The 261,083-nt window shown below is 37.2% G+C and overlaps 2 protein-coding genes and 1 pseudogene across 2 annotated transcripts; all 3 read right to left on the bottom strand.

The window, feature by feature from the left end:
* Window positions 1-18,552: 18,552 nt before the first annotated feature.
* On the bottom strand, window positions 18,553-126,850 carry LOC121315643 (chondroitin sulfate synthase 3-like). Its single transcript, XM_041249914.1, has 3 exons — window positions 125,218-126,850; window positions 122,299-122,582; window positions 18,553-22,423 (listed from the first exon to the last, which is right to left on the bottom strand). The coding sequence occupies exons 1-3, from the start codon at window positions 125,828-125,830 to the stop codon at window positions 20,852-20,854; spliced, it is 2,469 nt and encodes an 822-aa protein (XP_041105848.1). The 5' UTR covers window positions 125,831-126,850; the 3' UTR covers window positions 18,553-20,851.
* A 6,874-nt stretch (window positions 126,851-133,724) lies between these two features.
* LOC121316940 lies at window positions 133,725-135,644 on the bottom strand (annotated as a pseudogene).
* Window positions 135,645-143,547: 7,903 nt separating this feature from the next.
* LOC121315636 (A disintegrin and metalloproteinase with thrombospondin motifs 19-like) lies at window positions 143,548-240,544 on the bottom strand. Its single transcript, XM_041249902.1, has 23 exons — window positions 240,075-240,544; window positions 239,229-239,680; window positions 232,295-232,457; window positions 225,825-225,997; window positions 224,118-224,201; window positions 222,939-223,093; window positions 222,654-222,697; window positions 211,455-211,560; window positions 194,022-194,162; window positions 190,749-190,899; window positions 181,020-181,121; window positions 178,805-178,950; window positions 177,288-177,457; window positions 167,418-167,545; window positions 162,901-163,021; window positions 161,362-161,442; window positions 157,382-157,539; window positions 156,340-156,493; window positions 154,264-154,399; window positions 153,191-153,395; window positions 152,335-152,487; window positions 147,353-147,530; window positions 143,548-146,957 (listed from the first exon to the last, which is right to left on the bottom strand). The coding sequence occupies exons 1-23, from the start codon at window positions 240,139-240,141 to the stop codon at window positions 146,806-146,808; spliced, it is 3,420 nt and encodes a 1,139-aa protein (XP_041105836.1). The 5' UTR covers window positions 240,142-240,544; the 3' UTR covers window positions 143,548-146,805.
* Window positions 240,545-261,083: the final 20,539 nt, after the last annotated feature.

The raw sequence follows: 261,083 nt of genomic DNA, 5'->3' as shown, positions 1-261,083 counted from the left end.
AGAACCAGATATCTTGCAATTTAAGAGTAAACTGCATGATTTCATGACTGAGAGTTGTAATTGTTTTAAATAGTTGACTACTTTTGTGTATTTCGATTATTGTTTTAAATGTGATGTGCCTGTGTCTTAATTGTATTTTATTGTATACTTGTTCTTGTTGTCCGATTGACTTGTTGCTGCCTGCTTGGCTAGGTCTCACTCGTAAAAGTGGTATCCAGAATATGGACGCTTTCTTTCGGAATACCCTGTTTACATGGCATGGAATAGCAATTCAAATTTCCCACCATTCCGAATACAACTGGAATCCTGATAGAACATGACTACCAGAACAGGTGCCCAGATAGCAATATGGGTGCAGTCAATTGCACCTCCCACGCGTGGCAGGTGCGTGACTTTATAAAAACCCTGCATTATCTCCTCACTGTTAGCTCTGATACTGGGGAATTTAGTTCCTCAGCACATCACAGCAAAGCAGTTATGAACCGGTCGAGGTGGCGGAACACGGCTGACTGGATGATCCCCACAGTATCACCTGCTACCTTCTGGAAGGTCCCAATAGCCAGGATACACATACAGACAGACAATACCAATTGCTCAGACAAGGCATGACTGCGCAGGTTTGTTCTGGCCAGGTCATCGTGCAGCATGTGGCATAGATGAGTTGAGACGATACCTGGACACAATTTGCTCATTGCTGATCTCCTCATATGTGTGTCGAGGCCGGTGCACCCTTTCACCATATCTTCGCCTATGTCGGGGTTGCTGTTGCTGGATGTGCCTTGCATCATTCACATCCACATGTCGAGGGACATGCTGCATGCTACCCACGTTTCCCATTGTTGCCTGTTTGTAGTCAGTACTGGAATGGTTGTGTGCACGGAGTTAACACAGTCCTTTTACAATCCTTATTCTGCAAGTCACAAACCTGGTTTTGTGCTTGGCGCATACCTTCAAATATGCCAGGATCACGCAGATTTTCGGCCACTCCCCCCATATTGCGCGATGCATATATTTTATTTTTGCACAGTGCAGGATGGATTGTGACGCGCAAAAGGACGTTTCGAATATGTCAACTTGGCACAATTTCGGCACAACGTCCATTTGCTACGCGCACACCCCTCTGCGAAGTGCGCAAACGTTTCGAATATCTGGCCCAATGTGTTTTAGATAGATGCTTATTCTGAGCTATACATCTTTACATACAGATACATACATACATACATACTTCTATACAGATTTTTTTTTTTTACTAATGCGTGCAACCGTGAGAATAGGGCATGGGGGGACAAAAGAGGGGCAGATGCTAGTCACGCCACTGTGTCAAACTTAATGATACATTTAAAAATTGCCTTGTTTCACAAGTAGCAACATTTACTATACTGTATATTTCTTATACTAACATCTGTGATGAAAATCTTTATGAAATCACTCCATGCTTAAATAATTGGCTTTTTGACACATTTTATTTTATGTGGAACTTTTTGTTTATTACCCTTGAAAAACTATTGTTAATAGTTAATCATAATGAAAAAGAAAAAAAAAATCAATAAAGATAAAAGTAGAAATAATTTCCTGACCTTACCCGGTGTTCCCTTCCATATGTTTGACATGTGCAGTTTAGTCTGGGTGATTAGTTTTAGTGGCATTCTTTGTCAATTTGTGCACAGGCTGGTAACACCAATGATCAGAATATTATATGAGACCTAACAGTTGCATGGAGCTCTGAGATAAAGCGAGTCATGTTAATGATGTTGCTTGACAGTGAGAAAGTGACTTTGCACTTAAAGAAAGAGTATTCTAATTGTGGTCTAAGTATTCTAAGTGCAGTGCCAGTGGGTGTCATTTTATGGTAATTAAGGAGGGGCTATGCTAATATTTTATGGCATGCATCATAAAAAACGTACCAATAATTAAACATGCATTGCATTAAAAAGGGTGTTTACAGTGACTTTATAAGATTTTAGAATGCTATTACAGAATTGTTTACATTTTACTTACCTAATTATGCATATTCAGGTTTACAACAGATGTAGCAGGCAATACCATTTGGAAGATCTTCATATAGCTAAAACTTGAAATTGATCACAGTGTTACAGCTTGCTAATTATGTCATGGTTTAGTTTATGTGCAGTGCAGTTGTGCAAAGTAAAATATGTCTGTTAAAGTAACATTAACATGCAGGAAGCAATCCATAACATCTTTGGGCCCAGTTCACAAACTGTTTTTGTTGGCATTGGTACCATTTTGCCTGTGTGTTTGAATTAGTGCTGTTAACACATTTTCCGACAGGTGCTTTGTGAATGTAATTGGGGCGTTTCCATATTAATGATATAATCCATGCAATCCACTAAGGTGTAAGACCTTGTTAGCATTAGTGGAGTATTATTAAAACCAGAAAAGGCCAGTATTCACCATACAATGGGAAGAGTCATTCTTTGCTCACATAGGAGTCAGAAAGCAAGAATTAGGCAAGGGAAATCCCATCTACCCCATATCAGATCCCAAATTAATATAGACAGTTTCCCAGATGACATGTTTGTTAAAAAATTTTGCCTCATACGGCAGGTAATATAAAACCTGTAAACAATAATAATGATGGAAGTGGTACAGCGGCGTGTATCACTTCTGTTTTGTAAATCCCACACGTTTGACCCGCAACCAAAAGTCCCGTTGTTTTTTCACCCACACAAAACACAAAACACAGGCACAGTTCCTACGGTGCTTGATTTAAGTGCTCGTGGTGAAAAGACAGTTCCTAGTGACAAGTGAAGTGCTGGTGTCCGGGTTTGATGCTGGCCTGCGGCTGCAGCTCCGGATCGTGTTTAGTATTCTTGAAACAGACAATTGCCCTCACAGGTCGGGAGAGAGATCTAACACCAAGAATCGATCTCTGTCACAGTCATTTATTACATGGGGGTAGTTGGACGTGGAACATAGAGTAAATTATTATAATCTGATTAGCGTATTGCTGAACCATTTTTAGTTAAAGCAAAGGCTTTTTAAATACAAACTATATTATCCCAATATGCCTACAGCCAGCTGCACAGGAGATATTACATGTGTCAATTTATCTGAAAGAGATAAGGTAAGAGTACCACTGTCATAAGGGTGGTATTATCACAAATTAATTGTTCATGATAGCTATCAAACACAGTGGGAAAGCCGCCATTAGGGTGTTCATGAATTATAGTTTGGAGGAGTGTTAATAATCCGGTTTTACCACTGGTACGTGAACCAGGTTCTTTGCCATTTGATGTCATTAACTTCCAACAGCGAGCACTTCAATTATTTAAAGACCCAGGAAAAAAGAGTTAATCAGCCAGTACTGAACTTTGCAGCATCCTTCAGAGATGCAAAATAGAAGTTCATTTGTATAGTAATGTCAGGGTGTAATATATGATTGATGTCTTTTGGGGGCAGGGGGAAAATAGTTTTTGAATCATTCATCATGGAAATGTAATAAGGTTAGTCAAATTGAACAATAATAGATGTCACGATAGGCTAGGTAGTGGCCATGTGCTTACTGTATATTGGTCCATGAGGGCTGACAATCTCCCTCAGAATACTTCTTACATTTAACATTTTTAACAGCAGTTACTCCTATACTCTACATAAATACCCATTAGTCATGGTTTATGACCCAATAATGGAACTACAGTCGAGAGAATAAAGCGAGAAAGCTGCAGCGCAATCAACAATGAGGGTGAGATGCATGGTTAAAGGTTAGTGAAAAGTATGAGTACAGTAAAAACCATGTTCATTTGCTTGTAGAAGAAACAAATCTGTGTTAAGTCTACAGGGAAAGTAAAAGAGTTAGAACCTTCCGTAGCAGATCATAAAATTGAAAACAAAATTTAACACAGGTTCACAACTCAGATTCATGTGTTCCATGTATTCAGCATTTTAATTGTTGTTTATGCTACAGCTTTTTGAAGGTATCACCATGGGGTATTGCAAAAGGGTAACAGGTGAAGTATTAATTTTGGCAAAATACTTTGGAGTCTATTCAATTGATTTAAATTGCGCCTGCTCTGAATACTGTGAGGGTCTAAATTATTAGTACCGGTATAAGGCCCTTTGTGTAACAATGTTTTGAATGTAAACAGTACATGTGAGTCTCTTCAGTGTATTTTCTTCTACATAGAATGACAAGTCTGGTGCTATTTTATCAATTTAAATGGCTTTGGTATTTAGAGCCACCTCCATTTTGATCGATTGAATTGGCCCCTTTGTTTTGATGTCCTGTTATTTGATTGCTCAGTCTTTAATGCAGGGGTGTCAAACTCCATTCCTCGAGGGCTGCAAGATCTTTTGGTTTTCATTCCAACTTAAGCTCTCAATTGACATAATTTATCGCATTATTTGTCCAATTTGCCATGTTTAATATTTTTCAAGGTCTTTTACAGTTGATGGTTTTCAAAATGCATTTGATTCAAGGTACACTACCCATGAAACATTTTGAGGCCTGAAGAGAAGTGTTAAATTTGTCCAGCTTTAATGTGAGCTGACTTTGATTAACTAGTCTGGGGTCAAAGAACTGTAATCGATTTCTGAAGTGATTCAACATCATATCATTAAAAACACTGCAGAGAGAGAGACTACACATTAATACACATGCTCATGCCCTTTAAGAGCAATATATTACCACACAACAAGTGCAGGAAAATGTTGTTGTTGGTATTTGGTGTTTTTAATAGAGTTACATATTTGTTTGCTTTACGTATTATGTATCTCACTCGTTTTCTTTTGGTAATATGTATTCATTTATATGATAGTGTTTGATTGTTTAGTTTGTGATATATTATTGCACTTTTCTTTTGTGTAAAGGGGCTGCACTGTAGTGTTGTTGATCCTAATTGATTGCTTAATTGACTAATTGATTAATTTGTTTGATAGTTCACAATTGCTTTAATTGTTATCATCTAGGTTCAATCACTTGACAGAGAGGAGATAGATGTATGTATTTTTTTTTTTTTCTGTGGCTTGGTGTGGTTATTCAGATATTGATGCTGCAGATTTGACCCAGGTGGCTTCTTCCCTGTTCAGATTGAGAATATGATTTGTGTGAGTATAGTTACTAGATTACTCCATGTACACTCAGAGAGTTTAGGGCAGTTTATGCTTTTCAATGCATATCGCAATGCATGCCTGATATTGGTGCTTTTTGAGAGGACAGAATTAGCTGAGAGCTGTTCACGGCTAGCTGATTACCACACACCCACTAAGTTTAATTCTCATTTTATTTCTCTCATTCATTTTTTGTATGGGGCCTTAAAAAGGAAACTAAATTGATCTTGGTTAGTAATTGTGTATAACTCCCATGTTTTCCTATTATATTGTTTAGCCTAGTGGATATTACATTGGTTTCTTCTGTTTTATGCATAGTGCATACTTTACATTTTTGGCTATTGATTATCTCTGCAGTAGTGAACTTTGGGTGCCAGCATTTTGGAGTAAAGTTAAATCTATAAATAATATCCTGGGTGTGGCCCCCTCCCTTTGGTGTAGTCGGTTACAGGCTTGTCCTGTTAAAGGCAGGCCACATTGGGTTCAAGGGGTCAACATTAATCTTGCCCTGGTACTCATTAGGTATTAGCACCTCGTATTGGAGCAGCGCTGGCCTCTACACTAACATCAGATTTGTTCCTCAGAATTCAATGAAATATTCCAGCAATGTTACCACATTTCAACTATTAAATTTTCTCTTCATAAACAACTCAGTAGATACAACTGCAGTATCGGTATTTAATTAAAACAATAATGTAGATTTATTTATTTATTTTTTTTTTTTAAGCACCGGGATAGGTTGTAGAAGCTCACTGTAATGTTAATACATTTTCTGGTCACCAATAGTCTAGCTCTAGTCTGGGTAATCGGTGAAATCGCACACTCTGTTGTAAAAAATGATTCTCTTTTGACTAGTGATCGAATGTACCTTGGGGTAGTATCCCATTCTGTTTGATTTATGTGCTGTTTCTGATACAATAAATCATCCCATTCAGAATGAAAGAATGAATGCTTGGCACGTCTGACCTTTTTTTTTTAGTTTTCACATCATTCCAGATAATAACCTAGTGTATAAACTGTTCAGTTTTACAGTTGCTGTTCATTAAAGATAGATTCTAAAGCTCTTTGGGTGTTCTCATATAAAACAGTAATTCTTCTTCTTCAAAAACAAATTAAACAGACACATGCTTTTACCACTTTTATTATTGTAAAGAAACAACACTGGTCTACTTCATGTTTTTGCCTAGAATACACACTATATATATATATATATATATATATATATATATATATATATATATACGATATATAATACTTAATTATAATTTATAATTGCTTTGTAGTAATGACATCCTTTGCTTTGTAGTTACTTCAATGGGGTAAAGTAAGGCCTTGTTCTTCTATTTTTTTAATACCTGGTTTTCAATTAAAATTTGAATATTTACTTTTTGTAAATACCTGCCTAAATTTTGAAGGGATGTCCAGACATGAAAATACCAAATGTCCCAGTCCTACCAAAGGGTAAATAATCAGAAATGTGTATCCATCTGGTTCACTCATAGATGTTTTGGCTGGCTGGTCTTGCTTTTTTTTTTTTTTTACACTGAAACCCTCATAAATTGTATTGCTATAATTTTTCAGTTTTCCTGCTTTGCCATGGTTATGCTATAGCATAGTTGGCCATGTCACTGCATGCTTTACCATGATGCTTTATTACACTTTGCTATGCTTAGCTTTGCTAAACTTTTATAAGGGACCCTCCACCCCCACAGGCATTTGTTTATCTGACAGGTAGTAATGACTGGATTTACTTCAAGAAATGTTAAAAAGGAATGATCCTTGATGGGCCGAACAGCCTCTTCTCGTTGCAAAACCCATGCTCTTATGTTTACATCAGAAACACATCTTAACACAATGCATCTTAACACAATGCATCTTAACATACAGGTACCAGCCTGCATAGCCTGCAATCTTTGCATTTAGGCCACAGAATCTCCTCAGTGTTTTTTTGCAAACTTCAAATGGGCTTTCTTGAGTAATGGCTTCCTTCTTGGCATACTACCATACAGGCCAGATTTGTGGCGTGCTTGGGATATTGTTGTCACATGCACACTTTGACCAGTCTTGGCCATAAAAGCCTGTCGCTCTTGTAAAGTTGCCATTGGCCTCTTGGTAGCCTCTCTGATCAGTCTTCTTCTTGCTCTGCCATCCAGTTTGGAAAGACGGCCTGATCTATGCAGGGTCTTGGTGGTGCCTCCACTTCTTAATAATCGTCTTGACCGTGCTCCAAGGGAAATTCAAGGCCTTCGATATTTTTTTTTATACCCATCCCCTGATCTGTGCCTTTCAGCAACTTTGTCCTGGAGTTCTTTAAAAGTGCCTTGGTGCTCATGGTTGAGCCTTTGCTTTGAAATGCACTACTCAGCAGAGGGAACCTGCAGGAACTGCTGAATTTATCCTGAAATCATGTGAATCACTACAATTTAACACACTTTTTAGATTAGAAAATGACAAAAATGCAGATTTAGTAAGAATCACTGAGGTCTATGATATGCGGGTATTACTAACAACATTTTGTATAGTACCTTAGAGATTATAGTAGTATGATCTTCTGCTTTCTCCGTATCGCTGTAATATTATGCAGTTGTGTTTTAACTACTAACCTATTAAACAATTATTAAAAAGTGAAATTAATTATACAATACAGAAGCAGTCGTGACTACTTGGCAGATTTTTTCTTTGTCACTGTCAAAAAACATTCATAACTCGCGAGAGTTATGACCGACAGTGAAAACACTGACCGCATTACCATAAAATATACAATTTATTTCTAGCCCTTCATAAATGAATTAAGCCTTCCAAATGCAGGGACTGAGAGTCACAGGCATCACATTCTTTAACGTACAGACCATGCATCTGTTACGGCTATTGAATAGGTAACAGCAGACTATGGTATTGGTGTCTATCTCGAGAAATATTGTACATGCATATATAATGATGTGCCACAAGGAGAATGTGCAGTTGCAGTCTGTGATTAAAACAAGACATGGCACATCTGTATGTGGAATGCATTTGAAACTAGACCTGCTATTCATAACACCTCATGTGCCAGCCACTTTAAAACTTTGCCCATGGTACGAGAAGACACCAAGTCCTTTGAATTATTTCTCATCAACTCTGAATATATTATACATTCTGCTCAAACTTACCTTCATGCTATCATTATTTTCAATGCAAGGCAATGGCTGTGGTAGCTGTACGATTGAACATAGTATTTCGGAACAAAGCAATCGGCTTTCCAAGCAACTTCACAAGCTGCCCGTTTCAACTTTCCACAACAGTCATTCCAATCAAACACATTGTACTGCTGCCAATACATTCAGCATGTTATATAACCAGGTAATCAAAGCTTTACCAAAGGAAAGGGATCTCAGGTGTCTTGACGTTCCCACGCGGTTCCTTTAAAGATAAATGGGTGGTTTCTGTTTTTCGGTGTGATTGTGTATTTGTTGTTTTAATGCTTTCCATTTTGATGTGTGCTTTTAGGTAATTCTAACTTACACTTGGGTACACCCGAGGCTCTGAGCGAGGGAGACCAATGGTTGTGGTAAATTAAAAGATGACTAAACATTAAGATTTGATGATATTTTTAATGGACTTAAAATAAATCAGAAAGCTCTGAGAAGTAATTGAAAAAAATGCCTTGACACAGAGTTTTCTTCTTTATTGCCTGTTACACTTTTGCTAACACTTAGCAGCACACTTCTCACATTACATCTAATTCTCCAACCATAAAAGAGGATTTAAAAAAAAACAACCAAAAAAAAAAAAACTTTTTTGACAATGATTAAGCAATGCAAGTTAAGCAATGATAGTAAAGGCATGTTCTGGTCTGTAAACATATATATCTAGGGGCATATGCCAGGGATTAAGGATGGGTTTCCCAGCTAATCAGATTGCAGGAAACATTTACAATGTTGTTTAAAGTCATTAACATATCATGTATGTTTTTATAATGTATGGCACTGCATGCCAGCGATTTGTTGTGCCTACTGAATCACCTGATTATAAGGGTGAATGATGACCATGTTCAAATTATGCTTGTATCATTTAAGTTGGATACCTGGGTCTCCCAGATGGAACTGAGGATTTGGGTTGCACTTTTTTTACTGCTAGCTAACTCATTTAATGTATTCATTTCACTAGAGACAGTAAAAGGTACTTTTTTCACATCATTGCTTTCTCATCAACATATTTACCTGCGAAAGCCTTGGGGGAGCATGGTAAAGATAATTAAATTAACAATGCTGGAACAAGCTTGATATCAATTTACATATGTTATGTATTAGATCAATAAAAAATGTAGGTGAATTTTTTAAATGCGTATTAAATTTTGTTTCTGCTATTGCAAGAAAAATACAGTAGATGCTGGTTATTAGCAACCCTGATAAAGACAGCTTTCGGTTATTAACAACATTTTCCCAGGAACCAATCCCGTCCCATAGACTTTAATGTTCATGGAATTGTGATGTTAGCAACTGCACTTCGTTTATTGACATCTTTATTACTAGTTTCCAGTGCTACAGAGCGCACTTGAATGATTTATGCACATACTTCATACAGCTTTTATAACACATTAACTTCGCAACTACGTATTTCTGGCGGACTGGACTGAGTTATGGCTGAATTGTGACAGCGGATGAGCTCACTGATGCACAACGTCTTGAGACAGTCAGTGCCATATCTGTACTACTACAGTATACATCATTGTTCCATATAAATAGACTTCAAAACGGGCTTTTTGCTTCATGGCAACTTTTTGCTGGGAACCGAGAGGTTGTTATTAAGCAGCATCTACTGTAACTGTTTTCTTTCCATTAATCTTTTCCTGTGTTTCAAGATTTTCAATGAATGCATTTATTGTTCATGAGCCAAATCCTTTTCAGGACATTTGTGTAAAAGAGTTTTTTTCAGGAACAAAGAACTTGTGTTAAAAAATCAACAACAATGCCCAAGTTGCACTTTAAAGGATCAGGCCTATATTTCCACATTATGATGTGACGATGTTTCTACAAAGTGACCAAGTTAAACTGAGGCTAGTTTTGCCCTTCATAAGTACCTATCATTTTTCAAAATAAGCCCCAAACAATCAGTCTTTTCCCAGATTTGACTCGTTAAAGGTTTTGGTCACATTAAAAAAAAAAAATGTAACCCTTTTTAATGATCTTGTCAGCTTTTGAGTTCAGGGAACACTGCCCTATCTAAGTGAATCTTCTGTTGTCAGTGTTAGCCGGAGAGGTCTTTCTTTCATCAGTAAATCTCAATCTCAGACAGGTAATTCAGGTTATTTAGGGTTAATGCTCAAATTGTGCTGACCCCCCCCCTCCCCAAAAAAAAATAATAAACTGCATCTCACATAAGAACAGAAGAAAGGTTACAAATAAGAGGAGGCCATTTGGCCCATCTTGCTCGTTTGGTTGTTAGTAGCTTAATGATCCCAGAATCTTATAAAGCAGCTTCTTCAAGGATCCCAGTGTCAGCATCAACAACATTACTGGAGAGTTGGTTCCAAACTCCTACAATTCTCTGCATAAAAAAGTGCCTCCTGTTTTCTGTTCTGAATGCACCTTTATCTAATCTCCATTTGTGACCCCTGGTTCTTGCTTCTTTATTTGTGTCGGAAAAGTCCCCTGGGTCGACATTGTCAATACCTTTTAGAATTTTGAATGCTTGAATAAGATCGCTGCGTAGTCTTCATTGTTCAAGACTGAACAGATTCAATTACTTTAGCCTGCCTTTTAAACCAGGAACACTCTTCTTTGCACTCTTTCTAGAGCAACAATATATTTTTTATAGCGAGGTGACCAGAACTGAACACAATATTTTAGATGAGGTCTTACTAATGCATTGTAAAGTTTTAGCATTACTTCCTTTGATTTAAATTCAGAACTTTTCGCTATAAATCCAAACAATTTGGCCTTTTTTTATTGATTCACAAATTACACATCACCATTCTGCTACCTCAAGGGTTCAATATGTCTACCATTTATGGCAATGCATAGTTCAATGCATATAGCGACTTCATGGTGACCCCCACAACCTTGCAAGTGTGCTGATCACAAACATGTCACAACCACTTTTCTTCATGCCTGTAAATGGAAAATTTCTATTTACACTTTTCTAGTTTTCTAGAAAAGCTTCCCATTACCCAGAACATTTGCACTTTCCACTTTACCTGGATAACCGGTGCTCTGCTTTTGCCTAGGTTATGTTTTAAATTACCTGGATAACCTTTAGCATAGAAATCGTTTCAGTGTTACAACCTTGTTCACTTTGGATGCTAAAGTTATGTCAGGCTAAAGAAAAAGGACAAAACAATTACTGTCATCCTTTGCATTTAAGACACACTTTTTAAACAATTTTTTCTTTTGAAAAATAGCCTGTGTCTTAAATTTGAGTACAGTATAGTGATGTGTATATTAAAATACACAAACAGCAATGTGACTGAATGCCCAGAAAAGACGAACAAAGACGTGACTGCCTGAATAACAAGCAGCAACTAGACTTACTGCCGAGAAAAGACAAACAAAAATGTTACGGCCCGATCTCGAATCATCCATGACATACAGGCAGCCATTTTCAAAGAAGCGTCATTAGATTCCTGAGAAATTTGAAGAGAAATTTTAAGCTTTCACAATTTCAGTGTTTTGTTATTTGGCTCAGTTCTAACAAACAGTACCAGCTTGAACAGATTGGAAGTGCTGATCAGACCCCCATATTTTTCAACATTCCAAGCAATATCACAGTTCACAAACTGGGAGAAAAACAGGTGTGAGTAATCACAACGGTATTTGAGAAGCAGCACGTAACTGTAGCGCTTTGTCTGATAGCAAATTGCGGGTGGTAAATTCGAGAGCGTCTTAAATTCGAAGGAATACAGTAGTTACTTGACTGTATGCATTTGAATGTAATAAAAGAAAGCCAAACAATTGAAGCACATGTGCTAGGAAGGTTTTATAACAAACATAGCTTATTTTAGTATTATTTATCCATTGTTGCTTCTATAATGTTAAAGTTCTTTGATTTTTCACTTGATCACATGATTGTCACAACAAAGTAGCGAATAGAGAACGCAATGACAGGCATGTGAGAATGACAGACAAGAAGCTCACAGCTCCACAATCCTCTAATTCATTGGTTCACAACCCTGGTCCTGGGGATCCACTGTGTCTGCTGGTTTTCATTCCAGCTTAGCTCTCAATTACTTAACTAGACCCTTAATTGAACTGATCATTTGCTTAATTAGACACTTGTTTACAGCTCTTAAACAGTTGTAGATTACAAGTTGGCTATAATATTGTATAAGTAACTTGAACTCTGCAACTGTTTAAGATCTGAAAACAATTAAACAGGTCTAATTAAGCAAATTATCAGTTCAATTAAGCGTCTAGTTAAGGAACTGAGAGATCAGTTGGAATGAAAACCAGCAGACACAGGGAATCTCCAGGACCAGGGCTGAGATCCACTGACTGCTCTAATTGATTAAAGGCAAAAGGCAAGAGCATAACGCCAGCAAAGTCAGAAAAAAACAACATATGAATCCAGATTAACATGTATTTATACTCAAGTAATACAAAAATGACTACAAAAGATTTAGAAGTGAGTAGTTTTTCGAGATTTACGATTATACTGTAAATTTATAATAAATTTACAGTATAATCGTAAATCTTGAAAAACTACTCACTTCTAAATCTTTTGACTTTATGTGAACGAAAAGACACAAATTCGCCCGTTTTCTCATTGGAAATAGTGATATTTTGAAATTTACCTGTCCTGGTCACAAAAGCAAAGTTTGTGGGGAATAATAGCCATTTTCTATACTTTTGAGGCATAAGCAATTAGGAAATAACACTTACTACCCAGGAACAAAAATTGTGTTACATAGTGTAATAGTAGCTGTAAAATATTTTATAGGTAATATTCATAGCTTCAAGAAGATGCAAACATGGGAGAGGAGGCTAATGGTAATTGTGTAAATTAAATAGGGTATAGAGATTTTGAATATGGACAACAGAGAGAAAGAGACAGAGCACTCTCACTCTTATCAATAGATGCTTAAACAGAACCGGCCACTAAGTGCTATTAAGTGGCACAATCTTCATAAATTACATGTTTTCTATTCACAAGCTCAACATTGAGTCATGAACACTTTTATGCCTTATTTTCAAAAATGTAGTGCATTTGGAGCAGCTTAATGACAGCGCTGGAGAGTTCAGGGGCAGTTGCATGTAGGTGCAGTTTTAAACAATGCTAATAATAGCACTAGATTTATGTATATATGCCCTATCCACAAATCTTAAATCATGACTTATTTTAAAAAAAAAAAGTTTTCATGTTATGAATGAAATAAAGTGATATTTATGACACACAGTTAGATTATTACAAAAATATTAGAAAAATAGTTTTTAAGTGACTGAAAAAAACATGTATGACTCAAGTGTCACTAAGGTTTATATATATATATATATATATATATATATATATATATATATATATATCCTGTCAATAGGTGGCGCTCTGGTACTGCATTCTAAGAGAGACAGGCCATATGATTTGTAAGACAGATGTGTTTGAGTTTAAACACATGGAAGTTCAGTACTGCAGTATTTCTTGTAATTGTTGGTTTTCTTACATCCTATTTACATTTTAGGACCATCTGTAGCAGTCAGGGTAGTGACCTCTTGAACCTGGTTCCGCCTGAAAGGATTGTATTTTGGTATGTCTCGACTGCCATAGGTTTACAATGGCCTCTTCTTTGTGATGGAGAAGGGGGTGTTTAAACTTCAAACAATGCTGTTCTTTCAACAGCCTACCATGGCGATGCATGTAACATTTTTTTGTAATATAATGCTCACAGTAGTATTTCTTAGCTAACTTGTTCAAGTATATTAAATAATTACTTATATATATATTTCTTTCTTGAGCATTCAAATGCTATCCTTTCTTTTTATTCAGGTACCACTTTGACTATCACAGTTATTAGTGGCTTAAGAAATATACACCATGAATACACATATATTACTGTTGCCTGTTTACACTAGCCACTTTTAATGTGACTCTAAGATGGCTTAGGTTGTTTGATTTTTTTTTGTTTTTGTTTTTCTGTAGTGTAAACACAGCTGGCCCTGGTCCAACCGTTGTAAAAGTGGCCTGCTCCAAACAGGCCTTCATTATTTGTCCCAGCTGTATTTACATTTTTTTTTTTTACAAGTACAAAACAGTGTCAGTTTGCTTAACAAGTTAACAGCAGAGTAATTTATTAGGTTGTGTTAGAGCCATTCAAAATAAAATAAACAATCTAATGCATTTTTTTCTAATCTAGCTTTTTGTACATTTAATATGCTTTGATTAGATGACCATAGAAAGAAAACGAGTTGCTATGATCTGCAATAAATGTTTAATTTTTTTATTATAATTGTTCTATACTGTAATTTTAACAGCGTCAGTTCCAAAAGCACTTTACTTTTAAACAAAACAATTACATTTTAATTAGCACGGAACGACCATCTGGAAGTAGAAACACATGTGACACAAATGACAGGCTTGTTTTGATTTAAAGGACCGAGTTGTAAATGTAAACACATCGTGTCTGTGTTCACACCTTGACACAGTTAGAGCACAGAGGTTACAGTGAAAGAAACATGGTGTTTGTAGGTCAGTAAAAGTGACTTCTAGGCCATGTGGTATTTTACAATTTTCCTTTGTCAAATAATCATATGTTTAATCAGATAACGAGTGTTTTTTTTTTTTTTTTTTTTTTTTACATACATTAAAACAAAAAAAAAAAAGTACTACAATATATCTAAAGATTATTATTTTAATAATGTGTCCACTTACATTTTTAAGACTGGCATATAAATCAACATGTTTCCATATTTATTATTTTTTATTTGCTATTTCTTTGTAACATTATTGTGATCTTAGGCTGTATATAAATTTGACAGCCAGGGTACTGAAACTTCACGACAAACATACATGATCGCTTCTCGTTCTCATTGGTCAGTTTCCATAGTTACGCCGCGTGTAGCTCCAAAATTGGATCCAACATCTGTTTATGACCCGACTCCAGTGAATTCAGATCCAATTACATTGTTTGTTCTTGTTAGTGCAACCAGCCCCTGGAGCAACGGGTAGTCCTGTATATTATTCAGTGGATGGTTCGGTACTGTACATACTCAAAGATGAAACCAATCTGTAAGGCATTTCTTTCAGAAGAAGCCAACTCTGTGTAAGAATGCTTAGTAATTGTATGTCTTATATTAATATTGTTTTCCTGCTGACAGGTTTCCTAGGGTCTCTGTTCATGAGAAGAAAGAGTTTAGCTGAGTGCATACTTTCGGTACGTTTGATTGCTCTCGCAGCAGTTTGGGTAAAAATAGACTGAATGGCCTTGTCCTGCCATATGTCCAGAAGGAAGTGTTACAGCGTTCCGATAGATTAGGCCATAGCAGGATTGGCAAACTATTTAAAGTAAAGCCTTCTAAATCAAGGGTTTTAATCGTGGCATCATACAGTCTTAGCACTAGTATCTGCAATCTTACCAGTGTCAGCAGAGTCAGCACCAGTCTTACCAGTCCCAGCAGTGTCAGCACCAGTCTTACCAGTCCCAGCAGTGGCAGCACCAGTCTTACCAGTCCAGCAGTGTCATCGAATGTCTTACCAGTCACAGCAGTGGCAGCACCAGTCTTACCAGTTCCAGCAGTAGCAGCACCAGTCTTACCAGTCCCAGCAGTGTCAGCACCAGTCTTACCAGCTCCAGCAGTAGCAGCACCAGTCTTACCAGTCCCAGCAGTGTCATCACCTGTCTTACCAGTCACAGCAGTGGCAGCACCAGTCTTACCAGTCCCAACAGTATCAGCACCAGTTCCAGCAGTAGCAGCAAGTGTTACCAGTCCCAGCAGTGTTAGCACAAGTCCCAGCACTAGCAGCACCAGTGTTACTAGTCCCAGCAGTGTCAGCACCAGTTCCAGCAGCAGCAGCACCAGTCTTACCAATTCCAGTTGTAACATCAGTATCACCAGTCTCAGCATTAACTTCAGTAGCAACACAAACACATGTCTCAATGAAGGTATAAACACATCTACCTATTCATATTTACAAGTTCTATTTTTCTTGTCCTTTTAATATCACAAATTTCAAACCATGTGAATAGAGTAATTTTAGATTGGTGTTGTTTTTGCTGGGAGATTTGTTATAAAATTATATGTGTCATGAACTTTCAAACATCATCCAAGGTGGCTCACTGGGTAAAAAGAGTTAGCCACTTATATTGCTTTGCAGTTTGCATTAATAGCCTCCAGGCTTCATGAACAGGATATGCAGGTTTTGTTTTTTTTTAGACAAAAATTAGATTTTTGCCTCAGTAAAAATATATCCCTAGCTATGCCCCTGATTAAATAAGGCAACCTTCTCTGTGTTTTGAAGGTTACAGGTATCATTAGTATTGTAGCTTCCATGAATAGCTGCCATTAACTGTAGCAGATAATGCCATGAACAGAGAAGATTCCCAGTCATGGTAATGATGTTTAAAACTGGACTTGTTAGTATGGGAGATATCTTGATCTGCGTTTTTACAGAGTCAAGTCACGAAGCACTGATTAAACTATGAAATCAGGATTGATTGCCCCATACCAGCACAAGTATGTTCTTTGACACTTCTAGTCACATTTGATTCCTTCTGGACTGCCTTCAAGTACATGCTGCTGTCAGAAGGGGTAGATGAGAAAACAGTTGTCATTAATGAACAGTGTGCTGTTGGATAATGAAAGTAGTTTGACTGTTTTGATACAGATGTAATATGATCTATTATTATGAACAGCGAAAAAAATGTAAACCTATATTACAGCGACACATTTTTCCACATACATATTCATATACAAAGCAGTACTAGTCTAATTAAGAAAAACACCTGAAATACTGCACCAGTAATTAACACGGGTAATGGTTAAATCAGCAAGACTAACGACAGCTTAAAGTTTAAGTTGTACTTGATGTGTTTGGAAAAGAACACAATTAATAAAATAATACGTATGTACTTTATGATATGCTAAAGATAATTAGAAAATTGAAATAAAGGCATAAAGGCATAAAGTTACACTGTATGTATAAAACTGTCCATTTGCTTGCATATTTCTTTCACAGTGTGTTATATTTTACATGAATGATTCATTAATAACACCGTGTAACAATTATTATTGTTTTTTTTTTGTTCCTGGGTAGTAAGTGTTATTTCCTAATTGCTTATGCTGCAAAAGTATAGAAAATGGCTATTATTCCCCACAAACTTTGCTTTTGTGACCAGGACAGTGATATTTTGAAATTTACCTATTTTCCAGAACATTCCAGATAGATTCAGTGCTGAGTAAACTTGGAGTAACTTCTAGAACTTTCTAGAACTTTCCAGTAATATAAATAGTAGTATAAATACAGGGGCCTTAGCCCACCAGTTCAGTTTATTTACAGCTGCCTAAGTGGATACATATCTGCATTTTTCTGAGATGGCATCAAGAGGCTGCAATGGTGGCATTCCTGATGGGTCTCCAAGACGGTTTTCCCAAGTTTCCCTGCTATCTTTGCCTTTGGGACAGCAGGAACACCAAGGCGCACTACCACAGGCGGGACTGGCCACAGTGGACCGAGTTCTCTGTGGGGAGGAACAACGTCAAGTGGGAGCCACTGGTGGACCCCCGGAAGGTGCTGATGCCACCAATGCACATCAAATTGGGCCTTATGAAACAATTTGTCAGAGCTCTAGATAAGGAGTCGGCAGCCTTCAAGTACCTTCAAGACTTCTTCCCTAAGCTGTCTGAGGCAAAGGTCAAAGCCAGTGTCTTCGTCGGACCACAGATAAAGAAGATCCTGCAGCGCAATGAATTCCCCAAGAAGCTCAGTAGTGAGGAGGAAGCGGCTTGGAACAGCTTTGTCGCAGTGATTCGGGGCTTCCTGGGCAATCACAAGGCCGAAAACTATGTGGAGCTGGTTGAGACTCTGTTGAAGAACTACGGCACAATGGGCTGTAGGATGTCCCTCAAAGTCCATATCCTTGATGCTCATCTTGATAAATTCAAGGAGAACATGAGAGAGTACTCGGGGGAGCAAGGCGAGTGCTTCCACCAGGATATACTGGACTTTGAATGCTGCTACCAAGGACAGTATAACGAGAACATGATGGGAGACTACATTTGGGGGCTGATTTGTGAAAGTGATTTACAGTATAATCGTAAATCCCGAAAAACTACTCACTTCTAAATCTTTTGTAGTCATTTTTGTATTACTTTAGTATAAATACATGTTAATTTGGATTCATATGTTGTTTTTTTCTGACTTTATGTGAACGAAAAGACCGTTTTCTCATTGGAAATAGGTACATTTCAAAAGATCACTGTCCTGGTCACAAAAGCAAAGTTTGTGGGGAATAATAGCCATTTTCTATACTTTTGAGGCATAAGTAAATAAAAAATAACACTTACTACCCAGGGACAAAAATTGTGTTACATAGTGTAATAATAATAAAAAAGTTTGCAATGCAATGAATGTGTTTTTAGGGTCCTCATTCAAAATGTAGACCCTTGTGCACTGTAGCCTGTCTGTCACTCTGTACACAGCGGACAAGACAGCTTCCTTTAGTTTTTACAAATCTTTCATCAATGATTCCTTAATTTTTTACATGTATACATGTAGATCAGGCAAGTATTTAATACACACAATACATTACTTCCACTTTGATTTTATTTTAGTTGTCCTGAAACTGTCAAATGTTTCAATAATATTGCACTGAACTGTATTGTTGTCTGCCCTTTCAAAGCTGTTTTACAGGGCAAAAACGAGTTGCTGTTTTGTATTTTTTTTGTTCTTTCAGTTTAGTATTCCACTCTGCTACAGTGTCAATGTCTTTCAGTGTGAGAGGTAGACATCTCACACAGGCTGCTCATTAAGCTTGTATAGCACATGGCATTCCTTCACAAGCAGTGCTTAAGAGGTCCATTAACTACTTTGACTTGTACTTTGTAAGAAAAACCCTCAGTTATACAGGTACTTCCTGCCTAAATGTTGGTGTTAATATGTTCTCTGCACTAGATATGTTAATATAGTGTTACACGTTTTTGGAAATAAACAAGAAAAAAAAATGCAAACATTAATTTATATAAAGAGTTTAGTATTGTATGTGATTCCCCTAAAAACCTGATGCTGGATCTACTGCTGCTGAAACCCATTAAACAATATGTTATACAGTATGTGTATATTCTGGGTGTAATGTCCTCTTGGCCTAGAGATATAGGTAAACAGCCTGTCATTTCTGTCCTGCTTGGAAACACTATGATCTAGGACAGGACTGCTGACCTTACAAGTTATATTATAGATCCTATACAATTATTATTATGAGTATGATTATGATGATTATTATGATGATTATGATTATTATTTTTAAGGTACAACTCCTATGAATTCAACTCTGCATATGTTTATTTTTATTTTGAAGACCAGGGTAAATTACTCCGAGGCTTAACTGCAGGAAGGGCTTAGAATAATCTTACAGTGCACTTTATTTATGGCAGTGTCAGCTGCACAGGTACACAAGCTGTCTCCCCATATCGAAGCGTGACATTCTATGAACTAACCAGAAATGTTTCCGCAATTACCTGCAGGCTTTGCTTGTCACCCATAAACTCAGCTGTAGCTCTGTGACGCATTAAAAAAATAAAAATAAATAAATATGAAAGCATGTTAATGGTAACAGCAGTAGCACAGGCATTTTCAACAATAGATTATAGGGCTTGTCGCTGCATAAGTATTATGTTTAGTAGACATTTGAATTACCACTGTCTCCAAACCTGTCATGAAAACACTTCTCGGTTTATTAAATAAAACAGATATTCTCATGCTAAGAAAATGATTTTTAAGTGTATACTTTATTATAAATAACCCTTTTTTTAATATAGAATTTCATTGTTCTTGCCAGCAAACTGAACTGCATGAAAGTCACAAAGCTGAAATAATGCAAGTATGTCTGTTTGCAGCGTGTTCACGTGAAAAAAGAAAGTCAGCAATTTTGAAACCAAATGGTATTAGAAGCAGGTGAACATGGAATATTGGTATCCAGTACCTTTTACATCACAGAAACATTTCTAAAACATAAAGATACAATTATCAGAATTATTCACACATTTTGAAAATACTGCAGATGAAGAAGGTTCTGTGTACATTATTTTCATCTTGTATAAATTAAAAAACTCAAATCTATATTACAGACCTCCTTCCCAAGTGGAAGCTTAAAGCACTTTTGTGGTACTTTTCAGATATTATTATTATTATTATTATTATTATTATTATTATTATTATTATTATTATTATTATTATTGTCTTTGTTTTATCACATTGGATCTGCGATGTCTGAAAGAAATTTGATGAGCACTATAATTACTATAGCCTTTACAGAACTAACGTAGCACAGCACACAATTACTGGAAGTGGCTATTGTTTTGTGGAGAATGTGCTCCTGAGAATAGTTCAGATGCTCTGGTTATTCTAATGATATAAAGCAAAACAACCCAAACAAACAAAAAAAAAACTACAGAAAAAATAAAACACAGCTTCAATAATTTCAGCTTTACCTTGAAATCATTGACTACAGATGGACTGCCACTGCTATGTGCTGGTAAATGTCCTTTGGAAGACGCTGTAAAGGAACTAATGACACAAAGAATACATACACATACATACATACAAACACCCAAACTCTCACAATTGAGGTAAACTCCCCTTAAAGGAAGAATGAACTGGAATGTCAGGATGATGTTCTGTTGTACCCCACACCTAAGTGTTTCTCCAGCCAGAGTTCAGCTAGCTGCATCGTGGATGCATAAGTACTTGCTTTGGACCCCAAGCACATCTTATATTGCTTAGGATCTAAGTTTGGGTCACAGTGAACTGGATGGTAAATGTGGACAATTCCAACCTCTTGGCTTCGAAAGGCCTTCAACCCTGAATGTAATACTTTAGTAAAGAGATCTACATCTTCTAGTCCCCAACCTTGGATTGAGGTATCAAAGCCACCAGCTTTTATCAGATCAATTTTGTATATGCAAGTGATCCCAAATCCATAGTCCCTCCAGAACCCACTTTTCTTGGTAAAAACAAAGGTGCTGTCTTCAGGAGGATTACCTCCATACACTATCTTTGGATCATACTGGCTGAAGATGATAGGATAATATACCTGCTCTCCCTGAATGGCATTGTCTCTGCACCTCTGCAAAAAATCTGCATTAAACATAAGATCAACATCACAAAACAGCAACAACGTGTTGTTCTCCAACTGCGATGAGCCCATTTCTAACGCCAAGCCCCTGGAGAAATCTCCTGTCATGGGGATGATGGACAGATCTGCCTTGGGATACTTACTTCGGTATTCATTTATTAGTTCAATGTGTTTATCTTTGTCTTGGTTGGAGTCGCTGTTGACTAAAATTATGGCTAGTTTTACATTCTGGTTTGTGATAAGACATGTCTTCTCAAAGTTCTCCATAAACCTCAAAAAAATGTCATATCTCCCTGTGAGAGGAACTAGAATGTGGATTTTCTTTTCACTCCTTTCCCTCATCTCTTTGGTTGACTCAGTAAACTGGAAGGGCGAGAATATCTTTAAAGAATTGGAAAGGAATGAGAAGGAGTGAGAGTCCGTGTTGATGCTGTCAACGAGCTCTCTCACATCAAGTTCCTCTGCTTCAATGAAAAAGGGCTTGCTGAATGACTGCTGAAGGTAGGCGTGTCGCCTCACTGGAACCGTAACCTTCCTCCCTTTATGCTTTTTGTAAAGAAGCAGCAGATCTAAGATGTATTCTGCCCCATGCATGGGATCAACCCTGCGGTATCCATACTGAATCTCTTTGAACTCAATCACACGTCCTCTTGTCTTGGAGTTCTCGTTGATCATCTCCATGACCTGAAGGACAGTATCATCCAATGCTGTCCTCAGAAGGCTGTTGATACCTTGACGAGGCATCTGTTTCTCAGCTGTGGAATACAGATGTTTCCCGGTCAAGAAGTCCCACTCGATAACCTCGTTCCTTTCTGTTGGCTGGAAGCGTGTGTAGGAGGGCATCATCCCCAGCTGTTGATCTATCTTCTGCACCTCGGTGTTGCTGAGCTTGCTCATGGCGACGCTCTCCCGGTGAAGCTCAATGGTGTGGTAGCGTAGCTCAGAAATTTTGCGGCTCAGCATGTAGTTGTGCAGCCTATACTGATAGGCAGGCCTCTTGTTGGGATGAAGGGTGATTGTGTTATGGATTTTGCTGCTGTGGAGTTCTTGGATGTATCCCTTCTTATTGTGTTCATAGTTCTCATAAAACAACTGCTGCATCTAAGAAGTAAGAAGAAACCATAAATCAGAACAATGACCCCTCCAAATAGTTCTAAAAAGCAAACAAACAAACAGAGTTCATCTGTTGATTTCTGTGTGCAAATTAAGTTTGGGTTATCTTAAAAATCCTATAGTTTTTAGTCTAGAAGTTAGCCTGCGTGACTGGCTTCCAGAATGAAAGTGTTAAACATAAATCCATGCAATTCCTTTTGGCTTCAGTATATGTCCGCACTTTGTTTTCAATATACAGGACATCTACTAACTGCATATGAATGCCATTTACAAATATATTAGAAAAGTGCTATTTTCTATTAAACTTTACTGTATAGAGTTGTTGCTATACTAATGCTATACTGTATTCTTGATACATAATTATAAAAGCTACAAATATGAATTCACAGGTTTCTCTTGATTTTGTTGCCACATTATCATTTTGAACACAGTACCTTTATTGTGTTCAAGGACATGTAGAATAATGCAATCTCTTCTCTAAACAATGGTGTAATGTTCTATAGTAGTGGAAAATATGCCTAATCAGGTTCATTTGATTAGTTCAAGAACTGTCCTCCCATTAAAAACCTCATGTAGAAAAGATGAGCATAAAAGACAGTTAATTACGCAGAAGCTGTTGTGTGGGACTTGATTAACAAACCATGCTGTTAATCAAAAACGGGTATTACAAAACAAAGGTTAATGGGTCCCCTTTTTCTTAATTAGGGAACCAATAAACTTTCCCATCAATTGCACAGTAGCACCCTTAGACCTTACACAGACCACTTTCAGAAAAGGATACAAAATATAGGCTCACCCAGGGTTATTTCTGTAGTGACGTCATACAAACTAATTAAACTATGATGATTTTTAAGCTCTTACACCACCCCTGAAACATTAATTAAAATTACAATGCATCAGATATGCTACCAAAATGTTTACTGTAACAATGAGAAAAAAAGCAACCTTAAAACATTTCTCCATTTCGAAATGTAAAATGGTTAAACATGATTTTGTGTTCTTGTAGCTTGAATATAGAAAATTATTAAAATTGACAACACTAACATTTTTTTTCACACAGACATAGGGAGTGAACAACTAAAGACAATTGTGACAGACATAGTATACAGTATGAATTCAGGCAGTAATGTACGTTTTTTCAAGAAATGGTAAATCACTGCAACCACTGTGTAATTGAGTGCATGGATGTGTTGAATTTTGGAACAGCTCTTGTGAGAGAAAAAAAAAAATGACTCGTCTACATGCTTTTTATACTGTCAGAGAAGCTTATATTAAGGCATTCAGTAACCAGGATAAATACACTATAAGGATACACCTGAACTACAAAAACTATGTGCACATATAGTAAAGAATACAAAAACTGTTCTTTGGAAGTTATTGATTGTTAAATTAGTTAAAAAAAAAACACAACATCAGGACATACTGAATTATATATTGATATACGTTATTTGAATGTATTTGATCAACTGAATAATAATTGATCATATTAAGAAATGTCTAAAAGTATTAAACTAAATAAACCTTTTTGAGTTTTTCCATGACAATCCAGTTTACATTGCCAGCAGATACCTTCATATTCCTTAGGGTTCTAGACCTGAGCTACTGCCTGAGTAATTTACTGTCACAGTATGAAAACACTCCCATTGCACTTTTCTAAAATGATTAATGTTTGCTTTTATTTCAAGTCTTTTTCATGCGCATTTAGTAAACATAACACAAACCCAGCTGTTTACCGTTGAGTTTGTGTGCAAAGTAAGCTTATTCCTTCAGACCACCTCCTCATTAAGACCCTGCATATTTGGTGATCTTAATGGAGTGATTCCACTATAAAAAGTAACTGCTATAGTCAGCATTATCATTCCTCTTTTAGAATTCTGCAGGTGTATTGGACCTCATCTCAACAATCAACTTTCTGTCTACTGTATATCCTCGTCTTGCTATGGTTAACTCAAGTCCACACAAAACATCTGCTTTACTGATGATGTAATATTAAGCACTTACATTTCAGAATACACTTTCAATAAAGACTCTGGAAGCTTTCTCTGCAGGATAAAGTATGGTGACAATCCCAGAGTAACAAACTCGCCCATAACTAGGTCAGCCTAAGCCCTGTTAGAGGTAAGTGAAATGAGAAATAATCTAAAATAGTGCAACTGGTCCAAAACGTTGCTGCTGCAAGATTACTGAGTACAAAATGAACTGAACATATTACACGTCTTGGAAACTTTGTATTGGATAACTTTCAAATAATCTGGTTATTTTTAAGATTTTTCTGTTGACCTTCAAGGCTGTCTGGAAAACTGGTCCTAAATGTTCATCTGACTTGCTGTATCACTACATCCCTAGGCATCAGCTGTGCTCTTCAAGCTTAGAGCTGCTGGCTGTTCCCTTGACCAGGTGTGTAACTCTGGGAGGTCAGAGTTTCTCCACTAGTATTGCTAAACTTTGAGAAACGTAAAGCACTGCTAAAAACACATTTGTTTTTCCTAGCTTTTTGGTAATAGGGAGATACTTTTTTTTTTTTAATGTAAATCGTTTTGTAATGTTTGTAATCATGTTTTAATTTTAGTGAATGACATTGTACTTTGTATTTATTTATTTATTTATTTGTTTTTATTTTTCCTGTAAATCATTTTGGGATGGCATTGCCATGAAAGGCGTTATATAAAAATACATTGATTGATTCAAATATTGTAACCTGGCCAAAACAATAGAAAATACATTCCAACATTATGCTAGTTTGAAATATTCTCTATATTTCTATAGTTTTATGTAAGATTTAAAATGGAGTGTTTAAAGTTGTGGGTGATCTTTTGCTAACCACAATGCATTACATATAATAAATAAATAAATAAATCAGATAGTTTGGTAATTTAAAATACATTGTTCATGTTGTCGCCATGATCAATGTATTTAATTATGTATTTTTATTTCTAAAGCAGCTTAACAGTTTAACACTTTTGGGCATACCTCAAGAATATGTCAACTAGCATAATGTTGAAATGTATTCTCCGTTGTTTTGGCCAAGTTACAATATTTCAATCAATCAATCAATCAATCAATGTATTTTTATATAGCGCTTTTAATGGCAATACCGCCCCAAATTGCTTTACAGGAAAATACAAACAAACCCAGGCATTTTTCGGGTTTGGGTCCTAACATTTAACTTCAGTATTTCACTTAAAAGAAAACGCTCCTTCGATCTGATGTGATCGTCTGACTATTTAACCCTGTGGCAGGGTGGCGTGTGTGTGTGTGTGTGTGTGTGTGTGTGGATAAAACACATGAGAATGTGGCTGGGGCCGTAACTGAATGATTAATGGGTAATGAGGCTCCACCACAGGTGTATAAGAAGGGCAATCACAGGTGATATAGAGGTTAATTTTCGTGTTGGTTGAAGCTATGTGTTGCTGTCCTGTTTATGTCCGTGTGTTTTTGTATAGACCTTTTGTTTTGGTCCTTGTGCCTTTTTATTTGTTAATGAGTTTTGTTTTGTTACTGTATTTGTTATTAAACGTGTGCGATAGCACTTCACTGCACCTTCTTGCTCCTTAGTCTCTCTTCCTGCCAGTAACAGCTTGGCCGTGACACTACCCTTTCACAACCCCTCTATAGCTCACGTAGTTGTATGATACCAAACCAACGCTTATGTCTACATTTTAAGTACAGGGGTAAATTGTATATTATTATTTTACTAAAATGAAACCAAAACCATTGTTCGGAATGCTTCGGCAAAACATATATGCATATTCACAAATATCTCCTTTAGGTCTAAATTTCATTCTCGGTCTCTATAATAAAGTTGTGTGTGTATATGTATGTATGCATGTGTGTGTGTGTGTGTGTGTGTGTATATATATATATATATATATATATATATATATATATATATATATATATATATATATATATATATATATATATGACACACACACACACAGCTTTTAAAATATATAGAACAGCTAAAATAAAATAAAAGCAATAGCTAAAAGAAACACCTCAACCATAGTCATACATCAAAGTCAAAAGTATGAAATTGAATTTATATAGAATAAATGGGCTTTTCTGTTGTACAGCTGGAGGGTCACCATTCAAAGCATGGTATACAAAGACACAAGTGACAATTTATATTCGCCTTCATTTCTCTGACATTCAGAATCCCAGAGCTCATAACCAATCCCTGATCAAAATAGTCTCAAGGTACAACTGAGACATCATGTAACATATTGAATACATCTCAAAATAAGAACTACACAAAACCATCATCTCTGATTTTTTTGTAAACCTGATTATTAACCTTTTGTGTTTTCGCTCCCCACTACAGTATTAGCCTTATCAGTAAAATAGATTTTGAAAATAAACCTTTTTTCTCTAAGAGTATGTCTTCTCTGAAGTAAATTGCAATTTATTAAAACTTCCCTTGACCACTGGAAACAGTGAATCAGTGATCTTAAGGTGTCTTTTTTGGATCAGACAATTTCACTTCAAAGGCTTCCAATTCCACTTAAAGCTACTTTGTAAAGTTCTATATCAGTCTACAATTGTAAGGGTCACATTGGAATTTGTTTTCTACTATTGTCCTTCAGCATGTAACCTGATTGTAACCAGCCAATATTCACTTTATTGATGTCTGCAGTATTACACACACTGACGTTTTAAGTTATAGACATATAATGGACAGACTGGTGTTCGAATATTGTAGTAGAAAAATTGACATATCTGTAAATGGCCAATAAGAAAAAAGCTGAAAGTGGCCAAGCATGTTCAGGGAAAAAAAGGAACATAGATATTGCTTCCTAATCAACCAGTCTAGGATGTTAGAATTCTTACAAATAATACTGAAGATTAAAGGCTAAATACTGAATGTTCACAATTCACTCACTTATAGGTAACAGATTACATTGCACGTCTCCATTTTTTATGTGGTAATAATAATAATAAAAAAAAAGATTACAATTATTAATTTAATGATCATAGAGCTAAAGTTATGAAGCCAGTATAGTTATTAGGCAAAGAGACAGAAGCCCTCATTGTATTAAGTGATTAGTGGCTACCATTCAAGTGTGCTTTAGCAAATTAGAGAATCCACAACATGACTAACTTGGCATATTTATTTTAATTAAAAACGTTACAGTGGTTTGCAGAAGTATTCACCCCCTACCAATAATGTCACATTTTGTTGAATTGCAAATAATTTATGCACCTTTTTTCAAACAAACTTTTTTTATTCAAAGCTGTAGTGGTTGCATAAGTACTCAGCCCCTTAAGTCAGTACTTGGTAGAAGCACCTTTTACAGCAATTACTGCTATAAGTCTTTTTGAATAGGTCTCTACTAGCTTTGAACAGTAGAATGGTAACATTTTTGCCCATTCTTCACCTGAAAATCTTACTTATTTATATACTATATGCATTTTTTAACTTTATCAATGTGGAGTAGTTTGTGTAGATTCTACATGTAAAGTTTAATTTGAAAGCATTGTGGAGTGCGCTCAGGTGCCAACAAAACGTGAAAAATTTGCAGGGGGGTGAATACTTCTGCAAACCACTGTATTCACTGGAAAAGCCATACGAGCTAAAAACAACTAGTTTACAAAGGTGTCCCAGGAGAAAGGCAAGAGCAATTACAATAACACACAAGCACAGAACAAGCAGACAGTTTCACAACCCATGTATTATTGCATGCACTTCACATCACATACAATCACAAGGCTGGTTCAAGTGATCAAACAGCAATCTCTTAAAATGAGAACGTGACACTGTGGATCTGAGTTCTATCGTTAATGTATTCTAGTCCGAGGGGGCAGCTAAAGCAAAAGCTTTCTTTTCCATAGTATTTCTGACTGTTGGTATTTTGAAATATTTAGTGTAACTGACATTTCTTCAGGAACAAACATATTTAAACTCTGGAACAGACTATTTAAATAGACAGGCAGTAACAAGTCTTGCAGTGGAAAGACGTTTATTATGTTACTAACAGTATTTGGTAGGCATAGGGAAGGATACTGTGTGCTTCGTTATCTTGTTTGCAAGCATTACTCTGTAAGAGAAAATTTGTTACAGCCCAATTTTTTGTGAGTGAGTGTGTGTGCATCTGGGGAATAAATAACCTGAAAAAATAATTCCTTATCAATTATAATGTTAAAATACAGAATATCTGCACTAGAATACCAATATTAATAGAAATATATTGGATTGTATCAGAAAGATCGTACTATTTTTAACAAACTTCTTGAAGCTGTAGCTGAACTGCAGACAGCATTGAAATATTCAGTCAACAAGATATTCAAATAAGACACTAAATGTTGGTCTAGACTAAAAAGTTTCTATTTTAGGATTGTGTGTTTAAAGTTATGGCTGATTTACCAAAAACATAAAGTAGCAAGATCCATTAAACAGGAGTCATATTCTGGTAACTAAATTCCTTGATATAGACTAACATCTTTCTAATAAGTGTCATCTAAAACAGCTGTGAGTTTTACATTAGTCAACAAAGAACACTGTCTAAAACTGACTATGACACTGACAGATGACTTAAAAGCTCAGCTAACATAATAAATGGCAGTTTGTCAAGAAAGATCATGCACTTCTTTAACTTTATGAAAGGCTGTAGATACATTTCTGTGAGTTTACCAAGTTATGCAGATTTTAGCATGCTTAGGAAAGTGCCATTATTATATTTAACCCTTCAAGAACTGATCATTAAGACAACTTTTATAATTCTCCTTAAATTCACTTTCATTTTTGCTACCAGTTGAATTGAAAAGTGAGATTTTAAAGAGTTCATCCCAGGATACTGATATCCAGTATTGCTAAACTACAATACCTTAAAAAGTAAGGCAAAGAGATCACTGATTTAAACAACGAACACAAGTGACACTTTTGGTTCTTTTGATTCTTTGTACAGTACTATCAGTTATCTGTCATTAGCTGTTATGTCTCTGCTACTTCTGATCTTTCACTGTATCTTCTTATGATTCTATGACATACCCATCCACAGTGTTTTAGAATTTTCATATCCTAGTCTTGTATTGAAGGTATTATGCTTTGTTTTCTATTGTATTTAATGTATTATGCATTGCTTTTTACTGTATCTTGTAAAGCACTTTGTAATGGTGGTCCAGTATGAATGGCGATATATAAAATAAAGATGTGAGTGATTGATTGATTGATATGTGAGATCTTTACTAATCCCTAGAAGGTGTTGTTTATAGTGAGTAGATTTTTAAAAGAAGTCAAAGACCACATCCACAGCACCATAATGACAGTAACATCTTTAATTTTTTTTATGATGTAGAAGGAAGGAGGGTCAAGCAACAGTGAATACATATTAATTTAGATTTTAGTAAAGAACATTTCATTTCTGTGCAGGCCTTTTCTGAGAAATACGACATTCAACTTATCCGCCACAGAGTGGTATTGTCCATCATTTCATAACGTAAACTAGACACTGTTAAAAATAATAAAGACTGTATAATAAGACATACCGACATGTTTAACAACTACAGCTGTAGAGCACACATGTAAAAATGTGATGACATTAAGCTTCACCTCCATATACTCATTCAGATACTCACAATGACTTGTGCTAATGAAAGTCCAAACTAAGTTTGTTCACAATTTATTAAGCTATGGATATTACCCCAGAGAAGGAATAAATGATCATTCCTGTTGCCAAACTGTTCAATGTACTGTAGTGTACGTTAAACTAGGATGTCATTACACCATACTAAACAAGATCTAATAATGTTGCTGCAGACCAAGCCTCCTCATGCAATAGACAGCTATTTGAATGGATTGGATCTTTGCTGACCAGTGTACCGTGGTTTAGACAAAGCTATCTTTACACATCTACCCCACTTTTCAAATATCGTTGCTGCCGCTCATCGCTATGGCACTTCTGCTACCTTATGTGGGTCTGACAAATGTTGTAACATGAAACAAGACTTGAAAGCAGAGTACATTTGTAACATGCCGAGGTACCAAATAATAGCTTCATCTAAACCAGGGTACACTTTGATATATCATCATGTACCCAGAGTACATTTCAATAGTACCCCGGTCAACAAAGTCCCAATCTGTGCTATTTAAGCCATCAGCAACACTAACAAGACTGGCTTTATTAACTGAATAATTTATTTTGCAGCATTTACTTCTGAATATTAATCTAATTCACACAACAAACTGTTTTATATCTGACACACAAATACACTGTGTTATTTAATAGATTCAAGCTGTGGTCTCCACAAATTATGCATACAAAAAAGTACTGTTGCCTATAATGGCTTTTCTATAGTGTCACAGAGACGGCCGAAGTGGGCGGCGTCAGAACCAGGAAAGGTAATGAAATATACAAAACACAGGACGGATGAAATGAAGTGATGAAGACGCCTGTTGGCGCCGGTTTAATACAAAATAAAAAGTTTACACAAACACGAAAAACACAGGACACGGCACTCTACGCCAAAATAAAAGACAAACGACAACAGACTAAACTTAACAAACACGGTGAGCCGATACTTCGTTATTATTATTACTTTACTTATTTCCTCCGTCTCCAATCCCGTTCTCCGCTCACCGAACACCCAACCACCAGTATGTGACAACGTGCATCTATATATACTATTGTGCTGGGATTCAATTACCAATTAATTATTCACTTGAATCCCAGCACGTGAATTAATAAAGTGCAATTCCCCGTGCTCACATATTACTACATTTTACTTGCACGTGAAGTGCTGTGCAATCCTCGTGCCTAAATACACATATACATTTTTAAACACTCGTGTTACACAGACCCGTTTATATCCCGTGTACCAATGTCTATACACCAACATTTAAACACACCACACGCAACACATAACAGATAATATACACAGGGGCGGGCACTTTGTTACATATACCCCCTCCTGTGCAAAGCACACATGGCCTCAATGGCCACCTCCCCCCTTAAAAGCCCAAAAGTCCCGCCCAAAGTCCTTGGCCAGGACCAGAGGCTTCCAGGGGCCCACAGGTCGTAATGCTGTCAGCAGGGTAGCATTCTCCTGCCAGGGTAGTCCTAGCAGCGGAAAGGCTGCTTGGGGTGTGGTCTCCTGACCTTCCCCCTCCTTCGGCGCCGGCAGCTCCCCTTGGTGGGGCTTCAACCACCGTTCTTCCTGCAGGGAAGAAACTGCAGAGGGAGCAGGTCTCCGGACCTCCCCCACGATCTCCGGCGGAGAAACTGCTGCTGGGGTTGGCGGTCTCCAGACCTCCTCCCCCTCCTCCGGCAGCGAAACTGCTGCTGGGGTTGGCGGTCTCCAGACCTCCTCCCCCTCCTCCGGCAGCGAAACTGCTGCTGGGGTTGGCGGTCTCCAGACCTCCTCCCCCTCCTCCGGCAGCGAAACTGCTGCTGGGGTTGGCGGTCTCCAGACCTCCTCCCCCTTCTTCGTGGCCGGCAGCTCCCCTTCGTGGGGTTCCGGCCACAGTACTTCCGGCTGTGATGCGGAGCGGCGGGCAACCCCAGGCGATGCAGAGCGGCGGGCAACCCCAGGCGATGCAGAGCGGCGGGCAACCCCAGGCGATGCAGAGCGGCGGGCAACCCCAGGCGATGCAGAGCGGCGGGCAACCCCAGGCGATGCAGAGCGGCGGGCAACCCCAGGCGATGCAGAGCGGCGGGCAACCCCAGGCGATGCAGAGCGGCGGGCAACCCCAGGCGATGCAGAGCGGCGGGCAACCCCAGGCGATGCAGAGCGGCGGGCAACCCCAGGCGATGCAGAGGCATCCTTGGGCGAAGCGAGGCTGGCATCCTTGGGCGAAGCGAGGCTGGCATCCTTGGGCGAAGCGAGGCTGGCATCCTTGGGCGAAGCGAGGCTGGCATCCTTGGGCGAAGCGAGGCTGGCATCCTTGGGCGAAGCGAGGCTGGCATCCTTGGGCGAAGCGAGGCTGGCATCCTTGGGCGAAGCGAGGCTGGCAGTCAGGACAAGCTGGGGTGCGGGTGTTGGCCCTCTTTTCGGCCACTGCAGCCGGGAGGTTCTTCCCCGTGCTTCCCTCAGCAGCCTATGCAAGGGCTGCTGAGGACCGCCAGCATCTAGTCCTGGCCCTTGTGGTGCAGGGAGAGGCAGCTCCTGCTCCTCTCCCCCTGATGGAGGTGGAGGCAGAGGAAGCTCCAGCTCCTCTCCTCGTGATGGTGGGGGAAGTGATACCAGCAGGCATTCACCCTCTGCTGGTGGGGGAAGTGATACCAGCAGGCATTCACCCTCTGCTGGTGGGGGAAGTGATACCAGCAGGCATTCACCCTCTGCTGGTGGACAGGGACCCAGCAGGCATTCACCCTCTGCTGGTGGACAGGGACCCAGCAGGCATTCACCCTCTGCTGGTGGGGGAAGTGATACCAGCAGGCATTCACCCTCTGCTGGTGGACAGGGACCCAGCAGGCATTCACCCTCTGCTGGTGGACAGGGACCCAGCAGGCATTCACCCTCTGCTGGTGGCGGAGGCAGAGGCAGCTCCTGCTGCTCTCCCCCTGCCGGTGGAGGTGGCGGAGGCAGAGGCAGCTCCTGCTGCTCTCCCCCTGCCGGTGGAGGTGGCGGAGGCAGAGGCAGCTCCTGCTGCTCTCCCCCTGCCGGTGGAGGTGGCGGAGGCAGAGGCAGCTCCTGCTGCTCTCCCCCTGCCGGTGGAGGTGGCGGAGGCAGAGGCAGCTCCTGCTGCTCTCCCCCTGCCGGTGGAGGTGGCGGAGGCAGAGGCAGCTCCTGCTGCTCTCCCCCTGCCGGTGGAGGTGGCGGAGGCAGCTCCTGCTGCTCTCCCCCTGCCGGTGGAGGTGGCGGAGGCAGAGGCAGCTCCTGCTGCTCTCCCCCTGCCGGTGGAGGTGGCGGAGGCAGAGGCAGCTCCTGCTGCTCTGCGCCTGCGGTGGAGGTAGGAGCGGCGTGTAGTCTCCTGGTGGTGGAGGTGGGAGCGGTGTGTATACAGGGGACTGGTGCGGCTCTCCCTCACTTGCAGGGGACTGGTGCGGCTCTCCCTCCCTTGCAGGAGACTGGTGCGGCTGTGGAGACAGCGGTGGGACCTCTGCCTTCCTCTTCCCCTTTCCCCCTTCTCTGCCATCTCCTCACCTTCCTCTCCTGCGGCAGTTCCTCCTCTCCCTCCTGGTAGGGGCAGCGGAAGGGACAATTGGCAAAGAGATGGTCCTGGTTGCAGAGGAGGCACCCCGGCAAGGACTGGTTACATCGCCGGGGATGTCTGGCCCTTAGGCGGCACTCCTCCTCCCTGTCCCTCACCTCTTTATCCTCTTTCCTGCTTCTCCCCATTTCTTTTTTTTTTTTTTTTTTGTAATCCAAAGACGCCCCTTTTTTTTTTTTTTCTCCCACACAAAAAAAAACCTCTCCTGGTCTGACGCTTGGAGGCGCTGTTATCCCACGCAGGACACCACGTGTCACAGAGACGGCCGAAGTGGGCGGCGTCAGAACCAGGAAAGGTAATGAAATATACAAAACACAGGACGGATGAAATGAAGTGATGAAGACGCCTGTTGGCGCCGGTTTAATGCAAAATAAAAGGTTTAACAAACACGAAAAACACAGGACACGGCACTCTACGCCAAAACAAATAGACAAACGAAAACAGACTAAACTTAACAAACACGGTGAGCAGATACTTCGTTATTATTATTACTTTACTTATTTCCTCCGTCTCCAATCCCGTTCTCCGCTCACCGAACACCCAACCACCAGTATGTGACAACGTGCATCTATATATACTATTGTGCTGGGATTCAATTACCAATTAATTATTCACTTGAATCCCAGCACGTGAATTAATAAAGTGCAATTCCCCGTGCTCACATATTATTACATTTTACTTGCACGTGAAGTGCTGTGCAATCCTCGTGCCTAAATACAAATATACATTTTTAAACACTCGTGTTACACAGACCCGTTTATATCCCGTGTACCAATGACTATACACCAACATTTAAACACACCACACGCAACACATAACAGATAATATACACAGGGGCGGGCACTTTTCATACATGCATTACTTTTTTTTCATTTTCTTTTTCAATCAGTCAGTTTGGTGTATATGATCTCCAAACACTTTTAAACTTGATCAAAAGCGTGTATTTAAACTATCCAATGGGTTTGTTCCAGTACTCTGGAAGATTAGCATGTGCTTGATAGGAAACTAGGTTTGGTGAAGCATACAGTTTGCAATTTATGTCTTTAACTGAAGATTTTAGACCGGAGGGTGGCCATTACTTTCAACTGAATTTATACTCCAAGTGACAATTGGTAATGGAAATATTGCAGCAGTAGGTGCAAATCTAGGAGTATTTTCCATTAACTTAATTAGTTTCATAACAGGATCAAATCTGCTGGCATCTACAGTGTACTGTCCGAAAAAACAAAAACAAAAAATAAAAAAAACGAAATAGCATGGTAATAAATGCTGTGACAGAAGTTATAAATCCACCACATTATTACTGATGGCTGTTTTGCCCACATAATCTGAACTGTGTATGCACCTTCTGTCAGGTAGCATATTTTTGTTTGACATATGCAAGAGCAGTGCAAAATACTGTGAATAGGGAATAAAACTGTGAGGCACTCTTATTAAATCCACTTGCCTGTTGCCTTGTGAGAAATGTGTGACCCTGTTTCAATCTAGCAAATTAATGAAATTAATTTTATTCTGGAAGCCTTTTAAGGTTGTACCACTTTTTAAGTGCCCTGTGGTTTGGGTGATCAGTAGTGCATAACTGAATTCGCAGGGTCTCACTCCTCTTCTTCAAATAAGCTATCCAGATATTTGAGCTGGTAGTAGCTATCAAAACCTGATAGCTACTACACATGTTAAAGCAGTAGGCCTATGACATAGTTAGGATTTAAAACTATTTAATGCCTTTGCTTTTGTACTTTCTTCAAACGAGAATGCAATATGAGGATGACAGAGTACTACAGAACATTTTATTGGTAATTGTATGGCATTGTAGAGCACCTCATCAGATGTAATGTAAAGCATGCCTGTGTATCTATAATATTGTGGTGAACCTTGTTTCCCACAAGCAGGGGCTTCTTACAGGTGGAGGTCGGACGTGAACCCGGGCCCTCCCACTGTGAAGCGTAGTGCTGATACCGCTGTACAAAAGAGCCGGGCTCCCTTGCAGGAGCAGATATCAGGCTCATGTCTTCATGTTCAGATTGCATCACTAACAGCCCCGACCCTTACCTCCTTGCACGCTACACTGTCCCCTGTCAGCCTCAAATCCACCCTTGAGCTTGCTCACCAGTTCTACATCCTGTAGAAAACTGGCATTTTTTGTATGTCTGTACATTTGTTTTAAGTACTCGCCCACAGGATTTCTGTAGACATCAACTATTCCTCATCAGATTTAATTCAGCTTGGGAGAGCTGGAGTTTCTACCTCTGCACTTAATATCAGTGTGAATATTAATTCCTTCTGCTGTGGGACTTGTAATAGTCTTGCTGAAAGGTACTTTTTTTTTTTTTTAAAGACTGCTATTTTATTTAGTTTTCAGATCAGATTCTGTATTTATTTATTTTTTGCTCAAGTGTCCCCATGAAGCTAAAAATAATGAAGCAGTGGTTTAATGTGAGGCAATAAAGAAGACAGGTGTTATACAGGATCGAATGAAAGAGATTTGATTAATTAAAAAGGAAAAGGGAAAACACGTCAACCTACAAATCACTGCATTCTTAATGTACCTTTGATAACCCGGACAATATTGCAATTCTGAGAATTGTTCTACAAAGTATTGGGTGCTATTCAATAATTCTTGTTTCAGAATCATTTGCTGGTTTTCTTTTTGAGACTAAAACAAATGACAACAAAAGACCTTCTACAGTGTATGACAGCAATTTTTATTGCAATGCTTATGTGACAGCACAGTCGCATGGAGTCCAAAACAGATACCATTTGCTCCTATGGGTATCCTATATATATATATATATATATATATATATATATATATATATATATATAATATTAACAATGTTGTGATAAAGTTTAAGTGTAAACATAATCCAATAAAGTGTACGCTTCACTGTTTTTATACAAGTCAGCATTCATTAAGGTAATATCACCCTCAGTTCTGAATGTCTGTACTTATGTTTTATCTCATTATTACACTAATGTAGGGTCATTTAAGGGCACATATTTTTTAAATGGTACCTGACCATGGTCAGACATTCAAAACTTAAGTTAAAATTGATATACCGTAACAACACAAAACATGAAAACAAACAGACACATTCTGAGTATTTCTCTGTTTTCCCAAGGAAAACTGCTTATCACAGCAAAGTGCAGTAAAGCATGGTGAAAACTTGTTAGAGGTCTAATTGTAGCTTTTTTTTTTTAATCAGATGTACATTTCACAGACCTAATATAAGGCTTGGTTTAAGGTAAATACAAGAATGTCTTTCCAGATTACATTGTTCAATCTCTTTAAATTATACTGATTTCAGAGCAGGTTAAATAGTATTATACAATGACATTGTTACTTTTAAAGCTGTGTTGTTGTTTTTTCTCGTTGGAGTATATAGTTAATGTTCCCTACAGATGCTCAGTGTGCTGGCTAAACACAATCACCTTTTAAGCCTTTGAACACCTCAGAAGAAGCCTAAATGCCATTATATTAATGCAACAGTAAACGATTTAATAAGAACTTCACACAGTGCACCTGTCTTCTTTGTGAAGCTAAAATAAATACATTAAAACAAAATGCCCATAATGTACTTTTTAGTGTTCATAACAATACTATAAGTGACACCTACTTTAAAATAGGAAAAGTGTTTGAATTAATTTTCAGGGCAATATTAGCATTAACAGATTGCAGGCATAAATCTGTCCACAAGTCTATTATTCCTTTAAGCAATTTAAGAATCAAATGGCGAAACAAACAGCCCATGCTCTCTTTCCTGAATGGAAAATTGCCTGTGGAGTCCAGTTCTCTCAACCAAGAAAAACAGGAAGTCTGTGTTTTTAATAGCAGTGGCCTGAAAGAAAATAACTTGGCTTTTATTTTCATTTTTCAATTATGATTCCCTTTCAATTTGAAGATGACCACCAACACCATACTTTTAGGATATGTCTGCTTGTCAGGTATTCATTGAACATTTTATATCAAAGCTGCCAATAGGCCCCTCCATGGAGTGAGGTACTTGGTCCCACCTACCGAGGTAATAAATAGCACCGTGTGACAATTTATTTATTTATTTTTGTTCCTGGGTAGTAAGTGTTATTTCCTAATTGCTTATGCCTCAAAAGTATAGAAAATGGCTATTTTATAATAATTTATAATGCCCCACAAACTTTGCTTTTGTGACCAGGACAGTGATATTTCAAAATATCACTATTTCCAATGGGAAAACGGGCAAATGTGTGTCTTTTCGTTCACATAAAGTCAGAAAAAAACAACATATGAATCCAAATTAACATGTATTTATACTAAAGTAATACAAAAATGACTACAAAAGATTTAGAAGTGAGTAGTTTTTCGAGATTTACGATTATACTGTATTTACAATTTAAATTGTAAGCCCCACGCAGAGCATACCCTGCACGCAGGATCCAACCCGTCCGGCTCGCAGCTGCTCAAGATCACCCTCAAGGGGCAGAAAGTGGATGAGAAAGGTAGACCACGCCAAAGACATTTCAGAATTAAAGGGCCAGATGGCCCAAATACTTGACTACTTAGCCAAGCAGCAGGCCCATACCCCTGAGTCTGTCCCAGCTCCGGAGCATGCCCTGGCCTTACCAGTGGACATTTCAGCTTGCCTCAGACAGACTCAGAGAAATTCAAATGCACTCAAGCTCAACTCCGGCGCTTATGGAGCGAGCCTCCAACTTCTTCCACGTTCCCTGGAAGGCAGTGTTCGAACAGCACAGGTCTGTGTTCAGACCAGCACAGACTTCAACCCCCAGCATTTACCAGTGTTCCCGTACTTTCTGGAGGTTAAATCACCCTCAGTGCCCATTGTGTCCAAGAGCATGGTCTATCTTGCCTCCTTGGAAGGGTCAGAGCTAGAGGGCTAGCACAATTTCCACATAGCAGCCTTACTGCGAGCGCCCCCAGCAGGAGGCCTGTCCCAGGATCCTGTATGAGGCTGCAAGGAATCATGGTGAGGAACTACCGGGATGACTGGTTGATTTGTTCCCAGTCCCAGGAAGGAGCAGTGGCCCACGCAAGCACGACAGACACCATCGGCCGATGATTTCTCGCCTATGCTGGGAAGCCCTACGCTGGTGGAGGAAACCCTCACACCTGAGCGAAAGCATAAGAATGGGAGTGATACACAATCATCAAGTGGTGACGACAGACGCGTCCAACTCCGGTTGGGGGGGGAGGTCTGGGCAGGCAGAGGAGTCCGCGGACCCTGGTCAGGCCACTGGGCATCCCTGCACATAACTGCGCTAGAGCTGACAGCAGTCCACCACATGCTTCAACATTTCCTCCCTGTGCTCCAGGACAGACATGTCCTTGTCCGCACGGACAATATGTCAGTAGTTGCATATGTGAACCACCAGGGAGGGCTTCGGTCCCTGGGGTTACACCACATAGCCTTTTGGCTGTTGATCTGGGCACTGGTCCACTTCCTGTCCCTCTGGGCTATTCATCTGCTGGGAGTGGTGAACTGGGCAGCAGACCTCCTCTCAATGTCAACCGTCAGGTGGTGCAGTGCATTTGGGAACGCTTTGGGCAAGCCCAAGTCGATCTCTTTGCCATGGCAGAGATGACCCATTGTCCACTAGGCATTGACGCCCTAGCTGAAGAGTGGCCCGAGGTGCTTTTGTACACTTTCCCGCCGGTACCGCTGTTCCTTGCCTTCCTGGAGAGGGTTGGGAGAGACAAGGTGAAATCTCTCCTGGTGGCCCCCAGATGGCCCAGGAGAATCTGGTTTTTCAGCCTCTGCCAGCTGCTTCAGGGCCAGCCCTGGGAGATCCTGCTATGCACGGATCTCTTCAGTCAGGTGAAAGGCACCCTCTAGCACCCAGAGCCGGGCAGACTCCAACTGTGGGTCTGGCCCCTGAACAGGACTGTCTGTCCGCCTTAGGACTCTCAGACGCAGTCGTCAGTACACTGAAGAATGCCTGGAAGAACGCATTTGAACGAACATGCTATTATCACTCCGCCAGGTCTGAGAGTTAGACAGAGACCGTATCGCATTCCAGAGAGTCGGAGAGATTCTGTTCGAAGGGAGGTGGAGTGTATGTTGAAACTTGGGGTAATTGAACCTTCCCGAAGTGAGTGGTGTAGCCCAATAGTACCAATAGACAAGCCAGATGGGTCACTACGATTATGTATCGATTTTAGGAGGGTGAATGCTATCTCCAAGTTTGATGCATATCCCATGCCTCGAGTAGATGAACTCTTAGACAAACTGGGGCGAGCTCGGTTTATTTCAACTCTGGATCTGACAAAAGGATATTGGCAAATTCCATTAACGAAAGCCTCTCGTGAGAAAACGGCATTTTCAATCCCAGAGGGTCTTTTTCAATTTTGTACTATGCCGTTCGGACTTCATGGAGCGCCTGCTACTTTTCAGAGACTAATGGACAAGGTTTTACAACCTCATCGAGAGTATGCAGCTGCGTATATCGATGATGTAGTCATCTATAGTTCTTCCTGGAGAGAACATTTGACTAGATTAGAAGCCGTCTTACAGTCCCTGAGGAGGGCGGGGCTCACAGCGAACATGGCAAAGTGCGCTATTGGAAAAGAAGAAACTAAATATTTAGGTTTCATAATGGGTAAGGGTAGAGTGAAACCGTTGGTTTCAAAAGTCCAGGCTTTGTTGGATTCACCGGTACCTACCACGAAAACCCAGGTGAGATCACTGTTAGGGTTGGCTGGTTATTACCGCCGCTTTATTCCACACTTTTCCACTATAGCCGCCCCTCTCACTGATCTCACTAAAAAGAACGCTCCAAATAAAATTAAGTGGAGTGCAAAGTGTCAGACAGCCTTTGAATCTATTAAAACTAATTTGAGTCAGGCCCCAGCATTAATAAGCCCGGATTTCAGCCGAGAGTTCGTCCTGCAGACAGATGCATCGCAGACTGGTCTGGGGGCGGTTCTGTCCCAGGAGAGAGATGGTATAGAACACCCGATACTATACATCAGTCGGAAGTTACTGCCCAGAGAACAGAGGTATTCGGTAGTGGAGAAAGAATGCCTGGCAGTGAAATGGGCAGTGGAATCTTTAAAATATTATCTTCCGGGACGACCTTTTGTACTCATCACAGATCACACTTCTTTAAAGTGGTTAGACACGATGAAGGATTCAAACGCTAGGATTACGCGGTGGTACCTGGCGCTCCAACCCTTCGCCTTTCAAATAAGGTATCGTGCGGGTAAGTTACATCAAAATGCTGATTTTTTTTCCCGGGAGGGAGGAAAAAGGGAAGGGTTAGAGGTTTCCGAGTGTTCCTTCGGCTCCACTCTGAGGGGTGGGATATGTGATGAGTCAAAGGGATTTCGGTCTGTGATTCAGCCTCCCGACAGTAGATGGCATCAAACCAACTCGGGACTTCCCTTACCAAGATCTCGTGACCATGGCAAAAGTCATCTTTTGAGGGGCGGCACCTTGGTGAGGGGCGGAAGTACGAGTATGTAAATTCCAGCCACTGGAGTCAAGTGAAGGATAAGGACACGTGTCAGTTGGGGATTGGTGTTCCACTGACTACAGAGGCGGGACATTACATACTAAAGGGAACGTACTACTGTGTTCGGGGTTGGTCCGAAAGTAAAATAGGAGGAGTAACAGGTGGAGGGAGAGACTGGTTTGGTGCAGCGGGATTTTTAAAAACAAAAAAAAAAAAACACTAACATTTCTTTTGTCTTTTTTTGTTTATGTATGGTTCACCACGAAGACGATTAAAGACGAATCATCACGGTTTGTTTTGGATTTCACCCCTGCACTCCTTCCCTCACACCATTTTGTTTTCTTTTGTTATTTAATTATTTTGTTTAGATAATAAAAATAAATTATTTTATTTCTGTACACATAAATTACTGTCTGGACATTCCATTTAATACACTCTCGCCTCACACTCCCTATGAAGAAAATCTTTCTGGTAGCTATCACCTCCGCTAAGCGGGTCAGTGAGCTACAGGCACTGTCAGTGCACAGTTCCTGTATGCGTATTTGGGACAATGGAAACAGGGTATCGTTGTGTACGAACCCTGCTTTCCTTCCTAAGGTGATTACAACTTTTCACTTGAATCAATCAGTAGAAGTAGAGGTTTTCCATCTCCCTCCCTTTGCAGAGAAGACGGATAGGAGATTAAATTCCCTCTGCCCCACTTGGGCATTTAGAGGTTATGTGGATAGAATGAGAGCGCTGCGTCAGTCTGACCAGTTCTTCATCTGTCATGCTGAAAAGACCCAAGGCCAAGCCCTCTCTAAGCAGTGGCTGTCCCACTGGATTGTGGATACAGTCTCGACTGTATACTAATACTGGCCTACCCCCAACTGGGAGGGTGGCCGCGCACTCTACCAGAGGTGTGGCTACATCATGGGCTCTCTTTAGAGGTGCTTCATTGACTGATATTTCTACTGCGGCTAGCTGGGCTACTCTGCATACATTCACCAGGTTCTACCAACTTAATGTCATAGATTCCTCTATGCCTTAAACAGGCACAAGTTGGCGGTAGCGAGATGTCTCTCATATGCTCATTCTCCCTCGTGATGGCATTGGTATACTTTCCCAAAAGTATGGTGTTGGTGGTCATCTTCGAATTGAAAGGGAAGATGACCACCAACCTTATGAAGTCACATCACTTGCACTCGTGGGTTCGAGGCAAAAGAGGATGATGTCTTCACGCAGTGATTATTTACTGCCTCGGTAGGTGGGAGCGAGGACATCACTCCACGGAGGGATCTCACAGCAGCTTTGATATAAAATGCTTGACAAGGAGGCATATCCCAAAAGTATGGTGTTGCTGGTCATCATCTCTTTAAGGGAACTGGGTTTACACCTGTAACCTATCGTTCTGTGTTGTGGTTGGATTAGATTCCTTTCAGCATTTAACTGTCACACATTGTTTTGTTTGAAGAGGTTTATTGACTAAACCTTTCTGGAAACTGATCTGAAATGAAGTCTTCAAATCCCTTGACCTTTATTCCTCAATAACTTTTTCATTCACAATGACTGCAAGCAGACCTCCTGCAGACCGTGTCTGACCTCAGCGTCTGTAAAGCAGGCACCATTTCCGCAATCTGTGGCACAACTCCAATAAGATCAATCACTTGTCTGTCTGGACCAACTAACATGCTCTTGCTGGGACTCCTGATTGAATCTCCCACTTTCTGTACAAGTATGAGCAAGCACCGATCAGAAGCATAGTAAATATTTCACTCTTATTCTATACTGATTACTAAACCATATCCAGAAAGAATACATGATACTGGAGGAAGAATATGCTGTTGCACCTACTTAAACTTGGTGCTTAAAAAAAAAAAAAAAAAAGGTTGTACAAATCGATTGAGATATTTTTGGTTACTTTTAACCTTAGTTTGTGGTTCCTGGACCTGAGCATGGCCATGGTTGTTGAATGTGATCGTTTAATTTGTGGTGTACTGTACAGTATGACTAGTAGTGAAGTGTGACTATATCTAAACCTCGATATTTGTTTTGAACACGGTTTGGCTGTAGTGAGCTGAAAACGGTAGGACTGTGATGCCATTTACCAAGAATTGTCTGAAAATGGGGAGCCATGATACAATATGGCCAAATCTAATCATATTAATAGTTTATATATTTAATTACATATATGGGATGGGCCCACAAGGCCTTGGTTGTAACAGGTTTTTAGTTATCAGAAATAGATCAAATTTCTCACAGTTAGAAAATAACAAAACTAGTTATTTCCGATTATATTTGATACACATTTTGAAGAACGATACCAGGTTAAAAAGCTTGAGAAACTATTTGACAAACTGTCTGGGTGAAAAAGTAATTGAAAACACATTAGTAAAGGGAAACAGACATGAAAGCAATGCTCAGTAGAACAGACATTCATGGTTTGATAGAAGGGTTAGGTTTAAAGATAAAGCAGTAAATGGTCTAACAAACTACTTGTAGTCAACTTGGGAATGGTTTTATTCTATTTATTGCGAGAGTGGATACTTTATTGCATCTCTAGGCTAAACAGCAAAGGTCAACTCACAGTTGTATGTTACAAGTAAGTGTTACAGTCTGCTGTGTGATTAAATGTCCATTAATGCCGGTAGAATTTTAAGCATTTCCTCTTGGAAAACAAAGATGAATGTACAGTAGCTGGGCAGGTGTAGACTTGAGTTGCAAGGGCCATCAGTGTTAAACATATAAAACACATGTTTGTAGGTCTTCAAGTCCACCAACCATCAGCAGTTTAGATGGTCAAATAAACTAAGATATTATAACATTCAACATTTAGTCGTGGATTTTAAATGACCTTAAATCATTGTTCAAATTTGTATATATATATATATATATATATATATATATATATATATATATATATATATATAATATTTATTTTTTTTTAAGGTTAACTCAGATGTCACACTAGAATATGTTTAATCCCAAATCTTGTTGCAAAAAGGCAGCATAAAATGTCGGAATTTGAAAAGCGACCTCTTGAATTGAGATTCTAAACTGACCTGTACTCATAAGAGATCTATTCACATGGCAACAGAACAAATAAGACCTTACAGTAGGAGTCAAAAGTAGAAGTGCAACAAGTACAATATTTTATCCTATTTTGCAACCAAAGCCTTAACTGATACAGTGCTTTATCAAACATCGGACCAAATAGGATATTTTTAATGACATGAGCCTACTCTCAGCCCAGAAAGTCCAGAAGCACAAGTTTTCAGATATATTTGGTGGTGTGTTCTTCATAGCCTGTCATTTATTTGCCACCCTCCTAGGCCATTTGTAAAGTTGGCACAGTTTAAAGGTGGTTATTTTCAATGGAAATCCGCTGGAGGATCGCATTATTTCCACCGTTTTTTTCTACACCTGTTTTTCCTCACCGATTCATTATTTTCTAAAGCTGCGGAAAACACAGAGGGACTCTATCCGCTAGTTTGTTCATTAGTTATTCTGATGGTTTCTTTTGGCGGAATACGTAATGATCTAAGAATCCATTTTCTAAAGACAAAAGTGGTTTTAATCTAAACTTCCACCAATTTGCCTTCCGCCTGCTTCAGTACAGTCAATACGACTATCCGCCAGTAAAAAACAGAGTGACAGCAAGTCAGACTGAGTCTCCTTGGCACTTAAAGTGGACCCTTTGTTAAAAGCAGGTGTGTGTGTGTGTTGTATGTGTGTGTGTACTGTATTACATTCCCAAGCTGAAACACATTCCCTTTGCATTGCACACAATTCACTTTACCTTAAGACGATCTGAAGAAGTCGTGTGAGACTAATTTCAATTATTCTCAAAGCTAGCTCCAAATGTGTCAAACTACTGGCTACTTTAGAAAATTACAAGCCAAAAAAAACAAAAAACAAATCAAAACAAAAAAACCCTTAATGCGACGATTCTGAAGTTGGCTTCTTACTCACCAATATGCACAATTTTGTTATTAAAATTGAATAAGCAACTTTGGTATTTCAGGGGATAAATCGCCTCGGCTGCTCATTTCAAAATTAATTTGATACAAAAACAACTGAAAAAACATGGCACCCATAGCAATATTGACATTAGGTTTAGTAAAACATTTCACAGTAGGGATCCAGAAGTGGATCCATATGTATTCTTCCCTGTCTAACATGCAATTTGCTTTCCTTTGTTATCTTGTCTAATAAAACATTTTTAAGTTTCGTGCTTTCCCCATTTAATATAGCATGCTCACACAGACCTGAACCTAAGTTTTATTTTCCAACCGAGCAGATATTAGTGTCACACTGGAACTATTTTTGTTAGAGAGTGAAGTGTTTTACTAAGTTTTGACTTTATTTGTTTTTGGTACTGTATGTATACAATAACTTGAAACAAACCATGCAGCTGCTTCAGAATAACTTAAGACCCTGAATGCATCTCGGGCAGGCAACAAGTACAGCTACAAAGTTGTGTGATGATGCGTTGTAATGGGGCTTGCGGTGGTGGTCTGTCGCTGTAAAGGGGTCCTGCAGTAAGGGGTCCAGTGATGATGGGGTTGTGCTGTATTTGGTCACATGGTGGTGGGGTTGCACTGTATTGGGTCACGCAATGGTGGGGTTGCGCTGTACTGTGTCGCGCATTGGTGGGTTCGCTGTAATGTCCTGTAACTCCAGAAGATGAAAATGAATCATTATTTTATATAGCGCCTTTCATAATGGTACACCATCACAAAGCACTTTCCATAATACCCAAATAGAGAAATGCATAATACATGATACTGTGGGAAAGAGGAAAAAAAAAAAAAAAGCATAATAAATTATATACAGTGGAAAGTACATAATTCATGATAGTAGCATAATACATGAAATAGTACACTAAATACAGTGGAACGTGCATAATATATGAAATAGTATATTAAATAAAGTGGAAAGCGCAGAATACATGACAGCAACATAATACGTGATATAGTAGCAGCAGTTAATAACAGATATCAGGCTTAAGAGAACATGTGGGTTTTGAGAGGTGACTTAAAACGAGCTATGGTCGGAGCATCAGGCACCAAATCTGGGAGAGTTCCAAAGAGTCTGAGCCATGAAGCTGAATGAGCGTTGTCCAAGTGTGGTGCACTGTTGCTTGGCGATCACAATTAGGCCAGAGTCAGAGGACCTCAGCTTGCAGGCAGGGACATAGCAAGTCAGCAGGTTGAGGAGGTATTCGGGACCTGTGTGATGAAGGGCACTGTAGGTGAGGAGAAGAGTTTTGAACATAATCCTGAACTTTACAGGTAGCCAGTGCAGCTGGGCAAGACAGGGGGGTGATGTGATCACATTTTTTACATTTGGTAAGGATCCTGGCAGCAGCATTCTGAACTAGCTGCAGTCAGTTTATGGTGTGTGCCAGGAGACCACCATATAGAGAGTTGCAGTAGTTGAGTCGAGAGGAGACAAAGTACCTCTGCATCCGGGAGGGAAAGGTAGGGATGGACTTTGGAGATGTTTTGAAGATGGTAGAAGGAAGATTTGACCACAGAGGAGATGTGGGCATCAAAGGAGAGGTTGCTGTCAAGAAGTACACCAAGGCTTTGTACTGTTGGGGAAGGCAGCAGCAGACAGCTTCCGAAGTTCAAGGCAGCTATGTTGAGATTCTTAAGTTGAGTTTTGATCCTACTAGAAGGAGTTCAGATTTGTTACTGTTCGTTGGAGAAAATTGGCAGACATCCAGGCTACAATGTCTGTAGGCAAAGAGTCGGACCATGGCAGAGGGGCTACCAGGGTAGAGTTTTAAGTAGAGCTGGGTGTCGTCAGCATAGGAGTGAAACATGGGAAACATAGTGAGGCTATGTTGGATTATGAGGTGACCCAAGGGAAACATGTAGATATTGAAGAGAAGCATAAAACCAGCATAAAAAACATGTACCTCTTCTGAATCCAAATGTTTATGGACACTGTTAGATTCATTGTTAGAGATACGTCCGTAGATCTTCTCTTTGCGGCTTCAGGTTGTCTGCTGGTATAGCAAACACAGTTTGAATCCCTACAAAATACATAACTGCAACAACTCGGAGAAGGTAATTTGCAAATTGCCTTTTGAAATCCTTCTCTACAGATGGTTATTACTTCAACATTCAGTAGTGTTCTCTTGGGAAACCGAAATGACAAGTGATTAGTTGGAAAAAAAAATTAAATGAAAATAAAATTGCTGCTTTAACCACAACCGAAGAACTAGCATGCATCTGTATACTGATGAGGCTATCAGGCTGATACTGCCATCAGTGGCAAAGGAAGGATTCCAGACACGATGAAACAATTGGTTTGCTCACAAACCAGACTTGGTTACTGTGACTGCACTTTGCTTAGAAGTAGTCTAGTCTGCAATGTTATCTGTCCCATTTTGTAAGCCAACATCTGGGTAGCGCATAGACAAAGATACTAAAAAGGGCTTGAGGGAGTAGCACATTTGGCACTTACCTCTGCAGATTTTCTTTTGCTTTTTGCTGTGTTTGAGACTTATTGGAATGCAAGGGAGCAACAAGAAAATGCAATTGCTGAGTAATCTGTGGCTAATTTGGAGAATCAGCTAACCTTATATTGGCTGCTCACTTTTTTTCAGAATGTCTCGGAAACTGCTTTTATTTTCCAGCATTCAAGGAGCAAATTGAATTAAGGGCAGGCAGAGACTTGAGTTTGGGGAGGTGAGTTAGAGACTGGTGCCAATGCCAGCAAAATGGTTGCAATCAATCAGCCCAAAGTAAATGAAGGGTAAGACAGATGCCCCTCAGTTTGACTGAAGATGCACTTCAAGATTGATTTCTGAGTGGAGTACAATTTTCTGAAATTGCACTCTAGATTGGAACTTGGCGATTCATACAAACCCATTTACCAAGCCTTTTTTTTTGTTTTGTTCTGCAGCATGCAATTTTATCCATTAACCTACTGTACAACATGGGGTTGGTATTGTTTTCATGATTTTAATGTACCAATTCAGAATTAATTTCCTTTGACAGAAACATATGCTCTGTCCATTCCCTACGGTACACCTCAAAGAGAACGTACTTCTATTGTTAATGATGGACACTGACAGGCTTTATTGGTTTCAGAGAGCCAAAAAAATTGTCAGCTTCTTTTTGGCAATTTATATGGCTTCAGATAAGTCTTTCTGGATTTTATACACCCGACAGCCATACTGCTCCCGGCACGCACCATAAACCGACAGCAGCTAGTTCAGAATGCCACTGCCAGGATCCTTATCGGATGTAAAAAAACGTGTACACATCCCCCATCTTGTCCAGTTGCACTGGTTACCTATAAAGTTCAGGATTACTTTCAAAACTCGACTGCTCACCTACAATGTCCTTCGTCACACTGATCCTGAGTAAAACCTGCTGCTCCTCAACCTGCTGACCCGCTATGTCCCTGCCCACAAGCTGAGGTCCTCTGACTCTGGCCTGCTTGTTATCCCAAGCAAAAGTGCACCACACTTGGAGAATGCTTGTTTAGCTGCATGGCTCTGACTCTCTGGAACTCTCTCCCAACTTTGGTGTGTGATACTCCCACCGTCGCCCGCTTTAAATCAACTCTCAAGACCCACTTGTTCTTTTTGCTTTCAATGCTCTTTAAGCCTGATATCTGCTATTAGCTGCTCTGTTGTTGCTACTATTTCATGTATTATGAATTTTTCATTATTTCATCTATTATGTATTGTTTTTTTTTTACTGTATATGATGCATTTCTCTGCATTTAAAGTATTATGGATTTTCTTGTTACTGCATCTTGTAAAGTGCTTTGTGATGGTGGTCCACTATGAAAGGCGCATATAAAATAAAGATTGATTGATTAATTCATTGATACAACTGTCAGAACTGTAATAAAAAGAATGGAATTCTGTAAGGGATAAACAACGATAAATGTTGAATCTGTAAAAATAGTGTTTCGAGTACCCTTGGACATGATAAACTGTGGATTATTTTCTTACTGATTCAACACTTTGAGTTGTTTATGCCATAAAGCATTTCTTTCTAAATGATACTTGTTCAATTACGAGATTCAATTGATTGTTAATTTGGTAATTCAATTTGTTTTTTGCTCTTTTGTGACACTTAGTTCAAACAGTTAAAATCTTTGTCTCATATTGTGGGTATGTTGTCATGAGTTCTTCAGAGTTGGGAGTTTGAAATCCCACTTACACAGACAAAAGCGTCTGTTGTAAGTGAAGACAGTAATGAGAACAATGTTTTAGATGTAGAACATAAAGTTGGCACTAAACATGGAAAAAAAACAAATGAGAACCTGGAAAGCAGAGTAAAATTAGAGATTATCTTGAAAAACCTAAAACAGACGAAGACCTAAATATCACTGCCAACAATCTTTTTTTTTCCCCAAAAAGTACTCAGGTGTAATTTTGTAAATGGGCTGTAAGATTGTTTGAACAATGGTTAAAGCTAGGAAAAAAATGCAAAATGAGTTTAAATCCAACATCCGTGTAATCGGTAAAGATTTACTAAGTGAAGATGAAATTGCTGTTTTTTGCTGAACCTGTACAGAAGGTATGTGAATTGAAAATTAGAAGGCAAGTGTTTATGTGGAAATTAATTTTATGCTAGAATATGGAATACAATTGTAGAAGGGAGATACATGGGACCCCAAATAGTACACAGTCTTTACCCTGGAATGCAAGGTAGACATTAAAAAATGTGGGTGGAAAAAATAAATGTAGCCTTTCTGTTTAAATGAGGAATGATAAACTACATCTCCCAGAATGAAGAACACAGACTGACTGGCAATCAGTTAATACACCTGCTTATAATGTAAAAAGCCAGGTAGATATAAAAGGACAGGTTTCAAAGACAATAGCTTTCAATAGAAGGTAAAGACCAGTGCATAGACCTAAATCAGGTGTACATTAAAATAAAGCATATTCAATCTGTGACACGTGAACAATATGTCTAAAGTCAGTAAGCAGGATTAGCAGCAAGGCTTTATTTTTGTCTTGTATTGTTTGTTAAAAGAAACTGTGTTCCCTCTGGAAAAGGTACACCATGGCAGAACAAATAAACATACAGGTACCGTCCTGTTTAAACCCATCCTTTGTTGTCGAGAGTGCTTTATCAACAATTAACTAACTGTTGAAATGATTCTTGCGTAATAGAATGGTATTCACTCTTCTGTTGATTTGTTCTGATTGTGGTTTCGATGATCTACAGTTTTTTGTGGATTTGTAACACAAACTGTGGATTCTTTAATCAACAATATATCTGCCCCGCACTGTCAAAAATGGCCGAACCCTGCAGGAAATCATTCTGGGGAAACTACACTCATTGTGGTCATAAGAACATTTAATTCAAGTGACATTATGTTTTCAATATACAGCAGACAATATTTTGCTCCAGTACCGAGCATTATAGTTTCCCCCTGTGTACACAGAATTATCTATGTATATTTTACCAAAAATGCACTACCCTTTAGATGCGTGCCGAGATTATGTACAGTATATGCAATATACTCTACAAGTATTGCTTTGTACTGGCAGTAAATAATTTGGTCAAGCACAAAAAAATTGTGAATTTTGTTCTTGTTAACAATGTAGCCACCAGGAATAAAAAAATAAGTGAAGGCCTGAGTCCTACACTCACTTCAGTTTGATGAAACACAGTTTAAAAATGGCCTTTTGCTTTGTTTAAATAATTATAGTGTAATTATATCAAACACGGTGCCCATAATTATTGCATACTTCTTTTAAATACAATGTATCATCCAACATAATGTGGATATTGTTTAAATGGTTTAGGGTATTTTGTCCATGATTATCTCCAGTTTTTAATCCAATAGGGTATTGCTGGATAATAGGTTGGTTTAAAAGAAGACAGCCTTCCCTGGATAGCCCTGTATACAAGATTACTCTCAATGGGTTTTCTACAGGTTAAATATTTTTAGTCAAAAAAATAAAAATTAGAGAACTATTTTTCTTTTACAGCAGACACTTTACAACATTCTTTAAATTCATTTCACTGATGTGCCAGTCCCTTGAAAGAAATTCAACAGTATTTGGCTTGAGAAAATTGGTAGTTCTTTCTCAAGATGATTTAAAGCTAGAGCCTGAATTTAATAAGCACATTCTTGCACCTGCACAAATTGTGTATCAACCATAAAATTATGCTCTCAGACGGCACTGTGATTTAATACTGCTCCCTGATCACTGTTTTTTTAAGCAAGACAAAGATATTTCCCTTCATGTCTTGCTGTATAGAAACGGTGCCAACATTTATCAAGCTGCAATACCTGTCAACTGTAACAAATTAAAGCCTAAGAAAATAATCTGCTCCCAGGCTGCAAAGTATTTTGAACTTTAAAAAATACCTCATATGTGATGACCTGTCATGCCAATTATACCATCTACTTCCATCAAATGTATCTATTCCTATTTTACCTGTGGCATGGGTAGCAGACATAGTACACTTACTATTCTCAGTAATATTAAAGCATGTTTACTGTGACTAGAACTTGCTTCTTCAAAGTACACTATGCTTCATATTATTAAACTTAGAAGAGAGGACAAACCCATAACAACAGATTTCTAACAAGCTAACGCTACAGTAATTGGTACAGAATTTACTGGGTTGAATCCAACTAGATTGTATTGATTCAAAGCACAGCAGAACACTTCTATCATTTCTGTTTCTGAATAAGAGATGAAGAATATAGCGTTATATATACTTTATGTTGCTACAACTGTTTAATTAACTTACCTGTAATTTTTCTTTGTTAGAGTAGGTGTTAAAACGTCATGCTTATATTGGACTAATGTGATCCATCTGTGTTTCCCTCCATCTGATGATGTATATATCCTTCAGCCTAGTGTTGATGGCTGAAGTGTAATACTGCAGTAAACACAACGGCTGCAATGCTGGCTCCAGGGATCAACCACAGTGCGGCCTCCCTAATGCATCAGCATGACAGCCATCTGGACTGAGCTGAGTAGGGTCATTTTCAATGTTTTTTTTTTCTACTGTGCTTGAGGTCCCCAACCAGAATCTTTTAGTCTCAACCAGAGCGAGTTGGTGATGCTCTCTGTGGCTTCAGATAAGTTCTTCACTATGTGTCGCAACTCTTGGCCACTGAATTCGATGTCTCTAAGAAACTGGGCTGTGGAATGTGTCACAAATCCTCGACAACCCACCTCTACCGGGTAAACCTGGACTCTACATCCTTGCTGTTCTGCTTCAGCAGCTAGTTGAGCATACTGAAGTTTCTTCCTTTCATATGCCTCATCCACAACATCTTCCCATGGCACTGTTAACTCTACCAGACGAACAAGACGTGCTGATCCAGAGCACAAGACAATATCAGGTCGAATGTTAGTGGTGGCAATCTCAGGTGGAAAAATAATCCGTTGCCCAACATCTGCTAGCATTTTCCAGTCTCTAGCAGCTTCCAGTTGTCCTAGACAAGTTTTGGTTTTAATACCTTTTCTTGGAGGTTGCTCCCCTGGATGGAGGAATGTTGTTCTTTGTGTGTATTTCTGGCATTGGTGGTAACCTGTTGGTCATTCTGCACTTGTCTTCCAACGCTAAGCACCTGGCCATGACGCCAAGTAAACTGTCCTTGGTTAAGACCCAATTTACATCCTGTCAAAATGTGTCTTAATGTAGCTGGCAATGAACACAAAGGACACCATGTATCCTCTCTCATAAGGGTCTCTGGTGATTGGAGAACATCACATGTTGACCTGATGAGGAAACTGAACCTGTTCTGTTCCACTGTCCACAGATCTTGCCAGCCGATCTTGTGATGTTCCACACTCTCCCATCTCGTCCATTCTCTACTAGATTCCTCCGTTGAGCTGGGGCTGCTTTGTGCTATGTAAGCTGAGCTTAACTTAGACCAAGGCCTCCTCTTTCATGCTGTACTTGACCCACGATATTACTGATATGAAGGGCAGCCTTTGCCTCTTCCACAGCTTCTTTTGCCACCCATTGTCTTCCAGTTTTCAACACAGGTGCTGCCTCCTTCATGCATTTGTCGTGTGATTCTACCAATGTAATCTCCAATCTAACCTTGACACACTTAAACTCACCAGTGAGAGCTTAGACTGGCAGCTGCAGTACTCCTTTACCACACAGACCCACTCTTCTGAGTAAGCTTGGAACTCCTAACCATTTCCTGATTAATGCTTCCAGCTTCTCTACTGTTGTCAAGGAAACCTCATACATAGCGAGTCGCCACAGAAGTCTTGGCAGTAGACCAAACTGAAAACAGCAAAGTTTAAGTTTGCTCAGTAAAGCGCTGCTGTCTATGCTCTTCAACCCTTGCACGGCTTGTTGTCTCACTTTTCCCACATGAACTGAGTCCTTTAGGTCCCCATCATACCATCTCCCAAGACTTTTCACAGGCTTCTCAGACACTGTTGGTATTGCCTCACCGTTAATGTAGAATCTCTTATCCACTACTTTACCTTTAATTATAGAGATGCTCCTTGACTTAGTGGCTTGAATTTGTGCCCACTCAATATTATTGATTAGTTTGCCCAATAACCGATTAGTGCAGGCTACTGTTGTAGTCATGACTGTCAGTCATCCATGTATGCTCGAATTGGTGGCAGTCGCATTCCATAAGCTCAGTGTTCTCTTCCCTCTACCCATTTTAATGCCCTAATAATTATTTCCATTGCCATGAGAAATGGTACATCCTGCTATTATTCCAGTTTCTAGACATTGTCACATAGTAGTGAATTCTGAAGTTCAAAAACACAATTGCAAATTTCCAAAGTAGGCTTTCACTAAGTTTAGTCCTTGGTACACTGAATAAATCAAATGCTGCCCAAAGAAGCGCATGTGGTACTGAAATGCATGCATTAGCTAAATCCAAAGATGTCACATGGAGCTCTTTCCTCTCCTTTTTGGATGTTTGAATTTGCTGCCAGATCACACTGATGTGCTCTAAGCATCCTGGGAAACCTGGAATACCGGCTTTCTGTACTGAAGTGTCAATGAAGCAGTTCTTCAATAGGTAAACTGACAATCTCTGAGCAACAATGCTGAAGAAAATCTTGCCTTCCACATTTAACAGGGAAATAGGGCGGAACTGACCGATACTCGTTGACTATTTTTTTGGGGTATAAAGACCCCACCAGTTCTGCGCCATGCTCTTGGTACAACCTGTTTTTCACATGCTACTTCCATCAATTTCCACAGGATTCGTAGAACACCGTAGACATGCTTGTACATTCTGCACGGAACTCTACTAGGCCCAGGAGATGATGACTCCCTTCTCTTTTTCACAGCTTGCTCTACTTCTTTCCTCTTAGGTGCACAGTCCTCCATTTGGTATTCTGGTGGATTGATAGGTGGGATGTCTGAAGGAATTGACATAGGCTCCTGCTTTTTTTTAATCTGTGTGTGTTTCTTTGAGATATCTCTCCAGCTCAGACTTAGTTGCTTTTAGTGTGCCGTTTTTCTCCCTGGTAAATAACTTCTTTGCAAATTTGAATGGTTACTCGCACTCGCCTCCTTTTTGCAGTGTTTCCGTAGTCACTCGGCTCTGCACAATGTTTTATGACACTTTGTTCTGCTCAGCTGCCTCCTTTCTGTAACTAAGTGCTCTAACTCCTGCTGCCACCTAGACTACAGGAACAGTTTGTACTTTCTTTTTTCAACTCCAAACCTCTCGCTTCCATATGAGTAGATGGTATCCACAAATATATCCAGCTTCTTTTCGATTGTTCCACCTAACCTTTCCAATGCAAAACAGAGATTCATGTTTACTGTGTCCCATGCTGTTTTCTCAGAATTTCAAGGCCATTTAACTCGAGGCTTGTGCCCGTTGAGGTTCTTTTTTTCTCTTACACCGGTTCATCTGACTGGATTCACAAGGATCATTAGGTTCATCAGTGGTTGTGTTTAAGCAAATCATCCTCTCATCTATGACAGGGGTGCCGATATCCTGTGAACTGTGGTTTGCTTCCTGTCGCTGGATTTCATTCGACTGACTTCATAAAAAGTACTAATCAATGTGAGGCCCTTGTCCCTTCTCCCATGATGAATCTTTAAACCCCTAACCGTTGTCACTTTGCTCCAGCCACAGATAGTGTAAGGATTATTGCTGACATTGTCAAACAGGTAACACAACAATAATGATCCGTGATGTGGTACAGAACAGAAAAAAAGCCAGAGTACTTGTTATGTATTACGCAATGATTCAGAGGACTGATCTCAAACCCCAGTGCACTAGAGCAGATATTACACTATTTATTATCTGCTTGGATGTAGCTACTATGATATAGTATATTTTTTTAAGTTATTTCTTTAAGCACTGATTTATGTTGCATTTTGCATTAGGCTGTATGAAGTAATTACACGTATGTCTTCAATATACCAGCATACAATTTATCACACAGAATGGGGCCTACAGTACTTAGATCACCTAAAACGATTGACCTTTAAAATAGTGTTCCTTCTTCATGTCTATAGAATTTGATACTGGCTTATTTTTCTTTTCTTTCTTTTTAATCCCCAAATGATAATAACTGTACTACGTCCTGAGCAAATATTATTGTTTTCCTACATTTTTTGACACCTGGGCATTTTTGTCTGTTAACCCCTTTGCTGCTAATGGTTTTTCCACCCCACAGTCAAATTTCTCACAGGTCTCTTTTCCTATATATATATATTATATATATATATATATATATATAGATATATATATTATATTATATATATATAATTATATAATTATATAATTTGCTTAATATATATTGCAGATTAAATGGGGAAAAAATGAAAAATTACAATTTCTGTGCCACTTTAAAGCCCTAAAAAAGTAATTTCCTAACATGGTAATTAGACAAATTGCATGTGTCTTGCATTGCGAATATGTTAACTATCTATAATAATAATAATAATAATAATAATAATAATAATAATAATAAACATTTAAAACAGAACATTGTTCGGTCAATATGTAAACTATACATATTTTTAAATATAGGTAAAAACTAAATTCAAAATACCATTTTGAAAGACTAAACCCCCCCTACACAGGTCCTAATGTTTTGTAAGCCTTTAGGGTACCGACATAGTTTAGAATAGTATTATTATTACTGCAGATGGTGCAGCATAGCCTGGGACAGTATACAGCAATCAATAAAAAATAAAATAAAAATGTTGAAAATAAAATAAAATTTGACAACAATCTCTCTTGTGCTTTTGCTAAATGTTGTACTGTAGCCATCAGGATTCGCTCAAATCAAACCACGATCCGAAATACAAAACTCTTCTATTTGTTTATTTGACTTACCGGATTACAGACTGAACAACACGGAGAAATCCTATAGGCCAGTTTAGGCATCAATTATTCACAGTTTGACTGATGTGATCAATCGGCTATTCAGACGTTGAGAGACTAAACCCTCCCACACTTCTCCTAAAATGTCAGAAGCAATTGGTCAAACACAGCGTGGCCAAGCACTGAGTCAGTACCGCATATGCCATGGTACAACAGAGACAACATACAGTAATCAATAGCGATCGATCAGTTCTGAAATTAACGATTGAAAGTAGGATAGCTTGCTAAAAATAGATCCTTATATCCCCTAAATGTTGTATCCATCAAAAGTTGCGCAAATAAAATCACAATAAAAAATATAATACAGACCTTTTTGTTTGCTTGTTTGACTTCCGCATCCGACATAACACAGATAAATCGTATACAGGGCAGTTTACATGTCAATCATGTACTTTTTAAATGACGTGAACGACACACCATTCACATATTCTGAGCACTTAAACCCTTCTACACACTCTGTAAAAAAATGGAAATGATCAGATGCTCACAGCTGGCACTACAGTGAGGTTTATTATCTAGTACTTTATGAAGACATTTTTTAGGGCATACACCATATCCCCGTAGCACTGAAGGGGTTAAAGAAAAAATAAATAAATAAAAAATAATAATATTATATATATATATATATATATATATATATATTTATGTTATATCTATATATATAATATATATATATATATATATATATAATATATACGTTTACAAATTAACGTTTGAAAATATGTATTGGACAAGCAATACTAGATATCTTTGTTAAAAGGGAAACTTCAATGGAATTGGCATAGCATGATCCAAAACTCTAACAGAGAGAACACCTTAAGTTATTTCCTCTGCAGTAGCTACTTTCTTTAGCAGAGACACCAGCCTGGTGATGGGAAAGCAGCTGCTAATCAACTTTCATGTGAGAGCCAAATAAACTACTGCAATGACAATAATGTCCTGCTTGCAAAGTGATGCTGATTTATGTGAGATAACGTCAAAAACAGTAGTTCTGCTACACATGTAGCAGGGGATTATTTCCAATAAAAACACACACAATTTGTAGCACCACAACTATTCCTGGGATACAAGTTAAAAACATTTTAGGTCATATTCACTTGTTTATTACTTTATGCTCAATGGCACAACAGTAGGAAGAGTGTGGCATAACTTGTAAGTATTTAATCAATATAAATGATCTAACATAAATCTTTTGAACTTCACATTTTGTAACTTTAGGTAGAGTAGTCTGTACAAACCCAAAATAATAAAAAAAATTGTGTAAGTTATTTGTGTAAGTTATTTGTGAGTGTAATAGAGTTCAACAGCTAGAGTACAGTTTTGAAATATTTTTTTTTTCCACATACAGTACGTCCTCTAACTCCAAAGTCTGCGAGAAATACTTAAAAAAAAAAAAAAAAAAAAACAATATCAACACAGTGAAAACTTTTAAAAGAGAAAACTGCGCTGGTAAGAAATTAATCTACAATGAAGGACTGGGTAGTAATACGGTCAGGGCAGACGAAACTTGACTATCTGTTTTTCTTGTGAGGTAGACTGTTTGAATTTATTTTACAAAAATAGTCTGTTGAGGGCAAGCTACTTAAAAAAAAAAAAAAAAAAAAAAAAGACTAACAGCTAATGGAAACTTTCCAAAACTCTACAATGCCTTTTTGTTGAATATGGGTGTAACCTATGTCACAATTTGTTAATACTTTACTGTGTCCAGTAAACACTTTGACACAATGTGCCTTTCAGCATAGTTTAATGTATTAGATTACTTTGAAAATAAACCACCTTCCAGAATAGAATGTGGTACAGGCAAAGCAGTTCTGGGCTTATTCAATTGAACAGCATAGATAAACAAATATCATTTGCCATACATTAGACATATGTACAGCATAGATAAGCAAAGATCATTTGTCATAGGGTAGATATACGTAAACCTGACTAAATGAATAGCACAGTACATCACACACATGAAAACAGAAAAAAACAGCAATGTTCAATAAGATTCAGAAGCCTGTAAATTGAAGAATATATAAATGTATATGAAAACAAGTGGCTTCCAAATATATAGTATGCCGAATATGTGTACATATACACTATTAATTTTAAAATGTAATCTTCTGAGTTGTTGTCATTAATGTTAGGACTGTTTAGGGCTATCACTACTGATGGTTTATTATACTGTGCTTTTTCATCCAGCAAAATGAATTCAAATTTTGCATACATAAACTAAATCAGTAGATGCAACTGATACTGAATTTCAGTGAAATCTTTATTTTCATTTATAAAACCCCAAATAAATGTAGGCCACATTCAATCTGTTCCATGAAAACAGTCTACAAAACTCAATTCCATATTGATTCAATATCAAACTGTGGCTGCCGTCTGGAATCCATTGACAGCACATACACAGTTTTGGTGTAATTCCCATTTCTAAACACTTGTATCAACCTTTAACATGTCCCTGATAGTATAATAAACTGACAACCTACCACACATTTATTTCTGCAGTTTGAGGTCCACAACCTGCCTCTAGTGGCCTTATGTTTAAACAGTTGCCACTCAATACAACCTTAACTGCTTTGCTAATCAACCTGCATTCCGACTATTTGGGACCAATACAGTGGGAAACAATATAGAGATCAAAGGGCTGAATAAAAAATCTTTGTAATTTCTTAATTTTATAAAAAAAAAAAAAAAAAAAAAAAAAAAAGTTAATTAAACAAGAAAGTTCAGGCGAACAAAACAAACTAAAGCTGTTTTTCTGTATGGGTTATCCAAGAAATGAAAGACATATAGGACTTAATCACCTGGATTCAAAGTTGAATGACTAATCTCTTTCAATTACACAAGGAGGGTAATACCAAATTTATTCAGCAGCAGGATTCACTTTAAGTAATGCCAAACTTAAAGCATACTGTAGATTACATGGTGCTGTTGTTTACTGCTTTTGACAATTATTTACCCGTAGTGAATGTGGGCACCCAATCAAGCTTTCTTGAGGATAAAATACCATTTAATGGCTATAGGAACTCATTATTTGTGATCTTTAATCCTCTGAAAAGTAGAAGAGACTGAATCATCTAATCCAGCATGCTGACACACAGTATTTTAATGCACTATGTCTTCCTTTCCTTTACTACAACCTTCCAATCATTAGTAAGTTACTCTATTGTGCTCTACGAATTCCATCCAAACTTGACTAATTTTTTTTGCCATTGTAATGTTGTCAAGCATTAGAATATATGAAATTTAGTGATATGCACATGTATAGCAGACTTTTATGCCAGGAATCCTTATCTTTAATAAAAGATCTTGAAAATAAAAATGTTCGACCATAGAAGCAGCAGATTTAATAAAATCACAGCTTCTTTAAATGAAGCGTTAACCTTCTGGAAAACTGTTAAAATTCATTCCATGCAAGTTCCTTTTAAAGAAGTATCATTGTGTTGATGTTAGTGTTGTTTTTGTCAATTTTCTTCTCAGTGGGATCTTGATGAAATTACCAGTACTTTCAAAAAGTGATTTTTCTTCAGTTGTGCTTTCTGCCCTACAAAACTAATACTATAATAGTATCCAACACACTCTAGGCATGGTTAAAACTATCTTTAAATTTACAACATTTACAAGCAGTAATCATGTGGTAAATATTTTACCTTCTAAACTGTCAGTGAAGATCATAGCATTAAATGTACAGTACAAAACAAGTGTATTCATGGTTGTATTTCACCTTCTTCCTTCACAATACAGTACAATTAAAATCTCACACATTCTGAAGATTAAACTGGGTTTTGTCAGTAGTAGGCCTAATTAGTTTTTCAGCCCAGAACTCTATGGACTTGTTGAAATCTCATTACATGTAATGCTGAATTAGTGTTTCACTAACTGGCTTATCTATCCAGTAACTACAATTGAAAAAATCCTTAAAACTGCAAAATCTTGGCCCTGCAATGTTCTTCTCAGTCAAATGACTCTGGTAAATTAAATCTATAAAATACAAAAAACAAAGACAAACAAAAAAAACCTTCCTATTTCTGTTTCTTTTAATCTAAAATGGCTTTAATAAATTAGGCTTAACTTACCAGTTTATCAATAAAATTGGGTAAGGGCAACGCATGGTCACCATCAAGAACCATGTTTTAAAGTTACAGCAGTCAAACAGGAAATGTTCTCATTAAGTATCAAGGGAAAGAGTGGTTATTGAAAAGGGCTTGCAACCAGGAGGTCCCTGGTTCAAATCCCAGCTCACTCATTGAGACGTTGTTGTAAGTGACTCTGCAGCTGATGCATAGTTCACACACCCTAGTCTCTGTAAATCGCCTTGCATAAAGGCATCTGCTAAATAAACAAATAATAACACCTGCACCTTACAGTATTGACAGTGTGTATGCAGTATGGTGGTACTGTAAGTTTGACAGGTGTTGGGTTGTATTTTCATTTCTAGATGGAATTGGCTGTAACAGTATTCCACAGCTTGGGTCCCTTGGCTCTTGTGAGCATGGTATTGTAATACAGCAGTTATATATTATATTGATAATTATTATTTTGCGAGTTAATCTTCATGTTTTATTGAAACAAAATGAAAACTGTTTTCTTGTATTTTCACTTGCTAACTGATATTTAAAAAATAAATAAATACAATACATACAAAAAAATATATAGCAGAAAGACAAGGTCTAATTTACTGTCTACACAAGCATGCCATCACTTAATCAGGCCAGGCATGTCAACTGGAGATAATGCATTATGTACTCAAGCTGCACAGTACATATTGAATGGCGACTTCACAGATTATTCAAGCAGGGCTGTTTACTATACAGACCTATCTACGTTGCTGCATGATATTTCTTGAATGGCATTCTAGTTAATGTCCTATGTGTCTGATTCATGAGGACCATATTAAATAAAATAACTCAATATCATCTTGTTAGATATGCTGTTACCATCTCTTTTACTTACAATTGTGTTACTGATACCAAACATCTACATTGCTCTTTATGAAAAAGTGAAATGTTTTAATTGTAATTAATCACATACACAAACAAAATATAAACAATGAAACAAAAATAAGAGTATAAAGCACAGGCATGGATATAGCCTAATCATTATACAAATTTAAATTACAGAAATGCAGGAACTAGTATGGACTGAATCAAACCCAATCAAAATAATGATGATTTAAATATTTTTTAAAAAAGGTAACAGCAGGAGACAAGCAGTTAATTTAATATGATCAACACTTCTTCAGTGTAACAACAGATCTCAAGAGTATTTTAAATCCCTGCCATTCCTGTCAGTGAATGGCAAATATCAAATAATGTACCTTCTTCCTGCAGGAACTTAATTTATTTCATATTAAAGCAAACCATATGATTTAAAATTCTTTCGACTGAAGGGCAAAGCTGTAGGTGGGAAGCTGGCAGCTTCCAATCTCTTCCTCGGTTAGCAACTGACAAAATGACACATTCCTTTGATGTATTTCTTGTGCACTCAGTGAACGGAATTACAGAAAGAAAGAGGGTCTTTATTAACAGTGGCACACAACTGGAGATGGCTGTGGGTTTTTTTATTAGCCAGCCATATTGTTTACTGTCACGAAACGTATCTGGAGACTGGTTTGTAATGCTGTTGCCGCCAGCAGCTTGTATCCTAGTGGTTGATTTTAATGCCAATGTTGATCATGACATACATACAGTGTTGGGCTGCTTCTCCGTCTTCTCAAATGTTTATTGCTTGTTATTTAAGATCTCACGGAGGCTGCTGTTTTCCCTGGTGCAGGCAGAAATCTGGAGATCAGCTTAGAATCATCCTCATTTAAAGATCTACTTCATGGTTTTCTTCTCTGACCACAATTAAAAGTGATTCACATTGAGTCACTGTAAGTGATTTTGTTTTCACATATGTTTAAACTTACATTCACAGAATGTAACTTGTACTGTGGTTATGAATATTTACTCCCTACTACTAGGCAACTACAAAAAATATTCAGATGTTTGTTTATCTGAGTGTCCAACCAATCAGAGAAAGACCAAAACTCCCTGCAAGCAGGTCTTAAGCTATACTGTAATTTAAAGTGCAAGTATGACATATAGTCTGTGGACACAGATGTTCCTGCGCAAATGTGTACAGCTGAGACATGTTGCTGGGCAACCAAGTGGACAGTTAGGCTCGCCCAGCACTGAGTGGATAGAATTGGAAGGTTCCAGATTGGCTGTGGGGTGTGCCCGGGGATGCTACGTGGAGTTCAAAAAGCATCTGGCCACAGTTCGAGGCTACTGCTAGGCCACTGCTATACAGACAAGCACTGTTTACTTGTTTACATCAAAGGGGAGAGTGCCCACTCTGCAGGAACTACTACATGAAACCCTTCCATTCAAGACGGTGTTCGTGAAGGCATTTCCCAGCTGAGTACATTTAAACTGTTGCGTGAAGAGACAAGAGTCTCCGCGAGAATGCTGGGACTCTGGGAAGTAGGTCAGTTTAGGGGATGTTGATCCCAAACAGTGTAGAGAGGGTTTGCATAGAGTAGCAGGTTCCTGGAGCGGGATGTTCCTTTTAGAGGGGGTAGCGCTCACCATTGTGAGTAGCAAACTTTTATTTTCAGCTTTGTTTTGTTTTGTTTTCTTTATTAAATGTGACACCAGGGTTAACATTTAATTGTTATTAAATATGCGCACCTTGGCGGCATGTCAACACCCAATGGTCTGTGTCCACACACTTAATATGTCACCTGTTACAGTTCCCAATTACCTAATTATGGAATAGTCACATTCCACATGTGGTTTTTTGCAGGGATGGATATCATGCCATCCCTGCCAAACTTATATTGAAAATAACACTATTTACTTTCAGGGCAAAAGGCCTAGAAATGTTAGTTCAGAATAGGACATTGAAGTAGTGGAACAGTAAGAAGAAGAAAACAAACACAGACAACCACATGCTGACCAGCTTTATTGGTAAATCACTTACACATTAGTTTTTGGTGCATAATCATTTTTATACAGACTTCATTTATGATAATCCCAGTCCCAATGTAGCTATAGAAACACAACTGAATTCAGAAGAACAAAATAAGAAAACCAAATAAGAACAATCTGCTTGTGCTTGAACTAAAAATAATTTAAAATATGGAACATCCCTCTCAAAGCTTTTGCTTCTTGACAGAAGACAAGACTCTTATACCTTCTGACAGGATGAGTATTTCTCTGAATGGGTGCTTTCAATCTCTTTTTTTAATTTTGTCAAAGGGTTTACAAAAAACGTCTAAGTGCCGTGCCAGTGGGTGTTATTTTATGGTAATGAAGGAGGGTCTATGCTATTATTTCATATAGCACATATCATAATGTACAGTACCAATAATTAAAAGTCCACCACATTAAAAAGGAGGTTTAAAATGAATTTGTAAGATTTTGAATGATATTACAGAAATGTTCCAATTTTATTATCTAATCGTGGCCCTCCACGGTTACAATAGCTGTAACTGGAGTGTTCTACTGGTCATCTCTGTTTATTTATTTCGCCAAGGATGGTTAAATGTAATTACTTGTTAAATGTTTCCATTAAGACTCTCATAGCACAAAAGTGATTCCTTAATGTGCCATGCTGAAGATTCTACTGCTACTACTAATTAAATTATGTTTATTTTTTTAAACCACGTAAGTTAACATGTGCTTTGTTTTTTGGTAACTCAGCATTGCGACGAACAAAACCACTACACTGTAACACGAACTTCATAAACAATGTGTCCAGTAAAAGATGTACAATTCTTAACTTCATATCAATATTTATTTTCAAAGGATATAACTATAGCTAATATAATTACATAAGAGAAGTATTTTGTATTCAAATATTTTTCAACAGCAGGATTTTATTCTCTGATCTTAAGGACCATAAGCTAAGGGTTTATTGTAGATCAACTTGTATATTGCAGATATACTGTATATCTATAACACATGTACAGTAAATAGATCGTTTTTGACATTAATCAGAGATGTATGTTTTAAAATCCTGAGAATGTCCTGTGTGCATTTAAATAAAAAAAAAAAATATATACCAAATTTCATTGGCACTTGCATTATTTGTTTTGATGTAGAGTGGTAAGCATTTCTTAATGTGAAATTTGCAACGGGATTACAAGAGATAAGGAAGTGTATTTCTGTCTCAGTAAGATGGCGATTCTGTAGTTTATTCCTTGACTTTGACGCATTTTGACGCATGGAACATGAAACTTGTTTATCATACCAAAGTGGCACTTGCCTACCTCCTGTTCCACATTTGATGCCCATTTCCAAAATCTAGAAAAAGTATGCAACCACAGAAATGCAACCCCAAACTCCATAGAATAATCTCTGTGAAAAAAACAAAAAACACACGTCTTTATTCCCTATGTTCTTTTGGGGTTTTAGAGCTAGAAAAAGCCAAATAAGGGTGTGCCACCGGCAAACTGGTGTGGCCGGTGTGAGGAGGACGGCCACAACTGGGCAGGATTCCCCTACAATCAGGCCCAGGAAGAGGTTCAGTGTTCACCCTGGGCATCAGGGGCCACCCCACTACCCCCAGCACCACCACCTTCACCACCATCCCAGGAGATCTGAGATTGGTTGATGCACCCTGAGGGAGACCTCGTCCACGATCTCCCCATAGTTATCAACACGCTGTGGCGTCGAGATGGGGAGAGGTGGGAACAGTGGGAGGAACAACACCACCCGGCGTCCTTCTCAGAGGTTGCCCTCATGGTGGTTAATTACCTGGCGGTAGACATGGGAGATGCCCCAGTCACTCCAACAAAGAGGGTGGAGATGCCTTCCCGAGAGCCAGAGAGGGGTGAGCCGCCTTCCCGAGAGCCAGAGAGGGGTGAGCCGCCTTCCCGAGAGCCAGAGAGGGGTGAGCCGCTTTCCCGAGAGCCAGAGAGGGGTGGAGATGCCTTCCTGAGAGCCAGAGAGGGGTGAGCCGCCTTCCTGAGAGCCAGAGAGGGAGGAGCCGCCACTCCCAGAGCCAGAGAGGGGTGGCCGCCGTCCCGAGAGCCAGAGAGGGAGGGTCCGCCGTCCCGAGAGCCAGAGAGGGAGGAGCCGCCGCTCCCAGAGCCAGAGAGGGAGGAGCCGCCGCTCCCAGAGCCAGAGAGGGAGTTGGCCGATTGCGGCCGGTGTACCTTGTACATGGGGGGAGGTGTGCAAAGCTCTGCCGTTTAGAAATTGGCAGGGATGAGGTTAATTTCCCCTACCTGCCTGGGTTTATGTTCAGATGGCTGGGGTTGATTAGTTGATTAAATGATTAACTTAATTAACGATCAATCAGCGCCCAGCCACCTGACATAAAAGGAGGCCTCTACTTCTCATTTGGGAGGAGGGAACTGAGGAAGCAGGTTGGTAGTTTTTGATTTCTTTGTATTTTTGAAATTTTTAATCCAGTGAAGGCATCGCCCAGCCTGGAAACCTTATTTTTGTAAGTTTGCTTTTTGTATTGCTTTATTTGTGTTTGAATCCTTCTGTTTTGCCCTTGTGCACTTTCATTTTGTGTTAAAATAAAATCGTTATTTTTTTGAACTGCAGTCTGTCTCTGGCCACTCGCCAGCCTGTCACAAAGGTCTTAATAATAGTTCATTTGTATTGTTACTGTATATGAATGCTGTTTACTCATCTCAGTCCACCAGAAATACCGCTATGAAAAACAGAACAGTTGCCAATACCCATTCCTTAGCCAAAAAAAGCCAGAAATTCTAGATATGAAGCAAAGTAATTTGTTCTTTTTATAGAAAGGGCATGTATTTATTTAAATACAATAAACAGAATAAACAAAAGTACATAAATAACAAAACAAAAAATGTTACCTGTTCAAAATAAATGACACGTCCATATATTATAAAAAGTAAAATCCAACTCATCTTAGGTCAGCAATGAGATGATCAGCATTTCTTGAAGAGTTAGCGAGTTTGCAAGGCTTGTTAACTTCTGTATGGGTCAGACAGGCAAGCTCTAAAGCATGACCACCCTATCTGGAAGGAGCATTGCCTTTTTTTTTTTTTTGTTATAATGGAAACTTTTACAAGGAGAGCTTTTCCCAGAAGTCATGGGCATCTCTGCAAGAAAAATTTGCAAAAGGGAAGCAAAGTAAATTAAAGTAAGCTTGCAATATTTCACTTCATGTTATGTTTGCATCAATCCACTGCCTTACAACCAACTTTTTATTTTCCATTTTGTGAAGGAATTTCTGGACTTGGTACAGTAATTTGCAGATGGCCTTTGAAATGTTGTGTTCCAAAAATACATCTGGTATTCCTTATATAAATAATATACAGTAAAATAATTAAAAAAGAAACGATTTACTTTTCAAATCAGAAAAATGATAAAATCCTTAAACTACAGTAGATCTGTCAATTTAAATCTAACTGTATTTGACTTGACACAGATATTACCATTTACGTTAATTTATTTTTAGTATTAGCATTAAAATGAGGGAAATACATGTCATCTTTTACCCTCTTCAAAATATGTTTGTGAAATAGACACTATAAAGGAATCCCTGTATATTTTATCTTGAACTCTCAGATCACTTAGAAGTAGGATTAGCTTCAAGTTGCCTGGATGTTTCATTTTGATCTATTTTTTCCTATATTTTGAATTCAAGTGATGCCTGAGTGTGCAACATACAACCAGTTCTCCCAGCACACCTTATTCTTGAATAACATTTTGCACACATACCTGCCTTCAGTTTGAATTTACTAACAAATTCATGCTTTATTAATGCACCCTAGGATAACAAATCAAAGATTGAAATATTGCAACGCATTTGAAAAATAATTACCACGGAAGCCAATCCTGAAAATAGAACTGATCTTTGTTTTATAAGTCACCCACTTGCTGCTTTAAGTAATGTTTTGTGACAAAAATACAATGAACCTTGGTTATAAATCTCCCTCCCGACCTGTGAGGGTACTAAGGGAGGACAGAGTTTTTTTTGACAGGCTGGCTTGACAGTACTTTCCCTGGGTCGGGAAGTCGGTCAGTCTGGAAAAAGACGAAATTCCGTTGCAAGAATGTACTGACCTGGAAGGGAAACAATGTAGTTGCCGCAGATTGTAAAGGCAGCTTAATTTGCCGGGGGGACGGAGAATTGTAATCTCTTCCTTCGCATTGGTTTATAGTGAGTTAAAGCCAGAAGGACAGTAAAAGTGTGTTGTTATTGAAAACTGTGAGTGTTGTGTTTTTGACTTTTGTAATTGTCTCATCTTGTCTTGCACGTTACCAGACAATTAACCAAGTTCCAGAGATGTCGCCAGGGGTCAGCACGAAACCGGACAACACTGCACCTTTGACACAAATACGGTGGCTCTCAAAAGTATTCACCATTAAGTGTGGGCTGTTTTTGTATCTGTGTCTTGATCAGTTTTAGTAAAGTAAAGTAAAGTAACCACCCATCCTCCTCGAAACTGGACCTATGCTGTGTTCTAATATTAAGGAAAATTAACTATCTGAAAGACAAAATTTGTAACTGAAGCAGAAATTATTCTTTCTTCAATAGTTTAAAGAATTAATGGTATATTTACAAAATGTCAATTTTTAAACTCAATAACTAATTTTAGCTAAACATTTTTTTTTTTTTTTTTACTGTAATATATAACTCCATGGCTAAAATGAGGGGTAGGTATTTCTTTAGTTCATCCTGTCCATCTATCTATTGGCTACTTTTTGACTCGCAGTAATAATGCTCATTACAGAGGAAATTTCAGAAATAACTTACAAAAATGTACATTTGGTTACTGCTACAGTGCTTGGCACAGCCTCGCCATATTATAGTCATGGCTTTTCTCATGTGAACAAAACTATACAACAGTATTATTATTATTATTATTATTATTATTACGCAGTTGAAAACAACAAAATCAAGTGATGCGCTATGATTTGCAGAGAACACTTGCAATGATGTTGTTATTGTTTGAATGAGAATTAAAAACAGTAACTAAACATATACACTTGTACAGTTACAGGAACTAACATACCATATGCATTTTATAAATGTGGTAAAAGCAACAGCTATAGACTTGAAAAGCCAGACAAAAAACATTTTTTACATGCCAAAATTTGATTTGATACCAACTATTGCACATTATAGCATCAAAGAAGTCTCATGTTTAACAAGTAGAGGGTGATCATTGCTGCAATAGAACCGGTTTTAACTTTCCTCTCAGAAAGAGAAGCCCTGAACTGGAACAACATACATTTTGAATGAACTAAGTCGGCAAGCAGATAATTAGAGTTTATTGAAGGGCCTATAATTGCACATTGGCAAGCTCTGTGATGTGTTTCACAGCCAATAAGACTCGGCACAGGGCAGAGCACATCATTAAAATCACGCAATTCACAAAGAGCATCCTTGCTTTAGCAAAACGCAGCTGCAATCTTTGTTACAGCAGCTATTGACAAATGTTTTGCATTACCCTACATCACCCTTAACTCATTTGACTTCATAAAGTCAAATGAAACCTGCTAAATAATGTTACGTTAACATATTGAATTACATACCGCTTTGTAGTTTTCCATATACTTAATGGAAAACTGACAAAAATTTGAAAGATTTGACATTTCGAAATCTAACACTAAATACTGTACTACTGTTATGGCTTCCAGCAGACTTTTGCAATATCATTTTATAGTTTCTTTGATTACATGATGTTAAATAAAATATCTAAATTATGTTCATATATATATATATATATATATATATATATATATATATATATATATATATATATATATATATATATATATACATACATACATACATACATACATACATACACACACACACACAGACTTTTTGTTTGTTTTGTTCTATTATGTTTCAATCCTAAAATTCTAGGTGATGCAAAACTGTTGGCCATAGTTGTACAAATATGGCACTGAAATACATGTGTTAGTGTTAAAAAATGAACATGAAAAACACACAGAACTGTTTTTAAGAAATTGTCCAACATTGTTTGCTTTATACAATGTACCACCCCTCACTGTAAATCCATCTCAATTTTGCGTGCAGCTTCATAGACAGTTTCAAAGCCCTGATTCTGCCTCTGTCCACCAAAAATCAGCAGTTGCAAAGTCAGTGTGTTATAAAAGCTGCATGAAGTTTGCACATAAATCATGCAAGTGCGCTCTGCAGCACTGGCATCTAGTGCAGTTGCTAACATGAGAATTCCATTAACATTAAAGTCTACATATATATATATATATATATATATATATATATACACACACACACACACACACACACACACACACACACACACACACACACGGTATATATTTTTTAACTGGGCAAAGAGCAAGAATGAAATATGGGATTGGAAGTCTGGATTAAACATTGGTAGTTACCTGATGGGAGTCCTGTTTAAATTCAGAAAGTTCATGACAGTTCAATGTGACACTACTTTATATGTGATCCCCTTGTTTATTAGCACGGCAGTGGAAACTATACAACTCTAATCTTGCTTTTTCTGTAAGCCTAGTTATTCTCAGGATTGGATTCTGGAACAATGCTTAAAATGTTTACTCATATTTAGAGGCTTGCCAGTGAAACAGCACGCCTTTTGCTGCACTGGCTATATATGTGATTTTATTTGGTGATCAATGTTGTGATCTTTTGGCAGCAGTGGAAACAGCTTCTTTGTGAGCTTAAAAATATGACCCCTGGCATCTTTCTGCCTAAACCTTCCTGTTAATGGCTTCAAGGAGGTGAGAGACAGAGCTGTCCTGGCTCTCTGCCCACCTCATCTCTTCACTAAAAAGACTGCTTGGAATGGTGCCAGGGGCAAAATGTTTCAAAGCTGTGTAGTTGTCCGAGTTATCTTTTTAATAATATGTAGAATTACCTTTGGTGGAATATGTACTTTTCCATTTTAAGAAATGTGACATTATTATATATATATATATATATATATATATATATATATATATTATATATATATATATACACTCACCACACACACATTAAAGGCATTTCTTTGTTCGGTTGTGTTTTTGTTGCATGTTTGCAGTAAAGATTTGCTGTATTTACTATGGATTTTTTTTTTTTTAACTAATGGGTGGACTTCATACCTGACAGTTAATACAATACATCAGATTTATGTTTGCTTGTTTTTAGAACACATTAAATTGACTACAATATAAATAGATCATAAATAGTATGAAATAGTATTAAAGATTGAGCACTCTAGAGCTACAATATTCTAATAAACTATTTTTTTCTAATTAAATGGCTTTTACAAAAACTGTATTGGACAGTACATTCCTAAGAATGTAAATTAAAGCGCAAGAGTGGTTCAGAATTGTAATGGTTACTTTTTTCATTCTGCCAACAGGAAAACTCTGAAAATGGAAATGTATTCCTGCAGACACATATGCTTTATAAAACCTTTTGTTCTTACTATTATTATTTAGCTCCACTGTGTAGACTAGTGAGGGCAAAGGCTGCTCTTCCACATTTCCTTGAGGGAGGATCTCTGATCGGCTGATCCCACAGATGAGAACAAATTGAAATAGAAACTAATTCATAAGGATTTAACGCTGTGTCCAGCTAGATCTGTCTTCAAACTCTAAATAAAAGTTAAGTAGGTTAAATGAAAGACAATGCATATATTGACTGGAGTTCAGGCTTATTGCGGAAAACTGTTTTCCTGACATTTTTTTGTCCCTAATTAACCCTCAAATGTAATTCCTGTTAAATATTGCCTGATAAATAGCGACGACAATTTGAAGTACAACAACTCTCTTTTTTCACTCATCAAAGATATTCTTGATAAACTGTCTTCTGTTTGATTTGTCATTTCTGAAGTGTACATTTGGCCACTTCAAGGGAGTCTTAAAATGCCAAGTAAATGGTATATTACATTTCTGTGATGTGTTAGAGGGCAAAGCCCGCAATACCCATTCCTCCAGACACACAGTTCACTGGCTCAGAAGAAACAAGGTCACCAGACTTCTAAGAAATACAGCAGAACAAGGTCTGCGAAACAAAGCCCTCAGTAGACAGCCAGCTCTAGTCATGGCAGGGACCCAAATGGAATCAGATACTAAGATCAAGCAACTGACTTCTCAAGAAAGATGAAAGCTTTAGGATTGCTGTTCAAGCTGACACTAAATCAGCAACTAATGGTTGCTGTCATCTCCTAACTGCTAAATCATTTTAAATGCAAAAGATAGTTATTCATTTTACTACACAGCACTTTATTTTATTTTTTTTAGACTTTTACGCTACAGAATTCACTGTGGTATAATGGTACTTAGTACCATTATAACTGCAGTGAAAAACAAAAACATAACAAGAGTCAACACAGTACTGGAAATGTCCTTCCATTTTGTTAAAATGTTTGTCACATACATTTTAATAAAATATTTCTTGGTTTCTGAATGACATTCAATAAAACTATGACTTTACTGAATGTGGAAACCCATTCATTGTAAGCTGTCTCCTCTGCAAGACATATTTAATTGCATTGCAAAATTTCAAAGTTCCTATGCTAAGCCATGCAATGTGACAGCCATTAATCAGTTAATGTTTTACCAGTGTGTTAGAACATAAGAACAAAAGAAAGTTTACAAATGAGAGGAGGCCTTTCAGCCCATCTTGCTCTTTTGGGTGTCAGTAGATTATTGATCAAGCAGCTTCTTGAAGCATCCCAGGGTGTCAACTTCAACAAGTTTTTTAGATTATTCACAAATGGTACATTAACCTTACAGAGATGTGAATGACACTAGTTGCCTACTTCAATTCATACTGTAGGCAACAGAAATCTTACAGCATCTCTCATACTGTTACTTTGTTAATGTACAACACAAACGTTGAGAGTATCAGCATTGGGCGATGTTAAATATTGGATTGGATACCTCAGTACTACAATGAACAAATCTCTGTCAAACCTCATGCCCCCTTCCCTTGCCATGCCCTCCATCCCAGAGTACTTGCTTCCTTCCTTTGATTTTGTTTATGAAGATGCTTACAAGGATGCATCTGGTTTTCTAATTGATGTAAACCATTCCATTGCTATTCAATGGGGAAACGTCTTTGTAATTCAGCAATGCCCTATATGTGATTGAGTATAACTACTTCAGCTGTAATGATCCTTTTACTAAGATCTTTTTAACAATTACAGGACATTTCCAATACCATTTGTTTAACTTGAGACTAACTGACAGTCTGATCAATTGCTGTTTCTCCTTCAAATTATGTTAAAAGTTATTAAACATGAACAGTTAATTATCTTCCTAAAGTAAATACTTAACTGTTGAGAGGAATTGTGACATATTGAGTGTAAAATTAAGTCTTTTAGTTTTTTTAAAATGAACTTTTCAAAATGATGGATAACTGTGCCAATTTTTCTTTTTTTTTATAGTCATCACTATCTTAACATTAGAGTGTTCACTGATAAAAAAGAAAAGGGAAAAATAAATAATTTTCTTTCTCACGCTATGATTCGCCACTCTCATCCATTCTTGTAAGGGCTATCCATCTTCGGATTGACCCCTGTACAAAATGTGTGAGTTTAAAGTAGAGATAACAAAAGTGAAGACATAATTAATTGTGTCAGATATGGACACAAGAAGGCAGTTACATAGTTTTAGGTGTTGTTGAAGTATTTTTGTAACATTGATTAAAAGTAATTTTAGCTTTTAAATCACACTTTGAGCATATTCCTGAAAAATGATGGGGCTATTTTGGGCTGCACGGAAAGCTTTCAAATCTTTTAAGCTTTCTTTGTGCCATTTTGGAAAGATTTTGTTCACAGTCCTGGAGATACTTTCTATTTTTTTAATCTATTCTTTCAATTCACTATTCACTGTGTTTTGTTTGTTTATACTAAGTTTTTGAAGAGTTTAAAAACAGATCTTCTGGAAGGTCATGTGATACAGCACCAGGGTCTGTTATTCCACAACACCTCATGTTCTTGGGATTTTAGATTTTTTTTAATATTTTTTTTTTTTCTCAGCCACAAATACACATTTGTAATAAATGTAAGGGATTGAATTTAGGTCCAGAAATCTGTTAGCCAGTCAGACCCCCAGATTCGAAATAGCATTTTTTTTCTGTGTGGCTATGGGTGATATGAGGAGCCATTAAGAACAAAAGTCAAAATAACGCTTTGTTTTGTAATTAGGGAATTCAAACTGCACTGATACAGTACTGATCATATCTCAAGCCTAATGTACTGAAAAGGTTTTAAAACTGACATCGAGATAACTGAGTCAACACATTAAATTTTTGATTGACCTGATCCGACTTGCTCAATATTCACATCTATTCTCCTTTGCTCTGCATCAAGGGTGTCCAATCCTGGTCCTGGAGGGCCTGTGTCCCTCCTGGATTTTGTTCCAACTGTGCCATACATTACACAATTAGAACAACAATTGGTAATAATTCTTCTTTGTCAAGTATTGGGTTATGTCATAACCCAATATTCCTTTTTATTTATTACCGGTATGGCCTGTATATAATATATAATATATATATATATAATATATATATATATATATATATATATATATATATATATATATATATATATACATTATATATATATTACATTATAGACTGGAAAATAAACACCAATAAACAGCACAGTCCTATCAAACAGGATCGCTGGCTTGATATGGTGCATCTACTGTGATACTCAATATTGACACACAATATAATTATGCAATACAATAAGTGAAGAATGCACTTTTTAAATTTTTTTAAACCAGCTGCGTTGCTGCCGCTGGAAAACAATATATTGTGCATTATTCACCATGCTATGTAAGTAATCATTAAAGTCTTGCATTTCAGCTTTCATCTCTTAATAGTTGGCATACTGTATGTTGACATTTATTTATTTTTTTGTTACCTGTCTGCAAAAAATGTAGCAGCTAGCTGGGGATCATGCCTCTTGGGGTTTTGTGATCCTGAATAAAAAACAAGGAGCCTAAAGTGTTGCACCTGTTGTAATAGTCGCAAACCAGTTTCGGAAGTCGGAAGTCTAGCGTGAAATGTACTAAACATGTGCAATGCTGTTAGCAACTTTTTAAGGAATGCTTTGTTTTTCTTTGTGGTTCAACCTTAGATGAATATGTAATTATGGGCGTTCCTGAATAAATTTGCAAAAAGGGGATGGGGATAGTGCAAATGAGGGTTCTCAAATACTATAATGAGATGTACTAAAGCTGCTGGCAATTGCAACACTTACAATTGCATCCATTTGTTAAGAACTTTTGAAAGCATGTTTTAAACAGTCACAATTGTTGATGGCATTTCCCAGTCCACTTGTTCTTGTGTTTTTGCCAGTTGTGCTCAATGCATTTTTGAGGCAAACACCCAAGTATCTAATTTTCACTAAAGGCAGGGTGCACTTACAAGCCACTAATCCCTCCAGCTCATTCTGAGCATCTGTGTAGGACCATTATCTATTTTGTGTTAATTGCCTAAAATAAATAAAGAAAAAAAAAAAAAAAAAAACACACTAAAACCATTTTGTTTTTAATTTAAAATAATCTTTTATTTGCATTGTACACCAATGTGTACAGTGCAGCAACATGATTTATTTTGTGTTACAGGTAGCCTATCAGCTAAAGTAAAATGAAAGTGTGCTAGGTATTCATTTGAATTTATTACTGTACTGTATACAGTATAGGCCTACTGTACAGATTTATATTTTTACATAATGTAATGTGTAGCCTACCCAAAACACATCAGTGTTATTTCAGCGCTATGATTTACATTTAAAATGCACTGAGCAATATAAATGTATGTGTGTGCAATTTTATTATATTGTTTTTAAAACCAACACCTCCTTAAGTAGGCCAAACATGTTCGGTTTAGCGAGGGGCTACTGTATGATTATGAAATGCTTTGTGGGAGTGAACGTGACGGCTCCACTATAGAATCTGATGGGATTAAAGTGCCTTTCATTTTATATATGTATTAAAATAGGTAAAACGAAGAAGGAACAGAACGCATTGTACAGATAATGTTTACATTTAACAAAAGCAATGTTATTATGATCGCACCTTTGCATGCATAGACGTTATCATTCGGGCACCCTCTGCTGTAGCAAACCACAACTCAACTACCACTGTTTATTTGTGTGTGAATATTATTATATATATATATATCTATATATATATATATATATATATATATATATATATATATATATATATATATATATATATATATATATATATATATATATATATATATAACTAAATTACCTTAATTATCTGACTGAATTTTTTGATCCTCAGGTCAGGTCTTCAGGTACTTTAGATTCCCACTCATGTTTCCCAATCAAGCATTCACCAGGCACCTGTGTGATCTTGTGCATTACTTATGTTATATGGAGCTTTTCCACTATAGAACCAACGCAGGTTAAAAAAAAAAAAAAAAAAAAAAACCAAAAAAGTACTTTTCTACAAATTAAATTAATGTGTTTAGATTCTTTATTGTACATTTGTGTTTTTATGTTAACTGTGCAAAAACTCATAAGGTGATTCCTTCAAAGGAGCATGCAATGACAAGCAACAGCAGTGGTTAAAAAGGGACATTTTTTCAGATTCTGATTAGTTTGTACATATAAACTTTGAACAGCAAGTGTCTGTATGTGCCGCCAGGCACCTTTCAACTAGAAAACTGTGTTAGCTCTACTTAATTTTATTTTTAATTAAAGTCAAATAAGTACCTGAGTAAACAAAATAGCATGTTAGCAAAGCAGATAGGAATTTCTCTCCCTCATGAGAGATCCCAAGTTGGGCTTGTGAGAGAATCCTAGCACTATCATAAAACATTACATTTGTATTATATTACATTCAAAGTTACTGCTTCAGCAGATAAATGCACTGTACAGGAAAGTGTGTAGTTTTCCATGGAAATAACTCCATTTGTATCAATTTAGTTTCCAATAAATGTACTGTGAATTACTTGTTGTATTGAACAGCATATTCTGTCAAATTTTGCAAAAGTAGGCAAAAAAAGAAAACCACTGCCACGTTACACAAAGTTCCTTCTGTCCGTTTTAATATAAGATTAAACTGCAATTTTTGTCAACCACTGCAGCTCCCTTTTCTCTTCATTAGCATCTACTTTTGGCATCTGCTGTTTCCTGGCAGGCTACTGCACAGTAACCACTCAATATTCTGCTGAACTGAACCCAAACACAGGGAAAATGAGTACAGAAAATTATTCTGTGACTATCTATTTAAAAACTATTTTAAAGAGGTCATTAATTTAGCTGTGATCTACAACTATCACTGATTTGTTCTAAACAGAAGTGCCAAAGTCATAATCAAAAGGTAAAATGGGTTACACCAATAGAAAGTATGACATTTGTTTTGTTTTAAAGTGTTATTGGCACTTAGTTGGCAAAAGGGTCCTAAAACAGAGTCTGTGAGGGTTAGATAAAAACAATTAGGCAAAAAGGCAGGGAATCAGGCAGCCTTTGAAATAGTAATGCTACAAAGCACTTTTATGTCATCAAATAAAACAAAAAATATTTTTAAAACAAATAATGCCAATATTCAGTGACACTTTTGGTTGCTTTTGACCCACTGGCACTATTTCCTAAACCACAGCTTTACAGGTCTGATCATACAGCCTAGTTGCACCCTTTTATACACCTGAATCATTTTAAACAAACTGACCAGTTAGTTAACAGGACCACCAATCAAGGTCCAGAGTTTCTTCAATTACAAACACATTCTCACAAGGAAATTAAGTATTTTAAACAAGGCTCAAACTTAACCCTTTCCTAGGTCAAGTTAATGCACACATTTAACAACTAACACAATTGAATATTTATAAAATAAGCCAAATTAAACAAGGAAATAAAGATACACTGTTATTGATGTGGTTGGTAAAACAGTTATGCACATTTATAGTGTAGAATATGAGAATGAATGAAAAGAAGTACCTGTACAAAATACAAAAATCCAATTGTTATAAACTATAAAATGTCTTGTTGAAAAAATTATAGCCTTAACTACAGCCACATGCATGTTTTATCATTCTCATGCAAGGGCTACTTTAATGCAGGCCAAGAAGAGACACAAGTAGAGTTTGAGGACAGCAGTACTATACATTTAATTGCTTCAGTAACATAGTTCATGTTATACTGGGCAGCTAATAGTTCTGCTCCTTAGGGTTTTCACATTTATGCTGAAAATGTTTGCTATTACCCATAATGTAAAAATTATACTTTCCCTGGAAAGGTGCACACCTACTCCAGTGTCCTATAATCAATACTCTCACAGCCTAATTCCTCCTCAAGCACTGCCTGTAAAAAGAGAGAGTTGCTTTACTCTGATTCCCTGACCACCACTATTTATTAACTATTCCCCCTGAATCATACCTCAAGCTCCATAAAGTCTGGCCACAGAATCCCACAGGACTCGGCTGCTGAGCACAGTGTGTTTAACTAACGGTCTTAGCATGCAGCCAGCAATGGACAATATTTACCCGGCTGAACAATCCCTTGCCTGTTCAGACATTCTGCTGCCATATGTTTGCCAGCTAACCGGGCAGCTCAGAATGCCTGAACCCACATTGTAGAGAGCAATGTGGTAATCAAGTGCAAGCTGGGCAGTAAATGCTATAGGCTTGGCGGGCTATCTTTTTAAATTGAAAGTTAAGTTAAAACCGGTAAAGAGCAACTGTGTTTTGCTAGCATGGCCTTCTGAAATTATAATACAGTAAATCTCTCTGTAGCCGAACAGAAGCAGAAACGTTGTAAATAATGCTCAGCTCACTCAGCAGCTTGTTTCCTGCCAAGATACTAACTGATTTTCAAAGGCTTGCTCTTTGTTTACTTAGGTTGTACCCTCAATCAACACTCTTCCTTCTCAGAGTGGAGGATCATAACAAGCAGTACAGCTCCATTTCTATTGCTATGGAGGACTGATGTCACAGAACTCAGTTCAGCGGAAGGCTCATATTAGAGTTGTGGTGTTTTGCCTGATCGTTAAGTCTGGGGCTATTCCTCTCACAGATTGTTGAAACTATTTGCAAACTCCCTTCACCCATGAATAATGGGCTGCCAGATTTCTGTGGAACCGCTATCAGTTCTGGGAACAGGGCTGAGATATATGTTTTAAATGTCATGTTTCAAAGCTTGCCAGGTGTTTTTAATATGGAAAGTCTTAACTGGTATCAGTGACAAAAGTATCCCTGACAAAACTTAAGAATTGCTATTCTATAGTATATTTCGGAATATAATATTTTGTATATGGGTACACAAAATCACTGCATTTAATTTAAATGCATTTGCATTTCTAGTTGACTGCTAAAGCCAAAAATGATTTTCACTGAATTAAATAGCATGCAAGCATACTGTATCAATAAAATCTATGTATAAAATCTCATTACATAATAATATTAGTTCCTGGAGCACAGGACTCAAATCTAGCAACGATCTGCAACACTGCTGCTAATACACATTTAGAGACTGGTAAGTTAAAATTGTGTTTGTACAGTACAGTGTAAAAATGTGCCAGCTTTCAATACACATTTGAATGATAAGCAGTAAATGGCTAAAATGAATAATGCACAGCAGATCTAAATCCTACAGTGTAGTACACTGAAACTTTCTTATGTATGTCCTTGATACATCAAAACCAAAACACAGGGCAACACAAAGTAGGTTACAGTTGTTTAACATTTTGGCCAACTGGTGGCACTGGGCACAAAAGACAAATTAATTACAGAAACAACAACAAAAAAAAAACAATTGCATTGTATAGTACAGTTAGTGTTCCGCTTTTTCCTTTTTTATCTTTAAAAAAAAATCCTGGGAATTTCTCTTTTAATTAGCTTGAACATGGAACCGTAATTTTTAAAGAACTAAACGCAGAGGCTAGGTATTGCAAATTAGCAAAAACAAAAAAGCAAAGTAACTCGACATCATCAAAAAGACGTCAAGCACAGGTCTCTAGTCATTTTTTCTCTGGAAAAAGCAGAGAAAACCTTTCAATGGCAGAGTGATGCTGGAAAAAAGGGGCGCATCTGAGCAATACACGTAGCCCCTGTACCACAGAGATAACACGGATATAAACAAACCAAAATAGCTACTTCCGCATCCAGCGCTCAAAGAATATCATTGACATTTGCAGAGCTTTTTGAGATGTTGTAGTAATAAAATAATGACTTGGATCACATTATTGAGGAGTTTGGTGATAAAACGAGTGATCAGGAGATGATTTATCAGTATGCACGACTATGAAGAGGTATGTGAAAAATACAGCAAACAAGGGTTGGGACGGGGCTGGAGACGCAGTACTGAGTGTCCTTTTGATATGCAGTGCCTTTTAAACCTGTTTTACTGTGGGGGAAAAAAAAAAAATCTTGTAAACAGCGTGTGTAAAATATACAGCACTTGTGAAAATAAATAGGATCTGACACACCTGACAAGTTCTGAATAAATGGACTGCTAAGGGTTAAAACTAAAAAAAAAAGCTATGTTATACCTATTTGATTTTATTGCAACTAAGAACAGAGGTTTTAAAAACAATTTTGATCTAATAAGAAACATAATATTTAAACTAACAAGTGATTTTGCTTGTTTAAGGCTCTACTGTAATACAAATAAACTGTAAAAGCTGGAGCAAACATTTAATGTAATCAGTTTAAGAATTAGTTCAGTTTCTGTCTTCAACTAAACAAAAAAGTATTTTAGACATTACAATACCAATTAAACTAAAGAATATAAATGTTTAGTTTGTATAAAGGTTTCACTGGAATAAAAAGCAGAGGAACTTGTAAGTTTGAAATGAGAATATAATGCAGACTGTATTTAATAACTTTAGTATACAATTAACCGATTGAACGAAAATAACTAATTTTCTGACTTTGTCCTTACCTGCCTGTAGTAAAAGTAGTGATGGAGATGACTAATTGGTTTTGGCCGATGAAGCAGGAATTTTGATGGTCAGCAATTTAAAAGCCAAGATCCACTCTATAATGAGCGATCCCATTAATATTAACAAACTAAATACCTTTCAGACAACAGAAGGTAGGAGTTTTGTATTAAAATAAATATTTGTTCTATATATCACAGAAATTAATTAGAACCTGGCAAGAAGAGATGGGGGAAGAGTATTAGAATGTTGTGACAACATCACAGATGTACTTGGTCCAAAATAAATGTTGTGGCAACGTTGCTAAAATGACACTAGATAACACTGTAGAAACGTCATGTATCAACTAATGCACAATGTTGTCAGAAGGTTGTGGTTTAGTTGTGAAAAACACAATGTTGTGACAATGTTAGATAAGAAACTCACAATTGTTTGCCTATCCCAGTATAAGCCATGGACAGCGGCTGTAATAAAACTTCATTGGCAAGCTAAGCCAGTAATAAAAATAGCCTAATACATGGACAAGCCAAGCTGCAAGAGTAAGTCAATTGTTTGAGCAATTTATGTATATTTTTTAATATATACAAGTACACTTTTTAAAAAAAATTTAAGAGGAGATTGAACTGAGTACATAAATTATAATTTATATATACATATATCACACGCACATTATTCACATATTTAACAGTAGCGTAAACATCGGACCAGACTTCATCGTCAGCAACAATCACGGGGCTGCTGTCATTACTCATGTTCATTCAGTCACTCGCATTCAACACAGTTTTGGGCAGAATTGGCAAATAACCATTTTTATATTTGTCAGAGTAACAATTCTTAATGTATTTCATATCTGATTTGTACATGCATGAATATAACTAAAAAACATTTAAGAATAAACTATGTTGTAGGAAATGTAATTAAATAAAAGCGGAAAAAAAAAGTATTCAAGACTGTCATTCGACTGGAAAACCCACAAGCGCCTTAGGGTGCTTAAATCAAGTGACAGTGCTCGAGCAAAGTTCACAGGTCAGAGACGTGAGAGACAAGAAAGTTCATCAATTAGTCTGTTGACATAGACAAAGAATGGCGGTATATAACGGGACATTCCATTGAAAGCTTAAGTTACTTAATAACAGTTCAATGGAGTAAAATAAAATTATTGAAATATTTGAATTGTAAATATATGTTACAGAGTCAGTTGAAGTTAAACTGTTGAAAGAACATATTAAAAGTGTATTATAACAGATGCCCATTTACAATGTTGTAGACAAATTGTTAAAGACTCATTTGAGAAAACGTTCATTTAATTTAATCAATTTAAGAATATCTAATTAAATACAACTAGGGTCTAGTTGCTTGATTTTGATCCCATGTTACAAAACAAACAAAAAAAAAAAACAGCAACCAGCAACCAACGGTTATGGATGCAATTGTTCAACCCTGCCCTTCGAATATTTTTACCAGATATGTCTCTGTACACTATAACTGCAGCAAGAATTCACAAGCATATGCGTCACATGGTCGACCTCTCCATGCATGGTATCTGAAACACCAGCCTGCTCCACAGCCGCTGAGTAGGAAGAAAAGTCTGTGAAGAGGTGCTTTGTTTCAGCTGGCAAAGCATGAATATATCTGGACAATGTAAAATTGGAACTCATCTGCAGTCTCTTGGCAGAAGGCTTCAAATACAGTACAGATTATGACTACGATAGCAGACTGTGCAGAAGGCACAGACTATTATCAAAGCCTTCATTTTACTTTACTTTTCATAGCAATTATTACATATTTTGGCAAACACAAGTTTTGTTTAAAAAATATATAATTTATACTTATTTTGTATATACAAATAGATGGAATGAGCTAACAAAATTATAGAGTATCCATAAAATCACATCTAGAAATTAAAAAGTACTGTAACATGACATAGATTCAGATACCCTCAAGAGCATGTGCTTAAGAATGTTAAGTTTACCAAAACTGGATAAGGAGCTCTGAAGAAGGTAAAGTTAAAATGTGTGATGTACTGTGCAAACTAAGAAATTGGTTCTTCCAATATATGCTTGACACTAGGGATGTTCTTCCCCCATAGGGAAGAGACAATAACGTGTGTTGGAGTGTAACTAAAAGTTAGACACCCTGTTATTAATTAAATGGCTCCTTAAAAAAAATTTTCGTCCACAGAACTCTGAAAGTATGAAACTTTCAGACTATTCTGTGCACAAATGTTATTATGTATTTTTAAAAAGTAAAATGCTGGGACACTGTGCAGCAACTTCAATGACAGTGCCATGATCATCTCCAGTTAAACTGGCATTTGAAGCTAGCCAGAAGAGGAGATCATTTGAAATAAGGTTATATCTACTGTATACCGCTTTGGAGTCAACGCTCCGGTTTGAGCGATTATTATTTTGTGTTGTGTTTTTACAGTGATCATGTAAAGCCATTTATTTTAGTGGACCGAACATTTTACATGTTTATATATTTTTTTTTAAATGTAGCAACTTTTATTCTAGTGTTTTTCACCTACAAATGTGGTTTTTCATGATCTGGTTTTTTACTGCACATTGTAGCTTTAAGTTGAATGTTTGTTTTGTGAAAATATTTGAAATGACAAAACAGTAGACATAACACAATAACTTTGAATTGTATTTCCCCAGACAATAAATATGTTAACTGCATTTCATGATTCTTTATCGTGGTTGAATCCGGTGTGTGTGTGTGTGTCTATATATATATATATATATATATATATATATATATATATATATATATATATATATATATATACGAAAAGCCCTTGTTTACAAGTGTATTTATACTGAATAATATATACTGTAGTTGTACAAATATGACACTGAAATACATGTGTTTTACATGTTAGTGTTAAAAGTAACATGAGAAACATTAAATACCCAAACATGAACATAACAATATGTGTAGTACTTACAAGCAATTTTAAAGAACACAATTTTAAAATAAGAAATTGTCCAACGTTGTCTGCTTTTTACAATGACAACCTCCTGTTGTAAATCCGTCTCAATTTTGCATGCAACTTCGTTGCCAGTTTCAAATCCACGATTCTGCCTCAGTCTGCCAGAAATATGCAGTTATGAAGTCAGTTTGTTATAAAGGCTGTATGAAGTATGTGCATAAATCATTCAAGTGCGCTCTGTAGCACTGGCAACTAGTAATAAACTGTCAATAAGTGGCATACATTTGCTAACATCAGAATTCCATGAACACTAAAGTCTATGGGACGGGACTGGTTCCTGGGAAAATGCTGTTAATAACCAAAAGTTGTCTTTATCAGGGTTGTTAATAATCGATATCTACTATATATATAGTAGATATATATTCACAATAAATTAGATTTTTATGAACACGCATTCTACCTGTACCTACAGGTTGACAAGGGTACGAAATCCTATTTGGTGTAATAAGATATCAATTATGGTTATTGTTATTTTTTTTTTTTAACAGCCTATTGCAGGATTTAAGCAGGTAACTAAAATGGTCATGCTTACCCCAGGATGCTCTGGAAAGGTATTTCAGAAAAAGTGGTGCGAGCATCCTGAAATCATCCTGCCAAGCTAATCGTCTCGTCACACGCAGGAGCTTGACAGTGGATGTTGGCAAATTATTGGAGGACAAAGGCCAAATCTGCAAGTGCTCGCTTGAAGATTTTGCCTCACTAACCTGCCAGAGTGCCAGAGGGCTTGAGACTAAAAAAACACACACATAGAGGCTTTTTTATCCAATCACCTCCTAGACCTAATAAGCAGACTGCAACCTATAGCTGCTGTGGAGATACAATGAGCAATACGTACAAGGTGCAATACAATACAGTGGCTAGAGTACTCAACCAATTCTCCACTGGTGAATACTGTACCTGCAATGTGTAAAATGAGTAATTTAGCAATTCATTGTGCAGTTTTTGGAAGATTAGCATGTCATGGTTGGTTTTGCTGAATTTCTGGCACCATTTGCAAATCTTTTCATTTAGAATCACATTTTCCCTCTCATGATTGAAAGATGTGTGCCAATAAATAAGCAAACATCAACTGAATACTAATTATGATTGCTTAAGCATTTAAATTGTCGAATTTGTGCAATGCAGGTGATTTCTGTGACATTCTGTTTGTGAACAGTGAGCACATTCACATAAAGAGATAAAGGTAGGGGATTTATCAGTGTGCTCAGCAGCACTAACACATTGACTATAATCTGAGACCTAGACAGTACATTGTGGTGGACCAAAAAATGGAAACACCAATGTAAAGTCACTTGATAGGGCGTTGGGTCACCACGTGCGACCAGTATGGCCTGTATCCACTGTGGCATAAAGTCTACCAGACTCTGGAATTCTGCAGGAGGGATGCGGCACCATTCTTCCACGAGAAAGTCAATCAACTCAAGCCTGGTTGATGGAGGTGGAAAACACTGTCTCAAGTGTTGTTCCAGAATATCCCATAAATGCTCATTAAACCATTGGGCAACCATACATGCTCTGTGGATGGGGGCATTGGCATCCTGGAAGACACCCCCCCCGGCAGGAAAGAAATGCTGCAACATGGGGTGAAGATGATCACTCAGTACCATTAAGTAGAGATTAGCATTGACCTTGCCTTCTAAGGGAATCAGTGCACCCAAACCATGCCAGGAAAATGCGCCCCACAACATTAGAGAACCACCAGAACCCTTCACTGTTGGAACCAAGCACTCAGGGCTGTAGAGTTCTTTAGGTTGGTGCCACACATGCACTTGTCCATTTGTTGAGAACATGGTGAAGGATGATAGTCATCTGACCACATCACATTTCTCAACTGCTCGGTAGTCCATTGCCTGTGCTCTTTGCACCATAGACTCGCAAACGTGCATTGCCAGATGTGATGAGCGGTTTGTGCACTGCAACCAGATTATGGTATCCCGCTCTGTGGAGTTCTAGGCGGACCATTTTTGATGAAACGGTTGAAATTTGCAGTCAATTGATCTGCAGTTGTTCGCCTGTTTTGCCTTGCACTTCGAATTAATGCATGGATATCACGATCCTGGAGTATGCGCTTCCGCCCACTGTTGCCCTTTGCTGATGATGTCTTTCCCTTGGAGTTCCATGCCGACATCACATTAGACACTGATGCGTTGAGCTGTCTTGGTCACTGAAGCTCTTGCCAAACACGCCCCAACAATCACCCCTCTTTCAAAGTCACTGAGGTCTCCTCTGCAGCCATGCTAGCCATAATTATAAGCAACCAGGCCTGTCCTGCATTTTTATACGTGACCCTAAACATGCTGGGATGTTATTTGCGTAATTAACGCATGAGCCACACTTGTGTGGAAGCCCTTGCTTTCAATATACTTGGTGTCCCTCATTTACCCAGGTGTTTTAATTTTTTTTCTCCACTACCTGTATGTGATACATTCAATTAAACATGTATTTAAATACCAATTTTTGTGGACAAATATTTAAAATCTTACAGAAGCACTATAAAGGCAATTTGCTAAGGTTTTTTTTTTTTTTTTTTTTTCTCCTTTCAAATTGGCCTGATTTTGGTATTCACAGTGGCAATAACTAATCAGTTCCACTTTGCTGAGCCTCCCTCTACTAAGCATTGAAATTGCTGTTGGAATCTGAATAAAGTGGGAGCAGGAGGACTCGATGGATATTTTCAGATGGTTTGAAAGATAAAATGGCACAGTTACAGTATGTCATTACTGTTTTGAACCCTATGTTGTGGACTAACAGAAAAATAAAACAGTTTGAAAGAGGATATTGCTGCCTATGTGGAAAACTTGATGAAAGCCATATTTCAAAGGGTTAACACATGTCAAGTCATTAGCCCCAGGTCTTGGTGTAATAAATATACGGTGCTTCAGCTTTGCAGCAGATGTGGCCTCACTAACTGAAATTTACTGTGGTTTACCGTCTGAGAAATAAATTGCTCCCAATGCCTTGACTTGGCTGGCAGCACGAAAAAAAAAAAACATAGATAACAGTTGTTGGGACTGAGGCAATGAACACTGATCAAAATTGAATAACTCCTAGTGAACAGTGTTGTTTGATAATGCTACTTCTGTATGCAGTTTTTGCTCCAGGGTTGGGCCAATAGTACAACTGTCTTTGATTACTAATTAACACATTAAATAATCAGTTAATCAACATGTTTCTATGAATGGATATGTATTTATTTATTTATTTATTTAAAGCACTGTTATTAGTCAGGCTTCACTTTCTATAGTTAATGGTAAAAGGTCAAACATGTAATAATGGTTAGCATTTTAAATGTAATTAAGCCTGGATTTCCAAATTAATTGTTAGCGATCGTTCAAAATTGAAATAGTCTGGGTGAAGAGTACACTGAAGTTGCCTAATAAAAAATGAACTGAATGAAGATCAATCTAAACTTTACTGAACAGTATAAAGTACAAGCTTACAGGACAAAAACTGTTGAAACTAGTGATCTGCTCAATCAGTTATTTTAATAGTATACTCAGCTACTGAAATGATTGTAATTAAATCAAGTGATACATTCCAACAGTATAGAATAATATGATATAAAGATCACATGCGTTGTATTACTGCAGAAATAATATTTAAACTCCAAAACCACAAATGAATTACACAGGTATGGCATCGATATGTATACTGTACCACCACTTAAATGACAAAGTACGATATGGCATCTACCAGTTTCAGTACTTTATAGAATTAACAGGTTCTCAACCTACCGTAGCATTATTTTCTGAAGTACCATATTTAATTGCCATTGTGTTTTTTTCGATGACATTCGTTACAAACGTTATACCCTATGCATTAGCCAATATATATTTCTGATCTGTTTATATTCCAATGCTATGTGCTCTTAATCATGAAGTAATACAGTTTCACACTCATGGACATTTGACATATTTAATAAAGCATTTGAGCAAGCAAATTTCTATAATTAAAAATTACTCCTAGGGTAATGATCTCTTACCACCTACAGCAGTGAGTTTGTCTGAGGTTTGCCATTGCAAATCTTTAAACAAACTCCCTGTTTTAGGGGGAAGAAGTTACCACTGCACATCCTCAGTGGTAATTTCTCCATTGGCCTCATTAAAGAATTTCCAAGCTTGCTCAGAGACAACAATGTCAGATTTGTTGGTTGTTTAATGAAACAGCTACCCATTAGCACAGAAACAGTAAGCAGTAATGGCACGGGACACATCACAGGAAAATAAACATATAATAAGCTTACATATATAATGCAAAAGAAAAGGGTAGAAGGTATTATAAGTGTGCACTTCTGATGCTTCTTCAACGTAGGACCATTAGTATTCAGTGTGTCTTACTTTCTGTAATGGATGTGAATTTAGACAATAGTCTGATAACAGATAAAAGATATCAAAATCCTCCACTGAGACACATGTAGCCGATTAGATTAACCTTTAGAACGTCTTATCCAATTAAGATTGTGTGAGCCTTGTTGTGTCTGCTGCAATTTACTCAAATTACTCTATTTTTTTCAACACTGGGCCTCAGTCTGAACTGGTTAAAGACCAGCTTTCTAGATGACTAGCGGTAACAACCATTTGCAAATAAAATGTCAAATGCGAGCAGCACAACAGAACAAACACATACACGGACATCCAAATAGGAACAGCCAACAAAAACAAGGCAAGAAAGTTACACCCAGCTGAATACTAAAACATCAGCATCTGAAATTTAATGAAATGCTTCATTGTGAGACATTATTTCAAGTGAATACCCAGCCAGTTGCATATTCGAGGGTTTTCACATTGTGGGGAAGCAAATCTGTTATGCATACAGATGTACACAATACACAAGCATAATCTGTTAGTTTGTCAAGAGAATTCAGATTTAAACAGAAAACTATATATATATATATATATATATATATATATATATATATATATATATATATATATATATATATTCTGCTTTGGGGAAAATGCTCCACGAACACAGACCTGTTTTCCACTAGACACTAAAGGAACAGTCTGTTGATGCAGAACAATGATTTTGTTCTTTAACTGAAAACTAAAATTATGAATCACATCCTTCAATCTCTCCCATGACTAAACTTTAAGCAAAGCATTACTTACTTATGTCCATCTGGGAATGTAGGCTAAAATGTTTTTCTGGTCAAACCTGCTCCATTCAGACATGAATTTGTAATGACCAGACTAGAACAGACAACAGTAAATTGATTATTTATTTATTTATTTATTTTTACTTTTTAAAATACCATATAATGAGCCTTTGCAAGTTAATTAGTGACATGTGAGGCAACATAATCTGAGCTGTGTCTGGACAGTCTGATCTGCTCTATTATCCATACATTCTGGCAGCATGAGTTAATCAAAACTGATTTAATTAGGGTAAAAACCCCTTGTCAATTATTCATTTAATCTTTTATATAGCACCACCACAGAATGAGAAGATAGGTGATTATCACCCAGAGGGACTGATTTTTCCAAAATACTAGTATTCCTAAATATGGATAGAACACAATAAGTTTCTATAATAATACAGTTTTATTTCAACAGTAATGCATTAAATAAAACCTTTACAAGGATGCAAAGGCATTGTGGTAATTACAGTGTTCTTTCTTTATTGTAAATACCTCTTCCAAGTTAGTTTTAGATTTTTTCACATCAACCAAACATATTACCTTCCAGAAATGTTGTACATAAGAAGGAGAGATCTTGACCTTTCCATGGTATGTTTTTTTCAGATTTTCATTTTTGGGGTTTCACCCCAAGGTCAAAGGTCAGAAATGTTGTTAATGTGTAACTTCCCTTGGTTGTCCTCCTATCACAAGTCTGTAGCACAAACCATTTTGGAGTAAACAGTTGATTATCTAATCAGTCTACAAATGTCAATTTGTTTTTTTTTTTTTGTTGCTTGAAACAACCCTAACAGAGATGGTAGGGTACCTGTTAGGTATTTGCTGGGTATTGTATTGTACTTTACCTAGGTTTGCCAATGCCAGATTCCTTCAAGCCATCATTAATGAGACCAGAAAACTCAAATACTCAATATGCATTTAAACCTTGCTTATGGTAAACCAGACATTCAACACAGAGGAACCTGTACTGGAACTTCAACACAGAGGAACCTGTACTGGAACTTCAACACAGAGGAACCTGTACTGGAACTTCAACACAGAGGAACCTGTACTGGAACTTCAACACAGAGGAACCTGTACTGGAACTTCAACAGGGAGGAACCTGTACTGGAACTTCAACACAGAGGAACCTGTACTGGAACTTCAACACAGAGGAACCTGTACTGGAACTTCAACACAGAGGAACCTGTACTGGAACTTCAACACAGAGGAACCTGTACTGGAACTTCAACACAGAGGAACCTGTACTGGAACTTCAACACAGAGGAACCTGTACTGGAACTTCAACACAGAGGAACCTGTACTGGAACTTCAACACAGAGGAACCTGTACTGGAACTTCAACACAGAGGAACCTGTACTGGAACTTCAACACAGAGGAACCTGTACTGGAACTTCAACACGGAGGAACCTGTACTGGAACTTCAACACAGAGGAACCTGTATTGGAACTTCAATAATGAGGAACCTGTATTGGAACTTCAATAATGAGGAACCTGTACTGGAACTTCAACACAGAGGAACCTGTACTGGAACTTCAACACAGAGGAACCTGTACTGGAACTTCAACACAGAGGAACCTGTACTGGAACTTCAACACAGAGGAACCTGTACTGGAACTTCAACACTGGAGGAACCTGTACTGGAACTTCAACACGGAGGAACCTGTACTGGAACTTCAACACAGAGGAACCTGTACTGGAACTTCAACATGAGGAACCTGTACTGGAACTTCAACACGGAGGAACCTGTACTGGAACTTCAACACGGAGGAACCTGTACTGGAACTTCAACACGGAGGAACCTGTACTGGAACTTCAACACAGAGGAACCTGTACTGGAACTTCAACACAGAGGAACCTGTACTGGAACTTCAACACAGAGGAACCTGTACTGGAACTTCAACACAGAGGAACCTGTACTGGAACTTCAACACGGAGGAACCTGTACTGGAACTTCAACACGGAGGAACCTGTACTGGAACTTCAACACAGAGGAACCTGTACTGGAACTTCAACACAGAGGAACCTGTACTGGAACTTCAACACAGAGGAACCTGTACTGGAACTTCAACACAGAGGAACCTGTACTGGAACTTCAACACAGAGGAACCTGTACTGGAACTTCAACACAGAGGAACCTGTACTGGAACTTCAACACGGAGGAACCTGTACTGGAACTTCAACACGGAGGAACCTGTACTGGAACTTCAACACAGAGGAACCTGTACTGGAACTTCAACACAGAGGAACCTGTACTGGAACTTCAACACAGAGGAACCTGTACTGGAACTTCAACACAGAGGAACCTGTACTGGAACTTCAACACAGAGGAACCTGTACTGGAACTTCAACACGGAGGAACCTGTACTGGAACTTCAACACAGAGGAACCTGTACTGGAACTTCAACACAGAGGAACCTGTACTGGAACTTCAACACAGAGGAACCTGTACTGGAACTTCAACACAGAGGAACCTGTACTGGAACTTCAACACAGAGGAACCTGTACTGGAACTTCAACAATGAGGAACCTGTACTGGAACTTCAACACAGAGGAACCTGTACTGGAACTTCAACACAGAGGAACCTGTACTGGAACTTCAACACAGAGGAACCTGTACTGGAACTTCAACACGGAGGAACCTGTACTGGAACTTCAACACGGAGGAACCTGTACTGGAACTTCAACACAGAGGAACCTGTACTGGAACTTCAACACGGAGGAACCTGTACTGGAACTTCAACACAGAGGAACCTGTACTGGAACTTCAACAATGAGGAACCTGTACTGGAACTTCAACAATGAGGAACCTGTACTGGAACTTCAACAATGAGGAACCTGTACTGGAACTTCAATAATGAGGAACCTGTATTGGAACTTCAACAGGAAAGAACCTCTACTGGAACTTCAACGGGAAAGAACCTGTACTGGAACTTCAACAGGGCAGAACCTGTACTGGAACTTCAACACGGAGGAACCTGTACTGGAACTTCAACAGGGAGGAACCTGTACTGGAACTTCAACACAGAGGAACCTGTACTGGAACTTCAACACAGAGGAACCTGTACTGTAACCTATTTCTACATAACAATGTTTTTTTTATTTTTTTTTATTTTAACTGTTTCAAACATTAAACATAGAACACAAGGTAATCCAGCACCTACAGAGGGTTTAATGTCATTCTCAGTGTCCGCATACTGATAATAAACTTAATAATGAGGCCCTACTGAAAAGAGTTTTCCTATAATGCTACAATTATTTATAGACCACTAAAAGCCAGAGCCTTGCTGATGGAAACTAGAACCACAATTGCTGTAACAGAGATCAACTCGTGCATCTGAATTTATACCAGATGTAAATGAGCTATCCACCCCCTGCTGGGGCTCTCAGACTCACACTTCTACAGTGCTCAGAATCAATGTACTGATGCTGAGTAGCTCATTTGGCTCATTCGGTATAACTTTAAAATATTTAACTGTTTTCATGTTTGCAATATTGTTTGGGATACAGTACCAGCATTAGTATTTCAATAAAGCTGTAATTCAGTTGATTTGTCCCTTCAGAGCTTCCGTACAAATTTGTTGATAGTGACGTCTGGATAAGTTGTACTGGGGTTTGTAGTTTTTATCAAATTTATACCAGGTATTTTTTCCTACGAAAGCTTTTGGTTGTTTTTTTTTTTTTTTTTTTTATGCATAGGCCTACAGGTTAATAATAAGCTTGCTTTCAGTTAAAAGAAACAATTGGGCTATTTGGGGCTATTTTTTAAGTGACTTTGGGCTATAAACTCTGCAGAAATCTGGCAACCCTGGGGCTGGGGGACAGAGATCGAATGAAGCTTGGTGTTAGATCTCCCTCCTGACCTGAGAGGGTATTAGATAAAGGGAGCAGAATACCTTGGACTAAAAGGCACTACACTTTGTTCCCGGGGGTAGGTGGAAGTCGGCCGGCTAGAAAAGGGACTGAGTTACGGTACCCGAACTCAATGACCCGAACGGGAAACGACGTGGCATCCACGGATTGGAGAAGAGGATGCACTCATTAACCAAGGGGTCATGAGCGAGGGTATAAAATAGGGGCGTAGCAAAGTAATCTGTTCCTTGGTAAATGGTTGGATTTGACCTTGAAGGAGTAAAACGTATTGCTGAAAACCATGAGTGTTGTTTTGTGTTAGTTAGTGTTGGATGTAACTGTTGTTTGTCTCAATAGACTCCCAGTAACACGATCCGGAGCTGTAGCGCAAGCCAGCATCAACCCGGACATCACTTTCACCAAGCATTTCACGGAGAACTGTAATTACACCACTAGCACCTCATTTCAATTTGTGTTTTATGTTTAGTGTGGGTGTGTGTAATACCTGGACTTTTGGTTGCGAGTCAAACCCGGGGATTACAAATTACAAGTGATACACGCCGCTGTATCACCCCAGCATTTATTATTTACAGGTGTTTGCCCTAAGGCTCTGGACATTGTAATTTATTTCAATAAACACCCTTGGACCTGAAAGCAATTGTCTGCGTGATTAATCAGCTCTGCACTGCACTCACCTGTATTCACTCACGACTTTGCCACAGGCTGACATTGGCAAGATACTTTTACACAAGCACAAACAGACATTGTATTTGTTCAAATGTTTAAATGGGGTTTTAAGTCAAAAGTGCTATTAATCCGTCACATATATGAACACAAGATACAAGACACATGTGCTTAAAGGGCACATAAGGATCTTTTTTATTTTATTGTGTACATGTTCCCATGTGTTGCTACAATTGTTTACATAAGGTGTGTAAGGTTTGTTTATTTTACATTTTGACCTCTTTTTAAAACTTTTAAATTGCATTCCCTTCCTCAAGATTACTTCATATGTACCCGCATGGAACTTTCAGAACTCAGAACTATATTTCCCATCATCCTCCTGCTCACTGGTAAACCCAAACAGTTGTAGCAACACATGGGAACATGTAACACAATAAAATAAAAAGTTCCTTATGTACCCTTTAAAACAAGGCACTGGTAAACCCATCTCAGGAATACATATGTGAACTGTTAAGGAGGATGACGGGAACATCCGCCATGAGAATGTCCATGGTAATATCACTAAAATCTTTTTATGTAAATAATCCGGTATATAGTACTCGATATAATCGTCTTCGTCAATTCTGTTATCGTTACGGTTAAGATCTGGTAATTACTCTATAGGCGTTTTCTTTTTTTATTGATTTAGTCTTTTAAATCAAGTTTTGGTTTATAGAGTATATATATATTATATATATATAGATATATATAATATATATATATAGATATATAAAAAATTCGGGACCCTTTTACTGTATAAAAGTCAATTGAGTCATTTAGATTTTTATGATTTATTGCCTTTTCCCTTTTTCACTTAACAGATTATGTATAATTATCAAAGAAATGCTTTACCCCGTCTAGTTTTCTCAATATACAATTTACTATTTAGTCCTATACTGCACACAATAAAACACATATGAACTCAGGCAAAGGAAGATGCAGGCCTGACACAGTAGAAGTAACACATAAAATGTAATATTTGGGCAGCCCCATAGGACAAGGAGAAGTATCAGTGTTAATGTTGACACTTCCCGGTGTCCATGTTATTAGACTAATAAGCTTGAAGATAAAGCTAGACTTGAACTACAGATGCTCACATTAATATCAGACATTTATTTACAGCAGTTTCCTGTTAATGGCTGAAATATACAGTAATTGTTTAAATTGTGCTTTCTAATGGCACATTGCTGGCACAGAACCTTAAAATGTTTTCCATAAATTATCTCAGCCTTCTCTAACAATCTAAGGGACTAACAAGCTGTTCCCAGCTGAAATATCTTGCAATTACAAGACGTCAAATTCTGATGAGATTGTGCTGTTGAAACATCTGTGAGAATAAAGCACCCATGACGTCTGAATATGCACGACTTACTGCAGCAGTGACGCCCGTGCCTGCTCAATGGTGAAAACAGAGGCCCTTCGGTATCTCAAAAACCCACAAAGGAATGTCAGAAAGCCAAAACTGCCAGACAAAGGTGTAGTCGACACATGTCAAGACATAGGCAGCGCCTATAAGACAGCTACTGTCAAAACCATTATCGAAGAAAAGTACTGTATGCCTAACATGTTGCTTTGGGTTATCTCACAAAAATGCCTTTCCTTCTGTTGGATCCTTATCGGCATACTCTGACATAATTAACAAACACTGCAACTTATCACACCTGTAAATCATAGTGCTGAGTTAATGGGATGCAGGCACGGTCCTGCTTTTGGGGTGTGCACTAATATAAGAATGTGCGCCATGCCCATACAACAGAAATACACTGGTAATATATAATACCAAAATAAAAGATAGGTGTGCAATATATTTTCTCCCTTAAAATTATATTGCCGTTTAATTAATACATTTTAGATCCTTTCCACTGGCCACATCTTATTGTTAATATTATTAACACACTTTGAATTGGAAATAACGGTACCCTTATTAAAATATTCTCAGTTAAGTATATTTATATTTATTGTGTTATAAATTATTTCTGAAAATGGCAATCATACACAATAAAGCAGTAGGCAAGATTATTTCACAATCAAAATACAAAATGCTTTGGCTACAGCTGACTGAGAATCAAAGTTCCAACGAACCAGCTTATTAAATGACTTTCTTTTTACATAACCTGCATTGTGACGTCCATCTCTTTACCTTGGCCTTACACAATTACCACTTTGCATGGATGTGCACTTATAACTCCATCTTTGGAAGCATGTATAACATATGTGGGTGAAATCATGAAATCGCATAGGTTTTGGCTTATTAACTCAAGGAAAAAAAAAACAAAAAAAAACAAAAAAAAAAAACAGGTTCACTCAGGACCAGCTTTCTTTTCTCTTACACTCATGGTTTAAAGATCTTTGTTATTAGCTTGATATGACTCAGAAAAACAGCAGGTGGACAAAACCTAAGCTGTCGTAAAATATATCACTAAAATATTTTGGGGTAGCATTTGAATGATGCTTTTGTCACTCATTTTAACTGTCTTTTTTATCTTAAAATGTATAGGCTATATTTCCTGCAATTGCCTCTTGCCTCACAAACCCACAAAAAATGCTTTCCTTTGGTGTGACTTAATCCTTCCTGCGTTGAATTCATGTAGAACATCCTCACAAAACTGATTTGCTAAATCCCACCAATCAGGACAGCCCAACCTCAAACACCATGCTTGTGTATAGACACAGGGTCTGAAACTGTGTCACCTTCTACCTATGTAACAAGCTGCACCCTATTGAGAGAACATGAACTTCAGTGCATAGAGGAACTAACTGTGTGTGGGGAGGTGTTAGTCGGGAAACTTGTAGTAGCAGCAATATATGCAATATATTTCAGAAATCATTCATGATATACTGCAGAGGGTCCCCACTGCAAGGTGTTCTTGGAACTGACTTGATCTTATACAATAAAGTCAAGCGTAACAAGCTAATAACGAAATACCCTCCATGATCCTTTACCATAAAAATATACATTGCTGATAAAGTAAACTGACCCATAGAGTTTACCTGCGTGTTAATAATTACTTTAGGTTTCTGCTCTGAGGGTGTAATGGATTGAGATCTCAGCCCATTGAATTGAATGGATAGGTAAGGGAAGGACCTAAATCGCAAAACATATGGTTCACCGATGAATGACTTACCATTCAGGTAAAGGGCTCTGGAGACTGTTCAAAAGGTAAACTGGTCAATGATGTCTGCTTATAGATAGAAAGCAAATAAGGCAAAACTATGGAAGATTATAGCAAATAAAAAAATTAAAAAAAGGATTTATGTTTAAGTGCAAAATTGAACAGGTTTGTGTGACACTGCCACTTTGATGAGATGACTGGAAACAACTTTAGGAGCCTGTAACCCTCTTAGCTTAATCAATGCTGCCTGCCTCTCAGTTGTTAAAAATAACCCTTGAACTGAGGCTGAAACAGTGATCTGCAATCACGGCAGTGTCAGACTAGCTTCTCTTCAGAACCATTACTCAATAAACTCAGACATGCACAGACATTGGGACTCCTCATTGTCATGAATTCATTTTATTTTTAATCAAGGAGCATATTCTTAGCATCAGCCCACATTTACAACCCATATCACACGATAACAACCCTGCGTAAATGTATCAACATTCTGCATCAAACTAAAGTGCAGCTTGTGGCAGCATTAAACACAGAGAAAGGTTCATAATATAGGCTTGTAGGATTTGTTACAAAATCAGGATATCATCTGAAATGCTTACTGTACATCAAAGTAGACATTTCTGTAACTGAGCAACCCTTGTTGAAACCTTTTTAGCAAAATTAAAAACAAATAGATGTTTGCCAGCAAGCATTTTCTTCTCATCAAAACACATTTAAGATAACATCCTCATCATGGCTGTAAATTCAAAATTAGAGCTATCAGAACAATGAAAAAGTCGATGAACTTGACATATAGTATATGAGCAGTATGTACAGAACAATATAGAACAAACATGAGCAATAACATGTTTAATCACATTTTCATAAGTGATTCTTGAGATATAGTGCTCCCTCGCTATACAGCGGGTTTTGGGAGGCACACAATATGAGCAATATAACCGAAAAGCATTATAAATGGGGGAGGGGGTGTGGGTCGCCACGGGACACATTATACACATCTCTGACTAAAATACAAAATAAAATAACTCCCTCTCTATAATGCACATATAGTGAAGCAAAATTGTCACTTTCCATGAATTAACCTTGTATAAAGCACCAGGTAATCAACGCTACATAAAAAAAAAAGGTAACATTCGCACTCGTGGATCATTTTAGTTAGCAGTTTTTAAACTATAAATAGATTGGCTAAACAATGGTCGGGAGTTCAGTTCGAAATGACAAACTAGCAAACCAAGCGCGAAAAGGAGAGCGAATCGGACAAGGGGAAGACGGAATGGGCTCACCCCAGGTTCAGCTGCCGGAGCAGGGCTGATACGAAACTGAAGCGACTCGTCTCCAGGAGAAAGCTGCTGCTCCTCTCGCAGCAAAAAAGTAAATACATTAGGAAAGATAGCCATGTAATAGGCCTAATATTTATTTAGTTATAAAACGGCTGCTGAATAAGATGTCTGTGTTATAAAGTGCCAGCACAGCTTTTCTTCAGTTCAGACACTGTACCAAAAGGGAGAGACAGAAACGAAAGTTAGATTGAGAAGTTGTTTAAAGTTTGAACAACACCAGTACTATATTTACTGTAGAAATATTGCATGAATCACTAGTATAGGGAATTGGGGGACATGCTGTAGGAGTGTTATATCCAAGGCGCGTTACAATCGAGAGCCTTATAGCGTGGGAGCACGGTATAAGCTAAAATATAATGTGATATACAGACGGATTGATGAATGGACAGACAGACACCTCCATGATAAGAAAATTCTGAAAGTTCGTTTACCATGGTTAGCTACAATTTTTACTAAGGTTTACCATACTTTTGCATGATTTATAATGCATTCCTGTGATTTGCCATGCTATATGCCATACTAAACTTCTATAAAGGTAATTAATATGATTGGCTCTTTTGAGCCATCACAGTAAAAGAGAGGTCATGGTCATGGTCCATTTCCACTAGAGTAGACACAGAAACACAAGCAATCCAAACAAGCACTCCTGAGAAGGAATGCGTAATAACTATGCCACACAATGCAAATAAAAATACAGGTTACATTTGGTGTGCTCAGATGTAACACCGGAGTAGGCATATTCTAAATGATCGTAAACCTCTTGGGATGTTTTTTGTACTTTGTTGTTTTATTTTATAAAAGTGTTCCTGGAATACAACAAAAAGCTAGCTCATGCTCCATCATTAATTCCCTCTCTATTTTACACAGTGAGGCACAGGTGCTGTAGACTTTATATGGAAAACTAGTTTGCAATTGAAATGCCAGACAACAGACTTGGAAACACTTGCAGACATTGGAATTTTGGGAAACCCTGGTGTAGATTATCCAGAAATTGTGGGAACAGATTGCTGCCAATGAACTTTGAGAGACTGAACATATCCAACATATTTAATCTACCCAAGAAGTTTAAAAATAAGAATACAAAATAAACAGTGCAAGCAAATGAAAAAGCATGAAGGAAACATCAAAGAAACCTACAAGCAAATGCAGTCTAAAATAGTTAGCAACAAGGGTAGGTTTGAGTACTCAAATTAAATAAATTACTTTATATAGTCAAATACAGTCAGTATTACAGTACTAGGTATAACTACACTGTCTGTTACTAACTCTACTAACTCTCTCTATCAACAATCTTCAAGGTCAATCACAAAACAAGCAGGCTGTGTGGTCTGTTGGATCGATCTTCAAAACAAGGAGCCAGAGGACCCTAATTTTGAATCATAGCTCAACTACTGCACTGACACTGTGAGAACTTAGGAACCTTAAATCATTTCCAGCACTATCCCCCTACTGACAAAAAGTTATTTCTATTCCACCTGGAAACCAGATGTACAGTGCAGCAGTGCTGAATCTCAATTCAAGCCATCTGTGACATGGTAGTGTCATAGAACAAGATATTACCGGCAGGTAAGAGAACAAGAGACAGAAAGCTGCAGTTTTACACGCAAAGTGCGCTTTAATTAACAAAAACAAACACACAAAATAAACACTGCATGAAGGCCAAAATAAAACGTTCACACAAAACAAAACAGGCTGGGCATTCGCCTTCTCTACAAAGTTTAACATGCAGTTTCACACAGGTGCACTCAACTAACTCCCTTCCCAAAAAAAGGACTTTGCTCTTCCTTTATACAGATGCCCACTCCCCAATTATCACTCAATTATGTAATTGGGGAATGGACACACATGTGATTTTTGGCAGGGACAGAATTAACCCCAGGGACATAAGCCCTTCCATGTCTTCTCAGAAAACTTGTTTCTGCCTTCAGTTCAGTTGGTTGCAAAAACTGCTTTGATACTAAACAGATTACATTTTGAAAAACAGTGCATCCTTTCCTTGCTTTGGAAACATGATGTTTCTCAGTCCGGCCCAGTAATGGGTTGAACCTCTGCCTACCAGACAGGAACAGTCTTCAAAGTTTGAAAGCAGAATGAATTTATTGGGAGTAGAATAATTCTGATGACTAAAGCTGAGGTCATTATGCTTGCACATAATTTCTGATTTCTCGCCATCTGTAGCTGAGTGGACTATTAGGGAGAAAATAAATCTTGTTTCCATTTCTTTCAGGCACAGAACTCAACCACCTTCACTACTGGTAAATACTTTTGCTTAAGCTTCCAGATTGTTCTTATTCTTGTTCCATTGTTCCTACTAAAGCTGAAGATGATTTTGCAGCCTTACCAAAGCTAAGTTTAGCACAGAATCAGGACTTTAACATAAAACATTTTGGGCGATGAACATGCATTGGCGTGCAACCAAGGTCATTGCAAAGCCCTTCATAAGCCCCACCATCAAAATTATTCTAAATATGAAATAAATGAGTAAGCCATTAGTACTGCTTCATAAAGTGTACATCATTTGACTACACATTTATGGTAAGTAACAAACTTCAAATCAAATTTATTATAGCAATGTCCTTATTTTTGACAGCTTTGTTCATCATCAATTTAAAATGAACATGGAGATTTTGTTGGCGCTCTTTAGCTGGTATAAATGTTTCCTGCAAACCCAACAAGGGCAGAAGTGTGGCTTGACCACATGGATTGATTTAACCTATAGTTCTTATTTTATACAGGTAACCCTCCCATTTCATTCTAGTGATGTGTCTAGGAAGGTCACCTCCGTACAATACAACAATAATCTATAAATGGGTAACAAATCGATTTAGTGGGCAGCCTCCAGGATATGTTGAAGGAGTACTGTCTTCGTACACATACAGTAAAAGCAAAAAATAAATACAAAAATGTGGGTTAGTGGTAAATAGTTTTTTTTCCATTAAAGTTAAAAAAGATATGCAATTAGTTCTGTACTTATACAACACACTTCCCCTCCTGTCAAATGCATTATGCTTACATTTGTTATGTTTACAAATGGATGTCATTTTACTTTAACTGATACACAATTTGAGCCTAGAATGTGTTTACTTTTTCTGTATTATTATTACATTTAATCTATTTTAAATTGTTTATGGTTTAATAAGTAATCCTTTAGAGACTGCGGTATTAGACCTGTTTAACACAGCCACAATATTGTGGTGCAAAGATAATGAGAGCACCAATGCATCAAAAGTCATTAGAAATAACAGCTGGTGGAGAGTAATTGCACTGTTCAAAATATTCCACATTTATCGTGTTGTTTATTATGTCTTGATGTAACTTGGGGGCACCATGTAAAAAAATGGACATACAGTATCTTATATCCTTTCTCCTGGAATGTTATTTCACTGCACACCACTCAAATTATATACCATATTCTTTCTGTAGTATAAGGCATGACAGTTTGACAGCTGAGAATAGTTATCATGTCTCTGAAGCCAACATGTTACAGGACTATTATTAGGTGCTGTGTAGAATGGTTAGTTATCAATCTTTCCCTATACCCCTGGAGCTCAATAAATTCAAAATCTGCTTACACAACTGGTGCTGCTCTTGGAGGATTCCAAGTCTCTGTGACAATTTTTTATTATTTTTTTATTTTTATTTTGTAGGATGTACGGTACCTTCCCCATAATATAGACAGAAAGACGTGTCTGGCTTGCGTCCAGCATGGAAAAGAACATAGAGCATGATATACAGGATTCTGTCTTCAGATATTCCAGTAGTCATAGGCATCAAAACCTGATATTTGACGGTTTGGTGACATTTGGTGGTGTTCAAGCAGTGCAACTGCCAAATCCATAACTGACATTTTATCTTCAGCCAGTACCCAACCTATTTATTTGTTAATAGAAATACATACTGCAGCTAAGCAAATTGTAACAAACAGTATGAAAATTGTAGTGACCAGCTCCTGGTATGCTTAATTTAACTAGGACCATGTTTAAAGTTCTAAAGGCATTTTCTCTCTGATAGTGTGGTCTCACTGCTGCCAAACTTCTGCTTTTTTGAGAAAAATGAAAATCTTGCCATTATAATAACAAGGCTAAATGTATGCAAACCTTCTGTGCACCAGATTGCCTGTCATTAAGAAGGATGCATCAGGGATCGTATAACCCAGCAACTTATTTTGAAGAGAGGCTATTAATTATAATATGTTGACATTAAAGTAATAGAGAGGATAGTTCAAAAATGGCCTGTTGTTGTTTGAACGTAATTTTTCTTCTGACAGGTTTTAATTAATTTATACAAAGCTAAAAAAAAAAATTGGTTAGCTGTTCAAAGTGGTGAATACAAATGTACCTTGAAGGGTTTTCTATTTAAATTTATCCCAAAAAAAAAAAATGAGATGCTACTATTGTTTTGAAAAAAAAAAAAAAGTCTAAATTAAACAGAATAACCTACTATTGACTTTAACACATTTTTTAAAATTAAATGTAGTTAGGCAAAGGAGGAAAGCCATTATAATAATGGACTTTAAATCTGGGAAATCAGGCAAGCTGATCAAGATAAATAACTCAACATTTTTAATGTTCTATCTTGTGGGTATTTGTGCTTTTAGTCTAACTGTTTAGAAAAGTCTACTCCAGTTTTATTCAACCAGCCCCATGTCTATTGAAACAGTCTCTATATGGGAAAATGGAGAACATACCACCACCAAAGCTTTATAATTCTGCTTTGAAGTTAACTTCATATAGGGTATTTGTTTACTTTGTATATTTATATAAACACAAACAATACGTAACATGTAATGTTCTATCCAGCAAAAGTATATACCAGTGCCCTGCATTACTATTCCTTCAACTCGCTTTTCCTATTCAGAACTACAGCGTTCATGTAAGCTAGGTTGCTGAGAAAGACCAGAACAGCTCCTGCTAAACAAAAAACAAAAGAAAAAAAATCACAGCTTCAGTTCAGGCATGAAGTTTATTTAATATACAAATAGCTATTAAAAATCTACTACAGTAGGTCAGCAGACTGTAGATCACTCCTGAATACCAAATTTTAATCACACAGTAATCTACAAATTGATGGCAAGTCTCAGTGACCTTGGAGCCATGTCTAATTTAGTTGAATGCTACTTTGAGACTAAGGCCCTGTCCACACTGCATAACTGATCTCAAGAACTGTACTCGAAACCGTTCTAATTAATCCAGCTCAAAGCGTCCACACTGAAGTACCATTTCATGTTTATCAGGCTCAATGTGTACACACAATATTAGAATAGTTCAGTTACAGTTCCTAGCGGTGCAATAAACAGTGAAAATAAATACGATAGTATCCCATCATACACTGTATTTTATTTTAAAATGCTTCATATTAATAGAAGTGCATATTGCTAAAAAGAAATAAAACAAGTATTTTGGAAAAAGTAAGTACGAACACACACACACACACACACACACACACACACACACACACACACACACACACACACACACACACACACACACACACACACACACACACCAAGTAGGGTTTGAAGTTTTCAGGTTTTATTTTTAATCAGGTGACATCCCTTTAAACAGATTGAGCTGATTCTGTTTTCGCAATTACAAAATAATCTTTGTTTTTACCTTCATATCTTGTCTGCGCCTAATTCTGGTCCCCTTAATTTTATTTCAAAAGGAGCTGACAAATGATGTGACTTGTTCATCCTGATCCTGCTTTTAACTTGCATTTCATTTTTCCGGTCATCTAATTTGACGTGTGCTTTTGTTATTTTCCCCACTAGTTTAACAGAGATGTTTTTTTAAGGATAAATATAAATACCCATTGCAGAGTGTATACTGACAGAAAGTCTTTCAGGCGCCAGTATTTCGCCAAGCATACCACAAAGCATTCTGGGATATTGGAGGAAACACAAAAAATGCAGTTCGGTATTACAGTGTCCACACTTCTGATAAACAGCACTACCTGATGTGTTCTAATTAGAACTGGACTCGAGACTGTCTCCTAAGGTGGTCTCGAGTCCGGTTCTGAAGTCCGGTATTAAACGCTGCATAGTGTGGACGCAAACCGTATTTAGCATTTTTAAGTCAGTTTAAAGGCATAGTGAGTACAGGACCTCATATTCTTCTGCTGTAGATTTGATGTGATTAAATATGATGGAATAAAACAACAACTCACATTCTAGCTCCATCGGATGCTGAGATAGACAGTACATAGGATATACTAGCACACTACATTACTGACCCACACATAATCTACTAGCACACTACATTACTGACCCCCACATAAACACTATGAATAAGTAGCTTGTGTTAACATCACTCAGGACCAGTTATTCACAGGTCCAGACCTTCACTGCTGATTTTAAACTATGTGTTATATTCACAGGTCTAGCCTTCATGCCATTCTTTTTTTTTTTTGTTCTGATACAATGAAGCACTGATTTGAGCTCAATGCAAAAAATAAACCGGTGAAATCCAAATGCACTAAAAAGCACAATGAGAGGAAAATAAAAAAAATAAAAAAAACATAAAAAATCAACCTGTTTTACTTGGAATTTGCTTGTGTTTTGGTCAGGAAGTTTTCCCTTGACATTTAAAGTGATCCTCAGGCAGTTCAGTAATGGAAATTCTTCAAAAATGAGAAAGTGCTATATTCTACTTTTCCACAAACTCTGACCGTATTATGCATTCCACAGCTAGTTTCTTCCAGAATCAATACCAAAGCCAATTGGAATACCAAAGCTGGAATTTCCTGCAAAGCCTCTGTATTCTCGATTTTGTTTGTAATAAAGCTTGGGGAAGCAGCTGAAGTACCTTTGTACATCAGGGAGCAGGTTAGGTTGGATATTGTCGTAACAGTCTTTCAACTTTCGAGAAAGTTGAATGACTGTTACAACAATATCCACACAAACATTAATCATAAAAAAAACATTTAGAATTCTCATTTTATTTTGTCAGCACTATCCTTACTTAGCAGATTATGAATGGCAATGTTTTTGTATCATTTTCTGTTTCAGTCATCACATTCTGGTGACTTTTTTAAAGTCACAAGTTTAAAGCATGCTTGTGACCTCATTAGAGCACTCAGACTCATCAGGCACATCAGGGTATAGCTATTAATGCATCTCCCTGCAACCCCTAGTGGAGGTAGTAATATATACTGCATTTTCCCTATTTGTGAATTAAAAAGAACCTCAGCTTTATTGATTCAACCATTTTATGTTACCAAAGTGAAGGATGGAAATGTGATCACATCAGAAGGTTTGAAATAAAATTGCTATTTGGTACATATGCCTTCTAGTGTTTCTTATTGGTGACATTTGTTAAATGTGTTGTTCACATTGAATTCCTTTATTTAATAATCAGATTAGCATATTAGTATATTTTCCTCTTCAACACAGGTTATAGATGGGTATCATCTGGTGAAGCAGGATTACCTTTTGGTATGTTACATTCACCCATCTGTTTTACAGTAAGCACAACTACATTTGTACTGCCTGTCGTAAAACATCACAAACAGTGGGTGGATTTAAAAGTACTACAGATAACATTTGTGTTGCACACAAAATTAATTACTGATCCCTCGTGAGCAGTCCAGCAGTCCAGATTTCCAGTTGATCAGTGATCATTTTTATATATCCAGTTTCCCTGTTAAATACAATCTATTAGCACTCTACTACTGTATATACCAATAATGTGGATACATGCAGTAGAAATCCTAATCCCCTCGACATGCACGGGATGGGACTGTTATATAGTTACCCTTCCATTAAACAAAGCAATCCCTTCCAATAAACAAACCAATCAACCAAATCCCTGGAACAAGCCAACAGATAAAGAAATCATTAAAAAAATTATTCTGTTTCTTAGTCAACCATACTGTGGTACAGAACGGTGGTCTCGCTGACTCCTCTCACATGGCTTTATCACACTGCTGAAGAGATCAATGCTCAACAAGATCACTGATCTAAAGACCTGTTATATATACTGGATTCTACAGAGTCAACATCCCGGTTTGAACCATCGCCCCACCTCTACTTTTAGCTGAAAGTCAAATTTTTACCATTAATTTACGGTTTTTAATAACCATGCGCAAATAATGTCTGAGGGGAAATATCACGGGTCACGTGACTAGAAAATACTGTCTAGAAGTAGTTGCTCTGTGCACTAATGATTCAGGGTTAGGGTTATCTTCGGTACACATAACAAAGATGTTGAGTTTGGTGGTTTCAGCTCGGATGATACAGACGCCTCAGTCTGATTGATTATGTTTTCCTGTTGTTACGCTACAATCTGTATTTTGGATTTAAAAAAAAAAAAAAAATGTACATACTGTATTGAACATTTTAATGCTATATAGTGCTATTTTGGATATTAATTTAATATTTCGTGTTGTGTTTTCACAGTGTAATTTCTTGCTTGCAGAGATGATGTAAAGCCCTTTGTTTTAGTGGACAGAACATTTCCTGTGTTTATATATATTTTTTTAAATGTAGCCACTTTTATTTTAGCATTTTTCACCTACAAATGTGGTTTTTCATGTTGTGGTTTTGCACTGGGCACTGCAGCTTTAAAGTGTAATGTGTGTTTAGTGAAAAGATTTGAAATGACAAAACAGTGGACAACTGCAGGAACTTTGAATTGTATTTCACGAAGTCATCCAATATGTTAACTGCACTGTATTCAATATGTGCTCTACCTTTTGAAATTTAAGCATGCCTAATTGTAACAGTAATCTATCTGACCTAATGTTAAAAATACTCCCTCTACAATAATGCTTGTAATTTTGCCCCTGCCTGAGTTTGCCTTAAAGAAAACTTTACGCCCCCCTGTGAGCGGACTCGGCAGAATCCGGTAAATTGATTGCTTAACAATACACATGTCTAAATGGCTTTTGGGATTCACAACCATGCTTGTTTTATTTTATCAATGGAATGTCTTGACAAAGATACTTGTTTACCTAATCTGTGAAGCATGATTTTCCTTGATTGTTTTCCGAAGGTCACTAATTGTGAAATTAACTGCAGCCAAGCTTTGCAATGAATACAGGGTTATATGTACGATATCCGACCCAAAGGAACTTTAAATCCCCTCTGGTAAATCACTTTGCTTAACTGCCATGCATTGCTGTAGAAACACAGTAGTTCACTTGTTTATAAAACAGTTACAGGCAAACCTAAAACTATTAATATTCCCCCCTCACACAGTGTGCGTGTCATTACATTTTCACCTTGGTCAACCTAGCTGAGTTAATCACCTACAGTATAGAGATATTTCATCCTCTGTCTTGAGGGGAAAGGCTGTCCAGATGTCTGTAACTGTATTCTACATCAAATGCTACATATACCAATAATTTAAGTGAAATGAATGGGCCCTGTTATTCAGGAGATATTTAAATAATGTTTTTTTTTCAAGTCTGTTTTGATGGATTGACTACTTTTTCATATTCATGGTACTGTTCTTGGCTGTCAGTTTCATAAATATCAAACTTTATTTAGTCCTTCAAAACTTATGACTCCTAAAATTATTATTATGTTTCAAAAGCTCTTGTGTATAAATATTTTCAGAACTAGATCAATAAACATGTTGTGAACTAGTGGGTTTTAATTACCCTAATAAGATTCATTAAAAAGAAGCTTCACTGGGCAGGTGATTTGGGCATATTTATTGTATGCATTAGCTCCTAAATGTTTTATCTTTCTGCATTACGTGTAAAAAATATTGCTTTACTAATATATAAGCCTAACAGACAGCTTGTTGTGAGGTTACCACCAATTCCATGGAGCCATCAAGTGAAACGATGTGAAAAGCTTGAATGAATACTCAGTTGTTTTTCAATAATTACATGTCGGGCCTGGCAAAAATCATTGGTGAAATAAAGTAGGTTTCTGTGTTTCAACAGTAGTTATTTTAGCAGGTTAACAGTAATTTGGACAATGGTGCAGACATATATGGCATATCATTAGTTATCTTGTGCAATTAGTAAGTGAAGGTATATCATAAGAACATAAGAACATAAGAAAGTTTACAAACGAGAGGAGGCCATTCGGCCCATCTTGCTCGTTTGGTTGTTAGTAGCTTATTGATCCCAAAATCTCATCAAGCAGCTTCTTGAAGGATCCCAGGGTGTCAGCTTCAACAAGATTACTGGGGAGTTGATTCCAGACCCTCACAATTCTCTGTGTAAAAAAGTGTCTCCTATTTTCTGTTCTGAATGCCCCTTTTTCTAAACTCCATTTGTGACCCCTGGTCCTTGTTTCTTTTTTCAGGCTGAAAAAGTCCCTTGGGTCGACACTGTCAATACCTTTTAGAATTTTGAATGCTTGAATTAGGTCGCCACGTAGTCTTCTTTGTTCAAGACTGAACAGATTCAATTCTTTTAGCCTGTCTGCATATGACATGCCTTTTAAGCCCGGAATAATTCTGGTCGCTCTTCTTTGCACTCTTTCTAGAGCAGCAATATCTTTTTTATAGCGAGGTGACCAGAACTGAACACAATATTCAAGATGAGGTCTTACTAGTGCATTGTACAGTTTTAACATTACTTCCCTTGATTTAAATTCAACACTTTTCACAATGTATCCGAGCATCTTGTTAGCCTTTTTTATAGCTTCCCCACATTGTCTAGATGAAGACATTTCTGAGTCAACAAAAACTCCTAGGTCTTTTTCATAGATTCCTTCTCCAATTTCAATATCTCCCATATGATATTTATAATGTACATTTTTATTTCCTGCGTGCAGTACCTTACACTTTTCTCTATTAAATGTCATTTGCCATGTGTCTGCCCAGTTCTGAATCTTGTCTAGATCATTTTGAATGACCTTTGCTGCTGCAACAGTGTTTGCCACTCCTCCTACTTTTGTGTCGTCTGCAAATTTAACAAGTTTGCTTACTATACCAGAATCTAAATCATTAATGTAGATTAGGAATAGCAGAGGACCTAATACTGATCCCTGTGGTACACCGCTGGTTACCACACTCCATTCTGAGGTTTTTCCTCTAATCAGTACTTTCTGTTTTCTACATGTTAACCACTCCCTAATCCATGTACATGTGTTTCCTTGAATCCCAACTGCGTTCAGTTTGAGAATTAATCTTTTGTGCGGGACTTTGTCAAAAGCTTTCTGGAAATCTAAATAAACCATGTCATATGCTTTGCAATTATCCATTATGGATGTTGCATCCTCAAAAAAATCAAGCAAGTTAGTTAGGCACGATCTCCCTTTCCTAAAACCATGTTGACTGTCTCCCAGTACCCTGTTATCATATAGGTCATTTTCCATTTTGGATCTTATTATAGTTTCCATAAGTTTGCATATAATAGAAGTCAGGCTTACTGGTCTGTAGTTACCTGGTTCAGTTTTGTTTCCCTTTTTGTGGATCGGTATTACGTTTGCAATTTTCCAGTCTGTCGGTACCACCCCTGTGTCAAGAGACTGCTGCATGATCTTGGTTAGCGGTTTGTAAATTACTTCTTTCATTTCTTTGAGTACTACTGGGAGGATCTCATCCGGCCCAGGGGATTTGTTTATTTTAAGAGCTACTAGTCCCTTTAACACTTCTGCCTCAGTTATGCTAAAGTTATTTAAAACTGGATAGGAACTGGATGACATGTGGGGCATGTTGTCAGTATCTTCCTTTGTAAAAACTTGTGAAAAGTAATCATTTAACATATTTGCTATTTTTTTTATATCAAATTGGTAAGTGAAGGCATATCAAGAGAACAATAAGGTTATACCTCTCACCTAGTGTTGTTATGAAGACTTTACTTTCCAAGTGTACACTGAACTTGTTGTTTTAAGTGGAAGTCTGTATTGTCAGGATTCTGACCTTATTAAAATTGGTCCTATAATGTTGAAAATGTGAAAGAAAAGAGTAAAAAAAGTTGCATTCCTCCATTGAATTACAATTATGAAAAAGAATGCACAAGGGACATCTATGCCAAGGCGAGCACAAAAAAAGCAGCCCAGCATTACAATTCTGCAATTCAATCAGCTTTAAAATAAGACGAAAGGGAAAAACATACATTAGTTTAGAGATTGCAGGGGTCACGTTTAAATCTAAAGACACAGACATTAACGATTACTTGCTGAACCCATTGGGGAATTTAGTGTGCCAGTGAGAAACCAAGGACATGTAACAGATTCAATAAAGTAATTGCGTCAGGTCTAGATGAAGATGTTGCTTGAACAACACTTCATGAAAAATAAAAGCTGGTTATTTTTTTTGTAACAACCCAGATTCAACATTATTTTTAAATGTGCATCTACTAAGGGGTTTAATCGATTGAGGATTAATTGATTAATCACAGCTGTGGGCTTTGATTGATTAAAAAACAATTAATCAGTTAATCTTGTCTACCTGAGTGCAGTACCAAAAGACGGTGCAGGAAAAATAAATTTTGAAAAATGGCAAAAGGGTACTTCTAATGACCTTGGCAACTAGCAACTGCAAGGTATACCCAATATTTCATAATGTCTCAAAAAGAAAATTAACAATAATATATTACTATCTCTCCAGCTAATTAAAGTAAAATAGCACAATACATTGCATTTCTCTTCAGCTAAACTAAATAAAATAGCACTTAGTAAGCGTCCTTAAATAGATACGCTCTTGATATATTTTGTATCTTTTTTTTTTAGACATGGCATTTGGCTGAAGAAAAACTCAAAGGGGCAGCACAGTTCAAAATAAGTGATTACTTATGATTGTCTTTCAACACAATTTCATATCACTAGAAAAAAAAGGTGTGAATAATCGATTTAATCAATTGTCTAGATCAGATTATTAATCAATTAATAGAAAATGTCAAGATTACAATGTCTAGTATCTACATGTCCTGATCCCTAAAAACTCAGAAACTGCTCTAGTGTTGTATTGTTTCTCCTGTATTTTTAATTGATATTTAGCCACTGTTAAAGTCATTAAGAAAATATTTTAGCACTCACACCCACCATTTGTTCATAGAAAAAATTATGAAAAGAATAAACCAAAATGGTTTTCAAAGCATTAAACAATTATATGTTGTAATGCAAAATTAACAGAAGACGAAGGGCTGTGTTCTGATCACAGCGCAAATGCGAGTGCAAGCACAAACAGCTCTTGCTTCTGATGTAGAGCAAAAATGGAGTGGAGACAAAAAAAAACACCCACTGCGCTGAAATGGTATTCTGAAGACATATCCTGCACCGTTATATAGTGCCTGCCCTATCGCCACATGTCGGCATAAATTTTGGGGTGTGGTATCATTAACATATTCGCCGAAGAGATTCTGGTTTACGTATTCTCTCGGAGAGTGACCTACTACTTGCTGTTCTGACTTGCGCTGTTTTTTCTTGCTCTATGTTACTGCCGCTCGTCCTGATCGCCACTTCTACATTCAAAACAGAGCCTTGAGGTGATGCAAGCACATTCTATTTCTTAAAGGGATTGCTGCCTGGCCTTGATTGGTTAGCAGATTCCCAACCTACTCAGCACTGATTGGCTGGGCGCTGCCAGTGTGCCACTAAACACGTTTGCACTGTGTTTTTAATTTGACCAGAATTGCACTTTTGGAGAAGCCACACCATACAGGGCAGACGCATTTGACTTTAACCACTGCGACTGCGACTGCACTTGTTTCATCAGAATCGAGCCCCAAATGGTTTAGCTGAAATGTAGGGGTTTAAAGATATTAAAGGTCAGTATATGATATGGATATGCAGGTCCCAATATGATATGTAAATATGCTACATATTATGGTCCTGGTGGGCTTTGAAGTAATATTAAATAAACAATCATTAATGTATCCATAATATAACTCACAGTTTGTGATTCAAGAACCATTTGATGGGCTATAGTAAGTCATGCATCATGACAGTCACCTCTGTTGCGATACAATGTCATGTAAAGGTTGTATCATGATTTATCGATATACAGTGAACTGTTACACCCCTACCTGTATTGTGGAACAGCCTTTTTTTTCACTATTCAAATGACCTATTTGTGATTTATAACTGCTATGATGTACTGTAAACCGTGCATAAAATCTGGAGTACGTCACTACAGATAAACTATATATATATATATATATATATATATATATATATATATATATATATATATATATATATATATATATATATATATATTTAGTCATCGTTTGAGCTACTATCACAAGGAAATTGCATCACGATACTGATTCAATTAACAGCTGTCCTCAGATGATGTACATAGGGTGCAATGTGAGACAAGCTGGTATAGCACCATGCAAGAAGAAATTATGCCTACCAGCTTGTCTTGAATTGCACCCTATCCTATACTCTATAAGGCTTTAAACCTGTTTATTTTGAATCTATAAGAAACAAAAAGAAGCAAAAAAAAAAAAAAAAGACCAAGCATATAATTTCTTCCTTAAATCCTCCATGATAATTGCATTGCAATCTAAAGGCTGTTTTTTTCACACCTATGTACAGTGTAATTACAAAAGATTCCCACACAAACAAATCTTCACATGACACAGTCTGTGATCTATTGTGACAGTAGGCAGTCAAAGAAACATGTGTACTGTATGTCAATTCATGACAGTACATCTTCTTAAAACTGTGAAATAAGAGTTGAATTTACAATAAGGCAAGAAAAAAATGCCTGTGAACTTTGAAACAGAATTGCTTGAGTGAACCTAGACTACTGTATGGTTATTATGTTTCTAAACATTAAATGGCACAGATAAGGTTATAAATAAATAAATACAGGCGATTTCCATTGATTGATGTTACAATTTTTTAACAGATATCAGTTCTGAATTCATCTTGCGTTCATTCAAATCAAACAACAGAAATGATTGTGCTGTTCATGATGCTCAGCAGATGGAGCGCATGATCCAAGGAAAGTCATTTCCCCGAACTTAGCTACTTACTGTAAGTGTGCCTACTTACTTTTCCTTGCATGGTACTTGTTATATAAACACAATATCACTGCTTGTGGAAATCCTACAAAACTGGTTCTTTTTTATGACAACCAACACCTCCCACAGTGAAAGTCAGATTCTTTACTGTATTTCTTTCAGTGGCGATAGTATTAAGATCTACAGTTAAGATCAATTGAACAGCTCCATATGTCTAAACATTTTAGGCTCCTATAGGTTTGTGGGAGCATGCTCATTTTATAAATGTCAGAAATATAGAACATAAACCAGCCTAAATAAATTCAAATTAATATTCTGGTAAAAAATATAAACAATTGTCACGCTTGCGTATTATGGTTGACTTTTCCTTTGACAGCTCTGTTTAATTTCGCTTCAACTCAAGCTTCAGTGAACTGCACCCAACTGGGGCGAATAGAATAGACCATTCACACTGGTAAGGTCCTGCAAGGTCCCACTGGAGTAAAAATTCGGTCCTGTCAAAGGTAAGTGTTACTATGCATTCCATTGATGGCTGAGCTTGGACTTGGACATTCTTTTTATGTTTGAAGGTTCCTAAAGCCTATTTTATTAACTCTTTAGGGTCCACCCAATGTTAAATATTCCCACCGGTGACCTGGCTCTTTAAACTGTTTTTACTCAGGCACTGTCATAGGAAAGAGGACTTTAAAACAAGGTCATTTTTGTGTATTTCCGGTAGATGACCATATTAGCCTTGAATGTGAGTGTTTTGCAATGTTGCTGCTGCGCTGTATAACAGACCTACCTCATGCAGTAAACAAATATTTTCACACAAAATCTTTAATAAATCACAACATCAAAAAGGAAAGTACTTATTTTCATATATATATATATATATATATATATATATATATATATATATATATATATATATATATATATATATATTTGTTTTTTCGTGTTTGTGGATCAGATGCCCGAGACCAGAGCTGTTTAGGGTTATGTTGTCCTGGTTGCCACCTTGCTGGCTGTTCAAGCCACAGTTAATAGCCCCATCTTGTGCCACATTTTACATGTGCTGTTTAAAATATGTTTTTTTTTTTCAGAGTAAAACAGGTTTAAAAGGCACTGAATCGCAAAGATACATTCAGTACTGCATCTCCAGCTAAGCCCCACCCCTTGTTCGCTGTATTTTTCACATACCTCTTTATAGATGTGCATACTGATAAATCCTCTCCTGATCACTAGTTTTATCACCAAATTCCTCAATAATGTGATCCAAGTCATTATTGTATTACTATGACATCTCAAAGCTCTGCAAATGTCTGTGATATTCTTTGAGTGCTGTATGCGGAAGCAGTTATCTCTTTTGTTATTTGTCCGTGTTATTTTTTTTTTAACTTCATTTAGCTTCCATCTGTCTCACTAGGCCATTCAAAGATTTTCTCAGCTTTTTCCGGATAATAAAACGACTAGAGACCAGCGCTTTACGTCTTTTTGATGATGTCGGACCTGGTCTGATATAAGACGGTAAAGGGTTAAAGAACATCACGGTATTAGGGAGCTAGACAACGAAGGTGAGCAACTGTCTGCTGACACGTCAGGAATTGATTATTTCTGTGAAAAACTTAAAAGTTATGGAAGAACAGTTATGGAAGTGTATAATGCAGATGAAACTGGACTGTACTGCAAAACTTTGCGGAGCAAAACACTTGCAAAATGAAAAGCATGCCATGGGGTACAAAAAGTGCAAGGAACATGTTACTTTGCTGGCGTGTGCCCATGCTGCTGGAACACATTGACTGCCTCTGATATAGATAGACAAATAAAAATCACCTAGAGCAGTGGTGCACTCAGGTCATGGAGGGCCGGTGTCCCTCCTGGTTTTTGTTCTAACATACCATAAATTAGTTAATTGGACCAATTAAGCTTCTAGTAAGGTTCAATAAAGTGCTTTAGGGTGCAAATGGAATAAAAACCTGCAGAGACACTGGCCCTCCAGGACCAAGTTGAGCACCACTGACCTAGATGTTTTAAACACATGATCATGCACAACCTGCCGGAGAGGTATGCAGCCCAAAAAAGTGGGTGGACGAATAAAGAATAAAGAAATGTTTAAGGACTGGTTTCACAACGATTTTGTGTGTGCAGTACGAGTTTATACAAACTCACTTAACTTGAAAAGAATGCTGTGCTGCTGATAGATAACTACCCGGTACATCGCAAGGAGCTTCAGTCACAGGATGGGAAGATTCACTGCCTGTTTCTTCCCCCGAACACAGCAGCAAAATTCAGCCGATGGACCAGGGGGTCCGACAGGCTTTGAAAATTCTCTACAGATGCACATTCCTGCACCATGTTTGGAATGGATCAGAGCCCACCCCAGACAGCAGTGCAACAGAAATAATATCACTGCAAAGTGTACTTAAAAGTGTTACCTTAAGTCATGCAGTCTACACTTGTGCTTCAGCATGGACTGAAGTGAAAGCCACAGGCATGGCAAATGTGTGGAAGAACATATTAAGTGCACCCACTACAGAGAATTAGGATGATGATGACGATGATTATGATGACAGAGATCCACCTCAAGAGTTCTAGTGGGAAATGATGTTGATGCGACTGAACTTGATGAATGGATAAGGTATGATGACAATATAGATGACACTTACTGAAGAAGAAATTGTGAATTATTTTACGCAGGCATCAGTAGACAATAATGACGACTCCAATGACGAAGATATTGTTCAATGTCATACTCCAATACCAACTCATGGAGAGGCAGAGGAAATGCTGGGAAAGTGTTTATTGTGGGCAAAATCCCAGCCAGACTCTTCTAATGGAACTATTTTTCTACTGTGAAATTTGCAGCACAATGCTTCATCAAAGAGAATGTCGTCACTGACACAAAAAAAAAAATAACCAAGGACATTAAAACACAGGGTATGTGCTGTAGTGTTGCTTTTCTAGCATACTGTACTTTTTTTGCTGTCTTTTTTTATTTTTATTTTGAGAGTGAGGTAGCCTGCTACTATACACTGTGAAACTGTTTCAGTAATGTTTTTTTTGTACTTTGTACTCAATCATATTGTTCTTTTAAAAGTATATAATAATGTTTAAATGTGCAGGACTGTACTTTCGTTTCTTTCTTGAATAAGTATGGTGTGTTGTCTAGAAAATATCAATATACAGTGCTTAGTCGAAAGACTACTACACAGGACAAGAACTAAAAATCACAAATGCGAACAACCACAATTCCATTCCCCATCATTGCCTTAACTGATTTGTCCAGAACACACACTGAAACACTACTCCCTCCTCCGCTCCTGGAAATAAATAGTCTATGTAGTGCCTAGCATCCCTGGTTTGAGGAGGAATATCCTGATCTGAAAGGGTTTATGCAGTTACAACGAACAAAAGGTAACCCTAAAATGGCTTTTATTAGGTGAGGCTTCCATTACAACATAATTGCAGACAACTGTGGGAAAAGAGATTTTCAGTCTTAAAAATGCAAAAATGTCACAGTACGTGTGGTAATGTATTTAGCCAATTAAGGTACCAGGGACATATGTGTATCACAAATAAAAATGATGCCAATTTTTTTTTTTTTTTTTTTTGCAATTAGGTGCATGAGACAGGATTTAAAATGTATTGAAAGGTTGGATCTGGTTATCCAAACTGTCAGTTTCCTCGTGATACCTGAGCCACTCTCAAATGTATCTTAAGAAGAAACCGTCTGCACAACCGCTCAATTCCTTGTGTATCTTATGGGGATAAGAAGAAATGCAGTATAATTGCAATGGTTTGAATAAACTGTACTACATGCCATGTAGCAAGCATGCTATCTTGTGATCACTTTTCTGGCAAAACTACACATCACCATTTCACTACAAAGATGGATTGATTAAACATATTTTACATACGCAATGCTGTTTCTGCACATTGCCATTTAGTTGGTTCCACAAGGTTAATAAAGACAGAGTTGCAAGAGAACTGACACTTATTTGTCCTGATTTCTGTGACTAAAAATATAAAACATTACACACAGAAGCAATTACTACCGACACTACAAACCTAGTTGTACGTTTCTAAGCTTGTGGTCGGCTGGGAATAAAAACACAAAAGGGATACAGGCTTGTTTTGCAGCACATATGAAAAGGTTTAGCCTTACTCAACTCTTTGTAGTGACTAACTTGCTAAATCCATACAGCAATACAGCATGCTCAATTTTTCAGTACTCGTTACACCATTACACACTGATACAACCTTTCATCTATATCATACTCTAAGAGATGCCAGATTTCAGTTATTTTGATCCCTTAAATAATCCGTCTTCAACAATTTAGACACTTGGGTATCAGTGTTGACAATGCAGCCCCTTTCTGGTTTGGAATAATAATGGAAAGCGCCAATCATTTAATTGGTCTTGCTGGAAAACTGAATCTTTCGTTTTCTCTACACTAAAGCACAATGCATCCAGACTTCATGTGCCAGTTGAAGTGGAAACATTTCAGTTTCAGTCAATTGTAAAGTATTATCAGTTAGTTTAACCTTTTTTTATTCAATGGATTTACACGGAAATTTGGAGGTGTGGTCCCTTTGGTTAGATCTCTTGATGTGGGCCATTTCGTTGTGCTTGGATATGCAGATTCCCAGATCCAGAGCATGAAAACAAATTAAAAATCTGTTTTTTTGTCAGTCTCAAACTCCAAAATGGTTTGTAATTTTTGTTTGACAATTGTAGGATACAAGGGGACTGGCCCAGCATTGTGCCTTTTTCTGGTTTGGTGAAGAAATATTAATCTGTTCCTGAGTTCATAGATTTAAAATTTGGTTCTGAGCATGCTCAGTACAGTCGTTGCAGGTAGGTGTTTGATCTCAAAAAAGGAATTAGCCTCACAACAAAATATCCTTTTTTGTGAGGGTCTAGTCATCATTCGTCAGAAAAAAAAATCTTTGTTTGTTAAGTAAACATTTTGTTTTCAGTTTTAAAAAAAATGCCTGAAAATCATATATCTTTAGTAAACCATGACATGTCTGTTTATAACACTATGTAACACAATTTTTGTTCCTGGGTAGTAAGTGTTATTTCCTAATTGCTTATGCCTCAAAAGTATAGAAAATGGCTATTATTCCCCACAGACTTTGCTTTTGTGACCAGGACAAGTAAATTTCAAAATATCACTATTTCCAATGAAAAAACCGGCGCTTTTGTGTCTTTTCATTCAAATAAAGTCAGAAAAAACAACATATGAATCCAAATTAACATGTATTTATACTAAAGTAATACAAAAATGACTACAAAAGATTTAGAAGTGAGTAGTTTTTCGAGATTTACGATTATACTGTAAATTTAAAGTATAACCGTAAATCTCGAAAAACTACTCACAAAAATGACTACAAAAGATTTAGAAGTGAGTAGTTTTTCGAGATTTACGATTATACTGTATTTACAGTATAATTGTAAATCTCGAAAAACTACTCACTTCTAAATCTTTTGTAGTCATTTTTGTATTAGTTTAGTATAAATACATGTTAATTTGGATTCATATGTTGTTTTTTTCTGACTTTATGTGAACGAAAAGACACAAAAGCGCCCGTTTTCTCATTGGAAATAGTGATATTTTGAAATATCACTGTCCTGGTCACAAACGCAAAGTTTGTGGGGAATAATAGCCATTTTCTATACTTTTGAGGCATAAGCAATTAGGAAATAACATTTACTACCCAGGAACAAAAATTGTGTTACATAGTGTAATCACACATGATGGCAATATATTTCTCAAAATGTACTCAAGAGTGTTCAACAGTAGAAAACAAAAAGTCTTCTATAGATCGCAGTGTATCCAGATCACACTCCCTCCTGGAACAATGCTGGTTTTCTGTTATCACAATATGTCACTCATTTCAATCACAGCAGCAGCACTGTTGCAGGGGGGGAGCATGAACTGGAATTGCAATCCATAGAAGAAGAAAAAATCTCTTTCCTCTGACTAACGCTATTGAGTAGAAGTTGAAAACAAAGTGATGGGCGAATAGAAAAAATATTTAAACTATTGGAAATATACAGAAAAGAAACATTGTGTAATATGGTCAGCACAGGGTACAGCAAATGTAAAGTAATGGGTTTCTTGCAAACACTGCAGGGGTGCTGTAACACTTTAATGTGGCTAGTAGTGGTATTTGTTTTCATTATGCAGATGAAGTGCTCTGGTGCATGAAAGCAATTTACTGCATTTTTAAGGTTTAGCAAATCATTACAACATAAACATAAGAAAATAGAAACATAAAAAAAAACCAAAATAATTTGTATATTTACAATATTCTTTATAAAAAAAAGCACAAAACAATGTACTGTTTAAAGAACAAGCTACATACAGGCCTATTCAAGCTTTTTCCTTGATAAGGTTCCTCTGTTTCTCATTGTTTTTTCCCCAGAGGTTTTTTAAGACTTGCTTTTTGAAGTTTTATATTTGTATGGGATTTCAAAAACACATTACACAAACAGCAAGCAGATGTTTCAACAACAAAGCAATTACCGACACAGCAACCTTACGGTGCAGTAATAAGAGTTCAATTTAGCCTCTGAAGTAAATCAGAAAAGGCTGACCTGGTTACAGCTCCCAGCAGCACAGTGGACTGTGGGACTTAATATGACTATCCCACCATGCACTCTATTTTATGTTTACAACCCGGCAAATATGGATCCTGTGCCCACGGAAGACATAGCATGAACGTCATGGCTTTGTTTCTTAAAAACACAAGGTACATTTTATCATAATGTGTGTGAGTTTCATTTTGAACTCTTAAGTTCTCCTTGACCGATTTAATCACTCCAGATATCAATGTGCTTTGATTTTGGCATATGATCACGTCGCTCCATGATCCACCATTTTACAATAAGCCTCAGAAATCAATACAGTACAGCAGTATTGATAGCCATACTCAGCTCCTTCAGGCACTTGTTCTGAGTACTGTATCTGTAATGTCCATGTGCCAAAACATATTGGAGGAGACAAAAATGTAGTTCGGTATTACAGAAGCCACACTTCTAACAAACCGCACTACCTGATGCAATTTAATTTATCGGACTCCAGACTGCGTAGTGTAGACGTTAACTGTATTTAACACTTTAAATCTGGCAACCAATAAGGTTTAAAGGCATACTGTGGACAGTACTAAAGCAACCCCTGAGCTGAATATGTACCCCTTTTTTGTTTACAAAAACATCCACGATATCACAAGCTACATGTCAAACTAAATATTATGCTTACTGTTGCAGAGTAGGGGGAAACATGTATATAAGATCCAAAATGGAAAATTACCTATATGGTAACAGGGTACTGGGAGACAGTCAACATGGTTTTAGGAAAGGGAGATCGTGCCTAACTAACTTGCTTGATTTTTTTGAGGATGCAACATCCATAATGGATAATTGCAAAGCATATGACATGGTTTATTTAGATTTCCAGAAAGCTTTTGACAAAGTCCCGCACAAAAGATTAATTCTCAAACTGAACGCAGTTGGGATTCAAGGAAACACATGTACATGGATTAGGGAGTGGTTAACATGTAGAAAACAGAAAGTACTGATTAGAGGAAAAACCTCAGAATGGAGTGTGGTAACCAGCGGTGTACCACAGGGATCAGTATTAGGTCCTCTGCTATTCCTAATCTACATTAATGATTTAGATTCTGGTATAGTAAGCAAACTTGTTAAATTTGCAGACGACACAAAAGTAGGAGGAGTGGCAAACACTGTTGCAGCAGCAAAGGTCATTCAAAATGATCTAGACAAGATTCAGAACTGGGCAGACACATGACATTTAATAGAGAAAAGTGTAAGGTACTGCACGCAGGAAATAAAAATGTACATTATAAATATCATATGGGAGATATTGAAATTGGAGAAGGAATCTATGAAAAAGACCTAGGAGTTTTTGTTGACTCAGAAATGTCTTCATCTAGACAATGTGGGGAAGCTATAAAAAAGGCTAACAAGATGCTCGGATACATTGTGAAGAGTGTTGAATTTAAATCAAGGGAAGTAATGTTAAAACTGTACAATGCACTAGTAAGACCTCATCTTGAATATTGTGTTCAGTTCTGGTCACCTCGCTATAAAAAAGATATTGCTGCTCTAGAAAGAGTGCAAAGAAGAGCGACCAGAATTATTCCGGGCTTAGAAGGCATGTCATATGCAGACAGGCTAAAAGAATTGAATCTGTTCAGTCTTGAACAAAGAAGACTACGTGGCGACCTAATTCAAGCATTCAAAATTCTAAAAGGTATTGACAGTGTCGACCCAAGGGACTTTTTCAGCCTGAAATGGAGTTTAGAAAAAGGGGCATTCAGAACAGAAAATAGGAGACACTTTTTTACACAGAGAATTGTGAGGGTCTGGAATCAACTCCCCAGTAATCTTGTTGAAGCTGACACCCTGGGATCCTTCAAGAAGCTGCTTGATGAGATTTTGGGATCAATAAGCTACTAACAACCAAACGAGCAAGATGGGCCAAATGGCCTCCTCTCGTTTGTAAACTTTCTTATGTTCTTATGTTCTTATGTAGTCCAAGTAGGACTACATCCTCCAGAATACCTTGGGGCTTTGAGAATCACCTGGTACTAGTTTAATTATAGACACCAGCCTGTAATTACACAGGCAGGTATTTAAACAGGTCTGAAATGTTTACCTAGGGTCTGTGGAAAGGCTATCTGTGGGAAGCCCTGTATAAAGCCCAGGTGTAATCTGGATGTAACCTGGGTGTAACCTGTGTGAAACATGTGTGAGCAGACCTGAAAAAGGTAAATTCAGGGAATGCAATCTTTGCATTGCCTACAAGTGTTTTGGTTCCTGGTAAACAGCTTATAGTTAGGAATTTGTAAAAGTTTAGTTAGCCCTCCTTGGTGCAGTTAGGCTTTTGTTTTGTTTTGTTTATTTGTTTGTGATCTGTGTGAATAAAAGTGCAAGAAAGCTGTAAACTACAGTTTCTGTGTCTGGGTCCACTGTTTAAAGAGTGCAGACCAGCCTTGGCCAAGATGCTACACCACATTATTTATAAACCCTTTCATCGATATAATATTCTAAGAGGTGCCAGATTTTAGTTACTATATTTTGATCCCTTAAACAAATAATCCATCTTCAATAATTTAGAAACTTGGAAAACTGGATATTTTGTTTTCTTAAACTGCAGATAAGTGTTATTATCAGTTTTTGGCTAATGTGTAGTCTAGTGTAAATTCTGAAATAAGGACAATAAACAATAAAAACACTAATTAAAGCAGCTTGATGCCAGAAGAAACTGTGTGAAGAGGATGATATTGCAACCATGAAAGATGAAGACAGGGTTACAGTGCCTTTTTGAAACCAGATACATTAAGCAATGCCCCCTCCCTCCCAAGACCAAATACTGCTTTGCTTTAGTTTGCATCTTGTGTGTTTGGAAAAGGTTTTTGTGAATTATGCTTTTTGAGTAATGTGCCACGTTTTGGCTTTCACATTATAAATTACATATTAAATTCTGACATGCAGGTTTTGTACATGGAAGCTTTTGCTTAGAATGGGTGGAAGTAGTCAAGCTCTAAAATGTGTGCTTCATGTTAAGAAAAAGTATCTGCTTCCTAAAAATGTCAAAACATGGTCCATGTATTCTGATTCACATGGAAAAATTGGAATCACTGCTGTGTTCCTATGAATCTAGCAACCATAAAACCATACAGACAAATCTGAATTCTTTGTAACTGTATTAACTTTATTTAAGCGTGCTTTTTTCATAAGCAATAGGTAATGATTGTTTCAAATTATGAAACAAGCATTGGGATGTGGGATGTATGATTTATGACTATGAAAAGTGTCTGACCTATTGGAATTACAGGAGTGTATGCACACAATATATGTGAGGAGCTTTATACCTTAGTAAATAGCACAGTCGCCAACTTAGCTGTACTACAGTGGAAAATACAAAACACTAAGTATATCCAAAATGTATGTCTTCCACTTATTCCACTTGTATCAATGTAAAATAAATGTAAAATGCATTAAAAATAGACTGTAGCATGTTCTGTTTGTTTGTGCTCGTTACCTCATATGACCAGACACACTGGGTGCCCCCAAATCTCCGGACGCATCGTCCCACTTCTACGTCCTCATGCGTGGTGTACATCCCCCGGAGACACTCTCCTATGTGAGGCACCATCCTCTTCAGCACCTCCCGGCTAAAGATCATGCCGGGTCCTCCCATGCAGAAATTCTCCCCTGGCTCCAGCGCCAGTTTTCCAAGTTCTTCAGTAGTGCCCAATCCGGTCTGTCCCAAGTACATTGGCTTACTACTATTCAGGGATCTGAGAAGCTCCTCCAGCTTGTCGCCTTTTGGATAAGCAGTTATATAGAAAACAAACAAGACAGACAAACAATAAGAAAAGGCAATGATTCTAAAGTACGGTGACAATTATTGAAAGAAGTTGACTTTTTCCTTTGGTAGAAAACATTATCTGTTTTATACAATCCGCTTAAAGGTAACAACAATTTGCAATAATTGGATGAAAAGGGCCTGCCATGCAAATCCACTATATTTACTATACTTACAATTCCATGCAGTATTTGATGTAGTCTTAGACTTTTAGATCACACAGTTACCTTTTCTTACTTCAAAGCTGAAACCGTACTGCTAGTATAACTGGCCTTTTTGTAAAGGGTTATAAAACCCATTATACAGCAACATCAAGTGGAAATTGTATTAACATATACTGTGTTGTATTCAATAAAAAGGCAATCAGTAATCTTTGGCAGTCCACACAGAACAAATGTTTTCCATAATTACTGTAAAACAGTTACATTTCTTATTCTGGCCACCAGTCCTACAGCATTTGCTTTGAAACAACACTGCAGCTACTGTAACAACAGGGTATTCATTTGCTTAAAAAAAAAATCTTAATGGATTCATATACAGTCCCCTGCCTCCTAATGTCAATGTTTTATTATAAAATACACTGTGCTAAACAATCAGCAGCCATTAACAGAATACTGCATGTAATGTACATTTTCCAAATATTGAATTTCTTATACAGGTTTGAGTCCACGGTACTTTACCCACAGGTTTTAGTCACTTAAGGATGGATGAAATCAACCTATTCTAGACCACGATAGGCATGCTATCTGGTTTGCATCAACCACTTGTTTTAGAGGCAATCTCAGGATAACCATGTATGTGATTCGCAAATTATCTATAAAAAACATTAAATAAATAAATAAAACAGCTGTGGTTTATCTTGGCAGAGCACAGGTTTACCCAATGCCCCCAAAAATGAACTGCAACTACCTCCACCTAAGACCATCTCAATTATTGTGCCTATTCAAAAGTATAACATAATAAACAATTGCAATAACAATGACTGCAGGGTTTCAGTATTCCATTATTCTATACAGAATAAAATAACTGCACATAGTTCTAAGCATCATCATTGGAATCCAAGGTATATTTATATCATACTAGTGATTGCTGTTTTCCTTTAAGAAAAATGATGTCTTGACGTTTAAACTTCAATATAGGGCCCTTAAAAGAAAACTTAAAAACAAGAACTGAGGCTCGTTTGAGGACATCCTCTGACATCCTCTGATGCAAAAAAAAAAAAAGCTAAATATTAAACAATATTGCATGCTTCTCTAGTTACTGCCTACAACTTCAGTGAAATAGAACTTTTTTTCAGGACAAGTGACAGTGTATATGTAGTTTCAAAGCAAATTTTGTTGAGGAACTACTGTACCATTAGTAAGCAAAAGGCACAGCAGGGTGTGTGATATACTCTAATATCACCATGCCTCCGGTGCACTGCAAGCCTTGAGGTGAAGCTGAGTGCCTTCAACCGCCCGGAGCGTGGTGATATTAAGAGTATATCACACACTCTGAAGTGCCTTTAGCACGCTTAGAAAATGGGTTAACTAACTAAATAGGGGGAAAAAGTATATATATTTTTTAATATCCTTCCGCCTAAAACTAAGCTAAGAAAAAATAGTTCCTTATAACTTTTTTTTTCTTTTTTTTTTAAACAAAAAATGCATTCATTTTTAAAATTATATTTTAAATTATTACCGAGCAGATCAGTAATCAACACGTAATGCACGTGTTGCTTGAGCTTGATGCTGCCTGGAACTTGATGGCGTCTGTTGAAAGGATGTAGCTACAATAGTATGCGCTTTCATATTGCAATGTGTGTCTACAAGTCAGAAAAGGCGTGAGGTGTAAAAAATAATAAAAAATAATAAAAAAAAAACTTTAAATTCTTAGCATTTGGGTCACGAAGCATATATATATATATATATATATATATATATATATATATATATATATATATATATATATATATATATATATATATAAACTATAAGATTATATTAGACCAGTTAAATGCAGTGGGAAGGGAAGTGGGAAGGGAATTTAAAAAGGAAAGCGAAACCGCAGACTGACACTAAGCACACCAAGGCATTTAATTTGTTTTTACTTGTAATAATTGTAGTGATGTGTCATATTATTCTGTTCCTCATCAAAAATGTCCATCAACACGACAAAAGTCCGCCTTAAATCAAATATTACTGAGGCCTTACATACGTGAGTGTTTTTTGTTCTATTTTTTTTTTTTTTTAATCAGTGTTAATGCTCTGCCAAGAAGTTTAATGTAGGCCATTGAAATGCAAGTAATGCATGTATAATTTGGTCAAAATAGTAGTCTTATGGGCTGCATAAAAGTTTGAATACTTTTCCATTCCCTATAAAATACTGTGGTCAAAGTTCCATTGAACCGTTACATTATATTTTAGATTGTTACAATGCGTCTCTTGTTTGTGCAAGATGGAATGCTATTGGGAAAAATAAACAATTTAATTTTTTGTTTGATGTAACATAGCAATACTGCATTAACAAAAACAAAAACACATTAAAAGTTTTTTGTATAAACTGCAACCAAACTGTATTTGTATGTAGTTTAAAACCTCACTGATGAATCACCTCGTATGTAGACATCATCGTCTGCCCTCATAAACCATTCATACTTGTCCAAGTAATGGTCGTGCATGTACTTCAGCATCATGAAGGACTTTTTCTGAGGAGGGTAGGAATCATCCACTCCTGCCAACGAGATTACCGGGATGGGAATGGGCACGGGGACGCTCTCAGAACCCTCGCTCGAGAAGAACTCCACTTTCCCGGGGATGGAATGCGTCCAAGTCCTGTGAGCTGCCACGGCTCTCGATTCCAAGTACTTCTTTGCTGTCATGACACCCACGTAGAGGAAATTTCTCGGTTTGGATATCGGTCTACCTCCATCCCCACTGCCGTTGCTTGTCCTGTATCTGCTGTCATTCTCTTCCTCGTTTTCCTCCTGTCTGAAAAGCTGACTGTCCCTGTCCATATGCCAAGCATTGCTGCTGACGCTGCTCCCGATGCTGTCTGCACCTTTGCCGATACCTGCTACGCTCCTATAGTAAGAGCAGACAGTGGATTTTCTCTTCTTGCTACTGATTTCCACCACCCTAGGCACGATAAGCCAAGAAGCCGCGGTAAATCCAAGAATCAGTCCCAGCACAACACTCATCCATGGTCTCCTGGACCTCACAGCCATGGCTTTAATAAATAGAGCAAATTTTAAATAAAATACAGTATATTTTGGAAGCGCGTCTAGGATACCCTTTGTCTTTCTGTAAGATGATCACTCATGATATGAAACATCAAGAGTAACGTGCATTTATTTGGAAGTCATGCTACCTTGTTACCAGAACATTCACCCCTTCTTCGTCACTAAATACCGTATTGTGACATTAAAAAAAGAAAGAAAGAAAATAACAAAAATATTTTACAATCTCACAAAGACTTCCTGGATACTGTATTTGAATGCCCGTATTTGCACTTGTAATATCCTACGCGCGTGAGAAGTTCAAGTGCTGAGCAAATGTGTTGCAGTGCTGAGAACGGGATTGCTTTTTCATTCTCATTGGGAAAAATTTTTCATTTTTTTTAGTTTAAAAACAGAAAAGAAAAAGTTGACTCTAGGTCCTCCGGAGAATGATTCCTCCAACTCCTATTTGCAGCTCGTTTCTGTAGCCAGTTTTCTTGCAATCCTGGAAAAGTTCGAGGGGAACGACACCTTAAAAGACTTCATGCTGCCACTGTCACTGGATATAAATGAACAGTTATTTGCTACTTCTTTCTTTTTTTGTCTCAAACCGTGCTCCTCCTCCCAGCCCGGCTCCCCATTTTGTTTACAAATTGACGTCAGCATAAATAACTTTTCCTTACCTCCGTCCCCCACTTCTCTAATGTCTTGCCGTTTCGGAACAGCAGTGAATAAATATGTATTACCGATTGAGTAAAGAAGAGAGTGCACAGGGGGCAGCAAGCAGAAACGGGGGAAGGAGGGGCGAAGCGACTGTTTTTGGAACCTCCTCTTCCAAAACTGACATGCCGAGGGAGTTTCAAGGAAAGACGCCGCATCATCATCATCATCATCATTAACTGCGCTTGGTGGAATAATTTTGTTGAATTGCTAACCATTAGAAGGATACATTCCTTAGCCAATGTTCCTAGACGAGGAAACTGCTACAACATCTCTCAAAATAAGCTGCAAACATAGCTCTAACCATATTAGCCCGCTGCTTTTTATGTTGAAAAAAAGAAGCAATGCTTCTGTATTCTGACATCATGTGTGTGTGTGTGTGTGTGTGTGTGTATATATATATATATATATATATATATATATATATATATATATATATATATATATATATATATATATATATATATATATATATATAGTGAGGTCGTACCCTCTACCCTCTTATCTTTGGACATCCTAGGAATGCTGCTAAAATATTGTATAACCTACAATATAAATATACTTAATAATATTGCACCTCAACTAAAATATATCCACAAGTAAAATGACAGCTGAAAGTGTTTTCTTTTTCTATTTACTTATTTTACTCAAGTATAATACTAAACAAAACAAAAATGTCAGAGATATTCCTTTTCTCCATGTTAATGCAATTCTAGCTGATGGTGGGCAGTTAGGTCATCTGGAGTGTAAACATTGCACCTTGTTTTAAAATCCCCACCATGAATTCTGAGGTAAAGCTTATTATAATGTGTGTCTACCTGGCTTAGGGGTTGATTTGATAAACCTACCAATATAAAACATACTACTCTACTGCCCCAGAACACCAATATGTGGACAGTATTATAATGTATGTTATATGGGTATATCCGCTGGGACAAGCCACAGTTGTATTTGTAGAGCATTTTACAGCACTGGGGAATCACCCATATTGCATCTACCACCTACCCCTGGTTATCCTGTGATTACGCCTCCTAAATCCTGCTGTTACCTTAAACTGTAAAATTCTCAAAAAAAAAAATAAAAAAAAATGATACAGGTTGATTAAATCAACCCATAGATTGTATTTTTTTTTAAAATTAGTTTTACCTTTTAGTTGTGCTTAAAACAAAAAATGAGTCAGACTTTTATTTTTGATTTTGTTTAAAAGCTGCCATTTAAATGAAATAAACATACTTTATTTATTTATTTATGTATTTATTAAAGCTTGTGTGAGTAGAAACCCTTGGTTTCAGGACACATCTTAAATCTGCAATGTCCCATATTAATGTAAGCAATGAAATGAGAACTAATACAGGCATTACTTCTAATAATAATAATAATAATAATAATAATAATAATAATCAGGGAACGATACTTACATCATTATTCATTTATTTCAATATAAAAAGTAAGCACCTGCACACAAACAAAAGTAGATTCTTCTCAAACATTATTCATAATCAATTCAGTGGCAATTAGAAAAATGTCTAAAATAAGAAAGAAAACAATAAAGACCACATAGACAAGTGAGCAAACCAAAGGCTCTGTTTCTTAGGTAGACCAAAAAATGTTGTTATCAGTTCTGTGAGAATGTTAGTCTGTTGATCCATAAGCTTGAGTACATGGATGGTATGGTTATAAATGGAGAGGTGGGGGTTTTATTATGGTTTGATGTTGTTTTTTAACCACTAAAAAAGGAACAGTGAATATACAAACTCATACAAAGTGGAAGCCATCTAGATGGTCCAGGATTTCACATCCAGCATATAGTATTTCTCAGATAAACAAGGAAAACCTAGCTATCGATCTTCCTATGTCAAAAATGGTCTTAAATCTCCCCAGATTTCCTGGCTCAGTTGTTTAGAATTTATATCATCTGAATTCATTATCACATTTAAACATAGTTAAGTTTGTCATATCATTTATTTAATTTTGTTCTGGATGTGAAAAGAGCCATCATAAATGGCAATCAAATGGCACTGGGCATTGCTATTTGATGAGTGAACATTTTACTGTGGTACAAGTGCACCCTCTGGTGTTATTATTTATATGTTATTTTATTAGTTTTTTTTTTTTGGGCTGGTACTATTTTATACCCTCATAGTCCAAACAACCAGGGTTGCACTAAACGTAGTTTCTTTGACTCCTTACCAAAACGAATGGCTGGCATTTGGATAGGTCATCCCCCTTTTAACTCTTTTTAACTCGTTTTCTGTGAATTAATTGTTTTGGTTTTCACAAAAAGCATGACCCCACTCATACTACAAAGGCAATGGTGCAAAGAAAATACAAACAAGGAAAGGAAGAGGCCGGCTTTATTTATACTTAATAATAATAATAATAATAATAATAATAATAATAATAATAATAATAATAATAATAATAATAATAATAATAAAAACACTGATTATCCAAAATTATAGGCTTCTCACCAATATCCAGGACATCATTATATTCATAAACAATACTACTATATTTTGGAATCAAATATACCATGCTGCAATACAGAGTTTTGTTATTGACCCATTTGGGATCGCTTTGTAGTTGGCAGAAATACAAATTTTAAAGACCAAGTAGCTTCAAATGTCTATCCTTTAACAGTCTATGATGTGCCATGATTCTGAGTGGCTCTTATTACAATTACTCATACACTGTGTCCTAGATAGATAAAACCTGCCAAAGGTTCATGCCGGTGTATCTTTATAGACATAATAACCAGCACCATGATCTAGGGATCTACCACTTCAAATTTCCTATGGCTTTGCTCACAATACAAAGCCCCTAGATGGTGCTGGTTCTCAATAACATTAAGACACTTCCTACATTACATACATTACATACATCTGTCAAGCAACTAGAACAGATGAACTCATAATCAAAGCATTTTAACAGTTATCAACAAATAAAATAATAATAAAAAATAATAATAATAATATTTGAGTAATTGCAATAAAATTACATCCTACTGGAAGACTTATATATATGCATGTATTATTATTTACTTGAAGCATTATTGAAGCATTATTATTATTATTATTATTATTATATTATTATTATTATTATTCTGGGGTTTTCTTTAATAATAATATCAATATAACAAAGACCCCAACACACTTACTTTGTGAATGAAAGACTATTTCTGATAGGTACCTTGAAGTCCATGTCATTATAAACAATTTTTGTTAAAACACAGTCTATTCCACCATACTGTTGGTAACAAGTGTCAGTCTCTACTCGAGATGAGCTGTAGGGGTGGGGGTGGGGGGGGGGGGGGGGGGGGGGGAAAGAAAGGAGGTGAATGGGAAACCTGGGTAAATATTGTAACAGCTACACTAACAGAATACTAGAATCTGAAATTGATTAAGTGATGTACTTATACAGTAGCAATTTGCAATACAAATATAGGAGATTAAACATTTGGAGATCAAATGATTAGTCCTCTTAACTTGTTTTCATGTTCTACTCTTGTCATAGGAAAGTAGCATATGATGAATCAAGAAATGAAGAAAAAGAAGCACATTCAGTCATCTTCATTTGCATTAGAGTGAGGCCAAATCTGAGAAACGTATAGTCACTAATTACCAAGAAAGGAAAGCAAAGGTATAATTAGGAAGAATTTCCAATTACCTCTGCCCTGGGAGACAGAGAATGATGCTTGATTGTCTGAACAGAAGGTCACAAAGCAAGAAGTGTCCCGGAAGTCATTTCTTCAAGGCAGGAATTAAATGAAGAAAACAGAAGAAAGCAAATCTTCACTTTAGAAGACTGAAGTCAGAAGATCATCCCAACTGAATCACTCTGTTACAAAGCAATTCAGTGAGCTTGTGGACACAGGCACTCAGATGTGCCCATAAACAGAAGAGCATAATGATTCAACAGTTGCAGGGCTTGTTTTATTATTATTTATTAGTCATTGTAGTCCCACCATCTTGGGTGCTTATACCACCAGATCATTAAAGTTTTGCAGGATCATGTCTGGTCAATTACTTTAAACAGAAACGATGTATGTACTGTAGCACCAGGAATTGCAGGAAGTACTGAGCACACCTTGTTTTTGGAAGAAATCCTGTACATGTTTTTCCATGAAACATTAAATGCAGTCTATCTTGTAGGCACGGAATCCCATGGCAGCACAACTTAAAACACAAACAGGATGCTTTAATTAGCACTAATATGGTTAATGAAAATAACAATTTCTTGCCTGATCAGTTTTCCCCTGCTCTAACTAATTTATTTATTATTCTTGCTTTCTTCAAAACAGAAAAGAAAACAGAACATCCACAATTGAATCCTAGTGAATGTAAGTCTTCAAATAAACACTGTAACTGTAGATACCATGCAACAATGTATTCCCAATATATTATTGATTAAAACATCTGCAACAGGTTTCATAAAGAATCAGAATTAGCAGAGTTTGTGATTGTTTGTTTTGTGTCTTCAATGTTGAGTTGGAAACATGGAACAGAACATTCTATCAAGAATAGAGATGATGTCTTTTCTTGTCATGGACCTAAAGCAAAGTTCTGCAACATTATCTGACATATGTTGAAGCAAGAAGAGAATGAAGAGAATTTTAGATTAAGGATTTTGATCCTTAATCTAATGAGACCCCTGGTTGTGATGGAGCGTTGCTGCAGACTGTGTGTCTTTGATGGTCAAATGAAACTATTTTTCCCTTGTACCTTGCAGTTTAGAAACATTTCATGATAACAACTAAAAGTGTAATGTATGTAATAACATACAGTGATGCCCCGAAGTGTGGGCAACCTCTATTCTTTTCAAATGTATTCTATTGAGAAGCAGCACTAAGATTTTGATTAAAGACTTGATTAACTGTCCACCAGAGTGGACATATTTATGTTGAAAAGGTACCTGTGGGTAGTACTGATCATATCACATTACCAGGAATCTTGTTGTGGTTTGGCTTTACCAAGGAGTGATTTTGGATATTTCCCAGATTTATCGTAAAAATTCTGTCAGGAAAAGCAATGCGGTAGAGAACCATATTTAGTAAAACTTAGACAACAAATACTATGTTATACATATTTCTATTACATCTATGGCCTTGCTCTTCGAGGTACCCCTGCCCATAATTTAGCTTGCTGATTGTGTAAAGGCTGACTGCAGGGAAACTATGGTCAGGGGAGCGAGATAGCTGCCCTCCTTCTTAGACAAAGCCAAAAAACAGGTAGAGGCGGGGGAGAAGGAGGAGCTGAAATCTGACATACAGTGGGGACAAATAAATTGAGGTAATATATAAAGCCCTTTCTAGCTGATCATTGGACTTGTTGTTAATCGAATGACAAAAGAGGTACAAGCCATTTGCCTGACGAATGTTCCGGTAATGGGGTTGTCTAATATGCCTGATGTTTTAAAAGTAAGTTCCCTGTCTGAACCACTGCTTTGTTAAATGAACCACATTTGAACATACTTGTCAGATTTTTATGGGCTCTTCTTTATATAAGGCAGAGATAATTGGCTCTAGAATACATGATACTTATCTTGTTAAAATTGTGACCCTTAATAGAATATTGTGCTTTCATAATCCACTGTTATACTGATCAAAGCCTGAATGCTTATATAGTGTAGGTCCTGCCATTTCTCCATCTTAAGTTCACACTGACTTGCAGCTGCAATCTGTGGGCATTCTATTGTTTGGGACACGATTCAGCCAAACTATACCCAAATTCTTGGTCCCCACTTTTGCAAATGTAATTTGCATATCAGGGCTGCAAAACCAGTTATCAAAGTTATCAGGTTGTTTTGATTTTGGGGTATTGTTTGGGCAAGTCTAATCACTGTGCCACTAATCCTCCTGGTCACAGATCCAGATAGCAGGGAAGCTCTGGACTCACAGAGGCATACAATCCACCACAAACCACTGCTGAAGCAGCAGGAAATTCAGATCCAGGTAGCAGGGAAGCCGCAATCCAGTAGCAGAGGGCTGCATCACACCCGAGACCCAGGATCCGGGTCCAGGTGCAAGGATCTGCACACCAGTAACTGCCCAGGCCCAATCCAACATCAGCAGCAATGACAGCAGCAGTAGAATTCTACCTGAAGAAGGTTTCTTCACTTTTACTTGCTGACTGATTGTCTTTCCCGTGAAAACTAAAACCCTACTATCATCAGCAAGAAAGCGTCAGGCAAGAAAAGTACTGAACTTGCATCGGATATTGGATATTGCTGCCGGGTGAAATATAGTCTATAATCTCTATTTTAAGAATATATTTATTTTGTATTCTATATGTAAATTAACTATGAGTGTCAAAAATTCCGAATCACAAGCTATGCAATGCTTATTGTGTAGGATGTTTATTGTAATTAGTTGTACAGTATATGACAATAGTTTAATTTGTGAAAAATGTAAGCTTAACCAAATTCTGACAGAGAAAGTAGGTTCACTGGAACAACACTTATCTACCCTCAGAGATATCCATAAGACTGAGAAATGAATTGATGATAGCTTTCTTTTTGAAAATACAACATGCATAGGCCCATCTAATCCTACTGGTGATGGTATAGAAGGGATCTCTGCTATAGCAGATACTTTGAATTTGGGGGCTCCCGCTTCCACCCCAGACAGCCCCCCTGCACCCAGGGTACAGCATGAACAACCTGTTTGGCCATCACAGCTGGTAAATAGAGATCGTTGGGTGGCCGTCAGAAGAGGTTCAAAGACCAGGTCTTCTGCACCTGTAGCTCATAATATTGAGAGTAGCAACAGATTTCACCCTCTTATTCAACATGAGACAAATGAAACTACTTTTAGCAAGGTGCTTTTGGTGGGTGATTCTATTATTAGAGACCTCAGCCAAGTACTTGCAAACCCACAAAAGGTCTCTGTTAAATGCTGTCCTAATGCTAGAGTCCTTGATGTGGCTGCAAAATTGGAAGACTTGTTTGGAAACCATGGACAAGTGTCTGGGTTAACTGCTCATGTGGGCACAAATGATATTCTATTTAAGAAATCTGAGGGTCTCAAGGATAATTTTAAATCACTCTGTCTAAAAGCAAAACAATTATGTAACAATATAATTATCTCTGGCCCTCTTCCTGTGGTTAGGATGGGGAGTGAAGCCTTTAGTAGAGTCTTTTCTTTAAATTGCTGGCTAGCTACAGTAAATGGTGTGCCTATGGGAATCTAGGCTTCATCAATAACTGTGATAGCTTCTGGGAGAGACCTGGGTTCTTTAAAAGAGATGGTCTTCACCCAAACAAGAGGCTCATTTTTACTAACACAAAATATAGAGAATTACTGTAAAAATGCATGACTTATTATATTGCCTAGTGTATATAATATAATAGGAGGTAGTCTGGATAATTGACAATTGTATTGATAGACTTCCAGTGGAAAATGACCTTTATAATGTATGTGGTACCATTACTATTAATATTTCAATCAATTATTTATGGTTAAACATGGGTTTATGTATTTTTGTATGTATTTACTTATTTTACTAATTTAAGGTTTTCCTATTGTAATAACCATCACTGCAAACATGATTGGGATTTCCAAGACCAATGATATAAATTAGAAACTGAGATTATATATTTAATTTAATGAATGCATTTAAAATGATTGATCTAAACTTAGCTCATTAAAAAGGGGAGCTGCCTAACAGTGTGTGTGTGAGTTTTTGTCACAGTGCCTTTTGCTTAAAAGGTGTTTTGCTTTAGCAGTGTTTAGATCCACCAGTGTTTCGATAAATAGAACCACTGGCTAAAAAAAAAAAAAAGATTTATTACAAAGATTTCAGCTTCAACGAAGATCTTTATGCTCTGTAACGTAATGTATTGTTTCAAGAATTCTCTTTTGAAAATGTTCAATGGCCTGTCTTTACGACTGACAGATAATCACAGCTGAGATTAAACAATTGGGCAGCTGAGAAAGTGCTTAAGGGCAGTTACATTATTTTGACTTAATGGAAATCTATGCTGTGGTTTAAAATATTTTAGCTTTGTTTTTACTGTTCCCAAAGGCTACTTTAGGAAACTCTGTTATGATGACCAAAACCCAGTGTCATAGAACATGTAAATAAAATAAATGCTTCCATTCCATTTACCTTTAGGTAGTCTGCAAGGTTTGAATGCACTGATTGTCTGTCATATTCTTGAATGGTCCAGGAGGGCTGAGTCTTCCTGTTTTCCCAACCGTCTACCGTCCTAATATCTGAGTAAAGGGGGTTCTTCTTGATCTTGACTTCATGTGACGGCAGTGATATGTTTCCCAAGGGCCCTGTCAATGAGTTCTGGGCTGGTCTCGGTCAATCTTCGCCCATAGGTAGTTGTTTTTCTCTTTTCCTTCTGCAAAACATTTGGTATGGGAGAAGAGAAGACCAATCAGATTAATTCTATAAATGTTACTGGCAGGACATTAAATAATAACTATTTTGAGGAGGTCAAATTAAGCAGGGACAAACAATACAAAAATAAATATATATATATTATTATAATTATTATATTAATATAATTATTATTATTATGATAATGACTCTGCATTTTTTTTATTTTTGGGGTGGGGCATTATTTAATTCTCACAGAGATATGTAATACTTGTTTTTGGCAATTATTATTATTTAGGAGGCAGTTAAATGTTAAATCAATGTGCTATTGTAAGTGACTCTGCATGTAATGCACAGTTCACAGCCTACATCTGTAAAGCGCTTTGCGATGGTGGTCCACTATGAAAGGTCCTATATAAAAAATAAAGACTGACTATGATCGAGCCATTTTCTCTCACCTTTTATTCCATGAGTACTAACTAAAAAAAAAAAATCAACCATGAAATAACAGTAATACATGCACTGTAAATCAATTGGAGCTAAAGCCAAAGCATGCAATCCCAAACTGTTAAAAGATATACAATAGCTACTTGTTTCCCATGTGGAGAACTCTAATTCCTACCTGAAGGTAGACTCTATTTTGACAGTATCATTGTCCAGATAAAGTAGCCCGTCGCGAAACCAGCTTGCATCAGAGTTGAGCTGATCTGTAAACACTTCACATCGAGTGACAAGAATTTTTCTGGATTGTTATTGTTTGGCAGGACTGACAGATCCATGGTTTATATTTATATATATATATATATATATATATATATATATATATATATATATATATATATATATATATATATATATATATATATATATATATATATATATAAAGCCTTGTCAATGAAACACAGCAGTGAATGCTGTCTTAGGTAAGCTGCACATCTGTCAATTATTAATGGAATGTTACACTTGATCTGGCTACTGGGCTCCATTCAGCATAAAACACCACAATGCAAGCACGAGGGGTAGATATTGTACACTGGCAATTATTAATGGAATGTTACACTTGATCTGGCTACTGGGCTCCATTCAGCATAAAACACCACAATGCAAGCACGAGGGGTAGATATTGTACACTGGCATATATTTAAAATATATTTATATCTGTTTTGTCAAACACCTTGAGACGTATTGGTACGATTGGACATCGTGTGAGCTACGCTACTCTTTCACTGTAACTATGTCTACTGTATTTACAGAGCATGACACATCTATTAGTTTCATTGTAAGTTAAACCACTTTCTGTCTTTACTTTACTAACAAAACAGTAACCTATTCAGGTAGTATACAGTAAGATTGGGGTACAGCGGACATGCAATATTGTTTATCCTGTATGAGCTGAGTTAACACAGTATAAAAGTATGTGGAGTAAGTTTGTGTATATGGAAGCATAACAAGTGTAGTAAACTATAGCGGAAGCAAAGTAAAACACAAGCTGTTAAATACGAGTAAAGTATGGTCAAGCATAAAAAAAAATATGCTTACCTATGCTTGAGCAGCAAAGAAGAGCATGTGAGATTAAAATTACCACAGTAAACTTGTAAAAGGGAAAGCTTGTCAGTCTATCAAGGATTTCACTTCCTGTTCAATTCATTTTCTTAGGCCATGTGCTAGATGTCTGTTTGAGCAGCTTCAATCCATCACAGTAATTACTGTGAGGTTCCTGACATCAGTCATTGAAAGGGTCTGCAGTCATCCGTGCCTTTCCTTGTTTTCTATGGAATCAGTTTGTTCCATTTCTTTCATATCCTGCTGACAGCACTTAATGAAATTAAATATGAAATGTTATTGAAGTCTGTATAATGACTTTACTTTTAGTGTCACCATCACTGTATGCTTTATCATATTTTTCAAAGAAACATTTCATTTTATAATTAAAGGCCACAATATACTGTATATATATATATATATATATATATATATATATATATATATATATATATATATATATATATATATAGATATATATAGGGGGTTTTAATTGTTTAATCCCCCGCCTGGGCGGCGCTTTGATTGATAAAAGAACTGATCGATTAATCATGTCTACCTGAGTGCAGTATCAAAAAACGGTGCATGAAAAAATAATGGGTACTTCTAAAGACCTTGACAAAAGGACAAGGGGAAGGTATACCTAATGAAGAAAAAAAAGGCTGCATCTTGCAACATTTGCTCATCGGTGCTTTCCTTTCACAACTGTAATACAAGCTTATTGTATCATCTTAATCACAAGTAAGTTTATTTTTTTAAAGCAATGTGTTTCAAACTATATCAAACTTTTTCTTCAGTGAACTAAAATAAAATAACACTCAATAAATTACATTTCTGTTCACCTAACCGAAATAAAACAACAGTCAGTAAGTTACCCTTATTAGTTTGAAACATACCGTATACCAACAGACGCAAAGTTCATATTTTAAATGACTCACTTTGGCTAACTTCCAATTAGTGTGAGCAAATATGTATATTAATCATTAGCTGTCATTATGAAACATTTGCAGTAAATAGCTTTATGTTAATAATATTATGTATTACTATTATTGTCTTTCAGTACAATTACATATCACTAGCAAACAAGTGCAATTAATCGATTTGATAAATAATCGAGGAATAGATAGAAAATGTCAAAACCCCTAATATATATATATATATATATATATATATATATATATATATATATATATATATATATATATATATATATATATCAGTGTACAATTGAAATGAAGGGGAGACAGGTTAAAGAAGGATTTTTAAGCCTTTGACACAATTGAAACATGGATTGTGTATGTGTGCTATTCAAACGGTAAACAGGCAAGACAAAAGAACATAAGAACATAAGAAAGTTTACAAATGAGAGAAGGCCATTTGGCCCATCTTGCTCGTTTGGTTGTTAGTAACTTATTGATCCCAAAATCTCATCAAGCAGCTTCTTGAAGGATCCCAGGGTGTCAGCTTCAACAACATTACTGGGGAGTTGATTCCAGACCCTCACAATTCTCTGTGTAAAAAAGTGTCTCCTATTTTCTGTTCTGAATGCCCCTTTGTCTAATCTCCATTTGTGACCCCTGGTCCTTGTTTCTTTTTTCAGGCTGAAAAAGTCCCTTGGGTCGACACTGTCAATACCTTTTAGAATTTTGAATGCTTGAATTAGGTCGCCACGTAGTCTTCTTTGTTCAAGACTGAACAGATTCAATTCTTTTAGCCTGTCTGCATATGACATGCCTTTTAAGCCCGGAATAATTCTGGTCGCTCTTCTTTGCACTCTTTCTAGAGCAGCAATATCTTTTTTATAGCGAGGTGACCAGAACTGAACACAATATTCAAGATGAGGTCTTACTAGTGCATTGTACAGTTTTAACATTACTTCCCTTGATTTAAATTCAACACTTTTCACAATGTATCCGAGCATCTTGTTAGCCTTTTTTATAGCTTCCCCACATTGTCTAGATGAAGACATTTCTGAGTCAACAAAAACTCCCAGGTCTTTTTCATAGATTCCTTCTCCAATTTCAGTATCTCCCATATGATATTTATAATGTACATTTTTATTTCCTGCATGCAGTACCTTACACGTTTCTCTATTAAATGTCATTTGCCATGTGTCTGCCCAGTTCTGAATCTTGTCTAGATCATTTTGAATGACCTTTGCTGCTGCAACAGTGTTTGCCACTCCTCCTACTTTTGTGTTGTCTGCAAATTTAACAAGTTTGCTTACTATACCAGAATCTAAATCATTAATGTAGATTAGGAATAGCAGAGGACCTAATACTGATCCCTGTGGTACACCACTGGTTACCACACTCCATTCTGAGGTTTTTCCTCTAATCAGTACTTTCTGTTTTCTACATGTTAACCACTCCCTAATCCATGTACATGTGTTTCCTTGAATCCCAACTGCGTTCAGTTTGAGAATTAATCTTTTGTGCGGGACTTTGTCAAAAGCTTTCTGGAAATCTAAATAAACCATGTCATATGCTTTGCAATTATCCATTATCGATGTTGCATCCTCAAAAAAATCAAGCAAGTTAGTTAGGCACGATCTCCCTTTCCTAAAACCATGTTGACTGTCTCCCAGGACCCTGTTACCATATAGGTAATTTTCCATTTTGGATCTTATTATAGTTTCCATAAGTTTGCATATAATAGAAGTCAGGCTTACTGGTCTGTAGTTACCTGGTTCAGTTTTGTTTCCCTTTTTGTGGATCGGTATTACGTTTGCAATTTTCCAGTCTGTCGGTACCATCCCTATGTCAAGAGACTGCTGCATGATCTTGGTTAGCAGTTAGTAAATTACTTCTTTCATTTCTTTGAGTACTACTGGGAGGATCTCATCCGGCCCAGGGGATTTGTTTATTTTAAGAGCTCCTAGTCCCTTTAACACTTCTGCCTCAGTTATGCTAAAGTTATTTAAAACTGGATAGGAACTGGATGACATGTGGGGCATGTTGTCAGTATCTTCCTTTGTAAAAACTTGTGAAAAGTAATCATTTAATATATTTGCTATTTTTTTTTCTTCATCTACGATTTTGCCATTTGTATCTCTTAAACATTTAATCTCCTCTTTGAATGTTCGCTTGCTGTTGTAATATTGGAAAAACATTTTGGAATTGGTTTTAGCTCCCTTAGCAATGTTCATTTCCTATTTCTCTCTTGGCCTTTCTAACTTCCTTTTTGACTTGCGTTTGCAGTTCTGTGTACTCTTTCTGCGTACTTTCTTTTTGGTCCTTTTTTAATGCTCTGTAAAGTGCCTTTTTTCGCTGAATATTTTTTTTAATTGATCTATTAAACCATTTTCGCAATTTAGTTTTACATTTAGATTTGTCTGCTTTAGGGATGTAATTGTTTTGCGCCTCTAGTACTACATTTTTGAAGAACAACCATCCTTCTTCTGTGGGTGTTTTCTCTATTTTACTCCAATCTACTTCTGTTAGTCTCTGTTTCATACCTTCATAGTTTGCTTTTCTAAAATTGTAAACCTTAGCTTTACTCCTTACTTTTGGGGTTTTAAAAAACACTTCAAATGAGACCATGTTGTGGTCTGAGTTTGCCAGTGGTTCTCTGACCTCTGTTTTAGTTATTCTATCTTCGTTATTTGAAAAGGCTAAATCAAGGCATGCCTCCCCTCTAGTCAGTGCCTTGACAAATTGTGTTAGGAAGCAGTCATTTGTCATTTCCACCATTTCTATTTCATCCTTCGTGCTACCCACCGGGTTTTCCCATTTTATTTGGGGGAAGTTGAAATCCCCCATTAGTATGGCTTCTCCTTTGCTACACGCATTTCTAATGTCATTGTATAACAGATTATTGTGCTCACCGTCTGAATCTAGCGTTCTACAGCATGCTCCTATTATTATGCCCTTTGAATTTTTGTCCGTTATTCTGACCCATATTGATTCGGTTTTATTTTCTTTGTCCAGGTTGGACACCTGGGCTTCAAGACTGTTTCTTATGTATAGCGCTAGCCCTCCTCCTCCTCCTCTTCTGTCCTGCCTGTCTTTCCTATACAGTGTATACCCACAAATATTATATTCGTCCCCATCACTCTCAGACAACCACGTTTCTGTAACACCTATCACATCATAGTTACCTGTTAGTACAGTAGCTTCAAGTTCTAGAATTTTGTTTCTTATACTTCTAGCATTTAGAAAAATATATTTAATGGTTGTCTTACCTGAGTTGTTGTTCTTGTTTTGATGCGGTCTCCCTTCTGTTTTTTTGTTGATTTCTCCCCCCTTCCTTTCTAGTTTAAATGCTTCTGAACCTGCTCGAGGATCTTTTAAGTGCCTTTGAAAGGGGTATTGTAGTATGTACCAGGCGTGCCGGTTTGAGTGTGTCAAGAACTGCAACCAACCAACGCTGCTGGGTTTTTCACGCCCAACAGTTTCCCGTGTGTATCAAGGATGGTCCACCATCCAAAGGACATCCAGCCAACGGCAGGCCAGTGGTTGAAAACTGCTCATTAATGAAAGAGGCCAAAGGAGGCTGACACAAATTGTGCAGAGCAACAGACTGGCTGCAGTTAGTCAACTGACAGTCCAGTACAACATTGGTGCCGAAAAGAATGCAGAACTCGTCATACCTTCACAAGAATGGAGTAAGGCAGCCGACAACCTAACAGATTTCCACTTCTTTCAGCAAAACACAAAAAACTGCGGTTGCAGTGGGCTAAGGAACGAAAACACTGGACACTGGAGGATTGGATAAACATTTCTTGGTATGATGAATAACGGTTCCTGGCGTTTCACACTGATGGGAGGATTAGGGTATGGAGAAAACCATGAGTACATGCATCCATCATCCATCAGTGCTCGTAGGAGCCAGGTGTTTATTTTGTGTTTATTACAAATAGTGCCCAAACGCATTAAAACTTCCATTTCTGAGATCTGGGTCCTGCTTAGAAAGGGGCAACGAACCATGGTGAGGTGCAGTGGTGTTTACAATATATATATATATATATATATATATATATATATATATATATATATATAACTGCAGTGTACAAAATTGAAGGCATATGAAAGAAAAGGTTTTTAAAAAATGTACACAAAAAGTTTAAAAGATTAAAAAATATTTTATTTTCAGGACGTTTCTGGCAAAAGCCCTTCAGCTGTTTAAATATATATATATATATATATATATATATATATATATATATATATATATATATATATTAGCTCAAGGAGCCAGCTGCCCAATGTTTCGATATATTGTACATATCTTTTCGATATGTTGTACATAGCTTGTGAATAATTTAGTTAGTCCAATAAAGTATCACATCTCCTTCTCTATCTATCTCTGGACTACTAAAGCTACCATTTCATCTATCAACGACTATTGTTTATACTCAAATCCATGATTTATTCTTGCATGATGTAATGGTGTTCTATATATTGACATAATTTTTGCATCTGTCTTTAAATCTGTATTAATTCTAATTGACATTTATTATATAAACTTATATTTATATTATCATGCAATGCTGGCTCTGAGGATCAGCCTTGATATGGTCTCCCCAGCTCATCAGCGTGCACAACGTGAATTTTTTAAAATGCTATATATACTGAGCATCAAAAACAATTTCTCACTTATATTTGAGCATCAAAAGAAACATATCATTTATATTTGGATACAATTCACTAGATGTGATAAAAAAATGACACTCTGTTTTAGAGCAGATGAGGTGACTTTTTATTATGCTGATTAACACTTGACATCATGAAGATGCTGCAAAATGATCTGTAGATCTTGTCTCGCCAGATTTGAAATTGCCGGTTGTGAGCACCCAAGATGGTGAGCCACATTTCGCTGCCCTAGTCCAGCCTTCTTTTACTGTGAACTAAAATATCACCTAAATTAGCTTCTCTTTTGAATGGGCTGGGGCTTTAAGAAATACTTTTAAAAAATGTTCTGAATTATGCAGAATCTGCAAGTGTTTCCAAACTGTCTTAGAAATATTGGGCAAACGTTTAGAGTAAGTCATTACTAATGGGGCTCTTTTGACCCTTTTATCTCTATTTTTATAATCTAGTAGATCATCTCTTTTTAGTTTATCCACTTTTCTTAATTCTGTCTCTAATTCTTTCTTTGTATGCTCTTTTTTAAAGATTTGTTTTTAATACATTTCTTTCTTTTACAGTGAGTTTCTTTTGAGCATATTCTTATTCCTAGACCTTTGGGATTGTCCTTTTAGTGTGTATTGGATGTGCAGAGGACATGTGTAAATACTGGTGCATGTCAGTAGGTTTACAGAAGAGGTCAGACTCAATTGAACCTTAAAGTTTTACTATGGTATCTAAAAATTCTATTTATTTTCTTGTCCATTGAAGGTCCACCTTAATATTACTGTGTATTTCATTAGCCACTTTATGAAACTGGAAAAGAGATTATTCTCCATGTGTCCAAACCCTCGAAAATATCATCTACAAACCAAATGTATTCTAAAGGTTCTTTCCAATTTTCTAAGTAATTGTTCTTCCCATTTCCCCATGTATGTACTGACAAAATGCATTCCTAATTTAGATCCTATTGCTGTACCATTATTTTGTTTGTAATTCTTAACAAATGTAAAATAACTGTTTTCTAAAACTATGTTGATGCACCTCTGCTGTTGGTATCGATTTATCTAGACTATTATCTAGTGCTTTTTGACAAGCTTCTAAAGTTTCTTTACAAGGGAAACTTGGGTACAAGGATTTTACATCCATGCAAAATAAAATTGTATTCTCTGGAATGTTGTGCTTTCTTTTTAAAAATCATGTTGTATCCTTTATATAGTTGAATAATGAAGTTGAATTAAGATAGTGTGCCCTTCATCTTTGTCTTCCAGAAAGAAAAAAAAAACTGTAGTATCAAGAATGTTCTTCTGATATGATGATAAAATATGATTTTCATCTTTAAATTGTAATAACATAGCTCAATGTAAAACAAAAAGAGGAAAACAATAAATCAGAAGTTTTAACTTTTTTTATTGAAAACTTAAGATCACGTGAATCATGTACAAAATATATTTTCTCAGAAAGAAAATTCAAATTTCATAAAGTTTCACAAACCTGTAAAACTTCAAAACATTGCTACAAAAAAAAAGTACATAAGAGAAAAAAATAGTTCAATGAGTATAGAGAGAAAAAAAAAACTCTCATATTATACAAGCTAAATGAAGCAAACATCGACATATAATTCATGTTTTCAATCAAATGACAAAATGTTAAAATGGAGCAGGATTCATGCAGCACAAGATGTTTGTTTCCTGACTGGAGAACTTTTAAAAGTCCAAATCCGTGCCACAGTGATTCAGTGTAAACAGTTACAGTGTTTTGTTTCTTAATACTTTTATTCAAGTATATAATTTGTATTTATAATCATTACCGACCTATTTAACATTTTGTCATTGTTTGGTCAAACATATTTGTCAAGATATACAGCAGATTACTTTCCTTTAAAAGCAGCAGGTCTGTGTTCAGCACCTCTGTGGTCTCGTACTTGCTTTATGAATTTGTGACATGAGATACCGTAATGCAGTGAACAATAATATCTCTACAAGTGATGAACCAAAAAAAACAAAACAAACAGAAAAACTTACAGTAATTGTTTAAAGTGATAAACAAAGTGAAGAACTAGGTGATTTAATATGTGGCCCCTTGGTATCTCCTTAGCTTTGTGTTACTATATAACTGCCTTTTGAAGAAGATACATTTCCCCAGATCCCTTACCAAAGGCTCATTACTACCATTGAGGGGTCTTTTATATTAAAGGATAATTGGGAACAACTGGAAAAGGCTGTCAAAGTGGACATAAATTAACTAAATAAACAGCGACAGGTAAAATTACTATTATAAATGACACATTACAGTTTTAAGCCAGCATTACAATGTATGCTAGGACCAGAAAGAAGAATAAAGGCTGTCTTGATTCAAAGGTGTACAAGTAGAAGAGTTCCATGAAGGTCATAAATATATCTGCATCATGCAAGATATATAACAGGAACAGTGGGGCACAGTGGACTGAAGCACTGAACTTGTTAGCTGAGTTACAAATACGCAGACAATGGTTGAAAGAGAATTAGATGAATCACCAGATTGAGTATTGTATCAGTGCTATCACTGGTAAATGGATGCCCGAATTACTCCTATAAGAACCGTTTCAACTTGGTTTAAAAATTGCAGCTACAAATACCCAAAGACTGGCTGATTAACTTTGTCTTCCCTTATCACCCACCAGTTGATTCAGCGAGCATGGTGCTCCGTGAGCTGCAACTGCAGTTCCAGTCTATGATAAAGCTGGTATGATAAGTTGGCAGCCATTGTAACCCACCTTTATTGCTTCAACAGTGTTTATAGCCAACTGACTAACAGCTTTTGTAAATTGCCAATTTATCATGGTTTAGTTAATTTTAGTACCCCACTGATATGCTTATTTTAATTCCAACTAGTTACCAATAAAGTGGCCATGTTTTATTTATTTTGTAACCGTCTGAAACAATCTACTGTATAACAACAGAGAGCCAGTAGAAGCTGCCTTTGCATAGAACCATCAATATAATAGTTTCAACAAGTCTCTTTGTTGTATTGAATACGGAAAGATGCTTTTTCAGAGATCTGAAAACCTTACTGTTCAATAAAAATGAACAGTAAAAACAATGAGGTTCAAAGTAGCCAAATCTAGTAGTGTGCAGTACATCTAAACCGCTTTAAGGGTCTGTACTGTGAAAAAAATAGACTCTCAAGTGACAACATCCTCTGGCCACTGGGTGTCACTAATGTTCTTTGTAATGTTCACGTCAACTATAAGGCATTGCTTCCTGTGGCTGCTGAAAGGTATTTTTTATTTTTTTTCAGAAAACATTTACTTTCCAACAAAACCTTATTTAGACTTGAATGTTACATCATTTTATACTACGCTGAATCAAGAGTTTATGTGAAGACTTATTCTAGATGATTGAGATTGCTCTTGTTATCCTATTCATGCATTGTTTATGGGGTTTACAGTATCTGATGTAAGTTACATACTTAGGTCCAATGCAATGTGGTGCTGGAATTCTAGATCTCAGGTTATTGATTCCAAATCTAAATCTAAGAATTTTATCTAAATCTAAGAATTATATTTTACACTGCAATGCCCCTCTCCAACCTTGTATTTCAACTTTGGTCACTAGAAGGCAGATTTAGTTGGTACTGTGGGTCACTTTCATGACTTAAACCTGAAATGTGGATTTAGATCTTACTGAATGAATACTGCTCTCAAATTATAGCCTTGGAATGAAAGGTCAGCTCAGGATGAAAAATAGCCAAGGCTGCGCTTTCCAATAATTATTACTATTATAATTCTGTATGTGAACTTCTATAGTCTTATTTTATTCTTACAGGCTGTCTGTGTTGTGTCAGTTAACACTCAATTGAAACACCCTTTATTTAGCATGCAGGGTTCCCCTAGACTCCATGTCAGGGAATAAGAATTCTCCACTTTGTGTTTTCTTACAGCCCAACCCTGGTGCGAGTGTTGGAAGTTGTGTAAGGTTTGCTTGTTCAATATACTTAGTCTAATGTTCCTTCAATTGGATTGGAAAACAAATGGCAAGTGCATTACTGTGCTTACCCGGTATGTACAGTATTAACGGGTAAACTAAGGTGAGAGACAACAGAGTTAATGATCTGGATTTGTTGGCCATGCTTTCAAGAATCCTTGGGGTTCCCTTTTTACCTGTAAGGGGATACCCAGGGCTTATGTGCAAAGGTAATTTCTTCACAAGGATTCCTGGAACAAAGATGAACCCAACAAACCTGTAATCTCGGAAGCCACTACCAATTCCTCTATGTAGCAAAGCTTAGGCAAGTCAAGGACATTGAAAATCTCCACAGATAAATTGACAGAAATAGCATGGCTTAATGATTACAGACTAGAAAATCTCCACAGATAAATTGACAGAAATAGCATGGCTTAATGATTACAGACTGAGATATATCAGGTAAAACAACAGTCAGCAAAAAAGTACAGAGCTATATCGTTTCTTTCATCTTTTGTAGACTCCCATCTTATCTGCATGTTCTTTATACTGTACATAGTAGACATGACAGATATTTGCTGTCCAATATAGACTGACTAGTAAGGAATTAGGATCTCCCCTAGAAACCTTGACCATATCAGGAGAGTGGCTGCATTAAACGAGAGAGAGTTTACACTTAATTACTAACATTTAGTGTAGAACCAACTATAAAAAAAAACAAACAGAAAAAAAAAAACAGTTTTTTATTTTCTACAAAAATGACCTCACAGATCATAAGAATAGATGACACTAATTCAATTATCCGGGATTTGTTTGGTTGAAAAAGGTGTTTTTGCTTGTGTTTTCTTACTATAAATAACTTCTAAGAGTTCTGATTGTGTTGGATGTCAACTTCTTTGCTGCATTTTTTGTGCATAAAAGTCCCTACAGGTCTCACAGCAGCGCTGGTACCACCTCATGTCCTGACAGAGGTTCTTCTCTCTAATGACTTTACAGTAGACAGGCCACTGGTCCCGTAGGCACTTGAATGTTAAGGCAGCTACAGTACAAAACAGATAGAAGCATAAAGTTAACAAAAATGAATTTTCACCACCTTAATTATCTAACTGGAACCTTTTATTCATTTATTTATTTAATCTCAGAGCAGTTATCCCAGGTAAACACAATAAAATAAAATAAAAAGTCTATGGTGAAATTTTGATTAATTACTATACATTACACACACGGTTTACTGCATGTCCCTATTCATGGTGTCAGTGCATTGAGGTATTAAATTAATGTGATTCAACATCATCATGCATTTTATGTAGCCAACTTAACGGGACAAAAGTACCTAGCAACTGAATCGAGAAACACAGCACCAGTTATCGTCCTTCAAACCATGTTAGAGTGTCTTTCTTTAAAACAATTAAAATACGCAAGCCAGTCACTCACCCAGTCTAGGCGAGGTGATGGTGTTCACATTATTTTTCTCATTGCAGGGTTGTAGATGGCAAGGTCGGTAAGCAGCGGGTTTCTCAGATGAGAAGCATTCATTTCCATGCCTTCCAGTGATCTTGTGCATGCACTGAATTACCCTGGACTGCATTCCCTTGCCACAGGTTACTGAGCACTACAGAGGCAAAGCATGTATTAGCACACATCAATCTATAAAGTCACTTGCAATATAAGGCTGCTGAAATATATTCATTATCACATTACACTAAATTCTATGTAAGGTTTTGGTGTTCACAGATACCCAGGCAATGATCCCAAAGAGAACCTACTTCTGTTGTCTTCTTCCAGTGGTAATGTAAACCAGACTGTCACCGAGTGCATCTGTATTATTAAAAAGGTTAGTCGTAAAGACAAATCCTCTTACACAGAAGACAACTGTATTACTAAGGAGGAACCAATCACAGAATACAGAACCCATGTTTTTCTCTGATCTATGGTAACCCTTATAAAAGTTAAGCATGGCAATTTTGCTTTATTAGACCTTTCTCCGCTTTACAATGCTTACCTATGCTTTATCATGCTTTATTACAGTTTGGGATGCTTTTATTATGGTAAAACTATTAAGGGTGTGCTTTTTGTACATTTTTATGAACATTTAACCCTTTGCAGTCCATTTATTCAGCACTTGCTGGGCACGTCTGGTCGAAATTATTTTCACACGCGCCGTTTATTTTACACGCGCTGTTTGATTTTTTTTTTTTTTCCCCCAGAGTAACAGGTTTAAAATGCACTGCATTGCAAAAGGACACTCAGTACAGCATCTCCAGCCAAGCCCCACCCCTTCTTCACTGTATTTTTCACATACCTCTTCATTATCGTGCTTACTGATAAATCATCTCCTGATTGCTCTTTTTATCACCAAACTCCTGAATAACGAGATCCAAGTCATTATTTTATTACTACATCATCTTAAAAAGCTCTGCAAAAGTCTGTAATATTCTTTGAGTGCTGGATGCGGAAGCAGCTGTCTTCTTTGTTTGTGCCCATGTTATCTCTGTGGTGAAGGGGCTATGTGAATTGCTCAGACACGCCCCCTTTTTTTGTTTGTTCGGCTTCTCTCGGCTTCTATCGGTCACTCACTTGCAATTGAAAAAAAAATTGGAAATACTTTCACTTCTGGAAAAGGTAATTGCCAAGGATATAGCACAATATTTTGGAATTCTAAAGAGCACTGAGACTGACTAGACTGAGACTGACTCAAACCTCACTGTACATACTGTACTAGTGTACATAAACCTCCCAAACATTACCACAAGTCCTATTTTAAATGCCAAACTAACAAACAATCAAGTAATATATTAAGTCATTAATATGTTTGCCTTCTTGTGCAGTTAATTGTATATGGTCAAGTATTACTAAATAATGTAAAGTATTCAGATTCACATATCCACACAACTTTACATTAAATTGTAAGAAGAGACGCCTGGCCTACCTGTTTGAGGTGTGTCTCAGGGGTCCTTTACTTTAGTGCAGTAGCTCCAACATAAAAATAAATACCGAACTAAACAAATGACTGTTCGGTCCAAAACATAGTGTAACAATTTTATTTTATTTTTTTGTTCCTGGGTAGTAAGTGTTATTTCCTAATTGCTTATGCCTCAAAAGTATAGAAAATGGCTATTATTTGCCACAAACCTTGCTTTTGTGACCAGGACAGTGATATTTCACAATATCACTATTTCCAATGGGAAAACGGCAAATGTGTGTCTTTTCGTTCACATAAAGTCAGAAAAAAAACAACATATGAATCCAAATTAACATGTATTTATACTAAAGTAATACAAAAATGACTACAAAAGATTTAGAAGTGAGTAGTTTTTCGAGATTTACGATTATACTGTATTTGCTGGTTTTCATTCCAACTGAGCTCTCAATTACTTAACTAAGCCCTTAATTGAACTAATAATTTGCTTAATTAGACCTTTTTACTTGTTTTCGGCTCTTAAACAGTTGCAGTTCAAGTTACTTATAAAATATTATAGCTAACTTGAAATCTACTGTTCAAGAGCTGAAAACAAGTAAAAAGGTCTAATTAAGCTACTTAACAGTTCAGTTCAATTAAGGGTCTAGTTAAGTAATTGAGAGCTCGGTTGGAATGAAAACCAGCAGCCACAGGGGGTCCCCAGGACCATTTGAGAAGCCCTGCTCTATAGGATTATGCGGTTACAGATAATGGATGGATGAATGGAAAAAAGCCAAGTTTAGTTCCCGTTCCATTGATCTCGACACACAACCCATGTAGAGATTTCAACAATTCATTGTAGATTCCTATGGACTGGAGTACGTGTGGGTTTCCTAATCACCAACACATGTCATTATCCATTTAAGTGTCGCTAGCATGCTAAAGATTAATAATTAAAGGAGGATTTCAGCTTTCCAGGAAAAAAAAAAAAACTAAAAACACTGAAAACACACTCTCCTGTCTGAAACAGTTTATAATTCGTTACTGTTGTCAGGTAAGGTATATCAACAGGATTTTATAAACTACTGTATACTACTCCATATTTAGAAATGTATTTATCTGAATAAAGAGTATCAACATATACCTGTAACCTCAATATTTTTGGGGGTATGGTTTACTGGTAAAATTCTAAACTACCAATCGTAAAATGTGGTAGTTATTTTTGATATGATCCAGAAAATAAATAAAAAATGCTCCAACTCAGAACCAGTAAAAGAGTGTGCAAAATTCTTGCCACATCTCACCTGCTATTATTTGAACTCTATTCCCCAACCTCCATTTCTTCACTGAATACTAGGATAAGAATGCTGAGACTATACACCCTGCTAACACAGCTGATACTGAAACGCAGTTTTATTTTCCCTTACTGGCATCGATTGGCTACATGTCCAATAGGGAGAGGCGGTGCTATGTAGTGCTGTCTTGCAGCAGCAATATGGAATGAATGTGGAGGCTTGACACTGGCAAAGCTTGCAGGCTGTGATGTTTGTTATTGGAGAAACAACACAATCTGTATAAATATATCTAGGTTGCATTATTCCACACTGGGGTCTGTTACTCTGCTGACTGCTTCATCACAAATGATTTTGACAATGTATTTTCAAAAGGCGCATAAATGCTGTTTTACAAGTTCCTAGCATTTTCCTACAGAGTACTACACAGCTGATCTCATGTAAAGCCTCTCAACGCCTCTGCTGTTATTATCCACATTTATACAGAGAACACATTTCTGAGCATGCATGCTTATTCAGACTTAATATGCTGAGACTTCAGTATTGATTCTTATATAAAGCACAACATTTCCACAAACAACAAACCTTAAGTATCTTTAACCAGGATCGTAAAGTAAAAGCATGCTGGAAAACACAAAAACGTATCTGTACACTCATGCTATATAGCCCCCTGGTGGTACAGTATAGAGGTTGCATTAACTGAGGAATGGCCATGTAGCTCTCTTCAGACAAGTTGTTTCCAATGGAATTATAGGGAAGGTCATTCACCAGTTGCCACATGTTATAGGCCACCTGGTCTACCACATGTTACTTTATTTTTATTTACATTTAACCCAATTTTTTATATATTTATAACAAAGTGTTAATTATAACTCTGCAGTATCCCTCCACTGGCTACTTCCAAATTCTAATGAGAAATGGGATTTTTTTTTAAAACACAACAGCGATAGTCAGTTACAAATGATATAACGGCAAACAATGTTTTTTCAGCTATTGTTTTAACCACTACACCATGATTGTGATAATGTGACTGATTGTCAAAGCTTGTCACCCAAAAAATGTAAATTACTATGAAATGGAAACAATGCAGGCCTGTGCTTAAGAGGCTTAAAGAACACATACTGTTGTATATTTACACAATTTACCACCTTTTTTTTGTTTTGCATATAATTTGCAAAAGTGGTTAGTCTTTGGCCACTGGTGAAATTTTCCAAAAATAAAAAATGAATAAAATATTCATATAAAATATTACCAATTTGATTTTACTAGATATGCAATGTCTGGACACATTATTAGAACCTACCCTACCCAGTTTGCCTTGCTTGGACCACCTCTCTCACACTGTCTCTGTTGCTTGGAGTACTGCTACACACTGTAAGACTGGTCACCTAGCTTACACTTGCTCATAACACTGTTGTCTAGACAAACGTAACATGCTGAAAAGGTCTTAGTTAAATCTGAACATTTAAGAATTCTGAATCCAGTAGCTCTTCTAGACAGGATCAGCATGTCATTGGATACACATGTGCCCCTAGATTCCATGTGGCTGTCGGTCAAGACCTTCCACAATGGGGGGGGCTGTGAAGGAAAAAGCCTTGTGTCAATAGAGGCTGTTAATGATGCGGAAAGCACATCATCTGCAGTTTGGTATCATCCGAACACACAGACTCCCCTACTGGCAATCCATCAGAACAAGCTAGTACCCATTATTATGATATTGTATGTTCTTCCTTACAAATGAGTTACAGATACATTTAATATATTAGCAAGACAGTCCATATGTAAAGCAATATGTATGTTCATGTAAGCATTATGACAGAAACCTGCCTCAAACTGCACTGTTTACATAATAAATAAATAAATAAATAAATAAATCATAGACTAAGTATAGTTTTAAGAATAAGGTGTTGAGACTAATTTACTGTTGAAGTGTGTCTGCATTTAGCATCCAAAAGTAATTAAGCCTTGATACAAAGCTGTTATGAAAAGGGCTCTTTCTTACTGTACCTGGATTTTTTTTACACTGGTTTACATCCAAGCTACAATGATCTGCGTGGAATATGAACTCTTTGAAATATTCACAAATACGTGCTTTGTGAGAGCTATTTCCTATAGCAGCTGGTTTTAATAAACACTGGAAGACTGACACAGAATCCAGCAACTAAGAAAGCAGGGGTGACAGCCTACAATAAATAAAGGAGGTAGATTTAGTGATACTGTACCACCTTGGACCAGTCTCCTGTTCTCCAGACGTAGCACTTGGAATAATCCTCGCAGTCTTCCACCTCCCTGGGGCGTGTGGACAAGTCGCATTTCTTGCGAGGATTGGTGCATTTCACAGTCCTGTGGCGGGCCCCTTTGCCACACTTTACAGAGCACTAAAACACAAACCCCACAGGCGGATATGATTTGCAATGAAGCAAAGCGGCTATATATATTTAAGCAGTTTGTCTGGAGACGTCACCCCGCGTTCCTTTCATGTCTTCTGACATGTCGGAGAAAAACTGAGACTGTGACAACAGTTGGGAGGGCCAATCGCAGGGAAGCAATACTACTTCTCACTGGTGTCAGCAGACCCTCCTCACAGCTGTTTTGATTTTAAACTTTCGAGTCTGCTTACTTTCACAGGTGAATTATTGGACTTTACATACCTAAATCAAGCAGGGATTAAATCATGGGTCATAAAGTTCTCTTTGGAAAGTTTGAACCTAAAGGCTGTCTACATTTAACCAACATTGCAGAAAGAGACTGGGTGAAGCAGTGTTCCTCTCCAGATCTGATTCCTGCTCGCTGAGGTGCGACTCTTCAGCATGTGTGGTCTTAAGAGTTTATCAACGTCAGGCCATCCCCATGCACGTGGTAAAAAAAATAAAAATGATCGCACAAGAACACAATTTCTTTTTTCGTGTACAACATGTGTAAAAGAAATATAAAGCTGTTTTTCCTCTACTGCAGATGGTAATTTACAACCTATGATATATCGCCACATGTTATATAAATGGTTATATCTCAGAAACCACAGGAATTTATCCAGAGCATGTAACCTACAGTATATAATATACAGTGAACAGCAAAAAATACCTCGGACCAGACTCCAGCCTCCCACACTGTCATACAGTCCTGCCCCTCACAGCGCTGGGCCGCAGCAGGCTTGTGTCCCACACAGTCCCGCTCTTTAGCCCTGATGAGAGTCCCATTCCGTAGCTGCTGAGTGCAGGACACCTGACGAGCCTGAGATCCCTTTCCACAAGTCCTTGAGCAAGGAGTCCAATCTGTCATCATCCACCTGAAATAAGCGCATGCGTTACCATGAAGAAAACATCCAGTGCTCGTATATTGATACTTTCTCTACATGACATCACACAGGTGCGGCATAACATACGGCAATAAATTTGTGTTCTGAGCATAATCAAAAAAAATATATATATTATATATATGTTTTTCTATATATTGAGGGTTATGTATTTCTGTGCAGCTGTAGATAGCTTTCAGTGGCAAAGGCATGACAAACATTTCAATACTCTTCATACTCAAATAAATTAAAGTCAGAAACGTTACCTACATATGACAGATGTGAGCAGATTATATTTAGATATATGAAGTGACTTTTTAAACAAGCTTCAAGAAAACGTGTGGTAACAAAAGTAAGGGAAGACAGACAACTTCCAGATGCAAGGAGAGAGGTTAACAGGCAGACAAGCAGATGCAATGGTTAGAGTTCATAATAACTGAGCAATACTTTGAGGAAATTACTGTTTTAAACGTTCATAAAACATGTACAAGTAATGTAATATTTAAGCAATACAGAAGGTATTACCAAGGATTATGAACAGTATGAAGCCAAGGGTGAGTCAAATCCTTCTATAAAACATGAAACCTTTGATTCTATATGTCAATGGAGACATTGTAAAGGGTTTACCACATTATTTTTGGGAAGACACTGAAATAGACATTGTATGTGTGTGTTAAACCCCCAACGAAAAAGACACAAGTGTTTGACTTTCTAGGGCCAGGTCAAGCTGTTTCTCTGGTTCACTTGAATAAACTGAACACTAGGATCTTTGTGTTAGACAAAAACAAACCCTCCATGCATCCACAGGGTAATTCTTTGCATGTTCATTATGAGAAAATCTCATTAAACACTCATTTCAAACCTTGTCTGGCAGGGCTGGTCATTGCATTTGCGCACTTGTGGCTCGGGTTTAGTCAGGTAGCGGCACTTCTTGTTGTCCACCACACTGGTAGTCTTATTCATGATCTTGGTGCAAGTAACTTTTGTTTTCCTTTCTCCTGAAAAGAGAGAAACACAACAGAGAGGTTTCGCTTTGTACTGAATTCCCACCTACAGAAGGCTGATGGTTGTTTTGTATGGCAACTACACCTTGGGGGAGATTTTCAAAGGTGACTAAATTTTAGTCAGAAGTCTAAAGTTACACTTTTTCTTAGACAGCTACATTATCGTCATGATTTTCAACAATGATTTTGGTAAACTGTTGTTTACAGATGGCTAAGTCTGCTATTTATGGTAGCGACGGCTAACTTATCTCATAGTTTCTAATTGGATTTAGAAATCTAAATGTAAAAGTGATTGTCAAAGATTTAGTCTTTAGTTAGCCCTCCATCTATTCAAATTATTTAGTCGTATTCTAATGTTAATGTGCTTTTATGGGACAATTAACCATGGTACTACTGCAACAAGTCCTTCAATTCCCGCTAATGTTAATTCTTCACACAGACTTCAAATCTCTTGTGTAATGAGGTGGAAACGTCCGATAACTGTCCTCTGTAATTCTAAATGAGTAAGTCGGGGGAGGTAGACCCGTTCACTATATGCCCTAATTCATTCGTCTTCTTGCTCCTCTTCAGCTCATACAGAAACCAGTTCTAGTAACAGATCTGCCATTGAGCCTTTAAACTAGCACTCAACTTCCCCCTTTTACAGAAGTGCTTTACACTGCGCTGCAGCAGGTATAACTTTCTACTTCTAAACTACTGTTTCTAGACATCTGCATAGTCTGACAATCACACGTACAAATGTTAAGGAGGTAAAACAAAAGAAAAAAGAATAGACGCCATTCAATGGCAGCAGATGTCAAAGGCATCAGGTGGGAATATTAGATGCTAGACCAAATATCTAAAAAGCCGAGTTACACCGGTCTAAAGTGCTTAGTCACCTTTGAAAATGAACCCCCTTGTGTCTAATTTTTCCAAGATTCCAAGTCGTTTGAACTACAATAACTACCAAGAGTGCTACTCCTCAATGATGCAGCTTCCTAAAAAGAACCCTTTAGTCCATAATGCTATTAATCCTTCTCCCTTGGAGTTTGATAGTCATTACATTATTTTACACCCTTATAAGCTTGATCCAACACTGATATGTTACATTGGCAAATATGGAACGATGAATGTCAACAGCACTGTAGGATTACTATGATGTTATTATTTGTTATCTTACAATTTTACAATAAAAAATTAAAAAATCACACTATTTCTATTTGGCATACGTAACGGCTGAATGGTAATCCAGCCACAACACAGCTATTGTAAAATAATAAACATGTACAGTTCTGTGTTGCACTTACCACATTTCAAAGTGTAAGCATACTGAAGTGCAGAACTGTTCAAGAACTGTGTGAAACTAACTGGAGTTTACGACACCTCTCGGGCAACAGCAGGCTTAGAGGGATTAGGTTGTCACGGAAAGGCAACAATGCCTAAAAAACATTGTTCAGATGCCTGGTGGAAGGGAGGCTGGGTATGTGTTTATAACAATGAATCTGTATCGACAGCCACCTGCCAGAAACCAGATAGGTTTTATATACTGTACCAGCCAGAAACCAGAGAGTTTTTATATTTTCGATGCAAGTGAATGAGAAAATGAAAACTACTGAAGGCAGTTGGCAAGGGAGGGCAAGACAGAATGGCACACAGGAGTTGTTTCAAACCCACCCCAGAAACAGGACTCTCACACACATTTCCAGGTCTTGTTCATTCCAACAACCATGCCTAACTTGAGTATCAATGGTCCATTTTGTATGTTAGGGACATAATATAACGTCTCAAATGTATCCAATCCAACCTGCGTGATATATAGCAGCAAGGCGGTCATAATCGAATGTTGTGTGCATTGCACGTTGTCAGCGGGGGAAAGTTAAGTAAAGCAATTGCATTTCTGCAGTTCTTTTGTTGTGCTTGTGTGCATTTGAGAAATTAAAGGTACCCCCTCCTACCTCCACCACACACAGCATGGCAGTCCTCCCACCCAGAGTGCGTCCACATGAAGAGAGGCTCAACGGTCTTGGCACTCCGGTTCTCTGGGGGAGGGTCTACAGGAATGGTGTACTCATAATGTATTCCATAATTTTGGTCATTAAACAGCAGCACCTGGAAGAGAGGAACAGGGTTAAGATGATAACTGCAGGGTGTGTGCAAGAGGAGGAACAGTAATTGGTTGGTTTGGCTGGTTTCCAAAAATAATTGCCAGGTAACATCAGTCTGCTAATTTCCTGCATCATCTTGCCTGAACACAGCTTTAAAGTAGGGTGGGAAGGAGGTGCACAGAGGTGAAGTTATATGCCCCTGAGTCTTGCAGTAAATCTTCAATGCCTAAGCCGACGTGTATAATTGAAACAAGGTTTCTCTATTGTCTTCTGTTCTTTCCACTGACAGGGCCAATCCTCTTTCCATGATTTGTCTAGTGTTCCAGAATTAAACAAAAAGGAATAACTCACTGTTTCACATTAGAGGTTTACAAGTAGGTTTTAAGTACACATGCTCACTTATATTATCTGAGTGACAGGAATATAATGAGCACTTTAGATAAGTACGTAAGGAGACGTTTGTATCTAAAGCACCATTATAAACCATATAAGCATTTTTCTAAATAGACAAGATAACTATCATTGTGGGATGTGCATGACAAATTTCATTATGTAGATTCAGCTTATAAACAGTATGGAATGTGGATCTCTATTTATAGCAACACAATATATAGTTAAAAACATGTCATTTATTAAATGATTAATTGTATTTTTATATTTCTGTATTTTTATGGCTGATGTATGAAGTGGAATTGGTTTTGGATTTCTTCTTCTGTCTCCATACAAATCACCTTCTTTCATGTTGCTGGGTGTCCTAATGTGCTGCAATGATTCAATTAGTTTCCTTAACCCTCTTTGTATGTGGTGTGGATAATGGCACATCCTACTAAAGTAGCTCTTTATTAGGAGTCTTAATTTACAGGTATGTAATCAGAATTCAAGGCTTTCATACCAAAAGATGGAGCGGAGAAGTAGTGGGTCCTTTGGCAGAGATTTTCTCCCATAATCCTCTTCTGACATAGTGGACTGTTGTCCCAGCAATGTTAAATGAACCTGGATGTTCAATCTTCCAGTCACTGTTGATGGAGTGTTTACTGGCATCCCGTAGAGCTGCAAAAAATAAAAAAATAAAATACACACTCCAGGTAACATAATCAGTCTATTCAGTTTTACATGTACGCTCAAAATGTTCGCTCTAGTGAGGATTTTTGCCCACATTGTCAAACTGGTAACACTGCAATAACGATCCATGATGTGGTACGGAACAGAAAAGCCAGAGCACTTATATTTTTTAAAATGTTTTATCACTCTTCCTGCAGTGATTTAGAGGACAGATCTCAAACCCCAGTGCACTATAGCAGACATTTAGAAAAGAGCTTTGAAAAGTTTGTTGTCAGGATGTTAACAATAAAAAGAAAGCTCTATTTTTCAGAACCTGGTACTTCCTCTTTAAAATGGCAACAAAACAAAAAAAATCTGAAGCAGAAAATACCAAATAATTGTCTGTCTTCCATCCATTAAAAAAAGTATTTTATATTTTTTAACTTGCAAAAAACACTTCCATGAAACTGATTTTAGTGGCAAAAAATATTTAAGATATCATCTGAATATCGCTTTCAAACGCCACCATGGTAAGAGAAGTACCTCCCTCTACTGAAGAACAGAGCTGGCTGCCAGTTTGATTGATGTGAGCCATTCTGTATGATTCGTCTAGCTACATGAAAGGGAGCCTCTTGGCAGATGTTATTAGTTTCTCTGATAGCTGTCAGCTGACACAAGGTAGTGCTCCTTTCTTACAATGAAAACCACATGAGATACAGATCTTGGCACGCATGCCATTAGATAAGAGCACTGTTTTTCCTCCTGAAGCAACATCTCAGGAGACAGAGGAGATTAGATGTGCGATTCAAGACATGTATCTCAGAAACTCTTTCACCTAATTACCTCAAAAAAGCCTCACCATGTGAAAAAATATTAGCCGAGACAAAAATATAATTATAGCACGGAATGTGTACACATGAAGATGTAAGAATACATCTCATCCATTCAGTGCCATCTATGAAACATAACCCAGATCAGTATTTAACTGACTCCTATTATCACCTATTACACTAACCCAAGGACATTATAGTCATTTAAATGAAGGTGCTTTTGTGTCAGGGGGTTGTGGGTTCAGACCTTGGAGAAACCTCTTTTAGCTTAAAATAAATCTGGAGTAGAGGAATTGGTGACCAGACCATTTCTGAAGATTTTCTTGGTTGGTTTAAGAGACTCTTCTGCCTTCATACAGACTACATGGTAACTTTAGTTTAATGGCCCCATCATGTTGGTCTATGTCAGTGATAACTCTGTGATCCATTTAACAGTGGCTTCCAATATGGAATGTTTATCTCGTTATTGCACAGATATAGGTTTTTTTTTTTTTTTTTTTTTTTTTTTTTACCAAATAAGTTGCCTTTATTTAAAATAAATAAAGTATAGTGAACGTTGTGCTTTTCAGAAAACAGACTGAAAACCACAAATATTTTTATTTGTATTTTAATAAAGTAGATTCATTAATAAAAAGCATATGCATTGCAAAATGTGTAGGTGCAAAGTACAAAATGAAATCAGTATGGGAAAAACATTACTCGCACACTTACGAAACGTTGACCAATTTTGTTTGGGATCAATAAAAATATTTGTGGCGCACAAGTAAGTGTGCAAGTGCTTCATCCTTTTGAATAAAATATGTCCTTGGCAGAGTTTACAAATTCCATTTTCTCCTGCTTGGTAAATAAATTCCATACAATGCTTTGCTTGGATGCAAATGTTATGATCACAAGACAGAATATAACGGAAGTGCATTGCAGCCATACATACAAAAAAATATATATATACAGTACCAGTCAAAAGTTTGAGTACACCTGCTAGAAACCTGTTTTTTCATGATTATCTATGCTTTTAAATTTATAAACTTGTCTATAAACATTTAATATTTCATTATACGATATGTGTACTTATACAAGCTGATAATCATAAGTGAATTGCATTCAAAAATTACATTTTTAAATGAAAATGTTAATCTGGTCAATGTCAATGAAATGGCCTCCCAAAGCAAAGCAAGGGAATTTCAGTCTGAAACCCAAAGCAAGGGGATTTCAGTCTGAAGCCCAAGTCAGTTAAAAGTCTGAAATGTGTGTAACACGGTGTTAGAACACTGGCCTAAGTATAAAAGTCTCTTTTTTAGATGTTCTCTGAGTTAACTAGTATGTTACCTAATTAACCTTTTGTCACCAATTATTGTTAACAGGTGAGGGTCCATAATTACTATAAATATAGTGGGCATAGGCACAAGTTTGTCATTCCTGAATGTAAGGGAGCAGAAAATGGCAAAATACGCTCAGTTAAGCAAAGAAAAAAGTCTGTAATTACTTTAAGAAATGAAGGTCAATCTGTAAGACAAATGGCAAGAACTTTGCAAGTGTCTGTAACTGCTGTGGCCAAGACCATCAAATGATTTGAAGAAACTGGCACTCATGAGGACCGAACAAGGTCAGGCAGGCCAAGGGTGATCTCAGAATCAGAGAACAAGTTCATTTGAGTCACAAGTCTGCGAAACCAGCAATTAACTGTCCCTGTAATAGAAGCTCAGCTAAATGCTTCTAGAAATACAGATGTTTTAACATCAACTGTTCAGAGGAGATTGCGTGAAGTTGGCCTAACTGGAAGAATTGCTACAAAGAAACCATTGTTAAGAGTGCAGAATAAGAGGAAGAGACTTGCTTGGGCCAAAAAACACAGAAACTGGACGCTTGAGGAGTGGAAGTCTGTCTTATGGACCGATGAGTCAAAATTTGAAATATTTGTGTCCAACCACCAAGTATTTGTAAGATGCAGAGAGGGTGAGCGCATGAGTTCTGCATGTGTGGTTCCCACTGTCAAGCATGGAGGAGGCAGTGTCATGGTCTGGGGTTGCTTTGCTGGTGACAGAGTTGGTGATCTTTACCAAGTCCATGGCAAGCTCAACCAGCATGGCTACGAAACACACCTCAAAGTTGTGCAAGAACTATCTGGCGAAGAAGGAAAGTGAAGGACAACTCAATCTAATGACTTGGACTGCCCAGTCTCCAGTCCTCAATCCCACAGAACTTGTATGCGACAAACTGGACAGAAGAGTTAAAGCAAGGAACCCTACATCTCTGGGAATTGCTGCAGTAGAGCTGAGAAGACTTGTCAGGTGATTTCCTGCTGAAACTTGTTAACTGAATGCCTCGTGTTTGTGAGGCTGTTATTAAGGCAAAGGGTGGCTATTTTGAGGAATCCAAGATTTGGAGACAATTTTCAATTTTCTTGAACATTGCTTTGATACTCCTTATGTTTTGTTTTGTACATTGTAACATGTGTTTTCATTTTCAAGTATTTACAGAAACGTATACAACGTAAAACATTGTCAATTATGAAAAAAAACTAGTTTCCAGCAATTGTACTAAAACTTTTGACTGGCACTGTGTATATATATATATATATATATATGACCCAGCATTGCAGTACCATGTGTTAAGAATTAATCACGTGATTAAAAATACACGTAATTATGTTATAATTCCCTATCATGAAAATGATATATCATATATATATATATATATATATATATATATATATATATATATATATATATATATATATATATATATATATATATATATTTGTTATTCTTTTTTTTTTTTTTTGTAGCATTCTCGGTTCCCAACAGGCAGGCGCATCACACAGGGCGAGGCAATCCACACACAGGTGGAGGGTGGGAGCGAACCCGGGACCTCTCGCACTGAAGCATAGCGATCACCACTTTATTTATTTTTTTTTTCACAACAATTCACTTAGGTCAGCTATCAAATAACAGAAAAAGCCAACAAGTATTTCAGAATGACTCTTCAGTAATATTTTCTTTACCTAAGTAGCTGTGTGCAGGTTTTTCTTCCACCACTCTGATTCTTCTGGCTCCTGCTGGTATCACCACCGCTTCAACATAACCTGTGGAAAGCAACAACCAAGGTTAAAAATAGCAAGGAGTCCCCTAACTCATAAAGGAACAGCACGACCATGCAGGAATACAGGCTGAGCCACACTTTCATGGGTTCCCTGGTTTGAATGCTGATCCTGGGCTCTGCACTGGCCTATGTGGATGAGTATAGTTCTCATCATGCCTCAATGACCGACACGTCAGCCCCATGAGCTAACCAGTCCAAGATTTAGCACTGTAGCTTGGTAACAACCGTTGCTTGGATGAAAAGAGGTGATTAACTTGACCGCAGGAATGGAGGTTGACAGTTGTCAGCAGCAGGTAACAAAACAGTACCAATGGTTCCGTTACATTCACAAAATGATACTTTGAACTCATTACTTGTTGTGCTGGAGAATTTAGTTGCTCAATATGACACTGGCTGCAAACAAGACTTAAGCCCCTTTCACACTGGCACTCTTACCCATGTCTGGTCCAGGGTTCTGGCTACCTGGGTTACAATGTAGTGTGAAACCACGTACTGGGGTTGTACCTGGGTTAACCCGGGTCCCAGTGACCCACCTCAAGATGTTGCTTGACACGCTTTGACCTGGGTTGAGCGGGACAAAATGTATGATGGTCGTTCATAAGCCTACAAAATAACAAACAGCCATGCCTGTGCTAAGGTTTCACTTTCACAAGGAACATTTCTGTTTCACCATATTTTTGTTAATTGAGACACACCATGAGCCAGATTGCAGCAGGGATGAAGAAACATTTGCTCTAATCAACATTTGGGCCTATGGCTCAATCCAGAGAAGCTTGGATGGAAGCATCTGTAACAAGCTGCTTCCGGGGCATTGTTACGCTCATTGTGTACTGCGTTTGTCATCCATGTCAACCCTGCTTTATCAAAAGCACTGTGAAATCGTGTACCTAGCCTGCATGACACCGGGTCCTGAACCAGGTAGGTTCCGACCGGTGTAGAGCACGACAGTGTGAAAGGGGCTTTAGTTACAGCACAGGGTAGTTAATGCGGCTGGAATGCTACAGCTACAATGCAGGTACTCTGCAGTTTGTGTAAAATCTGCATTTAGTTATCCTATTCCAATACATTTTCAGGACACCCTAGATTTGAGATGCTCATCGTGTGGTGCTCTGGTGTGCTGACAAATTAGAAAGTGCCTTTCAGGGCTAAGAAAGGTTCAAGCTTTCTTGACACTAGGTGATTACTTAGCAACATGATCCCCAGCTCTGACTGACACTGGGCAGGGGATGCAATAATACCACAGACAGGAGACATTGGAAAGAGACCATGAAACACATTAAAGATGACTTTTTTTTTGTTTTTGCTTGGTGCACGATATAGTAGACTTAATTTAATAAGTAATGAGAGACCTTCTGGGATTATGAATTTATACAATGTCCTGGCACGCACACCACATTAGATTCAACAGCGTTCCCACTGAAGATGCAGATAACATATTTACCTGCCCCCCTGGTGTGGTTGAAATCTCCTTTAATGACTTTGCATGATTTGCCGTTTCCATTGCACAATCCACAATTATCTTCTCTGGCTGATGATCCCAGTATACCGTCGCAGCTGATTTTCTGTACAACAAAAAGGGAAACGGTGTCATATCAATCTCTGCAGGAGGGTTACTCTGTTAAAAATGGAATGCTAATATGCCTGGAACCTGCCTGCACTGGGGTTACTCATGTAACGGGAATATTTCTGTATGATCGTCTTTTTAATGTGTCAGCAATACAAACTGAGTAAAAAAAAAAAAAAAAAGGATTGGGGTTTGTTTCTATAATTCAAAATACACAGGGCCATATTTATAAAGTGCTACCTCCAGTATTTAATATATAAATACCAGTTAAGAAAACATAGCTGGAAAAACAGTATGCAAAAGCACCTGCTTGTGCTTGAAAGCCAAATAAATCCTTACTGCACAACCTGAGCCAACAATCTGAATGTGCTGAAATTTGCTAAATAAGAAAGTGCCACTTCATGCTTATCAACTAAATAATACTTCTATGGATTTCTCTGATATACTGTAACTTTGGTGTCAAGCATTAACACCTGTGCAATTTATTTTAATTTTTATTATTTAAAATAATTTCCTATGTACAAAACCTTTCTAGACTGTTGTTAAATAAAAAAAAATAATTAAAAAATTAAAAAAAAAAAAAATTAAAAAAAAAATGGTCAAACGCCGAAGCTATTTTAGTACTAAATACTGTAGTACAAAATATCAACTAGTCAGAAGAATGTCTGTCTGACATGTATTTTAGACACAGGATCCGCATACTGGTTCACACAATGTACAGCGGTGCTCAGGGATAAATAAAAATAAAGGAGCTTTTTTTTTTTTTTTTTTTTTTTTATATTCTAGCCCTACAATTAACAAATGGCCTTCAGGACTTGCTTGGGTTTATTTTTATTTTAGTAAGTTACTGAGAAAACAGACATGGAAAAAGTGACCAGTGAACTGTGAAACACAACCATCAAACAATTTGACCCCAGTTCAATGGAATGGCAGCAGGGGAGGCATTCTATTACAATATTTAATTGTGACCTTTAAAGTTTGCCGCTCAGAGTCAGAACAAGTGCAAAAAAAAAAACTAAATTTATATCAATATGTATTATATTAAATGCTATATCTGCTACTTTGCTCAAATTGTGAAATAATGGTGTCTCTCAGCATAGAGAACTGGATTTGCTTCATACAACATCGAATAAAACCTGCTGAATAATTTTACATTAACATATTGAATTACATACCGCTTTGTAGTTTTCCACATACTTAAGGAAAAACTAAAAAAAAATTGAAAAATGTGACATTTTGAAATCTAACATGAAATACAATACTACTAGTATGGCTTCCAGTAGATTTCTGTGATAACATTTTGTAGGTTTTTTTTATTATTATTATTATTATTATTATTATTATTATTATTATTATTATACATAAAATAGTTAGGTGTTTTTTTTTTTTTTTTTTTTTTAAATTCTGTCTGAATTCTAAAATTCTAGCTGATGCTTTATATATTACAGCTGACCTTGCATATTGGAGTCCTTCCGGCAATGATGTGCCTTCCTTGGGATGCTGCATATGTGTAGCACATTGTAGAAATACTGTGTGGGTGATGAAACAAGCCTGTTTGCTGCAAGGAAACGATCTTGGGCAGATATCTAGTTCATGACCTTTTTTTCCCACTTTAATCAGAAACTAAAGGAAATCATCTTTTCATTCTTAACTGAAAGTCATACTTTTCTGGTATACTAGACACTGGGAATTTCTCCAGTGTTGAAACGGGTTAGCAGGGACTTTCAGACTGAAATAAAACACATATTCCAATTTCAGGAATGTCTATACAACATGTGGGATAGCCAGGGGTTAGAAAGATGATTACTAGTTTTACAGACTAGACTATTTGTGTTAGCTCTGCTTAGTTTTTATATATATATATATATATATATATATATATATATATATATATATATATATATATATATATGTGTGTGTGTGTGTGTGTGTGTGTGTGTGTGTGTGTGTGTGTGTGCTCTCTCTGTATTATATAAAATCAGATCAGGGTTTCATTTGTAAACAAAAAGGTATTGGATATCATCATGAGGAAGAGGGGTAGCATTTTTGTTTCCAGACTTAAAGAAATTACCTTGATTTACAGTACCTTCCACCTATGCTTCAAGTTCTCATCTGCTTGTGGGTTTCGGGCCTTACAGTTGGTGTCGGTAGCTACATGCCAACCTTTGCCAAGCTATGCTTTAACATAATCTTCAGGTTTGAGCCATACCAGTTCAAAAATAGTAGCATTTTTACTCAAAGATGTCGCATCCTTAAACATATTGTTACATGACACTATTGCCATTAATAGATGGAACAGGAAAGCGTTTTGTATTGTACATGTTATGCATGTAGAGTTTTTTGGTTTTTATTTATTTTTTTGTCATATCCTTCAAAACTTGCAAACTATATAATTCTTGCCAGTTAGACTGTCAAAGGTACCTGGTCTGCAATCTCGTGCAATCCGGCACAAATGAACCACTATTTATGATGTAAATGTGTATTATATACAATATTTTGTAAACAGCAACACAGTTTGGAAACAGCATTCCAGTGTTCCTTCCTTTTCAAACTGTATTTTACCATATTGCAAGTGTGATTATTGTCCTGCCAGAACAAAACTTTACTGGATTTAAACAAAAAAAATCTAAAAAATAAAAAAGTGCCAGAAAGTTAATTTGTTCTGCAACAGTCCTTAATAATAGTTGGTTGTTGGTCAGGTTTGGATAGGGAGTAGATGTGAGCCAGTTGGAAGACAGCAGATTACAGCTGCCCTGTGATGCCAAACTGAGCTTTCAATGGAAATTATAATGATGGAAACACACTATCCAAACATTGATTTACTATACAAGAGGTTTTCTTAACTTGACCTGCAGGTCCATGCTTACGGATGAATGCAACATACTAAAAAAAAAAAAAAAGAACACAGACGTATTACACAGGAGTGTTTGGTTTCACTTTCAGTTCGTACTGCATCAGTGAACAAATATGCAAATATACAGTGACTCCCAAAAGTAAAGTTCATTAAACTATTACAGTCCATTTGAAAATAGTTATGTATAAACTACAATAAAAATAAGTCTTAAAAATGACTGTGGTCAGATTATTATGGCAGGAATCTGACAAGGCTCATTGAAAATATGGTTACTGGATCTTTGACATTTTATAACAATTGAAGATACTGAAAAAATATTGTAGTTTCAAAGCATTATTAATGTGATGACAGTGATGAAATTCAAATGCAGGTTTTTTTTTTTTATTACTTTCAACTTTCATGACCCACCTATATAAGCCTTTTAAGTGTTATAAGCTGGTTCTTGGAAGACTACAATTTTTAAAGAAAGAATATGCCTGACACATGATAAAATGTGCACTTGTAAATCCCTTCCATGAAAGCGCTTGATGTATTTTACACTAATGCATAACCACTGACAATGTGTGTTACTAAACTTTATTGCGACGGGATGGGGGGTGACAAATACACAAATCTATATCAGTTTACTGTAAGTTTAAATTTTTTAATAACTATTAAACCAGTCCACAGTCATATCAAGGCATATACTGGACCAATGGTACAAAATGTTGATGCCTGCTGATAACTCAAATTTCTGAATGATTTATCATTTTTGCTTCCTTCTATGGGTATCTAACATTTTCACACCTGTTCCCAGGAACGGTTTTTCTACTGCTTAAAAGAATTATTAATTTCCTCAAAAAGATATGCTTAACTGGTAGCTTAAACAAGAAGGGAGTTTAGCTAACACAACAAATTACACTTATGTGTGCTCGCAAATTATCAGGCTCATGAATATACAATATTAATAGTTAGCGGGTTTGTTTTTGGGGAAAAAGTTTGTTATTAAAATCTGTAACTGTGAAATCTGTAAATTCTCCACCATTATGAACTCACACACAGGCATTTTTGTCCAGAAGGTATAGGTGTCACAATCTGTTATAGAAACAAACAAACAAATATCCAAACAAGAACACAGAAGGAAACAGTGTGTGCTCACCCTTATAAAAGTTTACCACAGTATTTTTCAATGGTATTTTGGCAGTTTTCCCATGCTTTTCCTATGATTAAACTTTACATTTACCATAGTTTACTTTGGTTTTGTAAGTTTTTAATTGGGTTTACCATACCTCTCTGGTGTTTACAGTACATTGCTTACCATGTATTCAGTAGGCTTTATTACAGGTTACTATGCTTTAACGATCGTAAACTTTTATAAGGACATAGTAACATTATACACTTCACAGATTGTCTCAGCCAAATCATGAGAATGGGGGAGGAGTAGTATTTTCACTATGGGTAGTTGGGTATCAGTAATAAACTTGTGCATAAAAAGGTGTAGGCAGTTGTTTGGGCAAGTTATGCATTTTTTAAAATTAGTAATAAGGTGATTGTACTATACCTGACACGTGCCATTTGCACAGATATCTGATTCCTGAGGTCCACACAGAGTCCCATCAAGTACTTTGTCAGCCAGCAGTATTGGCTGGTCGTTCCCCAATGTGGAGCAGAATAAAGTGCAGGGTTTCTCTACCAGGAAAAAAAAAAAAACATTACACATTAGCGCTGGAAAGATTTCTCGTGGTTGATCAAGCATTTCAACGGGGCTCCATCCATCCATTATCATTAACTGCTTAATCCTTTACAGGGTCATGGTGAGCCAGATCCTGGCCCGGCAGACACAGGGCACAAGGCAGGACTACACCCTGGATGGGATGCCAGTCCATCACAGAACACCATACACACACAGCAATTTAGAATGACTAATCAACCTGAACATATGTCTTTGGACTGTGGGAGGAAACCAGAGTAACTGGAGAAAACCCACACAGACACAAGGAGAACATGCAAACTCCACACAGTCAGACCCCTAGGCCAAAAACGAACCCAGAGGCAGCAGTGCTAACCACTACGCGACCATGCCGCCAGAGGCTTTTCATTATCAGGTTCTTTAATCAATGTTTTTAAATCAGTGATTACTCCCTATGCTGGCTTGCTTGATTTGAAATGATTTAAGCTGCACTTCACCGAACATCCTATTTTCAGTGGTGACCTGCTGGCAGTAAGATCAAAAAGTAATTCATTTCAGACTAAACAAATCATACAATAAAAAAACATATATTACAGCACTCATTAAGAACAGACGAGCAGGAACCATTCCCAATTTACCACAATAACTTATAAAGTTAGATTGTAACTTACTATTAGAAAGGCTTTTAGTTCAGCCAAGCGCCTGATCTGCCTTAAGAAAACTAAACCACACATCTGAAAAGAAGTTGACCTTTCAAAGGCCCTAAATCGTTGGTCTCATCTCTTTTTTAAGCTTGTGTGCTGTCCTTGTCTGTAAGAGCTCAGCTGATTTTGCATTTGACCAAAAGGTTTTAAATGTGATATCTGGGTGATAGTGTACATAACATTTTAAGAGTCACAACCTTTTGTCTTGACCTGGACCTCCACGACAGGAGCAGTCAATTCTTACAAAAGTTTTGTCAATTAGTCAGTTATCCTTTGTGTTATTATTAAACATTTTGCAAACTGCCCACTTCAAATTAAAATGTAAAAAATCTTAACTTTGTGCTTTTTCTACTCTTTGGCCATTTAATAGATACTTTTTTCCTATGTGTTGTTACTGTTCAGAGTGGTGTGTAAAGCAAATATTAACTTAGAGTGGCTGACTCCTTTGAATAGATACTCAGCAGTTAACTACACAATACACTAATACAAAATTAGCTGAATTCTGAAATATAGGTAAAACATGATCTCAAATCATATATGCCTGTTTTGTTTTACAATGCTTTAATTAATAATTAAAAGCTCATATAGCTTTACATGTCATATCCATACAATTAAGTAAAACATTAAAACTTTTTTTTTTAAATGAAATCTGAAAAACTGTTTGCAACATATTTCAGTATAGCACACAATTTACAAATTGTTTGAGACTGTTAGGGTTTGAAGCATTAATGTGAGCTGGCTTGCCCTCTCTTTCTGAGTCTGCATGCAAGCTTGGCCAGCTGTGGCACATTGTGTAGTGGGTTTAAGTTAAGGTTTTAACTCTCGGCAAAAGCTGGCAATACATTCATATGACCAGGAAGTCAGATTTATCTATGAGACATTATATTTTAAGGAGTAGTGGGATGAGAGTCCATTAACTATGACACACTCTCTCTGTATCGCTGAACTGAGAACTGTGATACAGTAACTGGGGCTTATTATCCCACCTTTTTAAACCACCAAAAGTGTATCACATTTCAATGCTTTAATCCTGGCTGTGTTATTATGGCGAGGGAACATTTTGAAGTTGTTTTTTAAAACATTTTCCAATCATAAATAATAAAAGGATATCCCAAATGTGCTCCTGTTTTTGTTATGATCAGTTTTTGTTTTTAACTCAACAACATACTGGACTGGATAACCTCTCTTTGGAATCTGTAAGGCCCATTACTCATTTATCTTAAAGCACAAATGTTGTGTTCCTTTAAAAAAAAAAGGTCTGCTTTCAACTGCATTAGACCACAAAGGACTAGCCATTTCTAAATGGTCCTTATTGTGAGACTGGATCAATTGAGCCTTCTGATTATAATTTAAAAAATGAGGCTTCTAAATAAAAACAATCTTTGGAAATTGAGATTTATTTCTAGCTTTTCTAATGTGGGTTTCCTTACTGATTGACAGAGGGAAATAACACATGTAACATTTGAAGTTAGGTAACTAGTTTTAAAGCTGGATGAGACTGACACTGTGTTTACATTCTTTTAAAAGAAAGAGCAAAAATGTGAAGTAAATCTACTTCGTTATCAAGATCATTTCAATGGAAAAAGCTGATGTCTGTCAAAGTCTGGAACAGGAACACTACCATGTTAAAAACAGGTGGTGTTTTCTTCCCAGCATCCTGTATTATATAAACAAAATACCGTAACTGTTATTAATATGCTCGTCTTTAAAAAGGCAACAACTCCATCTTATCCTAATTTCAATCGCTCAAGTATGAAATAAAAATAAGCAACTGTCACTCATGTGTAATAAGGTGAGTGAGTCACATAGTAACAGATTCCTGGTTTTCAATAATAGCATAGTTAAATCCTGACAGTATTTCTTTAATTTTTCTATTATTTTACACTCTTTTTTGCTCACCAATTTAGAATCTCCAACTATATTCCTTCACTACAGCAACTCCACCCCCTGGTGCACAAAGGCCAACAACACAGTGTCAACTCAAGCTCAATGGGAATAGCACATTGATGAGAAACAGTCGACAGCGGTACGCAAATGTGATGCTCCCAGTGAGAGCATCAAGTGAGCCACTCAGAGATCCCACTTATCACAGAATGTTTAATGTGGAATATAAGCATTTTTAAAATGACACCCTGCACTAGCTCACACATGGAATCTGTGTTGAAGATACCCACTGGATACTTGTCATGTGACTTAATTTTACTGGGTCACGCTTTCTTACACAATAGTGATGAGAAATGTTTAAAATAAAATCATGTATGAATCTGAAAAGTAATTAGAGAAAGGACGGTTTAAAATCTCTTAATTGTTGCTAGAAGAGCTCTGTGGAGAATAATAACTCCTCAGAATGTCAATGCTCCTATTTGGAAGGTTACCGTACGTCCGGTTTTTCCATGACATATCCTCTTTTTTGGGCTTCCAATCTCTGTCTGGGCGGATTTTCGACAAAGTGAACGAATGTCCGGGATTTTACCTGCTCACCCCTTTACTGCTGCTGATGCTTGCGGAAATGCAATTTCCGGTGTGTCCTAATAGCGCTGCGCCTGCGCAGATGGCGTGCGACTGCATTGTTCACTGGGGCCGGTTGTACTGGATCCCGGATTTGATCTTGCTCCTATGACATACTGAGTTGTACTAAAAGCATCAGGGCTGATCCTGAGCTCAGTTTGAGCCCAAAATCTGATCCACACTCGATCTTGCTCCAGAGCAGGATCATAATCAGATCAGAGTATGATCGAATGTTTTTAAATGGAGGAACTTGAACTACAGCGACTCATTCATAGACTGAAGATGAGACTGCGTATTTTGTGATCGGCGAAAGCCTCTTTGGGTTTATTGCGCTATAACCTGCTCTGCAGTCCTTTAGTTTTGCTTCAAATAAATGCACTGTGCACTATAAAATAGTAAAATTAAACAGGATAGCCATTTTTTGTATGCACTGAATACATTTGCATCACATCCACCAAAACAAAAATAAAACACTTGTTTGGTACAACTATAATACACATTGTTAAACAAGCCAAATATGTATGTATCAAAATCTATGGTAGGATGACAGAGGGCTGAGGCTCAGAGACAGAGTAAAGGCAAAAATAAAGTCCTTTATTAAATGAAAATAATCAAATAAATAGGCACAAGGGCCAACAGAAAGAGATTCAAACAGAAATAATCAAAATGAACTTAAAGTAAACTGTCAGGTTCCAGGTCTTTTAAAAACAAGAGACTCCTTCATTCCAAACACAAAACTCTCCAACACAAAAGCAAACTCCCCAAACAAAAGAACACCTCCCAGCCAGGCCCTCTCCCCTGGCTTTTATCCCCTGTGGCTGGAGCCCAATTAATCAATAATTACTAATTATTCAATTAGAGCTCCAGCCACATTCTCACATCTTTTCCTGACAGGGAGAAATTTAACCCCCTCCCTGCCAGTTCCAAATACACTCATATAGACAGGGAGTTTCCCATCACAGTAACCAATTTAAAAAAAAAAGATCTACCTTCATATTTTTTATCTTTCTGTTTTTTGGCCATCACTAGAAAAAAATGAAGATAAATAAATAAATAAATAAATAAATGATATAGGCCTATATATTATATACATATTATTGTAACCTTGCATTGCCATGTAACACTTGTAAGTCACCTTGGATAAAGGCGTCTGTCAAAGAAATAAATAAACAGGAATTATTTCATTCAGTTGCCCTACACAAATGAATCAAAGAGATTTGCAAAACAAAATGACTACTGGTACGTATAGTGTTGACAAATTGTACTTTTACCAGAGGTTTGAGACCTTCCAATTTTCATGTTAAAATGTGCTCTTTATTATCCTGAACACTAAAGCAAGTGTGGCATAATGCAGATTTTAATGGGAGGTGTGAGAATTCCCCTTAAAATATATTTCTGGAAACGCTGAGGTTTAAATACTGCTGAGATTTACATTTAAATTGAGATATAAGTATGTAAGATAAATCCAGTTTGCTATTAAAACTCTACTAGTACTGTATTGGTATTTAAGAAAACTGTATTTAAAAAAAAAAAAAAAAATGACTTTGAAAGTTTCAGTTTCCATGACTTAAAATATGTAGATGTTGCTTGAACGTCAAACTGCAGCAGGGCACTGACGATAATGTAATCAACACCGAGCTGCAGTGAATTCCAAACTTAAAACATTTTCTTGTTGGTTAGGTAAGTGCTTTGATCAGTTCAGCAATCTCAAGAAATGTGTGGAAGGTTGCAAAAGTGAAGAAGAGTTTAAGAACTTGCTAGCATTCCAAAAACAGGCCAAATATTTCGACAGGTCCAAAAACATTGAAAGTCACTCAGCACTGTGAAAGATTGCGTAGTTATTTTCTGTTCCCTTTCTCAATGCAAATGTAGTGCGAGTTTTTTCACTGATGCAAAGCCAGCGGACAAAGGAAAGGGGCAGCTTGACTGGAGAGTCGCTGAAAGGGATCCTGCTCGTACAACACAACTTCAGGCAAGCATCCTGAGCTACTTCAAATACTGCTGAGAAAGATACGCTCTGCAGAGAAATATGCATGGGCATGAAAAGAAGAAGCACAGTAGGACAGGGATGTTTGGTGCAAAGATTTGACAGTTATCTTGCAAACAGTACTGACTGTAAAAAGTTACATGTTTGATGCAGGTCATTATACTTCTTTTTAAAAAAATAATAATTTTCAGATGTTCAAAGTAGAAATAAACTTTACAGTTTAGTTTAAATTTAATTTTTCCATGTCACACAATGAAAGATTAATCTTAAATAAAAATGGGTCCTGCCAATCAGACCCCCCCCCCCCGGGTAGTGTCCCCTTTTTGAGGATCAGAAATATGGTAACCCTACTATTGTGTCAGATTTATGAATGCTGTAAACAGCTGACCTCCCTTTTTGCTCACTAAAGTAATTCCTGAAGAAACAGAAAGGTTTATTATATTATACTGATCCATGCAATATGCCAAGACTTGGCAAAAAAAGCACTGTCTGAGGTCAGAAGAGAGCAACCCCAGTCAAGGCATCCATTAGACATGGGTTTTTGCCAGAATCAAACACTTGGTATCTCAAGAATCTTAGTTAAAAGCCATGCAAACTGTTTTCATACAAATGCTAAAGAATCTGCACTGTTCCCTGCCCAAGCATCTGTATAACTAAGATAAACTATTAAAAAACAAAAACAAAACATACAGTATTACTGAAGCTCACTAAGAAATCTGTTGACATCTGGTGTGACATTCTGCAATACAGAATGTTTGTGTTTCACCCGGTATTTAGAATGATCTATAAAATCTGCAACTAGTAAAAAACCAAAGCCCACTTAGTGACTTCAGTGTAATATTTTCTTCACAACATTTTAAATATATACATTGCAGAGAAGAAGTAAGTGAACCCCTGTGGCGGAGTGTCCCGCCCCTTTGATTATTTTGTTGTTGTTATTATTATTATATTGTGTTTATGTAAGGGCGGTTGAGCACCGTCCGTCTTATTTATTGTTTGAGAACGGCGAAAAGCCGGTCTTTATATTGTGTAGTCAGTGGGGATTGGGTTAAAATCCCTTCCCTAATACCCTCGTGGGAATGTGGCTGGAGCCTTAAGGTAATTATTATATCAAATTAGGTAATTAAGGCTCCAGCCACAGACTATAAAAAGACGCACTCCAGGCTCATTAGGGAGAGTGTCAGAGGAGAGACGTAAGTCTGTGAAAGAGGTAGTAAAAAAGAAAATAACAATTACTAGCGGGCTGGTTTATGCACCAACACAATACTTGTTTGTTGCTGTTTATTATTTGTTTATTTGTTTGGCCAACGCGCCTTTTGTTTTATACCTTTTATTTGTTCAAATCTTTTATTTGTCTATTAATAAATATACTGAGCGCCATGGCTCACGTTTTCACCCACCAGTCCTTGTTGTGGAGTGTGTTTCTGGTCTGACGTCATTCCTGCAAAGCCATCCTGTTCACAAATGGTGTCAGAAGTGGGACGACAGTGCCTCCAAGTGTCAGACCAGAAATACGGCGGATGAATTGATTTTTTTCGCCACAGAGTTTTTTTTTGGTTTTTAAAGGAAGGAGGGGCTACATGGTGCCTCACCTGCCTGGAGTATGGGCACCTCCCTGAAGACCCCCTCTTTGTGCAGGCCTTCGATTCGGGTGAGATGGAGACCGTGGAGGAGGCGATCTGCCTGAAGGCTGTACCATCGCCGCAGGTGGATCAGGAAACCACTGCCTACAGGGAGTGGGGCCACTTCGTGGTCAACTGCCCCATTATCCAGGAAGAGGAGAAGGAGAAGCACCAGTTTGCAGAAGGAGAGGAGCCATCGCTGCCATCTCCAGTGCAATAGGGAGAAGCACCGCTATCTCCAGTGCAAGAGGGAGAAGCCCCACTATCTCCAGTGCAAGAGGGAGAGGAGCCATTGTTGCCATCTCCAGCACCAAAGGGAGAGGAGCCATCGCTGCCATCTCCAGCATCAGAGGGAGAGGAGCCATCGCTACCATCTCCACCAGCAGAGGGAGAATGCATGCTGGTTTCGCCTCCACAGCCTGAGGGGCAGAAGCATGAATGTCCACAGCCCAAGAGGGAGGATGCTGAGCGTCCACAGCCCAAGAAAGGGAAGCCCCAGGTTCACAGCCCAAGATGAGAACAGCGGAGGAAAAGTGCCTGCTGTTCCCACCACCACCAGCAGAGGGAGAATGTCTGCTGGTTCTACCTCCACCAGCTGAGGGAGAATACCTGCTGGTTTCACCATCACCCTTTTGTGCTAACAAAACAGAAACGTGTAAGTGTCGAAGTTAAAATGCTACAATCACCACCACTGTCGAAGTCAGGGTTGGTCTCTACAGGTTAGGGTTATAGTGGAAAGTTGGTAAGCCACACACCTGCCTGTATAAAGAAAGTGAAAGATTGGATTTACTCCTTGGGATTAAGTTGCCCTGCTTCATCAGATATCACTCTTGCACTCTGCTGTACTGCTAGGAGCTGCTGTTCAGCTGAGACATCCAGTCTACCTGAAGACACACATACTACATGGTCCCTAAATACTATAACTAGCACAATTAACAATGCATGATACTTAATCAAAAATAATGATGGGACATAATCAAGGAAAAAAGATACTGCTCTACTGAAGGCCCATCGATTTTTTAATTTTTTTATTTGAAGATCATTAGGGAGTTTACTCATTTACCCTTGACCCAAAGAATTTTTTTTTTCTTGTTTTTTGTTTTGCTGAATTGGCAGATTCAGAAGGGTTTTAAGTGCATATAAACATATCTATCTATATCTGTGTATAAGATTATAAAGATAGTTTAAGAGGGTTTGTGTTTTGTCTAGAGCCAAAGGGCTGTGAAGAAAATAGGAAATTCTGGTCTTTGTCAAACCAAGTCTGTGGAGTGCTTTCCAGATCTGAGGGAGAAGGGCTGCCAAATAAAAGGCGCTTTGTACTTAGGCAGGCTGACCAGCACAACAGTGATGTAATCTTACACATGGTTACTTTACTGTCTGCCATGTCTAAAATCTTCCACATTCAAACCCTTTCAGATTAAACAAGTTGAGACTGTAAGACAATGGCCACAATTCTAAATACAAAATAACATGAAAAAATGCCAGCCTTTCTCATTCCACCAAAGATACTTTCATGAAAGTGAATGGAAGTTAAGGCTTATTCACTATCTTAAAGGGGTTACAGCTACAAAATGATTCCATGAATCTTAGCTGTCACACACTTCCTTTCTCTGTATAGATCTTGCATGTGTGGGTTTGAAAGAAACACATGTTACTGCACATATATTTCATTTTACAAAATGGTAAGGTATGCAAACAGATAGCTTTCCTAACTTTGCATGGGACTAAGTGCACCTACAACATTTACATGGTAAATGGAAGTGCACAACAGGTAAGATCTCTGGAATTAATTCATCAGCTATTAGCAGATCTGAAATGTTTTGCTATAATGGTATAATAGTATGTGCTCGATTGTAATTTAGTTTTTGTTTCACAAGAGAGGAATGAAGAGACTTTTTAAAATCTCCACTCGCCAGGTTGAATCAGTGCCCATATACAAATTACCACTATACACTAACTACTCGCAGACATACTGTTTCAGACAACCAATATTTTAAAAGCTGATGGTCTAGTGATCACCCAGCTGCAAAAAAAAAAAAAAATACAGTCCCAAAAGGCTTAAATCAATTTAAATAAGCACATGTTGCACAACTCTGCCAAGGTCAGGCTTGCAATATGTTGGGTTGCAAGGCTTTCACCAGGGAGACAACCTTTCTAAAAGCTTGGGTTGTGGGGATATATAGAGTAGGTAATCTGTTGTAAAGAAAACAAATAGCTCTTGTGTAATACATTAGATTTGAGGTTCCTTATTACATGACATCACCCCGATGGGGGTGGTAGTAGAAGCTGAATTTCCTGATTGATTGATTGACTATTGATTGTTTGACTAAGTGTTTTGGCTTTCAATATGACTTATGAAGTTAAATATTCCCAAATATTGTTTATTAAATCAATACTTTATAACATGTACATTTTATTGTGTTTAATTTCTCACCTGTTTAAAAGCATTGTGTGCTTTCTGTATTACAGTTTCTGTTTAGATCAACATCTACAATGCATAATTACTATTCTAAACAAGGTTATTTTTCAACCACTTCTAAGAGCCGGATTTCTGAAGTGAGGCGGTTTTAATATTATCCACTACCAAAATGCAGCTGTAGTTTCTTCCCTCTCTCTACTCCCCTGGTGGTCAGTATTTGCTGGAATAGTAAGTAGGCATGGCAAATAATGATCTAATCAGAAACAACAATTGAGAATGATAGCAGACACACACAACAGGGTATTACAGCGTAAATACATGTTCCAGATTTTCCAGAAGAAAACAATAGTTTCTTTTTTCTTTTGTTTTCACAGTACACTTTAAAATGTGACTGCTAAAAGAAATTCAAGTTAAAAGAGAACAAAATAATTAGTGTTGGTAGTGATGAATCCATTATTATAGTAATGCAGATAAATAATTGAGTAAAGCAGTCTTAACTACCATTATCTGTGACAGAATACCACTGGAACGAGTGCTTCTGATACAAAGGGCTGTTAAAGGACTGGCACTGTAAATCCCTGAAGCTTGGCACCCCTGCTGGACAGAGAGTGTTCCGGCACACTTGATACTGCACTCTGACACCAGGACAGTCTCTACCTTCAGTGCTGGGTCTGTGGAAATACAAACAACAGAAATAAATCGGTGAAATATACAGAAATGGGTTTCATTGTAGCCGAGTACTGTTGAGTACACCCGTGACAGCTGTGCAATGTCACAGCAGCATGCTTCAGATACAGTATAATTCAGGTCTACCTAAATCGCGATTTTGCGGAAATTGGTAAATTGAGGGGTCACCGCAAAATTCACCTTTTAGGGGCCAATGCATACCGGACAAGAACGGAGAGGGAAAAAAAAAGAAACATTGTTTAAATGAACTACCGCACAACGCAAGCAACACAAACTACTTATCTTCCTTCTGTAGATAACACTTTATTATTCCTTCGCCGTCCTGTGTGTGCACTGATGCAAAAACCAAACAAACAAAAAACGTCCACAAATAACATTTACACAAATAATAACTGTTGTTTACTATTCAAATGACAACAAAGTTTTAGTAAGCCTATCAGTGCGTCTGTACTGCTTTTCTGTGACCTGTACTGTTCATTAGAGGGTTGGACAAAGTCAGTGCTGCACTATTTTCATTTAGGTTGTTAGCACTGGTGGTAAAATAGTAGAAATGGAGGACAGAGCAAAAAAAAAAAAAAAAAAAAGCAAAGCATATTTTGGTGATTGATCGTGTTAAGGTATTTCCCAAAGAAACTGTACATACAGGTGGAGGTAATTGTACTGCATATATTAATGTGTCTGAAGAAAATACAATCGATCGCTATTTAGATTCAGAATCACACATTAAACAAAGGGCTACTACAGAGGCTGCTGCATGCTTTCCTTTAACAAATGACAGCACTCTGTTTTAGTAAGGAAGCAAGCACCATTATTTAGGCTTCATAGTGTTCTGAAATACTGTCTACTTAGGTTTATTTAATGTTTAAAACAGGTCCGTGAAATGTCAGCAAAATCCTTTATTCCACAACCTACCCATGAAAAATACATACAGTTACCACGATTTAAGTAGACCCCTAAGTATAATACACAACAGAAAATGTGTACACAAGAGTCTAATTTCCTGAGTTAGAGGTTGAGGCTATTTTTACATAACATACATACATTCATAACGGTATTCTCTGATTTCAATCCTAAATTCACTTGATCGGTCCAGGTCACCGTTAGAAATTGCACCTGAAAATAATTGCCTGTTTGGTGTTAATGAAGCAATATGGCACAGCCCCGGGTGTATTGTGACCATCCAAGAAATGGTGATCTCCCACAACACACAATTGTTAGAAGGCCATTTGAAATTAAAATCAACAATCGGTTTAAACAGAACACCAGTAAAATACAAACTGAGCGCCAGCTTTCAAAGCTTCCTTTCAAAGGTGAACTGATAGAAGGCCTACCTGGGATTATCACACTTGCGTTGACGGACACTGACCCCGGTGTTACAGGTTCTGCTGCAGGCTCCCCATGCACTCCATGAACTCCACTCCCCATCTGTGTGCTCAGGTAAAAGAGCCTTTCTGACACAATCCCCAGCTTTGCACCACTACAAAATGATACATTTAGTAGTTTAGATTGATAAAGTCGTTTAACACACACACACACACACACACACACACACACACACGCTAATCAGACCACTCCGATACTGCTTATCACAGCACTGTCATCTTAGAGCAGCCCATCACTTCTACACTAAGGAGTGGTTGGTCATCCAAGATGTATGTGTGTAGACTGCGACTGTAACAACCTTTCAGTGGAACAAATAGATTATATCCGTCCCATATAACACCACCCCATCATAAACGATAGCTTATCAAAGACGGACTCCCTGAGGTTTTCCTCTTTGAGACAACTTGAACCGTTACTTGTCAAAAAATAACACATACTGTACCACCACCATTGTAGTCACACTCTTTTGTGGTTACTAGCTTATGCGATGATGACATAAAATCTAGTTATAGAAAAAATGTAATCAATAAAACATGCAACCAAATTAAGTTTCAGGTCATACTTTAACAAGGCATAAATGATCCTGGCGTGCTGAACCTGTCATTAGTGTGCTATCGGCCAGGGTCATAGCATCTGTTCATGATTTAGTTGCCACTCGTCATCCCTGCCTGTCAACGACTTTTATTGACTATTCTTGGCAGGCTTCTTAAATGTCTTGGATGCATAACTGTATGGCGTTCCAGAGATCCTTCCACGTGCCCAGAGTAGCAATAGTTATGAAATTACCCATGATTTCTACAGCAATACATCAGACTGATTGCTTGTGGTTTCCTTTTACATTGACAGATCAAATGCCATTCCCTGCATATGGTGTGACAGGAGGGTACTGACACCTAACACTAATAACCAATAATAAAACCCTGGTGGTTACCAAACTGAAGTTGCTTCTGGCTTGTAAGGTCATGGACTTATTGTTGAGGGTGATCATGTCTGGAGGGAAATTTAAAATAATTTCTAAAAAGGTAGGTCAGCTGTCTAAACATGACATGGTTTTAATTCAAATCCCTATTAGTTATTAGCATATGCTGTCTCATAACCCCCGTTTAAGGGCTGATGGTTTCCTTCAGCAGACAATATCCAAACAGACAATTCACTATCCAGCTAAGTGGCCTATGAACACTGTATCAAAATAATTTAAGGGTCGGGAGCAGAGAACCCAAATGGGACATTTCTACAATCTCAGGAAAATATCCAAGTGTGTGAATTACATCGAGTGATTTGAATCTTATATACATTAAACAAAGGGGAATGAGGCAGTTTACATGCTGAAATAAAATATTCCTCCACAGCAGAACTTTTAAAATGTATTTTAACTGCACGGAAGAGATTCCCCTCTCAGCCATTTTAACTTTGTTCCAGTTTTCTAGTGCTACTGGCCACAGTTTACTGCAGCATACTTACTTAGCCAGAGATGGGCCTACAGGGGAGAGAGATGGAAAAGCAAGGTGGCTTTGGGATAAACAGTTCTAAGACATACTGGAAAACATCAGGTTGAATCATACTAGCAGCCGAAACTAAATAAAATAAAATAAAAAAGATGAAACATTGTTCTGCTAATCTGAAATAAAATAAGAATTTTGGCTCAGTCCATTGACCTTAGTTTCAACCAATAGAACAGATCTGGCACAGGCAGCTTTGCGTCTAAGAGTTGTTAACTGGCTGTATGCACGGGCTGCTCTTTCAAATAAGATTGAATTATTTAATAAAATGTCATTAAATTGTTCCTGTAAAGCTGTAAGTAAAATTGATATGACAGCTCACTCTAGTTAAATAGGTGAAATAAAGACAATTCCTGCAGTTTTCACCCATGTTTTGACAGCAACTATTTTTGTCCCACTCTAAATGTTTTTTGGCAATGTGGTCTTCACAGAAAATAAGCATTTTGTGCATTTAAGCAACTTTTCAGGTGAGATTTGAAGATGTCCTCCATGAATAACACAGATGTTGTCTCTTTCCTTATTAGTGTTTCAGCATTGTTATGGTACCTAAACATTGCTAAGGAAATAAAGTTAGCAGAACTTCATTTGCCATACTGTAACTTGGAAGACTGTTTAACTCACATCATTACACAGATCCAGTTTAACAATCCCGAAAATAGTGTACCTTTCCTGTGTCACACTCTGTTCCGTCCATAGGTGGATCCAATTTCGTCTTACACTCTTTCTCACCCTCGACTTTGCACCAGAGCCCAGAGCAAATTACATACTGAAAAGATATTAAAAACAATATTCTTAATGGGTACATTCAGTAAAACATAAGTACATTAGTTTTTTTTAAAGAATGTGAACGTGTGCCACAAAGAGAAACGACCAGTTTCATTTATTGTGCTTCACATGCAAGTTTCCCCGCACTGTTTTACAATGGTATGGTGTTTTCTGAGTGTTAATAGGCTCTGTTGCTCCACTATTGAGCACATACTTCAAAATCCTAATGACCAGAGCCAGTAGCAGTTAGCAAAAAGACTAAAGAAGATAATGTAGTAGCTTGTGTGGAGCTACGTAGCTATGAAAACTTTTAACTTCACCTCAGCTGCACAAAATGTGCCTTTAAGTCTGTAAGGTTGACTGATATGTACAGCAAATAAATGATTTAAAGTCAATTATAAATCCAAAAGAATTGCATGTCATTCCATTAGTCTCTTGTGCGAAAGACAGTAACCCCATCTGAGCAATATTTAATTTTTGCATCCATCAAAAATAATATTACACTATATAAAACAGAAATGAATAAACGTCTATGGAGGGCATTGCTTGCCAAAGTGCATTTAGGAAATAATAATTCTTACTAGTGATTTTAACAATCAGTTACAGGTGACTGGGCCTATAGAATGTGCTAAAAGCTCCAACTGTGAAGGTTAGCCACTAAAATGACTCCTAATAATGTTTTCACACAGATTTTTACAGCTTTTACACACAGAATTGTCATTTGGTATTCACATCTCAACTATTGAATGTTGAACAGCTCCGTGTTTACTGAACAGTTATTTAATTCAGAGCAGAACACTGAAAAGATAATAATCTGCTGTGGCAGGGTGATTGCCCTGCACAGTGGTAAATTAGTGTTGGTGTGATTATGTGGGAATGGGTTTATTGTGTATCATTTTGGAGTTGATTGTATTATTGTTTACAGATGGGCGCTCGACTGAGACTTGCTGCCTGCTATGCTTGGTTGAGGGGAAGGGCAGCAAGTGACTGGCTGTGCTGTCTTCAATCAGCAGGTGGGCGGGTCTCGACCGAGTGTCGGTCAGTTTAAAAACATCCACGGGAGATTGCTCGGGGCTGCTGCAAGGCCTGCCGTTTTCACGGCACCTTTTGAGTTATAGTTTGTTGTACTGTGTTTTATTTTGCACTTTGTGTACAGTTTCCTGTATTAGACCTCTGTGCGTTACCATCGCTCGTAATGTCACATGACCACCTTTATTTTACTTTCGTTTGCTGTTTGTGTGTGAATAAAACCTGCGCACCTGTGCCGGCGTTTCAACACCACGTCTGTCTCTCTGTATGCTTGAACAGAGGCTACCCACACACGTGGCACGAGGAAGACCCTGTCACATCTGCCTAGACACAACTTTTATTTGACAACAAATTGAATGTGTTTGATCTGTGCCTGAGTAAAAATGCCAGAGACAGCATGGACCAGTAACAAATTAGGACGTTACCTAATGCAGAAGTTCAGTGACCGGATTCATGATTTGATCTTTCTTTGTCATTGTTTACCAGTACGGTTGTTTAGTACACAGGTAGTGTGTAGTTGATTTTTATATTGGTAGTAATGAGGATGCAACATGCAGTCTAGTCACTAATGTCCTCAGTAGTTATATTGTGCTGCACTTGTCTTCAAACACTACTCTAGTATTTTACTCCGTGGTACATCATGTGAGAGGTGTACACCTTCAATTCATCGTGTGCTAGACCTTCACATGCAAGTGCTTTGTTCTGTGTTTTAAAAGAGAAAGCATATGGCTTATTAGGTGGTATTTGTTCAATGCTTCTTGTCTTGGCCATTACTGAGAACAATGTAAGCAATAAAATCAATGCATTTTTTTTATTTAAATCAGCAGGGCATTCACAAGGATTTGGCCGGGCAACAAATAAGGGAAAGAAACTAACATAGATGTATTTGTTCCAAGTGAAAGAAAAACAATACTGGAAAGTATGATATCATATTTAGCTGTCCCTTTGTACATGAATGATTGCTTCAGTGAACTCACAGCAAACATAAATATCCCACTAAACAAAACTGAAGTCAGTTGTTGTTTATCCATCATGAAAATAAAGATAAGCCATTTCTCCCCAAACGGGGAGTTTTGGAGTCTGAGGTTTTGCATTCTGTTAATGGTGAAAATGAAGGCAGTGTTTCTCATTACTGATAAATAATAGGGCTCCTGATTTATTTATTTATTTCACGGGGCGTGAGCTGGGGGGTAGGGATAGGGCAGAAGAAGCAGAATGGAGCAGTAAGTAGGACAGAGTGCCGGCTAGAAAGGGCTGTACCTAGGATAGAAGAGCAGGCGAGGCCCACTCTAGTAGCAGACCAGCGAAGCTGGACATGGAAGCTAGGATAGAAGGTGGTCACTGACTGAGGGCGGAGATGTCGACACAACCCAGGGGCGAAGGACCCAGCAACCGAAGACAGGATACAGGATACAGGATACAGAAAGTGGTCACTGACTGAGGGTGGCGATGCCGACACGACCCAGGGGCGAAGGACCCAGCAACCGAAAACACATATGAGGGTTATGACTCGCGGAGCCGCCCCTCAGAGGAAGACGGTCCCAAAGACCAAGACATGAAAGGAGATAGAGAGGGAGAGGTACCTAGCGTCTGAGACTTCTGTAAAGGGGCGCTCGTTAGACCCCCAATTGGCCAAGACTTCACGCTGCCTGGGACCTGAGATAAAAAAAAGGCATAGAGATTAGTATGGGACTCGAGCATGAGTAGCCACGTCCCGAACTGAGACAGAGTATAGAACAGAGCCTTGAGTGAGGCAAGATAAGCGCAGGAGCTGCGAAAGAACAGAATGTGGCCGGGGGTCTGTACTGACTCATATGATGAGAACCCCCCTGAAGGTCAAGGGAGGCTGAAGCCTGCCCTGAGGTTGGGGAAGCAAGATCACTTGCCCCCCAAAAGGATGGACCCCCAGCTCCTCACCAAATCTCCCATACCGTGAGACAAACAAAAGACAGCACATGCCAGCGCATAACAAACAAAAGACTAGAAGGACAAATGGGACAAACAGGAGGATGGTTAGTAATTTAGTGGGATATGACTATGTGTATTCAGTGGGGAGGAAAAAACCCCTTGAGGCTGATTAGGGGAAAACCTCTAGTGGCCCCGGCAGACAGGCAGCCCCCACTCCGGGCATGCTAGCATTTTTAGAAGGAGCAGCAACTATATCAGGGAAGGATGAATGAATGTAGGAATCCACTGCGGAGGAGGACCAAGCTCTTAAGAATCCCACAGAAGGTCAGGTGGAATGCTGATATGGAGAGACTGGAGGGAATTGGAGAGAATCCCTAACACGGACCATGAGAGCCAGGTTCTGATTGAAGGGCTATGGTTATTCGAATCTGGGTGCAGAGGATTGAAGACACTGAGCAGGCTGTAGAATAGGAGCTCTTGAAGAAGGCAGAGGGCTGCAGACATGTAATGCTGAGCAGATTGAGGAGGTTACTGAGAGAAGGATTCAGTCAAATAGCATCTGGAGAAGCTGAGGATTCTGGATCGGGGTTGTGGAAGCAAATGGGACCAACTGACTGAACTTGGATCCCGAAAGTAGAGGCAGAAGGAGAGCTGGAACTGAGGGCTGAGGTGGCAGCTGGGCTAAACGAACATGAATCGGCTACTGGGGAAGCACAGCGCCTTTGCGCCCCATATTCTAGAAATGAGGGCAGAGATGAGATGCCGCCTTTCTATGTGTTAGTTAATACAGGATCGATCAGCGGTTTGCTACTATCATGTCTGCTTGAAATGGAAAAGGTAAACTCACATTCAGAGATTTGGGTTTCACAACTCCAGTTATTCTCTTAATAGTGGAAATCCTTAACTCATAATCAAGACAGATTTCCAGTCTCGTACCATGTCTCAAACCAACTCTTAATGCTGTAACATTTGGAAGGATGAGCGGAGATATGAATAGGATTGCTGAGGAAGTGCCCCGTATTTTGATTAGATGGGGATTAGCTTTAGCCTTGATTGTGGGAATGCTGCCACGATCTGCGTATTGGAGGAAGGCTGGAGCATTGTAGGCTCTGGAGAAGTGCAGTTGCAGATTTAAACAGTAAACTAGAGCGACTTTTGTAGCTGCAGTAGTGAGTGGATCTGAAGAGGGAGTGGAGATCTGCTGTAGTGGCTCGCGTTGATGAAATGATGACTTTGATGAAGCTGGTCGGATTGGAGGAGCAGCGCCAGATGAGGAAACACGAATCTGGGAACAGGAATAAGTCACAGGAATGGATGTGTGATGCAGGGAAGCAGGACGTTACTATGATGGTAGATACTGAACATCTCAAAAACAGCTGAGTAAAGTTGCTTCATGACCAGGTCCTTGAAGAGGGGAAGAGTTGAAATTGGAGAACGTTAGTTGCTACAAAAGGTTGAGGAGGAGGGGGACTCCTGTGAATCCCTCGGAATGACAACAAACTGCAGGAATGTATAGAAAAGCTGGAGTGTGTGAGCTTCACAGTGAAAGCAAACCAGCTTAGAGACTGTATAAAATTTGTGGTGTTATACTGCCATCTAGTGGTTATGATTAGAATTAACCATTGGCTTGTGAAGCTAGGTAGAATATATTTGGTTATTGTGATTAAAATCCTTGTCGGTGTAGAACAACAATTGTGTATTCTTTTAGATCTTAATATCTTCGTTACATGTTTTAGGACAGTTAGTCATGTATATAAATATGTTAACACAATTCGACGAGTTGAACGAGCCCTCACAGATTGTGAAAGCACAGCAGCAGCAAGCCAGGAGATTGCAGTACTGAGGCACGGAGCTCACAGTACAGATGAAGCTGCCTGGTCACCATGGCGACTTACCACTCCCCGCAGTCATGCAATGAGGACGTTGCCGTGGTAGCCACGGACTGAGAGGCGCCGGTGGAAAAGTTGCAGAACAGCAGTGTTGTTGGAGCATGTTGTGACCAGTCGAAGCCGCCACACGTTCAAATGGAGTATGAAATTGACTGGATAGGTCTTTAAAACCTTGAACATAGCTAATAGAAATCCAGGGCAGGATCTTATGAAGGAATGGTAATTTGTGCTGGCTCTGGGAGCGGAGGAGGGGCGCTTGATTGCAAGCGAAGAGTAAAGGAATGTTCAGCTGACAGATCTTTGTGGAGGATTAAAAATAGGAATTATGGCAAGGCAAACGCTGACGACGGGAATGTCGATGTCTTGTTGAGGGAGCTTTAGAGGTTTTAGTGGAGGGCCAGTTTGTCTAATAAAGACGCAGACGAGTTGAGAAATGAAGCTGCAGTTTGGACGGTGCTGTGGCTGTGCTGGAGGCTGGAAAGACTAACGCTGGAGCTCCTGCAGCCGAATGGAGAAGCTGAATGATGAGAAGCAGCACCGGAGCAGGTAGGAAAATATTTGCTAATATCTTGGGAGCGCTGCGCAGAGAATTGACCTCCAATGAAAGGCAACGAAGTGTAGATTAGCGGTGAAGCACGAAAAGAAGACATCTGAGTGTTTGCTACAAAAATAAAATGCTAGACAGCGAAGGTGCAAGTGATCAGGGCTTAAATAGAAAATAGGTACTAATTGACAGGAAATTGGAAGCCCCCTGCTGCACGCCCTTGAATTACGCGAGCTAACATTTATTTTTGTCACTGTATTCACATTAAACATTTGGGTTAAATCCTGAACAGTTAAAAAAAAAGAGTTTAATCTGGTTTTAATTCCCTGCATACACGCAAAGTAGATCTTGCTCTTTACAAATAACATAGCAGAAACTTTACGTTGTATTATACTTTCATTTAATACAGTTTACAAAAGGGATCCTTAATTGTACCCTTAATTTACAAGTGTTACTGTACAACACATTAATGAAGGAATCTGTCAGAATCTAACAATATCACCAATGCCATTGCTTTGCTATATCCTCCAAATATGACACTAGCTATCCATCTAAAAATATATAGGTTTTCGCCCTATTATATAGATATATATATATATATATATAATTATAATATATATATATATATATATATATATAATCATGAATCATGAATTAATTAGTGTACATGAAAGCTTTTTTATAAAAGAGGTGTTGACCAATATAAAGCACTCTATACAATAAAGAATGCCTCCACAAAGTCCAAAAACCATTCTTAGTAATGGTGAATTAACCATCCATGCATACCTCATTTCATTGGTATTTTAAGTCAGGACTGGTCGCACACTCAAAAAAAGAAAAGAAAAAAACTCTTCTAAATTCTCAAAGACATGACCACTGCTATCATGACAGATGAATGCACTCATACGTTGTACAATAATGCTGTACACTGTTTAATAGGTCAGGGTTACAAAGCACAGAAAAAACAGTTGTGCACTCTGGACTGTTACTGCCTTCAGATGGTTTCCTCTTCTTCATCTGTTTAGTGTGAAATGAGTAACACCCATCAAACATAATGCCAGAACATGACTGCTGATAACACAGAGGGTTTGTGTCATCCAGCTGCTGTTCCACCGAGTGTAAACCAAGATATGAACCCTTACTAAGGACAAGGCATGATGTCACTCCCAGATGAAAAAAGACATCTTAAACTATCGCTTGGGGAAGTAAGGAATTGTGGAACAGATTTGGACTGAACAGGCTCATCAAATAATCATACATTTAGATTTTCAGCTTTATGTATTGAATGTCTAAATTCACAGTGGATTCTGTTTTATAAGGCTATACCAGGGTTTTAGTGGGAATAATGACTGTGAAGCTATTCATCCTTGTTTTACATACTGATGTTGGAAATTATGCTTGCTGTTTTATCTTCCAGTGCTTAGCTTCCGAGAATATCACGCTCAGCCGAATTCAGTGAAGTTAAGCAGCGAGGAATTAACCTTGTTGTAAAGCTCCCACCCTGGTGTAAACATAACGTTCACAACATAAATGTACATGTCTTAGCTGGCATGGAACTAATCCCCAGTGTGAGGTCATAGATGTCAAAAGCCATCATTGTCTCTGGAACACACAGCAACTGTAAGGTATGCTTTTCTAATGAATGCAGTGTCTACGTCCATAGTTCCATGACTATCTTCACTTCTTTCAGATGCCTACAAAATCTGTAAAGAAGCAAAAACAGAAAGAAAACACTGCTGCCTTAGAAAGACTTAAAAGCTACACACACACACACACACACACACACACACACACACACACACACACACACACACACACACACACACACACACACACTGCTGTGCAAAAGTCTTAGACATGTTGCATTATTCTACTCTGATGCATTATGAGCATCAACTATTTACTCAAAGACTGCACTAGTGTTTTCTACTATTATAACAACCTTGACTTGCATAAAGAAGGAAAAACATTGAGTGAAATAGCTCGCATCACTCGATTTTCAAGATGTGGTATCCGAAGCATAATCAACAAGTAAGGAGAAACATCATCTGTAATTGACAAACCCAGGGCTGGAATTCTCTAAAAGCTGTCTAACAACAATGAGCAAAACTTGAAAATAATATCCTTAAGGAATAGAACGAAGACAAGCATTGAAATGACAACAGAACTGGCAGAAGGCATAGGTGTCGTTGCCAATTAAAGAATGTGTTACAGTAAGAGTACCTCTGTTAAGAAAGGGAAACAAGAATAAAAGGCTAAAATATGCACAAGAGCACAGAAATTGGACTACGGAACAATGGTCAAAGGTTCTTTGGACTGTTGATGGAGGGGAGGATGGAGGGCACAGGTAGAAGTGCTTGAAAAAGGGTTTAAATTGCAAACCGATTGAAGGTAGGTGAGGAATCCTTGCACAAGAACACAGAAAGTGAACTTTAATTCAACCCGCTGAAGACGGCATTTGAAAAGAAAAATAAAGGTGCTCTGTTCCAGTTTTCAATGGTATGCTTACATATATCTAGGGCAGGGTTGACAAACTCAATTGCTGGAGGGCCGCAATGTCTTCTGGTTTCGTTCCCCCCGAACTCTGAATTACTTAATTGATCTAATGATTTGATTAACTTGACACATTCAACACTTCTCTTCAGGTCTCAAAATGTTTCATAGGTCATGCACCTTGAATCAAGTGCATTTTTTCAACTGTAAAAGACCTTGAAAAATATGAAATGTGTCCAATTATACAAATAATTAGATCAATTATGTTAATTGAGAGCTTAAGTTGGAATGAAAACCAGAAGACCCTGCAGCCCTCGAGTACTGGAGTTTGACACCCCTTGAGCTGTCTCTGCATCCTAATAAAGTGAAAACTACTAATTAAATACTGGGTTTAAGATTATTATTTTTTTGCTAAAAATCAAAGGGATTTTAAATGATAGGCTTGCTATCAGTGTACACTCTGTACTGGGTATTTTAAGCTGAAAAGAAAATATGTGAGGAGAACTCTGCTAAACGAGTGAAAATAACAAAAGCACAACGATAAAGTAGACGACTGCAAGAATGAAATGCAATTAGGATCAGCGTCTGTTTAAAAAAAAAAATTGCAAAACATTATTAGAATCAGTCAAGATATGAAGGTAAAAACAAGTTACATTGTTTTGTAATTAACAGCTTTTTCTGGGTTTAATTAGGAAACAGAATTTGCTCAAAATAATTTTAAAGGGACGTCATGTGATAAAAAAAAAAAAAAAAAAAAAAAAAAAAACTGAAAAACTTCAAGACCTACGTATATCTTTGTTAATTTCTTTCTGAAGCTATTAGATATTTTTCAAAAAGTATTTCTATGGTTTAGTTTTAAATCTTGAGAACACAGAAGCTATTCCACATATTGGAATATATTTTGCCATAGTACAACAGTTGATTTGCTTACTTAATGGTATCTAGGTGTTAAATAGCACATCCAACTGTTATTAAACTATACACTTCCATTCCTTGTTCAATACTGTGCATGCTGTTTATACAGCGCTCTAATTCTGAATTTACAGTTATGACAGGGGGTGTGCGTTACTGATATCCTTGTTCTATTTGTTCTTTTGAAAAAAAGTTATTTCTGTCAAAGAATTAATCTTTTAAGGATTCAATATCCTGCTTGTTGTACCTGTTCTAATTAATCCCCTTTTTGCTGGTTTGTTAAACACTTGAAAACAGTGACAGACGTGGCCCACATATCTGGTTAAACGAAAGCAGTAACACAGCAGGAACGTGCACATTGCACTGCTAATGCAAATCACTCGTGATCTGGAAGGAACCCTCACTCCAGGTTAACTTGTTTTCTGTCTACTTGCCTATTTAGCCTGTTCACTGATAGTGTGGATAATTTGCTACTAATGACCAGCACAAGACTCCTCAAAGATTGATAGGATATTTCATTTAGACCACTAAAGAAGCTTTAGATTTCTCATTCAGTTTCTGGGAAAATCCATAGCATTGCTCACTATGTACTATATACTATGCAATGTATTACCTTCCACTGATATTAATACAAAATCCTATGGATATGGCATCCAGTCCAAATTAATTGAGGCTAGCTGCAGATCCAGAAATATCAAACGTGAAATTGTATTACTGGTAAGCAGGGGTTTTAAAGATTTCACAGATCCTGTCAGTCATTAACATTTATTTGTATGACTATGATTTGTTTATCTTACATGAAAGACCAATGTCTTTGTTCAACTCCAGAGAGACTTCATTACTCACTCCATACCTGCATTTTCTGGCAATAAGAGGCTTTTGGTCCAAACAGAATCTGACATTGCTCATCTGCAGTGTAAGTCATCCCAGGTAGCTTGGAAGGCAGAATCACAGAATTGAGGCTCTGGGGATCTGTCTGCAGCAAACAACTGCTCACCTTTGACCTAGCAGAAAGTACAAGCACAACCTTGTTAAACCTGTTTCTCATAGCATAAAATAAGAAAGAGGAAAGAGAGCAGACACATGTGCGCAGCTATTTCCTTTATGGTATATTTGCATAGTTTCAGTTAAATACATAATGTTTTTTATAACATGCCATGAATTTATTAAGGTACAGATTTATGTGATATGACAAACGGTGTTCTTCAGTAACTTCGAGAGACGCACTCAAGTCCAACTAGTTTGATCAGACTGTGGGATCTATGTTTAAAGTAACTGCAGCTAACAAAATACTGCCATGAACATATCTGTTCTAGTTTAGGTTAAAGGAAACTCAGTTTCCATGTCTTTTTCTTGGCGAAAAGGTTTGCACTCTCTGTAGTGTCTTCTGGTTCAAAACATGTACTAGCTGAATGCATGTCAATCAATAGGAGAAGCAGATGATTGGTTATTGACAGCAAAGCAGTTACTGAATGGAGTGGGGACAATTTCACTCTCCAAGCGAAAGCTCATGAAGTGTACTTTTCTTTACCCTAGTGTAGAACACGTGTTTCTTTCAAAACTGCACATCTAATGATACCTATACAATGAATAGATGTGCATGGTGGAAACATTGTATGGAGCTATTTTATTAGCTTAAATTAGCGTAATAGTGGATTTAAATCTGCACAGAGGAGGATCTAAATATTGCCGTTCTTTAATGCTGTGATAGCCCTTGGAATGATTTATAGCATAGCCTTTTCTACTTTCCACAGATCCTGTTTGAGTTGATGTTATGGTTCGAATTGCCCACTGAAACAGGAACAATCGCTCAGGTAGATAGGTAGCTCAACTCAGCTTCAGAATCATTTTCCAATATTATAAGAAATGCTTTTACAAATAAAATAAGTAAGTGCAGCGTGGTAGCATCACAGCCCAGATGGTATTTTCAGGGAGAAAGACTCAGACACAGAAAGCTCAGAGTTAAATGCACTAATGCACTCTGTAATTAAAAAAAGAAACAAAAATAACACAAAACAAAAAAACTTCACAAAACACACTTAACAAAATAAATGACACAAGAGCCATAACAAAAAGGTTTACAAAAGCTCACAAAAGTAAACAAGACGGGACAGGATGGGACAGCACAGCACGGAACAGGTAACACGAAACAAGCAACACGCAACATGCAACAGGACCTTCACCTCTACCACCAACATTAACTATCTAATTCTCAATTACCACCTGTGAACACGTATTTTATACACCTGTTCAATTGTCAGCTCCAGCTGCATTCCAACATGTTTTGACAGGGAGAAATTTAACCCCCTCCCTGCCAAGTTGCCAACCCAACATTATCCACACCAACACATACATTAAAATTGCAGGGCTATCGTCCTGCCACAGAAAGTAAAAGTTATTTTACTTCGTCTTTAGAATTTTTTTTACTAGGTGTTAAAGTTATGGATAAAATATACAATTTTGTACTTGTTTAAAAAAATGCTGAATGCATACAATTGAACAGAAAGCAGAATCAAAATGTAATGGAAACATTATTGTGGAATGAAAGTAAAACTCTTGTTTTCCTTTTTGTTTTAAAAATGAATCTGGTTCTCAGAGTATTCTATAAGGGAATATAGCAGCAGACTTTAAATCTGAGAAACTGGATAATGCTTTCTTCCTTAGAATCCTGACAAAAAGAGAAAGATACCTGTTCTAAAGGGGTATGCCAGCAAAGACCCCTGAAAGGCTGGGAGTTTGTAGATCCTTATTGCTCTCTCAACTGCAAGTTGACTTACAGGTTAACTTTACCTAAACTTTTCACAGGGTTTCTGAATGGCAGGGTTTTTAATGCCACTTTGTACAAGCTAATTTTCCAATGAGCAATACCTTTCAAATTAAATCTCATTATAATTCTACGGTAATAACCACAAATATGAACCATTTGCTCCCAAAAATAATGATAGATTATATTCTGTGAATAATGTTTATTTTTGTATTATCAGCCAGATATAACTTGCCTTCAATCAGATGTAGGGCTGAACCTGCTGATACACTTGGAATGTTTTCTAGGCAAAATAACGTATTGTTATACCTGATTAATATAAGTCCCTGAATAGCCAACATTAACATTTTAATTAGGTTTAATCCTCTCTGTACTGTTTCCCGTAGGATGATTATAATTTAATAATAATCATTTTTAACAATGTGTAGACTTCCAGATGGAACAGGATTTAATTGAAGGTCTTTGGTGTGCATTAATATGGGAATAAAGCAACAGAGGAGGTTTCAAGCATGCATAGCGAGCATGGTAATTCTTAAGTCTGCTTTACTTAAATGTGACACCTCACAACCCTAAGCTCTTCTGCAGGGCAGTTTTTGTTTCCAACTGGGTTTAATGGCATAATTATGTTTTCACCACGAGAAAACACTACTTCCACTCGTTGGTTGGTGATTGGGTGGGTGGGTGGTTGACGGTTTGATGGTGGAGGGCGGGGTTGGGAGGGTGGGGTTGGTGGTTTGGTGGGTGGGTGGATTCATAGGTTGGTGGATTCGTAGGATGGCAGGTTGGCAGGCGGGTGGTTGTGCTGTGCTGCGCTCTCTTCTCTGTGCACCAGCATGAGGATTTATTACTGTGTGGGTAGCGAGGGAGTGGGAACCAAGTGTGTTAATGACAGGGATTCATTTAGAGAATTTTAATCCCATCAAACTTTACTTAAGTTTGTGTCTTTTGCTTTATAGCTGTTTTCTCACTGTGTTTGGTTTTTCCTTTTTGCAATTAGTGGTGGCCACATCAGCTGCACCCCCTGTGCAAATAACTAAAACCTGCACACCTGAGCGGCATTTTCAACATCAAACCCTCTGTGTCTCTCAGTGGATACCCACACAGTAACTGCACACCCCTGTTACAGCTCAATGGATTTTAACAAACTGGTTTAACTACAAACAACTGGTTTGTTAGCAAAACTGCAAGAACCATCTATCCTTTATTTATTTCTCTGGAAAGTCTTACCATTGTACAGAAATTGTTCAAATTAAATGTCTCAAACTGAAATGTCTATAAAAGGGATCCCTTTCCCCGGGTCTAGTTTCAATATCCCCATTCTATCTGGAAACTGAGTCCAACTGAGTCCCACTGTTGCATTACCTGAGAAACCTTTCCATGTCCTCTCTGCTGCATTGAGACCAGGAGACGTCTCCAAGGTTTTGTCCTTTAATCCACTCCCCAGACATGATATGGAGGCCATCTGCACAGGACGGGTGGTCATTGTCATGATTTATCCCCATGCTAAAATTGGAGAAGAATGAAACAACACACAAAATGATGTCCAGAAAAAAAAAACTAGGGCATAAATAACTGAAATAAAAAAGCATAAATGTTTTAGTGGATTAAAGAATGACCTCTAATAGACTGGTAATTACAGTTACCTGTCCATTAGAGGTCACTATTTGGTTACTTTCTTTAATTAGTGGTTACACTTGTATGATTGCTCTGTTGGAATGACCTCATTAACAGATTACCCAGCTGTAAAAAGAGGCACGTTTGTTTCAACTCGAGTTGGAATGTAAGGAGAGGTGAACAAACAGTATTTGACTGTGGGAAAACTGTGCGATACAACTAATCACAGAACTGATGTTTTGTTTTGTTGGGGAAACAGCTTACTTGTCCTGACCTTAGTTAGGGAACCCACAAAAGTATGTATAAATTAGGATCTCCATGAGGAGTGAGGTTTTTGGTTGTCTTTTTGTTTCTGTTTAAAAAAAAAAAAGTTACAAATAAGCACAACTGTGTTGTTGGGAGGAAGAACAAGTTCCTGCACTGGTTGCTGTGCATACCCCCTCAGCCCATCCACCACACTAGCTTAATATCTTAACCGCATTTTAGGTTGCAATGAATTTATATAAAGCTTACCTAATAGCCTCAATTTTAGATGCCCATTTTAAAAGGCCACAGCCAAGATTCCACTTTACAGTAATTCCACTCCCCTGTGTAGACATTTATTTGTGTTTTGTATAAAATAAATTTTTAGTCAAAACTGACATATTGTTTTCATTTGTACAGTTGGTGTGTAATTACTGGATTTTCCATTTTTATTTTTGGACTTTTGCCTAACAGCTATGGTAAATTGTGAATTAATAATATCGGTCTTCGAAGAACAAAATATTCATTTATCAAAGCCATTTTAGCTATTTAATAAGTAAAGCAATGCCGTCAAGCAATAACATTATTCACAGAGGACCGAATACAACTGGACCCAGGGGAAGAAACAGAGCTGCAAGAAAAGCAGGCATATGGATTCATATATTCATTTTCATTAAATCTTTAAGATCTCACAAACTTAGCCCACGGTTCCATACTTCAATCCCAATGTAATAAGAAACAATGTCACCTCATTAGAATTGAAATAGTTTTTGGTAATATGAATTACATTAACATGTTTTACAATGTATTGATGATCATTTAAAATTGTTAAAAAAAAAACATTTTTTATACATTACAAAAAAAATGATACTAATAAAAATACAAAAAGAGTTTGTACTAAGAAAGAAAATGTCATAAGTTAAACCTGAATTGACACTTTCCAGGGGAAATTTAATTGTACCAATTTTTGTTAAAAGACTATTAGCGCTGACAGCCCTAAAATGTGCAGGAAATTAAACTATTTAAAACACTTTCTTTTTTTATAAAAAGGTATGTCGACAGTATTAGATATACAAGATAACATGCCAAAGGGTTTTTATTAAAAATAGTCACCTGGTATTAAATGTCACTTTGCTGTAATTGAGCGGATTATATTTTGCACAGTAACACATAGTACTGCATTATTTACATTATGGTGGGAGCCAAATGTGTCAAAATCAATTACAGTCGCCACCGCTTAGAACGGCCGCGTTTGAGTTAACGTAATTAACACGTAACAAGCAATGGATGGTATAAACTCCCACACAATAAACTGATATTCAAAATGTCCCCCAATCACCAGTACAGTAATCAAAACATTAAAAGCTATGAATGTAATAAAAAAAAGTAATGCAAGTGCAGAAGTGTACAGTACAGGCAGGCTACATTACTGCAAACTGTTTCCAGCGAACAACTGTGATATGCATCTGGATAATCTTTTTTTGCAAGCACAGACAGCAAACCTTGTCAGCGTTTTCTAAAAAATTCAAATTCGGCTCTATATTCGGATGCTGCTCCATATTAGCAGTGTTACAAGCGCAGCACCACGTCATCTGTGTCTGTTTCAGGCAGAGCGTCCTGGTTGCTAAGGTGACACAGCTGATAATTCTTCGCTGAGAAATCGCTTGCATTTTCGTCAGCACTCTTCTCCTCAATTACAGAAACCCCAGCATTTTTGAAGCAACGTTGCATTGTTTGCTGACTGACAGGGTTCCGAGCATGCTTTAGCAGGCCACAGTATCTAACAGAGGCATTTTACTTACACAATGAATTTTCGTGAAGATATGAAAATCTCTTTTTAAAGCCATCCTGACAAAGGATGACTAGAGCAACAGCCAATACAACTGAAAAATAAAAAATTGTTGTCAACTAGAAAATATTTGTATTTTGTAAAACTGCTACTTTTTCAAAGGACTCCACCAGGAACTTCTCTATCACGCACAATCATTGCACAAACTACAATAAAGCCTGAAGACACTTTCAAGCTTCTCTGCTAATGCTTAACCTGGGAGATATAACATGGATATTACATTACACAGAGGCTTGCAGGTGTTATCCACAGGATAGTTGTTTTCGAAGACTCTAATACTGTCCTCCTGGGTAATCTGCAAAGCATTTATATCTTAATTCTGTATAAGCTGTTAATAAAACTATAAAAGAGATGTCATCCTATTTTATCAATAGAAAACCCCCACATGTGCACACAGTGTGCATGACATAGAAACCACACAGATTTTCCACCTTAAGTCTCCAACTGATTCTTCAAAATAACCCCCATACATACTGAAATATAAAATGCTTACTACAGTGTAATGGATGTTAGAAACTGATGCAGCTGCATGTTTAACAACCCGTGGTTTTTTTGTTAATGATGATATTTTGGAGTGAGATTATCCAGATCTTTAATGATTACTGCATACTACTGTGTAAACTTTTTTTTTTTTTTTTTTTTTTTTTTTTTCCCCCAACAATTAACCCAAATGTTTCCTGTGATATATTTTCAGCTCACCCTAGATGGCAGCATCAAGCACGAGGGCCCCCTCTACTGGAGTGAGCAAGGTGAGTTTATGAGGGAGTGTATGATTTTCTGGCCCTTATGCCTAACAAATGATCAAACTGCTGTTTTTTTTTTTTGTTTTTTTCATAATTAGCAAACAGCTAAGAGTTCCCAATCTTTTATTTTCTCGCCAATTTAAATGCTATATACCTTCTCGGGTTCAACAGCCATTTATTTTCAGCCAGCAAACCTAAGCAGTGGTTGTTCTTAAGATGCTAAGCTACTGCATCCTGGAGGCAAGTCTGACTAATCTTCATCTGGTCTTAACTGCTGCCTGACCAGTATGGGTTACTGTGGCACAGTGAGTCAACCAACCAAAGACCAAATGCAGTTCTCTCTATGGGTCACAAGCAGAAAACAAGAACTCAGCATGACAGGTATTTGAACCACCGATTGCATTACCCACTATGTGAGAACTCCATAACAAATATCTTTTTGATATACTTTTGCTTTCAGACTCAAGTTTTTAAATATGATTGTGTTAGCAGGCTGAGAACATACCTACAGCAATGTAATTAAGGGTTAACCCAATTCAGTTGATTCTAGTATTTGAGTAAGATTCTAAAGATTTCACTGTGAGTACAGCAGCATTCAACTTTTTTCCTGTAGATTATCCTTCCTAATCCTTTCTTTTTAATCTCATTTTAACCAATAAATAATTAAGCAGTAAGACCCAGCCAACAAGAGCATTACCAGACATTAGGGACCGCTTGGGTGGTAACTGACCAGTAGCATCATACATTACCTAGGAGCACAAGAACATTACTTGTGTATTTATTTTTGTGTTGGCATTGAAAGAACTTAAATAACAGCATTTAAATTGATGACTACACTATTATTATCCATTCTAACAATGTTCCCAGAGATGTAGGGCACTTGTGGGTAGCTTTGCTTTGACTCCTCTGTCCAGTTCGTACCATACAAGTTCTATGGGATTGAGGTCTGGAGACTGGGTAGGCCAGGTCATTAGATTGAGTTGTCCTTCACTTTCCTTCTTTGCCAGATAGTTCTTGCACAACTTTGAGGTGTGTTTTGGGTCATTATCTTGCTGAAGAATGAAGGACTGCCCAACTAATCCTGATGGAATGGCATGCCTCTGAAGTTTGCTATGATAGCCATGCTGGTTGAGCTTACCATGGACTTGGTAAAGATCACCAACTCTGTCACCAGCAAAGCAACCCCAGACCATGACACTGCCTCCTCCATGCTTGGCAGTGGGAACCACACATGCAGAACTCATGCGCTCACCCTCTCTGCATCTTACAAATACTCAGCAGTTGGACCCAAATATTTCAAATTTTGACATCGGTCCATAAGACCAAATTCCACTCCTCAAACGTCCAGTTTCTGTGTTTTCTGGCCCAGGCAAGTCTCTTCCTCTTATTCTGCACTCTTAACAATGGTTTCTTTGCAGCAATTCTTCTAGTTAGGCCAGCTTCATGCAATCTCCTCTGAACAGTTAATGTTGAAACATCTGTACTTCTAGTAGCATTTAACTGAGCTTGTATTTCAGGGACAGTTAATCGTCGATTTCACAGACTTGTGACTCGAATGAACTTGTTCTCTGATTCTGAAGTTACCCTTGGCCTGCCTGACCTTGTTTGGTCCTCATGAGTGCCAGTTTCTTCAAATTGTTTGATGGTCTTGGCCACAGCAGTTACAGACACTTGTAAAGTTCTTGCGATTTGTCTTAAAGATTGACCTTCATTTTCTAAATTAACTACAGGCTGTCTTTTTTGCTTAACTGAGTGTATTTTGCCATTTTCTGCTCCCTTACATTCAGGAATGACAAACTTGTGCCTATGCTAATCATGGACCCTCACCTGTTAACAATAATTGGTGACAAAAGGTTAATTAGGTAACATGCTAGTTAACTCAGAGAAATCTAACAAAGACACTTTTATACTTAGGCTACTGTTCTAACACCATGTTTTACACATTTCAGACTTTTAACTAACTTGGGCTTCAGACTGAAATCTCCTTTCTTTGGGTGACCATTTCATTGAAATTAACAAGATTTACATTTTCATTTAAAAAATCAAATTTTTTAATGCAATTCACTTATGATTATCAGTTTATATAAGTACATGTATCATATAATGAAATACTAAGTGTTTATAGACAAATTTATATAGTTAAAAGCATAGATAATCATGAAAAACCAGGTTTCAAGCAGGTGTACTCAAACTTTTGACTGGTACTATATATATATATATATATATATATATATATATATATATATATATATATATATATATATATATACACACACACACATACACACACATACGCACACACACAAAATTCACTCTGCTCATGAGAATAGGTAGGCTGATCGTAGATCCCAGTTTAAATTTTCCCAGATTGAAATAGGGATACTAGAGTCTGAATTAAAATCCAGTTAATATACCTGTTCAATATGTTACTTGGGGATGTGAATTCCACTAATGTCAGTTTTTTTTTTTTTTTTTTTTATGAACATTTATTGTAACAATTTCTAAAACTGTGCTCACAAAACCACACAAGAGTGACACCTAAAGCTTAATGTTAATCAATTGTATACCATATACAGTTATTGAAGTGTTGGCCAATGCTGCACATTTGCTAACAGTAAACTGCTTACTGTGCAGTGCTTCAAATACATGATGCTAATAAAATAATTTCAGCAATCATTTAATAGGTCTCACATGACTTTAATTGGTAATTTATTTGAAAATGTAAATTTCAAGAGGTTATATCAAGGAACTCATCGACACTGAAAACAAATCAGTCAGATAAGTCTACCCTTGAAGGAGAACCAATGAGTGAAGCTTCTTGGAGTACCTTTAAAAAAACTAAATGGAAAACATTTAAAATGTTTAGTTTCCTTTAGTTTTTTTTTTTTGTATATCAGAAGTCATTGTCTATTATTAACACATGCTCTGAATTGTTTTTCCTACAAGAACCCAAACTCCCAGAAGCAACTTGGTGTCAGTTGTTTCTTCAAGGACAAGTGCAGCATGGGAAAGTGCAAAATTCTCTGAAAAAAAATCAACCCTCAAATACACAGTGTTTAATATAGTTCTATGAAGTGATGGCAATGCATATTAGATTAGATTTACTGGGATTATCTTGTACTTTAATGACGGACCTGGGACTGAGCAAATATAAGTGCTGCATTTTCTGGGAGAAGAAGCTGGTCATGGAACAAGCCTGAGCAGCCTGTCAAGCCCCTTTTCCTGAGGCCCACTCAGAGTTGCATGTGGAAGAAAGAACGTAAAAGGAAACCCAATTAGCAAACCATGTGCACAAAGGTATGCACCTTAAATAGTACAGACATGAAGGTAACACGTAGTTACACAACAGGATAAGCAGACTATAAGTTTCTAAATTAAAATAATAAGCAGAATTACTTTGCCATCCAATGTTATTTTAGTTTTTTTTTTTTTCCAAGAAAAAAATAAAATTATATATATATTCAATTAAGAAAGTAATAGTTTTCCAAATAAATAAATAAATAAAAATAACAGCTACCTTATTCCTAAACTTAATTATTATGGCTGTATAAAAATTACACCTTTGTGACTCCAAACACAGGGACTTAGTTAACTACAGCAATGTGTTGTAGTGATTTACTGGATGCCACAAAGGGGGGCATTTTGTATTGGAGCTGGAGTCTATCAAATATCTAACTGAACACATTGGGCTAGTATCTTATTTTACAATTCTTAAACAAATATTACTTATAAACCGCTAAATAATGTCTTAGTTAATAACTCCTTGTTTGGTAATTTAGAAGAGTGTGGTTGTGTGATTTTATATTAATCATAATATTTGAGTTTATATCCCATAAAGCAGTTTGCCAAAAAAGATTATGGAAGTGATTTGGAATGGTATGAGTTGTTTTTCTTTAAAACTGCATTTAAGGCCAGTAGATAAATACATGAACACTTTCTTTAGATTATTTTTACATTAAATGTTTCAGATTTCAAGTTCACTACAGTAACATAAATCTTATGACGCCATGACACATTTTTCATGAGACTATATTCTGTGCAAAAGCCACCATTTGCAAGACAAAAGGTTAGGACTGGGTTAGAACATTAGGTTGTTTGTTTTAAACAGTAATGATCAAAGTTTCTTCGTTTTTATAAATCTCATTACTAAGGATTGACATAACCCAAAAATGTTATTGTATGTTGTGTTGCCATGGTTTTGAATTTGGACAAATGCTAAGAGTCAACATTCTTCAAGTAACACATAAGTAAAGCTTCATTAGGGGTATTTAACAAAATCAGATTTGAGAATTACCATGTGCACACAATTGACATTTTTTAATAAACATTTTATTATTTAATATGATGAACTATAAATCTAGTGCTTGATTTTGAATGTATTAACAAAATAACTGGCTGAGCGTAGATTTCTCCCGAATGCACCGTATGTCTGGCTGTGCAGCACATTACACCTGCAATTAATCATATGCATGTCCTTCATCCTCACGTTCTTTTGAAAACCTTAGCTGTTGTAACACCCCAGGGAAATCACTGGAATTACTACTGGAATGAGCCAGTGGACTGGTCAAGCTCTGGCTGCAAAGTTAAACTTTCTACAGCATAATGGCTTACATTACCACTGCTAGACGTCTTCAATAATGTACTGTTACAAAAAGAATATACTAACTACCAATACTACTATATGTGCAAGTGCACATAATATTATGTTACAGGATGTGGAACTTATGCTAGTATTGTCCAATATATTATTTTTGTAATGGTTAGAGCAAAGGAATAGAGGCAATGAATATTACCTTTATTCTGGATTTAATGTTATTAATAAACTGCAGGTGGCCTCATTATCACTTTCACCTAAGAGATTTTGAAGATAGGCAAAAGTTTACCTTTGTAATCCAAACAAGCACCCTCAAAGCAGGTGTTTGCAAAGAGCAAACGCTTTCTCAGGAAACATACTGAACACACAATATATAAGCAGCTTGTGAGAGCCACAACTAAGGAGTCAATGTAGAGAAAACTTAAAATGAACATATGTTAGAACAATGTATTAATTATTTTAATTTTAAAATACTTGTAGTCAACTGTATGAGGAAAATGGTTATCATTTTTGTTCAACTGTTAAATGAAGCATGTTTGTGCAAAATAATAACATTTCACTGCAATATATTTAAGATACAATACACACATAGTGCTTCACAGATTTACAGTACAGCAACTGTTTTGTACCCTTAAGAATTACAGGTTTCAATTTGTATCTACATTGAAATATTGTATATAAACATAACTACATCAAATATATTTAACACAAATACATGCAGATATGTTATGTATTGATGCTGGGAAGTTTGACATACCTGAAAATATTCAAAATCATAATGGAAAATGAATGAAAGTGAGACATGTAAATGAATTCGTCTTTACCAGCCTACATGTAGCACTTAAATTATGACACACAAGTGCCCCTGGTGGTTTCTGAAAATCTTGCCACTAGGTTAACTAATTGATTGCTTCAGTACTTTTATTAAATGCAAGCTTTTGTCAGACAGTAGATGACTTGTCGTAATGAAAGTGCAGTTGGACAGCAAATACTAAATGAAGACACAATTGGTCCAAACGTATTTTATTATCCACCAAAACCAGCCAATCTATACTTTGACTCAACAAAAGCAATCAGTCCTGTACCCATAGCTGCCGAAATCAGCCAATCACAGCTTGTCAGCTCGTCTGGAGCTCATCATCTTTCAACAACAACAAACCAAGACACAGACAATTCAGTAATTTTGCTCCATTCAAACTGGCAATGTCCAGATAAACTATAAGCAGCTCTGACAAGAATAAAAGTTATTTGTTTAATAAAGTTATTATTATAAAAAATAATAATAATAATTATGTATGTGATCCTTTGAGACTATTTCCTAAAACTTTTCTCAAGGGGGAGAGTCCCGACGAATCATCACAAGTTCAAGGTATATGTAGGTATTAAAGTGTTTTTTTTTTTTTTAAAGAAAATAATGAGAAATATAGTTTTCTAACAGGGATAGTGCCCTCTCAATGAAGGCTCTACAATGTGGTCGCTGACTGTGGAGTCCACTTCGACGGCACTATCGCTTAAAAAAGATGCCCTCTCTGTTTTTTTTTCTGTTTAGATTATTTTTGTAGTCTTTACATACCTTTACCGAACATTGGCAATCTTGTAACTGGCATCTGATTGAAATAGGCTAGGACTTTATTTATCATCTTGTTTGATGTGCTGTCATCCAGTACCGGAACAAATTCTCCAGACTAAGGGCCTCATGCACTAAACGGTGGTAAATTACTTGAAATACTGCATGGTAAGATAAACCCATACTGCACGCAAAAAGGAAGGTGTGACAGTTCTATTCACTAATATAACAATATGCACAAATAAGGGGAGCTAAATGATTCATTTGCCAGTCATCATAGCACGCGAAATGCTGCACGCGTTACACATCCTTTATTTTTGTATATGGGCACTCTAAAAGACAGGTAGTCCGGCTCTTACTTTGTCAGAATGACAATTAAATACAGTACCTGAAAGCAGATATACACGTTTATCATGTTTCCCACACAGCACTACTTATGGTCTGTTATATTTATATTGTGATTTCAACAAGCGGTAAACTTAACACAAGCTGAGGGGCTTAGGAAAGTTAGCACCTTTAAGTAAATACGGTTTTTATATCAAGTCCTTTCCTCTCAGTATTAGGGGAGAGAATTTGAATACATTTCCATGGTTACCATTATTAATTGTATGTAAATGACTTGCACGTGGTATTTTTTTCCACGCGATTCATTTCGAGTGCAAAGTCATTTGCCGCTGGTTAGTGAATATAGCAGGTGGACAAAGCACGCAGTAACAAGCTTACTGTGTGGTAAACTGGTTTCCGCTGTTTAGTGCATGAGGCCCCATATATTTTTTATCTTATTCTTCCCAAAAAAACGTGTTTGTCTTAAATTAAAAGAGTTGGATGTTTTTACGATAAATACATAAAAACTATTAACATTAATAAAAACTTAAGAAACTAGTTTAACAATGCAGCTTAGCAACTGCAATTTGAAAGCGGCTCAGTCCTACACTACTATTTGAGAAACTGGCTCATATACAGTTTATGCCGGGTTAAATAAATTTGACACATCCCTGACACGCATCTACGGGCTAGTAGCCTTTACAGTACAGTATGTATAGGCAAGGCTCTCTGTGTGTGACAGTCCGGCTTGATAAACTGAAAATGACAGTTTTCATTGAAAAAAAAAACTGTTTAATAAAGTATAAAGCTTATACTTTATACCTTTGTGAAATAATTAATTCCAAAAGGATTCATTTTATTATAAGCACATATCCAATTCCTGTTGGGTTGAATATGTGCGGACGTTTTGAAAAATAGACATTAAAATAATAACTGCATTAACACAATTAAGATGCTTAACAATCAATTACTTCTAGTAATTATGAAGTAAGTAGTATATTTACAAATCTATATTTTTCACAGCAACAACAATGTTCCATATTGTTACAGATACAGCTTCAGAACTGTACCCAATACAGGCACCATAGTGGGATGTTTACTATAATGTAAATAATGAATGTTTATTGTATTATTGTCAAACAAAGAGACAGAAAATGCATACACAGCTAGAAGTATTCCCCATTAAAAGTAAAGTCAGTTTCTATTGATTTGCTAAGCCTGTCTGCTTCTACTTTCCGTGGATCGGCCAGCGCTAGCTAAACTGCGCCAGTGTCCAGCCTTTGCTCTGTTCAAAATCACAACATGATGGAACAGAAGGTAATGCAGATGCTCTTGAGTTTGCTCATCGTCTTCCATTTGTTTAGCATTCATCAGAATTGAGACTGGAGTGTTTCAAGGGAACAGGGAATGGTTATATTATGGAATATGTGGCAGTGTGGAAGCCCTGCCAATGCACGTGTGTGTGTTTGTGTTTTGGTGTGGGAATAATGGGTTGAATAATGGGTTGGCAGGGCTTCAATATCTCTCGGTCACAACACGTGGGAATGTCACAGGTGCATAAACAGGGTGATCACGGGTGTTAGTTAGAAAGGATAGGACTGATGTTGGTGTTAGAGGTGAAGGTATGTGTTTGGTGTTCCGTGTTGTCTTGTGTTTGTAGGGTTCAATGAACTGTTTATTTTGACCACCATGCCTTTTGTTTTGTTCCAGTGTGGGTTTATTGTTATTTGTTTGTTTATTAAATGTGCGCATTAGCATTTAAACCTGCAGCTTTCTTGTCTCTGAGTCTCCTTCCTGGTTGCCAGTGATGCTACCCTGTCACAAATACCAATGGGTTATTTTTTAAAATGTACAGATTCACCTTACCACATAAGTTAACATAACTTATATATACACACACACACACACACACACACACACACACACAAAATAATCATAATCAATTCCAATAATAACAGCATCAGCTTTCTTATCGTGATGCAATGCTTTGTAGAAATAAATGTGAGCTACTGTTGTGCCTGTTAAGTGGTTCCTTCCCTCACAGAGGCTTGTTTTTGTGCTACTGTTTTGCCACATTACTATAGGCATTGCTTTTTAAATGACTTGGCAAGACTGCAGTAACCTAAGAAACTCAGACCCAGCTGCAGTCAATAACCAAGTTATTCAGTGCAATCTCTAACTTGACGAGTAAGTATGCTTGTACTACATAGTGACTTATTCAAAACTTGATTGACGGTAAAAAGACATTCTGAAATGTCTGCTTAACAGATGTTATGTGTGTTGCTTATCCATCTCTTATGATGTTAATAGCAGAGGTGTACTTATTCCTTAATGTGAAGTATTTATGTGTTAGACAAAAACTGCAAGTACATGGTGGTGTCCCGGTTCAACCTACTTTTCGAATATGCTCTGTGTAAATAGCTAGTTAATAATCTTTTTTGCCAAACTTCCATATTATCTTCAAATAATGTAGCAGATTGAATGACTACAACCAGTCGCAATGTTAACCATTCCCCTAAAATATATGTATTACCTCTAATTAGCTTTATAAACCCTTTTTTTTATTGTGCAGAGAATGTTTTTGTTCTTCAGTTTCATTTTTTTTGTGTACATTAATTCCGTATTTCAAGTACAATGTTTTATATAAACTGCTGCATCCTGATACTTTTGCTATAATTCAGATGTCTGAATAAACTGCAACAGCAAGGAAGGGTCCCCAGATGGCTCACCTGGTAAAAGCAGTGCCGCACGGCATGCAGGGTGAGTCATACAACCAGAGATCGCAAGTTTGAATCCTGGTTGTGAGAGGCAGACAGTCCTCGCTGGGGACTCCGGGGGGCGCCGCATTGGCTTTGGCGCTCCCGGAGTTAGGAAGGTGGGATCAGGCTTAGACTGTTTCTCCTCAATGCTCTGCAGTGACCCCTACAGGCCAGAAGCAGAGTGAGCTTGGAGGCAGAGATTTGCTGGACTGCCGGTAGCCTGCAGACATCCACTCTCCTGGGTGTAAAAAGACTAGCCGCGGCGAAGGAAAAAAATAATAATAATAAAATCAGGGGTAAAAAGGAATTAGAGATTCTAAATTAAAAAGAAGTAGTATAATGGGGCAGGAGAAACAAAAAACATGCAGATGTCTTAACAAGACCACCATGTCAACTTCACCGGAACAAAAACATGCCAGATGTTACATTTCTGTTCAATATATAATGCTTGCATTTGGCTTTCATGCATACAGGGCCGAATTTGTATCCACTGTGGTAGAAAAATGTGATGTTGAGTTCATATTTCATGCTATTTTCACCACATTGTCTGAATTGATGCCTGACTGCACTTCTACAGTGAATGATAAACAAAACTGTACGTTCCACAGATGTGTCCACATTTTAAGCAAGCCTCCAGCGACACACAGTACAGGAAGATATGGGCATAGAATACTAAGGAACATGGATAAAATTTATATGGGCCATTAGAACGAGTATCTGACTTGTTATACTGAAGACATATTTACAAACATATTTACAAACACTTTCTCCAACACAAAGCCCCCTTTCATGCAGTTCTATTACAGCGTGACAGAAGGTCTAATTTGGGGTTATCCCAACTGATGTTGCAGACACAATAGAGAGTAATACCATAATGTAAAACATTCAGCATTGACTAGAGAGGAAAGAGTGATTGGTTCGGGCAGTTAAATTGCTCATTGAATCAATACAGGTAATGCAACTGATACAACTAGAAATGGGAGTTTTGTGAACAATGTAAGGTGAATTACAATATGTTATTACAATTGTTAAAATTATTGCTTAGAATGAATGCATACAATATCATCATATATATATATATATATATATATATATATATATATATAATATAGCTATATATATATATATATATATATATATTATATATATTAGCCATTTTAACAGGGTACAAGAGTCAAATTTCCGACTTAAACACGTAGGTCCTAAAGCAGTGATAGCCTCACACACAGTTGGTGTCAAGGGGGAGGGAGGGGGGGGAAGGGGGGGGGGGGGGGGGGGGGGGGGGGTCACACATTAAAATCTACATAGAAACAAAAATAAACTTTACATTCCATCTTTAACTCCAGAGTTATTTTAAGAAAGTTTTTCTTTTTCCAAGTCTGAATTAAATACAGTTTAAAATGTATGGAACTGTTCTAGAGGCCACCCTGTCCGACTACTGTTATAGAAGCGAATGACAGTCTACAATGAGTATGAACACTATGACACTGTATTTTAATCATACAGCATGTACTATTTAAATAGAACATAAGTTAAAGCTTTGTAAATAGGGCCCAATGTAAAGACTGTGAAACTGTAATACACAGGGTGAAGTAACCCAAAGTAACTCTTCACCAGAGTCAGTGAAGAAGCAAAAAAGTAAACATCATTATTCACCTGCTGGAGAAAAGAGTGGTTTAACAATGGATGGGACCACAGCATTTTAATGAAAGGTTTCTTCACAGTTTCTGTGAGTAAGAAACAAAAATGATTAAAGGTGCTGAACTCTGGTTTGATTTTGGAACTCATTCCCTGGGAAGCAAACCATTGCCATAAAGGGGACAGTAATTATATGACTGGACAGAGCACATTCTGTGAAAACAAATCCAAAAGATATACTGTATTTAATTGTCTAAACAACACAGATGATTAAAGTCAAAATAAATGTTTGCTTAAAATCTACTGTACTGCACTTCTGAAACTGGGGTGCCCTAGTTCTTCTGTGTTAGATAATGGGAGAGAGGTGCTTTTCCATAATGTCTGCCAAACCAAGCCTCATTTGTGAAATCTAAAAGCCCTCTCTCATTAGCACAAACTGGTCTTGACTATTTGACCCAATTTCCCATGATTTTGTAAAAGTTTTTTTTTAAAGCCACTTAGCCTTGAGAATGACCCCAAGTTGGGGTTGTTTGCATCACCATTATGGATGAGTGCTGCTTTTGTACATGCCTTGCCAAGAAATGACAAACCTTGCTGAGTCTCTTTGGCATACATGAAGGCACACAATGATTCATCTAGGGTTTTTGTGTCTTTAAATTAGAGATACAAAGTGTAAATCTATCTATCTAGCTATCTATCTAGCTATCTATTACATAACATATTAATAGATACGATACTCCAGATCTGAGATTAAAAGTGCCAAATTTAGAGGGATCACAGAGTTTTAAACAATTCAATGATATGCACTATTTTAATCTTCGAGTAATACTTCACTGATATTTTTATTTCTCAGATTTATGGTTATGCATTTTGCTTTATCCAAGAGGATGAGTGGGTCATTGTTTAATTATAGTGACATCTACAGCCAAAGGTTTTGCGTCACCATATAGAACGTTAGGTTATTATCATAACCTTGGTTCCCTGAAATAGAAATGTAATCATTACCGAATGGGTATTTACATCCTGAAGACCCAAATCATCAACATTGTATACCAAAGCTGCTCAGTGAACCTGTGAATCAGTCATGGCCCTGCCCCCAAGGGCAGAAAAGGACTGCACTCACAGATCTCAGCTGCATTTTTCCCTTAAGTCTGCTGCAATCATGGACGCAGTGACCTTGAAGGTTAACAGTTACATTTCTATTTCAGGGAAACATGGTTATGATAATAACCTGACGTTCCCTTTCAAGTACAAAATGTAACCATTACCGAATGGGTGAGTACACCAAAGCCATTGCAAGGGCAAGATTGCAGACGACTGGAGTGCTACAAGGCTAAACCAGCGCTTGCCCTGTGCGTTACCATTCGGAACCCTAGTGACAGCGTGTTGAGGATCCATTCAGCACGTAGAACCTAGTGAAGGTATGGAAAGTAGCCGACACCGACGCATTGCATACGTCCTTGACAGATGCACCCTGGAATAAAGCCTACAAAGTTGAAAGGCCCCTGGTGGAATGGGCAGTAAGCTTTTCTGGAGGGGGGGGGGGGGGGGGGGGGGGGGGGGGGGGGACTTGGACACACAGCCACTGCTTAGACAGGGCTTGACCATGGGACCATAGCAAACAAAAAATTGTTTGGTCTGCTTCCAACTTTTCGTCATGTCAACGGGCCCGAACTGGGCAGAGTGTATGGAGCTGTCGCTCTGTCAGACTGGAAAGGAGATGGATGGAAAGCTTTCAATTCCACAGACTGGTTGACTGAGTGAACCCTGCCTGTTAGAAAGGACTAACAGCCTTCACAATGGTGATGCTAAAAACTGTCAACAAACCGGCATCATGATACTGTGGTTGGAATTGTAAGCAGCCACAACCAAAGCGAGTATCTTGGTCCTGTGCAGTGCTGCTGAGCCCAGCAGCTACTTTTGCTGCACATGTGCTAAGTACCATGTTGCAGACAGGCCTGCGCACAGTACCTGTAAAACTACAGAAATTATATAAAACATCTTGTAAGCGAAGTTATGTTGCTGGTTCCCTGGGAAGGAATGACTCGAGCCGCTGGCTTCGTGCGGGGCACAAGGCCACAACGGCATGTAAAAAGCAACAGACTGTAGTGCACAAAATACACATCATTAGCTTTTACAGCGATTAGTTTAAGTTTAAGCTCTCTAGCAGAAGATGCTGGACAGATTTACAAAACTGCATATTGCATTGAATTCAATCATATCATTTTGCTATTTTTCTAGCTGGTTTTAGCTACCACTTTATGCAACATGACATTTTGTGTTGGTACTGTATTCTCCTCATCAGTCATATGTCATAGTTTTGTTTTCAGCTTAACATTCACTCGACTGACAAAGAATAAAATCATTTCTAGGATGAAGTGTCTTCCACTGTGCCAGTTTGTTATGGCAGAGCGCACTGACAGTTCTCTCACTTAGCTTTGATGTGCACCTCTTGAGAAGTAGTAATAGCAATGATTAACCAGAAGCTACTCAAATAAATATGACAAGTATAGACCTATAGCAATTCTTAACTCATATTTACTATGAGGAGGTCATCATAGTTGTGTGTAATGTTTTGATAGTTTGTACTTTTCTGAAATGTTCTTTCACAAGTTTGTGTATTTAGTAAAACCACAAGTTTATTAAAATATAGGTACAGCTTCTGTATACTAAAAATGCAGTGTAAGATTCTAACCCAATTCTTTACATTTATTTAATTTTCAAAAGGAATAAAGGCCACTTTCTTCAGTCTCATTGCCAGCCTACATTCTTTTACTCATTACATCCATCTGTAATTATTATAATACAGGTCTAGAAGTAAAAAAAAAAGTCAATATAAATCAGTGTGGCACAGCCTATTCGGCTGTTATATTATATTTATGAAATAAATATTTTGTCAACTTCAGCATGACTTCAGATATTGTTGACATAATTCTTTATTCGCATGGAGAGGAGTATGCTGTTACAGTAGTTTTGAGCTCTGTTCACCACCATTGAAAAGCTACCCGAATATTATTAACCATGTTTATCACACAATTTCTATTTTTCCTAGAGTACTGTACATTATAAACACCCTCAGTATCAAATTAAGATGAGCAACACATATCATAAAGCCTGAACTTCAAAGGGATTTACAGTTCCCACATGGCATTCAGAAGAATTTAGACTATTTGTCCATAAAAAATACATGGTATGAATTATTTTACACCAAAGAATGGTATTCAACAAATTTAGCAAAGGTTTGCCATTTATATAGTCTCTTGTATGCACACACTATTGCTGGTTAAAGGTGTATTTGATGTTCATTATGCTAGGAACCTGGGGATATAACATATAACTGATGCTAAAAATGATACCTTTCCAATAAAGTGTCTTTCATAACCAAGAACTTGACTTATACAAAGCAAATGTATTTTTACAGACCCTCAATATCTTACATCCATTCAGGAAAAAGAATGACTTACTTGTGCCCCATCTCATGAGCGATTGTAAATGCCAGATTAAGTCCATTATCCTCAGCAAGGATGCACTTTCTCTTCTCACTGCACATCCCACTTAAGTATGCTATACCTGTAAGAAAAATGTTTATTACATTAGAGGTCTGCTTGGGCCTAAATTTCAAACCAGGTCCGAACCCGACCCGACCAAACAAAATCCGAACCCATCTTGATCTCAGAAGATAAGAACTGTTCCACAGAACTGGAATGGAAAACCACCAAGGAACATTACTTTAGACTACTGTCAATGCATGTGATTCAATTCCACTTAAAATGTAACACATTTAATACTCAATATAAGAATACAGCATTATCTTTGTGGGTGTGAAAAACTAATGTGTCAGTGTTGTTAATTCTTATCTAGCCCATCGTACTATTGATTTCATTTCGCGCTACAATAATCAAAAGTTATTAGCTCGATATTTCAGATAACGATTATATTTGCCACTTAGGTCCCGGCTGGCATAGATAACTTATGATCGCCTCACAACACCATTGTAAACAAATAAGAGGAACCACCTACAGTCCTTAGAATAGAGATGCATTTCATACTTTATTATTTTTTTCATACTTTATTCTTTAATCCACAAGCATACAAATGGGGTCAGGGTGTACCTATTGGCTAGGGTTTGGATTACAGTATGCAGTGTTTCTGTGTATCCTGTATACATGCTTGTCACAAAGAGGACCGCAGTGGCTGATGTCAGACCAGAAACAGGAAATAAACAAAAAGAGAGGTTGAGTTTGGTGAAGCTGAGTGCTTGCTTGCGCTCAGCATTTAATGAATGAACTGAACAGAAAATAAAAAGGTTGTAACAAACAAAAATACAGGACACGGCACATTTGCCAAAACAAAAGAGACGAACAAAACAGACTACACAGACAAACACGGTGAGCTTCTATTTTTACTTATTATTACACTTATGATTATTACCTCCGTCTCCAGTCCCATTCTCCACTCACCAAACACACAACACCAAGTGGGTGAAAACATGCAGCTTTTATGCAGCTGTACCAAGACTCGATTGCTAATCAGTCATTCAATTGGAGTCGCGGTACAACTGCACGTGAATTAATAAAGTACATTTCCCCGTGCTCACATATTATTACGTTTTACTTGCATGTGAAGTGCGTGCAATCCTCGTGCCTGTTTATATTCCGTGTACCAATGACTATACACCAACATTAACACACAACATATAACACAAAATACACACAGGGGCGGGCACTTTGCCACAATGCTGTATAACCAATCATTATTTTTGGCTCCTAAAATGTACAAGAATCTCACAGTGGGGAAAGGGACCATTGTATGGCAATTGTTTTTTCTTGTCAATTTTAGAAAACAATAGAACCTTCACATTTCATAAAGAAAATCACAAACAATCCAAAATGAAATTTAGCAAAAAACACATTTGGTCAGAATTGCCTTATAAATCCGACCCAGCATGAGGTAGTAAAGGAATAAACAGTCGCCTGTATTCCAAAAAGAAAAAGGGTCACAGGGTTACATGAAATTCCATACATCATCACTTGTTTAAATACACATCTATCACATGCTTGCATTTACAGGGCCTTCAGTTTCAAACTACAGTCTGCATTCTCCCAGGATCTAAATCTGACTTTAATTTTTAAAATCTGCTCAATACATCAAGTGCAATTAATGTGGTGTGCCTTCACTCCTAAATGCAGCTGAGCTTTTACATAAAAGACACATAAAAAAAACAGGCTACTGGATGTAAATGAGCCAGTTACTACAAACAGGCTAGTCCATGTTTATTTCATGCTTATTAATTTCATGTGTAAAGAACTGTCAGGTTTAAGAAGCCTGCTGTGTCCTTAGCTCCTGTCGTATCATACTAAAGAAAATCATTTCTATTCTTTCTACATATCTGGGCTTTGACTTCATGTAGCTAAACAGTACACCTGGAATCGACCCAAGGGTAAAACATTTGGGACAAATAAAGTCTTTGTTATATATATATATAACCCATCTTACTCAACTCGCTGCCCTGCAGTGTTTCACGGTGGCGTGGTACCTGTAATGTTAGGATATCTGCAAGACCCTTCTGAAATATTAACTTAGTAATGTGGCTTTATTTCAGAAAAGAACATTTTTTACATGTATCAGCTCACTGTCACTTCCAGGTGTAATCAGCACTTTCCTTTCCTGTTCCCATGCTCCTGGCCAGGCATGCTGTTGATTCGTCCAGGAACATCCAAGCCTCTGGGAGCATACTGTATCTAAGCCTAATCCTAAACCTAAATCACAACTTTACCCCAAACCTTTAACTCAATTAAACCTTAAAGTCACCTTAGGGACATTCAGTCAGTCAGTCCCCCAGGGGGTCAATTGAAGTGTTATTTCTCTATAAATTGAATGCTATGTTGGTCCTGTAGCATTTAGAACCAGACAATGCTACTGTACAACCTTATATTGGCAGCACTGCATGATGCTGTTCAGTGGGTTAAAAGTATTCCTGGTGGCAGTTTCTGTTCCTTCAAGCTGGAGCTGCAGGACAAACTAGCTAACGTCCTCATTGAGACGCTGTATGTATTTATAAAAGAAATCCCTACAAAAATATACTTTGGTATTTTGTTTCTTGAATTAATTGTACTTTATTACTGTTTCTGCTATTTTGTGGCCAAAAATCTGTGTCTGCCTTTTTTATTCAATCCAGAAAGTGAATTAGTCTGTTCTTTATTGCAATGCCCACATGTATTTCTCTTGAATTTTGATGTGGTGAAGCATTCGGACCTGTGTCAGGAATCGTGTGCAAAACCACCTCAGGGAACGCAAAATAAGTCATGGCCTACAGCTCTGGCCAGCAGTTTTGCATCATCTAGAATTTTAGGATTGAGACATAATAATAAATACAAAAAAACTATATAAACATAATTTAGATATTTTATTTAACATCATGTAATCAAAGAAACTGCAAAAATATATAAGGTCCTACAGAAAGCCACAATACTAGGGCAGTGTTTCACGTTAGATTTCAAAATGTTAGGTTTTTCAATTCTTGTCAGTTTTTCGTTAAGTACAGTTCGTAAGAATCACTGACATAGGAATCAAACGCATACAGTGATCAAAACCACTGGGACAAAATCATTCCTATACTAACCAATGTAAAATACTCTGCTTATAAGAATGAAGCAATCCGCTGATAAGAATCGCTTCAGGGCAAACCGACTAATAAGCCAATAAAGCTGTTTTTGAATTTGATCACATCTTGCATGATTAGGCACATATGCAGTGTGGATCGTGCAGTGATGCAGGAAACACTGCATTGTTTGTAATCAGACAGTGAGTGCACCACTGCATTGTGCAGGTATGTTTTTTGTGTGTTCTCTGTAAGTGAAATGTAACTGTAATGTTATTTTAATTCAAAGGCCATTACACGTAACACCACGACAGATAAACTAGGCACCCTCAAGAGACGATTGCTTCTCAACAATACTGTAGTAAAATAGAACTGTACAGCCTTGAGTAAACATAATCATGAGGACTTGTTTTGATTGTTTTGATGTATTGTCCTCAGTGATTGAGCACCATTGACATTTGTATACTGTATTTAAACTGCTGACACGCGGAGGCGCTTTTTCAATTTATCATGTGACGTGGCCGAGGGCTGTGTAAATGATCAGGCTGGAGTCTTAATTTACAGTTTAAAACCTGTGTTGGTTTTATTTCTTACAGTGCGGTGGGGAAACAGCTGCTAATAAAACAAAAATGAAATAAGCCAAGCTCTCAGTTGGAGCACTAACTAAACCAGTGTTCTTTATTGCAAGGCCCGTGGGCCACTGGCGGCCCCTGGTGGACTTTAGCGTGGCCCCTGACGTGTGGCCCCCGACTATATATAAATGTGAAAAAGGCAGTGTGGCGGCCCTCACACTGATGTCTTATTGGCGAAAGTGCCCCCCCCCCCCCCGAAAATTAGTGAAGAACACTGAACTAAACAATACTTTGTGTGGTACCTGTCTGACGTCAGGACAGATAAGCCATTTACCCAGCTAAACAAATACAAATCAAAACAGTTCATATGTTCACCCCGGAACTACACATATACTGTGACTACTTTACTTATTTGCACAGTATCGTACTGGAACAAACATATCTCTTACTCTTTGGTTTTGATTTATTTCTTTTACATCTGCAATGCATGCATGCTTCCACATCTAGTGGTCAACCACTACAGCTCCATAAAAGATGCAGTGTTTCACTCACGCGGGGTTGTGTATTCACGAGTGGAGAACATGAGTGGAGAGGAGATTAAAATAAGAATAAAAAATAAACAATAACAATTGCTATTGTGCTGGAGGGCCAGCACGATACTTGTTTGTTTAGTGTTCGTCCACCGTTTGTTTGTCTGCCTATTAGTTTTGGCCACCACACCATTTGTTTTGTTCAGTGTTTTGTTTTCTGTTTAAACCTTTTATTTGCATTAAACCAGCACAAGCAAGTGCATGCATCATTTCACCTTGCAGTACTGTGTGTTTCTTCCGGGTCTGATGTCACCTCTCAAGCCATCCCGTGACAGGGGGAAATGTAAGGGAATCTCTGCTTTGACAGTGCAGTTACCTTGTAAAACTGTTTTTGTACATAATAGAACTTGACAATAGAATTATATAAATACAATTATTAATATCTCAACCCGATTGAGCATCCAGAAATCAAAAACTCCCATGACTACAATGTTGAAGCCATACCAGAACACAAGCAAAAGTGAAGGGTACCGTCAGATTTTACACAAGGAGTTTCCTTAAAGAGTAAGTAGCGTGGCTCTGAAAAATATAGCGTCACACGCCCTCACATGTTGCTACAACTGTCTAAATAACGTACCTGTAACTTTTCTTTTAATTGTTAAAATCCTGACAACTTGCTACACTTAACTTTAAAGTCAGTTTCAAAGCATTTTACAAAATGGTCGCTCTAGTGCACTAGGGTTTGAGATCTGTCCTCTAAATCACTGCAGAAAGAGCTTGGTTTACATGCACGTGAAAATCGACTCTACAGTCACGCGAATACATCGTGAAAAAACAAAAGGACGTCCTTTTGGCAGCGTGACTTTAAGGGCAGGGTCAATTGCTTTCTCACAATAAAAATAGCCGTAAAAACCCATGTGAACCTGAGCAGAAATCGTGCTTGTGGCTCACGAGGTTTCAGCAGTCAAGATCCCGTTTTAATATCACGTAATCTCCAGCAGAAAGGCAGTACAAAACATAGACATCCCCCAACACTCACACACAAACACTGTACATTTATGGACTACTTCAACACTAGAACCGCCGCAGTTATACTTGTACCTACAACTGCCAGTACATTTTAAACACCATCAATATTAAAATGAAAGACAAACTATCGGAAGAACTCAAAATTTTTATTCAAGAACATCATGTCAAACATCTGCACAGCCAAAACACTGTATTTAAATCAACAATTAAACATAAAAGGGTTTACTTTCTAACTTACCACATATAAAGCATTTGTTCAAAAATGAAAAACTATAATAAAATAAACATTTCAAAAGAAACTAGTGTGTAAACAGGTGTATGCACATACAAAACCGTAAAAAACAAAAGTAGTTTAATCTAAAACGGAAGTAACATGATTTGTCTTGTGTTTGTGTCATTTGCAGCACAGAATCCAGGTTGAGCTGCTGCAGCCTGCAGTTTTCTGGTTGAAATAAATCTCTCCTACCTTGTACAAAACAAAGAAATTGATGGCTGCCAGTACCAGTAGAGATAACAACAGGCTTGTATAAACAAACAAAAAAAATTGAATGTTGTAGGTTATATTCAAAATAAAAACATGAATTGTAAAAGGCAGTTCTAGTGTTAATGAAATGTAACTTTTAGATGTTCCACAAACACACAAATATAAATTCAAAGTAATAAAACTAGAAAATATATTTTATATAATTGTTAGTTGGAAAGGTAACCAGACAAACAAGTAACTAATGTGCAGCGTTATTCAGAATGTACGCGAAAACACGTGAATTAATTTCTCTTGTTAAAGGTTTTCACCTTCATGGCAATGCATGAAGCTCTCCTCACGATATTCAGAGTTGTTCTTTTTCTATTTAGTAAGCAGACATAGACACTTAAATATCCCCTCCCCTAAATGACTATGAATTGAGTAATCTGCATTACTCGGTATGGCTGATTTTTTTTTCCTAAATCAGAACTGCATAGCAATGCATTTCCTGTAAAGTATGGCAAACAAGTCTTGTGGAAAACTATCATGATTTGTACATGTAAACGCCACCATTGTTCAGCTTGTACATTGAAACGTGTACATGTTGCTACTCAACCTGTCTGTTATTATATGAGCTTGAATTTATAAAACATTTGTTTGTTCAACACTTATTCGCATTCATTCTCAACTCTAATTTCAATTCATCATCAACAGGCACTTAAGATGTCAACCAACCATCCAGTTAAAATGATGTGCAGTATATGTTAAAGCTTATCTGACACATGTTGAAATATATAAAGCAAGTTTTGTATAAACATTCGTTTAAACTATGTGATGGATTACAACCTTGCCTGACCCAAGTTCTTGAGAACAAACAAAAAAAGTTGAAACCATATGGAGAAAAATGTCTTCTCATGAAAAAATGGCTGTGGTAACCCTAAGGCACTTTTCAGACACATCAGATACAATATGCTTATGTCATGGATATTTATTCTTGATTTTGACCTCTGTAGTTTCAACCTTGGGTGGTCTTCCTTTAAGTGGAGGCCACTGTGAAAAAAGGAGGAAACAGTGGGCACAGCCAGATAGCAATATACTGTATGTGATAACAAATGTCCCAATATGAATAGCAAGGCTTCTCCAGACTGTTGATTTCTTTAATTAACTGTATATATATATATATATATATATATATATATATATATATATATATATATAATATATATATATATATATATATATATATATATATTAGTTTTAACAATACCACACAGAACAAAATTAATTGATGGTAGTTTAAACAACAGAATGACATTCATCATTCTCATATATTATGGCTTTGCAATAATATAAAACATATAACGTACATGACCAAATATATATAAACTTTCTTGTTTGCTTTGAAATGTGTGTAATAATAACAGTCAGGGTTTAATGTTGGTATTGGTTTGGGGTTTATCAAGAAGGAAAAGCTTGATTAAGTGATAGTTCAATCATTTTATTTAATGGCAATCTAGTGTTCGTAACTGATTTGGGAAGATATATTCAAAATGCATTAAACATTTACGAGCTATTGTCCCGACAAAGGTACAAGTGAATGAATGTGATAGGTACACTTGATCAGGCATATTTTTTCTTGAAATAAGTGGTTCAATGTGGGGCTCTCAGCTTAGTTCAGCAAAGGGATGCTGCCTCATACACATAAAGAAGGCAGCAGTACCTCCATGGAACCTGTGTTCTTTACCACAGTCAGCAGGACGTTAAAAGTCTACATGAAGTGTTTTATGAAGTATACACTGAGAGAAACCAAGATTGGAAATAAGGGGAAAAGAGCATGAACTTTCAGCCTTTCACTGCACCAAATTATTTTTTACTTGAGAAATTTATTACTAGTCATCAATCTTTCAATAACTAATAGCTAACACAGGCTTTCAGGCTGATCAAACTCAGGTGTTGACAGTGGTGGCATAGAATTTCTTACTCTTCAAAGGTAGCTCAAAATGCATCACAATTACTTCAGAACAGCTGGAGTTTCCATAGAAACTTGGGATGGCTACACTCAACACTATTAAAACAGGTGGTCTGTCAGCATTTTGCTTGACAAAGATACAGTATAAGCAGTGAAACTATCCTGTGCTACAAGACTCATACTAAAACCAATACATATTCATTAAGGATCATTCAGAAATGTACTTAGATGCTTATTTGGTAATTACATTACAGTTAGAGTCTCACTGCCATTCACATCTATGAAACAGAGCAGTATGGTATTCTGTCTATGAACCCACTGCTTTACTCTGCTCCCAGCAGTCAGGTTAGCTAGCTTTGTACAACGCTGTAGACCGTTTCCGCCGTTCGGAGCACAGATATTCATTTAGTGTATTATGCAGGAGCTGCATAAATCCAGCCCAGCCATTTAAACACCACATTACATACCCTCAACCATGTTGTTATACTGCAAACTGTGTAATTATACCTGCTTCACAATTAATTTAGACATTTTATGTAGATGTGCCGCAGTTTTGTTCAAACGCTATTATTTTCGTTACTGAAGTTCTTGGCTCTACTAATTCTGGCCTCTGCTAATAAGCAGCTCAGTTGCTATACTGTACCTTTGGAAAATGAGTTGTAACTCACAGCTTCCTTGGCTTTTAAACTGGTCATCCAACCACCTCTTATTATACCGAAAAATTACATGTAAAAAATAATAATGGTTTAAAGCAATTTTCTCTAATCTTAATTTGATAATTGATTTGTTAATTCTTCACATTTAGATAATCTTCTGTGAATCTGGGTTAGAGTAACAAGCATATTTTCATTGCTTTATCAATTGAGCCCATATAATTATGTATCTTATTTCTCACTACAAAAAACAATGGACCTGACAGTCAAAGATTTTGCTAATGTATACAAAATTTATGCAACTCTACTTGCACTGCAAATATCTTGAACATATTTGCAAGTCTATGAAATTCAAAAGTTGCTGCGGTAATGTTAACACTTTGAGCCATTGTCTCACCTTTTATGCAAACACATTGCATAGAAAGGGCAACATTACTGAAACATGTATTACAATAATAGCTCACAATGTTTTAGAAAATGAAGACAAGTTGTTTGGAAAGGAAAAAACAAAAAAATCCAAGGTGTGAAAAATACGACTTGGCACTAAACAATACGGAGCGTATTAAAAACTATACCACGCGATTAATACGTCACTATAGTATACTGTATATATATATTATCATTTTCATATTTTGTAATCAGTCAAAATACTCCAGGACCAAGACATACTATTCTGGATGGGGTGCTAAATCAATGTGAACTGTCTAATTATACTACACGATTAAAGAAGTATGAACTCATATAATGATAATATAGAGAGTAATCCTGTGGTATATTTTTCAAGACATTTTACACTGTTTTAGTGCCCAGTCTGGACAGTTTAGTCTTCGTCTGGTTTTCACCCACTCTCCAGATAATGTAATGATCTTTCAACTGTTCCACAAGTTAAAGATAATATTAACAAAATACATAATGGTTAGTTAGTATGTCCATGAAAATTAACCATTAAAATAATACATTGTTGTATATTTAGTGACAGTATCTATACTTTTTTAGCAGAAAATCTAGCCCAATGTGTCTTAAAGAATTTGTTGTTGATAATAAATATTACTAGTTTCTTTTCTGTACTAAAACGGTATTCTGATGAAGCAAGGACGTGATTACTATTTGTACACAGAAAGCAAACCATTATTGAAATATATTAAGAATTATTTAGACGATATTAAAATCAAGCAGAAAATGCTGTTTTAATGGTTACTAAACCACAGTCTAAAAGCACATAAATCTGGGTTATACCATTTTATAACAATTGCATATTACTCCTGCCAATAATGATTTGAAGAGGATCTGTCCTCACTTTTATATAATTAATTTTTTTTTTTAATAACTGAAAATATTTCATTATATAACAGAATTCTAGGTTTTGGTTACGATAGAAACCTTTAGCTTTTAAAGTGCATAAGGAACACTTCGACCCAGAACCCTTTATGGTGCATGCCTAGATAAGATCTACTATGCAAGAACTAAATTGTTTAACTTGACAAGCTCTTACAGGTTTGATGATAATTTGAGGCTTTACTGGATTCTATTTAGGCTGCCATGCATTTCAACACAGAGAACATCTACATAAAATTCCCTTTACTGTGTGGTTCTTTATTTCCTGAATGTCATTCGTGACCATTATCCTATAGAGCCCTGCATATTGAACAACAGCAAGCTACTGTAGATTTACAGCCTTCAAGCAATTCTAAAAATGTACTGTGCTTCAGGATTGCTGAGTTTTCCTACAGCGTGAATTGTTACTGTGTGACCTTCAGAAATGAGCTTTCAACTTAAATAAATAGTGTGGTCAAATTATTTTCTACCTGCAACAGTGAATGAATGATTCTCTATCTTTTTTTTTTTTTTAATAAGCACCCCTTTTGCTTATGGCTACTTATAACAATACATTTGGACAGGCTAATTGCCATAGTAATTTTAACCTCCTACTGATTAAGGGAAAATTCACCGCAGCATTAGATGATATTATTTCCTCCACTGACTACCTGTGAGGTAAAGCATTCATTGAAGCCAGCCAGAGAAGGAAATACCAGCAGTGTTAATCTCCAACAGCACTGTAATAAAATTCTTTATAAAACAAAGCAAAATAACAAAGTGGTCATTACTCCAACGAAGCTTACCCTGCTGGACAATTTAATAAAACTGTGACCTTTAAGTTGCTCATGGAAAGGAAGTTTACAAGAACTGTGCCAAGCCTGTTAATGTCGTTTCAGAGCAAAAGCAGGGAAATTATTTGTTCACTTTTTGGCTATACTTCATTCATTCAGTTATGCATGTTTCCAAAGAGGCCTTGTGCCAATATTGCCAAGGGATGTTTCATGAAAACAGTTACAGGCCGCAAGTTCTTCTATCTCAAACTCTGGGGGATCTTACACAATCACAAAGCAGATAGGATCCTGGTTCTTTTCAAAAAAAGTTCAAATCTAAAAATAAATAAATAAATAAAAATCGGCACTACAAGTGACGTTGGGGTCTTGGAACATAGATATTATAGGCAGAAGTCACACTTCTGTCCCCTGTTCCAGTGAAGCTTCAAACAGTTTAAGAGTGACTGGAAATCCTGAATAAATGTACTGTAATAATCAGTTAAATAAATAAAAACTTCAATGGGGTTTGAGGGCTAATTCAGTAGCCTGTCATGCTTTTCACTTTTGGATGATTGGATTCAAATCCAACATATTGATGAGTTGGCTCCATCCAGCTCCTAGTGAATAGTAGTACAATTCCCAAAACCACATCATATTTTCGTATGGGTGGCCAATTATTTTAGCAAAATGTCAACAAAACATATACATGTTCAGGTCTTTGAACTGAGAAAACAAAAAAAAAAGCCGGTGTTTACTTACCTACAGTGTCACATGGTTCATCTTTATGTACGCAGAAATCCTTTCTGGAACGTAAAAGAAAAACCTCAGTAGAGTCCCGAAGCAGATTTATCTGACCAATTTACACATAATTTCTATGGCTCAGTGAGTAACTACAAGGCTTCTTTATTTTATTCAATGACACTACACAGAAAATGGATGAATTAACATGGATATTTTATCACTCACCTTTGCAAAAAGCTGGTCTTTTTACACCATTGTCAAGTAGAATCACAAACCAAAGCAAAATGCAGGATTTTTACAGACCTGGTGATTAATACAGCTGTGTCAACGGACGGTAAATCCTCCCTCCAGCTCATTGAGAAGTCAGTGTGAATGTTCTTCTTTCCAAACTCTTCCTGCTGCCACTTACAGAAACTCTCCAGCATCTTTTCTCCATGGTGCCCGATGTACATGTTGGCCTATGAAATGAAACATACATTACGTGAAATAGATTGAGGTTACACATGAAATTGCTTTTCTAGTGTGTTTAGTTTTTACTTAAGGATCTTGTAGATTACCATCTTTTTGCTGTTAAGCTGTATTCTATACACATTTGACATAATGGATGTCTCTTGAAAATATGTATTATTTTTTTTTTTTTTATGTCAGTTGATGGCAATGAATCAAAATGAGGACTAGAATTACCTGTAGCCACCACTCCCCATCCTGCTCGGAGTCTTTGCTTTGGTCACATGGTTACAGTTACTTTTAGTAAAGAATACATTTCATTGTCATTTAATACAAGCATGGTAGCTTACAGAAACACTTGGTTGAAGCATTGGCAAATACTGCGTAAATTAATTTCATACAGTAAGAGTGGGGTTCAGTTAAGGTCCTGGTTAGAACAAGCCTAGTGGAGTGGAATGAACTCGAATGAACTTGCCCCATTTCATGGTCCTGCATTAGAATCATGCAAAGACACACTTGTTCAAGATCCACCATTTACTGCATGTGCCACAGCAGCAAAACTGGTTAAGGTTATAAAGCAGGGGTAATCAACTTTAAACAAAACAAACCACATTTACTATTATGAATTGTTTCTGTTTGCACATTTTCACTGGTTTTCACGCACATGCCAAAACACAGTGCTTTGTGATTATGTACAATATTTCACTTCATTAGTAATTACATAAATGTGTGTCTTATTATAATGCAACCTAAAACTTACAAGATAAGAGTAAAAGGACAAATGTTCTTCACCAGGCCAGGGAGATGCAGTATGTCATAAGGGACCTCCCTCACAGTTAATATTTTAAGCAGCCAGCCTGTCTAAATACTGCCACCGCTCAGCTATGAGCAGTTGGATTACAATCATTTAATCATGTTAAAGCATGCTTTTGAAAAAATCATACTAAAAACACTGAGATCATTAAAATACATGTATTTCTGTACCATACTGGTTCCTTGGTGACACACGTTATCAAATAAAGACAGAATTCTTACTGGAGTCTCATGAAGCAGCACAAGCTTTGTCAGTCGAATGTTCATTTGCACTCCAAGGCTCTTGTGTTGAAAGAGATTAAAAACCTATAAAAAGCAAAGAGGTTATTATTTAACACAATACAAAATATAGAGAGGGACAGCCCTAATTTTACACAAACATATTTCAGTTCAATCAAACCATTATCAGCGTGTCTTATGATGTTTTAACTTTCAATTTGTTTTAACATGCTGCTGATAAACTGAAAGGACAGATACACATTTTCAGAATCCTGGTCGCAGGTAGCAGGAATTGGACAGGAACACAGAAAAGGGGTCACACCAGGATAAGAGGATATAAAAGGTAATAATTAACATCAGAGAACGAGCTGGTATCCAAGGAACAAATAAGGATGATTTTTTCACACCATCACAATGGGGTATCACTTATCACAGCTGCTGGTAACTGCATTGTGTGTTTACCTAGCAGCCATTCCATATACTGCATTAGATTTCACTGATGAGGGGATGTTTTTTGCCTTGAAACATTTGGGTTTCATTAATGTACATTCTAAAAGTTTTTGATTATTTTTGGACCATATGCATCTGTAGCTGCCACTCAGTGGCACAGCTGAAACACAGATGTTGGTACTTTTCGTGGTGCCTTATATAATGTTCACATGATTTTTAGGTAGTCTTAGGTCCTGTGGTCTTTGTTTCAAAGATCTCAAAGAGGCATATTAGGAAACACTGGAGATTCACTGGCCACAACAATGGAATTAACCATGAAGTACTGAAGAAGGAAAGAAGAACTACAGTGCTCCCTTGATATTTCAGTTTGATAATTAATCAATTTGGTTAAATCATGGTTAGATCGTGTTAAGAGTAAATTGTACAAGTTCTATATTTTACTGTATGAGGACTCTTCACTAATTCACTAGACAGCGGAATACATCTATTTTGATTTAATCAACCAAATAGGAAACACTTCAGTACAATAATGCCTCATTATATTAATACAATAATCCTATTTGGATAATGATAATATGTTGTGGCTAGTATAATTGCTTTTTGGCTAACAAAATGAAAAACAAAAAAGAGGATTAAAAAACAAAAGAGGTCTCTGGGAAAGTAATGCAGCCCAGGGTTATACATTTATACACATTTATACACGTTATACACATTGTTTCCACCAAAACTATCTGTGCTCCACACTGAAATACTGCAGTACAATAAGGTTCTCCATCGCTTAGCGCAAGACTCCTGTTCTATCCCTTTAACTCATTTCAAGTATCAACGCACTCTCCAAGCTGTCATGAAGCACTACACTTACCACTCACCATCACCCTGTGAAATGTAACTGGGAATGCAAGCTCTTTAATATAAAGTACTATTCTTGACTGTATTTGCAGCAGCTCTACTGGATTACTGATCAGCATGTGCAGTTTAGTAGTTCTATCTTTTGTACCATCTTTCTTAAACAAACAAAGTACAGCATAGACAGGTACAATTCAGTTATTTGCATATAAAAAAAAAAAATCATACAGCAACCATATTTGGCCATTCATTACAATACAAATGACACGGAAGTTGTAGAATGCAGACAACATGTGAATTAAACAATGCAAGTAATATATTAGAATTACATTGTACGTTAAATGTAACATAAACCACTTTGCGAAACTGTAGCCCAATCCTCCTCTGTTAATGTCAATGTGTCAGAACTCTTACCATATTCATTATTGTGAGGATGAATCTCTTTGCAGCGTCAGAACCATGATAGCTGACCATGGCAGGGTCAGCAACAACCAAGGTCTCCACGTTATATTCATGAGGTAATTTATAGGAGTATCTTTTCCCTCTGCCAATTTCTGTCAACTGTCTGGTCTTGCTTTTCCTTTTATCTGCAAAATTGAATCATTTCATCAAAGGCATATTCATAGTATGTGTTGCTCTCCTCTGCCAACAGTTACATGCATTGGTTACCCTGTATCTCTGCTTGTATGATAAGCACTAATAATTTTTACCTGGAAATTTCTAAGATCAGGATGGAATATTTCACATGAACATAGAAGCTATTTGATAACTGCTTTGATTTTTAAGAATTATGATTATATATAACAGTTACTAGCCAGTATTTGAAAATCTTCCATAATTTACAAAGGCTCTCTTTCAAACACAAGTTTTAATTGGCAGCCCTCTGGGCCACGTACGGCCAAGAAGGAAAAACTACTGACAGTCAGCAAAAATTAAAAAAATTTGCTAAAATAAATATGGAAAACAAAAAAACTGAAACAAAAAAATAAAAACAGTAATCCTGCAAATCAATTTGTGATTAGGATGTGTGTCTTATTTTTGTATCCGGCAAAGCTGCGTGTGCATCGCACCACCCCTTTCCAGCCACTAAGCCACTCAGAGCGACTCACCCAGCCAGCTCTACTGAGTTCCTTTTTTAATAATCTGTGGGTGATTATAGTTTTTTAATCCTGTTGCTATTAAGAGTTATTTTTTCTGTCTTATTTTGAAGTGATATAAACATGGCTCTCTCTACTCTAACCAGTAAGAGAGACTCAGTTGGCCAATAAATACTTATTTATTTTACCAACTGTGCCTAATGCAAAGCCAATGAACAATGAACGTGTGTCAGTAGTTAAGGAATGCAATGCGAGAAGGCATTTTGAAACCAAACGTGGAGTTTTGGAAATATGTATCCAAAGGGCTCAGCAGTTAGAAGCTCAAGAGTAGAGCCACTGATGCTTGTGCAACTCTTGTGCGATCTTACACTCAGCAAGAGAATGCTACAGCAGCCTAGTTATATGTGGTTTGGATACTAGCAAAGAAAAATAAGCTGTTCGCAGACTCTGAAACTATGAGAGAGTGCTTGCTGGCAGTTCTGGGCAAGGTAGTCACTGATGACAAAATAAAATCGTGCAGTTTCGTCAGTTCAGCAAATTCCACTTTCAGACACTTCTACAATGCGCAGAGTTTAAGTTTTGGGAACTTAAGTTTTTGAAACCCTTCTGGCCAGTCTGAAAAATTGTGAAAAAAAAATAAACAAATCGGCCGTGCCAATGCAGATTGCTCAATTCATAGTCATTAGGGGAGGGGATATTTAAATGTCTGTGTGCTTACTAAGTAGGAAAAGAGCGACTCTGAATATTGTGAAGAGAGCTTCACACAATGCCATGAAGATAAAAACATTTAAAAAGAGAAATGATAATGTAGCATGATAATGATTGCCGTCGGCGGTTGTAGGTATGATTATAACCACGGTGGTTCTAGTGTTAAAGTAGTCCATAAATGTACATTTTGTGTGTGTGTGTGTGTGTGTGTGTGTGTGTGTGTGTTTTGTATGGCCTTTCTGCTGGAGATTACGTGAGATTAAGTCAGAAGAACTGGATCTTGACTGCTGAAATCTCATGAGCCACAAGAACAATTCCTGCTCAGGTTTACGTGGGTTTTTCTGGCTTTTTTTTTTTTTGTGAGAAAGCGATTGACCCTACCCTTAAAGTCGCGCTGCCAAAAGGACGCCCCTTTGCTGTTTCACAATGTATTTGCGTGACAACGTCAGACAGTCATGACTTTGGCTGATGATGAGTCGATTTTCACGTGAATGTAAACCCAGCCAAAGTAAGTTGTCTCTCTTTTCATCTGATGTAAATTTGCCAAAATTTCTCCACTTCCCAAAGCTGCATGATTTTATCACCTCATCATCAGCCAAAGTCACCAATATGATGACAGTCTTTTTGATCAAGCTGAAAATAATTTGCTAATAGATTTCAAGATTTTCATCTGACTAAAGAAGGTATGATGTTTGCTCAGGATCTATTCACCACTTCACCGGAAAGTGATTTTGCATCAAACACAAAGCAGTTACTCTCTTCAGTTGAAGAAAGTCCGCGCAGTTGGAAACAGGATTTACAAAATGCTGGTGCTGCCAAGTTTTGGACTGAACACATTCGACAGGATCAGTTTCCATATGTTAGGAAATTAGCTGAAATTAGCTCACTATGTTTGGCTCTGCTTATACCTGTGAGTCCAGCTTTTCTCACATGAACGTGATAAAGAGCACACAGTTCACTGAGTGATGAAAGGCTGCAGCACTGCCTCCGAATCGCTCTGACGTCTTATGAGCCTAATTTCATTAAGGTGGCTCAAGGAAAGAAGTGCAATTGTTCGCATTGAAACTCACTATTAACTGTTATAGTATAACAGTTATACTACTAATGTCAGACACAAGCAAGGGAGCTGTTGCTGAGTGAACCTCGGTTTGGATAGCAGAGACAGTCATGACTCAACAGCTGTGAGTGTATGATGAACAGGAAGCTTGTATTTTCTTTTGTTATTTATACAGTACTCTACTTCGTTCATTTGCTTTGACTATGAAAAACTCGTCGTTTTTCGTATTGTATATTGTATATTTAGTTTTTTATGTTGTGCTTTTATTTTTTCATTATACATTCATTTAAAAAATATTGACTGCAAAATCTTACACGACCAACACGACAAGCACTTAACGGTACTAAAATATACAGTAATTTTATTTTGAAAAAAACTGTATGTGTGCTCTGTCCTATATGCTTTATTCTGCATTCTTTACCTAAACACACTGCACAATAATCTTTCTTTTTATCTTTCATTAATGTAGAGTTTTTTTTTTTGACATTTATTAAAAAGTATACCATACAAAGGAGATTAACTGTTTGATCAGAAACATCAAATGTCACGAGTTGGGAAATTACCCAAAATGTAAAAACATGATTATATGTATTTCCCACGTGCTACTGTTATCTCTTTCCTTGGGACTAATCAAGTTTATTTTTAACTTATTCAAGTTTTCATTTTTGTGTCAGAGATGGAATAGAAACAGACAGAAGTTTATTTGTTGTAAGTGGCACACTCACATATTGTGTGATGAAAGTGTTTTGTGTTTATTTTTACTCTTTTTTCAGTCACATTATTACCTTATTTACAACCACATTGTCCCACAGTCCCTGCTCTCAGATTGTATATTATAGTATAGTTCAATATACTGACTTTGCATGACATAATATTTATTATATTGCTTAAAATGCAGAGTAAAATACTTCTGGCCTGCCTACTCCTAACTTACTTCCAATCTGTCCCGCTTAAAAAACTAGCTGAAGAGCCCTGATCTAGAATTGTCCTATAGGTCTGTAATTTACATTAATGAGAAAAAAACAGCTCCAATCCTCATTGAAATTGATGTTGTACTGCAATTATACAGTAGTGAATATATTTCCTGCACAAACTGTCATGTCATTAAGTGTCATTCTGGCAGCAGGCACGTTCAGCTATTGCTGATGCTGACAGTCATGCACGGCTTTCACTGGGGTTTAAGTGCTCCCACTTCTCTTAGTCATGTGTAATATCTCAATGGTCTCTTTTTATAATGGGAGTAGTTTTATTGTTTTCCATTGTTTGACAGCTTCCAGCTGTGAATCAGGGCCTGTGTCAGTATATCAAACCCTTCCTTGGTGAAAACTGAATTGTTATAATCCTTTGCCCCTTAAAACTGCTGCCACAGCAAAAGCTCTCATTAGAAATAGCAGCTGCACGGTTGCATACAAGAAGCCATTTTGTAATAAGTTTCACTTTGGTAAAATTGTAATTGTAGGCAGAGTCACAGGTGCGATGTGGGGTGTACCAATGGATGTTTGCTAGCCTGCGCACTTGGGAAGGATAAAATCATGTTTCACAAGTTTACAAAAGGTCTATATACTGTAGCTAACGCTGCCTTAATAAAAATGCTTATTACTGTAATAGCCTGGGGAGGAGTAACATTTTTTAAAGATCTCTCTAAAAGCGAATATATATATATATATATATATATATATATATATATATATATATATATATATATATATATATATATATATATATATATATATGGTCCCTATAGTAAGTATTCACCCCCCTTGGACGTTTTCAGTTTATTGTGTTACAACCTGAAATCTTGATGCATTTAAATGGGATTTTTTTTCTCTTTGATTTACACAACCTACTCAACACTTTCAATGTGGGGGTGAAAAACCAAATCAATTAAAAATAAAAACCTGAAAAATCTTCATTAGATAAGTATTCACCCCCTTTGCTATGACACTCCTAAATAAGCTCAGGTGCAACCAATTGCCTTCAGAATTCACACAATGAGTTAAATGGAGTCCATCTGTGTGCAATAAAAGTGGTTCACATGAGTTCAGATTAAATATAAATGTCTCTGTAAGGCCTCACAGTTGGGTATTGCATTCAAAGCAAAGATACTACCATGAAGACCAAGGAGCTTTCAAAACTCTGGGATAAAGTTATGGCAAGGCATAGATCAGGGGAGGGGTATAAAAAGATTTCAAAGACATTAAATATCCCTTGGAGCACAGCTAAGTCGATCATTAAGTGGAAGGTATACGGTACCTCCCAGAATCTGCTTACAGCAGGCCGTCCAATCAAACTGAGCAGCCGGGTAAGAAGGGCAATGGTCAGAGAAGTCACTAAGAGGTCAATAACAACTCTGAAAGACCTACAGCGTTCCATGGCTGAGATGGGAGAAACTGTCCATGTGTCAACAATAGCTGAGGTACTCCACAAATATGGCCTGTATGGAAGAGTGGCAAGAAGGAAGCCATTTCTGAATAAATCCCATATAAAATCCTGCTTGGAATTTACAAAAAGGCAGGTGGAAGACTCTGAAAAGATGTGGCAAAAGATTCTGTGGTCCGATAAAACAAAAATGGAAACATTTGGCCTAAATGCAAAGCGTTATGTCTGGCGCAAACCCAACACAGCACATCACTCAGGTAACACCATCCCTATTGTGAAGCATGGTGGTGGCAGCATCATGCTATGGGGATGCTTTTCATTGGTAGGGTCTGGGAAGCTTGTCAGGGCAGAGGGCAAAACGGATGGAGCTAAATACAGGTAAATCCTTGAAGAAAACCTACTTCAGTCTGCAAAAGACCTAAGATTGGGACGGAGATTCACCTTTCAGCAGGACAATGACCCCAAGCACAAAGCGACACTGGAGTGGCTTAAAAACAAGAACGTGAATGTCCTATGGTGGCCCAGTCAAAGCCCAGACTTGAATCTGATTGAGAATCTGTGGTAAGACTTGCAAATTTACTTCCACCAATGATTCCCATCCAACTTGACAGAGCTTGAACAATTTTGCCAAGAAGAATGGGCGAATATTGCACAATCCAGATGCACAAACCTGGTAGAGACTTACCCCAAAAGACTCACAGCTGTAATTGCTGCCAAAGGTGGTTTTACCAAGTATTGACTCAGGGGGGTGAATGCTTATCTAACCAAGACATTTCAGTTTTTTTTTTTTTTTTTTTTTTTTTCATTAACTGTTGTTTCACAATAAAAATTATCTTGCCTCTTCAAAGTGTTGAGTAGGTTGTGTAAATCAAAGAAAAAAAAATCCCATTTAAATGCATCAAGATTTCAGGTTGTAACACAACAAGCTGAAAACGTCCAAGGTGGGGTGAATATTTACTATAGGCACTGTGTGTGCATATATATGGAAGATATCTATATGTGAGATATCTAAAGTACAATATATAGGAAATTAATGATGATGATAGCTAACACATTAAAACAATTCTTCTCTGCTAGGACAATTCCTTTTAATAGACCCCTTTAACAATGCAGGGTTCAAAGCAGGGTTTTATTTACAGTACAGTTTGGTAAAAAATAACCATTTAAACACCTCATAGCCATTCATTACCATTAATTAGTTGTTTTGCTTCAAACACGTAGGTTTTGTTTATTAGCACGAAGAAACATAATTGTCAAAACAGTGAAGACTCAATTTATACAGTATGCCTAAATAATAAGGCTTCAAAGAGTTTACTACAGTCTTTGATTGACTCCTATTTTATTATTAGACAAAAAAAAATAGAACACTGGAACATCTAAGTAATGTAACTAAAGTAACTTAAGCACTAGCGAGATATTTATTTCTCAGTTTTGTAACATTCATGGGAAATTGTACTCTGGAAAAAAAAAAAAAAAACTAGAGTTAATTAAAGACTGGAATAGACCCAAATAGAGTTCAATACGCAATACTGAATAATAATAAACATGGAGCCTTTAGAAAACGAGTCTGCTTACACTGATCTTCTATTCATTATTTGAAATTTGACCTAGAAATACAAGTGTAAAGTAAGGTAAAGACCTACCAGGAAGAACCCCACAGTATTTATGTGAAGAATGCTTCTCTGAGACTTTCTCCTCCATTGATCGTTTCCGTCTGTAAACGCGGTGTGCGTGCCCTGTCACTGCCAGTGTGCGGTTTAGAGGTTCAATAAATAGAAAGTCCTCATTGAGCTGAATAAATCCCATCTGAAAGGAAGAAAGAGAACATGATTTAAATCTGAAAACATATTTTTAAAAAATCATCACAGAATGATTAACAACAAAGGGTTTTTAACCAAGTAATTTTCCATTGTATATCTTAATGTAAAATAGTCAATGTCACTTCAAATGTTCCCAAACCAGAAATAAAGAACTCAACATTTAACTGATGGCAATTTAAGTAGTTTTTAAGTTGTTTATTACTACTTCCAGAGTTGAAAGCAGGCTAATCCCAAATTGGAAAGAAAATGTTGCCCATTGTGATTTATTTAAATTATTTAGCTAAGGTTTACTGCACCGTGCGATGGCAAAACAAAAACAATGTGTAAGAAATGCCTAGTGAAATCATGCTAATGTAGATTAGTACAGTGCAGTATGAACAATTGTACATAGTATAAGCATGGGAAAGCACAGTTAACTGCAAAATTATAAGGGTAGTGTTGTGTTGTTTATTTACTTTGCTTTCATATTATACTCAATGTATACTGAAACTATATCACTATCTATACCTTCAAGGTAATTTAATTGTACTGTATATCTAACATATATGTCAGACTTTATAAATGGTCAGATACATGTAGGTTCAATCATAAATACAGTAATTACATGTTTTTTTTTTCTTATGTAATTCTTCCTAAATCTCATCAGACCAAATATGCTGAAATGTTAACACTGCAGTCAATAAAATACCACTTATACTTTCTTACATGTATAGTAGGTTTGATTAACATATTCAAACCCTGTGTGGTGATGATATCTGCAGTAGATAATAACACATGACAGTGTCATAGGCTAAGTGCTGTCCTTCATGAGATGTAAAACCAAGAACCTGTTTACTTTGAGGATGCTGCTATCCTAAGAGAGGTCCTACATTATTAAAATGTGTTGAACCCAAAAAGAGGTCACTCCCCTACCTCTGTAATAGACACAGGACCTCTTTGGAAAAGCCCTTCCATAATGAAATGGCTCTATTACACAAAATACCTTCAAATAGAACTGTTGAGCAGTTCAGTTCGTACCTGACTTTTGAACATAAGCAACAGGGTTAAAACCATAATCACAGGATCTTCTAATGAAAAAAAATGAAATTACTACAGTATGTGTAAACAACCACGTTGGGACTCTGCATAACTCCAGAAGCCAATTCTGAAACTATAACTTTGAGACCACAACCATTACGTCAGTGAATTCTAATCCCTTATTATCCCTCAATAATTACCTCAAAGACCAGTTAATAAAACACAGTCTCATATTGAAACACAGGAAGCACACTGGTTCACATTAATTGTTAATATGTTCTCAAATGATGAGCACAACATGTAGCTGTTTCTATAAACAAGCTATTTTATGTCTGACTATAATTAACCTTCAGGTAGATACTGTACATCCAGTGTTTAAATTAATGTCAAACATATGTTCCTGGAAAACAATGTGTCAGTCATTATGTCTTTAGGCTGGTTTTGTTTATTTGTTGCTAAAATTGTCTCCAGGTTATGCAAAAAAAAAAAAAAAATAATAATGATTTTATAACAAAGCATTGTTACTGGGAAGCCTGTAAATGTCAAATCCTTGAGGGTCTATTTTTTTATTCCTTTAAGTCTTAACATGCCATCAAAGATAAACCTCACAAGATACTATAATTATGCCAGTTTAGTTCTTAAAACATGCTTATATTGATCTGGAATCATTGATATCACTTCCATTCACACGTAGCCCTGTGACCACATCACCACCTTCATAACAAAATCACTGCCCAGCGTTACCTGTCATTGAGCACCTACAGTTTACATAAAAATAGGATTAGCTCCTACATTAAATAAAGGCTACATTTTGTCAAAATCTGTTTTTCATCTAAGTTCTCTGTCCTAACATTCCAAGTCCAAGTCTTCATAAAATTCAGTCAGACTTTAACTGTTAAAAGAATGGTCTGTATCAATACATTAAGCACAACTTTTTCCCATCCCATCTACAGTATACAGGTTGTACCAAAAGTCAGGCATCATAGGCAATATTGTTAGTCTCTGTAGTTCTTTCAGGTGTGACAGTTTTTTAAGCAAAGAAGAACATATTGAAATCATTTTGGTGCGTGATGTAGTAGAGGTTTGGGTGCCCAATTTAACAGAGAACGTCCTAATGCATATATATATATATATATATATATATATATATATATATATATATATATATATATATATATGTGATATTGCTTTTGATAGCTGACTTATGGGACACCCAGTAGATTTAAATCTATCCAAAGATATGGTTTCAGTGAAACAAAATAAGCATATCCACACGGTCAAGAGGTGTCTTTGGTCTTGGGCTTGGGCTCATGATAGTATCTGACTACAAACCCAGGCATCCTGATATGACTGAGTATGCCAGGGTTTCCCAGGAGCACCCTGTGTGCAAAGGCTACAGGGAAACCTTTAAATATTTACATCAAGGGGAATAGGGACATAACTACATAAAATAATATATTTTGAAATATAGCTCATTTATTGTCCATTTTATTTATAAGTGGATAAGAGCTGGGGCAAATGCGTGTAAAATTATTTTAAATCTAATAATGCTAGTAGTAAATTATACACACACACACAAGGGTGTGTGACTTGAATTTTAACTGGACAGTCCTTATCAGTCAAAACTCCAAAATAAATTAATTCTAACGTGTTGTGAAGTTGGCATGTTAGTGCATACAACATACAAAATTAAAAAACCTGTGTGTGATGTTTGTGTTCTAGTTTGGCATTATGAAAAATGTGCGTACATTACAAACTGGAAGAAAACAAGTCACATCAATGTGACACAACTATGTTGTGACAATATTTACAATTACAATGTAAGATCGTGAGTCAGAATTCATCAATCTATCAAGCGAGAGTGTATTAAATGGAATGTCCAGACAGTAATTTATGTGTACAGAAATAAAATAATTTATTTTTATTTTCTATACACAACAAAAGGATTAAATAACAAACGAAAAACAAAATGGTGTGAGGGAAGGAGTGCAGGGGTGAAATCCAAAACAAACTGTGATGACTCGTCTTTAATTTGTCTTCGTGGTGACCATACATAAACAAAAAAAAAGACAAAAGAAATGTTAGTGTTTCAAAAATCCCGCTGCACAAAACCAGACTCTCCCTCCACCCGTTACTCCTCCTACTTTACTTTCGGACCAACCCCGAACACAGTAGTACGTTCCCTTTAGTATGTAATGTCCCGCCTCTGTAGTCAGTGGAACACCAATCCCCAACCGACACGTGTCCTTCTCCTTCACTTGACTCCAGTGGCTGGAAGTTACATACTCGTACTTCCGCCCCTCACCAAGGTGCCGCCCCTCAAAAGATGACTTTTGCCATGGTCACGAGATCTTGGTAAGGGAAGTCCCGAGTTGGTTTGATGCCATCTACTGTCGGGAGGCTGAATCACAGACCGAAACCCCTTTGACTCATCACACGTGGGTTGACATAACAGTCAGGGAGTCCCTTGTATGGCATACAGTTGGCTTACAGTTGATTAATTTAGACTGTGATGGACATGACAAGTCAATATACAATATTGCTTTCATGCAGCCTAAACCTAAATTTGAATTTAATAATTTCTTATTAAACAGGGTTAACTCAAGCTGTTGTAAAGCTGTCAACAGACTGCAGATCTTCAGGCAAATGACAAATCAGGAGGCTGTGTGGTCCACAGACCATCTGCAGCCAGAAAACAGCTAACGCCTTTTAAATGTTTAATTGCTTGCATTTTGATTATGTAAACACCTTTAAGTAGTTGCTTATAAGTATTACATTCTTGTAACCAATCAGTGCCTGCTTGACAAAATGCCATTGACATGTTTTACACTAACAAAGTAATAACTATTGTAAGAGTGCAATGTTTGTGACAAGCAACAGACATCCTACACAGACCCAGATGACAGAAACCTTGAACATGGGACAAGATACACCAGCTTCCACTCCAACAGTGAGCCGGGAGCTTCTCATTTTTTTTTGGCCAGTCAACATATTATCAATGGGTAATTGTTCATTCAGCTCCATCTTCCTGCAAAAATTATGAACTATGAACAAAATAATGAATTATGAGCACATCACACACTATGTACTCATTTATCATCATATTCTCTGGAACCATTTGCATTTCAAACAAATTGCCATTCAATTATGCTCCATTATGCATTTTACTGCTGTGTGGTTATCTTAATAAGGAAGCAAAAAAAAAAAGCGCCTTGCACACATAAGTTGTGCTGCATGCTGTGAGTTACTTAGTACTGAGGGGTGCTGCTTTCATTGAACATAATCCAGTACTCCAAGCCAAGACTTCGGAAGATGTCCAAACACTGGCAGCCATAGGAGGTCCCTGTAACCTCGGGAGATAATTGAACATTGTGGCTTTTATACAATTTATATTGTGTTTGGGCATGTGATCCAAAAAAAAGTTGAATGCCCCTGAAGCAGCAATTTATTACCATTGCAATTTGTACCCAAATAAAAACATGCTCTAACTATAACATAGATCCTCTCATTAGCTAAACTTAAGCAATCATTTGAAGCGATCCAAGTCCCCTGCAGCTTTGAGTTGAAAGAGTGAGCTTTTCAGAATTAACTAAATTATGTAAATTCCAAGACCCCTAGGTAGAAACTGGGCAAGGCTTTGTGAGGTCTGAAAAATATTAGAAATTGCTGCCTAACTGGCTGATTAGTACACAGACTTAGAACCTTGGTAAGCAGCTGCACACCAGGTTTTTGGAACAGGTATTACAGCAGGTTAGAGCTTAAGCTACTGTTATTGCAGGTGCGTGGTGAATGATATTGCATTTTCACAGCATATATCAAAGACCAAGAGAAATATGAAGCAATAAGTATATTTTGCATCAACAGTAAGATGCTAAATACAGAAATACAATTTCCAAAGCCAAGCCATTACAGAGAGGTAAGTGCTGTAACAGCAGTGGCTATCCCATTGCACAGTATTTCAAACCCAGCCTGCCTTTACAAAAACAAGGCTGGCTCAACAGAAGAAAACCACCTATTTGGGATACCACTTTCTCTTGAAGTCCTGTAGAGACCTGCCTCAACATTCTCATGTATACCAATTACCACTGATGTGAAAAGAACATACCCCCAGTTAATTAGTAGTGTGTTACCTTACAAAAATATTCAGAAGCTGCAGTGGAAAAAATGTAGCAGCCCCAGATAGTGGTGGAGGAAGAGAAAGACAGCCCCTGGTGCAGGACCTTATTGTGGGCCCTCCCAAACTTGAATGTAACACTTGTGTATAAAACAACATGCCAAGTAAAGTGTTCAATATTTAACAATATTTAATTCTCAGAATGTTAGCATACAGGACAGTATAGGACTACGTGTAATAAGAAAGGGTTGTATCACCTACATCTACTGCATTGTGCGTGCATCTTTACACTCAACACTACACTATGTTTAATCACAAGCTAACAAGTTTAATCACCAGTCCCTTCAAGGAAACTCATTTTAATTAAATGAAGCAATGGAACCCCAAGAAGAGGGCTGAAGCTTTGTATCCAGATTTAATTGTCATGTTGAATTTAAATGTTGAAATGTTAAATAAAGTTGCTGAAACTAATAAGAATGCCACCAGTTGCTTGATTTCAACTCGTCATTCAAACAAGACTAGTTGCTATTGTGGTTGCTGACAGCAAACCTTATAATCAATTAATTATAAACAATTATTTATTTATTTAACTTTATTTGTTATACTAAATTTACATAGATAGAAAGTACAGCGAGGAAGCTAAATAGTCTATATTCATGGGGTTTCCATGTGGGTCAATTTACAAGTGAAATGGCGATGTGCATGCACGTTTGAAGAATTGCTTGGGTAAACCAACTTTGTGGCCGAAAAAAACGGCCAAAGTTAGGTATAGGTTAAATCTCATTTACTCATGTAATTGAAAATTAAATTAAATATTAATGAGAGTGTTTATCCTTAACTATAAATACTGCAAGGGAGCAGGTCAGTTGTTACTGTGGATTCCAAAATGGCAGAAAGTAGTGGCTGATGGGCGATTTTATGGTTAGCAGTGGCGTAGTTCATCTTAACGATAATGTGGGGCGGCTTTTTTATTATTGCTTTTGAGTTTGAGTTTGTAAAAAATAATGTACAATTAAAGGTAAATGTATCTCTTTTTGACAATAGTAAAACCCCATCAGATCGCAGTTGATTCCACCTGTACCAAACTACAACACTCTACCACTTTCAGTCTGGCAAAGTACCACTTCCTGACATCACACGGGTCAAGTTTTGGTACAGGTACAACATTTTGACGACATACTGCTTTCTAAACGTTCCTTGACTTTATTATTTTCTTTTTAAAATATTTGTAGTTATTCAATGTTTAACCTTTCTTATAATAACTAAGATCAATACAGTAATTCATTGCAGACATGTAGCCCATTGGCTCACACATAAAAAAAATAATTTAAAAAAAGTATTTTGAATTGCCTGGCCTATTTAGTGCGTTTATAGAATAGTCTTAACTCCAACTATGATCCTTCAGCCATAAAAATGATCTTGACTGTGTCCTGGCAGTAAAGTGTATGTGCGAACGTGCCGAAGTAACAGGCTACCAGAAATGTGGGAACTATGCAAAAAGTACCCCCCGTCCCCCGTCCCCCGTCCCCCGTCCCCTCCTACAAAATACACACAACATACACACACACACACACACACACACACACACACAGAGACGTGGTGAATTGTTAAATGAAGTAAATTTACCAGACCACCACAGGTGCTAAAGGAGGCGATGGATCCTGCAGAATTCAGAACAGCCCCGCTGTAGTAACACGATCTTTCAGCGCTGGAAGAAGAGGTAACTGTTGAATTGTCCAGGTACGCATTCCGACCTTTCAGTCTGTTCTCTACTACGAATTTCCGGGATAAAAACCTGCTGTCCCTCTTGAGAATCAGGTGGAGCTCATTGCCAAAGGCTGGTATTTTGAGCCTGAGCCCCGGAAAAGCCAGTGGCTGCGGTCCAATAGGTTCCCAGTGGTATAACTCCTGGGATTCGTATTCCTCTCCTTTGGAAATAGAACGGACTTCCCGAGAACTGCTGCCTGCATTTGGATATCTCTCCTGGCTGTCGAATCTCTCAGTACTCGGCGGAGCGGCATCCGGTAAAACCAGAGGGTAGACTGTCTCAGACTCCAAGTCTTGAAAGAAATGTGAACCTACATGAATAAAAAAACAAATAACAGGTGTTTAGTTGCAACTGGTAGGACATTTACAATTGGAAAAAAAAAATATGTTCAGAAAAACGTGCTTTAAATTAAGATGATGCCCCCCCCCCCCCCCCCCCCCCCCCCCCCCTCTCAGGTGTATATTAATAGTAACGTATATTATAACAAACCCTATTCGTTTTCATTTTGCCTATGTGCAGAGCTACTTTGAATGAAACGAAACTGCACAAATTCACCTGCAAAGGATCTCTTCTTTCTTACAGTATTTTAGATAAATTAACATTAAAATAATATTGCTTAGACACGTTTTAATTTTGCAACATTGTATTACATTTTCTTCAAATAATATCGTCAACGAACAAAGAAACACAAAACAGGAATTTACCTGAAGCTACCGTAGCAGTCAAAAACCACAGCTGCTGTAAAATCCCACAGATGTGGCCCAGATGCATATTCCCTACGGCTCTTCGGTGCAGTTTCTACAAAATGAGCTTGCCCTTGGTAGCAGGTAACAATGCAATAATCTTCACTTAGGAAACAGAGCTTTGATGCATAACATGCAAATGTGTTGTGTATGCACCTCCAGTAGGTTTTATAGCAATAACACGGGTAAACTACAGCCCCTTTTCGCTCTCACATGAGATTCAAGTTTCCGAATGAATGAGTTTGAGTCCCGCAGAGAAAAGCTCAAAAGCCAGCACAGAATTAGAGCTGAGAACAGCGGAGCAGAGAAAGAAGAGAACGAGAGAGAGAGAGCGTGAAAGAGACAGACCGGTACAGTTCGCGTACAGTATGTATGAGGTATATAGTGCGCACTGAGCAGCAGAGAGCACTAGAGGACTCCGACAGCATATGCAGCACAGACATCCCCAAGCAACAGAATGCTACACATACACACATACTCAGTACAGGGTTGGTGCTAAAAGAAAATAAAGGGGGGAGGGGTCACATAAATACATCCCGTATTGGCCAGTCACCTATTTAACATGATATATGACCCAAAGACTCACAGCGTCCTGCGAGATATTCAAGCGGAGAAAGTAATTGTTAATGGTACATGTATATTTAACTCTGGAAATCGTGCTCAGTCAATAAAAACTATACTATTTACATGTCAAAAAGTGTTTGGCGAAACAACACTTTTTAAATGTTAAAAAGTGATATTTTGCCTCTATTTATGACTGCATCTCAACTCTCACTCTGTGTACATTCATTTATTGGACCTTTACAGTTTCCATAATTTTATTTTGTATATTTTAAACCTATTTTAAGCGTAGCCTACTTAAATATCACACTAACATGGTGACTATATAAATATAGGTTATTAACATAGCCGAAATAGTTGTATACACAGTGGCTATAGAAAGTCTACACCCCCTTGAACTTTTTTCACACTTTGTTGTGTCAGTGCCTCAGAATTTCATGCATTTAAATGAGGATTTTTTTTTTCCCACTTATCTACACACCATACTTCACACTGTTAAGGGAAAAAAAGTTTTTTATTGAGAAAAAAATTATATATTAAAAATACAAAACTGGAAGATCATAATTGGATAAGTCTCCACCCCCTGAGTTAATACTTGGTGGAAGCACCTTTGGCAGCAATTACAGCTGTGAGTCTGTTGGGATAGGTCTCTACCAACTTTGCACACCTAGATTTGGCAATATTTGACCATTCTTCTTTACAGGTCAGGGCTCTGTCTGGGCCACTCAAGGACATTTACCTTTTTGTTCCACTCCAGTGTAGCTTTGTTTGTGTGCTTTAGGTTGTTGCCATGCTGAAAGGTGAACTTCTGTCCCAGTTTCAGCTTTCTTGCAGAGGGCAGCAGGTTTTCCTCAAGGACTTCTTTGTACTTTGTCCATTTATTTTCCGTTCTATCCTGACAAGTGCCCCAGTCCCTGACGATGATAAACCATGCTACACCATCATGCTACACAGTAGGTATGATGTTCTTTGGGTGATGCGCTGTGTTGGGTTTGCACCAAACATAACACTTTGCATGTCTGGCTACAGAATCTCCTGAGTGTTTTTTTGCATACTTCAAACAGGATTCAAGGTGGGCTTTCTTGAGTAATGGCTTCCTTCTTGCCACCCTACCATAGAGGCCAAATTGTGGAGTGCTTGGGATATTGTTGTCACATGCACACTTTGACCAGTCTTGGCATGAAAGCCTGTAGCTCTTGCAAAGTTGCCATTGGCCTCTTGGTAGCCTCTCTGATCAGTCTCCTTCTTGCTTGGTCATCCAGTTTGGAGGGATGGCCTGATCTAGGCAGGGTCTTGGTGGTTCCATACACCTTCCACTTCTTAATAATCATCTTGACTGTACTCCAAGGGATATTCAAGGCCTTTGTTATTTTTTTATACCCATCCCCTGAGCTGTGCCTTTCAACAACTTTGTCCTGGAGTTCTTTTGAAAGCGCCTTGGTGCTCATGGTTGAGTCTTTGCTTTGAAATGCACTACCCACCAGAGGGAACCTACAGGAACTACTAACTTTATCCTGAAATCATGTGAATCACTACAATTTAACACAGATGGAGGCCACTTAACTTGGTGTGTGATTTTGAAGGCGATTGGTTACACCTGAGCTAATTTAGGATTGCTATTACAAGGAGGGTGGACACTTATCCAACCAAGCTATTTCAGTTTTTATTTTTAATTAATTTTCTCCAAATTTCTAGAATATTTTTTCACTTGGAAGTTATGGGGTAGGATTTGTAGATAAATGAAAAAAAAACAATTTTAATCCATTTTAATTCCAGGCTATAAGACAAGAAAAGGTGAAAATTTCGAAAGGGGGTGTAGACTTGCTATAGGCACTGTGTGTGTGTGTGTGTGTGTGTGTGTGTGTGTGTGTGTGTGTGTGTGTGTGTGTGTGTGTGTGTATATATATATATATATATATATATATATATATATATATATATATATATATATATATATAGTTATATCCGAAAGTTATAAAACCAACATGCAATATACACATTGTATCTTATAGCTGTGTCTTAGAAATTATGTAGAACACCAGCAAAGTATCCATTTGAATTTCATAAAGGCATCTGTATTTAGATGTGCAACCATTTAGATCATTAATGTATAGCAGGTTATATTTCTTTACAAGCATCTTGTTCACAGGATGCTAGTGCAATCAAGGTGCATTCAGTGGGCCAGCCCTGAATACATAACTTCTAATAGATACAGCCATATATAAATACACTGACTACCACTGACTTACTGGACAAAAACCTTTTTCACATTTTGTTAAAACTGCAGAAATATTTAACATAAACTGAAAAAATGCACCCCGATATTATTCACATATTTGTCCACTGAAACACGTCTCACTCTGTTGTAAATGAGTACAAAAGCAGTAGCTTTGTTTTCTTTTGAGTTGTCTTTAATGGATTGGCAAACACTGTTACAATACCCCCTACCCTGACACATATCAAGAGCACGTGTCAGTTATTACAAGCTGACGTCCACCTCTGTGTTCTAAATGGCATTTCGTTCACCATGAAAGGCATACTGCACGCTATTTAATGTTCCCTAAGCCTTTGCTGAATTGATGCAGCAGTGCCTACAAACCACTTGTCTAAACTTTCATTCAAACACATGTCAGCTGAAGCTAACCGCTGTAAATCCAGATCCACTGTGATGAAAGACATACAGGGGAATTTGGTGCCAGTAAAGTGATACAGACTAATGGAAGGTTATTAAAGGGGAGTTTTCCCTTTTTCCATTTGATTTGTGTTTTTTTTTTAATCACAAGTGATACAATAAATACACTGATGTGAAGTTCCGAATGTCTGGCAGATATTTTGACAAGGAAACCAGCACCAGAATTACAGATAATCAGCAGCTTACTAGCTTCTTGTCCATTAATCACTGAGGTTTGTGCCTTTCTTATTGTAACACAAAATTACAGGGTGGTCTATCATGGACGATGATTATAAGTATACCTATAATCCAATAAAAAAATGCTTATTTGTTCTACTTATTCTAACTGTGATATACAGTAGCGTATAATGGATGTGGTTACTGCTAACAAAATATCTCCTTAAATTTCATCAATTTACTATATAGGTTTCAAATGTGTAATTGTGAAAGAAATTTTGATCTGGCAGTACATTAGTTAAAGAAATCTTGGTTTGCAGGACTTGCTGTCAGCTTTTCAGTGCACTTGGTCATTGCTTTCTTTCCTGTCAGTAACCAACCCACTGCTTTCACTAATGACTGGCATGTTTTGTAGCCAGTGAGATGTTTGACATTGCTGGGGTGAAAGGACTTAGGAAAATCAAGGGTAACAGATATCCCGAAGGGCAATGCAAACAAATTAAGAACTTCCTTTTACCTAGTGTTGTACCAGATTTCAAGTTTTAAAATTAAAATACATGTTTTCAATAGCATATGGCTTATCAAAACTGCACATTTTTAGTGAATGACAGTACATGACTAATAAGATCTATAGATATGTATTTATTGTGTGTAGCTATAACTACTTTTTAGACACTAATATGATAAAATGTATACTTCTATTATCAGCCTGCAAAGAAAAAAACAAAAATGGACCAGTAAATAGGACAAAATGTTAGCTGCCTGTTCTACTGTATGTCTCAATAATTTGCAGCTTGTCAGTAAATAACCTGTTTTTATGTGTGATATCATACTGTTTTCAATGGCTTTTATGGTACACAATGTATTTGCCTTCATTATAAAGCAGTAAAGGTTTTCTCAGAAACCCAAATGATTTGGCTTTACATTACATTTTTAGCAAATAAAAAAATAGCAAAAAAAAAAAACAGGTGATGTATGCTGCTACACATCTTGCATTTGATAAATTATTCACAACATTGCAGGAAGCTTTGCAAAATGGTTTATTAGCAACTGATTATGTTGAGACACCCCTCGTGTTGCTAGTTGATTGACAGCCAACAAAGTAAAATATCTTTACATACTGTACCAATCTTCATGAGAAACAGATATCCAATACATATAAAACTCATAAAAAATGGAATGCACAACAGTAGTCCAAAATCACTTGGCCAGTTTCATATTGTAGTAGTGTAGTAGTACAGAGATTCTTTCATTTGGTTTGCCAAATCGTGGGTAAAAAAAAAGCACAGTTTAATAGTACAGCTCTCCCCTGTTATTTCGCTTTCTCACTTGCATAATAAAAATTGTGAAATTTGGGAAGGGTCCTTACATTGTAAAATATACTACACGTAAATTTAAATGGCCATACTGTGAATTAACAATGGATAAATGTGCAATAGTTTAACCATAAAGCAAAGAAAATCATTGTAACTCTCTAACTCTGTAATCACAGATGTTGTTACATAGTAATTACACAATTGTATGTAAAAATACCTGTAATTACAAAAGACACAAGCAACTGGCAATACTTTTTCAATTTGCATATGTGTATGTGTGTGTATGTATGTGTATGTGTATTTGTAATTACATTGTAGTTAGAGATAATGTAAAGTGTTACTAAAATGATAGGCTGTGTGAGATCAACTGTTCAACTAGTTTACATTTTGGCATGCTTACTTAGTAAGATACTATGATAAACATGTGTCATAAACATGTGCATGATTGTAGTTAAACTAGTCCAATTTGGAGACTGCTCGTGGAAACACAACTGTATGAAAATACAACTGTATGTGTTACCTCTTTGAAAGTCACATCATGTTTCTGGTAAACACAAAGCCGTCCACATAACAACGCTTAATGATAGTTAAAATATGTTCTAAAAAGCAAAAAAAAAAAAAAAAAAAAGAAAAGTCAGAATTACACAGTATTTACAATAAAATAAAATAAAATAAAAACCATGTATCCTCTTTGGATCCCCCTTCCATACAGTACAATAACAAATATGAAATGCACACCAATGGGCCACGTTATTAAAAGCATTATAGTATTAGATTAGCCACTTCCTCCATGTGTCCCCCACTCATTAAAGTCACCCAAGCTGTTGTTGTAGTTCAAGCTCTATTTAACTTGCTGTACCAGTCTCCCACCCATACCTTGGCACTTATTAGAAGATATTATTTTTATTTACACAACAAAGTTGTCCTATCCTTCTCAAAAGCATGTCATGGAAAGCTGGACAGCAAAGATCAAACAGGTTAAAGCTAAATAAGGAGACTTTTGTGCTTAGATCAGGTTAGTAAAAACATTTTCATGTTCCAATTTTCCAAGCAGAGCAGAAAGTCTTTGGATATCTGATTTCATACAATTTGGAAAGGTCAGTGAGTATCCTACAATACAACACCAGCAAGCAAATCACCTCTTTACAGGACCAAGGCCAGCCCTACAGGTGTCCGCTGGAGCACACAGGGTCCAGTGTAGGATAGTAAGGTGCTAGTCCATGACCTAACCCGTGGGAGGGTTTGCAGAGCTTTCTGTGGAATTTCCAATGAAGATCGTCAACTTTGTACAGCCAGGATGCAAACCTGGGATCTCTAATAGGGCCAGGAACATTTTCTGATATGAATAAACCAATTGTAACAGTATGCTTAGTTAAGAGGTTGATTGCATTATAGTTTTAAAATGCTATAATAAAATCCAGCTTTGACTTTTCCAAAAAGGATAAAAATGTACAACACTGCAATCTTTCAAAAACAAAACGAGATGTTGAATCAGGTTCAGAATTGCGTGGTATTGTCCTTAATTTGTATTAAAAAAATAATAATTAAAAAAAAAAAAATGTGTTAATAACTGTGACAAAGTGCCCGCCCCTGTGTATATTTTCTGTTATATGTTGCGTATTGTGTGTTGATGTTGGTGCATAGTCATTGGTACACGGGATATAAACGGGTCTGTGTAACACAAGTGTTTAAAATGTATATTTGTATTTAGGCACAAGGATTGCACAGCACTTCACATGCAAGTAAAAAGTAATAATATGTGAGCACGGGGAATTGCACTTTATTAATTCACGTGCAGTTGTACCGAGACTCCAACTGAATGATTGATTAGCAATCGAGTCTTGGTACAGCTGCATAAAAGCAGCAGGTTTTCACCCACTCGCGGTTTGGGTGTTCGGTGAGTGGAGAACGGGATAGGAGACGGAGGTAAAAATAACCATAAGAATAATAATAGTAGATAAATATCTGCTCACCGTGTTTGTCTGTATCGTCTGTTTTGTTAGTCTGCTTATTTTGGCGAATGTGCCGTGTCCTGTGTTTTTGTTTGTTCAACCTTTTTATTTTCTGTCTGTTCTGTTTATTTATTAAATGCTGAGCGAAAAAACATTCGCTCAGCTTCCCCAAACTCCACCTCTCTCTTTGTTTAATTTCCTGCTTCTTTTCTGACGCCACCCACTCCGGCTGTCTTTGTGACAATAACAAGTATTATTGATTTGGGTAAAACGGCAACAAACAAACAAAAAATGTGACTATTTATATTGTACCTGAGAGTAAGGAGTTAATATTACAGTGTACAATAAATAAATATTTGTAATACATTAATATGGGGCATGCAGCATTAACTGTAGTGGCTATATTAATATTTATAGGCCAAACAGTCAATCAGGCAATATTTTCAGGCAAGTGCTTAAACCTCAACTATCTACTGTGCAAAAAGAATATCATATCAAATCCAATTTTTAAATAGCAAATGGAAATAATGTTGAATGAATGCATTTTTAATAAACAATATTCAATTGAAAGTCTTGTTTTTGTACAACTGTGAATTGTCCTCACAGACCATCTTCAAAATTCAACATTATTGTAAAAGCAAAAAATAAATATAGTGTGCTTATTTATTGTCACATGTTTTGACATGATTTTTACTTCAGCTAAAATAATCATGTATATATTGTCATTCATAACACGGCACATCAAGACATCTATAAGGTATATAAATTCACATCTGACAATTGCGTTTTACATAAAAAAAATATAGTTTAATATTAGTGATATACATTGAGCTATGTAAGTAACATGTTGAACACAGCTGGCACACCTATTTAAATATTTATACAACGACCTGTAATATGGGAAACCTTTTTCTTCTGTATTTTTGTATTGTTTTTAACAATGTTAATAGAAGTTCAATATATCACCTCTGGGAAAACACCACCAGCATTAATAGAGTTAAACATGTATTAAGATCATATGCTGTTTAGATCATTACAAAATGACGGTGGTGGCATTTTAAGTTGCCACATTTGATTATTTTAAATGGTGTGAAATTATCGGTTTAATGTAAGCAAAATAAAGCCCAGAGGACAGACACAGAAGTGAATAAATAAAAGGGTACTGGAAATGAATACTAGAAAGAGTATATTTTGTTTAAAAACCAGAATTTAACACAGTCAATTTACATATGTTTTTAGAATTGGTAATGCAGTGCTGCAAATATTTCCTATAGTTCTGAACCAGTGGTGCTTATCTCTGATGAGTGTAACTTTCAGTTCTACACACTGGTGTACGAGTGCCTTGAAAAGCAGTATTCAATTACATGTAACAATATAAGGTGTTATGTTTTCTGGAGAGAAGCAACTCAGAGTCAGTCACTTTCTAGGAGATATCTAATGCAACTCCATTATAGATGTTTAGATACTATCTGGTGGCTAGGTGGCTTGAGAGCACCTGAATGAACACATAAAATACTAAAGACTGGGGGATCATAGAGGGAAAAACAACATTAGTTGAGGTCTTCTTGTAATACAACAAGGTGTGGTGTGGAAAAAGTACACTAGATCCATAATCCCCCCTCATAATTCCAGGCTTGGCTCTTTTAAATACACTGGTAATATATCCTTTTTACAGTAGTATTATTGCAAGGGTGCAGACCTCTCTCTAACAAGCCTCAGGGGCCAGGCAGAGCCTTCTGGTGCAACTACTCTCTTTTGAGTAGTGCCCAACTGTCCATTGGGTCAACTGTACATCATGTAGTTAGCAGAAAACGAAGATAAAATGTTCTGGAATTACTTTGAAGTTGGTGTTTGGATTGAGAGTATGAACGACAGTTATTTATCTAAGTGCATTTCTGCATAAATCAGATTACTGTTGAAAATAAAATCTGGTTTGATGTGAAAGGTCCCCAAATACAATCCTACTGGAATATTTTAGAGATCATGTTGGCAGACTTTGCAAACTTTACTTTGCACCCACAGAAGTATACTTAAATCTGATTGGAATTCATAAATTGCATTGGGCACTCTGATTGGGTAAAACTAAATAAATAAATAAATAATAGTTTGGAGAGAATTATGAGATCTCTAATAACAGGGAAATGATGTAATGTAATGTTATGTTTCAACAAAGTACACCAAACTGTACTAAGCACTGCCTTTGCCTTATATTTTCTGGAAAAAGCAAATCTCAAAAGTCTCGTCAATAATGGAGGTCCAGGTTATCCATAATACAGCAGTTATAAGAAATAAATTACAAGCCTGAAGCAATTTTCCATGAAACTTACTTTAATACTTGACCTTAAATAGCATCCAATCCTGTGAGGAAAACTAAATGCGCCAGAGTGTTTTCTCCATTTCTCTGTTTACACCTTTTTTTTATTCTGAAAGGAAAATCATGCTAATATGTTACAAATCAATGCTCATGAAAACTTTGTGTTTGCATCAAGGTTCACTTTTATTTTTTATGCACTGTATAGCACAATAGGCACAATTTCCAGTTTAAAATAAATACATCATAAATAAGAACTATTTAAATATTTTTAAGCTTTGTGTGATTATAGTGGCAGGACAATGTCCCCCAGACAAGCCCCACTCAGTCAATCTAATAAATCAAAACTGAAGTTCCCTCAATTAACCACTGCCTCTTTTGAGTATTGCCCATTAATGACATCTGCTTTTATGATATACTGTCTAAACCATTTTGTCATTGGCTAGAACAAAGAGCAACCAGCTCTGTTAGTGACTTTTCATTGAAGTTCAAAATTGGCACACATTAGGGTGGTATTAGGATCAGATTTTTTTTCCCTTTTCCAAATAAAGATCAAAGACTTATCCGCTGTGATAAAAAGCTGGTTGTTTATTTAAATAGTTCCTGTATTTGTTTCCCTGTTATGCTAGTATTCTTAGGCAAGGATATGTCTTGGCCTGCTCTTTTTAGCATGACATCCAGAAATTTGCCTCACACTCTGGAAAAGGTGCATTGGGCTATACCTCCAGACATTTCAACTGTGGTCTGAAAGGAACCAAATGCTAAGTAGTGCAGAGAACAGAGCACTTTGACATGTGGAGGGATAGCGGTCCCTAGGCTGACGCTGGGGTCTAGCTCATCCCTCAATTCAGTTATGAGGTCAAGGGTGACCTGCAAAGTAAGACGATAATGCTTTAATCGCATCCTCCGGCATCCCAAACAAAGTGACTCTGGGATTGAATATACAGGGTCTTCACCATCTTGCCCTTCTCTGAACCTGTTCCTGTCTCACCTCAACAAGTGTCAAGTGTTGCTGCATCAAGAAGTGTACCGCAGCAGCCATCCTGAAGCCAATGACAGGGCTCTGCAGGTGTGTGCTTTTATACAGCTCTTAATTACTTGCTTCTACAATTCCCTTTAAAGTTAAGGGTAACCAGTCATTATGTTTAAAAATGTACTGCCAGGTTAACTGAAAAGTGCAGTTATTTATGCTCAGAGAAAGACCAGTGTTCCCTTAAAGATTATGCTGCTACATACAAATATCTCCCTAGAGCATATGCTTTATTTATTGATCATAATTCATTTTGACATTTACGACATTAGGATGTTTTTGGACATCAGACAGCATTCGTTTTTCTAAATTTCTAAACAGTTGACATCCAAGTGACCAATTAAACTTTATCACCAACCTAACATGCACATAGCACAGCAGGTTTTATTTGTTAATACTCCGAAGAGAATTGTACTGAGCAGGCAAAGTTGCTATCTTTTTTTCTGCTTGTGCTGCAAGTGGTTCATTCACAATAACTCAGTCCAAAGAAAAATCTCTTGTTAGGGAGGTTGAAATGCAAAACACTTAAAAGATTTAGTAGACAGACAGGTCTTTACTGGAATCATTGCTTTTGTCACTTGTTCTATGTATATACAATTTTAAGGATATTTAAAAAAACTACAAAGCAAAATCTAGAAAGTTACCAAACATATATGGGCCTGTTCTCCATGCATTGCAGTCCAGTCTGTGATTTACTCCTGTTTTTAAAAGTCTAAAAATATTACAACTAAACAGCTCACTGCTTAAGGTCTTTTATGGTGTAATGGTTAAATGGGTATATTTAGGTATTACATCATCAAACTTTGGCCCCCACTCCTCTCTCAACATCAGCCATCAATTCTCAATCCTCTAACAAAATGTCTTCTTGGTTCTATTCCCTCTATTAAAAATAGAGGAGTAAGAAACAACAAGGAAAAAATAATGAAACAATTATCTATGGTTATTGTCAGTTCATAATCAACCCAACCATGACTTCCTCTGCTAAATTTAACTAAGTTTTGTTAGCTGATACACCAAGTAGCTGTGCCTTTGTGATGGAAACAATTAGATTTGATTTTAAATTGTTCTCTGACAGGAGATAAATCATAAACTGTTGTCTCAAAGGAAAACCTGGGACGTATGCTTTTAATCATATTGCCAGTTATCATATTAGTATTATTATTTTATGTTTTATATTTGGTTCTAAAATTGTGTTATGTTTGTTGTCTACCTTCCTAAAAGCTCTCCCATCAGGAGAATAGAGAATAGACTGTTCTCTCAGTGCAAAACACAAGAGGTAAGAGTTGTGTATAAAATCCCACAAATACAAAACACATGTATCTTTCAAGTATGCAAGCACCATATTAAAATGATATACAGCTGCTGGGATTTTGAAGTTACCGTAAAAAGCGAATTAAATAATTCCCACAACCTTACTTGTAACAAATGTCAATTCCCTATGTTCTGTAGGTACAATATTACTATCTGGTGTCTGAAAGAACTTACATTATGGCAAGCATTGAATGACTCAGGAAATTAAAATTACTTCAGGGTCCTTGCAATAGCTATGCCTTTCTGATACAGTATAACTTTCAGAAGCAAAGCCATCCTAATGGAGCATGGCACAAGCACATCTCTTACGATCTTGCAAATGCAACTGTACTTTCCAATCAGCCAAGCTACTGAAATGCCCTAATGATCCCTAACAATATACTGCGTCAGCAAGATCTGTAAATAAAATCTACAATAAAACATCTGGTTTTTGGTAATCTTCTAAGGCAGTGATTAGTGTGCTGCCCTGGTCAGCAGTTTAAGAACAAGGTTCCACTTTGTTAATCTCATACTACGTTGTGACAAACAGGACGGTATATAAAACATTGAGCTACACACAAAATCTCTTTAGTTCATTCAGCAGCAGGCTTTGTTTTCTAAACAATTAACTAAGGCAAAAGTCAAATGTCCCAAGCCAATACACATATATGAAAGCGCAGCCTCTAAAACAAATAGTCTATACAGTATTTCTCATTTCTAGTTTTAGTTCTGATGAGAAACTGTTAAAGTCTGACATTTTTGTAGTTAGTTCTGACAGCCCACTAGCACAACCTCTATTTTATCAGAACATCTGATGTCAGATAGGCAAGAAGTTAACAACACCCCAGAAGAAGTAAAAGGTAACATAAATAACGAAGGACCTAAAATAGAGCCCTGTGGAACAATCTCAGACAATGCCGATTCCACCTCCCCAACAGAGACTAACTGAAACCTATCAGGAAGATCAGACCGGAACCAAGATAGGACACCTCCCAACAATCCCACTGATCTTTCAAGATGATTCTATAAAATGGAGTAGCGCCCAGTATCAGTATCAGAAATCCAGAGTCAGAGCTTATCAACAGATAAGTTACTACAGTAACAAAGACCGTCTCTTTGCTCTGTGCAACACAAAATCCAGAAATGTTTCCTACACGCTATTAAGAGCTAAACATTTGTGTAATTGATTACAAGCAACTTGCTCTAGAACCTTCGCTAAAAATGACAGATTGGAGATTAGCCTAAAATTGAGTCCAAGGACTAATTGATATAATTATGAAGGGATCCGCTGAGATTTTTATTTTGAAAATAATTTAAGAGGCCATTGCAGCTGGGATCAATAAGCTACTAACAACCAAAAGAGCAAGATGGGCCAAATGGCCTCCTCTCGTTTGTAAACTTTCTTATGTTCTTATTTACTAATTTATCGAGGGAAGCAAAACAAAATCTAGGATTGCCTAAAATTCATCAACTTAACATTAAACTTAGATATGTAATCAATAGCTGGTTATCGTTTATCATTTCTGTCAACTGCATATCATGTTAAATTATTCCTAAATTATATGGCATACTTTACCCATGAGAGACAGTACTATAGCCAATAAATGCAGGTTTCTAATTTTGCCCTAAATAGCACAAACTGTTTACGTTTGCAGCCATGGACAAATCAAACCTTTGACGATAACAAATTGATCTGCAACTCCTTAAGGCTTCTTGATGTCAGCATTTAAAGTATAAATATACAGCGTTCAATTAATTCCTTCATAGTATTCTTAGACAGCGTGTAATTGTGCAAAAATATATGTGATGAAATATCATTCGCTTGTATACTAAGTGACCACCACACTCCAAAAAACATGTGTGATCGTTAACATTTTAGCCCCTTGAAACCCTGATTGTAAAATGGGTGTGAAATGCTGAAATGCTTAACCCCAGAAGGTCGGCTGTCCTGTTTCGCAATTGCATAACCGTAGCCCTTTTAAGGTTAAACTAACAGACGTTAGGATTAAAGACTCTTTGATATCTAAAGCGCCACCATAGGTTTCCTCTGTAGCTAGCACAGGGACATGAGTGACCATTGTATGACCCAAGTTATCACCCTGTACCAAAAGGAAATGTTCCATGCAACTCACAATGTGTCAAATACACGTGAGCTAAAATCTCAAATTTATGAGCAGAACATCTAAAGTGAGGCATTGTCCACCCCTAGTAGAAAATCTGGGTCAACAAAAAAAGGTTACCTTTGTAGCCTGTCAAAGACAGGGCCTCTGGCACAGGTTCTGCATTTTTAAAATACATCTAAGGATAAGGATCTACAATGCTCCTCTGCAGCTGCTTTAGTCATTAGGAAGTGCTTGTGAGCGTCATGTATGGTTCTTACCTTTAAGGGTGAGTGGCTTTAAAGTGTCACCATGCTTGTTAAATGCTTTTTATGTGTTACTCACCATGATATTTAATGGCATGGTTATTCCTTCGGTGGTATCTCCTTTGTAAAAAGCAGTATGTCCCGCATCAACATACAGCAGTTAAACAAAATAAGGTAGTAAAAACTCAGGATACAGTTTGTTATATTTCTTAATGGTCTGCTGGCATGTTAACAGCACAAACGGGGCCAAACCATTAAAGGTTCTATTTACAAAGCTGTAATACATACAAAGGGTATGTTTTTGTTAAATATTAAAACATACTGTAATTCATAGGGTCTAGCTAGTGGCTTAGCAGAACACTCTTCGTTGCAAGTTCAAATTCAACCTTTCAACCTCTAACAGCACAACGCAACATGTGTAATGTTGATGGAGTTGCCAAGATAAAGCCAGTTAACGGTTTTTGAGTTGACAGAATAAAAATTATTTAATAGTATGTCACCATCTATTGTATCCTACTTAGACATCATCACCTATCCTATTTTAATTATTGATATTAGGTTTCAGGTCCGTTGTCTTTATTGCTTTATTAAACATTGAAATATTTAAATGAAAGATTTATTTACCTTTACAATAAAGTTTTGCTTTTGTTTTTGATCGGAATATTCCACAGTCATCTACCGTGTGATAGTGCCCTGTAATATAGCTTTCTGATTGGTGATTTAAATTTAACCACAAATAGTGCTCAAGCTAGTTTTATTTTTTTGTTTCATGACTTAAGTATATGAGATACATTTGTCAATGGCTTACAGATACCTAAATTAAACCCCAAAAGTGAGTACTGTAATAAAACGTAACTTGATGATTAGCCTAAATACAGTATGCATTTAATCTTGAAGTCTGGGGCACGGCATATGCCGGTACTGTTATTTTTTTATATTTAAAGAATAGAATTAATAGAATTAACAGAATTAAAGAAAAAAACACATGAAGTTTGCGATTACAAACTTTTTTTTTTTTTTTTGCTGTCTTGCTCATAAAGTATTCCCAATAAATCCTAAAATATGTATGAGCAAGCTATGAGATTTAGGCTGATCCGAAATATAGATTTATTCCATACTGCTTTATATATATATATGATATATATATATATATATATATATAGATAATATATATATATATATATATATATATTTTGATTGTTATGAAATAATACGCATTATGCATATGCTTCTGTATTAACACTAATTATAGTACATTATATACTTCATTCCACTAAGTATGTTGCTCATCAAAATCCTTCAGAAAAAAATATGCTTACAATAATACATCAAATATCTAGGCCAAATACAGAGCAAAGGATATATAGGGAGTATGTCTCATTAGGCTTGGAAATGTAAAGAAAAAACCTGACATCAATTGAATTATCCAAGACATGTGCTTAATAAACATATTTTCTTTCATACTGAATGTGTGCTCTGGTGTAAACCATACGGTTTAGAGGGGCTTTCACAATGGATTAAACAGGCGGCAAGATCATGAAAAAAAACTCTTTAAAAGATCAGACATTTCAGTATTCGAGTATTTCAGTAAAAAGAGACCCTTAGCTGCATGAGGGTTCAGATTTTTTTTTTCTCTGAATATAGCCAAGCCCCTTGCAGGCTAATTTTCAATGGAGACCTTCTGATCTGATAATAGGGCTCTAATAAGATGTGTCACTCCAATGGTTCTTCTGCTTCAACTGCTGGCTGAATTATATCAACTGAAATTTATAGAAAATAGTGTGTGATAAATTAAAGATCAATACACTTAGCAAAGGCAATGCATCAACTCTAATCTGCACTGTGGACAATTGTAGGATTACTGTGCATTACACTGGCTATAGCAGCAAAATGGTAGTGTAGCTACAAGGTTATTGACAGAATCACATTGGTATTAGCCTGTGCCCACTGCTAATCCACTGCAGTACCATTCCAGTCTGCTACTGTATTGGGGCCACTATCTTTCAAACGCATGGTGTATGTAGAGTGCCTATAGTAAGTACAACCTGTATTACAACCTGAAATCTCGATGCATTTAAATTAGATTTTTTTCCCCTTTGATTTACACAACCTACTCAAAACTTTCAATGTGTGACAAAATGGAGGAGGGGTGAAAAAACAAATCAATTAAAATTCACCTTCTTTGCTATGACACTCAGGTGCTCGGGTGCAACCAATTGCCTTCAGAATTCACACAATAAATTAAATGGATATGACTGGATAGGGAGATTAAACTTCCCTTCCTGCATTATTGAAAGGAATGTACAGCAGGTGGCCAGGTGTCAATTGTATATTTGATGATCAATTAACACTGTTCACCTGCCTTTAAACGGGGTCTGGAAAGCCAAGCCCTTTGTTCTCTATTTTGTTTTTATTTGTTCTTTGTGAGCAAACTGGAAATCAACTGGTTGGTAATCCTCACAAGTGCTCAAGATTAGTTTAGGGGATTTTAATCCCGGCCCAGTTTATCTACAGTGTGTTAGGGAGAAGGTTCCTGAAGCGGGATCTCCCTTTTAGTGGGAGCAGCGCTGAGCCACTGGATGGCAACTTTTTGTTTTTAGCTGTTTTGCCCACTGTGTTTTGTTTTGTGTTTTTGTATTATGTACACCTGTGTGCATGTCCTTCTGCACTAGCAATACCATCTACCCTAGTGATGGCCAGCCACCATTGGCACTGCCTGTTTGTCAATAAAACCTGGATGCTTGAGCGGCGTTTCAAATGCAAACCCTCTGTCTCTCTCAAATATCTCCGTGGATAACAACACACCTCCATGTGAAATATTAACATGTTGTAGTTTTTTTCTTATCTATCCTTCTATCTATTTTTTTTGCTTCTTATTGAAATAAGAGAAGGGACTGGAACCACACAAACACTTGCATTAGGAGCATGGAAACAACAGAAGGGGAGAAACATGTATTATCTAATGCATTAACGGAAGCATCTCGCCCAGATATGTACGAATCTTTAAGTGTATAGAAGTATTGCCGTTGTGGGTGGGCTACAGGCTAAATGTATTTTATATTTTAGAATAATAATAGGTAGTCTCATAAACGTAAAAGATGAATAACAAATACGCTAGATAATTTGATTTACTTTGTATTCTTTTTTTTTTTTTCAAGGGGAGAGACGATACCTGATTTTATTTTTTTTTTAAAAAGTATGTTTGCAAAGAAATTACCGTACATGCCTACGGCAGGTTACAATTTTTTTCTTAATTAGTTTTTTTTTTTTTTTTTATGTTCAGGTAATAAATGCACTTATGGGCAGCAGAAAAAACAAACAAAAAAAAAACAGTTTATGTTGAATATTTCTATATTGTCTAAAGTTTAGTGTGAACAAATAGCACAAAAAAAAAAAATTATGACATTTATTTGGTTTCAACACTCAAACAATAGCTGATGATGAATATATATCTTACAGGTTGAAGTTTCCTATATTTAAGTCAAATAAATATACCTATAAAACCTGTAGAAAACTTGCATTGTTTAAGACCAGAAATTAGTCTGGACCACAACATTATGGCGTTACAGAATGGATTTGACCGCTTTTACTCTATTTAGCTACTGTCTCTTTAAATGCATAATTAAAACATAATAATAAGTTAAAAAAAATTAAATCAATGTCTTTTCTAATTTTTTGTGCCATTTACAGCAATGGTCAAAAGTTTTGCATCACCCTATATAATTAACTTTGCTTAATAGACGAAAGAAACCCGTTCAACGTGATTTAACATATTATATTACATACTGCTTTGTAGTTTTCCATCTACTTAACAAACTGAAAATTTCAAAATCGAGCATGAAATGCTGTACTCCTATTATGGCTCCAGGTAGACTTTTGCGATATAATTTTGTAGTTTCTTTGATTACATAAAATAAATCTAAATTATGTTATATATATATATATATATATATATATATATATATATATATATATATATATATATATATATATATACACACACACACACACACACACACACACACACACACACACACACACACACACACACACACGCACACAGACACACAATGCCTATAGAAAGTCTATACCCACCTGTGTTAAATTAGTGATTCACATGATTTCAAGGTAAATTCAGCAGTTCCTGTAGGTTCCCTCTGCTGGGTAGTGCATTTCAAAGCAAATACTCAACCATGAGCACCAAGGCTCTTTTAAAAGAACTCCGGGATAAAGTTGTTGAAAGGCACAGATCAGGGGATGGGTATAAAAAAATATCAAAGGTCTTGAATATCCCTTGGAGCACGGTCAAGCCGATTATTAAGAAGTGGAAGGTGTATGGCACCACCAAGACCCTGCCTAGATCGGGCCATCCCTCCAAACTGGATGACCAAGCAAGTAGGAGACTGATCAGAGAGGCTACTAAGAGGCCAATGGCAACTTTGCAAGAGCTACAGGCTTTTGTGGCCAAGACTGGTGGTCAAAGTGTGCATGTGACAACAATATCCAAAGCACTCCACAAAACTGGCCTGTATGGTAGGGTGGCAAGAAGGAAGCCATTACTCAAGAAAGCCCACCTTGAATCCCGTTTGACGTATGCAAAAAAAAACCCTCAGGAGATTCTGTAGCAATATTCCAAAAAGTTTTGTGGTCTGACGAAATTAAAATGGAACTTTTTGGCCTAAATGCAAAGCGTTATGTTTGGCGCAAACCCAACACAGTGCATCACCCAAAGAATATTCCCAAATCTAGGTGTGCAAAGTTGGTAGAGACCTATCCCAACAGACTCACAGCTGTAATTGCTGCTAAAGGTGCTTCCACCAAGTTTTAAGGGGCGGGGGGGGGGGGGGGGGGGGGGGGGGGGGGGGGGGGGGGGGGGGGGGGGGTGGAGACTTATCCAATTATGATCTTTCAGTTTTGTATTTTTGTATTTATAATATATAATTTTTTCTCAATAAAAACTTTTTTCCCCTTAACAGTGTGGAGTATGGTGTGCAGATAAGTGTAAAAAAATCCTCATTTAAATGCATTAAACTTTGAGGCACTGACACAACAAAATGTAAAAAAGTTCAAGGGGGTGTAGACTTTCTATAGGCACTGTATATATTATTATTATTATTTCTCAATACGAAAATTCTAGGTGATGCAAAACTTTTGGCCATAGCTGTATAGTTATGATGATGTATGATATATACTAATTTATTGTTCTATTTGTATGTTATGTTACGGTTTTTTAATCGGGACTCATGAAGCACACTATAAATGAAAGACTTCCAAGCTATCTTTAAAAAAGCCACCTTGAACACTTGCTTGAATGTGTTTTTATAAGTAAAATGCAGCTCATGAGGTGCACATAATGTAGATTTAATCAGCCCCAAGATTATTAATTGTGGCCAATTGATAAAATTGTCAGTCTATAATCTTCACAGTCCCATATGGTATGTGTAACAGGCCTAATAAATCGGTTCAGGCCATTTCCATGGATCTTGGCCCAGGATCATAGTATAGACTCCAGTTAAAATAAATTGTGCAGTTTAAAATGTAAAAAATGGGCTGTACAGCTGTACACACTGACCCAAAACATTCCAACCTTGCACGGTGACCGGTCTGCTTTATTTAATAACGATGCAATACTAATATATTGTAATTGAAGTACAATTAAGATATCTGTAATAGCTAATATATAACATTCCCTTTAGTTTGACTTTATCCAGAGAATTAAAAAAAAAAAAAAAAAAAACACAACTGACCAACTATTGTGTTTAAATTCTTATTTGAACAGGCCACTAGGGAAGCTGTGCTGTAAAGCCAACAGAGCGAGTGATATAAAAAAAAAAGGCAGACATAATCTCATCTGCAGCCTAATATTGTAGAAGGACACCTGGAATATAAATGTGTCTGGATAGGCTGAGGTTTTTTTTATGATTCATTGCCAGCTGTTGTCTATAAGAGATAGAAGTATGCACAGAGCTCAATGAGCATGGCATTCAGTGCTTTCAGTTTTTACAAGCCCAGTGCAGTACCTAACTGCTCTATAATGAACATCTGAAATCAGTGTTGCTTCAAGCTGCAGGTGTTCCTTACAATATCTTTGGTTTTGTTCACCAAGGTTCTCTGAATTTCAGAATGCTATTTACCACAGAGGGCATCAGAAAATGAGGATAGCTTCATGAATGTCACAAACAAACAAAAACATTTTTCTCTTCTTTAAAAAATGAGTGCATGCTGACAAAAACATGACAGCTTTTGCAAGTCCAATTTTGATAGAAAACATATCAATGCAAAAGCACTGCTTCCAAATATGTATTTAGTTGTTTTTAATATTGCTACTGTGACAGAACCTGTACACCTGAGTGTGAGTGATGTCACAAGAATATAAGTGTAGCGATATACCTTTGGCAGTAAACTGAACTATAGGGGGCGAGCAAAGATTACTACCTTTTAATAAAATTGCTTACCAAGAAGGTGGAATCTCATAAACCTCAAATAACTCACACTCAGCACTGACCTTCCCATAGGAACAAGTTGTGATTAGTTTACAGGATTGGCAAATTAGTTTTTTGTTACAGTAAATCACATAAACCGTTGAACATCACACAATTCATTCTTTTACCCCTTTGCTTGAAAGATACATAACTAAGAACATTCTTAAAAGAAAGTGTAAGCCTTTAGTTTTCAGCAGAGCCCATAATAGAAATGCACACACCATTTAGTGGCAGCACTGGTTATAGTAATTTACACAAATAAAAATTCTCCAAGTAAGGCATAGTTAGTTACATGAATAATTGTTTAAGAGGCTTTGTTGGTTTTTCCACTGTTTCTGGGAGCTAATGTAGTGCTTATGCAGAACAGATAAGGCACAATCGAAACAGAGAAAATTTACTGTTTTAGAGCCACCCTTCTTGATTTACCAGACGAGGTCATTAGGATTAGGACTAGTCAAGGCTGCGACTGTGGATCTCTGTGAGGCGATTAAGGATGATTTAGAGTGTCCGTCAGAAAGGAATATAGTCCTACTTGTCTTAAAGTGGTATCGGCTTTGGGTTTCTATGCCTCTGGATCATTTTAGCGTCCTGGAGGAGATAGGGTGGACATAAGTCAATTGGGAACAGAGAATGCGTGATTTGAATTAATTTGAGTAAAAAGAGATTCTCCTGCTGCTTTGCAAACAGAGAATACATTTGAATACTGCCTTGAGAATTGGTGGAGCAGACTCAATTCGAATTCCATATTCCAGTGGAGAACCAATTCTCCTAAAAATTGGAATGTTTGAGAATAGAGCCCACTGACATTGTTTTGG

This window comes from Polyodon spathula, chromosome 1 (genome assembly GCF_017654505.1).
Source record: "Polyodon spathula isolate WHYD16114869_AA chromosome 1, ASM1765450v1, whole genome shotgun sequence".
NCBI lineage: Eukaryota > Metazoa > Chordata > Actinopteri > Acipenseriformes > Polyodontidae > Polyodon > Polyodon spathula.
The sequence above is the reverse complement of the archived record's forward strand: the minus strand, read 5'-3'. Positions and strand labels throughout refer to the sequence as shown.

Coding starts and splice junctions, on each gene's coding strand:
- LOC121315643 (XM_041249914.1), bottom strand. CDS start 125,830: ATGGCTGTGAGGTCCAGGAGACCATGGATGAGTGTTGTGCTGGGACTG. Junction 122,583..125,217: donor CGATGATGTCTACATACGAG/GTGATTCATCAG, acceptor CTTATCCAAAAG/GCGACAAGCTGGAGGAGCTT. Junction 22,424..122,298: donor AGTGTGTCTGGTCATATGAG/GTAACGAGCACA, acceptor CTTACTTCTTAG/ATGCAGCAGTTGTTTTATGA.
- LOC121315636 (XM_041249902.1), bottom strand. CDS start 240,141: ATGCATCTGGGCCACATCTGTGGGATTTTACAGCAGCTGTGGTTTTTG. Junction 161,443..162,900: donor CAACCACACCAGGGGGGCAG/GTAAATATGTTA, acceptor TGCTTTCCACAG/GTTATGTTGAAGCGGTGGTG. Junction 152,488..153,190: donor AGGCTGGAGTCTGGTCCGAG/GTATTTTTTGCT, acceptor TTTGTGTTTTAG/TGCTCTGTAAAGTGTGGCAA.